The sequence below is a fragment of the Oncorhynchus mykiss genome, chromosome 4 (assembly GCF_057628025.1).
Source record: "Oncorhynchus mykiss isolate SJ-2025 chromosome 4, ASM5762802v1, whole genome shotgun sequence".
In the NCBI taxonomy this organism is placed as follows: domain Eukaryota; kingdom Metazoa; phylum Chordata; class Actinopteri; order Salmoniformes; family Salmonidae; genus Oncorhynchus; species Oncorhynchus mykiss.
In genome coordinates, this window is record NC_143025.1 from 62,258,947 (window position 1) to 62,547,304 (window position 288,358).

At 43.8% G+C, this 288,358-nt stretch overlaps 7 protein-coding genes across 28 annotated transcripts; 3 read left to right on the plus strand and 4 right to left on the minus strand.

Annotated features, from left to right (window-relative positions):
* Nucleotides 1-351: 351 nt before the first annotated feature.
* LOC110521046 (ankyrin repeat domain-containing protein 6) lies at nucleotides 352-54,704 on the plus strand. Of its 7 annotated transcripts, none has more exons than XM_036975667.2 (16): nucleotides 352-514; nucleotides 38,526-38,847; nucleotides 42,780-42,878; nucleotides 44,294-44,392; nucleotides 44,934-45,032; nucleotides 45,327-45,425; nucleotides 45,931-46,029; nucleotides 46,446-46,544; nucleotides 47,390-47,467; nucleotides 48,031-48,135; nucleotides 48,234-48,344; nucleotides 48,456-48,611; nucleotides 49,501-49,653; nucleotides 49,942-50,055; nucleotides 52,372-52,669; nucleotides 53,082-54,704. In XM_036975667.2, the coding sequence occupies exons 2-16, from the start codon at nucleotides 38,722-38,724 to the stop codon at nucleotides 53,711-53,713; spliced, it is 2,367 nt and encodes a 788-aa protein (XP_036831562.2). In that variant the 5' UTR covers nucleotides 352-514; nucleotides 38,526-38,721; the 3' UTR covers nucleotides 53,714-54,704. The 7 variants fall into 7 exon arrangements, with proteins under 7 accessions (XP_036831562.2, XP_090088631.1, XP_036831561.2 ...); XM_090232505.1 differs by having other exon boundaries at nucleotides 52,375-52,669; XM_036975666.2 differs by lacking the exon at nucleotides 352-514 and adding an exon at nucleotides 5,369-5,881.
* On the minus strand, nucleotides 54,388-55,873 carry lyrm2 (LYR motif containing 2). The gene is given in 3 exon segments (NM_001160655.1): nucleotides 54,388-55,222; nucleotides 55,297-55,437; nucleotides 55,779-55,873. Coding segments are annotated over 3 exon segments (294 nt in total). The 5' UTR covers nucleotides 55,845-55,873; the 3' UTR covers nucleotides 54,388-55,135.
* A 155-nt stretch (nucleotides 55,874-56,028) lies between these two features.
* Nucleotides 56,029-106,739, minus strand: LOC110522101 (midasin). Of its 3 annotated transcripts, none has more exons than XM_036975659.2 (101): nucleotides 106,094-106,739; nucleotides 105,505-105,731; nucleotides 105,020-105,244; nucleotides 104,690-104,797; nucleotides 104,398-104,590; nucleotides 103,989-104,198; nucleotides 103,680-103,811; nucleotides 103,445-103,548; nucleotides 103,234-103,348; nucleotides 102,838-103,031; nucleotides 101,292-101,373; nucleotides 100,699-100,794; nucleotides 100,470-100,582; nucleotides 97,940-98,088; nucleotides 97,766-97,826; nucleotides 97,420-97,634; nucleotides 97,083-97,186; nucleotides 96,810-96,954; nucleotides 92,754-92,850; nucleotides 92,537-92,650; nucleotides 92,277-92,424; nucleotides 92,060-92,167; nucleotides 91,741-91,892; nucleotides 90,903-91,081; nucleotides 90,582-90,790; nucleotides 89,423-89,569; nucleotides 89,192-89,333; nucleotides 88,889-89,023; nucleotides 88,253-88,391; nucleotides 87,917-88,055; nucleotides 87,558-87,688; nucleotides 87,224-87,362; nucleotides 86,979-87,108; nucleotides 86,563-86,820; nucleotides 86,191-86,388; nucleotides 85,747-85,955; nucleotides 85,331-85,453; nucleotides 84,982-85,179; nucleotides 84,753-84,860; nucleotides 84,095-84,283; nucleotides 83,893-83,982; nucleotides 83,445-83,708; nucleotides 82,858-83,125; nucleotides 82,306-82,465; nucleotides 81,755-81,871; nucleotides 81,458-81,666; nucleotides 81,163-81,311; nucleotides 80,734-80,933; nucleotides 80,337-80,566; nucleotides 80,014-80,127; nucleotides 79,688-79,817; nucleotides 79,361-79,467; nucleotides 79,088-79,221; nucleotides 78,777-78,937; nucleotides 78,401-78,521; nucleotides 77,956-78,169; nucleotides 77,614-77,860; nucleotides 77,252-77,375; nucleotides 76,922-77,089; nucleotides 76,402-76,616; nucleotides 75,767-76,172; nucleotides 75,468-75,580; nucleotides 74,675-75,344; nucleotides 74,385-74,546; nucleotides 73,938-74,220; nucleotides 73,488-73,726; nucleotides 71,270-71,365; nucleotides 69,252-69,346; nucleotides 68,917-69,041; nucleotides 68,548-68,706; nucleotides 68,216-68,399; nucleotides 67,897-68,080; nucleotides 67,515-67,668; nucleotides 67,160-67,306; nucleotides 66,910-67,036; nucleotides 66,690-66,795; nucleotides 66,390-66,505; nucleotides 65,728-66,132; nucleotides 65,392-65,612; nucleotides 65,066-65,203; nucleotides 64,602-64,783; nucleotides 64,200-64,361; nucleotides 63,833-63,970; nucleotides 63,465-63,603; nucleotides 63,048-63,226; nucleotides 62,788-62,919; nucleotides 62,501-62,645; nucleotides 61,583-61,896; nucleotides 61,315-61,473; nucleotides 61,121-61,222; nucleotides 60,581-60,779; nucleotides 60,277-60,444; nucleotides 60,019-60,173; nucleotides 59,814-59,903; nucleotides 59,568-59,683; nucleotides 59,168-59,342; nucleotides 58,614-58,687; nucleotides 58,394-58,508; nucleotides 58,158-58,224; nucleotides 57,461-57,603; nucleotides 56,029-57,271 (listed from the first exon to the last, which is right to left on the minus strand). In XM_036975659.2, the coding sequence occupies exons 1-101, from the start codon at nucleotides 106,187-106,189 to the stop codon at nucleotides 57,086-57,088; spliced, it is 16,653 nt and encodes a 5,550-aa protein (XP_036831554.2). In that variant the 5' UTR covers nucleotides 106,190-106,739; the 3' UTR covers nucleotides 56,029-57,085. The 3 variants fall into 3 exon arrangements, with proteins under 3 accessions (XP_036831554.2, XP_036831555.2, XP_036831553.2); XM_036975660.2 differs by having other exon boundaries at nucleotides 64,602-64,780; nucleotides 68,548-68,709; XM_036975658.2 differs by having other exon boundaries at nucleotides 68,548-68,709.
* LOC110522103 (uncharacterized) lies at nucleotides 106,413-117,792 on the plus strand. Of its 2 annotated transcripts, XM_036975661.2 has the most exons (11): nucleotides 106,413-106,878; nucleotides 107,587-107,686; nucleotides 108,974-109,051; nucleotides 109,194-109,297; nucleotides 109,442-109,516; nucleotides 109,794-109,909; nucleotides 110,115-112,762; nucleotides 113,359-116,389; nucleotides 116,511-116,610; nucleotides 116,765-116,815; nucleotides 116,905-117,792. In XM_036975661.2, exons 2-11 carry the CDS (start codon nucleotides 107,632-107,634, stop codon nucleotides 116,944-116,946), a joined length of 6,300 nt encoding a protein of 2,099 aa, XP_036831556.2. In that variant the 5' UTR covers nucleotides 106,413-106,878; nucleotides 107,587-107,631; the 3' UTR covers nucleotides 116,947-117,792. The 2 variants fall into 2 exon arrangements, with proteins under 2 accessions (XP_036831556.2, XP_090088630.1); XM_090232504.1 differs by having other exon boundaries at nucleotides 116,765-116,949.
* A 1,662-nt stretch (nucleotides 117,793-119,454) lies between these two features.
* On the plus strand, nucleotides 119,455-123,149 carry LOC110522121 (gap junction alpha-10 protein-like). The gene is made up of 2 exons (XM_021600245.3): nucleotides 119,455-120,878; nucleotides 121,015-123,149. The coding sequence occupies exons 1-2, from the start codon at nucleotides 119,472-119,474 to the stop codon at nucleotides 121,051-121,053; spliced, it is 1,446 nt and encodes a 481-aa protein (XP_021455920.3). The 5' UTR covers nucleotides 119,455-119,471; the 3' UTR covers nucleotides 121,054-123,149.
* A 1,080-nt stretch (nucleotides 123,150-124,229) lies between these two features.
* LOC110522120 (transcription regulator protein BACH2) lies at nucleotides 124,230-223,381 on the minus strand. Of its 3 annotated transcripts, none has more exons than XM_021600244.3 (5): nucleotides 223,072-223,381; nucleotides 150,371-150,625; nucleotides 138,952-140,520; nucleotides 131,038-131,244; nucleotides 124,230-129,650 (listed from the first exon to the last, which is right to left on the minus strand). In XM_021600244.3, exons 2-5 carry the CDS (start codon nucleotides 150,611-150,613, stop codon nucleotides 129,168-129,170), a joined length of 2,502 nt encoding a protein of 833 aa, XP_021455919.2. In that variant the 5' UTR covers nucleotides 150,614-150,625; nucleotides 223,072-223,381; the 3' UTR covers nucleotides 124,230-129,167. The 3 variants fall into 3 exon arrangements, with proteins under 3 accessions (XP_021455919.2, XP_021455918.2, XP_036831565.2); XM_021600243.3 differs by lacking the exon at nucleotides 223,072-223,381 and adding an exon at nucleotides 209,561-209,777; XM_036975670.2 differs by lacking the exon at nucleotides 223,072-223,381 and adding an exon at nucleotides 163,842-164,007.
* A 21,808-nt stretch (nucleotides 223,382-245,189) lies between these two features.
* Nucleotides 245,190-267,813, minus strand: LOC110522122 (mitogen-activated protein kinase kinase kinase 7). 11 transcript variants are annotated; one of them, XM_021600246.3, is made up of 17 exons: nucleotides 266,564-267,813; nucleotides 265,847-265,957; nucleotides 265,675-265,740; nucleotides 265,493-265,538; nucleotides 263,874-264,012; nucleotides 262,868-262,992; nucleotides 261,378-261,506; nucleotides 260,748-260,878; nucleotides 260,417-260,498; nucleotides 260,045-260,163; nucleotides 259,616-259,763; nucleotides 254,417-254,497; nucleotides 251,932-251,999; nucleotides 250,936-251,038; nucleotides 250,276-250,337; nucleotides 249,670-249,785; nucleotides 245,190-247,695 (listed from the first exon to the last, which is right to left on the minus strand). In XM_021600246.3, the coding sequence occupies exons 1-17, from the start codon at nucleotides 266,642-266,644 to the stop codon at nucleotides 247,515-247,517; spliced, it is 1,788 nt and encodes a 595-aa protein (XP_021455921.3). In that variant the 5' UTR covers nucleotides 266,645-267,813; the 3' UTR covers nucleotides 245,190-247,514. The 11 variants fall into 11 exon arrangements, 10 of the variants coding, with proteins under 10 accessions (XP_021455921.3, XP_090088637.1, XP_036831569.2 ...); XM_090232511.1 differs by having other exon boundaries at nucleotides 267,001-267,165; XM_090232513.1 differs by lacking the exon at nucleotides 245,190-247,695 and adding an exon at nucleotides 247,968-248,425.
* Between the last annotated feature and the right edge of the window lie 20,545 nt (nucleotides 267,814-288,358).

Here is a 288,358-nt window from a genome sequence, read left to right on the forward strand (position 1 = left end):
TCTTCCACATAGGTGCAGATTTTTTTCATTTAACTTGGCAAGTTAGTTAAGATCAAATTCTTTTTTTAAATGACGGCCTACAGGGAACAGTGTTCAGGGGCAGAATGACAGATTTGTACCTTGTCAGTTTGGGGAGTCAATCGAGCAACCTCTTGGATACTGGCCCAACCTCTAACCACTAGGCTACCTGCCAGATGAAGGAAAGGACACAAGCAGAAGAAGCTCCTTTGGCATCAGACTAATTGGCATCACCTAGACTTTACTATACTGTTCTCCAAAAATCCTGTTACCACAAGAAATAATAAAAACGCATATAGTGTACTTGCCCACAATTTTAAGGAGACTCACCCCAGTCACCACCAGATAGCGCTTGAGAGCGGTGATATATCTGCACTCCATTAAATAATGTTGAGCTGAACTTTCTCTAATAATTCCTTGTGAATAGGTTTGCTAGGCTGCGTTGTCTGTCAGATGCACACACCCGAAATAATTTCACATCAATTATGTCGGCAAGGTACGTTTTTCTTCTCTAAAAAGTTTTGAATAACCATGAGTAGCAAGTGTTCATCCACCTTATTGTTGAGGGGACGTCACAATCCAGGAAAAACAGTAGCTAAGTGCGTCATTATGTTCATGTGAATGTTCTGTGTTTACAGTACGTCGACATTTCTTTACTTGTTGCTTAGCCAGTACAAAGTAAACAATGTAAGAATTTGAAATTACATAGCAGTATTCGTGAAATTTCTTGTTACAATGTTTTAAAAGATTGCCACACGCCATGCTGTTCATGCTAGCCCACATGAGACAAAAAAAACGATAGTATGCTATGGTTAAATACTATAGGTTTTCACTGTAGTGTTTTTGCAGACTTTACTATAGTTTTCACCATTACAAAAAAAAATGCAGTTTTTAAAGCGCAGGAAAGTGCAGTTACTGCAGTGGACTGTTATTTTGCACGCGGTATTTGCAGCATACTGCAGTTATACCGCATTAAGCAAATAAGGCCCAAGGCGGTGTGGTATATGGTCAATATACCAAGTCTAAGGGCTGTTCTTATGCACTACGCAACACGGAGCGCCTGGATACATCCCTTAGCTGTGGTATATTGGCCATATATCTCAAAACGCCGAGGTACCTTAATGCTATTATAAACTGGCTACAAATATAATTAGAACAGTAAAAAAAAACATGTTTTGTCATACCCGTGGTATACTGTCTCAAATACCACGGATTTCAGCCAATCAGCATTCAGGGCTCGAACCCGTTTATACCTACAGTTATACTACAGTGTACTGCAGCTGTACTGCGCTCTGACTGCAATCTTTTTTCGTAAGGGCATTGTAGTGTTTTTGCAGAATAAACACTACAGTGAAATCTGTGGTATTTGTTGTAGTGTTTTGGACATGACTATTATACTGTAGTATTTACAGTTTACAATAGTGTAAATACTGTAGTAAAAAACTACTGTAGTATATACTATAGTAATTATTGTAGCCAAATACCTCAAACCCCTGAGGTACCTTATTGCTATTATAAACTGGTTTCCAATGTAATTAGTGTAGTAAAAATACATGTTTTGATATACTCGTGGTATACCAATCAGCATTCAGCGCTCGAACCACCCAGTTTATAATGTAGTATTTACTGTAGTGTTTTTGCTTTATTATCTTTGACATAGAAGTGGGGGGTTTCTTCTTAAGGAAACCTACTGGACCAAAACAAATAGGCCTACTCAAAGAGCAAATTTTCCATAACCTGTTTTGAAACTGCAGTAAAAGTGCAGTAACTGCAGTCAACTGTGGTATTTTGTAGTTATTCTGCACTGTAACTGCAGTTAACTGCAGTTACACTGAAAAATTACTGCAGTAAAAAAAAAGAAGTGTTATTTGTAGCATCCTGCAGTTATACTGCACTCTAATTACAGTTGTATTACAATGCACTCTAATTACAGTTATACTGCCCTCTGACTGCATTTTTATTCTGTAAGGGTGAGGGGAATGGGCAGGGTGTATGCAAATGAAATACTGTAGTATATACTATAGTAATTACTGTAGTGTTTTTGCAGACTAGTGTGTTTGTGTAAATTACTGTAGTATTTACTGTAGTGTTTTTGCAGACTAGTGTTTTTGCGGACATTACTGTAGTATTTATTGTAGTGTTTTTGCGGTCTGTAGTACACTGTAGTATTTACTATAGTATTCTACAGTATACTACCAAATTCTATAGTAAGTACTACACCTCATCGAAGTATACTACAGTGTGTAGTATAGTATTCTACAGTATATTACAGTTTACTACATAATTATATAGTAAGTACTATAGTATTCTATAGTAAACTGTAGTATTTTTTATGTGGCAGCTCAGTCATTCACTCACTATTTTGCTTGTGTTGTCAATTATGTGGTGCAATTTGAGCACTGAATAAGGAGATGACTGTGGGGAACTATGGGAATGCTGTTACTGAAAGTCAGCCTTCCAATAACAGCTGCCTGCCCAGTGGGGTTCTATGAATCTGACAGAGAAATTACTGTCAGATTTATGGGACCTTCTTATGTGGGACTAGCATGAGTAAAAGCAGGAGGCTTGCAGTATCTTTGAGGTGTTTTCAGTTTCGTTTTATTACCACATATAGATGTATTTGTTTTGAAGATACTGTTGCTACTTCTTACAGGTAATAAGTTACATCTGAATTATTTGGGAATGTTATTGAACAAACTCAGTTTTGATTTTTGATGAATACATCCCATTAGTTACCTACTTCTAAACAGAACAGAAACAGATCTTTACAAGCCTACTCTTTACAAGTTTGGAGGTTCATCTGAAAATGTTCTACCTTGCTTGTTGCTTTGAAATTGCTGCTGTCCACTTAGGTCCCTGAGTATTGTTAGGTGACGTGTTTGTCTTAATGGCCTGCATCAAATTACAAACACAGCTAACTCGATGAGGGGTATTGACCACTTTCAAACCATAGATGCTATTGCCACATGGTATATCATACAGTAAGGCTCAGTATTAACAGTATTAATGCACACAAATCAGACAGACCGATAACCTAGAGCAATTCTACCCTCAAAGTACAGCAGGTTACAATGCAATGACTTACACTGAGTGTACAAAACATTAGGAACATCTGCTTCTACCATGACATAGACTGACCAGGGGAAAGCTATGATCCCTTATTGATGTCACTTGTTAAATCCACTTCAATCAGTGTAGATGAAGGGGAGGAGACAGGTTAAAGAAGGATTTTTAAGCCTTGAGACAATTGAGACATGGATTATGTATGTGTGCTATTCAGAGGGTGAATATTCAAGACAAAAGTGCCTTTGAACAGGGTGTTGTAGTAGGTGCCAGCAGCATTGCAGTGTGTCAAGAACTGCAATGCTGCTGGGTTTTTCACATTCAACAGTAGCCCTGTGTGTATCAAGAATGGTCCACCACCCAAAGGACATCCAGCCAACTTTAATTGATTTTACCTTTATTTAACTAGGCAAGTTAGTTAAGAACAAATTCTTATTTTCAATGATAGCCTAGTGGTTGTTCAGGGGCAGAACAGCAGACCTGTACCTTGTCAGCTCGGGGATTTGATCTTGCAACCTTTTGGTTACTAGTCCAACACTCTAACCACTCTGCCACCCCTTGCAAATGTGGGAAGCATTGGAGTCAACATGGGCCACCATCCCTGTGGAAGGCTTTCGACACCTTGAAGAGTCCATGCCCTGGCATGGCACTCAATATTAGGAAGGTGTTCCTAATGTTTTGTACACTCAGTGTCTGTTACCTGGGTGATGAAATCATATAATAGAAAAGTACTTCACTGTACGACTCTATTTGTACCTGTTAGGGTGCTCATGCTTCTTAACTACTATCTACACACATCAAGGTAATAAAACAAGTATATATATATATATATATATATATATAATAACAATAAAATAAGGTCAAAGCCAAGGCGGCTCAGGCGGACAGACAGAATATGTTTTTCACACCTAAGCTATAACCCTGCCTAATGTGGTCAAACAAAGCCGCTGTGCTACCGTTAGCCTCAGCTACAGGTCAACCCAACACAAGAATCTCTCACGGCTCCCATGGATGAGAGCTGCTGGTAGGTCAGGTTACAACCATCTCCACATCTCCAGGGCGTAGAGCAGGAATCACAAAGGGCTCGCTCTACCACAGGCAGAGATATCTGTGCACGCTCACGCTCTTATTAACAGTGGCACTTGAATAACCTCCCAAGCTCACATCGTCTAGGTGAAAGGATATGACGGAGGCTGGCCCTTAAGAAGCTGCCATCACGGGGACAGGCTGCCACTCTCCATGATGTGGTTTCTGTGTATGAAACTGTATCCCTTCACTAAGGGTAGGACACCCAAACTTTTATTTTATTTCACACCTTTTCTTCTGGAATGGGAGGAGATAGCAAGATACCCACCTCTCAAAAAAGTTGAACTTGTGATTGCCACACTCTCTCACAGAAGCTGTTTCTCAGTTGATCAATTTCCAGTAATTGGCTCAAGACATTTCAAAAAAAAAAATTCCACCTTGACATTATGCGCTATTGTGTGTATGCCAGTGACACAAAATCTCAATATAATACATTTTAAATTCAGGCTGTAATTGAACAAAATGTGGACTAAGTCAAGGGGTGTGAATACTTTCTGAACATGTAAAGTGGGCCTTCGTCACTGGTATTCACGTGAGAATGTGGATGTGAACCCAGGGCTTTTGCTTGTCAAAACACTGCCTTCGTGCGCTCAGACAGTCTTCACTTTTATTAATGTGGGAGTAATGATTAATAAATTATGAAAACACAACAACTTAATGGCATTTAATGGTTTATTTCGGACCCATAAAATAAAGGGTTACCAATATAATTAATATGCAATGTGAAAAGGGACTCCCATTTACAGATTTTGGAAACTCCAGAAAAAGGGAGCCAATTCTGCTCTAGGCAGGACTCGAAACACCATAAGTATTTTCAACCCTTTCCGTGTTCGTGCTACCCATCTCTGGCAAGGTGTTGCACAATTCTTCATTATGTTGCGTTACAACACACCATGTCAATATGATGTTTCAGAACACCTCAGGATGAATGTTTCAGCACACCTTCCATCTGTCTCACAACATGTGTTTCAATACTCCAGCAAAGTTAAGGTTTCGGCTCATCTAAGGTGGTGGCAGCTCAGTTGCCACTAGTTTTATTGTTAGAACGCACTTCATTTTAACAGTGTAGTTCAGACTTAGTAAAAATTATGTCCATATTTGGATAATCTCGCATACCCCACTCACCTAATTTAGTTGCTTGTATACACCCCCCCTCCAAAAAAAAAATGTTGGTCATTGCTGGTTAATGATAAACTAGTCTACTCAGTAAGATGCATTTCATAGCATGACATGAGTAGCCTGTTGAGGATAGCACAGAAATAACCGGAATTGCCTTTCACTTTCTAGTAGGAAATAAAGTGACAGGCCATTGAGAGGGTTGCTGTCCCATAGGGTGGCGCCGGGTGCAGAACCGATGGACTGCTTCTCTTCCCAAATAGTGGGATTGTATCAGCGCTCCTTCATTTCACCTCATTAACAGAGGCTGTCACAAGATCTATTGATATGCAAATTGGACAGGGCGGGTGGTAGTGTGAAGACAAGCTCGGATTTAGTTTATTTGGGAGTTGGGTCTCAGTGCGCGTAGCTCCCGTCCCATCTGTTTTTACTTTCTGCCTGGATAAACTACGGAGCCATCGAGAGTCCCCTCAAGCTTCTTGTTGTCTTTCAATGTAAATAGCCCGCACCGCTTCTCGTGCTTCGAATCGGGTTTATCTTCCAAGGATTTGTAATCGGACGGAGAGTTCGTCTGGCGAATTACGCGCGGAACATTTTGGTATGAGCTCAATATCTGATACTTTTTGCTATGATGTATTTTTTTCCCCCGAGCAGATCAAATCATTTATTGGGTTCCTTTATTAATAATGTTCAAATCTGGGACTATGTGTAGCCTATGCTGCGTTGGTCAAATTACATTTCTTGGCCATTTGGATTATTGATAATTTGAGACCAAAGTTGATGCCTTTTGAACATGTTTAGCGGGACATCCCTGGTCCCAGATAGGTAGTAGAATTCCACGTGCCCAAGGGGTACCAACGACAATGCCATATACTGTTTATCTAGGCCTATATGAATAAAATTATGTATTATATATTTCAGTATATGTCCTTGCCTATCAGGGTGAAGGAGAGGGAGAAAGTTTTAAATTGAGGGGAAAGTTGGAAAAAAACAGGCATATCAGAGAGATATACACAGGCAGCCACATTTGGCTTCTCAGTGGACTGTAAGCAGAGCTTGTAAGTAAGGGCCTTATTATTGTCAGAGTCAATTACAGGTTGAGGGTAATTACCGTGCTAAGAAGAAATCATTAGCAGAAATCCCCTAGGCTGTACAAACCCCCATTTAATAGAAAGAAAGCTTATATAAATGTAAAGAAATGACTCTGTTTTCTTGGATAGATTTAGATTGTTAAGTAATCCATTCTGAAGCGGAAAATACATTCACTGTTTTTCATATGCAGAATAGTTAAGCTTATTGCCTTTCATCATTAGAACGACACTCCAAGGTGGTGCATTTATGTAAATAGGTGCATGATTGAGCGTCATCCACACTCCAAGGGCTAACTGTCTGTTTCAAGTAGATTTGATCTGTGTTTCTTGAACTACAAACAAAGTTCTTTCCCCTCATTACACTGGCCTCCTCCAGCTAGATTGTTTTATGTGTTTTTATGGATGGTAAGAAATAAGGACATGAGAAGTCAAATGCTGTAATTTTCTGTTAAACATACTGTTGGGGAAGGGAACTCTGAGACAGTCTCTGAAGCATTCCTTGGGCACCTGAGTGGGTCAACAGTCTTAGGCACTGCATCTAAGTGCTTGAGGTGTCACTAGACACCCTGGTTCAAATCCAGGCTGTATCACAACCAGCCGTGATTGGGAGTCCCATAGGGCGGTGCCCAGTGTCGTCTGGGTTTGGCCGGTGTAGGCCGTCATTGTAAATAAGAATTTTTCTTAAATGAGTTGCCTAGTTAAACAAAGGTAATAAAAATGGAGCTGCTGAACACCTTAGTGATGACAGATTTGGTAGACATTTCTGAGTCACAGAAGAGGATAAAGGTGTCCGCATGCTTCCCAACCGGAAACATTTGTGCGTATATTATGAAGACGTTTTTCTCGTTTTTGGCTGTTCGGGCACACTGCATGTTTCTCGAGGCAAGGCGAAGTTCGGAGCCGAAGTCTACGCCCCTTCGTCAGTGATTGGTCAACAGTCGGGATTCTTCCATAGTCTTTGTTGTCTTTCAACGAGAGAGACTCATTTTCATGCACATTTTTTTCATTGAGAAATACAGCACCAAACATACTGAGTTTGAGTTTTATTTACATGGACAGTGCACCGTTTGAGGAAAAGTGACGGTTTTAGCCAGCCGGCTAATTTTCAACCGCAGTTCCTGGGCAGGTCATTGAAAACAATTGCATTAACAATACAGACAAACAATGAGCAGTGAGCACATGCAGGTGTAACATAGGACAAGCAACACGTAGAACACAGTCAGAGAAATGGCACAAAATGCAAAAAAACTAAATATATAAAAGCTGCAAAGTGGTTCCACACCTCACAAGCTACAGATAACATGGAAAGCGGCAATAGACAGCTAGGAATTATGTTCATAAGTCCGATTGACCTTTAGCCATGTCTTTATGTTTTTTTTGTGAAGGTTTGACAGTTGCGTGTGTCTAATGGCAGTGTGTTCCAGACATAGTCACCTCTCATGGCAGACCTTGTGGATCTGTTGCCATGGGTTTGGGTTTTCTGTTTGACTAAAGTACTAAGTGGAGGGGAAGCCAGACCATTTAGGATCTTTAATATTGCATAAGTTTTTCCCCAACTCAGGAGCTCATGCCCTCTGAGGATCTAACAGTGATGATGGCTATTGGGCTTTCTATCAAGCTTGGGCCCAACTAGTTAAGCAGTATGTTAAGTAGGGGAGTATCATAGCATTGAAGTACAGTTTTGCTACCTCTAGTCAAACAATTTCATATGAATTGGAAATTAGATAGGTTGAATTTGGTTATTTGAGTTACCTTTTTAACCTGCTTTTTAAAAGAGAGATTGGAATCAAGTATTATGCCAAGGTACAGTACTTAAAATTGTATATCACCTAGAGCTTCTCCCCTGACACATAGACAGACATCTGGCTCAGAAGCATCAGTTTCCCTCTTTGTGAAGAAAATGCAGACTGTTTTTTCCCATTGAGATGCAAACATGAGTCACTGAGCCACTTTGTAAGATGACCATTACAGTGGTGAGTTCTTGTGCAGCTTGTTGTTTGCTCTTTGCATGCACATATATCACTATGATCTGCATACCTTTGAACTTCAGACCCAGTACAGACAGAAGGCAGATCATTAAATGTACAGGCTGAACAGGAGGGGCCCCAGTATTGACCCATATGGCACGCCCACATCATAGCTGAGGGTGGGAGACAGCTCATTGCTCACTCTGACACACTGGGTTCTGCCTTCAAGGTATGATTTCATCCATCTCAAGGCACCGGGGGAAATGTTGAACTTGGACAGTTTTGTGATGAGAATGTCGTGGAAATTCATACACAGGGATACAAAGTCAATCTTAAATGAATAATTGTTTATTGTCAGCTCTGGAGAGGTTCCAACCAACTCAATGCACCATATTACACATGTCAATCAGGAGCTCTACCTGGGCAGACGCAGAAATTGTCTTATATACGACTATACACAGACAAGTTATATTTGCATGATTTAGCATAATTAATTAATCATGACTGTTTTGTTTCATTCAAGTGACCGACCAATACTGGTTCATAACATGTGACAGACCAACACCTCACGAGGCTTCTTTCTCTCTAAACTGAGTCCTTGAAACGGAGATATCTTTCATTCCTTCTCAAAACACGGTCTGGGCGTAGTGCCAAATTGCAGCTACTGATAGTGAGGATTTGTACAGTCAGACACTTGCATGAACACAGAAATTGGTTATTAGAACAGCACATGAATAGGACAGAAATTAGTTCTAAGAAAATCACAAACATTCAAATTCCCATTGCAAGAACCTCATGGTTAACAGTATCAAAAGCTTTCCTTAGGTCTAGAAATACAGCCACAACAACACCCCCCAGTTGGCCGTTTCTGTGGAGTGTATTGCTCTGAAGTCAAACTGCATGAAGTGTAATGTGAAGGGATTGTTGTTGAGGTGGGCAATCAGTTGCTCTGCTACACTTTTCAGCAACCTTCGACACCACAGGTAGTATACTAATGGGCCTGTAGTTACTCATGTCCACAGGGTCACCTGATTTAAAGATGGCCGTTATTATGGCCAATTTCCAGACCCTTGGACCCCCCCCCCCCACCCCCCCGACTAATAGATGTGTTGGTGACCTTAGTAATGGGGCCAATGGGTGACTCTTTGTAGTTTTTAAGAAAGGTAGAGTCCAGCCCAAACACATCTTTGGCTTTAGAGTTCTTTAGTGAGCTAATCACCTTGTTCACCTCTTGACTCAGAAACCTCCCTTATGATGAAGACAGGTTGAGCGTCATTCACTGGCGCTGAGCCCAAGAAACCAGTGGAGGGGTTCTGTGTCAGTACCTTGACAGTCAACAAAGTAGGAATTGAAGGCTGTTGCCATTTCGACTGCATCCTGTCATTCACATCGATTTCTAGTCTTTTTGCAGTGTTACTATGGTGTTTCCCTGTTAACTTTTTTAGATTCTCCCAGATAAATTTACACTTTCCCTATAATTTGGACTTTAGAGTTGATTTTAGAGCATGATCTCTTTCTTTCATCAGTTTCCAGATTTCTCCATTTAGCCAAGGAAGAGTGCTCTTTTGGCCAGGTTTGTATTAGATCTTCTTTAGGAAGCCATTTATTGTAGTTTGGATTGTGGACAGAAACCTGACTGACTATCAGCTTCCACATACTTTGTATAGGACAAGAGATCATTCCAGATAATTCCCTTAATTATGTTTTCAAAATGATTTAATTCACTCTTAGGTATTCTGAGCGGATCAGGCTTTCTAACAGTAGAGAGGTTAAACCTGTACTTAGAAAGTTTCTGGCTATGAGTGTCAGGTTATGATCAGACAACCCAGTTACCATATTGAATGATTTAGTCACTCTTTCTGGTTTATTACTGAACACCTGACGTGTTTTAGTCACCCTGGTTGGCCCTTTAACTAGCTGTGTGAGTTCAAACCCCCTTTTCCTTCAATCCTGTCTCTCCTGATAACATTGTAGACAGGCACAATTAAAGCAGAAGATGGAGCCATGTCTCTGAAAGGCAGCGGAAGTCGGTTAGAAGATGTTGTAATTTGATCACTTTTTGGAATGACATTGCAAATGTTCAAGTGCCCCCCCTAGTAGCCACTTGGAATTAGCTTGCGGGTCCCAGATGACTCAAGCAGGATTTACACATTGAAAAAAAAGGAAAATTCAGTGTTTTCTGATGGCTGGGTTTAGGCCGTTTTGATTAGGGGCGGTTCGGTAGTACAATTAACTATCCCTTGCGCTTGCACTGGGGGCGGGGAACTATTTAAAACAGCTTGCGTGCCAGAAGCAGAGTCGGGGACAGGGCTGTGGCGGTGACCAAATTGTCAGCCTGTGATTGTCAAGCAAATAACTGTTGGTCTCACGGTAATTGACTGTTAATTAACAAACATATTTAGCTCTCCTGGCTTCCCCACACCTTTGGAACATCTACATTTTAAAAAGTCTAATAAATCCATGTAATATAGCCTACACCTTCACAATAAACACATTATTTTGGACAGGTCTAAAGAAGCATGATATGAAGAACATCTAGTCTATTTCAGAAGAACAGAATAGCATACTCTGAGTTGTCCTGATGTTAGATCCTGATCTGGCTATGCCAAATGGCTGTGGGCTACACTAGTTCATTTAGCAGACAAGCGTTTTAGAATTCTTAGCATTATTTTATAGTATGAAGAAAACAATTGAACAAAGCTGAATGACATATAAATATTTCCTCCAAATGATTAGAGGAAGTGCGCACATGCGGCTATTCTGTGTTGAGAAGTTAAAGAAATAGGTACTCCTATATGCTTAATTTAGAGTTATTAAGGTAACTTCAGTTGTTCTACAAACGTTGGGCTGCATGATGTGACTAATGATTTGAAAAAAGTCGCTTGAAAGGCATGAGCTCTAATGTTTTAGATAAAATAACAGCATCTGGAGGATGCCGTACCACCCTCCCTTCGGTCTGCCATTGTGTGTGGGACGATGAGATGGAAGCAAACTCCATCTCATGTGCACTGCAGAAACATGCTAACCAAACAGTGCTAGGTGCCTGCGCACTTGTAACTTTGAGAGAGTAAACCTTTTTTTAAAAGGTATTCTTCTTAGTTAGATGTAAAATTGCGCGATCTCTAAGATCTCCTTGTGAAAATTAAATGACAGATTTCTTGAGTTATTTCAGATTCAGATTATTTTGAGGAAGGATATACTGGCTACTCCTTTAAAAAGACCTTCACTTGAAAAACTAGAAAAAAAAGCGGCAATAGTACTGTTTGTCCATTTAGAGACGCTGTAGCCAGTATACACATCCTCAAAAGTCAGAATTAATAAAAGATAATCAATGACAAATTTCTTGAGTTGATGTTTTTGACGAGAAGGTCTTAGTCATGCAATTTTACATCTGACTAAGATGTTTGGTGCAGTGTTTCATTAATTTCTTATAGAATGACAAAGACTTTACTGAAGAATCCCTACTGTTGACCAATTACCGACGAAGGGGCGTAGACTTCAGCCACCAATTTCGGCTTGCCTCAATAAAAAAGATGCAGTGGGCCCGAACAGCTGAAAAAACGCTTAACGAAGTCCGAAAAAAAAAAAAAAACCTTCAAAATGTCGTCATATTATATGAACAAACTCTTCGGAACCATTTCGGCTGGGAAGCATTCGGACGCCTTTATGAAGGTTAATCAGAATTCTCCTCAACCATATTAAAATTGTAATGCAGAGATAAACCAGAACCAACTACTCAGTTTTACATATTAAATATGTGACAAGAGACATTACAACTGTGACATAAAGGGAACATAACGGGAGGAAATTACGCGATCATGCATTGTGCTGTAAATAATATCCCCATTTTATCCAATCAATCTTAATACAGTATGTGTGATTGAATTATGTTTGTCTGAGGGTGATGCATAGGCCTCGCCTAATTGTGCATTGGAGTATAGCCAGTGTCTTCAGTTTTGTGTTTATCATGAAAAGGCTCATCATGCAGTCAGTGTGTGTAGGAGTTGCCTAGCTGTTTCCCCCGCCTGGCCGTCTCTTGGGTTCCCTGGGGAGCTGATTAGCGTGCCAGTGTGATGGAGAGGTCAGCGCGGCACCAGGTGTGTAACTGGGAAAGGATGACCCATAATGGACGTCTGGGGCTGGGGTCCCATTAAACTTATATGAGATGAGGAAACCAGATAGTGTTATATGGATGAGATTCTTTTTACATTGATTACGGTTTCACTTCCCAGGTGGTGAGACAATGCCTATTATCAACGTACAAGATAAATGAGAAGGGAGAGGAAGGAAGGGGCCATTTAATGATGGGTTACTAGCCTATTACTGCTATGTTGTGTATTTTTTTGTTGTTGAAATTTTAGGGAATTGTGTGATTGTAAAACAGAAGTGCACCTTTTGACATAAATAGTAGGCCATTGAATGAGCAAGTGAATAGCCTGGTGGGACAATAAAAATATATTTCTTTACTCCTTTGCCTTGCAGGTGCTCTAAACCTCTTTATTGGTACAGTAAACGCTTGTCATTATCCACAGCTCCTTGCTCTTTCAGCACAGCCACATCTGCGATCATTAAGTGTTTTAGCGCAGAGGATTTAAGGTGTTTCGCCTATATTAATCTAGCAGCGTGAGGCCACCACTCCAAAAAATATTTGAAAAAACATACAGTATATATATATATATACATATGTTGAGAATGGTAAAACGTTTTCAGTGTAAATTTCAATGACTAAAACCAGATAAAGTATGTAGAAAGGATATTACATCCGGAAAGTATTCAGACCCCTTGACTTTTTCCTCATTTTCTTACGTTACAGGCTTATTCTAAAATTGATTAAATAAATGTTCCTCTTCAATCTACATACAATACCCCATAATTACAAAGTGAAAAGTTTTTTTTGTAAGGACCCATAGTTGACAGTGCATGTCAGAGCAAAAACCAATGCCATGAGGTTGAAGGAATTGTCTGTAAAGCTCCAAGACAGGTTCCACATTTCTGTAGCATTGAAGGTCCTCAAGAACAGTGGCCTCCATCATTCTTAAATGGAAGAAATTTGCAACCACCAAGACTCTTCCTAGAGCTGGCTGCCCGGCCCAAACTGAACAATTGGGAGAGAAGGGCCTTGGTCAGGGAGGTGACCAAGAACCCAATGGTCATACTGACAGAACTCCAGAGTTCCTCTGTGGAGATGGGAGAACCTTCCAGAAGGACAAACATCTCTGCAGCACTCCACCAATCAGGCCTTTTTGGTAGAGTGGCCAGATGGAAGCCACTCCTCAGTAAAAGGCATATGACAGCCCACATGGAGTTTGCCAAAAGGTACCTAAAAGGACTCAGGCCATGAGAAATAAGATTCTCTGGTCTGATGAAACCAAGATTGAACTATTTGGCCTGAATGTCAAGCGTGTCTTCTGGAGTAAACCTGGCACCATCCCTACGGTGAAGCATGGTGGTGGAAGCATCATGCTGTGGGGAGATTTTTCAGCGGCCGGGACTGGGAGACTAGTCATGGTTGAGGGAAAGATGAATGGAGCAAAGTACAGAGCGATCCTTGATGAAAACCTTCTCCAGAGTGCTCAGGACCTCAGACCGGGGAGAAGGTTCACCTTTCAACGGGACAACAACACTAAGCACACAGCCAAGACAATGCAGGAGTGGCTTCAGGACAAGTCTCTGAATGCCCTTGAGTGTCCCAGCCATATTCCGAACATCTCTGGAGAGACCTGAAAATAGCTGTGCAGCAACGCTCCCCATCCAACCTGACAGAGCTTGAGAGTATCTGCAGAGAAGAATGGGAGAAACTCCCCAAATACAGCTGTGCCAAGCAAGTAGCGCCATACCCAAGAAGACTCAAGGCTGTAATTGTTGCCAAAGGTGCTTCAACAAAGTACTGAGTAAAAGGTCTGAATACTTTATACATTTGCACACAGAAAAAATCAATAACCTGTTTTTGCTTTGTCATTACGGGGTATTGTATGTAGATTGATGAGTAAAATTTATACAATTATTTTGAAATAAGGCTGTAATGTAAAAAAAAAAAAAAAAAAAAAAGTGGAAAAAGTATACTTAAAAATATAAACGCAACATGCGAAAATTTATACTTAATTTCAGTCAATTGAAATGAGTTCATTAGGCCCTAATATGTGGATTTCACATGACTGGGAATACAGATAGGCATGTTGTTCACAGATGCCTTAAATTAAAGGGTAGGAGGGGTGGATGAGAAAACCCGTCAGTAAATGGTGCAAACACCATTTGCCTAATGCAGTGTGACATCTCCTTCGCATAGAGTTGATCAGGCGCTTGACTGTGGCCTGTGGAATGTTGTCCAACTCCTCTTCAATGGCTGTGCGAAGTTGCTGGATATTGGCGGGAATTGGCACACTGTCGTACACGTCAATTCAGAGCATGCCGAACATGCTCAATGGGTGACATGTCTTGTGAGTATGCAGGCCATGGAAGAACTGGGACATTTTCAGCTTCCGGGAATTGTGTACAGATCCTTACGACATGGGGCCGTGCATGATCGTGCTGAAACATGAGGTGATGGCGGTGGATGAATGGTACGACAATGGGCCTCAGGATCTTGTCGCGGTATCTCTTTGCATTTAAATTGCCATCGATAAAATTCTATTGTGCTCGTTGTCCGTAGCTTATGCCTTCCCGTAACCCCACCGCCACCATGGGGCACTCTATTCACAATGTTGACATTAGCAAACCACTCGCCCACACTACGCCATATACATTGTCTGCGGTTGTGAGGCCGGTTAGACGTACTGCCAAATTCTCTAAAACGAGGTTAGAGGTGGTAGAGAAATGGTAGAGAAATGAACATTACATTCTCTGTCAACAGCTCTGGTGGACATTCCTGCAGTCAGCATGCCAGTTGCCCGCTCCCTCAAAACTTGAGACATCTGTGGCATTGTGTTATGACAAAACTGCACATTTTAGAGTGGCCTTTTGTTGTACCCAGCACAAGGTACACCTATGTAATGACCATGCTGTTTAATACACTTCTTGATATGCCACACCAGTCCAGTGAATGGATTATCTTGGCAAAAGAGAAATGCTCACTAACAGGGATGTAAACAAATTTGTGCAAGAAATTAAATTAATGAAAAATATTCTGCCAATGGAACATTTCTGGGATATTTATTTCAGGTCATGACACATGGGACCAAAACATTGCATGTAGCGTTTATATTTTTGTTCAGTGTATTTTCAAATAAGATTCTTTGAGATCTAACAATCACCAAAATAAGACAGTCATGACATGGGGCCACCATTGATTTATTTATGTTTCAGTCACTCACATAGCATGAAGAACACGGCATAAGCCTTGGCAAAATGTGTAGACATTAGCTTTGAAACAGCAACATTGAGTCTCTGCGGCCAAGAGGTCCTTTTAAAAAAAGTGGGTCTGAGATGGTCCACCCCACCCCACGCTGCTGAAACATATTGATGTTTGTTTGGTCCTTCTTTTCAGAGGCAGGCTGAAAGGAGATGCTCCAAACAAAGCAGTGGGAGGAGTAAGTCTTCTCTTCAGGCTGCGCCTCAGCCTTCATTTCACACAAATATTTGTTAGTCCTCTGCAGCTGGAGACTGGGTGACAAGGCTGGCAGGCCCTTTGCTGTGCAATTGGTAGTGTGTGTGTGGGGAGAGGGGCATTTCCATATAAACGAACCTGTTCATAGGAGCGTGTCAAAGGAAAGCTAAGAGTCTGTTTTAGAGAAATATATATATGTATATACAATTTTTTTTTAATAAGCAAAAGCTTTGATTTCTGGTCAACAGATGGAAAGCGGGTCTTTGAAATACATCAAAACATAATAATGCTGAAGTAAATACCTTTGGCCAAAAATATCACTTATTTTTAGTTGGAGAAATCCTTTGCCTTCTTGGACTGTAAGTTGAAGAAACATTACCAAAACTCCACATATCTAAGATATTTTCTAATTTCTCACCCTCATGAGGGAGGATATTGACAGTTTCCATAAGTAAGCAATAAAGGTAGACCTACCAATGAGTGTTTTCACTGATATAAAGTTTGGTATTGAATTATTTGTTTTTTTTTATTGCTTTGGTACTGGTACTATTTTCACAAGTATGTGGTACATTTTCACAACTTTTAGTACAAAAGTGGTCCGACTTGAAGCAGCCCGTCATTTTGTGCATACGTTTGGATGTAAACATCTCATCACACAACCATTTGATTCATATTATAAGTTTATTGGGAAATGTAATAGAACATTGGGTTAATCACCAAAACACAGCATAATATATTTTCAATTGAGTCATTTTAACTGCCAGTTAATCCAATAGCATATAATGCAAGATAAACGTTTCAAATCTCCCTTAGAAATGCTGAAAGTAATATGCTATAGTACTGTAAATTACAGCAGATTACAGTTTTAGGCAATGCACTTACATTACCCAACAAAATTGACAGAAAATCTATAATTTCCATAATATATACCCAATGTGTAATCAGTCATTTTTCAGATACATTTGCCACGTACAGTAGGTCTAATGAAATGTAATGCACACATTCATTTGCATCAAGCCTGTCTTGAGCATTTGGCCATAAATTCTCATCCACATCACAGTGAATGTCCTCATTCACTACATAATGAGCTGATGATGGCGCCGAAGGAGATGGCTGCCGTTTTACGTGCCCCTAACCAATTGTGCCATTGTGTGTTTTCGCATTATTTGTAACTTAGTTTGTTCATAATGTTTCTGCCACCGTCTCTAATGACCGAAAAGAGCTCCTGGATATCAGGACAATGCCCTCGTGCACAAAGTGAGGTCCATACAGAAATTTGTAAAGATCAGTGTGGAACAATTTGACTGGCCTTCATAGAGCCCTGATCTCAACCCCATCGAACACCATTGGGATGAATTGGAACACCGACTGCGAGCCAGGCCTATTTGCACATCAGTGCCCGACCTCCCTATTGCTCTTGTGGCAGAATGGAAGCAAGTCCCCGCAGCAATGTTCCAACATCTAGTGGAAAGCCTTCCCAGAAGAGTGGAGGCTGTTGTAGCAGCAAAGGGGGGGATCAACTCCATATTGATGCCCGTGATTTTGGGAATTAGATGTTCGACGAGCAGGTGTCCACATACTTACGGTCATGTAGTGTATACTTGTGATGGTTCACAGTAGCATCACACACAATCACCCTTTAAAAATACATTTTTTTTATAGTATAGTTCCATTATGATGTTGTGAAATAGCATGTGCATAAAATAGTATCAGTAATACAGTATATAGTGTTGTACTTGAACATACTCGGCCCGCAGTTGTTTCCCCCGGTCGTCGTTTCTCTCAAAAGGCACCGGGTAAATGGGTTTTATAGATACCTGGTGTCTCTTCAAAAGGTGGGTGTTTGTTGGTAGGTTGACTGATGCCACGTTGGCAAAGGTGTCATCGTTCTCCCCAATGGCCTGCTTTATTTCGGACTGCCGTATGTCATTCCTGGCCCTCAGCATTTCCACCACTGCTGGTCGGTCAACACACGGCCACAGACAACACCATGGGGTCTTCTGTCAATTCTGAGGGTAGAACAGAGTCTACTGTCAATAGATCATACTGAAACATGTTTTGTGAAATTTACATGCGTTACAATTTCATTTACTGTAAATGTAATGGTAACGCATAGTGCATATCCTTCAGACTTACCAGTTTTCTTGCCGAAATGTTCTCAAGATTGAATGTATCTTTTCAGATTAAGGTGAACTAAATTTGACCGCCTCTGCAATTGTAAGGCCTCTGTTTACCACGTGGTCAATGACGATGGTCCGGACTTCACTAGACACAACAGTTCCCTGCCGTCTGCCTCCCTCTCTCTGATGGGCCCCTTTCCCACTAGCTCTTTGATTTCTTCCTCTCCCTTGCTGTCTATCCTGCGTCGTGTTGAAAGAAATTGCAAGTGTTCACACACCCACTTTTATATGGTGGCCAATTGTGGTTCAATTAGCAACAACGAGTAGTCATTATGTATGGTTATGATGTATCTTACGTGTCATTTTGTTTATACTTTACAAACACACATTTGTGAGTATTGTGAGCATTGCATTGTGAAAGGCCATTACTTTTTCTGAAAGGTATTTCATATAAAGAAAGTTTGCTGTGTGAGTGTTGTGTGTTGTACTTAGTCAATTGAAAATGGGCTTTAAAGTTATTTTAAACAGCCTTTTTGAATATCTATTTTGATTTTTGTACTAAGAGAAGTGAAATTTTACCATATACTTGTGAAAATAGTACCAAAGCTATAAAAAAACCTGTAAGTGATTAAAACTCAGTAACAGAATTACTGCCATTGAATTGGTCACAATGGTAAATCATAGTAAACAGAAACTACCTGCTACTGTCCTCCCTTCCACTGGCATACTGTTATGTTCAGCTCATCATTTTTTTCCTTCGCTTTCTGTCGTCTGGTGGCCAAAGCAAGACTGTGAAAACAGTCTGGACAACACCTCCCTCTCATTCTCTCTCACTGCCACTCTCTTCTCTCTACAGTTAATGTCACCTCTCCCGGCTCTTACTGACACCTCCCGGGATACCTACCACCTAACCTCTTTCCATTTACTGTAACAAGCATTCTCACCCACTGAGCACCGACCGACAACGGACGTCCGTGGACGTTGAAAAATAGTTGAAATTTGGTCAGTTGACCCTGGCCGGAGCCAATCTGAACCAATCATGGACGTCTATGTTTCACAAGTTTGGGTTGTTCAGTACAGTGCAGTAGAGCACACTAGTATTATGTACTGTATTGTTCTATACCCTACTCTACTGAACATATCTTATTGTATGTACTCTACTGTACTCTACTGAACTGTGCTGTGCTATGCTGTACTGTACTCCACTGTACTCTACGTTGCTGTACCGTGATTTACAAACGTTTGAAACTTATTTGTCTATGATTGTTTCAGATTTGGTCTGGTCCGGACCAACCAATTGTGGTCTTGTTTGGGGGCGGAGTTCATTACAATAATAGCCCGTGTGTAGGCTAATATCCAAATATGCAAAATACGGATGATGCATATTTCTACCTTGGTGTGCCTTATTCAGGAAACATCACCATTTAAGAGAATGATATTCATATCCATAATGATGCATTTCGGTGTAGTACAGATCAGGGACCCATGATGTAATTCCGTTACTGTAATTCCGTTACTGAATGTAAATCCACTTCACCTACTCTAGTTCGATAACCAAAATAGTTGTTTCCAACTCAAAGTGTAATGTCATAGCTGACACTCGGGTTCTTCCTGCAGACATCTTTGAAACGTAATCGGAGCAGATACAGATAGGATCTTAATTTGACCACTCTTGTTGCTGAGAATTTCCCTGCGCTACAGGAAATGAGAACTTGTAGTGTATGTGAGGTTTACAAAGGCTTTTAAAGTTTGTAAGTTCCACCTTAAAATGTCAGACTTGATATGTCCTAATGAAAAATGTAGCAACCAATACAAAAGAAATTCCATGAATTATAATCCATAAAATAATTAACATTTTCTGTTGCTGCAGTATAATATTTCTGCTGTAGAAACGGGCTCAAATTAAGATCCTACAGATGTATTTAACAGAGTTTTTGGATAAGGTGGTCGCATAAAAAACAACAGATTTTCTGTTACCAAACTTTGTCTTCCAGTAAATGTGTTTTTGGAAAATTGTTTGTGTTCAAAGTAGTCCTTTTTGCATAGAGTTGTATGGTTTGTTAAACTTTGAAATCAGTGCTTTTTGTCTGGCATACATTTTAAAGTGAGAAATCTGAGTCAAAGCGTGATTCCATTACCGTTGAATTACCCAGAGGGAGAGAGAGAGATTTGTGTTTGACTGGCCTCTCTCTGACTAACACAAGGGGCCTTTTCTGTTCAGTGGTCCAGGACAATGAATCCAAATCAGATGATTATGATAACTAGATTGGCCAGAGTCTAAAGTCTTTGGTCAGTACAGTATCTTCCCACAGCTGGAAGTGTGTGTATACTACTGTGGCAGCGCTGGTCTTGTGACAACATCCTAAATCTCACTTATTCATTGTCAATGACTGCATATGAGGCTGAAGTCTTGGCTTGCTATAGAGGTTACGACCCCTGGTAATACCCTTGATGTTGAGTTTCTTCGAAGTGCTGTTAGCGTTATCTCCAGTCTCACATCTGGCAGGCATCAGTAACACACAGAACAGCTTAATTATCACTGTCTACCTACCTCAGAGTAACAACAGCCCAGGAGTCTTTCTTCAAGGCTGACACTCACCAGTCACGAGTTTTGGAATTGGGTCATTTGAAAGTATATGATCTGTATTTAGACTATTTAAACTGACTGACTATTTCGATTTTGTGATTAGTGATGACCATAAATCTCTGATTCAGAAATAAACTCCTTGATCTGTGTGTGTCAGAGGTTTCCAAGGCGCCACCCCTGGAGGAACCGGGGCTATGAGCTCTGAAATAGATCTTGGGATTAGCAAAAGGGTCAACGTTTTGATTTAATCTCTCTCTTTCTCCTTATCTCTCTCTCTGCTCACTCTTTCTCTTGGCCCTTTCTTTCTCTGCCCTCTCTTCTCTCTGCCATCTCCTTTCTCTGCCCTCTCTCTCTTTCTCTCTCTCTGCCTTTGTCTCTCTCTCTCTCTGTTTCTGCCTCTGTTTGCTGGAAGTGGGGGTGGGGAAAGTTTGACTAAATACTGGGGACTGGGGAGCCAATCCTGCTCTGGACTGAGTGCTCGTCTCAATCATTGTCCAATCCTGTCACTGATCCCTGTTCCATACTCCGCTGGGGAACACCACTCCAGCATGGAGCATGACCACAGAAGCCACAGCTACAAGTTGTATTTCCGTCAAATGTTATTTTTTTTTAAAATGTGCTGCCAGAAAATCAAATAGATCACAATCCTTTGGGGTCAGACTCAGGAATCTTGTCTCTGCTTACTTCATTACAAACAACAAAGATGCAAGCAATAAGGGTCCCAGCCAAGCTGGCGGCTCACTGAGTTAGTGAAACTGGTGCAGCAGATGCCCTGAGACATAAAAAAAAACAACACAAGCAAGGCCTTCTTTTTCAATCCAGAGGCACCTCTCATCTTGCTGTGGCTTCATGGCTTCTTATGTAACCCCCTCTTTCCCCATCGGCGCTAGAAGGTTACAGGAGGTTACAGGAGCTACAGCTGGTCCAGAACTCAAGAGGTCAAATCCCTGTGTGTTAGGCTAGCCTATGCTCCAGAGCATGCTAAAGAAAGACGTACTGTTGTTGTGGTGGATGGATGTGAGCTTAAACAAATGGAGGGAGAAAGTGCCCTCACTGATGGGAATGTTAGAGACAGCCGGCAGCGACTTAGAGCACAAACACGTTCATTCTAGCGCGTTTGTTATATGTCTCATTGTGTGGATGTAATGTTGTTGTTTGGACCGGCTCCATCCTGTGCTGTGCTGTGTGGATGTAATGTTGTTGTTTGGACCGGCTCCATCCTGTGCTGTGCTGTGTGGATGTAATGTTGTTGTTTGGACCGGCTCCATCCTGTGCTGTGCTGTGTGCATGTCTCAGGTGGAGGTGAGCATCGCTCTGACTCACTCTGCAGTACATGAAGGCCCGGCAGTGTTGGCTGGCTCCCCGTACTGTTTCTGTTGCCAGGTGTCTGAAAACATTACGCTGGACTCCCTGGGGAACCGTTTGTTTCTGTCAACCAGAATAGCGGTTGTGGGTTTTCTTGACGTGCTTCATGGATATCAAGTGCTGTGCAGTTATTCAGGAGGTGTGCAGTTTTCTCCTCACTTATCGTTCTTGGCACCTACCAACTGACAACTGACTGCTTAAGTTCCATTGAAGATTAAGCGCTGGAAAATAAAGCCGATTATGAGGTGTTAAAACACTTTAGACTTTTTAACTTTGGACTAGGACTGGGCGATATATCGTGTTCAAATCACATCAAATGTTATTTGTCACATGCGCCAAATACAACAGTTGTAGACCTTACAGTGAAATGCTTACTTACAAGCCCTTAACCAACAATGCAGTTTTAAGAAAAATAAGTGTTAAGTAAAAAAATAGGTAAGTAAAAAATTTCAATTTAAATAAAAAATGATCAAAGAGAAGCAGTAAAATAACAATAGCGAGGCTATATACAGGGGGTACCGGTACAGAGTCAATGTGGAGGCTATATACAGGGGGTACCGGTACAGAGTCAATGTGGAGGCTATATACAGGGGGTACCGGTACAGAGTCAATGTGGAGGCTATATACAGGGGGTACCGGTACAGAGTCAATGTGGAGGCTATATACAGGGGGTACCGGTACAGAGTCAATGTGGAGGCTATATACAGGGGGTACCGGTACAGAGTCAATGTGGAGGCTATATACAGGGGGTACCGGTACAGAGTCAATGTGGAGGCTATATACAGGGGATACCGGTACAGAGTCAATGTGGAGGCTATATACAGGGGGTACCGGTACAGAGTCAATGTGGAGGCTATATACAGGGGGTACCGGTACAGAGTCAATGTGGAGGCTATATACAGGGGATACCGGTACAGAGTCAATGTGGAGGCTATATACAGGGGGTACCGGTACAGAGTCAATGTGGAGGCTATATACAGGGGGTACCGGTACAGAGTCAATGTGGAGGCTATATACAGGGGGTACCGGTACAGAGTCAATGTGGAGGCTATATACAGGGGGTACCGGTACAGAGTCAATGTGGAGGCTATATACAGGGGGTACCGGTACAGAGTCAATGTGCGGGGGCACAGGTTAGTCGAGGTAATTGACGTAATATGTACATGTAGGTAGAGTTAAAGGGACTATGCATAGATAATAAACCGAGAGTAGCAGCAGTGTAAAAGAGTGGGGGGGGGGGTCAATGAAAAGAGTGGGTACTCACATTGGGTACGGAGAGCATGATCACACTGTCTTCCGGAACAGCTGATGCACTCATGCATGCTTCAGTGTTGCTTGCCTCAAAGCGAGCATAGAGGTAATTTAGCTCGTCTGGTAGGATCATGTTACTGGGCAAGCGTCGGAGCCGGTGTAGTACAATTCAATCTTAGTCCTGTATTGATGCTTTGCCTGTTTGATGGTTCGTCAGAGGGCATAGCGGGATTTGTTATAAGCTTCCGGGTTAGAGTCCTGCTCCTTGAGCTTAGTGCGAATGTTGCCTGTAATCCTTGACTTCTGGTTGGGGTACTGTGGGGATGACGTCATTGATGCACTTATTGATGAAGCCAGATACTCATGTGGTGTGCTCCTCAATGCCATCGGAAGAATCTCGGAACATATTCCAGTCTGTGCTAGCAAAACAGTCCTGTAGCTTAGCATCTACGTTATCTAACCACTTATTCATTGACCTAGTCACTGGTGCTTCCTGCTTTAGTTTTTGCTTGTAAGCAGGAATCAGGAGGATAGAGTTATGGTCAGATTTGCCGAATGGAGGTCAAGGGAGAGCTTTGTAGGAGTCTTTGTGTGTGGAGTAAAGGTGGTCTAGAGTTATTTTTCCTCTGGTTTTAAAGTACTTTGATTTTTACAATACCGTCTATAACAATATTTTGATACAGTGCTAAACAAATGAAGTTCTACAAATTGGACTACTTTACTGTCAGCTTTGTCCTAGTTTGGTTGAGTATAAAACAATCTGAATGGAAAAAAGCCCATTAAAACCATTTAGAATTAATTTCTTGCAATCTTAGGGTCATGACGCAAAACGGCCAAAAATGAGAAGAATATAATTATATATTATGTTGGCCATATTGCCCGGCCCTTCTTTAGACCATGCCATATTGCAGTGTCGTGAATATAATTAAAATCAGTTCAATAAGGATTCCCTTCAATATGTAATAACATTGTCTGTGTCCCACATGGCACCCTGTAGTATAGTCGTATAGTATAGCATAGTATTGTATAGTAGTATAGTATATCAGTATAGTATAGTGGTATAGTCCTATAGTATAGTAGTATAGTGGTGGTATACTATAGTAGTATAGTATAGTAGTATATTATAATATGGTAGTATAGGGTAGTAGTATAGTATAGGGTGCCATTTAGGAAGCATACATTTGGTGCAGACATAAACTCGGTCAATACCTTAATCAGATTTGACATTTGTTAATTTCAGTGGGTCAGAGACCATCAGAAAACCCCAAAGTATGGGCAGTTTCAGCCACCCCTCTGTTTGACAGGAGAATACGCTGTCTATGCCAAAGATAAAAAATGGCACAATGATGATGGACCAAGCATTAGCTGAATGAGTTATCATCAGCTGCAGTACGGCTTATGTCTCTTGGTGCGTCTATGAATGTAGTCCTTCACGTTCGCAAAGTTTTCCTCAAACTCTTACAACAAGTAGCCTACAGTCTCGAGGGCATGTCTGATGTCAGAACTACAGTGTCGGTTAATACATGACAGTGCCCCAGGGTTGAAAGAGTTATGCTTGAGTATTTTGGCTGACCTCTTTTCGCTGCTATTTGACAGCTCAAGGAGTAAACAGCGGCCTAAGGTATTGCAACGTGGTCAAGCTAGTTGAGGCGGGCAGCCTCCTTTATAACCAGTTAACTGTGATTAAATGTAATCGAAAATGTAATCTACTTCATCCCCAAAAGTAATTATTTATGATGATCCATAAACAATAACTAGTAATACTACATACTCCATGTAACGGTTTTCTGTATGTGAAGGAGAGTCGGACCAAAATGCAGCGTGTAGATTGCGATCCATGTTTTAATGAACAAACGTAAAACACAAATCAATACAAACACTACAAAATAAAGGACGTAATGAACGTAACGAAAACCTAAACAGCCTATCTGGTGAAAACACATAGACAGGAACAATCACCCACAAACACACAGTGAAACCCAGGCTACCTAAATATGGTTCCCAATCAGAGACAATGACGAACACCTGCCTCTGATTGAGAACTATATCAGGCCGAACATAGAACTGGACAAACTAGACATGTAACATAGAATGCCCACTCAGATCACACCCTGACCAACCAAAACATAGAAATATACAAAGTAAACTATGGTCAGGGTGTGACACTCCAAAAAAGGCTAAAATCTCACCGTTCTGATAAAAATAGTTGATGTATTTCCTATTCAACAAAACTGTATGAATAATTCTTAAAATTACATATGCTTTCTAAATATAGTATAATCAAATTATGAAACTACTAACTATAAAAGTTAACCTTCCTTCACTGTAAAATACACATTTCTATGTTTAGTGTTTGAGACAATGTGCATCTTTTCTAAAAGTCTATCTTGATCACAACGTCTGCCCCCAACGACTTCTTGAACTTTATGTCTATGACAAACCAAAAGTGTTTTTTGTTTCAAATCTATTTGACATTAATGGCTATAAATCGATCTCTGAATGTGCTACCATGATGAAATCACTTTCTCCTGCTGCGCTACGATGTAAGGATTGTAGGTTTGTGACATAGGGTTCAGCCAAGAGTTGATGGACAGTCAGAAGAACGAATAAAACGGTAGGAGAGACATCCCAGCTACAAGTGGTTTCACATCCTACATCACACAGGCTTAATTATACTACTGTGTCCGTGGGAACCAGGGCTATCGTTCAATGCTAGCCATTTTGATCTACAGTATCCACAGATTTATTTATAAGTAAAAATGTTTGATCGGAGCCGGTACCATAACCACGCAGGTCCCCTAAACAGGGAACTTTACATTTAAGAGGATTTATTAATATGCTTGAGTATATAACCTCAGAAACTATCCCAGACAAGTCCACCCATCTTCCCATTGGTGTGGATGGAAACTGCCTGGGGACCTGACTTTCCCTCAGATTCACTAGATGCCAATCCAGGGATAGATCAAACTACATTGAGGGAGAAGAAGGTTAAAACTAGCAGTCTCGAAACATGCCTGTATAAAAAAATACTTTGTGTCCTAGGCCTCCTCCCTCTCAAAATTGGTATGAAAATCGAAGAGAGCTTGGCATTTCTTAGTTTTGAACCGAGTCCTGAGTTCCTGAAAGGTTTGCACAAAAGCCCCGTTGCCTAGCTGCCTGTGAGGATCCCTGTTCTGTCAGCCTTTGTGTGTGGCTATATGGCTGAACAGACCTCTTATGGAGATCCACAAGAATGCAGAGGGGGAGAGACTTTCTCCTTACTTCATCTTATTCATTTCTCAGCTGGCAGGAGGGAGTCATTTAAATGTTACCATAGTACATTTAGCAACCATTTTAACTCAAAGAAAATGTATTTCAGAAAAAAACTCTTCTTTGACTAGTTACAGTGCATTCCTGATGAATAGAATAGTAGTTTTTGCATTGTGCACAGGCATTCTCTTCTAAATAGCCAATGAAAGGTGACTTTTTTTCCATGTCAAGTTTATGACATGTTAAAATAGCCCTTGTCAATCAGAAACATTTCAACGTGTCTTTAATCTGTGTGTGAATTATCCATGCATGGCATTCTGCAGATTTGTACGGGTATAATCACTGCCTTGCTTTTCTTAACCCCCCCCTTAGGACATTTCAGAGACTCACCATCTCTAGATAGAAAGCTCTGGAATGTCTTTGCCTGTAAGATCAAGACAGGGGAAATGGCTTCCTCCTTCAGATGCTTCAGTATGATGACATCATTGAGAGTTACATAGATGTTTGTGGAATGAGATATTGGTTGATATTGCAAGAAAATCTGCTCTTGGACTCCAGTAATTGTTTTCAATATTGGTTTCATAAAAAATAATGTTCCCCGTTTGATTCTAATGGATTTAAGATGTAATGCTTGTAGGGAAGATATTCCCCAGGTCAGATTCAACTTTTTGTCATAGCATATTTACTATGCTTCTATTTTAAAGTGACAGAAGATTACAGCACAGCTTTAGTGCCTTCAGAAACTATTCACACCCCTTGACTTTTTCCACATTTTGTTGTGTTACAGCTTGAATTCAAAATGGATTCAATTGAGATGTTGTGTCACTGGCCGACACAGAATACCCCATAATGTCAAAGTGGAATTATGGTTTTAGATTTTTTATTAAAAATTGAAACGTTTTTGAATGACTACTTCATCTCTGTACCACATACAATTATCTGTAAGATCCCTCAGTCGAGCAGTGAATTTGAAACACAGATTCAACCACAAAGACCAGGGAGGTTTTCCAATGCCTCGCAAAGAAAGGGGACAGGGGAATACCTAGTCAGTTGCACAACTGAATGCATTCAACCTAAATGAGTCTTCCACATTTAACCCAACCCCTTGTTGTTGCCTTAATCGACATCCACGTCATCGGCACTCGGGGAGCAATTGTTGTGGTGGTTAACTGCCTTTCTCAAGGGCAGAACAGCCAATTTATTTTAACCAGCCTCCTTTCGGTTATTTTTAGGATAAAAATACACGGAATAGAGCTAAACACAGGCAAAATCCTGGAGGAAAACCTGGTTCAGTCTGCATTCCAACAGACACTGGGAGACAAATTACATTTTGAGCAGGCCAATAACCTAAAACACAGGGCCAAACGTACACTTGTGTGGCTTACCAATACCACATTGAATGTTCCTGAGTGGCCTAGTTACAGTTTTGACTTTAATCGACTTGAAAATCTATGGCAAGACTTGAAAATGGCTAACTAGCGATGATCAACAACCGACTTGACAGAGCCTGACGAATTTTAAGTGCAAGTATTGTACAATCCAGGTGTGCAAAGCTCTTAGACTTACCCAGAAAGAGTCACATCTGTAAATAGCTGCCAAAGGTGATTCTAACATGTTTTGACCAAGGCGTGTGAAAACTTATGTAAATGAAACATTTCTGTATTTCATGTTCAATACATTTGCAAAAAAAACGTGTGTCGATGGGGTGAGGAAAAAAATGGATTTGATCCGTTTTGAATTCAGGCTGTGACACAACCAAATGTGGAATAAGTCAAGGGGTAGGAATACTTTCTGAAGGCACAGTAAATGTGAAAATGATGCATCGTAGGTAATGAAGGGTTACAGAAGAGGCACAGTGTTTTCTAAACACCCCAGACGTTTTTGGGTCTGCTATGTTTGTTAGACGTGTTAGTGCTCATCCTGGTGTGATCACCTTGGCCTGACAATGGCCTAGTTCTAACTCTTTTTAAATGAGGTCCCCCTGGTGTACAATAGAAAGGTCATGACTTCAGTAATCTGTTATTTTAACCTGGCGTCTGTGATACATCCTGGAAACTGTTTGCAAAATATTAAACAGGAATAGCCTGCAATGCATTCACTGTGCAACAGGTCATTAAAAGAAGAGTAGAGTTTTATTTCTAAATATATATTTTCATATGTTTAGTAATGCAGAACGCTGTTAGTAGGATGTACAGTGTACGTCACACATGCAATACATGCGTGTGACAACTATTTGCAGAGGAATAATTTAAACAGAGCCACTAGAGTAGTTGTCAAAGTGAATTAGACATGCATGTTCCTCTCCAGATTGAAACTGAACAATGTTCCAGAAAAATTGTTCTGATTTTTCTTGGTGTCTCTCACTTCATCTGGGAAGATGGCCGTTTGAGCTAATAGTTAGCTCAGGTTCGTCTGATGTTTCGTAGTCGTATCCTTGGACCTGTAAGATGCCCAGAATGATACAAGTTGAGACATTCCTGTCTAGTACCATCTTTCTCACTTAGATTTTTACCATTGAACTCCCCAGACAACAGTCCTTTATGGCAGGGCCATTTAAAGTGAACTGAGAGAGCCCCTTCCTTTTATAATGGTTGACAGAAGCCACAGATAACACTGAGGTGGGTGCCATTAGCTGTGTAATGATCCAGCCACCTTGAGGCTTTACAGCGTATAGATTCAATAGACTCCGGATTAGAGACACCCGACGGTTATCTTTGCTTTAATCGCAGCGCTGTATCATACACACCAACATTCATCTGGTTCATTGGGGCCAGGCCTAGAGGTGTGAGGGACTGTGAGAAGCTTGATTAAAGCCACAGTGAGAGAGGAGCAGGTGGGCCCCGCTGATCTGTAGCCCCGGGGCATGATCAGAGGGACTTGCCTGCTCTGAGCATGCCCAGTCCCTTCATGACAGAAGATCTGACAGAGAGACACTACTCTTAGTATATGGAGATTAGGAAGGTATGTAGCATATGTCCCTGATGAAACAGATGTTTTGAAGTGTTATCAACAGACTTATGGTCTATATGGCTACAGTATAGTCTGCTTGTTTGATTTATTTCGCTTTTCAAAGAGCTTTATCTAGACAATCTGTTGAAGTCGGTAGGGGGGGCTGAGGGAGACATAGACCAGCTTATCCAAACTATTATTAAGACATAGCATGACAGCCGACTTGTTTGGTTCTTTTTGGTTGGTTCGGTGTTGCCTGCGAAATAGGAATGTCTGAAACCTTAGACGAGGTGAGATGGACCAAGCAGTAGACTGAGAGTCCTCGGGGCTCTATAATTAGGATTATCTGCCAGACGCAGAAATGGGAGGTCCATCATCAGGAAAATAAACTGGGTAACTTGTGCAGGGACCTGTATTTTTCAGGATTACACAAAGACATGGTGAGCTTTTTCTTCATGTAACTCTACTTTGCCTCTATGGGAAGCGTAATGTTCTTTCGTGGTATAGATTTACAGCTGTCCCTGGAATGTGTCATTTAAGACTTACCAGCCCATTAACTTACTTCTTGAGTCATTGAATTTCATTCACCTGCTGTAGACCGAGCCTATATGTTGCGTGGCAAAAGGGGGAACATAATATACTCAAATAATTGCCTCCACTTACAGCACAAATAGCATGAATTGGAAGCTCTGCAATCAAATAGTGAGTAATGTTAAGACATGTAAGGACCCACTGGGCACACCTCATCATTTCAACGTGGACATTTTGGTAGTATTTGGTTGAGACTTCGATCAACGAGATTTCAACCTTTATTTTGTTGAATTCTCAATGTGTTATCACTGCACTTTCAAACATTTAAAAACACGACAAAGTTCAAATGGGAATACAATGTCAGATATTTTGTATTTATACAATAACAATAAAGGTGCCATGTGCAAAAAAAATCCTGGTTGCTAAAATTCTAATAGTTTGCCTAATTTCAGTTTATGTGACAAAACAAGCAAGTATAGTGTAGAGAATCTAAACCGTTGTGAAATATATTTTACGTAACCCCAAATATTCTATTTTCAGCTGTTTGAAGCTCGGTGTACAAACCCGAAAGTAAACCAGACGTAAAAACAAAAACTTAAGAACTATCGATTCTTAGACTTACTTTCAATGAGAATGACAGATCAATAACTCACGTTTCCATGTGAATTTGGTCGGGGGGTCACCCAAAAAGTTACATATTGCATCTTTAATGCGTTATCGCTGTGCTTTCATCTAACAGCACAAACAAATTACGTGGATTGTAGTCGAGATTACATTAAAAGTACATAGTGCAAGTGATCAATGCTGTTTCAGGTTCTGTGTAGATTATTACAGCAGTTGTGAAGCTCTCCACCGACCTGCGACCTTTGCATGCTTTCTTGAACATGCACACTTTCTATGATTACATAAGAAGACATTTATAGTTACAGTAGGCTAACCTCAAAATGTGGCCATGGAGGTGTTACTCATTTTACGGTTGAATAAATACTGTTAAATGAGTTTATAAGATAGCCTTTAGGCTATTTACTGTATTATAAAAGTAATATTGAAATGTGTTTGGTTGACAACGCAACCAAGTATCAACATTTAAAGGATATCTAAGGCTTGGATAGTTTCATCTGAGCCACTGGCTTAATCCTATTCTTTAACTTTTATTTTTGGTTTAGTTGGAGGTGAGTCTAACGTATCAATTGTTAACTTGTGGCTATTTACTGTATTGCAAAAGTGATATTGAATTGTGTTTGGTTGTCAACGAATTCCAGTTTGGATACAAATTAATAATTCATATGCTGGATTCACATCTCCATCTCAACCAAGAATTAAAGTTAAAGAATAGGACTAAAGTTTGATTATATTATATTTAGTCCTATTCTTTAACTTTGATTCTTGGTTGAGATGGAGACATGAATCCAACATATCAATTATTTATTTGTAGACAAACTGGAATTAAAGCAGAAGATCCAATTTTTTATTTATTTTACCTTTATTTAACTAGGCAAGTCAGTTAAGAACAAATTCTTATTTTCAATGACGGCCTAGGAACAGTGGGTCAACTGCCTGTTCAGGGGTAGAACAACAGATTTGTACCTTGTCAGCTCAGGATTTGAACTTGCAACCTTTTGGTTACTAGCCCAATGCTCTAACCACTAGGCTACCTGCCGCCCCAAGCAGAAGATACATCTCCGTTGACAACCAAACACAATTCAATATCTAGGTACAATACAAATTCAAATATTTTATACAAGGTTTGTCTATGTTGAAAATTGGTTACAATGATGACATAATCCTGTGGTTGAAATTTCACCCTCAAAACAACAGTTTACATTGATTACTTTTTTCTAGAGGTCGACCGATTAGGATTTTTCAACGCCGATACCAATTATTGGAGGACCAAAAAAAGCCGATACTGATTAATCGGCCTGATTTTTATATATATATTTGTAATAATGACAATAACAACAATACTGAATGAACACTTTTATTTGAACTTAATATAATACATAAATAAAATCAATTTAGTCTCAAATAAATAATGAAACACGTTCAATTTGGTATAAATAATGCAAAAACACAGTGTTGGAGAAGAAAGTAAAAGTTCAATATGTGCCATGTAAAAAAGCTAACGTTTAAGTTCCTTGGTCAGAACATGAGAACATTGGAAAGCTGGTGGTTTCTTTTAACATGAGTCTTCAATATTCCCAGTTAAGAAGTTTTAGGTTGTAGTTATTATAGGAATTATAGGACTATTTCTCTATACCATTTGTGTTTCATATACCTTTGACTATTGGATGTTCTTATAGGCACTATAATATTGCCAGCCTAATCTCAGGAGTTGATAGCCTTGAAGTCATAAACAGTGCTGTGTACCAGGCGGCCCAAACTGCTGCATATACCCTGATTCTGCTTGCACTGAACACAAGAGAAGTGACACAATTTCCCTAGTTAATGTTGCCTGATAACATGAATTTCTTTTAACTAAATATGCAGGTTTAAAAATATATACTTGTGTATTGATTTTAAGAAAGGCATTGATGTTTATGGTTAGGTACATTGGTACATCGGTGTTAAATCATCACCCGTTTGGCAAAGTTGACGTAGGCTTTGATTCAATGGTAAATTAAATTAACAGGTACCGCATTGATTATATGCAACGCAGGACAAGCTAGTTAATAGTAATATCATATCACTAGTAATATCATCAACCATGTGTAGTTAACTAGTGATTGTGAAGATAGATTTTTTTTATAAGACAAGTTTAATGCTAGCTAGCAACTTACCTTGGCTCCTTGCAGCCACAAGGTCCTTTTGATGCTGCACTCGCATAACAGGTGGTCAGCCTGCCACGCAGTCTCCTTGTGGATTGCAATGTAATCGGCCATAATCTGCGTCCATAAATTACGATTACCGATTGTTATGAAAACTTGAAATAGGCCCTAATTAAATCGGCCATGTCGATTAACCACTGATCTATGAAATGAGTGGAGCTGAAATATGGGACTAGAAGCAAATAAAAGATAACTATTGTAAAATATACTGTGTCCATAAAATGTATATAGTATGTATAAACTGGAAGTAGAAGCCTAAGTGTTGTTGTCCATTAGTTTACTTCAATTAGGAGAGGGATGGTAGGGTTAGGGGAAAATAATAACGGAAAATATATTTTAAAATGCTATAATTTATACACAGTGCCTTCGTAAATTATTCAGACCCCTTGACTTTTTCCACATTTTGTTACATTACAGCCTTATTCTAAAATTGATTTTTTTAAATAAATCTACACACAATACCCCATAATGACAAAGTGTTAACAGGTTTTATACATTTTTGCTAATTGATTAAAAAAAAACTAAACAGAAATACCTTATTTACATACAGTTGAAGTCGGAAGTTTACATACACCTTAGCCAAATACATTTAAACTTTTCACAATTCCTGACAGTTAATTCCAGTTTAAATTCCCTGTCTTATGTCAGTTAGGATCACCACTTTATTTTAGGAATGTGAAATGTCAGAATAATAGTAAAGAGAATGATTTATTTCAGCATTTATTTATTTCATCACATTCCCAGTGGGTCAGAAGTTTACATACACTCAATCAGTATTTGGTAGCATTGCCTTTAAATTGTTTAACTTGGGTCAAATGTTTTGGGTTGCCTTCCACAAGCTTCCCACAATAAGTTGGGTGAATGTTGGCCCATTCCTCCTGGCAGAGCTGGTGTAACTGAGTCTGGTTTCTAGTTCTCCTTGCTCATACATGCTTTTTCAGTTCTGCCCACACATTTTCTGTAGGATTGAGGTCAGGGCTTTGTGATGGCCACTCCAATACCTTGACTTTGTTGTCTTTAAGCCATTTTGCCACAACTTTGGAAGTATGGTTGGGGGCATTGTCCATTTGGAAGACCCATTTGCGACTTAAGCTTTAACTTCCTGACTGATGTCTTGAGATGTTGCTTCAATATATCATAATAACATAATTTTCCACCTCATGATGCCATCTATTTGTGTGAAGTACACCAGTCCCTAATGCAGCAAAGAACCCCCACAACATGATGCTGCCACCCCCGTGCTTCACGGTTGGGATGGTGTTCTCCGGCTTGCAAGCATCCCTCTTTTTCCTCCAAACATAACAATGTTCATTCTGGCCAAACAGTTCTATTTTTGTTTCATCAGACCAGAGGACATTTCTCCAAAAAAGTAAGATCTTTGTCACCATGTTCAGTTGCAAACCGTAGTCTGGCTTTTTTATGGTGGTTTTGGAGCAGTGGCTTCTTCCTTGCTGAGCGGCCTTTCAGGTTATGTCGATATAGGACTCATTTTACTGTGGATATAGATACGTTTGCACCGGTTTCCTCCAGCATCTTCACAAGGTCCTTTGTTGTTGTTCTGGGATTGATTTGCACTTTTCGCACCAAAGTACGTTCATCTCTAAGAGACAGAACACGTCTCCTTCCTGAGAGGTATGACGGCTGTGTGGTCCCATGGTGTTTATAGTTGCGTACTATTGTTTGTACAGATGAACGTGGTACCTTCAGGCGTTTGGAAAATACTCCCAAGGATGAACCAGACTTGTGGAGAGCTACAATTTTTTTTGAGGTCTTGGCTGATTTCTTTTGATTTTCCCATGTCAAGCAAAGAGGCACTGAGTTTGAAGGTAGGCCTTTAAATACATCCACAGGCACACCTCTAATTGAATCAAATGATGTCAATTAGCCTATCAGAAGCTTCTAAAGCCATGACATCATTTACTGGAATTTTTCAAGCTGTTTAAAGGCACAGTCAACTTAGTGTATGTAAACTTCTGAACCACTGGAATTGTGATACAGTGATAAGTTAAATAATCTGTCTGTAAACAATTGTCGGAAGAATTACTTGTTTCCAGCACAAAGTAGATGTCCCAACCGACTTGACAAAACTATAGTTTGTGATCAAGAAATTTGTGGAGTGGTTGAAAAACCAGTTTTAATGACTCCAACCTGAGTGTATGTAATCTTCCGACTTCAACTGTAAGTACTCAGACCCTTTGCTATGAGACTCAAAATGTAACTAATGTGCATCCTGTTTCCATTGATCACCCTTGAGATGTTTCTGCAACTTGATTTGAGTCCACCTGTAGTAAATTCAATTGATTGGACATGATTTGAAAAGGCACACACCTGTCTATATAAGGTCCCACAGTTGACAGTGCATGTCAGCTCAAAATCCAAGCCATGAGGTCAAAGGAATTGTCCGTAGATATCCGAGACAGGATTGTGTCGAGGCACATCTGGGGAAGGGTACCAAAACATTTCTGCAGCATTGTAGGTCCCCAAGAACACAGTGGCCTCCATCATTCTTAAATGGAAGAAGTTTTAAACCACCAAGACTCTTCCCTGAGCTGGCTGCCCGGCCAAACTGAGCAATCAGGAGAGAAGGGCCTTGGTCAGTTAGGTGACCAAGAACCCAATGATCATTCTGACAGAGCTCCAAAGTTCATTTGTGGAGATGGGAGTACCTTCCAGAAGGACAATCATCTCTGCAGAAAATCACCAATCAGGCCTTAATGTTAGAGTTGTGAGACGGAAGCCACTCCTCAGTAGAAGGCACATGACAGCCCGCTTGGAGTTTGGCAAAAGGCACCTAAAGACTCTCGGACCATGAGAAACAAGATTCTCTGGTCTGATGCAACCAAGATCGAACTCTTTGGCCTGAATGCCAAGCGTCACGTTTGGAGGAAACCTGGCACCATCCCTACTGTGAGGCATGGTGGGGATATTTTTCAGCGGCAGGGACTGGGAGACTAGTCAGGATTGAGGGAAAGATGAACGGAGCAAAGTACAGAGAGATCCTTGATGAAAACTTGCTGCAAAGGACCTTAGACTGGGGCGAAGGTTCCCCTTCCAACAGGACAATGACCTTAAGCACACAGTCACGACAACGCAGGAGTGGCTTCGGGACAGGTCTCTGAATGTCCTTGAGTGGCCCAGCCAGAGCCCGGACTTGAACCAGATTGAACATCTCTGGAGACACTTGAAAATCGCTGTGCAGCAACGCTCCCCATCCAACCTGACAGAGCTTGAGAGTATCTGCAGAGAAGCATGGGAGAAACCCCAAAATACACAAGAAGACTCAAGGCTGTAATCGCTGCCAAAGGTGCTTCAACAAAGTGCTGAGTGAAGGGTCTAGTGAGTATTGTGTGTAGATTGATGAAGGGAAAAAAATATTTAATACATTTTAGAATAAGGCTGTACCGTAACAAAATATGCAAGAAGTCAAAGGGTCTGAATACTTTCCGAATGCCCTGTATATATTTACAAAATAATTATGGGGGATTGGAAATGATACAGACAATTCCATTGATGGAAGCCACAATCTACGTGCAATATTAAAGCTGATTTACCCCCCTTAAAAAAATATTTTTAAAAATGATTTGATCTTAGTAAAAGATTGTCAAAAGAGAAAAAACAGCAATAGGTCTGCATTTAAATTATGCATTGATGTGCTATATTATGCACACATCTTTTTGCCTTGGTATAGCTTAATCTGGTGAACCGTTACAAACCCATATAATGTGGCTGAATGGAAGAAATCATTATTTTGTCATATCGCTTACTGTGGCTGTGTCCTTTGATCTCATCACCTTTCATAATGAAGGAACACAAACAGGCCATGCAAGCCGTCAGACCACCATTAGTCATTTCAACAAGCTAATTCACACATACTTCATCTTAAATAACCATGGAGAATGTTCTCGGCAGTTCATTTAGTTTCAACAAGTATGCCTGAATACAGCCTGGCAGATGATCAGCCTTATAATTGAGCTAATAAGCTACATTCAATGGACTATAGTGGTTTTTCACCAGATGCTGGTGTGTTTCATCAATTCGTTAGTTCCTCTGAGCCAGTTGAAAACATTGACAGATTTGACAGCTCGACACATTGATGGGTTGTAATGATGGTAGTAGGAACTCCAGGAAAGACAACCTTTTTTCCTGTGAGTCACTCTGCCTGCGGTCACACCAACGCTCGCTCAGCGAACCGCAAAAGTCTGCCTCCTGTATGTGGTTGGTTAAAGCTGTTTTTATTAGCTTTTTTATAGCATTATGTCTGATGACATGGCATAAAAGTGAAAACAAAACAGTGTTTGTGTAGAAAGTACTCTCTGTTGTTGGAAATGTCAACCTTAACCCCTATTCAACCTGTATGAACTCATTTGACAGACAGATCTACTGTGTACAGCTGCTGTCTCCCCCAACAGGAACTAGCCTGTTTTCCCAATTCCCACAGCTGACTATAGTGGGTTAGATCATCCCAGTGCCCAAGAAAAACCGGGTGACATGTCCGAAATGACTATCATCGGTTATCATGAAATTCTTCGAGAGGCTGGTCATGGCCCACATCAAGGCCAGCATGTCAGGTACCCTGGACATACTTCTATTTGCCTACCGCTCCAACAGATCCACGGAAGATCCCATTTCTATCGCTATTCACACGGCCGTAACACATCTGGACAAGAGGAACACCTATGTGACAATTCTGTTGACTGACTACAGTTCAGCAATCAACATTATTGTTTCCGCCAAGCTCAAAACCAAGCTTAGAGCCCTGGGTCTGGACACCACCCTCTGCAACTGGATCCTGGACTTCCTGATGGGCAGACCACAGGCTGTGAGGATTGGTAAGGTTCACCCATGACTGCTTGGGCTTTGCACGACACCAGCTCCATCATCAAGTTTGCTGACGACGACACAGTTGTAGGCCTTATAACCAACAATGACGTGTCAGGCTATAGGGAGGAGGTAAGCGAACTGGCATTGTGTTGCCAGGACAACCTCTCCCTCAACGTCAGCAAAACAAAGGAGTTTATTGTTGACTTCAGGAAGCAGAGGAGGGAACATGCCCTGATCCGCATCCATAGGACTGCAGTAGAGAGAGTCAGCAGTTTAAAGTTCCTCGGCGTCCACATCACAGAGGACTTGTCATGTACCAACAACACCACCACTCTTGTCAAGAGGACACGACAGTGCCTGTACTTCCTGAGGTGGCTGAAGAAATTCTACATGCCAGCCTGGGTCTTCTCCAAATAATACTGCTGCACCATCAAGAGCGTCCTGACCGGTTGCATCACGGCCTGGTAGGGGAATTGGTCCTTCCACGATGGCAAGGCCCTCCAGCGGGCCCTCCATATGGCCCAGTACATCACTGGGACTGTGTTCCCACCCATCCAGGACATCTACTCAAAACAGTATCTGAGGAAGACCTGCAGAATCATCAAAGACACCACACACCCCAGTCATAAGCTGTTCACTCCCTTACCGTCAGGTAGATGTATCGGGGCATGAAATCTGATACCAACAGGCTCAGAGACAGTTTTGATCTACAGGCCATCAGACTACTTATCTTTTTTAAAATGTCTTATTGTTGTTGCATTGTCAGTAAGGAAGTAAGCATTTCATTGGACAGTGTATTCCATGTGTGTCCCGTACATACGACTAATAAAACTTGAAACTAGATAGTTAGCAGCAATTAAAATCTCAATATATTCTCCCCCATTCCCTCCTGGCTTCCTGTTTGCCTGTTATCACCACACACGTGTTTCCTGTTCTCTTCCAGGCGCTGAGGATGACATGAGGGAGCCAACCTGGGAGTGTCCGGAGGTCCGAGCCCTCTCTCTTCTCCTTCTCTCCTCCTCTCTTTCTGCCCACTACCTGTGTGTGTGTGACGGTCATGACTTAGGGTTGGTGTGAGCCCACCCTCCCTTCCTTGGAGCACTGCGTCTTGGAGACAGTGCTTCACTCGCCCTGCTTACATGAGCCAGCAGGACGCGGCTGCGGTCCTCGCACTCTCCGAGCGCCTCCTGGTAGCCTCGCACAAGGGCCAGGCCGACAATGTGGTCCAGCTCATCAACAAAGGTGCAAAAGTAGCCGTCACCAAGGTGAGTGGATTAGAGGAGGTTGTCTTCTGGTGTTTTCATAAGACTTTTGTCTTTTCAATGTGTTTATTATGCCAAGTAGCGGCGGTCACACAGGCTGGGCCACCAGGCTTTTTTTTCTGTCAAACGTGTACTGTGTACCACAGGAGGTTGGTGGCACCTTTACTGGGGACGACAGGCTCGTGGTAATGGCTGGAGTGGAATAGGTGGAATGGTATCAAATACATCAAACACATGGTTTCTATGTGTTTGATGCCATTCCATTTGCGCCGATCCAGCCATTTGATGAGCCGTCCTCCTCTCAGCAGCCTCCACTGCTGTGTACTGTTTCTGTGTGTAGCCAATATGGGTGGGTTTGTGTGGGTACTGTGTCTCAACTGCAGCCTCATTGGGCCACAAGGGCAATGATCATGGGGCAGATTAGTGGGACTGGAGCAGTATATGAATTTATTATAATCCTCACTTTCATGGACTATCTATTAAACTACCCTGTTTCCTCACAGTAAGTTAGAGTAGCTGTATTTTACAGGAAGGAGGAGGAGTTGGAATTTGGAGTATTAGGAGAGGAAGGTTACAAATGAACATGGCCATGAGGGACTGTCTCTGATGCTGATTTTACCCATGTGTGTGTGTCACTTGTGCGAAGGAGCTTTTCCATCGCTCCATCTGGCTGTCCGCGACCACAGCTGTGGGAGCACAGATCTGGGTAAACATGCTGACACACGCAACACAGTGTAAACCTCTGTTTGAGGTCACACCACACAACGCTGGGAGAGAAGATTTCTTAAACATGCCATGTAGCCCCAAGCCTCTTCACTGAAAGGAGCAGAGGAGGAATACAGTATAAAGATGCCCGAGATTGACAAAATTCATATATATATATATATATATATATAATATATATATATATTATATATATATATATATATATATATCAGATTAACACCTGGGTGTTTGCTGTGAGAGTCACAGACAGACATGCTTGATTGAATTAATGTGCGGCAGTAGCAATCCTATCTGTCTGTGAAGTGAATAGCCTGTCTTTATGTCTCTGTCAGAGCAGCTCTGGTAATTAAGACAAACCTGAGGTGTGATAGATAGTATTTAGGTCAGGCCTTCCTCAGATCTCCAGTCTTTCTCTTGATAGACTGCAATGTGATACTGGCCGATAAGACAGGCAGGCAGAGGCCTTTTTTCCTGAGCCTCATAAATGTACTTCCTCAATAACACATCTCTGGGCAGAAGCTTTTTTTTTCTGCTCTCTGTGATGTTCACGTTAAATGCTGTGTGCCCCTTTAAGAGCGCACAAGAGTCATGGCTTAAGGAAGACTTTCAATCGTCTTTAATTTGTCAAGAATGCTGCATTTTTCATTGTTTCAGGAAATGAACTGCAATTCTTACACTTACAGCTGAATATGAGTGAAATATAAATACATGACTGACTGAATATATGAAAGTTGTCCGTTTTCTATCAGGTCTACCTGTCTCTGATAATGTTGCGTTCAGCTGAATTTTCACATTTTGGCTGGGTTCCCTAGTAACAAAAAAAAACTAGAAACATGAGGATTATATTTCAGTTGGAAATTCCGGTGCTTCAGGGGAAGAGGAGGGGAGGTGAGGAGGGTATTGTATTGGGGAATGTGAGGTAAAGTGTCAAGTTTTGGATGGATGTTTTAGGTCTGTGGAAGAGAAACTCTTTTGAGAATGAGAAAGAGAGGAGTTAGAATAGAACCAGTCGTGAGTCTATCTAAGGTCGTACCAGGCCACAGAGCAGTGAGCAGGCCCTTTCCATTCACAGTCTCCTGGGATAATAGACTTCACCCTGGCTAGGCCCCGACTCTGTTTACCTGAGACGCTTCCATGGCAGACATCCAAGCCTGGCCCAGTGAAACTCAACCCCTGCCTGGCCATAGTGAATACCAACCAGGCAGTGCCGAGCCGCACCCATATATCAGGCCACACTCGCCTGCTAAAGTGATTGTGGTCTCTCCCGTCTCTACCCATTTAATGGAGGGCTGTGAGGATTAGGCGTTGATAAGGGGGTTGTGTTGATGTGGTTCTTTGTGATTGCACACCTGATCTCTAATTACATTGAATTAACGTGGATGATTCAATATGGCTGCCAGTTACATGTTACAGGAGAGGGATTCTGCCGCAGGCAGACAGCCCGTTTGCATTTTATTCTCTCACTTCCAGATTGTCACTGTGCTTTAAATCAAAATCAAATCCAATGTTATTTGTCACATGCACTGAATACGTGTAGACCTTGCAGTGAAAAGCTTACTAACAAGCCCTTAACCAACAATGCTTTAAGAAGAACAAATAATTAAACAGCAGCAGTAAAATAACAATAGCGAGGCTATATACAGGCGGTGCCGGTACAGTCAATGTGCGCGGGCACCGGTTAGTCAAGGTAATTGAGGTAATATGTACAGAGATAATAAACAGAGAGTAGCAGCAGCTTAGAAGAGGGATTTGGGTAGCCTTTTGATTAGCTGTTCAGGGGTCTTATGGCTTGGGGGTAGAAGCTGTTTTGGACCTAGACTTGGCGCTCCGGTACTGCTTGCTATGCCGTAGCAGAGAGAACAGTCCACAACTAGGGTGGCTGGAGTCTTTGACCGTTTTTAGGGCCTTCCTTTCCTGTAGCCTATGTGGAGAGATAGGGTTCGGTGTTTTGAAATAATGCTTTAAGATTTACTGAGAGCACCTGTTCACATTAGCTTAACCCCAATTACGCCTCTTAAAGAGCGACTGCCTTCAAAAAAGCAAGAAAGCGTTTTGAAAACGGCCTACGTGGCTTCGATTAGAGTCAGAAACAATTATTCTAGTGTCAAAATTGACTACAGTGTAAATATGATAATTTGGGTCAGGAAGTCAGTCTCGTCTTAAAACGGAGTTTGGAACATCCGTGCGTCACAGCGGGGAAATGAAAGTTGGGTTTTCATTTGACGATGTCCATTTGCCCACTATGGGGTGAACCGCTGCGGTGATTGCTATACCTCCAATAGCATAGACAGTGAGACAGACCTGCCGAGCAGCTCCGACTTTGCTTACATAAGAGAACACGTCTCACATTTTTTTCTTTACTTGAGAACTTTGGTACTTGACACCGGAGGTGTAAAATTGCACAACTAAAAACATCCACGGCAAAAACGTCAAAATGTATTAAAGATTTCTTAGATTCATTCTGGGGATATGGAGGAAGTGAAATAGGCTTCTGTGTCTACAGTGTCTCATGGGAGACAAACATCCTTAACCAAACACAGAATCATTTAGGAAACACACCTTCCCAAGACGGAAATCTAGTTTTTCCTAAAGAGCAACAGTTTGGATTCCTTTCAGTTGTTAAAAGAAAAGGAACCTTCCCATGGCGAGTATCCAGCATGCCTTTAAATGTCTAACCTCATCTAATCCAATACAGCATATGTAAGGTCGGGTAGTATCGCTGATTTAACCTGGCAAAACAATCCATTATTACCATAGAATGAGAAACCTCCCAAAACTATAAATACACATTTGCTCCATAGCAGGCTGCAGGTCCATAAGTCTGGGTCTAAGAGCCGGAGGATGTGGGAGGCCTATCCATAAGCAGCTATATAGGTTCCCTTCCATTCAAGCTCGTTTAAACCGTATGTGGATTAAATATTTGTTTGTTTACTGGCAACTCGTTATTCAAATGACCCGTTTGGCCATGACAGACAGATTGCATGCGGCTAAATGCTGTGCCATGATGACAGCACAACGTGTTACTGGGTATGGCTGAACTGTAGATGCATTGTCACATACAGTCGGGTTGGCTTCAGTTGGGGACACTGATATACGGTCTGGTTGTGTGGCTGGCTTCACTTGGTTTCTCTCTCTTCAGTTATTGTGTCTGTCTTCATTTGCTGTGGCCCTCTCTTCTGTGTGTGAGAGTGTGTGTTCTGTGTCCACAGTACGGCAGAAGTCCCCTGCATCTGGCCTCCTATAAGGGCCACACCGAGGTTGTGCGCATTCTCCTGAAGGCTGACTGCGATCTGGACATCCAGGACGATGCAAGTACCCAGAGACTGTCTGTTTGTACACTGCCTTTCATTTGCACTTCCCTCTTTCCATGTTTCCAGCTAGCACCACAGTCATGATTGTGATGATGGATTTGTGTGTGGACCATCGCTTGGTTTTCGCTGGCGTTGCATTAGTGTCGCTCACCATCTTCCCAAATGAACATCACACCCATTTAACACCATGTAATATTTGTACAATCACACAAACAAACAGAATATGTAACATAGACCTTTACGTGTGAACCAGGTCACTTTTTGAAGCGCACAAACGACATGACATCTGCATGGAGATTCTGAGTCTGGCTGCCTGGTGTGTGTTTTGATTGCAGTGTAGTTTCTCCTGCGTGCGGACGCCCTTTCCATTTCTCTAAGACTGTCACGCTAGTAGTATAATGACCTCCAGTGGCCTCGAGTGGGATTATCTGGATTGCCAGCTTGAGGCATGCAGCAGACCTCCACGGGTCTCGCCCCCTGGGTGCAGGTCAACCCTCCTCCCCCTCCGCAGTCCCACAGCCACAGATAATGGTCCAAAGCTCTGGCGCTCCAAAATTCTCTCCATCTGGTCAATGAGCTCCCGATCCCGAACGGGCCACAGCGCGTCCTCGGCCACCAACGGGGGGGAGTGGTCACAAGGAGGAGGGAGAGGAGGGGAGAGAGAGAGACGGCAGTGGAGGAAGGCTGCTGGACCTGGGCCTGGGAGAGAGACTGGAAGGTCAGGGAGAGTGAAGAAGGTTAGAGAAAAGCTTCTTTGAGCCCGTGGAAAATATTCACTCTCCCAATCCTCTACTACTGCACGTCCTCTGGTTGTTGGGCACGCCTCTTGGTTATCTTCACTTGGAATGAACAAACCACAACCCCACCTCGCCCACTCACAGGAATCAGCGCTTCTTCTTGCTCTTCTTCCTTCCCACCCTTTCCCGTGACATGTCGAACCTGGTCTGCAAAACATCACTCTGTTGAGCTGCTGTTAGCAGGGGGTTCTCCATGTTTGTGGGAATTCCATTTATGGTAGAGCATAAATGAGCTGGTCTGAACTGAGTGCTTTTGCCTGCTGCTGCTGTGTTCACTGCTTTGTATGGAGGATGCCCACTATAGTAGACTGTGATAGTATGGAGGATCCCACTGTAGTAGACTGTGATAGTATGGAGGCCTAGCTGGTGTCAAACTGCAGTGTTGGATGATTGTTGTAACATCATGGTCATTTCCTGTGTTAGTAAATAACCTGAAACATTGTACTTGAGAAACTCTACTAAAAAGTCCACCCATCATATTCAAGTCAGGATGCCAACTGCAATGGAATGGAAAGTTATTAACCAGTGGATGTGGTCATTTGTATTCATCCTTGTTGTGAAAATCCCTAACTGATCATTGTGTGTGTGTGTGTGTGTGTGTGTGTGTTTGTGCAGGGTGAGCAGACAGCCTTACATCGGGCAGCTGTGGTAGGAAACAGTGATGTTATCTCTGCCCTCATCCAGGAAGGGTGTGCTCTGGACAGACAGGACAAGGTACATATCACACACAGCCCTCTCTCACACACACACACAGCGCTCTCTCTCACACACACACACACACACACACACGGCTAAAGCACGGCCCAATGCACTCACAGGCACAGAGGGATTTTAAACCCCCAACAAACTGTCAGACAGCACTAAAACTATAGAGAACACACTGCGCCTGTAATCTGCTTAACCCCCATTCATTCACAGCAAAGAAATAGGAGTTGTCCCAAATGGCACCCAATTCCCTATATAGGGCACTAATTTTGACCAGAACCCTATGCGCCCTGGTCAAAATTTGTGCACCAAATAGGGAACAGGGTGTCATTTGGGATTCATACATAGCCCATGGAAGTCCATGTGAATAGAAAGTGTGTTTATAGCTAGGCCTAGACATGCAGCCTCTTAACTTACCTCACTAATCTCCTACTTAGCTTGCCATGTTAGACTGTAAGAGTAACAATAACACCGTTGTCCAGTATGATAGTTACCAATCCAGAGGTCAGGCTGTGGATGTGTAAAGCTCTTGACTGTTTTGTTGTTGCAGGATGGTAACACTGCTTTGCATGAGGTCTCGTGGCACGGCTTCAGCCAGTCTGTCAAACTGCTGGTCAAGGCCGGAGCCAACGTTCACTCAAAAAACAAGGTACTGCAAATATACTGCAAATACTGGAGTTATAAAACAGCTGTGGTTCCTATAGGTCCTGTGCTGTGACTGCAGATTATTATACTGGAGAGCTTTTAGTGGTGCTTAGTGTTGACCTGGGTGCTTTTCAGTAGGGCACACCATAGCAGAGATATAGAACTGCAAACGGAAAGCTGTGCTCTAATTGGACAAGTTGAGTTTTGTACAATACCTCCCAGTTTCGCCCTGTTCCAAAATGTTGTCTCCCTATTAAAAACACAACCCTGGTGTCTGTCTGTTTGTCTGTCCATGTAGGCAGGGAACACAGCCCTCCACCTGGCCTGTCAGAACGGCCACGCTCAGAGCTCCAAGGTCCTGCTGTTAGGTGGCTCCAGGCCCGACAGCAAGAACCATGTAAGTCCCCCTCCTCCATGGGTTGGCTAGTCTATGGGGCGCCGTTTGTACCGTCCTATAATTTGTGAACAACAATAATTCCGTGTCACAAAATATAGCATGTTACAAATGGCACTCCAAAGTAGCCTTCCCATGATTTGATACACACTCTCCAGGTATCTCTGAACCACTGCTTAGGGAAACATGCTGACAACAGAAGCCGCTCTACATTTAACTACTACCACAGAGCAGTTTGCATTGCAGTCACTTAACTATGAAACAACGTATGCATGCGAGTGCTCTGCTCCGCACTTCGAGCATAATCGCCCCTCATGGGTGACTTGAACAAAGCTGCTGGGAAGAGGAAGTAGCTCTCCATGCAGTTCGTTAGTCCTCTGCCACACCAGCCACTTCCCAGTGTCATGCAGCGCTACTCTACTCCTCCATTGACTGCTCTCCCAACGTCTGCGTGAAAGGAAACTCAAGCCGCGTGTGGCGGTGGTGGTCTCTCTTCGTTGTGTTCCAGGTGGGTGACACGTGTCTGCATGTGGCGGCCCGTTACAACCACGTGTCCATGCTCCGCATCCTCCTGGGAGCCTTCTGTTCCGTGGGAGAGAAGAACCAGGTTGGTCTGAGCATGTGACTGACACTACTTTCACACAAGAGGGCTTTTCCTTCTTTTTACATTCTGTCTTGTATATTTGTATATCGCTCTCTTGTATATCTTCCTCTCTCTCTCTCTTCCTCTCTCTCTCTCTTCCTCCCTCTCTCTCTCTTCCTCCCTCTCTCTCTCTTCCTCCCTCTCTCTTCCACCCTCTCTCTCTCTTCCTCCCTCTCTCTCTTCCTCCCTCTCTCTCTCTTCCTCCCTCTCTCTCTTCCTCCCTCTCTCTCTCTTCCTCCCTCTCTCTCTCTCTCTTCCACCCTCTCTCTCTCTTCCTCCCTCTCTCTCTTCCCCCCTCTCTCTCTTCCCCTCTCTCTCTCTCTTCCCCTCTCTCTCTCTCTTCCCCTCTCTCTCTTCCTCTCTCTCTCTCTATGGGCCAGGCTGGGGACACACCGCTGCATGTTGCAGCAGCGCTGAATCATAAGAAAACGGTGCGTCTTCTGCTAGAAGCTGGAACAGAGAGCAGCATCCGCAACCATGTGAGTGGAGTGCCCCGGGCCCGCGGACCGGGCTCTGTTCTACACTCTTAAAAAAGGGTTCTTCAGCTGTCTCCATAGGATAACCCTTTTTGGTTCCCAGGTAGAACCTTCTGTGGAAAGGGTTTTTACATGGAACCCAAAAGGGTTCTACCTGGAACCAAAAAGGGTTCTTTCAAAGGGTTCTACGATGAGGACTGCCAAACAACTATTTTAGGTTTTAGATAGTATAGTATACTCTTAGGGGGAAAAAGGTGCTATGTTCACTATGCTGTGGAGCAGTCATGCATTTCTAAAGGCCGTCTTAATCATGACTAATGTCCCCGCACATTCTGTTTGGTGAATAAGCTGCTCTGGAACCATGGCTGTGGTTTTTTCCTCAGTCACAGTAAAGCCATGCAGACCTTGATGAGTAACAACAGTATGTTGTTCGCTGCAGTCTTCAGTCTGAGACTGACGTCGTTGAAGCCATTTGTGGTGACGTCAAAACGAGAGCTGTTGTACGAAACCAAGTCATCAGCGATCGGCTAATCTTTAACCAATCAGAGTATCAAAGCCAATGACACTTTTTCAAAACACAGCTTTACCCACTTGCGTTCTGGCTCTGGCCCGACACATCAGTTTCTGGGACCAATCAGAATGGTTAGAATGTGTTTGCTTTCTAGAAAACGTCAGGGAGGTACTCAGTTCCAGACCCATTGCGGAGAAGAAGCTAACGTCTGTTTGGCCAGAGCAAGGAGTTTGGGTAGCCAGGCAATGAACATAGTGCCATAGCCAGTTGAATTATGTATCTCTAACTAGGCGATGTAGCCCTGGTTGACTGGCCTCTTGCCTCTGTGTGTGAGCAGGCAGGCCAGACTGCACTGGACCAGGCCAGAGACCACAACAACCCAGACATAGCTCTGCTTCTGACCAAAGCACCTCAGGTGAGTACAGGTTTACCCAGTCTGTCCAACAGGGGCACCCAGGCAGTGTTATTATTTTACTTTCACACCGCACATACCAACCTTATCTATATATTTATATAGAAAAAAGGTATGCTGCAGACTGTGTTTGGACCTGAATTACGATACTTCAGGTGTTTGACTGGCGTTTTTATCTGTCTGAAATGATCATATCTCCATAACGCCTACCTGACATCATTCCTGTGGGTTGGCAGTAAAGGTGTTTCTGCGTCAAGTGCAAGTATGGGCAGAGTCCATGGGAGACTGCTATAGATCTAGATAGGCACTGGCACTTGGAAGTGATAGGGAAACGGAGAGGCTAAACTATTTAGCACTATTTGTGCTATTTTAGCTGGAGCTATATCCCTACTTAATCAAGAAACATTCACTAATTGAAGAATTTGCATTTGCTCCATGTTAAGAGCTGGACAGGCTGAAGTAAACAAAAAACAGGACATTCAACCAATCAATGGCCGTCAGTAAACGTACAGTGAATAATACGACTGGCCCTTAGTTCTCACACTGCTCTCCCTACATGTATTCAGGTCCAGAGCTTCACCCGAGGCAGGATTGTGAGGAAGAGGAGGGACAAGCTGAAGGCTGAGCGCCGAGCACAGTCTGTGCCCAGGGATGAGATGCTCCCCAGGAAGGTACAGTTGCAGTACAGCTAACCGTCTCACTCTTACCGTGTGCGGCAGCATATTATAACACAGATGTGGAGATGTTCGATTTTTGTTGTGCCTCACAGGACAGTGCATCTGCTGCTGACGACACCCACAGCAGCGACCTCGTCGCCCGCAAACACGAGGTGGTCGGGGCGAGCGCCGGCAAGAGCACAAACAGGAAGCTCAAAGAGAAGGTCAGCTATTACCTTAACCTTCTAAAACAACCCGCACATGTTTACCCAGGTGAGATACGTTATCAATATTTAAACAGATGGAATATGAGATGCGGTGTGATGTCGTTGCAGCCCTCGCTCTCCGACCCCCTCCGCCGGAGAGAGAACAAACACGGAAAGAAGAGGCGGGGCCAACTGCGTGGCTCCTCCCCCCAGCCCCCGCCTCACAACTACAAGGCCTATCAGCTGTACACTCTGTACCGCGGCAAGGATGGCAAGATCATGCAGGTAGATAGAAAAGAGCACACAGACGCCTGTGCTTTTGTTTGACATTTTTCATGTGATGCTATGATTTCATAGGTCCGCTTCACATTTAAAGTGTGTTGCTGAGGCCTCCCGGGTGGCGCAGTGGTTAAGGGCGCTGTACTGCAGCGCCAGCTGTGCCATCAGAGTCCCTGGGTTCGCGCCCAGGCTCTGTCGTAACCGACCGCGACCGGGAGGTCCGTGGGGCGACGCACAATTGGCCTAGCGTCGTCCGGGTTAGGGAGGGATTGGTCGGTAGGGATCTCCTTGTCTCATCGCGCACCAGCGACTCCTGTGGCGGGCCGGGCGCAGTGCGCGCTAGCCAAGGTTGCCAGGTGCACGGTGTAGCCTCCGACACATTGGTGCGGCTGGCTTCCGGGTTGGACGCGCGCTGTGTTAAGAAGCAGTACGGCTGGTTGGGTTGTGTATCGGAGGACGCATGACATTCAGCCTTCGTCTCTCCCGAGCCCGTACGGGAGTTGTAGCAATGAGACAAGATAGTAGCTACTACAACAATTGGATACCACGAAATTGGGGAGAAAAAGGGGTAAAATTTAAAAAAAAAAAAAAAAAATGTGTTGCTGTGAAAGTAGCTACTGTCAGAGATTTTCTGTCATGTTGAAACCTTGTAACGGGCTTTGCTGCTATATTCTTCTATGTAGAAGACACATATTTCAGTTGGAGCAAGGCCCTGCGACATCCTGTCCAGGAGGTGTACTTGTACATCTACCTGCCTCACGCTACAGAAACATGATAGGCTCCTATGGGCCACTCTGGCTCGGACAAGACATACTTAGTAATTCATACAATTTCAGACTGAGTTTGTGTCTGCTATCAAGTGGATCAGTGCCCATGGTTGGTTTCTGTGTCCCAGGCGCCTATCAATGGCTGCCGCTGTGAGCCTTTGATCATCAAGCTGGAGAACCAGCTGGAGGCCACCAAGGAGGAGATGAAGACAGAGATCCACACGGTGCAGGACCTGATGAACAACAAGATGGGACAGTTGGACCGCAAGAACAAACATCAGGTACGCAGTAGACCAGGGTCCTGTTCATTAGGGCGTTTTCAATTTTTTTTGCAACGCAAACTGAAAATGATAGTTTGAGACCTACATCCCACAAGCCTCTGAAGTCACAGCAGTGGATTCATAATTCATAATTTGCTGATTTTGCCTTATTAATGAAATGAAGTGTAATGTTACTAAAGTCATAAGCAGCTGTGAGCTTTTGTTTCACAACCGGCGTCTTGCATTAACCACGACAGCTTTATCAGGCTCTGGCATTTAACTATGTGGTTTGTGATTGTGTGGTTCTAGATCCGTGCCCTAGATAAGATGACAGTAGAGAGAGTTTCAGCGGAGAGGACAGAGTGCCAACACAGGATCGACCAGAGGGCCATGCAGGAGAGACAGGAGGGGGAGAAGAGACAGGTAATACTAACAGCAGTGTCAAACTCACTCAACACCGCAAGAGAGGCGGGTCTCAGATGGACTTAACACTAGTTCCTCTACCGTCACGTGCTGTCATTAAACTTTTTTAATTCAAGGTTGTCGTTAAAATATTAACATAGCTAACAATGCTTTAAAAAGTAACTGTCCAGTGTTTCCAGATTTCTATGAAATATGACCTGTAATGACTTGAAATAGCTAATTAAAACAATTTGGGAAGGAAAACTATGTTAAAAAGCATATTTTTATGTTGGAATGGTCTCTGCGTACCCCAACAACAGAATGGTGTGGGCGTATACCGGTCGTTAAAAATATTCACCCATGTAGACAGCTGATTGGCCAGCTCATCCTCCTCTAGAACAGGGTTTCCCCAAACTTGGTCCTGGACCTCTCTGGCAACAGCTCTGGTGGACATAACTGCAGTCAGCATGCCAATTGCACGCTCCCTCAAAACTTGAGACATCTGTGACATTGTGTTGTGTGACAAAACTGCACATTTTTAGTGGCTTTTATTTTCCCTACCACAATGTGTAATGATCGTGCTGTTTAATCAGCTTCTTGATATGCCACACCTGTCAGGTGGATGGATTATCTTGGCGAAAGGAGAAATGCTCACTAACAGGGATGTAAACACAGTTGTGCAATACATTTGAGAGAAATAAGCTTTTTGTGCATATGGAACATTTCTGTGATCTTTTATTTCAGCTCATAAAACACGGGCCAACACTTTAAACTTTGCATTTATAGTTTTGTTCGGTGCGGAAAGTATTCAGACCCCTTGACTTTTTCCACATTTTGTTAGGCCTCATTCTAAAATGTATTAAATTTGTTTTTTCCCCTCAATCAATCTACACACAATACCCTATAATGACAAAGCAAAAACAGGTTTTTAGAATTTTTTGCTAATTTCTAAATTTTAAAAATGAAAAAAAAAAAATATATTTTACATAAGTATTCAGACCCTTTACTCAGTACTTTGTTGAAGCACCTTTGGCAGCGATTACAGCCTTGAGTGTTCTTAGGTATGACGCTACATGCTTGGCTCACCTGTATTTGGGGAGTTTCTCCCTTTCTGCTTTGCAGATCCTCTCAAGCTCGGTCAGGTTGGATGGGAAGCGTTGCTGCACAGCTTTTCAGGTCTCTCTCGATGTTTGATCGTGTTCAAGTCCGGGCCACTCAAGGACATTCAGAGACTTGTCCCAAAACCACTCCTGCATTGTCTTGGCTGTGTGCTTAGTGTCATTGTCCTGTTGGAAAGTGAACCTTTGCCCCAGTCTGAGGTCCTGAGGTCCACTCTGGAGCAGGTTTTCATCAAGGATCTTTTTGTACTTTGCTCCGTTCATCTTTGCCTCGACCCTGACTAGTCTCCCAGTCCCTGCCGCTGAAAAACATTCCCACAGCATGATGCTGCCACCAACATGCTTCACCGTAGGGATGGTGCCAGGCTTCCTCCAGACATGCCATTCAGGCCAAAGAGTTTAATCTTCAGACCAGATAATCTTTTTTCTCATGGTCTGAGTCTTTAGGTCCCTTTTGGCAAACTCCAAATGGACTGTCATGTGCCTTTTACTGAGGAGTGGCTTCTCTCTGGAAACTGTACCCTAAAGGCCTGATTGGTGGAGTGCTGCAGAGATGGTTGTCCTTCTGGAAGGTTCTCCCATCTCCACAGAGGAACTCTAGAGCTCTGTCAGAGTGACCATCGGGTTCTTGGTCACCTCCCAGACCAAGGCCTTTCTCCCCCGATTGCTCAGTTTGGCAGAGCAGCCAGCTCTAGGAAGAGTCTTTGGGGTTCCAAACTTCCTCCATTTAAGAATGATGGAGGCCACTGTGTTCTTGGGGACCTTCAATGCTGCAGAAATGTTTTGGTTCCTTCAACCTCTTGGCTTGGTTTTCGCTCTGACATGCATTGTCAACTATGGGACCTTATATAGACAGGTGTGTGCCTTTCCAAATGATGTCCAATCAATTGAATTTACCACAGGTGGACTCCAATCAAGTTGTAGAAATGGCTCAAGGATGATCAATGGAAAGAGGATGCACATGAGCTCAATTTCAAGTCTCATAGCAAAGAGTCTGAATACTTATGTAAATAAGGTATTTCTGTTTTCGCTTTGTCATTATGGGGTATTGTGTGTAGATTGCAGAGGATTTTCTTTTATTTCATTCATTTTAGATTAAGGCTGTAGCGTAACAAAATGTGGAAAAAGTAAAGGGGTCTGAATACTCTCCGAAGGCGCTGTATCTACCCTGCTGTATCTCTGTCACAAAACCTTTTCTTGCCTTGGCCTGCCCTTCCAGCAGGCATCAGTGGTGAGCGAGCTGAAAAACTGGTGCCTGGCCAAGCTCCAGAACATTGAGGTGCTTGTCACTGGAGACCCCCGCAACGCCAAGCTGCGTCAGTCCTCGTCCATGGCTGAAGGCCTGTGTGCGATGGCCCCTGGGAGCCTCACTGTGTTGCCTGCAGGAGGGCCTGGGTGCAGAGTCGAGTGTCTGGCCCCCCACACCACTGACCTCACCGAGGGAGACCCCAACGCGGCCGCCACAGAGGACCCCTCAGCCAATCACAACTTTGGGGTTCAGGTGGACAGCTCTCCAGGTACAGTTCAAAACAGAACTCAGTGAAATAGCCAGCGCTCCGAATTACTACTCTTATGCACATGCACGAACGCACACACACAATGGAGGGGGAACTAATTTAACACAGATACAGGCTTATGTAAACGTTACGTAATCTAAGTATATTATTCTTAGGTCATACCCTTTTTTTTAAAGAAGTAAATAACAGAGAATGTGGCCCAAATAGAACATTTTCACAGAAATGCTCAAAATATACAGTTGCCTTTGGCAGGTTAATTAATTTATCATCCTAATCTATCACACTGCATTTGAAGATGGCAATCTCACTGGAACTAATTTGAATAATCATAAATTATTTATTGTGTGCCATGCTCTAAGGTTGACTTTTTAATTCTAATTCACTTAATAATTGGCTCTCGGAAATCTCCCAGACGGTGGTAAACATCACAAGCGAGAAAAGATCTCCTCCCCAACTGCCGCTAAGTCCCTGTCCCCATCTCCCCAAGTGGTGCGGCCCAAGGAACGCTCGCTGTGTTCTACTGACCCCCGCAGGCCATACCAGGGACTGCAGGACATGGCACTGCTGGATTTGGCACCGAGCAGAGGCGGCAACAACCAGCGGGCCAGCAGCCTGTCCCCAGCCACCGAGCGCCGCTGCAGCACCAGGCAGGACAAGGACTGCGACAGGGAGAGGGATAGAGACAGGGAGCGGGGCAGGGACAAGGGCAAGCACCACAAGAGGCACTCCCAGGGCAGAACTAAGGCCAAGGGGGCCTCGGTGGGGCAGGCCGAGGGGACTCAGACTCTGGGGGTGTTTGGGGAGAGAGGTGGGGGGGAGGGCTTTGCACAGGAGAGGGAGAACATGCACGCCCTGGAGGTGACACAGTACTTCTTTGAGGCGGTGTCGACCCAGATGGAACACTGGTATGAGAGGAAGATCCAGGAGGCCAGGTGGCAGGCAGACCAGAGGGCCCAGGCAGACAGGGCTGCCCTGGTGGAGAGGATCACCTACCTGGAGGACGAGCTACGCACGCTCAGGACTAACAGGCACGACGACAGCTAACACAGGGACACCATTGCAGAGTATAGAGCTACACCTTCAGAACAGCAAAAAAATCATAATCTGAGCTCATTACAGAGCAACTGGACCCACCGACCCAAAAAATTGTCATTGACTGAATTTAGCATGTTTAATACTTTTGGTAAATAATGTCATGCAACAGTAGAAAATCATCTGTATAGTAACTTATTTTAAGGGCATGTTATGGCATGCCAGACTATTCAGTATAATGTGGTCTTGTTATTAATTTGTTTTGGGCAGCTCCTGTGTTTGTGCTTTGTAAAAACCCCTAGTAGATTTACTGAGTTATTTATAATGTATTATGTCATGGGGCCATCACAGAGCTGGTACGCGCACACACCTGGGCACAATGTCACGCTGTCATTAAGTCAACATGCCAATACTCCAGTGCTTTTTATCCTGTGATCTGAAAGCCTGTTATGTGAAAGAGTCTGGAGGTTTGCTTGTGGAAAATGTGGGTCATATTTTTCTTGTGACGTTCTTAATGTGTATTCAATAAGAGAGTAGAGAAAGACAAATGCAGACAGAGGAAATAGTTGAGGTAACCAGGATGCTTAAAATATCAGTAGAATACGCTACTGCAAGCTTTCATACAGATATGTGACTTACAAGGGTAACAGAACTCAAGAGAACACAGCCAAACTGGCAATGTCTTAACTATTAAGAAAACTTTATTATTCATAACCTTTACTCCAACCCACTAATGTATGTCTCTTTAAATGGTAAAAACCATAACACCCTACCGCTTGTCCTTAGCACTAAAATGAGGTACTGTTAAGAAGAACCTGTTTGCATGGTGGAAAGTCTGTTTTTAATCTTCTGAAATAGACCTGTGCAAACAGTGTATTAGTTAGTGCTCATGTGTGACATTTGTCCTGTTCAGGTGTGAGGTCGTGTACATTGATGCCTTTGTTGATGATATGAACACACATTCTGTGTAGTAAAATAGATATCAAATTGATTTTGTAAAAAACAACTGTCATTGTTTTATGTTCAACATGTACATAACATTTCATGAGGATCCTCTGGACACAAACCGCTTTACAATAGCCCAACATGAGACCGAGGGTATTAGGTCAGACATGATTGCAAATGGCATATCACACATGGCTCTCACAGCTTTCCTCAAAAGTGATTTGAAAGAGTCGCCACTGCTAGACATGAACATGTTGATGGCAACCATCTGATATGGGACTCCTCATGACAGATTTCATATGGTCCAAATCACATTATGAACCTGCAACGAGCTGGTCTGGCCAAATGCCAAGGTGCTTCCACAATAAGTGTACTGTCCAAGTACTGATTCAAATGGCTTTCACAGTCCATTTGAGGCAGCATAGAAAAGCTTCTGGCATTCACTTGCAGGAGAAATCGGTGGATCACCTCAGCCCCAGACAGGTGACATTACTTCTTAACGTTCGCCAATGCAAGGGATGACTGTAGCTCATCGTGATGCATGTTTGCCTGTGTGATCATCATTCGGATGGCGTCCTAGACATACGGAGACCATGAAGGTAAGAACAGGGGTTGAACACAGAATGACGTAATTTCAGACCATATCTCACCTGATTTGTGCTATTTTTATTCCTCTTGAACTCATCTCTCGCCCAATCACGCAGGTATTTTCGGTCTCCCTCGTCTGGCACTTGTCTGATGGTTCTCATCATGTTTCTGTAGAGGCTCAACACTTTCTGCCTCTGTATAAACTGTAGAAATAGACCAGAGGAAGCAAAACAAGCAAGCTAGCTAGCAAGTTGGCTATCTGGCTAATTTATCAACAATCATATTAGCAGAGCAATCTGCTGAAGGAGAAAGCATTAACAAAAAAGGCATAGTATTAGCGACGCAGTGAGGATATTACACGTAAGACCAAATTGTCAGATGAGCTAACTAGAGCTGCTGCTGAAATGCTAACGTTAGCTAGCTAGCTAGCTCATCATGCTGCCATGGCTATTTCCCAAGTGTGAATGAAAGAATACTATCTAGTTGGCAGTAGTACTCGAACCGCATGGTTTACAAGTCATGAAACCGACAAAATATGTATTACCTGTTTTAATGTAAGTGCTGCCGCAGGTAACCTTGAGCTAGCCATGATGTGAATTGTAGCAAACATGGTTGTAGAGGCAGCTCCACAGCTGACCCGTTTTGGCAGGCAACATAGATAAATATAAATGTCGCCCTCTTGTGGGGTGGAGTATTATTGAAAATATATTTCTTTAGGGGCGTTAAACTAATACTGTATGTACATTGGCTACTACCAAATACAGTACATATTACATAAAGCAATGTGCTCAAAACACAGATTAAAAAGTTTATTATCATCATACAATGTATCATGTCATATGATGTGATTTATGGATGGTATACAGAAAAAAACTTCCATGAATATCACATGTTTACTTTGAGTTACATCTGTGTTCCATATGGCCACAGCAATGACATTTCCTAATGGTGTCTTCATGTCAGTGAATGAACCTTATCTACAGTAAGATGTAGTGGATATGCCTCTTAGACCAGAGAAATGGCATCGATTGGAGCGTTTATCAAAATTGTTATTAGCAGTCCTTGTGCTTAAATTTTCCCAAAACCTTGACATTTAATGAGAGAGAGGGTTAAGCTTTATATGAATAACACATTGGGGCAGAATGATAATTTCCATGTAAACAACAGATTCTTTTATAAGCACATGGGCGTTAAGTGAGATGCAATAACATTTCTTCAAGGCACAATTTTGGGATTACTTTCGAAATGGATCAAGAACATATCCGCATGCTTTTGTTTTGCCACGACATAACGAAACGGGGTGTTTTTCTTCTTTTTCTGCTCTTTGCAAAACAGTTGTCCAAAAACAACTTCATCACAGCACTACTGCCAGCTCCACACATTACCAGTTGAGGTGTTCACATGGAAGTAGAATGACTTGATGATGAGCATGTAACACCGAAAACATCCCACACAACATGAAGGGGTTTATATAGTACACAGGGGGAAAGAGGTACAGTATCTCTTCACTGAGGTTGTTTACACGGAAGGGAATCACATTTTGTATCCTCATCTATCATTTGTTACAGACGTGCAAGTTAAAGTGATGCTTATTACATTACGAAGGAACTTCCAGAATCCCCCTGGTCTGAAGTCAAGGACTAAATGGCGGAAGTCGCTATCAAACTCTACAGTCTACTGAAATGACAGTAAAAAAAAAAAAGAGTCAAACGAGATTAAAAAAAGGCACATACACAGCGGCCAAGTCCGTCTTTCTTTGCGAGTCCCGTTTTGTTTTTGAGTCCGTGTGCTGTCGAGAGGCTAGCAGCAGAGTGGCGTTGTGCGGTTGGTTGCTGCCTTCTAAGATGGCTTCTACTGGTCGGTTGCCGTGACGAGTTCGAACCACTGCCTCAGTGCGTCACTCAGGGTCTCTGGCAAGGCGTGGACGTCCCGCAGGATCACGTAGAAGGGGAAGGGGAACTCCTCCATGTAGGAGCGGATCTCAGGCATCTCTCCTGGACCTTTGAAGATGGGCACCTTGATGTCCAGGATGGAATCCTGTCGAAAAATGACAAAGGAAACACATATAGGAATATTTAAGGGAATAGTTCTATATGAATATCATATCTTGTAGTGATTTGATTATTCACATGAACAAATGTACCCATGTACATTAGATGTTGCATTACCATCCACAGTCCTTGATACATAACATGGATTCCATCTAAACCAGCTTAAGTCCCTTACCCTGGAGTTTGGGTTGTCGAGCACCACGAAGATGACGAAGACGTTGGCGCTGCGAGCCGCCTGCACAGCTGCCGTCACCCTCTCCTTCCCCTCCAGGAAGAGCCCTCTTCCGTCCGACACAATGAGCAGCAGCTGGGCTGTCTCTGTGTGTGTGTGTAAGGGGGGGGGGGGGGAGACAGGGAGGGGAGGGAGACGAGAGAGAAAGAGGAGGCGGTCAGTTTACACTGGCACCACAATGGTCCTGGGTGTCTGTGTACAGGTTCCAGTCCTCTGGGCCGCAGAGGGAGAGCAGTGAGAGCTCAGATACCATTTCTGATCTTCACCACGGCTCCATAGAGGGCATGTTAGCTTCACCAGGGGGCCACTGTAGCAGGAACAATACCCTGCCTTTGAATAACAGTCATTGTGCTCTGCTCTTCCCCTACTCTCCCACTGTTTCCCTCAGGGTTGTTTGTTGGACATCAAATACAACCAGGGCACGGAACCCCACAGGCTCAGAGTACGATGCAATCAGCAGGCATCGACTCAAATGTAAACTCATTACTGTCAGGGATAGTGGGCTCTAAACCCACTTGAATACATTAGCAAATGAAGAACGGACTAGGGGAGGCCATTCTCTTGTACGGTAATCATATTAAACATTCTTATTGCATTGATCAAGTGAAAGGCAGCTTCTGCACCACCGCAATGCATTTACCTGTGTTCATGGATCCAGGGCTGTGCTGCTTAGCTGCTACAAACATGTTGGCTGAGGTCTCCAGGAACTGAAGGACATGAGCACAATGTGGCGGTCAGTCTCAAACAAGAGTAGCCCACTAAATAGATGCGATCTAATATCACAGACGGTAAACAAATGGGCCTGGAAGGCGTTCAGTTCATGAAAACAAAGATATCAAGCACAACAACAAAACAAACAAAAAAGCGGGACCCCACCTGGGCTATCCTGGTCTTTTTCTGCTGGAACTGACAGAGCCTCAGTATCCTGGCGCCAGACTGGTCGTTAAACTGTTGTTGGAACGGATGGAGCAGCTGCACCGTCTCACCAAAGCTGAGGTGACAACCAAAACATTTCACAAATGTAACAGCACTGTCTGGGGACGAGCAACACCTGGACATCAATATTCATTTATCTACAGAGGGCCGCTCCTCTCACCTGCACACGGACACCTGCCCGACCTCCAGGAGAGTGAGAGCGTTGACAATAACAGACAGGGATTCAAAGGCCAGCTGTGACACACGGGAGACAGAGGTGAGACATTAACGAGACATTGTCTGTTTCCCAAATGGCATTCTATTCCCTATATAGGGCACTACTTTTGAACAGACACCTATGAGGCCCTGGTCAAAAGTAGTGCACTATGAAGGGAATAGCATGACATTTGGGATTCATACATTGTTCCTGCAGCAAAATGACTAAGGCAACTAGACTCGGGCCAAAAAGAGAGAGTATTTGAGAATGATAATTTCATACCTTCAGTACATTGAGACACAATCAGGTCTCTTTTTTTATTTGTGGGAATACTTGATCAACAGATATCCTAAATTAAACTCATTTTTAGCTTAATTCCTGGTGATTTGATTATTTATTATTTATTATTGATTATTTTATTTGGGGGGGGGGGGCAAATAATATCCCTTGCGGGTCGGTTTTGGCCCACACTCTAAGGTTATTGTATCCACTCATCCCTCTGAGAAGGCCTACTGTACCTGTTTGGAGTGGTTGTCCACCATGCTGGAGGAGTCGTCCACGGCCAAACAGATCTGGTACTCTCTCTTGCTGGGCTTGGTCCTCCTCAGCCAGATTTTGTCTTTACGGAACTGACTGGCGATGTAAGGGATCACCTTTCGCATGTTCAAACGCTTCCCTGTGCGGAAGTCTCCTCTGTGACACAGCGAGAAAACAGAATACATTTTAAAAAGTGCTAATATTTGTACTGAGATTAAAACAGAAAAAAAAAAAAGATTAAAAAATTAAAATAAAATAGAAATGAATGAATAGAAAAGGTTGCAAAAGCCTGTTCCTGTTCTAGTCTGTGAGTGTTGTCTAATAGTTGACCAATGACCATGCTCCCTGAATGATCGTCTAGGGGTTGCGGTAGGTACTCACTTGAGCTTGGCCGCCTGCGTGGGCTCTAGGATGAGACGGAGCTGCTCGCACAGCTGCTGGGACAGGGCCGAGGTCAACGTCTGGTACTGGTGCCACATGGCTGCCGCTGCACTCTCCTGTAGGTCAACACCACGGCATGAGTTACACATCTTAGTTGCACACAGAGATCTGAACTTCGAGTGGTAAGTAATGGGAACAGAGAACGACAGGGTAAATAGTTTTGCAGGGCATCCAAAGTGCTGGTACCTCCTCCCGTTCTCCAGGGGCCTGTTTCATCCAGGCTTCCAGCTGCAGCTCCATCTCCCTCCTCTGTTCCTCTGGGTTGCGGACTGGGTTCTGGGGACACACAAGACATTCAGCTAATCTTATACAGAGTGCGCCAGAGCTTTCTGGGCGATCCGTTTCTTTAGTAGTAGAGCACAAAGCAGGTCTCGGATCATCTCTCGGGTACCTGCAGTGTGTCCATCAGCAGCTCTGGGACAGTGTGGAAGGTAGACTCTGTGCTCCTCTCTGGGTGCTCCTCGTCACTGTGACCCTGTGTGTCTTTTGGCCTCTCCTCATCCCCCTCACACTGCCTCTGAGCCTCCAGCTCTCCGCTGTCTAGACCTACAGTGGAGAACAGACACAGTAAGACACATTAACAACAGGCAAGCGCACGCACGCAAACGCGCGCACACACACACACGAGATGAGTAGATGGCTGGGGCACCTTTCTGCGATGCTCTGTTCGACTCCAGCTTCTCTGGCTTCAACTCCTGGGCATCAACAGCCTGCAGGTCCTCTTCCTGCTCCTCTGTATCCATAGCAATGTCCTCATCCTCTTGGTCCTCCTCTTGGGGGGCTCCGGCTGGTTTCTGCTGGTCTGCACTGGCAACATCTGTAACATGTCAAGAGACACGATGGTTTTAAAACGGTACCGGCTGTCGTCTTCGACGAGGATAAAAGTGTGAAGTGAACTCTGCGGGATGGATATCTGTGCAGCTCAGTGTTCTGTGGTGCGATCGCTGCCTCACCGTATGTCTGCGTGTCGTAGGCCGTCTCTCCCTGTTTGATGTGCTCGTACAGGTCCGACTCCCGCTGGGCCTCAGTCTGGTTGTTCTCCTGCGTCTTCTCCGTACTGCTCTCCACTGTTCGCAGGCGCTTGCTGATGCGCTCGTTGTAGTCGCCCGTCGAGCGCTCGTTGTCCGCCCGCCCAGGCTTCCTCTTGAAGCTCTGGAACAGCCAGGTCGGAATTAGAACCCATTTAGAAATATATTGCTCATCTTAAAACACAAAAAAACGGATTTTGAGCCCGTTTTGAAATGTTTCGGTCTCAATTCAACTCAAGAACACACTGCAGAGCAAACCCATTCCATGGAGGGCCCGAGTGTCTGTGGGTTTTTAGTTTTTCCCTTTCAATTAAGACCTAGACAACCAGGTAAGGGGAGTTCTTTACTAATTAGTGACCTTAATTCATCAATCAAGTACAAGAGAGGAGCGAAAACCCGCAGGCACCCGGCCCTCCGTGGAATGAGTTTGACACCGGGCCGGAGAGATTCGTTGACCAGACATACCTGTGTCTTGCTCTGGCTCTGTTTCTGAGAGGACATCCTTGCCATGAGTTTGGACTCATGCCCCTCTGACTGACTGGCATCAGCTGCTCCGGTACCATGCTCCTGGACAACAACACAACAAAACAAGAGGGTCAAATGTGTGGATTTAGACATTTACATGGGCTGTAAATGGGTTGGGCGAGGTGGGTGTGTACCTCTTTAGCTTGGTCTCTCTCAGAAGCTTCTCCTGCCAGCTCCACGGCCGTCTCACTCTGGACGTTCTGCTCACCCGTCTGACCGTCCGTGTTGTGCTCCTTCCTCTCTGCCGACTCTGGCTGCTCCTCATCCTCACCCGTACCCTCCTCTTCCTCCTCCTGTGGGCAATGACGAAGAAAGGCGTTAAACACCCGACGAGCAAAACAATCTGTTCTAGGTACATCTGAATCCCCAATGTGCAAGAAGAGAGGCAACAAGTCAAACAACCTTTGGTTTCTGGCCTTCGTTTGCAGGGATGGCCATGTCCTCCTCTTTCCCTGCCTCCCGTCCTTCATCCTTCTCCTCCTCCTCATCCTCCTCGGCTGCCTCTTTGTCCTCCTCTGTTTGTTCTCCTCCACCTCCCTCTTCGTCCTCAGTCTTGGGTTCCTGGCCTTCCTCCTCTCCTTGTTTGTCCGTCTGATCTTCAGCCATCTCCTCCGCTCCTCCCTCCTCATCTTTCTCTGCTCCCTCCTTCTCGTCCAGCTCCATGGGCTTCTCGTCCAGCTCCATGGGCTTCTCGTCAATGTCGAACGGGTTTTCCTCTGGAGGAAATAAACAATGGTCACGCACTGGTTCTGTGGTGTCTCCACCTGTGTCTCTCAAATAGTATTTGTTTTCTTTCAAATTATTTAGCTGCGCTTCAAGGGGCAAAATAACACCGAAATTGATAATGCCATTTTTGTGTAAGATCTATTTTTTGGCCCATATCATGATGTCACAATGTGATCTGATTATAATAGACCAATGACTGTTCATCTGGGTAAGGGGGTGGGCTCTAGACCTATCAGCCAATCAGGGCTGTTATGTAAATATCTTCAAATGTGTTTCCTAAAGCCCAGACGATCAGACTGAGCATTTCAAGGGCCAAAGGAGGATCAGGGAAATATATATTAGAGTTATTTTCATTACATAAACACAGTGATTTATTAGAAAAAGTGATGATTTAAAAATACAATTACAGAGACTGCATGGGGGCTTTAATTAAGCTTGCCTGGCACAATGGACCCAATACAATAGTCCCAAAGTGCAAACCCTGCCTAACTGGCACTCCAACACTGAAAGTATTTGTAAGAAGACAAATAATATTTGAACCCAGGTATGTTCCTCTCCTCCCCTGTTGACCCCTGACCCTTGCTAAAGCCTCACCCTCTCCCTCTCCATCCCCCTCATCCCCAGCCTGCTCCTCCTCCTGGTCCAGGTTGAGTTCATCAGGCAGGTCCATGGCCTCCGGGTCGGGCTTCTTCTCCTGCTTCCCGTGGTACGGGTCCACCTCGTTCTCATCAAACTCCCGCTGGAACACAAAAACAGTCCTGTTACAACACACCCAGCTACAGCCTGAGATTTAGTGGCCGATTGCTCATTACACAGCCAGGGACAGTTTGACCAAACTACTGGTCTTTCGAAGTCAACATTGTTTCCTAGTTAAAGCTTACCTCGTCCCCTTGTTCGTTGATCTTCTCCTTTTCCTCCTCGTCCAACTGTTGGTCTTTGTCGTCTTTGTTTTTGTCTTTTTTGGGGTCTGCTGCATCCAGGTTGTCGTCCTTGGCGACCAGTTCTGATTCCCCCTGAAGACAAACAGAAGAACAATTACTAAACGACGAATACAGTAGATAGCTGACTGGTCGCAAGTGGTAGATACTGCACTCGCTGTCAGATATGTAAACAGTTTAAATCAAATTCTTTCTCCCCGTACCTGGTCCATTCCTTGGCCTGACTCCTCCTCGTTGTCACTGCCCTCCTCTTCGTCATCATCATCCTCATCACCCCACATCCTCTCGTCCAGCGTGTCCGTCTGGCCCTCGCCCAGGTCACCCATCTTCTTATCCAGATCTTCATCCTCCTCTTTGTCAGACTCCTCCTCGTCATCTTCACCTGAAAAGGAATAACCAAGAGCGCTTTGCGATGTGAGACCAGGGTTGGGTTTATTAGGGCGTGCAACAGAAAACTGTTTTGCAACAGACAATGAAAAATGAGCGTTTTAATTGGACAAATTCAAGGTAGTCCCTTAATGTTTCAGTCTATTTTCTCCCATTGCTGCCTAATGAACATGACCCAGGAGAAAGTTCAGACTGCCATGAGGCTGTATGCGTTATGTGGTCCGTCTTCCCACCTGGCTCTTGCTGGTCTCCATCATGCATCTGGCCGTCAAAGTCCTCGGACATCTCGATGGCGTTGTCCTCCTCCTCAATGTTCTTCTTGTCAGGCTCCTCCTCCTTCTTCTCCTGGCCTTCCTGGAACGTGTCCTCCACCTACGACAGAAACAGCCATTTTAGCTAGCAAAACGTTATAACTTTTGGGATGAATCCCAACTCTCACCAAGTATATTGTGTTTACTTAGTCATGTATGGATGTCAGTGGGAGACTAAGTGAAAATAGACTTTAGTGGAAGTTAGGATTTGGCCTTTCATGAGCAACGCTAGTCAAAAAAACATAGATCTTATAGTGTCTGCATTATATTGTCGTTCTTGTAGGCATCACCTGCTCTTCATTCTCGATCTTGTCGCTGACGTCTTTGGTGCCCTCTCCCTCTCCGATGCCACCGCCCTCATAGTCATGGAACTCTGTGGCCCCCTCTCCGTCCCCTCCCTCCATCAGCTCCTGGGGTAGACAGAAGCCCTGCAGGACAAGACAACAGGACAATCAACCAGAAAAAAAATAACTGCTGTACTGTAGGCACCATTGCGGCGTAGGTAACTTACCCAAACAGTAGAAATAAACAGGTACTGAAACAACAGTTTGTCCTAACGTTTTTCACTACTTAAATAAAATGTTTTTAAAAAGTTTCACAGAGAACCTGATAGTATGTTTTAAAGCAGATCCCAGTAGAATGGATACAGTACACTACCTTCTGGGCTAGCTCAGTGAAGATGCCGGCCAGGACAGAGAGCAGTTTCCCAGTGCTCCTGTGGGCTCCCAGTGACACGGCCAGGTAGTAGCGTACCAGCTCTGAGTACAGCCCCAGCATGGGCTCCAGACGCGCCAGCAGCCTGCACGCCTCACTCAGCTCCTAAACACACGGGACACGGGACAAAGGAGTAAAACAGAAGGTCAACGGAGACGTATGAATATCATGAACAAAGTATTCTGAAACGACAGGACATCATCGCTCAGAAAACCTCAGGAGAAAGAAGTAATGAACTCCTATGGCGACTTCGACATCGTTGGCGTCCTTGAGTTTCAGTATTATATCTCCACTACACTAGAGGGCGGTATAGGCTACAGTATATGCTGTGTTGACTGCACCCACCTGGAGCTGGTGAGACGGACAGGAGTCTCGGTGGACTCGGAGTCTCTCCACTAGCTGTTCCAGCGTGTCGCTGACCTCCCCCAGGGAGAGAGACGCCACCTCGGCTCCTAGCTCCTCCTCCAGCAGGCGGCTCAGGTGACCAGGCTTCAGCAGGTCCTCCTGGGGCGCCTCCTCCTCACCTTCTGGAACAGGCAGATTGGGAATGTCATTTCCTGTCCTATCAATGATCAACACACTTTACGGGACCCTAGGATTTATCACGTTAATAAATCTTGGCCCAGTCTCACTCTGGCTTGCTTGGTTTGCTTTTTAGACAGCTATTTCTCCTACAGTTCTCCAGCAACAACCACACAAGGACACAAAGAAAAGCCCCTCCCAGTTTCAGTCCGTTTTCTTCTGTTTGGTGCCTAGCGAATATGGCCCAGGTGTGTTATTGGAGGAAGACAGCAGGGGTCTCTCCTCACCTCTCTTGGTGTCTGTCTGTTCTTCTCCCTGCTGCTCCCCCTCCCTCCTCTTCACCAGGGTCTGCACGGCAACCAGCACTGTGTTGATGGCCTTTTCAAGTTCAGCAGAGAACTCTGAGCGGAATGTTTGCTGGTAATCTGGGGGGGGGGGGGGGAGAGGTGGAGGGAAATTTTAATTTAATTTTAACAATGTAATAACACTGTGATACAATTTTAACACCAGTGTAATACCAATGGAATATATATATATATATATATTTTTGAAACGGGCATTATAATATACATGTGACGGATTGATTAACTAAGCATGATCGGTCTGTTTTCACCTGTGTGTCCGTGGCCCAGGGAGAGTAGCTGGGTCTTCCAGGTGGTGAACTCAGTCAGGGCGGCCTCCACCTCTCCTCTGACGTACTGCAAGCCCCGGGTCAGCCCAGGCTGGGTGTCGGCCGTGCCCTCGGGGGTGGTGAACAGCTGTTCCACCGCGGGCATCTGTGCCGTCACGGAACCCAGCCGGTCATAGCCCGAGCAACACACAGAGAAGTGGCTCCTGGGGAGATGTGGAGGAAAGACATGAAGACCCAAGCTTAATGGTCTTATCTGTGTTAAGTTCCTGTTTAGTACTATCAGTATTCCTAATACTATCTTGTGCTCCTAGGCCTTACCAGGAGTGCAGCGCCCCCTGTGTGGACTGCAGTGCCACTGCATCCAGCTCCTCCTTCAGGCTCTGGGTTTGACCCAACATGTCCGCCACACGCTGACTCAGCTGGCTCCAGGCCGGGTCTCCCCTCCTCAGCAGACACCCAGGGGGCTGCCTCTGAGACGCCAGGGGGGACGGGCACCTCAGGGTGGGCTCCCTCTGCCCGCCTGACCCGTCCGTCTGCTGGGGCCCCTCGGGGCAACACTGCAGCAGCCAGGAAAGCTGTTGGAGGAGGGTGACACACTGCGCCGACAGGCCCTGGGCCTTGATCACCCAGGCCTGGAGAGAAGCCTGGGGGGGAAGGCCACCAGCGTCCTCACTGTGGGCCCGGAGGTGAGCCTGGATGCCCTGAACACTGACTGTTAGCCTCCTGCATGTGTTAGAGGATACAAGCCAAAAAGAGTGTTAGAAGGACAACTACAGATAGAGATACTCAAGTTGTCTCCCAAATAGAACCCTATTCCCTATATAGTACACTGATTTTGACCAGGGCCCGATGGGGAATAAGGTCCCATATAGGGAATAGGGTGCCATTTTGGACGCAACCATACTAAGAGACACACAGATTCTCTAAGCCAAACTGTAAGCTCCGAGGTGTAAGATCATAGGTTAGAAGGTAAGGTTCACCTGTGGTGGACCCACTGCTCTGTGAGCTTGGCCAGGCGTCGCCTCTGTCTGAGCAGCAGCTTGAACAGGTGGGAGGAGAAGCCTCGGCACCGATCAATGTTCCCAATCCCCAGCTCCTGGAACACACACACACACAGTTCAAACTACGTCGCAGTTTTTCAGACGCCGTTAAGGCCATGGATATCCTATCATTTGGCACGTAACTCAGTGTTTTAGGCCCCATTTAGAACACACAAAATAACCAATATTTCGCAGTTGCAATGAAGTCAACCTGTCGGTCGTTCCATTTCAGTCTTTCACCTTAGCAGCGCTCTGGAGTGCAGTCATCATGGCCGTTCTGCGGGCCCACGAGCGGTAGAAGTACTTCTGACAGCCGTCCCACGCGGCGTTCATCTCAGTAAACAAACTGAAACAGACACGGTTCCATGCCATAGTCAACCAGGTACTCCGTGACGTACTGCACAGTGTATTATTTGTAACATGTGGTGTGTAGCAGCCAGGTGGGTGCATCTTGTCTTACCTGTTCTCCGCCTGCTCCTGGGTCCTGACTGCTGCCAGGGCGGTGTGCAGCTCCAGCGGCTGCAGACACAGGGTCTCCTCTGGATCCGCTGTCCTGTTCCAGTTCAGGCCCTTACGGTAGGACAGACCTGCACAAAGACAGCAGCGCCCCCGTCAGTAAACTCCGGTCATAAAATACTGTACAGCATCAGAGTTCTAACACACTGACATAAGATGCACTTGGGGTACAAAGTCTATGTGGAGGGACTCACCGATCTCAGCCAGCATCTTGAAGAGGTCAGACAGGGCCCTCTGCTTCTGCTGGAGGATGTGTTTGACCTCGGACTTCTGCTTCTCCTTCTCGGCTTTCAGGTCGATCGCGAGGCTCTGGAGGTCACGCAGGTTGCTGATGATCTCCCCTGAAATAAAAAACACATATCTATAGTCATAGAGGGACTTTTCCCACAATCTAATCCGAGGCAAGTAGAACTTCAGCTTCTCATCCAAAACCTTTGATAACTTTTGTTTTTCTCATTGCCATTCGTGATGGATTCTCAACGAGGCAGCACAAGCAGACGTTTCTCATCTAGAACCTGTGAGAGGCCATAGTTTTTCTCCAGCTCTTACCGGTGAAGACGTCCAGGTCCTCAGAGAGCTCGGGCAGGGGGTTCTTCTTCACCAGGGTCACACACATCTTCCTCATCTTCCTGGTGAGGAGGGGAAGACGGCTCTGCAGAGATGAGGGCTCCACACCTGCCAGGCCCTCCTCTGGGGACTCACCCTGTAACACACAAGCACAGTCATTGCCAACATCATCAGAATGTAATGAAAGCGCTCTTTGTGGAGAGCAATACTGGTCCAAACTGTCATTTTACGAGTCAGAACAATAATGTCAGAACAGAACACTGATGTTGATACCATAGTACACATGCCATATTGACGTTGTGTATTATTGCCACTCGTCTGTGTGATCCGAGTGATTGTGGCTAGAGGGCGGTTTGCACTGCACCTGTAGGTCTCTGGCCTTGCCAGGGAGGGCGTTCTTCAGGGCATGGTGAAGCCTGTGCAACGGGGTGTTCTCTTGGTTGGCATCCACACTGTCCAGGCTGGCACTGCCCTCCTGCTCCATCAGTGCCGGGGCACACGGCCCGCTCAGCGCTGCCTCAAACTTCTTCACAAACTTGAACAGGGTGCTGGGAAACCATAAGAGTGGTGGATATTGTCATGTATTTACTGGAAGGGGATCAAAGGTCAAATGGTATGGCGTAATGGTCATTTTTTTTAATACACAAGAAAATGAGGATCTTTTATTCAACAGGCAGTCTTACCGATGGGTCTTGTCCACCGACTGTTTGATGGACCAGAAACTGACGTCGTTCCACTTGGAGATCTTCACAAAGTCCTTGAGCTCCTTCTCAATGGGCTGGCGGAGCTGAGTGACTTTGGTCTGGATGCATTCTGAGAACTGCGTGTAGTACTTGTGCAGATTCCAGAGGAGACTGCAGAGAGTTTCTGTGAAAGCAGGAAGGACTTCCTAGTCAGGACTACATCTGCATGTTTGAAAAAGGTGAACACCAAGTCAACGGACTTAGCGCAGACTACTGTGTGTCTGTAAAAGTATGTATGTATGTATGTGAGGGGACGCTGGGTTGGGTCCCACCTTGTCCGTGCTGGCTGGGGGCCAGGAGGAGGTGGCAGTGGAAGCCGAGAAGCATGGCCAACCGCGTGTGGTACTCCCCTAGCGTGGAACCCTCCATGAAGGCCTGCAGCGTGGACGACACCGTGGACAGGGACAGACTCTCCAGAGACAGATCGCCCTCTACTGGAGACAACAGAGGACAGGGAGAGTTAGCTGGCTAATACTCCAGTGTTCATTAGGACATGCAATGGAAAACGAGTCAAAACATTTTTTTCAACGGAAACAAAACAAAATGTGTTTCTTATTGGACAGGTCCAGGTAGTCCCTTCCTTGTTTTAGTCTGTTTACTTCCGTTCGGTACCGTATGAATGTGACCCAACATTTTCATACCTGTGCCGGTGTCCATCCTCTGCTCCTCCAGGTACCTCTCAACCAGCTGGTAGAGGGAGAACCAGTGCTTGGTGGATCTCTCTGTGTGACGCTTCAAGGCGTTGTCCAGACTGCTGGACCAACAGCTGTTGACGCGTAGAAAGAAAGTAGAAAGACCTTAAAGTCTAGCGGGTTGTGGGAAACCGGATCCATTTTTCTCCCATAGTGTCAAAATGCATGCCAATTGCTCACCACGTCTACACTACAATAACTCTGAACAGAAAATGATATTATACGCATGATGAAGAAAACAAAGGTAACAGTATCATAACCAGGAGTGTAACCCTGTTCCTTACTTGAGCTCCAGTTTGCGCCACTGGATGATGAGGTTAGTGACAGGCTCCAGCTCCCTCCTCAGAGAGACCTTGCGGCTGGCGTTGTTCTCCCACTCCTGAGGAGGGCAAAGGGGGTGAAGTTAGAACAGGGTTAGGGCCATTATAGGAAGATATGGCCCTGCATCCCAAATGGCACCCTATTGCCTTTATAAGGCTACTACAGTGCCTTGCAAAAGTATTCGGCCCCCTTGAACTTTGCGACCTTTTGCCACATTTCAGGCTTCAAACATAAAGATATAAAACTGTATTTTTTTGTGAAGAATCAACAACAAGTGGGACACAATCATGAAGTAGAAGGACATTTATTGGATATTTCAAACTTTTTTAACAAATCAAAAACAGAAAAATTGGGCGTGCAAAATTATTCAGCCCCCTTAAGTTAATACTTTGTAGCGCCACCTTTTGCTGCGATTACAGCTGTAAGTCGCTTGGGGTATGTCTCTTATCAGTTTTGCACATCGAGAGACTGACATTTTTTCCCATTCCTCCTTGCAAAACAGCTCGAGCTCAGTGAGGTTGGATGGAGAGCATTTGTGAACAGCAGTTTTCAGTTCTTTCCACAGATTCTCGATTGGATTCAGGTCTGGACTTTGACTTGGCCATTCTAACACCTGGATATGTTTATTTTTGAACCATTCCATTGTAGATTTTGCTTTATGTTTTGGATCATTGTCTTGTTGGAAGACAAATCTCCGTCCCAGTCTCAGGTCTTTTGCAGACTCCATCAGGTTTTCTTCAGGCCCAAACCATGATGCTGCCACCACCATGTTTGACAGTGGGGATGGTGTGTTCAGTGTGATGAGCTGTGTTGCTTTTACGCCAAACATAACGTTTTGCATTGTTGCCAAAAAGTTAAATGTTGGTTTCATCTGACCAGAGCACCTTCTTCCACATGTTTGGTGTGTCTCCCAGGTGGCTTGTGGCAAACTTTAAACAACACTTTTTATGGATATCTTTAAGAAATGGCTTTCTTCTTGCCACTCTTCCATAAAGGCCAGATTTGCGCAATATACGACTGATTGTTGTCCTATGGACAGTCTCCCACCTCAGCTGTAGATCTCTGCAGTTCATCCAGAGTGACCATGGGACTCTTGGCTGCATCTCTGATCAGTCTTCTCCTTGTATGAGCTGAAAGTTTAGAGGGACGGCCAGGTCTTGGTAGATTTGCAGTGGTCTGATACTCCTTCCATTTCAATATTATCCTTGCTCCTTGGGATGTTTAAAGCTTGGGAAATCTTTTTGTATCCAAATCCGGCTTTAAACTTCTTCACAACAGTATCTCGGACCTGCCTGGTGTGTTCCTTGTTCTTCATGATGCTCTCTGCGCTTTTAACGGACCTCTGAGACTATCACAGTGCAGGTGCATTTATACGGAGACTTGATTACACACAGGTGGATTGTATTTATCATCATTAGTCATTTAGGTCAACATTGGATCATTCAGAGATCCTCACTGAACTTCTGGAGAGAGCTTGCTGCACTGAAAGTAAAGGGGCTGAATAATTTTGCACGCCCAATTTTTCAGTTTTTGATTTGTTAAAAAAGTTTGAAATATCCAATAAATGTCGTTCCACTTCATGACTGTGTCCCACTTGTTGTTGATTCTTCACAAAAAAATACAGTTTTATATCTTTATGTTTGAAGCCTGAAATGTGGCAAAAGGTCGCAAAGTTCAAGGGGGCCGAATACTTTCGCAAGGCACTGTAATTTATGACTAGGGCTCAGGGCTATAGGGAGACATTTGGGGAGTGGGTATGGAGCCCGGTCGGCTCGGGGATTCAAACCAGCGACCTTTCGGTTACTGGCCCAACGCTCTTAACAGCTAGGCTACCTGCCGCCGCTGGATAGCCTGGTCACAGGTCTGTTTGTACGGTTCTTGCCAACTCCTATGGTCAGCATAAACATACTGCACAAACATACTGTATCTAGGACCAGGCTAAGAGAGGGAGAATAACAGCAGTAGTGGCAGGAGGACGCACCTGGGCTTTGCTGAGCAGGATCTCCAGGCCGTTGAGGAACTTGGCCAGTGGGCTGGCCAGACTGAAGCCCATGATCCTCTCCATCACCACCGTCAACTGGAACAGAGAGACAGAGACAAGCTCAGCAACACTAAACACCGGAATGCTTACTGACGCTGGTGGCAGGATGCATTAACCTACTGTTAGGTTCTTATTTTATCAGAGTAAATAACTCACGGACACTACAGACGCTTTAACCAAGTTTAATTCTTCCCAAAAGGGTTGTAACAGCTGTAATTCAGACAACCAGACATTTCTCATCATCACAGGTGTGTATGTATATATATATATATATATATATATATATATATATATATATATATATATATATATATATATATATTCACACACACTGCTCAAAAAAATAAAGGGAACACTTAAACAACACAATGTAACTCCAAGTCAATCACACTTCTGTGAAATCAAACTGTCCACTTAGGAAGCAACACTGATTGACAATAAATTTCACATGCTGTTGTGCAAATGGAATAGACACCAGGTGGAAATGATAGGCAATTAGCAAGACACCCCCAATTAAGGAGTGGCTATGCAGGTGGTGACCACAGACCACTTCTCAGTTCCTATGCTTCCTGGCTGATGTTTTGGTCACTTTTGAATGCTGGTGGTGCTTTCACTCTAGTGGTAGCATGAGACGGAGTCTACAACCCACACAAGTGGCTCAGGTAGTGCAGCTCATCCAGGATGGAACATCAATGCGAGCTGTGGCAAGAAGGTTTGCTGTGTCTGTCAGCGTAGTGTCCAGAGCATGGAGGCGCTACCAGGAGACAGGCCAGTACATCAGGAGACGTGGAGGAGGCCGTAGGAGGGCAACAACGCAGCAGCAGGACCGCTACCTCCACCTTTGTGCAAGGAGGAGCAGTAGGAGCACTGCCAGAGCCCTGCAAAATGACCTCCAGCAGGCCACAAATGTGCATGTGTCTGCTCAAACGGTCAGAAACAGACTCCATGAGGGTGGTATGAGGGCCCGATGTCCACAGGTGGGGGTTGTGCTTACAGCCCAACACCGTGCAGGACGTTTGGCATTTGCCAGAGAACACCAAGATTGGCAAATTCGCCACTGGCGCCCTGTGCTCTTCACAGATGAAAGCAGGTTCACACTGAGCACATGTGACAGACGTGACAGTCTGGAGACGCCGTGGAGAACGTTCTGCTGCCTGCAACATCCTCCAGCATGACCGGTTTGGCGGTGGGTCAGTCATGGTGTGGGGTGGCATTTCTTTAGGGGGCCGCACAGCCCTCCATGTGCTCGCCAGAGGTAGCCTGACTGCCATTAGGTACCGAGATGAGATCCTCAGCACCACAGACTGTCCAGGAGTTGGCGGATGCTTTAGTCCAGGTCTGGGAGGAGATCCCTCACGAGACCATCCGCCACCTCATCAGGAGCATGCCCAGGCGTTGTAGGGAGGTCATACAGGCACGTGGAGGCCACACACACTACTGAGCCTCATATTGACTTGTTTTAAGGACATTACATCAAAGTTGGATCAGCCTGTAGTGTGGTTTTCCACTTTAATTTTGAGTGTGACTCCAAATCCAGACCTCCATGGGTTGATAAATTTGATTTCCATTGATCATTTTTGTGTGATTTTGTTGTCAGCACATTCAACTATGTAAAGAAAAAAGTATTTAATAAGAATATTTCATTCATTCAGATCTAGGATGTGTTATTTTAGTGTTCCCTTTATTTTTTTGAGCAGTGTATATATAATATATATCCTACTTAAGACACTCCTCCTTCTCTCCAATCCTTACATCTTATGGTTAAACAGGAAGAGGGTAGTAAAACCCATATTACTCCCTTCAGGGGATCTGACCTGACCTCAACCCCTCCTTCGCCTAATCCACAGATGTTCATCTGCTTCCCGTATAGCTATCCTTTAATCTCCGTCCACCCAGCACATTCCACAGCCGCTCTGTCTTTCTACAGATCTCACGCCTTTATATACTGTGTCTGATCTATTGTGACTTTAATATCTCAACGTTCAACATTTCGAATCCAACCCTGTTAAATTTCTCTCTTGTGAAAGCCTTTGGATTAAGTAACAAGTAATATTCATTTAAAATAGCACTCAACTACTAAGATTAGCAAACCCTTACACGGGGATCTGAGATACGAGACACTTATAAGCCCATAGGTTGGGTCACTCATGGTTCTTACCTGCACTAGGGCAGGGTGCTCGGGCCACTCCTCCAGCCTCTGTCTGACAGCCAGGGCCAGCTGTTCCAGTACAGGCAGACACAGGCGGGCCTCGCTCATGTTGGGCTGCTGGTAGAAATCATAGGGCCCGTCTGGCTGGAGGGTCAGGCCCTGGGGCCCCGGGGTCCCCTGGACAGTGTTCTGGAGCAGGGCGCTGAGAAGCAGCTGGGTGCCTGTCATCTGCTGGTCCATCTCAGAGTCTGAGGGCCACGCGGGGGAAATACCGATTTAGACAAAGTCGTAAACATTAGAGTTATGGAAATATTCTAAAGAGAAGAGCAGGACTCAGTTAAATCATAGGATAACATGTCTGTAGGAAGGGCTTAAAAGTCCCGACCCCTCTCAATTTCAGGTTTTGTGTAATTGTGTAGATATAAATACAGACATGGCATGACTAAGTGTACTACCCACCCATGAGATGGTAGAAGCGTGACATCACAGGGGCTGTGGTCTGATAGGAGGAGACCAGAGCTTGGATGTGATCTCTGCTGTGAATGGCTGGAGCACTGGCCTGGTACCACAGTGATTGGGTGTAGCCCAGACAGAGGCGTTGATGGACCTGTACCACAGTGTTCATACAGGCTGGAGACAGGCAGCCAGCATCGCTGGGATCTTCGGTCACTTCCTCCTCCTCTGGCTCTCCCCTGTCTGCCGGTCCTTCCAGACTGGGCTGGGCAGTGATGTCAGAAAAGTCCTGAGGAGAGAGAGAGAAGAGAAAGTGAGAGCGAGAGAGAAAGTGAGAGAGAGTTAGAGAGGCAGGTTGTTTACGGTTGCAAAAGTTGACTAGGTGATAGTGAAATGTAACAAACTAAAGAGAGATTACATTGGATCCATTGGCTAGCCCTGACGTGACTGTACCTTGTTAAACTGGGGGAAGCAGCGTCTGAAGTCTCTCTCCTCTTGCTCGTCTTCGCTCAGGCCCGTTCCGTGGAGTCTGCTGCGGTGACGGTACAGACTGGCCTCGAGCTGCTCTCTCTCCCGTGCACGTCTTTCCTGCTCGTCCCACTCGTTCACCAGAGCCTGGACATACCGCATGACAAACAACATGAACACTGGTTGGTCCACCTGACTATCAATCAATAAGATCAACAAAAGCCAATCAAAAAGTCGACATCCAATATTATCCAATCAAAACGTGTGACGCCCACCTGACAGATGTGTCTGAAGAGTTTGAGTGTGTCCTGGCTGAGCTGGCCTGTGGAGAGGGCGTGACACTGCAGGTACAGCAGAGCGTTCAGGAGTAACGTCCCTGGCTCTGGGACCACGTGATCTGGGTCCGGCTGGGGCAAGAGCTTCCCTAGGCCCCTCAGAACATCCATGCAGCCCCTGGAGCACAGGTAGTCTGCCCTGGCCAGATAAGAGGGCAGGCTGGGGGAGATGGAAGGGAAAGCCAGTAGGCAGGACACCAGCTTGGGCAGGCCAGGAATGGGGGTTAGGGAGGAGTCCACCTGGGATGCCACCAGCCTCATGCCGTGCCGGAGCTGGAGGATGGCGGTCCTCAGGGGCCCCACCACGTCAGGGTACAGCGGGTACTCCTCCACCAGCCTCTGGGCGAAGCGGTGCTGCGATGCCTGCCACACAGCCTCCTCCTTCAGCAGGCTCTGAGTCCCCGACCTGAATTTGGGGCCACTCCCCTGGAGGGCTTTCAGCAGGTGGGAGAGCAGGTCTTCCACAGCGGCCGGCTGGCCGATGCTGCAGAGGTAGTGCTGCAGCTCCTGGAACAGCCTGCCGTACTGGGGCTCGTTGGGCCTGCAGGCCTGCTTCCTGGAGAGCTCTGCTATCTGCTCCTTCACCTGCTGCATACGGATCCACAGGTACCTGTGGACACAGAGACAATGACGTTTAAAAAGACCCCATCTGGCAAAAACCAGTCAACCAGAACATATATTGCCATGGTGTCTGTGGACACGTCGAGTTCTGATACGGTGGACGGTTGTTCACCTGATGCGAGGATGCTGGAAGCCATCGGTGGTGCTGCTCTCCTCCAGCTCAGCTCCGGTCAGCAGCTGAGAGGACAGACTGCGTCCTCGCCACTCCTCCTGCAGCAAAGCCAGCTGGGAAAGAGAAGGAAGGGGCACTGTCAACGTCACATAATGGGGGAAGAGAATGACCCTCAAATCCAATGTTAAAAAAAGACCAGAGAAATAATATCTCCTGTCATTACTACACTCTACAAGGTTCAATTCAGAGACTGCTGGATTCAACTGGATTCAGAGACTGCGGCATTGACAATGGCCCACCTCCTCCTGGGCGTAGTCCAGCTTGTAGGCCCTCTTCACGGCCGGGTCGAAGATGGTCTGTGGGGTCCAGGTCTTAATCTGCAGCAGGCCCATGTTGACCCAGAAGACCCCGGAGCGGACCAGCTGGCTGAAGCCCTGGACGCGGATGGAGCCCTGGACCCTGTTCTGGACAAAGTGCTGCAGGCAGGTGAGGAGGGCATCCAGCAGGCCTTCGGGGAGCAGGTTGGGGGGCAGGAAGTCCCTGAGGGCGGTCTGGACCTCCTGGGCAGCTACCAGAGGGTCCTGGTCCTCCACCAGGCTCTCGCAGGTCTCGGTGTAGCCCTCCTGCAGCCCCGGGGGGAGCAGCTCTGACAGGGCCTGAAGCTGCCTGCGCAGCACCACGCCCTGCAGCCGCAGGTCAGTTCTCCTGAGAGAACCAACAAAGAGAGGGTGAGACAGAGATAATCTAGCCGAGTCAAATGGATATTAATAGTAGGCCTTGTAGATATGCACCAACACCATAGATTGTGTGCACCACTCTTGATATAGGTAGGGTAAGGACTTTTCTTATTGATAGTGTCAGCGTTCTATATGTCGTTCGTGGTGATTCCTCTCTATAAGCCTGGGGTGCGCGTGTCTTTCTCCAGCGCGTGTACCTGAACTCGGCCAGGGCCGGGACAGCCATGTTGTCCCACAGAACGGCGGTGACGTCTTGGAGCTGCTCGGTCCTCTCCCTCCACTCCCCTAGGGTGACCCGGGACGAGGACAGGAGGGACGTCCCTGTGGGGTCCCAACGTCCCCCTGTCTCGTTGCTGCTAAGAACCCCTAACATGCACCTGGACCACACTGCTTTGCTCAGCATGTCAGGACCCTAGAGGTGACGCAAGGAGAGTGAGTGAACGCCTCATTTATGGAAAACTCCAATTCAATTAAATAATTAACTAAATCCCGCCCACCAGCCGGATCTGTATGTGGTACAACTGAGGTTAAGGAGTAAGAAGGTTAAGAAGTAACATATTGGAATCGGAATGGCAGGAAATGGAATTCAATTCAGTGATGTAAATGGGTCCAAATCCTGATGCACAAATCAAACCAACATCATTGACATCAACACACATTGAGATTGTTTTGGCAAGCTGTGAGCCTCTCTAATATCCTACATGTTACATTAGCTACCATTTTATCAGGTCCCAGAGGTGACTTGGATGATATCATCTGGCCCTCAGGACACAGGGGGTCCCACTTCAGCCAGCGCTCGGGGTCAGCGGTCACACTGCTGCTCCACAGGGCCGACAGGGCCTCCGACAGCAGATCACACCACACAAACTGCAGCTCTTCCACAGGCTGGGAGGGGAAATGCAGGCAGGCACCACGGTCAACAACACATGACACAAAACCACATCTTCTGTTCTGTTTGAGGCACAGGTACAGGGATGTCCTCTTGAAGGACAATACAACAACATGATAAATCAATTACACTGAGGGTAAACTGGTTGAACCACTGACCCGGTCACTGCTGAGGAGGAACCAGAGGGGCTGGAGCTGGGTGACGTTCATGGGGGTGGACTGGAGACAGAAGCGCAGGTGTTGGGAGACCTCGCGACGCAGGCTGTCCTCTGACTCCCTGTCCCTGTGGGCAAAAGTCAACACTGGTTAGTTATCGATACAACTACATGGCACAACAAACTTATTTTTTGATGGCATTATTGCTGCTTGTGTGTGAGGTGTCTAATATGCCAAAGATGACACATTTGAAACGCTACATACTTTCAGGCATGATTCAAAATCTGATTCAGTAAAGGGTGATAAGTCCTCCATCCGTCATGAAGTGTACTTCCTCCATTGACCCAGTTTGGCCGTTCTCTTACCCCTGTGTGAGAGCCAGCTGCAGCAGGTCGGTGCTGAGCCTGAGCTGGTTGAGGACGGCCAGCTCCTCCATGAGAGGCCAGAGCTGGGCCCTGCGGCTGAGCTGCTGTAGCACCTCTCTACAGGGAGGCGCGCTGTCCCCCTGGTCCCCCTCGTCATGCACGGAGGAGGGGCGTACCTCCAGAAGGCCGCACGAGGTCATGTGATCCTGCTGCTGCTGGACGCATGACACCAGCCTCTCCAGGACACCTGGGGCCAGGATAGAATGGAATAATGAATAGTTACACAGATGCAAACACACACAGATCGACACATTGACACTTCACTCTGCAGCACCAGGTTACCGGAGTTCTGGGGCTCTAGCTGGTTGTTGGCTAGCAGGACCAGGCCCCAGGCTTCTAGCAGTCTTTCCTTGGTGTCCAGGCCCAGAGCGGCTCCCTGCAGGCGGACCAGCTCCTGTCTCCACAGGGAGGCTGTGTTGTCCAGCCTCAGGTCGCCCACGTCCAGGGCCCTGCTCAGGACCCTCAGCTGGGAAGCACACTCAGCCACAGACTCCAGCTATGGGAGATGGAGAGGGAGACAGATTCATGTAACATGGACGATCTCCATGAACTCTACCCGATGAAGGTGTCTGACAAATACCGTTATGCAATGTTTTAACTTGTACAATAAATCATAGATCTTTCAACTTCAGTTAGCACCTCTACTCCACTTGAGTGCCAATAACAGTTAGGGCAGTGTAAAGGTGTTTGTCAGAGTGGATTGAATGCGCTCTCTCTTCCTCTGTACCTTGAATGGAAGGGGTTTCCCCAGGGTCTTCTGGATCCCCTTCAGGGCGGTGGCCACGGTAACAGAGGTGGACAGGACGGTCTGGATGGCAGCCGACACCGTCTGGAGCTCCTGCTGACCACTGGAACAGCAGGGCAGCACAGGGGAGTTGTCAGTCATTACATTGCAGCCAGAAAACACAAAGTCTGCCTCCACAAATTGCCTATGTTAGTACGCTGACTCCGGTCAAATGTCGTGAACGATGTAGGGAATAGGTGACGTGACAACTTCTACTGTCAAGTCAAAGTGTTTGATTCTAAATGTCCAGAAAGTCAGTCGGAGGATTTGAAATACTGACTCCTGGGTGAAAAAAAAAAAAAAGGAAGACGTCACTCACTCATGGGTGCCATCTCCCAGTAGCAGCTGTGGCAGCCGGAGGATGAGGTGTTTCTGGACCCACTGCCAGTGTAGCGAGAGGACCGACACTCCCTGGGAGTCAGCAGGCAGCGAGTTACACACCTGCCAGAACCGGTCTCTCCACTGCAGCAGCTGCAGGATCTGTGGACACCATAGATCCTGTTAATTACCATCGTTCTATTTCATTCCGTGGTGGACACACACACACACACACAAGTTAAGCAAAGGTTGACGACGGTTGCTGAACGAGATAAACTAAAACGCAACGACTACGACGGTATTACGACGAACCTCGAACATGAGGTGGTCAGATATGTAGGGCTGTCCAGTCTGCACGGCCTGCAGTGTGAAGGTGTCCCACAGGTCAAAGAAGGAGCGCAGGTGCATCAGCACTGGGTGAGGCAGACGACCAATGTCCACCGTCCCTTTAACAGTCAAAACAAAACTCCATCAATATTAAAACTCTCATATTTCCACAGTCCCCCCCCCAATTACCATATACTTGACCGAGGACTTCCCCTGGGTTTTGTTCAACATGGTGTACTGTACAGACGAATGCTGTACCTTTGAGGAAAGCAGTGGCCAGCCTCAACGCGCTGTTGTGTGCTGATGTCTTGATAGCACAGCTCCCCACCGCAGCCCTCTCCTCTCTGTCCGTCAACAGTATGATCCTGTTAGGACGCACATCACACCCAGGTTACTCAGCAACCACAGCCCCCGGTGTAAACCCAGTCACTAAACATCCAGACGACCGGACGGAGGTTGAATCCCAAATAGCTCCCTATATGTAAAAGGCACTAGTTTTGACCAGAGCCCAATATGCCCTGGTCAAAAAAAGCTGTGCACTACATAGGGAATAGGGTCCAATATGGGACACAGCCGGACACATACCTGTTGGCCACTGCGTTGAGAGCCTCCATGAACTCCATGTACCTCTCCTCGTCCTCAAAGTTGCACGTGTTGGCCAGAATGTCCAGGTACTGCTTGTTCCAACGCATGTCCACCAGAATCCTGTAGTCATCTAACAAGAACAGCACCATAACTCCCATCAACGTCAATTGTGCAAATTTGTGAAAAGGGATTGTTTTGACGGGAGTTATGGTATGTAAGACTGTGCAAAAGAGCTGGAGGGTGTTCGGGAAATAGCCAGGGAGGTTTTTATTGTGTACAATCGGTATCTAACGTATACATTGAGGAATTTAGTTTGTTTAGCCTACCTGTGCTGTGTGGTTGCAGCAGCTCAGTGAGGCACTTCCCCTTCACAGTCAGCTTGCTGCTGAACATGGCCTTCAGAGCTCTGTTCCCTGCCTCCAGCTGCACCAGTGCCACCTCTGAAACAACAAACGGATCTCAGAGACGTCCTTCAGAGTAACCTGCACCACAGACAGACGGCTACAAAGCTCCACTGACCACAGAGCAGTCCCCTTGACACAAACAGTAACATACACCAAACGCACACCCCTGGTAGGCAGCAACAAAGCTCCATTAAGGATGTTTTTTTTAAACTAAGGAGTAAGGGCAGTGAGTGGAGCTCCCCTACCAGGCGCGTGCTTGTAGCTCTTGGCTAGGCTGGAGAGCCAGGCGGTGCGGAGCATCCAGTCGGAGTGCGAGGCCCTTTCGATGAGCAGCCTGACGGCGGTGGGTAGCAGGCGTAGGGCGTCACCGTCCTCCACCAGGTCCACCACGCCGCCGGAGAACACCAGACCCTCGTGCAGCGCTGTCCCGCTCTGAAGCGCCCTCTGCAGGTCACACAGGCTGAGCGGACGGCTCCTGGTGACACACGCGCAGAGACGCACGTCAATCCAAAAGGTTTGCATTATAGCTACAATAAGACCCGGTAAAACGCTGGGGCCTAGTTCTAATCTGTTTCTCCAGGCCTCTGAACATATGATCAGTAAAAACTCCTGGCACCCCGACCTGTGACCTACGAGTCTCACCTCTTGCCCTGCATGCTGAGCGTGTTGAGGCAGAAGGAGAGGACCTGTCCGTCGCGGAGGACCGAGGAGAAGCAGGAGTCCTCCGTGGATAGCAGGGCGGAGGGGAAGCCGTCGGGCCACACCCCGGCACACAGCAGCCCGCTGCCCCAGTCCTCTGTGTCCAGGATGGACAGGCGACGCTCAATCACCTCCTGGGCTTGCTGGAACAACACAGAGCAGGGGACAAAACATGTAAAGCTTATAAATATGATAGAATATAAATGTAGGAGAATAAAAGTCTATTGGACAGTGGGATGTCACTACGTAGATCTAGACTGGTCGCCGGGGTATCCTACATCACAGAGTAACAGGGAGAGGCTGATTGGTTGAGGGTAGCGGTGAGAGTTTCATACGGTGGTCTATAATAGACAAGGTGGTGTTGGTTGGTACCTGTTGGCTGGCGTTGGTGCGTTGGCAGAGGGAGTAAGCCTCACCACAGGCGTGCTGTAGGGCACTGGGCAGGTCCACCCCTCTCTGCAGCTGGCAGGACAGCAGGGCTGCAGCGTGGAGCAGGGAGGAGACGCATGACGCAGGGGAGTCTGGGTGGACAGAGAGATTCGTATCAGATGACTCCTCCTACGGATACCTTTGATTTGGAAGAAACAAGCAACGTGCCAACCCCAGCTGATATCTAACTGATATCCTCCATCTTTTGGAGAGGTTTCTCGCAGTGCCCAGGGCTTACCCCAGATGCTAGCTTTGATGTCGGTGTGTATCTCGATCAGCAGGTCAGACACACAGTCTCCGGTCACCCCGGCGGTGTGGAGTACAGTCTTCAGGTCCAGCGTGTCCCAGCAGACCCCCTCGTTTTCCCCTGGGATGTAGATCTCCACCCCTCGGTTCCTCATGGCTCTGGAGATCGCTCCATGGACTGGGTCCATGGTCAGGAACAACCTAAAGGAGATGGGGAGACGTGATGAGTTGAGACCGGACTATCCAAACAGAGTGTGTGTGTGTGTGTGTGTAACCTTTTGTATTGTACCTGAAGTTGGGGTGTGGGGTGATGGAGGGGGTGGTTCCGTCGATGACCCCGCGCTCGTTGATGGTCAGACAGCCGCCGGGCTCCAGCAGGGCATTCAGACGGTCCAACACAGAGGGACTTAACACAAACAGAAACACAACACCCATTTACCACAAGTCTACCATCTACAACACACTCTGGTGGCATCCTGCATCAGACCAAGGGTTAACTCAAACCAAGGGTTTACTCGAACCAAGAGTTAACACAAACCAAAGGTTAACTCAAACCAAGGGTTAACTCAAACCAAGGGTTAACACAAACCAAGGGTTAACACAAACCAAGGGTTAACACAAACCAAGGGTTAACACAAACCAAGGGTTAACACAAACCAAGGGTTAACACAAACCAAGGGATAACACAAACCAAGGGATAACACAAACCAAGGGATAACACAAACCAAGGGATAACACAAACCAAGGGTTAACACAAACCAAGGGGTTCAGGAACTCCCTGTAAATATAACAGTATATTTTCCTTCAATGTGATCATTTCAGATGCAGGCCATTTCTCACCTGCAGAAGTTGACGTTGTCCATGAGCAGCCAATCACCAGCCTGCAGGGCCTGCACCAGCATGCCGTCCAGCCACTCAAAGCCTCCGTTACTCCAGCCGTCCTGCAGCTGGGCCAGACGCTCCTTCAGCAGGGTGAAGTCCATCTGCAGCTTGGACATGTCTGGAGAGAGAGGGTGGGGGACACAGAACATAGAGTTTACACTACTCAACCAGAGTTTATCACATGAAGACGGGTAGATATTTTCCTTGAGCAACAATACGTGCCGTGAGCAAAATGCTATGGTTAGTTTCCCCACCGCCCCAGTGTACAACGACCCAGTATACAACGACCCAGTGTACAACGTCCCAGTGTACAACGACCCAGTGTCGTCCTTCTTTACTACTTGCGTCAAACATTTCATTAATCAACTACTCATACACAGTCATCATGATAATGATCGTCTGTTCCAGAGGGAGCTGCCTGGTCCTGACATGACCTCGAGGAAGATGCACTTGTACCTTCCTGCCCGTGTGTGCTCTTCAATCAAAATGAAGTGCACAAATATACCGTACCTGTGAACACCTTGAGTTTGGTGTTGAGCTTCTGCAGCAGGAGGATGATGACCTCCAGTTTGTTGAGCGCCTCCGAGGTCACCGCCCCCCCGGTCCTCTCCAGCCCCTCCTCCTTCAGCCAGCGGTAGAACAGGCTCCAGGTCTTCAACAGGAACTCGGTGTCCTGCACCCCGGCCCCGTCCAGCGACATCAGGCCCCGCCGCGTCACCATGGCGACGATGTAGTCCACGTTCTCCAGCACTTGCTGCCAGGGCCGCACGATGTCCACCTGGAAAGAGAACGGACCCAACTCGGCACTCCGGAAAGGAAAACGGAAGCCGACCAGACCCGTGCTGCAATCCCAACTCAACCAGCACTATAACTCAACACTCAATACTAAGAGCTCACAAACGCTACAAAGAACTTGGCCCTACAAAGAAGCGTGTATAGTGTGCGTGTTTGACTAAATTGCAGTCGGACTGTACGGAATTACTGATCTACAAATCACCTTGTGTTCCTAATTACTACTCATTAGGTGTCTTGATCACATAACCACTCTGCGCCTTTCTTAAACGGATCCTCTCCAAAGTCTCTCTGTGATTGGTTACCTGCTCGAACCCTCCCAGCAGCTCGGTGGTGTCCATGGCGCTGTTCATGGCCATGACGCGGAGGCGGTGTCCGGTGAGCAGGGCCAGGAGGCGCACCAGGCTGGTCTTCCCGCTGGCCGTGGGGCCCACCAGCATCGCCATCCAGCCCATCTCCACACACTTCATCAGGGACTCCAGGGGCCGCAGCGCCTGGTGGGTGATGGACAGAGGAGGGTCCAGGGCAACAGGTGCACCTCCGCTACGCTGGAGCACAGAGAAGCCCACCTGGACGAGAGGGAGAGAGGCGGGGGACAGAGAAGAGGGTCAATTCACTGTCTCGATAATTAACTCTGAATGACACCATTTTATCAGTACAATCAAAACATTTCTTGATAATATCTTTCAATAATAATAATAATATTAATATCTTTCAACCGAAAAATTGGATGGAGTTCGCAACATGACTAACCTGTAGATTGAGTGGAGTGATGTGGAATTGTCTTGATCCGGTGTAGGGCTCAAAGTCCTCACCAAACACCTTCCTGAACACAGACAGCACCTGAAGACACAAAACACGCCAAGAGATAAAAAAATGTAAAAAAGGAAGTTTGAACACAACCCCACCGAGTAAAGGTGCTACATATGTAAAGGAGGAGTTGTAGTCTACATACCTGGGCTTTGTCTGCCTCGGTCCTCATCCTATCAGCGTACACCAACCCCACATGCTGACCCGGGTTGAAGAACCCTGGCGATTGGTCGGCCTGCATCAGCTGACACCAGCGGAACATGTCACGCAGGTTGAACTCCCAGGGGCCTCCTCTCTGACCCCACTTCCTCTCCACAGACACCTCATGGACCAGCTGTGAGAAAATAAGAATGCAATACAACTTTGTCCATTAAAACAAAAATATGTTTTTTAGGGAGTTAAGAGTTAAGGAATATGAGTGGCTAGACAAAATGGTGTTTAAGACAGCTAAAAAAGGATAAGGAGAAATATGGTGGCCAACAAAGAAATGGGGGGGGGCTCAGTCATTTCATGACATTACAGGTGGAAAAGACAAAAACATAAAAAAATAAAAAAAACATAACTCAGAGGGACTATCGTGACCGATTTGACAAGGACAATGTTTTTTGGTCACTTTGCCATGCACTAATGGCACTAAATGTGAGGAACATCGGCCGCAGCTCTACAGGCTGGCGGGCATTGTCCTTGGCTGTGAGGTCAAATATGGACACATGTCACCTCCCCAACGGTCACAGAGAGCCAGAAAAACAAAGAGTTGAAAAGGGCTGAAGGGGGAGTCAGTGTAACAGGACTGCTCTACCTACCCGGTTGTTGAACTGCACCATTTTAGAGATGATCTGATTGTCAATGTTTGGGAAGATGGAGTCTCCTATGAATTCCATGTCTTCACTGGTCAGCTGATCCACAAACACCTGAGAAAACAGGTGAAATGTCTGTTTATTTTCCCCCCAAATGAAATATATTCAAATCAACCATAATATTTATTCAACGTATCATTACATATATCTAAAACACTGGCTCTTAATCACTTACCTGAGTGAATCTGTTGAGGAAGGATTTGGGCAGGCCCTTCCGCCCCCCTCCTTGAGTGAAGGGGTTCTGGCAGCCAAAGATCTTGGTCTTCTGGTGTTGTACCTGGAAGCTCATGCCCAGCTCTGGGATGTAGATCTCAGCACGGTGGTCAAAGCAGGCGTTTAACCCCTCCAGGACCGACTGTGATGCCAAGTTTAACTACACAGAAAAACACAGAAAAATAAAATCGCATTCTTCTCCGAAACATCTCATTTATATCACCTAAAACAACACAAATTTAAGTAAGTTTATACAAATGTCTATTTGCTGGGGAGTTAATAAAAAAATAAAACAGCGAGAGCCCCCCCACCTCATCCAGGACAATCCAGTGTCCAGCCTTCAGTCCAGCCAGGAGAGGGCCATCCCGCCATGCAAACTCTCCCCCTTTTCCTCCCTCCACAGGCAGGTCGGTCCCAAACAGGTCTGTCACATCCTGTCCGGAAAGGATATGACATCGTACATAGGTTTTAAAAGTGCTTCCACTTGTCCATTACTGTGTTGTTAATTCCTTGCTCATTTAATTCCACAATCTTATGAATTTATACCAGTACAACGATACGACAACAACATGTACCTGAAGTTGAAAGTTCAGAAATGACATAATAATACTATATAGTACACACATATACAAAATATGAATCCAGAAACTTGAAATTGGCATAATCGTAGTAAAGACTTCTATATTAACACAAGAGTCACAGTGAAAGTTAGTGTACAGTGTCTTACAGTCTGCTCAGAGAGGTTGATCCTGACCAGGTGGTTCCCAGAAGCCTTTGCCAGGGCGGCCACCAGGCTGGTCTTGCCCACACCAGGGGAGCCCTCCAGCAGCACGGGTCTCTGCAGCTTCAGGGCCCGTAGGAGCCTCTGGGCGTTGACCGCTGTGGTGCCTGCGGCTATGGCATAATCAGTCAGGCTCCTGCTTTCCCTCTCCGGGCCTGTTCAGAATCAAAGGACGAAAAAAAAAACGGATGGAAAAAGGAAACAAAAATCTATGAAAAAAGGTAAACACATTCAACACCAACGACACACAGAAACTGAAGGATGTTTTTTTTTACAAAAACAGATCCATTAAACCACACGCTTCAGTCTTGCTTCCTATGGCACCCTATATAGTGTACCACTTTTGACCAATGGGCCCATGCTCTCGTCTAGGATCAAAGCGTCCCACACCTGAGGGGATGTAGAAGGGGTCGATGCCAAAGAAGTCGTCCCCCCAATGGGGCTCCCTGGACAGGCTGGTGTCGTAGACCCTCAGCGCGTCTAGCATCTCCTGGTCCAGCTTGGTGATCCCAGCCAGTTTGGTACTCAGGAAGCTCAGACAGGCCCTGCGCGCCACCAGGGCGTTCTCCGCAGCAGACGCCGTGGTCCCTGTGACACCATAGGAGGGGTCGCGTGATTAAACAATTCTAGTAGTTACTAAGCCTCTCACAACAGCAGCCAGCGTCTTCCACGTGCTGTGTATTCTAGCCACACATAAGCAAAACAGATCATTTGCTGTTGTAATCCCACACATCATCAACAGTCTGCGTCTCGGTGTCTGACCTGAGCCGATGCCGTCCACGTAGACCAGGCACGCTGCGTGGATGAAGGCAGTGACCGTGTCCAGCCGGAGGTCCCACTCGGCCTCCTCCTCGCCCTCGTCCCCCATGGTCATGAAGCCGTCGGCGTCGCGCTCACACACCAGGTTGAGGAAGTTGACCCAGGACAGGATGTCCCTGACGCTGACCACGCAGCGCCGCCCAAAGTCCTGGTTGGTCAGCCAGTCGATGAAGTCCAGCATGAGCTCGGCGATGTGTCCTCCTGGGTTGGGGGTCAAAGGGTCAACACATTTGAAGCAAAGCTCGACAAAAACTGGAGAAGACTATATAAAATATGCAGTCAGACTATTCTAGACTATCAAATGCTACTCCTAGATGAATAGCTGTATTATGTCTGTGGTGTGTGGAGGAGAGGAGTACCTTGGTGGTCGCTATCGTCCAATGAGAGGCCAGTCCTCAGGTTGTGCTGGATGATCTGCACCAGGTCACTGCGGCTGTTACTCTGGGGGCACCAGATCTCAGTGAACCTGTTCCTCAGCGCAGGTGAGAGCTGGACACACGCAGAGAAATGTTAACAAGTTGGACTGATCATCCACCTAACAAACAAATGTGATTGTGGTCCTTTAGAGGCAGAGTTAGAAAATAATAGAATATAGACTGTTCACCTCCTTCTTCCCGAAGTCTCCCCCAGGGTTCATTGTGGCTACCAGGCGGAAGTTCTGCCCTGCTGCAATCACCTCCACGTCGTCGTCATCGCCACTTCCTTTCTCTGCCAGCACCAGAGACTTCTCCGTCTCTAAGACACTGAGCCAATCAGAGAGCAGGGTCAGAGCTTAGAGGTCAATGCCGTCTAATGAAGTGCTATACGCTAATTCTCGTGAGGAAGTGGCCCTATTCCCATATCCACACTAGCATTCCATTTAGAATGAAGTCATGTATCGGGGAAGGATCCTGAGTCGTATACCAGTGCCGATATTGGAACATAGTCAGGGTGTGTACCTGTTGAGTCTCTCCAACACAGAGTCGTCAGCCAGGGAGATCTCGTCCATGAGGAACACCCCTCCCTCTCTCATGGCCAGGACCAGGGGCCCGTCGTGCCACTCAAACAACCTGCCGTCCTCAGCGTCCGCCTGTACCAACGCACGACGACGGGAGGGGGTCAGTGGGACTGCATTATCTGTTGCATTATCATTTGTGACTGCATGATCTTTACCCATACAGCATCATTTTATTGAATTTATTTTTTGACCTCAGTAAGATAAAAATGCCTTATGAAGAGTTTATGACGGCTCCATTAAGACTTATACGTTCATAGTTCCATCTAGATTGTGCCCAATATCAGTGTGGTATCCATCTACCTGCTGTGTCCCAGTGTGTCTGACAGGACGCAGGCCGCCCAGGAAGTCAGACGTCTCCATGTGCAGGTGACAGTTGAGGGAGAAGAACTTCTGTCCGGCCAGCGCAGCAAAGAGCTGGCAGATGGTGGTCTTACCGCACCTGGAGGGGGGGAGAACTTACATTCTAACTGATCTGTCATTCTGGAATCTAATACTTGAATGTAGTGGTTTCCGGATAAGTAGACACAGAGATGTGTCGTTCTGTAGGTACTACTGAGCCATTCACTTTACCATGTTCGCTTTGGAAATTATATTTCTGATTCAAATGGACAATCAGGGACTCCGTATGAATCGTACCCAGTGTCTCCCACCAATAGAACAGACTCCCCGAAGCGCAGGGCCCGTCCCACCAGCACGGCCAGTCTCCTCATCCCCCGCGTCCACACCACGTGACGGAACTCCTCGGGCACTCCCGCGATGCTGTCCACGGACGGACCTGCCAATCACAATAACCCAGATTAATTCTTCGGACACGCTGACCAATAAAAATGGCCGGGCTAAACTTGATGGAAACCATTGGAGTACGTTACGCAAAGGGAGGTGCGTAATGTCATTCCAGTTGAGACGGACAACGCCACGTGACACACATTCCATCCACTTCACACTCAATATTCATGTTCACACACTATTGTCCCCAAATAATGGAGAACAGTGACACCTCGTGTTCTCAACATCTGAAGTACATATTGAGTACGTACAAGCGCGGGTAATCTGTGGTTCCTCTTACATGCACTCACAGGACATTGAATGTCTTGTATTGAACATTTTCCACACCACATTCTGCACTTTTGACATTATAGCTTTAGTTGAATGCTTTCCTGTGTCGTTGACACTCTCCTCCAATAGGAATTGTCTGTGAACGAACAGGGTCATGCACTCAGTTGGGTTGTGGTTCAATTGTTGTCTGTGTGAACCAGGCTCTGCTCCACTCACTAAACTGTGTGGTGAGCTGCTCCTCTGAGAACAGGTTGTCAGGGTTCACCGTCCTCTTGAAGTGTTTCTCCAGGATAGACTGGATGGTAGCGGCCTCCTCTGGCTTCCTCACTCGCCCAGCCAGCAGCATGAACCCTGAGAGAGAGAGAGAGACAGGGTTTGATTACATTATATGAAGTGGATGTCATCGACACAATCAAATTTTAAAAAATATTTTAAAAAAGACCACGGAAAAAGCAAGAGACAAAAAAACGAAAATGTGCCTTTTGCGTAAGATAGGGGTGTGATTCGATTGGGCCTTACCATCGTCAGCTAAATGCTGCAGCCAATCGCGAGAGGCGTCCGTCTGCTCCTCCAGCCGATAGCGGTCGGCCCAGCGGAACAGATCTCTCAGGGTGATGAAGCCATGTTTCCCAGCAAACACTGTGGATCCCCTGCGAAGAGACTACACACACACACACACAACAGCATTACCTTAACGCCAAAAGCAACGAGTTAGCATGTGAAAGGGAGGCTCAAATATGTGACACTCACCTGGAGATCCTGCATGACCTTGACCAGCTTGGAGCAGTAGGACGGAGGAAGGCTACATCTCTGCTGGAGGATGGTCTCTAGCTCGTCACTGGGCAACTCGTCAAAGTGAAGCTCCACAAAACGATTCCTGAAGGCCCTGGACAGCACCTGACGGGGGGGTTAAGATTACATTGCAATCGATGAGACTCGGCCTGTCAAACTACAGGTTTGTTTCTGACACTTATTTTATTTTTTAGATTTCACCCAGTCTTACATCATTCTGACCAAAATATCATGTCGTTTCAATAATGATTCAGTCTAGTTATTCCATGCGCACAAACATACACAACCTTGTCCAACCAATACTTTTCTGCATAACATTCTATTCTCTTCCCAACAGAAGAAATAATGACTAACTTATACAAAGAATGATATATTCAGCTTAGATACCGCACATCACATACAAAACAAACAGGGACACACAGAAGCGCAGAGTGAGAGCAAGTGTGTCCCCCCGAGTCACCAATGGTCGGTCGAGTCACGAGTCCCCATCTCTGAAGTCCAAGTCCCAGTGCTCGAGTCCTGGACCAAGTGCTTAAAATAAAGTGATTTACCCAGTCAGATATAGTGAATTGGCTAGAGGGATGTAGTCAATAAATTGCTTGCTATCCCTTTTCCTTTCGTTCTGTGCCACTAAATGTTTTCATGTAGGCTACTGGTAACGTTACCAGGGCCACGTTCTTTGCAAAATCCCATGAATAGAGCCAAAGTTGTTCCGTATTCAACACGTCAGAAAGAAATATGCTATCTGAACATTCCAAAACGTTGCGTCCTGCTGAACGCGCCTTGGGTTGTTAGGTATTGCTAGCTAATGAGGTAACAAGACTGAACTAGGCGTAGCCTAAACAAATGGTTAACGTTCCGAGTCCGCTAGTAGCCTAGTTTTCAGAACGGCCCGCGATATGCTTTGTGAACGATAGAAGGACTAAAAAAAGAAAAGTCGCGCCGGTATTATGAGTCATATCTTTTGAATGGTAAGGACGAGAATCAAGATGTTTTCTCTGAGGAACAGAGGGAGATTTGGCTGCATATCCTGGCTATGAAATTCAGTGGGGAAAGTGCACTGTTCCACTATTCCAATTGAATCTTAATATCCCACTATGGCCTGAGTGACGCGTACCTTTCTGCCTCCGTAGAAACCAGGAGGATTCTGGGTAGCGAACAGCATGAATCGGGGGTGAGCTTTGACCACCTCCTGTGTCTCTGCGACAAACAGCTCCCTGTTGTCGTCCAGCAGTCTGTTCAGGGCCTCCAGGACGTCTGTAGGGGCCAAGTTCAACTCATCTAAAATGATCCAGTAGCCTTTTCTCATGGCGTCAATCAGAACGCCTATAGGGGAAGAATACACAGAGGCACAAGACATTACACCGTAATCATGAACAGAGTGTTTACTACAGGCCGTGTGAGACACTGCTGGGCTACAGCGTAGAACTGGCCGTACCCTCTTTGAAGACCAGCTTGCCCCTGCCGTCAGAGGAGTAGCAGCCAATGTACTCCTGGATGTCTGTGTGCTCGTGGTTGTTGATCCTCACACACTGGTTCCCCGTGGCGGCTGCTATCCACCTGATCAGGCTGGTCTTTCCCACCGATGTCTCTCCTTGGATCAGGACCGGGTGGCTCCTGAAGAACAAACAGAAATACATAAACACAACACTTAGCGGTGTCCCACTGTGCAATTCGTGGAAGAGGAGTTGATTGATTTTTTTTCCCCCCCTTGGCCTCAAGAGTAGCGGTCATGGCCGTGTCCCAAATGGCGCACAGGGTTTTGGTTAGAAGTAGCGCACTACGTAGGGAACAGGGTGCCATTTGGGATGCAGGCCCACATGCCCAGAGAGGACGGAATTAATGAAGGGCCGAGAAACAATCAAGCACTTAGTGGGGACGGTGTGGCGCGGGTATGGAAACACGAGACAACGTGCGAAAACCAGCCACGTTGTCTTTATGGCAGCAGCGAGTGATGACGCAACTAATATTCCGCTAACAACAACTCGTGTGACGCTCCGGTTGACGACACAATTTCCCTTTAAAGAAACAGAATCAACCATGAATACAGCAGCCAGATAGTGGCTACTATGAATAGGCTCTTCCTGAGCCATCAGTTTTATAGGACTTGTATTTAATACCTCCCATGTAAATGTCAAATGGGGAGAGAACATGGCTGCCATAGAACGTTGACGTGTCATGAAAAAGCATCACAATGCAGAAACTTCAATGGCCCAACTAAATAAATGGTTCTGGGCTCCCACGGTTATTTGGCGGCAGCAGGTCGGTTTTCCTACCCGGCTGACACCACCCTGGCCAGGTCACGCAGGTTGAGCTTGACGGAGGTGGTAAGAATGTAGCTGGGGTCCAAGGCTGGCTCCATTTCCCCCTGGGAAACCCAGTAGCCTTCCATCTGGATGCAGGGTCGCCCAGTGGGCTCCGGGATGGGCTTGGGGAAAACACACAGATCAGGAGACACGGCTCAATCCTGAACTCATGATTCATTAAGCACTTGAAATGACCCCAGATTGTGCCTTTAAAATGTTCAAAAACACTCAGAAATCGCATAAAATGTCTTCTGACCTAATTAGTCATTGTACGGGACTGCTGTTTTACCTGCTTTAGACACCTGAGGTTTCCCCCCATGATGTGTTGACACACCAGCTTCTGGACCATGGGATGGGAGCTGCGGTCCAGCTGGGTGAGGAAACTCAGACAGAAGCCCTGGAGAAAGACAGCAATGTAGAATCTGGTGACGTCTGAACCTCTGGTCCCATCTAAATCAATGATGTTACTAAGGATATCAACAGTGACAGAGCCTTTGGCCTCCTACCTCGTAGAGAGAGCGCTGGACGCTGTGACAGGGGTTGGCTGCCACGTACTTCAGCGCCCTGCAGAGGGTACGCAGGCTGTAGTGGGGATGGTGTCCTGTCCCATCCACCAGCTTGGAGGTAGCCTCCTTACGCACCGCCAGGTAAAAGCTGCATCAACAAAATAAATTGAATCAATCAAATCAGCAATCAATATGGCATGACATTCAACGTGACTTTGTGAGCCACGTGATGGCTACGACACTGTGTTCTGACCCCTGACCTTATGATGCCGTTGATAACGTTTTTATTAGGGTTCAATCCTTTCAGGTAGTCAGTCACCAGGATGAGCAGGTCTCCCTCATTCTCCAGCTCTTCCACATACAGCTCAGTGAACCTGGGAAAAGACAAAGGTCACAAAGTCAAACCACCATTAGTAGGGTTGTCGGTAAGTTAAAGACATTTCAGCCCCACACCAGGCCTGGTTCTCTTGTTCTCACCTGTTTCTGATGCCCAGGGGCAGGTTCCTCTTCCCCACGTCAGTTGCTGGGTTCATGCAGGCAAAGAGACGGAAGTCTGGATGGCGAACCAGGGGTTCTGTGCAAAAAAGTTTTATTCTGTCAGCATCAAAGTGATTTCCAAGGTCATGATCAACAAATAACTTTATGACCAAAATCATGAGAATATTAATTTATTACATGTAATATAATAGTGTTATAAAGTGTTGAACAGACCGTGCTCAGGTCTGTTCAACGCTGGTCTGACCAATCGGATTTCACGCTTCAAGATTGCTTCGATCACGTGGACTGGGATATGTTCCGGATAGCCTCACAACAACATTGATGTATACGCTGATTCGGTGAGCGAGTTTATTAGCAAGTGCACGGTGATGTTGTACCCACGGTGACTATTAAAACCTTCCCCAAACCAAAAACCGTGGATTGATGCCAGCATTCGCGCAAAACTGAAAGCGCAAACCACTGCTTTTAATCATGGCAAGGCAACCGGAAACATGACCGAATACAAACAGTGTAGCTATTCCCTCCGCAAGGCAATCAAACAAGCTGAGCGTCAGTATAGAGACAAAGTAGAGTCGCAATTCAACGGCTCAGGGCAGGGTCTACAGTCAATCACGGATTACAAAAAGAAAACCAGCCCCGTCGTGGACACCGACGTATTGCTCCCAGACAAATTAAACAACTTCTTTGCTCGCTTTGAAGACAATACAGTGCCACTGACACGGCCCGCTGCCAAAACCTGCGGGCTCTCTTTCACCGTGGCCAACGTGAGTAAAATATTTAAACATTTTAACCCTTGCGAGGCTGCCGGCCCAGACGGCATCCCTAACTGCATCCTCAGAGCATGCGCAGACAAGCTGGCTGGTGTGTTTACAGACATATTCAATCAATTCCTATCCCAGTCTGCTGTGTCCACATGCTTCAAGTGGGCCACCATTGTTCCTGTTCATAAGAAAGCTAAGGTAACTGAGCTAAACGACTATCGCCCCATAGCGCTCACTTCCGTCATCATGAAGTGCTTTGAGAGACTAGTCAAGGATCATATCACCACCCTACCTGACACCCTAGACCCACTCCATTTTGCTTACCACCCCAAAAGCTCCACAGACGACGCAATCGCAATCACACTGCCCTAACTCATCTAGACAAGAGGAATATCTATGCAAGAATGCTGTTCATCGATTATAGCTTAGCATTTAACCCTATAGTACCCTCCAAACTCGTCATTAAGCTTGAGACCCTGGGTCTTGACCCAGCCCTGTGCAACTGGGTCCTGGACTTCCTGACGGGCCGCCCCCAGGTGGTGAGGGTAGGAAACAACATCTCCACCCCGCTGATCCTCAACACTGGGGCCCCACAAGTGTGCGTTCTCAGCCCTCTCCTGTACTCCCTGTTCACCCATGCACGCCCCATGCATGCAACTCAATCATCAAGTTTGCAGACGACACTACAGTGGTGGGCTTGATTACCAACAACGACGAGACAGCCTACAGGGAGGAGGTGAGGGCCCTCGGAGTGTGGTGTCAGGAAAATAACAACAAAACATAGGAGATGATCGTAGACTTCAGGAAACAGCAGAGGGAGCACCCCCCATCCACATCGACGGGATAGTAGTGGAGAAGGTGGAAAGTTAAGTTCCTCGGCATACACATCACAGACAAACTAAAATAGTCCACCCATACAGACAGCGTGGTAAAGAAGGCGCAGCAGCGCCTCTTCAACCTCAGGAGGCTGAAGAAATTTGGCTCGTCACTGAAAACACTTTTACAGATGCACAATCGAGAGCATCCTGTCGGGCTGTATCCCCGCCTGGTACGGCAACTGCTCCGCCCACAACCGTAAGGCTCTCCAGAGGGTAGGGAGGTCTGCACAACGCATCACCGGGGGCAAACTACCTGCCCTCCATGACGCCTACACCACCCGATGTCACAGGAAGGCCAAAAAGATCATCAAGAACAACAACCACCCGAGCCACTGCCTGTTCACCCCGCTATCATCCAGAAGGCGAGGTCAGTATAGGTGCATCAAAGCTGGGACCAAGAGACTGAAAAACAGCTTCCATCTCAAGGCCATCAGACTGTTAAACAGCCATCACTAACATTGAGTGGCTGCTGCCAACATACTGACTCAAATCTCTAGCCACTTTAATAATTAAAAATTGGATGTAATAAAATGTATCGCTAGTCACTTTAAACAATGCCACTTTACATCCACATATACATCCGGCGCCGACAGAGATGGCCGCCTCGCTTCGCGTTCTTAGCAAACTATGAAGTATTTTGTTTCATCCCTTTACACTTGTAAGGTAGTTGTGGTAGTTGTGAAGGTAGTTGTGAAATTGTTCGATTACTTGTTAGATATTACTGCATGGTCGGAACTAGAAGCACAAGCATTTCACTACACTCGCATTAACATCTGCTAACCATGTGTATGTGACCAATAAAATTTGATTTGATATACATCATGTTTACATACCCTACATTACTCATCTCATATGTAAACTTAACAAAAAAAGAAACGTCCTCTCACTGTCAACCGCGTTCATTTTCAGCAAACTTAACGTGTAAATATTTGTATGAACATAAGATTCAACAACTGAGACATAAACTGAGCAAGTTCCACAGACATGTGACTAACAGAAATGGAATAATGTGTCCCTGAACAAGGGGGGGGGTCAAAATCAAAAGTAACAGTCAATGCAGCTGGTGGCTACACCAGATACTAAGTACTGCAGTGCATCTCCTCCTCATGGACTGCACCAGATTTGCCAGTTCTTGCTGTGAGATGTTACCCCACTCTTCCACCAAGGCACCTGCAAGTTCCCAGACATTTCTGGGGGGAAAGGCCCTAGCCCTCACCCACCGATCCAACAGGTCCCAGACGTGCTCAATGGGATTGGAATCCGGGCTCTTCGTTGGCCATGGCAGAACACTGACACTCCTGTCTTGCAGGAAATCATGCACAGAACGAGCAGTATGGCTGGTGGCATTATCATGCTGGAGGGTCATGTCAGGATGAGCCTGCAGGAAGGGTACCACATGAGGGAGGAGGAGGTCTTCCCTGTAACGCACAGCGTTGAGATTGCCTGCAATGACAACAAGCTCAGTCTGATGATGCTGTGACACACCGCCCCAGACCATGATGGACTCTCCACCCCCAAATCGATCCCACTCCAGAGTACAGGCCTCAGTGGAACGCTCATTCCTTCGTCGATAAACGCAAATCCAACCATCACCCCTGGTGAGACAAAACCGTGACTCGTCAGTGAAGATACATTTTTGCCAGTCCTGTCTGGTCCAGAGACGGTGGGTTTGTGCCCATAGGCGACGTTGTTGCCGGTGATATCTGGTGAGACCTGCATTACAACAGGCCTACAAGCCCCCAGTCCAGCCTGTCTCAGCCTATTAGGGACAGTCTGAGCACTGATGGAGGGGTTGTGCGTTCCTGGTGTAACTCCGCCATTTACCATCCTGTACCTGTCCCATAGGTGTGATGTTCGGATGTACCGATCCTGAGCAGATGTTGTTACACGTGGTCTACCACTGCGAGGACGATCAGCTGTCCGTCATGTCTCCCTGTAGTGCTGTCTTAGGCGTCTCACAGTACGGACATTGCAATTTATTGCCCTGGTCACATCTGCAGTCCTCATGCCTCCTTGCAGCATGCCTAAGGCACGTTCACGCAGATAAGCAGGGACCCCGAGAATCTTTCTATTGGTGTTTTTCAGAGTCAGTAGAAATTATTATTTGGATTTTTACAAATTATCTTTGAAAGACAGGGTCCTGAACAAGGGACGTTTCTTTTCTTGCTGAGTTTATATACTGTACTCTATACCATCTACTGCATCTTGCCTGTGCTGCATGGCCATCGCTCATCCATATATTTATATGTACATATTCTTATTCATCCCTTTACACTTGTGTGTATAAGGTAGTTGTTGTGACATTTTTCTTTTATATTACTGCACATGTATGTGACCAATAAAATGTGATTTGATAATTTGTCATAATATGCTATGGAGAGCAGTGGGAGCCTCACCAGTGTCTCCGCGGTCCAGCAGCACCAGAGAGCCGGCGGTGCCCTCCAGCAGGCCACTCAGACACTCCAGGGTCTCTGCTGCAGCCAGGTTCATCTCATCCAGCAGGATCCACTCTCCTTTCTTCACCGCCTGGGCCAGAGTCCCCTGTGGATAGACAGACACACACACACACACAGAGTTTAGCATCATAATAACAGGTTGGTGAGCAACGGGGATGTGTAGCGTGTGTATGTGTGTGTATAAGAAAGGAGAGGCTTTAGGTAAGCCATTACCTCCACAAAGGCAAAGACCAGTGTGGTCTCACAGGCTCTGATCTGCTGCTGGGTTTGAGCCAGCCTCACGGCCAGGGCCTCCCACTGGTCCTGCAGTAAGGCAGCTGGAGGAGACACAACAAAACCACACACTGAGAATAGCCTGAGGCAACACTCACATCGCTGTCACAGTGAGAGTGAGGCTAAGCTATTCAAGATGACAGGGGTTTAAGGTACTTCTTTCGTTGTTCCCCAAATGGCTCCCTATTCTCGAAATAGTGCACTCCTTTCGACCAGATCCCCAAAGGAATAGGGTGCCACTTAGGACACAGACAACATCTAAAGTGTCTGACGGTACCATTGTTCTTCTCCTGCAGCTCCGACTTGCCGAGGGCCGACTTGCAGACGTGGTCCATGAGCTTGAGCAGGTCCGGCCAGCGCTTGCCCCTGAAGCAGGTCTGCACGTGGCCCAGGAAGGTCAGGTTCTGCTTGCGGGAGTACGTCTGGGAGAACACGTCCTCGAAGGCCTCACGCAGGGGCAGCAGGATCAGCTTGTGGTCCACTGGTTTATAACTGCAGATCGGGGAAGAGAATATGCGTACTCAGTACCAACACAGGCATTTTCCCAGTCTGAATATGCTGGTATAGGTGAAACGGTCATATAAGAAAAGGACTTGCTAGGTCTTCTATTGTAATTCACTTACCCTCCTAGCAGGTCAGCTGTGTCGCTCTGCTGGTTCATATTCACCACCCGTAACCTGTGTCCTGGAGAGAGGAGAGGGAGCGAGGACAGGAGGCGAACAGAGGTGGTGGTTAGTGGGTTTCCGTATTGTACCATGTTGTCTGTGAGAGGAGCTTCCTGGCGGTGTGTGTCTCACCAGTGAGTCCAGCCAGGTACTGCACAGTGGACGTCTTGCCCGTGCCCGTCTCACCAACCAGGAGGATGGGTTCCCCCTTGGTAACGCACACAGCTAGCTGTTCCAAAAGCACCGCAGAGGGTCGCGTGGCAGCAAATGTCTGTTTCTCACTGAAAACATGGAGGCAAAAACAAATGGGCATTTGGGTTTTTAGAGCCGGGTACAATAGATCTGATAGGTTTGGAAAGGAAGAATCCACGTGTTTTTAGTCGATTGCGGAGGCTTGGAATATTTGCTGGTTTATCATAGTGTGTCGTTAAAGATGTCGGATCTTAATTTGACCCCTTTCGCTGCAGAAGGAAAGTAATCCTTTGGCAGGAGGGTTTGAATATCTGAAGAAATATTTAGAAATGTGGTTACTACATGATTCCATATGTGTTATTTCATAGCTTTGGTGTCTTCACTATTACTCTACAATGTAGAAAATAGTACAAACAAAGAAAAACCCTTGAATGAGTAGGTGTGTCCAAACTTTTGACTGGCACTGTATGTTGAAGGCAAGCAACAGGCAGAATAAATTAACGGTTTCCTCAGTGCATGTGTGGTCCAGTGGTTACAGCCACTGACCCTGGCACACATATGCCAAAAGTCGGTGTAGGTTCAAATCCGTCCCACTGACCTTTGACTGTGACAATGGACAGGCTAACGCAGGGCTCTCCAACCATGTTCCTGGAGAGCTACCGTCCTGTTGGTTTTCGCTCCAACTGAATGAGGTTAGTTACAACTGGGGTTGGATTGAAAACCAACAGGAGGTTAGTTACAACTGGGGTTGGATTGAAAACCAACAGGAGGTTAGTTACAACTGGGGTTGGAATGAAAACCAACAGGAGGTTAGTTACAACTGGGGTTGGAATGAAAACCAACAGGAGGTTAGTTACAACTGGGGTTGGAATGAAAACCAACAGGAGGGTAGTTACAACTGGGGTTGGAATGAAAACCAACAGGAGGGTAGTTACAACTGGGGTTGGATTGAAAACCAACAGGAGGTTAGCTCTCCAGGAATGGGGTTTGATTGAAAACCAACAGGAGGTTAGCTCTCCAGGAATGAATGGGGTTGGATTGAAAACCAACAGGAGGATAGCTCTCCAGGAATGGGGTTGGATTGAAAACCAACAGGAGGTTAGCTCTCCAGGAATGGGGTTTGATTGAAAACCAACAGGAGGTTAGCTCTCCAGGAATGGGGTTTGATTGAAAACCAACAGGAGGTTAGCTCTCCAGGAATGGGGTTGGATTGAAAACCAACAGGAGGATAGCTCTCCAGGAATGGGGTTTGATTGAAAACCAACAGGAGGTTAGCTCTCCAGGAATGGGGTTTGATTGAAAACCAACAGGAGGTTAGCTCTCCAGGAATGGGGTTGGATTGAAAACCAACAGGAGGTTAGCTCTCCAGGAATGGGGTTTGATTGAAAACCAACAGGAGGATAGCTCTCCAGGAATGGGGTTGGATTGAAAACCAACAGGAGGTTAGCTCTCCAGGAATGGGGTTGGATTGAAAACCAACAGGAGGTTAGCTCTCCAGGAATGGGGTTGGATTGAAAACCAACAGGAGGTTAGCTCTCCAGGAATGGAGTTGGATTGAAAACCAACAGGAGGGTAGCTCTCCAGGAATGGGGTTGGATTGAAAACCAACAGGAGGTTAGCTCTCCAGGAATGGGGTTGGATTGAAAACCAACAGGAGGTTAGCTCTCCAGGAATGGGGTTGGATTGAAAACCAACAGGAGGGTAGCTCTCCAGGAATGGGGTTGGAGAGCCCCGGGCTGACGGGTAGCCCTATAATCAAATAACAAGGGATCTATTGCAACCATCGCCAGCTTGTTAAAACATCAATACGCGCTAGATTTTCTTCTGTGTCAATTTAACCCGACACTGAGTGAATGGAAACTAATATTGGTGTAGCCTATTGTTGTTATTTTATTTGTGTCCTATTTATGTTATCCAAAAGTGTCTGGCGTGGTAATTTCTTAGCCGGATCGGGCGGTAAAATATCCCTAGACTGTCCATATTTGAAAGGTGTAAATAAATCAAGTAAAATCAGGGGAATTGAGCTATTTGTGCCAGAAGGGTGTGGTCCGGAATCAAAGCCACACTGAGCCACACTGACACCTTTCCCGGGACTCTATAGGCTCATTTGAATTCCCTGATGCAGCAGGAAAATTCTCGTCAACAAAAGCGGGATCAAGTTCAGATCCGACATCTGTAGGGATTGATTAAAAGTTTATTCCATCAACCAGCGGGGGGTCTACTTGGCTGTTTCCCCAGGTTGGGTAAGTGTTTGGCCTGGCACAGTGACTATATTGTGTAAAACATAGAGATTACATGCACATACTGGCAGGGCTGGCAGCCTGACCCAGTGCGTTCCATAAGCCTAAGCTGCCAGCCAAATAACTGACTACTAACCCTTGTGCGGCCGGCTACTTCACTGGCTTAAACAAATTGGGATGCATCAGATGCCACCCAATGTTATTTTAGGTCACACAGTCTACTGACTTACTTGCAGATGCGGACCACATCGTTCTGCTTCCGTTCCAGGGTCACTCTGCCCACCAAGGCCTCCAACTCCGTCCCAGAGATGCCAGGCTTGTACATCTGGCAGAAATGTGCAGCCTGAGGGGCACACGGCCATCACGTCAACAGTCAACAACAAACAGTCACAATGGTGAGTCCCAAATGGCCCACCTTGTCGGGCAGTGGCCCGTCATTTCCAGTGGTGCTGCACTTACCTTCTCTTTAGAGATGTTGAGCTTGCTCCCGATGACCTCAGCCATGCGTAGCCTACTCTCTGGTCGGGATAGCATGGCCGTGAAGCAGTCTAGGGCCTTAAAGGGGGAAAGCCACAAAACAGTACAGTAAAGAAGAGCGGGGGATGGGTGGGGGGGGGATCAAACTGTTAAATGTTTCTGAGACTGTTACAGCTACATTGATTTTTCCATTCAAAGATACGTTGTGCTATGCCAATGAATCTATCCATAGTCTATCCTAAACTAGCCTTGTTCAACCACCCTGATCAGCAGTACATTCTGGTTCATGAGGCTAACCCGAAACAGCTATGAAAAAGTGTGAAAGACATCGAGTGCTAGCGCAGCTGCAGGATTTTCTCTCCGAACCAAGACTGGGTTATAATCTAATCTAATAATAGTCTCTATAACTCCTCAGTTCCACACAGAGTTCTAAGTCACAGTTTGCCTGATGATCAGTGGTGAATAATGATCTCTGATTTAAGCCGGTTCAAGGCAGAAAGCTTCATTAGCAAATTAAATATGGCAGGCGGGCGATAACATTGGAATGCCAGCCTGTGCGGTGACTCGAGGCTTACCTCCAGAAAGACATGTTGAGCGGTGGCAGACGAGGTGCTGTCAAAGTTACTGCTGATCCTATCACACCATTTCAGCAGGTCTCTGTAAAATATAGTGCAGAGGTTACATAAATATGACAATGATAGACAGAGGAGTTGGCTTAAGGACATTCAGATCTCGGAGCAGGCTAGATACAGATCTAGGAGCAGGCTAGATACAGATCTCGGAGCAGGCTAGATACAGATCTCGGAGCAGGCTAGATACAGATCTCGGAGCAGGCTAGATACAGATCTCGGAGCAGGCTAGATACAGATCTCGGCGCAGGCTAGATACAGATCTCGGCGCAGGCTAGATACAGATCTCGGCGCAGGCTAGATACAGATCTCGGCGCAGGCTAGAAACAGGTCTCGGAGCAGGCTAGATACAGGTCTCGGAGCAGGCTAGATACAGGTCTCGGAGCAGGCTAGATACAGATCTCGGAGCAGGCTAGATACAGATCTCGGAGCAGGCTAGATACAGATCTCGGAGCAGGCTAGATACAGATCTCGGAGCAGGCTAGATACAGATCTCGGAGCAGGCTAGATACTGATCTAGGACCAGGCTAGATACTGATCTAGGACCAGGCTAAGTTTTGCAAATGAAAAAATACATTCAGTCTAAGTTAATTGCATTGATCCATGCAGCTAAACCTTATACCACATTGAAGAGGGCCACAGAGGCCATATGGAAAAGCGTGCTGCCAACAACGAGGGATCTCCTACAAATGAGGGGGTCAGGCTTAAACTAGTTATCTAATGATAAGGGCTGTCCTGGTGTGACGTCTAGCATGAGTGAAACAAGCTCTATAGAAAGACGGGGCCAATCAATGGGCCATGGAGCGCAGGCAGCAGCACCCAGTGGAAAGCTAATTAAAGTCCTCAGGGCTAGCTGGTCATCTCATCTCCCAATAGGCCGCAACAGAGCCAAATGTAAACCACACAACCTTTCTCTGCTCTGGGACACGTGGTGACTCTCTATATGATGGGAGGGGCTGAATAGCTAGGGAATTATGGCAATGAGTTTATCACAAGTTCATGAGCTAACAGCGGCATATAGACAGATAGATGGACTGTGTCATCTTTCAAAGCAGGGGAAAAAGATTGTTGTAGACACCTTTGGTGGGAATTTGAGGGTTGGCATTGTTAGCTGTGATTGGTTAAATCCATTGCCACAAGACATTTTAATAAATGTAAGTAGCTACAAAGTATAAAATGAAGCTTAAAGGAAATTTAATTTCATGTTTTGATGTGTATTTGAGCTAGCCGTTTAAGCGGGCAGAAATACAGCCAGTATGACACGTTTTGCATTATATGAAGGGAAGAAGCTCAGATAAACATTAAAACACAAAATTACCCTGGGTATCAATAGAACATCACTCAGAGACGCACCAAAACTATAAAAAAAATATTTAAAAAACATTAAAAATGGGTCAATCTTTCCTTTAACCGTTTTTTCCCCCCAGCATCAACATGTACCAGGTCTCAAAATCTCAAGATTTAAAAATGTTAGCATGTTACTGGGCATTACCTCAGGGACAGTCCCCTCCCCTCAAGGGACGTGGTCTTGCCTTCCAGCCTGTGATGGGACACCTCTGGGGGCTGCAGGCTGTCTGTGTGGCCCAGTGCCACCGTGTCAGGATCATTCTCTCCAGTCAGCTGGCAGTAAATATCCAGGAGGCGCTCCACAACAACCGTCAGGTTAGGGTACCTGTTCACCAGAACCTGCACAGAAAAAGAATAACACTACGGGTAGCTTCAGGAACATCTTTTAGTATAGTAAGGTTAAACGGAATCAGTGTACTGAGCATTATGGGTACCGTAGTACATCGTGCTTCAGAAACTACGCTTGATACAAACGGTCAAAATATAAAACCCCAGGAAATCGATGTGGACTCCGTTTTGATCAAGTCCTCAGTCGTCTCACCTTCTTCAGTTCCTCTCGCGCCATGTTTCCCATCTGCAGTTTAGTCCAGTACTTGTCCAAGAGAGCTGCGTGGGTGTTCTGTGGTCTGTACCAACCTCCGGCACTGTGGAACATCCTACAAACAAACACAAACATCAGTTAGTTTCTGTGTTTAAAAAGAGGATGACATTTATCGAGTCACACGTGGGGCCACATATAATCATATTCTTACCTTCTGGTAGCAAAGAATTGGAAGCCTGGGGCCACTTCGACGCAGTCCTCCCGTCCTGGGATCACCAGCTTTTTATTCTCCATCAAGGGAAGGAGTACAGATATCTGCAAGGCATACAAACTCATAGGATGACATACTAGAAAATACCTTGCAGGCTTGAACCCACTCTTACGGCAATAACCGCACAGGCCACTTCATGTAATTCCATGTGCGATTCAGGTGTGCAAATACCCACCACATCTAGAGGAGCATGGTCAATGTCCTCCAACAGGATCCAGTGTCCTTTAGAGACAGCCTGTGTCAGGGTGCCTGGCTGCCACACAAACTTCCCTGGGATATCAGTACAGCGATACATCCCGAGCAACATCTGCAAAAAAAAAGATAGCAAAAGAGATTAGACAATTCCTATTTGCTACCGTTGAAAGAACGTTTAGAAAGCTCTCAGGAGGTTGAGGTCATACTCGTGTCATTGGACTCTCCCTCTACATGGACTGATACTGGAAAAAGATTTCATAGGTTGCCCATATTAAATCACGGCTCTTACCTTGCTGTCAGTTTGATCCCCAAGTTGAACTTTGAGAATCTCTGGTGTTTTGGTGTGGCCGGTCACGGCAGCCAAGAACTCCACCAGGGCAGTTTTACCACATCCAATGGGCCCTTCCAGAAGGACAGCCTTCTGGGATGCCACGGCCATGGCCAGTCTCCGCAGGTTGCGACAGGTCGAATCCACCAGCACCAGATCCTTTAGGTTACCCTAGATTTAGAAATATATTTCCACGAATCAAATCAACACTACCGATGTTGTTTGAACCATATATCAAATACACTTTTTCAAATAACAAAACTATAAAGAATTTGATGGGAGATTCCCTATTAAGTTTGCCTTTTAGTCTAGGACTAGATTTAATCTGTGTCCAGAAAAATCGCCCCTTAATTTCAACAGGAAGTCTTACCTGTTCTGTCTGTTTGGGGGCGATCCTAGGTAGCACCACCCCACAGACAGCCACCACAGTCTGGGACAGGTCTTCTGACCCCACCTGACCCCGGGTGAATTTGTTCCCCTTCTCCTGGTGCCACATCACAGTGCCCTGATTAGCCAGGACAAGGGCCTTCTCTACCTCAAACTGCTGAGTTTCCTCCAGTGACCTAGATGTTTATAAACCGATACAAGCAAAGGTTATACGCTGAAAAAGTAATTCATGCATTTGCAACAGATTGTAATAATAGAAACAGAAATTAACCTACTTTATCTTCATGTGCTGAATCTCGTCACTCGACAGCACCTTTCTCAAAAAAATGGTTTTCTGATTGTCAGTCATGTGCGACACCAGGGCCAGACACTGGGCAGTGTAACTACACAGGAAAGAACCCAGACAACCGCTGTTAGCATCTTCAGGTTGACTTCATATGAACAAACAGACGGTTGTAAAAGCATCAATCAAGGCATTCAGCCCGTTTCCAAGGTGCGAGGCGGCTTGATGTACAAGTACACCCCCTCCGGACAGGACGCTAGCCTGTTGCAAGGCCCAAGAGAGAATAGACTCGGTGAAAACGGTAGACAAGGTAGATACTCACCCTCGAACCATGATGTCGCTGGTGAGCAGTTGAGAAACACATGCACTCCAGTCCCAGAGGACTCGGAACTTGGCACAGTCGCTCTGGAGGAAGCGGAGGGTAGCACCCATTAGGTCCCGAAGCTTCATCCTTCTGGGGCCATACTGGACAGACGAGGACTCTTCACTGGTGAAGAAGAGCCTCTGGAACACTGGAGGGGCATCGTTGAAGTACCTCGCAGCAAACCTGAGAAAGAAAAGAGGGGGAGTGTAACAGCGTGGAAGTAGTGGTTGAAGTGGGCCGGGAGTACTGTGAATTTTCTACTGCTTGAGTACAAGCCCCTCATACAGAATACCAGCACTAAAATACAAACTCTGGTACAGTAAAAAATAAAGTGAGTATTGGCAGCTTTTTCATGCCACTTCAAGCACTTAGACGAGAATAGAAAAGATAACTAGTGTTTATGAAGTGTTCGTCACGTCGGAGATCACAGAGGGTTCACTTACGCCTGTGCATCGGGACTGACGCCGAGGAGTTTGCTGAGCGCCACACACAGGCGCTCGTGGAGATCATGGTTGATTCTGCCGTCTGCTTTGATCCTCTGCGCGTTCCTCTCCAGCAGGTCCAGGATCAGCGGCCGGAGGTGGCGGGCGAGCAGCAGTGTGTAGTCCTTCTCCAACAGCAGCTGAGACAAACATGCCAGGATGCTCTGTCTGTCCTGCTGGCTCCATATCTACAGACAAACAGAAAGACATGTTAGGTGAAAGTCAAGATTGACATTGAATTCATTAGGACTTTCCAGGCAACTGTAGACAAGCATTGGCTAAATCTATACCCTCCAATCTCAAGGGACATCCATCAATGTCATGTAAATAGCATCCTGATAAAAGACAATTGTAATTGGGTTACATTTGCATTCATTAAGATGGTGTGTAGGCGTGGTGCAATTTCTTGGATGGTTAATAAGACATCTAATCTATGCATATATAAGATGGTGGAATATGCAGATAGGATGCATCCCCTATCAAGAAGTCATATAAAGAAACATATTACAGACACTATGGTTTTAACAAGTCAAGGAGAAATGTATCTTACCTGTTTCGTTAAATACTTGCTAAGTTCGTTGTGACTTTTGTCAATATGTCTGGATATGGTACCAAGTGATGACAGGCTCAATTCTAAATTTTCCATCGTACCATTTGTCGTTTAGGACATAGAGATCCACAGGGAAATGAACGATAATGGGTAAACACTGTAATAGGTTGTTATATTAGTCGTTGACCAAATCGTGAGGTACATCACTTGTCTATCTAGGTTGTATCACAACACAGCAAGCACGTTCCCGTTACTGTTAAAATCCAGTCCACATGTGAGAAAATCAGAAACACTTCCGGTTCGGGCGATTGTCCAAATTATGTCGCTTAGATGACGCCAATGGAAGCGACAGGCATACCTACTCGAGATAGATGCTTTTTGCTTTGGATATATCTAAACAAATTTCATAAAAGACACCCAAGAGCACAGATAGTGCATAGTTATAAATATATTTATTGGGAGGTTCCAATTAAAGATTATTTAAAATTTAATGACAGCGTTTTCGAGGTGTGAAACTGTGGTGTCCTATGATTAGAAAGTATTTTATTGACTTTGGCTTTGATTGAGTCTGGCCTAAACAATAGGCTGTTTTTATTTAATCATTTTATTTTGAACGCTTGAAAGTCCCGGAAGAGGCGCTGCCTGTGTCTTGCAGAGACCGCGGGAAAATGTCGTTATTTCCTGCTCCCTGAAGAAGGTTGTCGAGTCGTCGCGACAGTGATTGTAAACAGATGATAAAGCATAATAACATGCTAAACAACATTCTTAGAATCGATTGTCATATGGTGAGTAGATATTTTGTGTAAATTCACATTCCAAGTTTTTTTCATGATTTAATGTTCCTCGGTGTCTTGAGTTTGTAGATGGGTACGTTTGTGTGGGTCCCATAGCTAGCTAACGTTAGCTGGCTTGTGTCAGTCCGCTAGCTAAAGTATTGTAACGGTAACTATTTTGTGGCTGTGTCATTCCATCATATCCTTGCCCTTGGTGCATGTGACGTTACAAGGAGCCGACATAGCTTATTTTAAGTTTGCTCAATGAACTACAAACATAATTGTTTTGTTGTTAACTAAATGACTGGCTAACTAACAAGCTTACTTACTAGCTACTCAATCTAGGCATTGGTACTAGTTAGTAGCTACCACCAACCCAGCAGAAGCCCTTGTGCTAGCCATTCCAGCCAGAGTAACATGTTTTGTAACGTTATGCTTCTTAGATCCTAGGCAGCTTGCTAGTTGACATTAGTCAGCTTACTGTTAATAACTAGCTAAAGTAGTTGACATTAGAAAGCTAATAATAAGAGCTAGCTAGTTGTGTGATCATGCTACAAGATAACTTAACGTTACTTCTTTTAAAATCCAGGCATTAGTCTCTAGAAGGTCCAAATGTGTTGCTGATCACTTTTCCAATCGACCTCACCAATTTCAAGATATCTGGACTATTTTGCAAGTAATGCATGGCTTGCCTCACAAATTATGCATCGTTTCTTCCAGCTACTTCCAGGTACATCTCTGAGCCATTGATTGAGCATCAGGAGAATGGAGGGGGATTTGATGGATGAAGTGTATGGTGACCTCAGCCAAGACCACCATAGTGAGTACAATGCTATAACCTATTTCACTGTCCATAGATGGTGGATTTTTAATTGATTTTTATTTCACCTTTATTTAACCAGGTAGGCCAGTTGAGAACCAGTTCTCATTGACAACTGCGACCCGACCAAGATAACGCAAAGCAGTGCGACAAAAACAACAACACAGAGTTACACATGGGATAAACAAACGTACAGTCAATAAAACAATAGAAAAATCTATATACAGTGTGTGCAAATGTAGTAAGATTAGGGAGGTAAGGCAATAAATAGGCCATAGTGGTGAAACAATTGCAATTTAGCATTAACACTGGAGTGATAGATGTGCAGATTATGATGTGCAAGTAGAGATACTGGGGTTCAAAAGAGCAAAAATAAAAAACAATATGGGGATGAGGTAGTTGGGTGGGTTATTTACAGATGGGCTGCTGAAAGACATGGTACAACTTCCTAAAGTACACTGAAGAAAAATATAAATGCAACAATTGCAAAGATTTTACTGAGTTACAGTTCATATAAGGAAATCAGTTAATTTACATAAATTCATTAGTCCCTAATCTGTGGATTTCTTATGACTGTGAATACAGATATGCAGTTGTTGGTCACAGATACTTTAATACATCCCCCTAAGGTTGAAAATCGAATTGGCATAATAATAAAAAACAATCCCCATAAAATCAGTTTAAACTAGAGATGTGTTTTTTTGCATTGGATGCGTCTCATTGGATGCGTCTCAATCTGCCGTATCTGCCTATGGCGCACTTCTACATCTACGGTGAAAGGTTACAGAGCTAGAGCCGTGTTTGTCAGCTCCCTAAAAATCGGTCTTCTCACAAAATTGTCTGTAGCTGAGAGAAGTAAACAAAATTGTGCACAAAAATTGAGAGAAGCTTTTTGTGCATATGGAACATTTCAAAGATCTTTTATCTCGGCTCATGAAACATTAGACCAACACTTCACATGTTGCGTTTTATATTGTTGTTCAGTATAGTTACTGCCATGAGTTGATCTGTATTCTTATTGTATAACTGTTCTGTCACAAAGCACTCTTATGGAAAAGTATGAATTCTCCTATTCTCTCTTGTATTGTTCGGTAAGGGTCGAGCCATACCGGATTTATGCACTCAAAGAAAATACACATACCTATCTTAGGTGGATCCCTTACTACATAAGCATATTATCTGTACTGTATCCAATAATACAAGGCATTTCTGCAGTAATGTTATTCCATGTGATGAAATTACAGAAGTGCAATATGTGGGTAACTTTGCGATACTTTTACCCCACAGATACCACAGCAGCTTTCAATGAAGACTCTGTGGATATTTATTTTGGTTTAGAAAGTCCAAAGATGAATTCGAATGCAGGTAAACATCTCTCAAACGCACACATTGGTTCTTTACGAGATGGTCTGAGTCAGATATATATTTTTTTACAAGTAGAAAAGATACCCACGTTGCTGATATGAGAACTGATAACATACTTTGTATTTGTGCGATCTTATTACAGAAAGGAATTACACACTCCTCTCACCACAGAATCTGAAATATATGGATTTATATGAAGAAATCATAACAGAGGAACAGCAGGATAGAGAGTCTTCCTACAATGAGGTGTGTACCATAATGCTTATCCAATTCAAATATGCATTTTTTTTTTTTTTTAAACCCCCAGGTTTGTCTTAAATGGAATGCTGGTACACAGCTCCTTTTCCCATTAGGTATTAATAACCATCAGTACCCCCTATCTCATTACAGTTGAGGACAAGATTCAATGCAGCACAAAGCCAAGTTGATGAGTTAATGAGAAGGTTGCAGCAGACTGAAACACAGGTTTGTAATAGAAAGTCTTAAGTGTCACTCGTGTATTAGTAGTACCCCTTGAAATAATAATAACCAGTACTTGAAATAATTGGATTGTACAAATAAAAATGTTCCATGACAATCATGAATGTGATTCTGTCATGATGAAAAGGCTAAATTGGCAAAATTATTACATTGATTATCCCATTTACATTTTTAGTAATTTAGCAGACGCTCTTGTCCAGAACTAATTACATTACAGTTAGTGTTACCACTTACGTGCTTGACATGCGTTTTCACTTTGAAGAATACAACGCTGAACACAGAGAACAGCCGCCTGAAGAAGAACATCTGTGCGCTCATCAAAACAGCTAAAATGGAGGTTGTGCGGAAGGACGAGGAGATAAATAGGTTGAGCCAAAGGTAAGTGTCTTGGACCTTCATATACACCTGTGAAGTGGTAACTCGTAGTTGGCAGGGTCCTTACAGTTATTTAGGGATGTACATGTCCAACAGGGACAGGCAAGAACAAAAAATACACGTTTTCTATGTACCCATTAGGTAAATGTATACCTTCTATGAACTCTCTGTAAATAGGCATGTGAGTAAATGATGTTTCAACTTTTAGTTTCAGGCCAAGGAGGGGTCCTGTAGTTCACCATCAGTCTCAGATGAACTGCCTGAGAAATCAAATTCCAACCAAACAAAATCCTACTGGGCAGTCACAACCTAGCCAACCACAAGTTCCAACCCGACTGAATCCTACGGGGCAGTCACAACCTAGCCAACCACAAGTTCCAACCCGACTGAATCCTACAGGGCCGTCTCAACTTAGCCAACCACAAGTTCCAACCCGACTGAATCCTACGGGACCGTCTCAACTTAACCAACCACTAATTCCAACTAGACAGAATCTTACAGGGCAGCCTCCACCAAGCCAACCCCCGGGTCCTAGACAGGATTGTGTTGTAAAGGATCTTAGCCAGCTCCTCTGTAAAGACAGAGATGTGGTTCACCCCCTTCTCCCTCCAACCCCCTCTGATGCAACAGTTTTCCGACCACCTCTTCCTGATACAACAGTTCTCAGACCACCTCTTCCTGTCACTTCAAAGACCGCTAAAGGAGATTCAGAAGCTCCAGTGAAACGCACTGTTGGTAGTTCCAGCCAGGACTCTGTGAATAGACACCCTACACGTGAACTTGACCCGTCAGACGAGCCGAAACAAACCAAGCACAGAGAAGGCGGAGGTGGAAATCCGAGGCTGTCCCACTCAAATGAGCAGCGAAAATATAACTCCAAGTCAAGCAGATGCCCTCGTCTCTCAGATGTTGAGGTACGCAGGAGATCAGAGCGGGCTAAAAATCCAACCTCTGACATTTTGCATTGCACTGCTTCCTCTGACCGCACTTCCGAAGGATTGTCTAAAGATTGTGCAGCCTATCAATCAAAAGGTTCTAGTCGGCATTATCAGGAGCTCAGGCGTGATAAGGGTGATGATAATAGGCATAGTAGAGGTACTAAAGACATTTCCTCTAACAGAAAGCATGCCTATTTGAACCAAGCCAGTGTCACTGAACGATCCAGTGAATCTTTTAATCGCAAGGGAGGGACAAGTCCTCCACGGGACCATCGAAGGAAAGAGGAGAGAAGAAGAGAGGATGAGGTCAGAAAAGAAAATAATACATCAAAAAAATCTGGAGAAAGAAAAAGCACTTGTACAGAGAGAAGAAGAGCAAAGGAAAGTGACCGATGCAGTAGGGACGTCAGTAAGGACAAGACAATGGACGACAGTAAAGTCGGGAGGCAAAAGACAGGTGAGAAGTCTGAATTGCTTCCATCTGAGGCTAAAGTGGCTGCGAAAAGCTCTGTAGAGGAAACTGGTCCAAACAGAAAGTTAAGTTTCATGGAAACTCTGAATCTTACCCTATCACCAGTTAAAAAACCAAGACGGCTTGCTGAAACCAAGGAACAGGAGGGCACACCACCTGAGGAAGTTCCTGAAGACCAGTCAGCGGAAGACGGTGGACAGCCTGATCTAGACAAGTTACTCATCTTAGACGAAATCAACAGCAGTGTGGTAGAGACCGACGAGGTCTTCGAGGACCCAGTGGTACAGCCCTCTTCAGAAATCCCAATGCCTTCGGAACCTGGAAGTATTGACCTTAGACATACAGACAAAGAACCTTGTCAGGATGCTAACAAAGGTCTGGCTGAGGCCACAGTGGCCAAAAAGCCACCTAAGTGCCAGTTAGAAGTGGAAGACACTATTGTCCAAGATGTCTCTGAAGGTAGGCCTGAGCTGCCGGAGGCCACAGTGGATCAGAGGACTGAACCCACCACACCAGAACCTCTCAGGGAGGTTTGTGTTTCAGCTCCAGTCTGTGCCATTGTTTTGAGAACTCCACTGAAAAGCAGACCTGAAGAATGTGCATCTGTGAAGAAAGTGAGTGAGTCTGAGGATTTTACTGCTGCTGCTGTCACTGCTACTACTGTGGCTGGGAATTGTGGAAACAATTCAAATACTGACACTGGCCTATCGTCTAACGGATTTACCCCTGACCATTCAATGGAAAATGTAGTTCTTATTACGGACAATTGGGTGTGTAAGCCAAACGGTAAAACTTCCAGTGCTTTGGTCTGTGAAAGTCCAGCTGTTGAAACTGTGACACAAGTGCCACCCGCTGCTGTCTGCGTGGGACATCCTGCTGTTGAAGGTGTTCCAGGAAAAGAACCATCGGAATCTCTGCAATTGCCACTGCCTGCCTCTGTTATTTCAACCTCTAGTTTAGACGTGACAGCAGAGGTGCAAGATATTTCCAAGCATGGTGTTTCCAGTAGCATTAGCATGGAGGGAATTCCAGAGATCTGCATTACATCTGAGATCGTTGAAGATGCCACCGAGATACCTCTGGAGTGTGAGAAAGAGAGGACTGTTGTGGAACAAGGTTCACCGTTGAGCGGTTTTGAAGTGTCTAAGGTGAGCAGCACAACGGAAGAGGTTGCACCATCAGCACAGCACAACAGTGGCTTGTCACAAACGCCAAAGAAGTCCCTTGATTCTGAGCCAAGTCACACAGAGAATGAGGACGTGAATGTTGAGCCCTCTAGCTCCATTCCATTGGCCCATGATGAGGACTCGATGATGCTTACACTGGGCAGCCTTAAAGGTATTCCAGATGCCATCAGCCCACTCACAAGCCCAGTCCGTCCAATGAGGGAAAGCCATCAGCCGCCATGTCACAGCAAACCTGCTTACGTCAAGAGTCTTCGCAAAGGTAAGCATCACTTAAATGACAATGAACCTCGTATTCATTACAGCACCATACCAGAGTCTACATGTACATCTAAGGCGCGTTTCTATGATATGTTGTTAAAAAGATGGGAAAGGTCCTAAAAAAAATGCTTCTCTGTGACATAACAGGGTAGGGTTATTATTTTTTTTATTTTTTTTTATGAAAAGTTGATTTTTCAAAGTCTGCAATGAGTTTCTAGCCAGAGGGGAGAGTATTTTCTTGCTCCCCACATCACAGCGAATCTCAGGTTTAAAATGTTTCAATTTTTAATGATGTAATCAGGTAGAACTTTCTAAAGTTGTGTTCACATGTAGACAATGGTATTGTCCTGGAGATGATAAAATGACGTTGGAAAGTGTTGGAGTTGCTCCTTAAGATATGTCACCATGGGTATGGTTAAGACTTTTATTAATTTTATGAAAATGTTTCATTATTGTCAAAGTTAAGAAGATGCAGCAATAGCCTATGTTTGTAATCATCTGCCTAATTCCATGACACTGAATTTACTTTGTCAACATAGGCCTACAGGTTATGCCTTTTTACTTTGCTAATGAAACCAAAAATATTGTATTTGACAGAGTTTACCAGTGCTGCTGGGGATCCCAATTCAAAGAAGTTGGATGTGAATATGGAGAACAAGAATCCTGGCCACTCCATTGCAAGTGCTACACAACAAGATGTGGATCGGGCTTCTGTCTGTTCTTCCAGCCCTGAGGATGAATTGGAAGAGGGTGAAATTCTTAGTGAAGGGGAAGAAACGCCAATCACGCCAAGTTCTCCAGCCAAAACGGTTAGGCCCACAAGCACGGTTAAAAGTCAACAAATTCCCAAGTCATCCCCTAGACTTTCCAAGAAGTTGCCTGAAGAGAAAGGGAATTCTAAACTCTTAAGTAAAACCTTGATTTCACCAGTTGGAAGCCCCATGTCAAAAGCTCGCTATAAAACGGTTCAACCTCCGTTACCCAAAGCTGCCTTGTGTACCGTGGAGGAGGTTATGGCCATGTTTGTGAAGATCCGCTATGCGTGCAGGAAAAAGTACATGAAGCTTCGTTCAACCTTCTCTAAGGAACGCTTCTGCGGTGTTATGGACATGTCCCTTGACTCTTTTACAGACTTTGTTGATAGTGTCAGCTTTACTAAACTATGCAGCCAAGAAGATGACCTCAAAGTGAAACTGAAGAACAACATAATGTCTGTTTTGAGTAAGTTATCAAATAATGGCATTGTCAACCGCATCTTTGACCAGGAACCACTTAATATGAAGTCGAAACTGTGGGAATTTGTGAATGTGCAGTTAGACTTCTTATTCAAGGAAATTCAGACTGCTCTGAGAAGTGTTTGCAAATCCTCAAATGGAAACCAGTCTGCAGGAGCTGAAAAAAAGGACTTGAGTCTCTCCAAGCAGCCAGTGAAGTCTCCCAAGCAGCCAGTGAAGTCTCCCATGCAGCCAGTGAAGTCTCCCAAGCAGCCAGTGAAGTCTCCCAAGCAGCCAGTGAAGTCTCCCAAGCAGCCAGTGAAGTCTCCCAAGCAGCCAGTGAAGTCTCCCAAGCAGCCAGTGAAGTCTCCCAAGCAGCCAGTGAAGTCTCCCAAGCAGCCAGTGAAGTCTCCCAAGCAGCCAGTGAAGTCTCCCAAGCAGCCAGTGAAGTCCCCCAAGCAGCCAGTGAAGTCCCCCAAGCAGCCAGTGAAGTCATCGGTGTCCACAGCCTCTAAACTTAAAAGACCGCAGGGAACGGTACAAAAAACGAATTGTGTGTCCAGAACATCTGCAAGTAAAAGACCGCAAGAGGAATTAACAGAATGTGTTGAACCCAACATAAAAAGAACCAGGGTTCAGACTCTCCCCCCTTGCAAAACCGGTCTTGGAAGAGGCAAAAATATTAAAATGTCATTTGAAGAAGATGAGGAATCAGAGCCTCAAACCTCAGATCATCCTCTTATGCAACCTCCAATGCAACCTCCTTTGCAACACGGGTTAGAGATCTTATCATCAAACAGCCCTTCATCTGCTGAGAAAACAGTTGCCTATGTTCGCCGGCTGTCTCAAAATGGCTCACTCCATGACAAGTCTGACTTCGAAATCCTCACAGAACAGCAAGCCTCCAACCTAACATTCAACCTGGTGACAGACTCCCAGATGGGAGAGATCTTCAAGTGTCTCTTACAAGGGTCTGATCTGCTAGAAACTAGTGTCTCAGCTGGGGACAATCAGGGCTGGCCTCTTGGTACTCCTCGGAAAGGAGAGCGCTTCCGAGGCGTTACCACCCCAAGCAAAGTTGGTACCACAACCAAAGTTGGTACTCCCTCTAAAGTCATTGCCACATGGTCTTCTATTTCACCTTGCAAGTTTTCCTCTCCAAATTCAAAAGTCCAAATTCCACTAAATCCAGCATTGTTGGATGAGAGTTGCATGTTAGAGGTGCCCTCCAGCCTACCAGAAGACAAAATGACATCGCAGTCCAGTGTGTTCTCGCAGAGCTCTTATTCCATTTTGGCAGAAGATCTGGCTGTCTCCCTCACAATTCCTTCGCCTCTCAAGTCTGACAATCACCTCAGCTTCTTGCACCCAGCCAGCGTGGAGCCCATGTCTGCTCCAGATAGTGTTATCAGTGCACATTTCAGTGAGGATGCTCTTATGGATGGGGAAGATGCTACAGAGCAGGACATTCACCTTGCCCTGGACACGGACAACTCCAGCGGCGCGTCAAGCGGTGGTGGCAGGACCAGGGAGGCTCCTGTTAACCCCCTGTTTCACTTCAAGCCTCACTTGCCCATGCAGGCAGTAGTGATGGAGAAGTCAAATGATCATTTCATTGTGAGGATACGGCATGCAAACACCAGCCCAGACATCAAATCCAACAACTCAGGTGTCAACTTCACCAACCTAGGCATCAACTGCACCAACCCAGGCATCAACTTCTCCAACCTAGGCAACAACTCCACCAGCCTAGTGGTCAACCCCACATGCCTAGGAATTAAATCAACAAGCCAAGGAGTCAACTCTTCAAGCCCAGGAAGTGTAAACTCTAACTACCCAGGAAATAACTCCACCAACCCAGACACAAACTCAAGCTACCTATGTGTCAACTCCACAAGCCCACAAGTCAACTGCACCAACCCAGGCATCTACCCCATAAGTGCAGACATAAATCCAAGGGCTGTCTCAAGCCCTCAAACACCACCAGGAGAAGAACAACATGGCAAAGACCAAGCTCATCCCACAGGGAAAACTCCTTCTAAAACCCATTTTTCAGAGGCCAGTCCTCCTTTCTACCTTTCCACAAGCACCGAAACAGCATCTGCGCTATCTTCACCATGCCTCACCATCATAGAAGACACACCGGAGAGGGACCACAGCAAGGGTAAGACGGGGAAAAAGCGGACAAGGCACCACGTCGAAATGAAAGCAAAGCGGCCTAAAAAGGAGGTGATCCCTGAGAAGATCAAGCATAAAAAGAAGTCCTCAAAAAGGGCCAAAGGAAAGGAGACTAGAAGCTCCAAGAGCGAGAGAAGTAAAGGCACTACTCCACCCCAATCTACCCCATCACCCAACAGCCTGTCTGCCAAGAATATCATCATAAGAAAGGGTGCAGTGGTGGTGACTTGGACAAGGTGAGTTGGGTTTTAACATTCATGCCTTTTTTGTTTACGTACCATCTTGCATGTTAGCTGTTGGGGAGTCTTCATGTCAAGTGTCATGATTTTCACTGAAAACCGTCATTTTCTTTTAAAGGGATGAAGACCGAGATATTCTCCTCGCGCTGAAGATGAAAGGTGCCTCTCCAGATACTTTCTCTTCCCTATCGGAGAAGATGAACAAGACACCCGCTCAGGTATGTCTTTACCTATTTGCTGTGTTTGGAGTTTTCTTTTTCATAGTAATGGAATTCTATGTTTTTGATTTGAGACTAGTAGTTATTGCTGAGCATTAATGTCGGTTCTGTATATTTGAGTATTTAAAAAAATATATATATATATATCTTTTAGATTGCAGAGAGATTTTCCCAGCTGATGAAGCTTTTTAAGAAGAAGAAGATGGCAAGTTGACTTTCCGGAATCGTATAATTTTTCTTCATTCAATGAAGATTTCATGTACTATGCTTTTTAAAAAAAATTTTTTTACTCAGATGTCGCAAGTTCAAGGCTCGAATTTGCCATTTGACGAATGAGCAGAAGCAGATCATCTGAATTTGATCCCTGTAATTGATGGCCCTGGAACATATGAAGGCCAAACCAACTAGATCTCAAACTGAATTTGTATTATTATAATTTTTTTTTTTTTTTTTTTGAGGGGTGGTCAGCAAGGATCAGAATATCCTTGAGGTAACATCCACACAGGCTTCAATGTATCATCTCCCCACAGCCTAAATGAATACAGCTCGTATAAGCTGTTTTGGTACATCTGCACTTGTATTTTTGTTTGCGTTAAATCTAATCTACCATATTGATCCTGGGCAATATCCCATATCAACTTCACAACTCTTAATATGCCCCAGCAAGTTTCTACCATATGTGGAGTTAAACACTGCTGCAATCATACATTTCATCTGAACTAATTGACACATTTTAGCAGTAAATGGGGAGTTGTCTCTGATACTTTTATGGAGCATTGTCGTATGTACTAAAGTTACTTTTTATACAACGTCTGGGGGGGGGGTGTTTGGAAATAAAGATTGGAACTACAATTCAGGTCACATTTCTATCTTATTTAATGCTGTAAGGTCACATGGCAGAAAGTACATTTTACTGTACGGAATGTCAACAGTATTCTATTTTGGATATATATTGTACTGACTTCAAGATGGTCAGGTAAATGAATAAATAAGGCGTACACGTTCCATTTTATGTACGATTCAAGGTGGTATGTTTATAGAAATGTAAGGATTTTAAGGGGAACATTTCCTGTCAGATTTTTGGTTGGTTGGTTTTGGATGAGTGACTACCTGGTTAAACAAATGTACACTGTATATTGTACATATTTTGGTTTTGTAAATAAAGTGTATTTATTTAACTTGGTTTTGATTTATTAATGGAAATTGAACTCAATGACTACTTACCACCCGAATGAGTACAGCATATTTTAGGCACATTCTCAACTGCTGCTTAGGTTTTATTAGCAACGGGCAGCATATCTTCTGGCCAAAAGTATGAAAGCTTAATGGTCATAGTTCAGAACACTTATTTTTGCTGCAACAGCTGTCATGGGATATTGTTCATTAATAATTAATCCTTCTGGAGGGCAATGTTTCAAGGTAATACATGCTCTAATATAAATATCCAGAAACTGGGCCACGAAGTATGGGAATTGAGGTCAGTGCCTAAGGATGTACTTGCCTTAGCTCACTGAAACAAAGTTGAATGAAGTTGGTTATAGCAGAGTGATTGTAAGGACACCTTCTCTTTCATGAGAAATGAATGTCATGGAATGGGATCATGGGGTTGAGACTCACATTTGGGTGTATTAAAGGGATATTTCACAAAAATATGTTTTGGATTCCTTACCCTGTAAACAGTCTATGGAGAAGGTGTGACAGCAATCCGGGCTTTGATATTGTTTAATTGGCCACTAATGTAGGTAACATTGACTTGCGTTGGATTTGTACCACAAATGCTAAAAAGTTAGCCTTTGAAACGGCCAGGTAAACAAAACCGAAGCGTAGATTGCTGTCACACCTTGTCCATAGACTGTTTTACAGGGTAAGGAAACCAATATGCCATGTTATAATTTGGGTGGTCTATCCCTTTAATGGTGGCTATTGCAACCACACAGTACCACGCAATGTAAAAGTAAGTGTTCAATACATTCCATAATTGATTTTTCTTTCCAATGATTAAATTGTTAACTCATTTTTAGGAATCTAAATGGGCTACTAAATATCAATGGAAACCATGTGAATATGTTGTTCTAATTGTGTCATCTGTTAACAGTTTTCATTGATTTAATTAACAGAACTTTTGGGGAGGTCTGGTTGGTCTGTTGCCAGACTAGTCCAGTGCCTCAAATAGCCCACCGTGCAGTGAACTATGAGATGGGGCATGACTTGTTGAGCATTCTGTCTGGCCCAATAGATTGTTCATTTTGACTTGGTCATTTGAAAACATTTAGTTAGCAGATTTAGATCATATATAAACATAACACCAGCATACAGTGAAGATCAAAAGCTATTTGGAAAGTAAAAATAGCATGCATTTGACATGTCAAAGCTAGGCCGTGAGCTGATTGGCGCTGTTGGTAACGTTACATGTCCTGCCATCAACAACTGTGTGGTAAAACAAGCCCCAGGCCATTGTCCCGTCACTTGGTGGATCGATCCTCGCAATCTATGAATCCTGCTTGCAACAGATTGGCGATACACTCACTGTAGCGATTCTCAGAGATGGGTCGCCTATCTCGTCAATGGGTGGAAACAAAACGTACATTCTACCAAATATTCAGGTATTTCTGAAGCAAGTGGAACACACAACCTAGTTGTCATGTAAGTTGTTTCTTACTCTTAAATCCTTTATTTTGATATTGCATGCTTGAACAGTCTACATTTGAAAGAGGACAATTGCATTGGAATCATGAAAAATATACACACTAAACTATGAAAAATGTGCTTATCCTGTGAGGTATTTATAAAATACCATGGCCCAGTGGAAATTCATGTATGTAAAATCTTTTTTTATAGCATAAGGATATGTGACTCAGAAGATGGGGGATTGGAACTTGTTGGGGAGCATCTTAGAAGAGGTACATATTCATTCAACCATCGTGGGAAAAATCTGGCTAACCATCCTTTTTATATTCCGGATGCTCGTTCTTGGTGTGGCAGCAGAGGATGTGTGGGACGATGAGCAGAGTGAGTTTGTGTGCAACACGGACCAGCCTGGGTGTAAGAACGTGTGCTACGACGATGCATTCCCCATTTCTCTTATCCGATACTGGGTGTTACAAATCATTTTCGTGTCCTCTCCCTCTCTGGTATACATGGGACATGCACTGTACCGTTTGAGGGCCCTTGAAAAAGAGAGACACAAGAAAAAAGCCTTCCTGAAAGCAGAGCTAGAGGGCGCTGAGCCCGTTCACGAGGACAGACAGAGGATAGAGAGGGAGCTGAGGAAGCTGGAGGAACAGAAGAGGGTAAGGAAAGCTCCACTCAGGGGCTCCTTGCTGCGCACATATGTTTTCCATATCTTGACGAGGTCAGTGGTGGAGGTTGGCTTCATAGTGGGACAATATGTGCTGTACGGAGTTGGACTGGATCCTTTGTACAAATGTGAGAGATTGCCTTGCCCGAACAGTGTGGATTGCTTTGTGTCCAGACCAACTGAGAAGAACATTTTCATGATCTTCATGCTCGTCATCGCTGGGGTTTCTTTGTTCTTGAATCTCCTCGAGATATTCCACCTGGGAGTGAAGAAAGTCAAACAAAGTCTGTATGGAAATAAAGGTACAGATGACGAAAGCTTATTAGTGTTCAGGTCCAAGAAAAACTCCATGGTCCAGCAGGTGTGTGTCCTCACAAACTCATCACCCCAAAAGATGATGCAACTCACTCAGACGGCCTACACAATGGTCCCTAACAGCCACGTGGATGCTATCCCCTTGTACCTGCATTCGGTAGCTCCTCACAACGATAGTGGTGGCACCAACGACTCAGAGCAGTACCTCAGACAGACTGAGCTCCAGTCCCTGCGACAGCTGAGGACTGTGGAGCACCACTACACCCTGGACCAGAGGAACCACTCATGCAGCAGTGATGACTCCAATGGGCCTAAAGGCTCAGGCCATCCCAGGCACGGCGGAGCACAGCCACGGCCTTCCCTTATGGCCAGCCATATGGAGATACCAGCAGCCCTGTGGAACCAGCTACGCAAGCAGAGCCGGGTCAGCGCTCTGCAGGATTACAGTGACATGAGTGATTCACCTGACAGTGGTCACTATCCCACGGGGAGGAAGGCTAGTTTCATGTCCCGAGGACTCTCTCAGACCAACCTGGACAGTCCTTCTGATAGCCCGAACTCCGGGAGTGGGACGGACACAGAGGCCAAGCGTATCGCCCAAGGAGAGAGCCCACCTATGACCCCGCCTCCAGCCAGTGGACGAAGAATGTCAATGGTAAGTAGAACTATTACACAACACAATTTTTTTTTAATGGAGGATGCATTGTAGGATTCTCATCATGTGTTTCTAAGGCTAAGATTCTGATTAAATAACTACTGACTAACTCATGTTGCATATTTCAATCTTTCAGAGCATGATTCTGGAACTGTCTTCAATCATGAAAAAGTGAGAACTGGCTGAGGGACCAGAAGGATCTGGGGACACTGATTACGAAGCAACATTCCCCTTCTAATTGCCTCATTGTATTCATAATAACATATGTATTGTGGGTGAGCAGTAAACGCATTAGTATAGTTACACTGAACAAAAATAGAAATGTATCATGCAATTTTACTGAGTTACAGTTCACATAAGGACATCAGTCAATTGATAGAAATCCATTAGGCCCTAATCTATGGATTTCACATGACTGGGAGTACGGATATGCATCTGTTGGTCACAGATACTGTACCTTAAAAAAAAAAAAAAAGTAGGGGCGTGGATCAGAAAACCAATCAGTATCTGTTGTGACCACTATTTGCCTCATGCAGTATGACATCTTCTTCGCATAGAGTTGATCAGGCTGTTGATTGTGGCCTGTGGAATGTTGTCTCCTCTTCAATGGCTGTGCGGAGTTGCTGGATATTGACGGGAACTGGAACACGCTGTCATACACGTTGATCCAGAGCATCCCAAACATGCTCAATGGGTGACATGTCTGGTGAATATGCAGGCCATGGAAGAACTGGAGGTCAGCTTCCAGGAATTGTGTACAGATCCTTGCAATAAGGGGCCGTGCATTATGCTGAAACATAAGGTGATGGATGAATGGATGAATGGCACGACAATGGGCCTCAGGATCTCATCAAAGTATTGGTAGCTTATGTCTACCCATAACATAAGCCCCCTCCAATCTTGTTTTGGAGAATTTGGCAGTGCGTGCAACCGGCCTCACAACCGCAGACCATGTGTAACCACGCTAGACCAGGACTTCCACATCCGGCTTCTTCACCTGTGGGATCGTCTGAGACCAGCCACCTGGACAGCTGATGAAACCGTTTCAGGGAAGCTCATCTGCGTGCTCGTCATCCTCACCAGGGTCTTGACCTGACTGCAGTTTGGTGTCATAACTGACTTCAGTGGGCAAATGCTCAGTTTTGATGGCCACTCGCACACTGGAGAAGTGTGCTCTTCACGGATGAATCCCGGTTTCAACTGTACCGGGCAGATGGCAGACAGCATGTACTGCTTGGTGTGGGTGAGTGGTTTGCTGATGACAACGTTGTGAACAGAGTGCCCCATGGTGGTGATGGGGTTATGGGAAGAGAAATGAACATTAAATTATCTGGCAACAGCTCTGGTGGACATTCCAGCAATCAGCATGCCAATTGCACGCTCCCTCAAAACTTGAGACATCTGTGGCATTGTGATGTGACACAAAACTTCACATTTTAGAGTGGCCTTTTATTGTCCCCAGCACAAGGTGCACCTGGATAATGATCATGCTGTTTGATCAGTATCTTGATATGTCACACCTATCAGGTGGATGGATTCTATGGGATGAGAAATGCTCACTAAGAGGGATGTAAACAAATTTGTGCACAACATTTGAGAGAATTAAGCTCTTTGTGCGTAATGGAAGATTTCTGGGATCTTTTATTTCAGCTCATGAAACATGCGACCAACACTTTACATGTTGCATTTATATTTTTGTTCAGTGTATGTTTGCTTTGGTAGTTCTAATTTCAAATGTTTGATACGTCACATGCTATCTTTGCAAGAAATATCTGTGGCCTCAAATGTAATTGCATTCGTGGAATTTTATATTTTTTGTCAAAGTGATATGACTGCAAGCTACTTGTAGTGACATTTTGCTAAAAGACAGTCTTCTCATAAGATGATAATTCAACATTTTGATTGATAATACATGTAAAACATTGTGGGATATGATGATAAACTCCACCATGTACATATTTGATCTCAAATTTTTTTTAAAGCACTTTGATATTGTTTATGCTACAGAACGATGGTAAAGTTGGAGATGGAAGTGCTCTTCAAATTGAAATTGTTTTGTGAACCCTGCATTGGATGCTTTACACATTTTTTAAATATAATATCTTCAACTTTCTTGATAGCGTTGAGAAATCTATAACCTGTTTGCTTGTACATAATGCTTTTCTAGGATCTGATGTACAACTATTCAAATGCAAATATGTCACATCCAAAATTATTGGCACCCTTGATAAACAATGACTGTATAAAATTATAAATACAAATACTGAGCTATACTGTATGCTGAAGATAATTTTAATATGCTTTTATTTTATACTAATACAATTGCTCAGAGAACAATATTTTGTTTAACAAGTAATATGAAAAAATCTCAAAAAGGTATGTGTCAAAATTATTGGCACCCGTTTTCAATACGTTGTGCACCCTCCCCTTGCAAGGATAACATCACTGAGCCTTTTTCTATAATGTTTTATGAGATTGAAAAACACATTGGGAGGGATATTAGACCCTTCCTCCATACAGAACCTTTCCAGATCCTTGATATCCTTCATCTGTACTTATGGACAGCCCTCTTCAATTCAAACCACAGGTTTTCAATGAAGTTCAAGTCTGGAGACTGAGATGTTGATTTTGTGGTGTGTTTTGGGTGATTGTCTTGCTGGAAGATCCACTTGCGACCAAGTTTCAGTGTCCTGGCAGAGGCAACCAGGTTTTTGTCTAAAATATCCTGGTACTTGGTAGAGCTCATGATGCCGTGCACCTTAACAAGGGCCCCAGTACCAGTGGAAGCAAAACAGCCCCATGACATCAAATATTCACCACCATATTTTACAGTAGGTATGGGGTATTTCCTGCATATGCATCCTTCTTTCGAGGCCAAACCGATCACTGGTGGGCGTGGCCAAAGAGCTTTATTTTAATCTCATCTGACCATAGCACCCGGTTCCAATCCAAGTGCCAATGCCATTTAGCAAACACCAGGTGTTTACAATTGTTGGTTGCTCACAATACAGGCGTTTAAAAAAAATAGAAACCCTTCCAAATAGCCTTTTGGCTTGGAGGTGGCGTTCTGTAACTCTCCAACTGTGGCTCTTGGGACATTTCTTTGCCTCCCAAACCATCTTTCTCACTGTGCAAGGGGACAAGAAACACCTGGGTCCTCTTCTTATGTGACTACATTACACCTTATTTCAAATCTGATATGATTTTAATCAGATAGTCCATATACCTTTGGTTAATTTCGAATTACACCTTAAAAGTACAGATTATGATTTAGTGAAAGAATACGACGAAGTAAACAATATTTATTTGCATTTGCAGATATATATTTTTAAAAAAAGGACAAAAATAATGTACATGATATGATTCTTTATTTCATAAACAGAAATGGTGTCTAGACAAAAATGTCATTCATATAACACTAGCAATTGAAATGAATGAAAAGCGGGTTTACGCAACACTGTATTTACAATGGTTGTTGAGTCACTTGAATTCATTAGGGTTGTGTAGCATTTAAAAATGAACAAGGTAAGTAGAGAATAAGCAATTAACAGTTATTTCAAATTGACAATATTAACACAAAACAGTCTTCTAGAAAAACAGGAGAGAAAAACAACTTTGTGACTACAAGCTTAAGAGTTATTACATAAAAATAAAAAATGATGCACCAAAATCTACTAATACAATAATCCATATAATCTGTGTAAAAAGCATGTAAAAAAACCCACCTGATGCAGTTTGCTGATACAGTCATTGACCAATTATGAGAGGTATGAAGGATTTCACAGGTAGATAAGTGTGAGAACGTCCGCACTGGTGGTTGCTCAGAAATGGGGGGGGGGGGGCGTAGGCCCCTGCATACACTCACTTCACTTGAATGTGAACTATGACCTCTGCAAGTTCTAAGGCAAAAAATCGGAGGTGCACTTGTATCCATGTAACTCTGAAACATCCCCAGTTGAATGAAAAGACAAGTTGAGGAAAACACAGTTTTCTGTTTACAAAATGTAAAAACACTAACCATCAGTCCAATTTTAACCTACCAATTTCTATATACATGGCAAATTGAATAAACACAACCTTTTTGTAAACATATTTAACTTTTCTTTTACTCCTAAAATGGTCTCAGCCTGTGCATGTAATCAGGATACCAGTATACTGTATTATAAAGTTGAGCAATTTGTGAAAAAGGCAAGTTTTGTTCGTCTTTTCAAAACAACAACCTTTGGAGTTGGAGAGACAGTGTTTTTTTTTTCTCCAGAGAAGCAGCACAGAAAAACTAAAACAAACAAAAGTTCAACTAAACAAGAAAATATCCACCAACTAATAACCAAAGCCAGTTAACAAATCAAATGACATGGATTTTTTGTTGTTGTTGTTGTGTGTTTGGCTTGTTAAAAAAACTGCAGAGGTAAAGAACTTGAGAGAAATCCAACTAATAATGAAATGTATTACCAAAACATAATTCATATTTGTACTCCAATGTATTGTGTACTCTCTGCAGCCTCTTGATGGGGTTGATCTGTATCGGGCCAAGCTCATTACACAGTATTTGCATTGGTAGAAATAAGCTTCGGGAATATAAAACCAGAGTTTAAAGCTATACTTTCACACACCCAAAGCAAAGCCAAAAAACATCAAAGCAAACATAAAAACCAGCTAAAAGTTACAAACGTCTGCTCCAAATTCAGAAATTGAGAAATAAAACACTTGGCACCCTGAGACGATATACAAGAGCAATGACTGATCCTGGTTAAAATTAAACCAGACGATTGAGATGATGACACAACAAGCTTATTTCACCTGGAATGCTTGGGGGGTAGGGGGTTGACCGTTGAGGTGGCCTTGCTCTACTTTCAACCACTGGCCACCATAGTAACACCACACATGGCATATCAGGCATGGAGCAGCTCTCTCAAGGCTAGAGGGCTAAGAGGTATGGACTGGACTGTCAAATGACTGGAGGGATGGTGCTGCTTTAAAAACTCTTCATGTATCTGCATCCACCCAACCAGCCTTTACATGAATCCAGGGGGCTCTCTTGGTAGAGCAAAAAACAACGATGAGGAATTAGAAATGTTACGCACAGTAGCCTACACACCAGAAATATGCTATGCACTCATTGCTATCCAAAGAACATCAACAGTAATCATAATAGCATTATAAGGACATCTACAAACAGATAGAAGGATATCTATTGGTATAGCTTTGATGGAGGACAATATAAACCTGATGCATTTCAATACATTTTCCCAAAATATGACATTTGTCAAAGTATAGCCTAATGAGTGTGCTTTTCTGGTGGAACGTCATGCTTTTCACTTTTACTTCAAAAAAACAAGTACGAAAAAGTCGGAATTGCATATGGTTTGCACAAATGTCCACTTGAATCCACCCATCTTTAGTTTTCTGTTTTGTATCTGATAATGAGGATGAATACCGTTCCACTTCAGTGACGGCTTATGACTCAGAGCAAAGTGGAAAAAGAACCTCGCAAACAACAATTTCAACAGGCAATCACAACTGCTCTAGACTGAAGCCTTCGAGCAAGGATGCCGTTACGACATGCATGGTGTGTGTGTGTGTGTATGTATTCATATTTGTGCGTATGCTTGTGGTTCTCTGTGTGAGACTGTATATGAGTCTAGCTACAACCTTAGGGAAACCTATGTGTATGGTCAAATAATCAGACTTGCAACCACACCGCAAAACACAGAGCACTCTAATACCACAAGGTTTGTTCTCAGTCAGGACTGGTTGGAGAACTACATAACTGTGTCCAACAGGGGGCAGCAGAGTAACGCCAAGGGGAATTTGCAGACTCCTCAATATATACAGTTGTATTGTCGCTCTTTCCTGACAAACTGTATAGCTTTTCGTCCTGAATGAAGTTCAAATTATGAGCAAAGCTTTATATTCCAATTGAATTCACCCCTCTTCATAGGTTATGGCTCTATTTTCTTATATTCTGTATTTTCAAGCACCTCTCTGACTGTTGAACAGATAAGAAACGTATTTCTGTATATTTACATTATAAATGTAAATACGGTTCATCAACAAAAGACAAGAGTAAATCATTTAGCTGAGGACTATCGTTAGAAGCAAACGTAAGCTAGACAAACTAACTAAGTAAAATATACAGGGGCATGCATTCACATCACAGAATATGATGTTTTCAACAAATGTACAACCAGGGCAAAAATGTTACTATATCACGTGATTGTTACTCAATCAGTTTGATGATGACACACACAGTGCTTTCACGTGAACTGAAGTCTCAATTAGCTTATTCAATTCTTAAAGAATTACAAATATAAGATCTTCAATCTCACACTCTTCAATATTATGTTAGCTTCCTTTTTTTTGTTAATAACCCTGTTTACTGTAGTTAAAAAAAAAATGTAATGTCTTCATAGAGATATTTATATCAATATTAACATTCAATAAGATGTTTTCATTTAAGTGCCAATTCAAGTGTTTCGGTATTAGACTTTTCAGGATTCTGAACCAGACATAAGCCCTCTATGAAGTGCTATTAGAACTAGTTATAACTGAGCATCCGGTGCTGGAAGGAAAGAGCCTGAATTTAGCCCAGATTCATTAGGGGAAAGTATCCTTGGTAAATAGAAATACTTGGTGTCTGTTTTTGTTGTTGTTGCAGACAGAATAGCTATCCCTCAGCTTGAGAAGATGTCTACTCACACATTCCTTGGCAACATTGAAACATAACACCGAAGAAATCCAAAGGGAGCCTGTGAGAGTTTTCCCCATCGTACATATAGCATCTTCAAACACTGATAAGGAGAAATAAAGTTTCCTCAAAAACACAACAAGCTGAAACTCGTTTTCACATTTAAAGTGGTGTCAAATTTTGAATGGATGTGGCTTGAGCCACTGGTTAATAACATACTTACACGGTCCGTGCCAGCAACATCCAATTTTCATGCAAGGGGCTCTGAAATGAATGTACGTGTGTGTGTGTGTGCGTGTTATGTGTGCGTGTCAAGCTGATTTCCTGAGTTTAAGAACACCCACCCTTATGGGGAATTTTCCTTTAGGCAGGAAACAGCAAAGCAAATATTTCCCCTTAGCAAAAACCCCAGTGAAAAGAAACGTCTAAGCCTCTACTTGTATAATATTACTGTGACAGTCACCATGCTCCATACTATATACATTATACGTTCTGCCCGAGCAAGCACTTGAAAGTTACCATTACAACATCCAAATACAATGGTATTGCTGATGTGTGGGAACCAGGATTAATTCCTTTTCAATTCCAGTTCATTCAGAAAGCAAACCAAATTGCAATTCCAATTTCACATTTTCCTCATTGAAAAGCTTTCAAGAGAGTTGGAATTCAGTGTACTTCCTGAATTGACTGGAATTGAAATGGAATTGACCCCAACCCTGGTGGGAACATAGCTATTTAACCACCTGTCAAATCGTTAAGTTTTTTCTCTTTCGTTTCAGTGCTGCGGAAGGCAAAGGAGGAATGTTTAGGTACTGTCTGTACACATTGCTTTGCTGTACAGAAAATGCAAAATGAGTGAAGCAGAAGAGATTTTTTTTTGCATATGAACATTTACAGTCTAACTGCTTCATAAATCTCTCATGTACAGAAGCTGTATTCTTATTTTCATCAATCATATCGAACATTCAGAAGATTTCTTCCTGAGTTTGAATTGCTGTGACAAGGGCCACCGAGAGAGAGTGAGAGAATAAGCGTGAGAGAGAGAGAGAATATACAGAGAGCGAAAGTGTTTTAAGAGGTAGAAATAGATTGATAGGGAATAGACAGAGTAGAAGAGCGATTGGGAGAGAGAGAGACAGAGAGAGAGAAAGGGAGAGCGAGAGAAATAGAGAGAGGAGAGACAGGGAGATAGAAACTGTAGGTTGATCGAGAGACAGAGGGAGCTGCTGTTAGGTCCATTGAGGTTTGAATTGAAGATGTGAACTTTGCCCATCCCTGTGAGTAGACTGTAATACATGGATAAAGAACACTGTGGAGATCGCTGCCTGCCCGGTCACGGTGTAGCACCATTGTAAGAGGAGTTTTGTGTGAGAAGTTCCCACTCTGTCATGGTTACAGAGAGGAGAATACCTGGAGAACAGTATTGCTGCTCTTAAGACAACTGTAGTGTCAACCTTTAAAAAGACATACAAACAAAAAATATTTTCAAAGAACACTGGCCAAGGCTGACCATCTCAACAACCCCGAGAAAGGGGTTTGTCAGAAGAAAATCAAAACTAAAAATTAAATAATAAAAACACAGATATTAAAACCACCGTTTACTAAGTACAGTCCTTTCTCGGCTGTTCATCAGTTGTACATTTATCAGTCATTTCCTGGCAGAAGTCTACCGTCACTGTCTGATTGGACTGTTCATTGAACGAGAGCCCCGCCTCCATGTATAACCTCGGCTCCTGGCCTTCCGCCTCGTTGCTGCCCGCCCCCCCGTCAGCCCCATTCCCCATGACCGAGTCAGGCTCGCTCTCTGAGGGCCCGGGGGACTTGAGGAAGCTGGGCTCCGGGGTGGCTGAGCCGGAGTGGGTGGTGAGGTCAATGCTGTTGGAGGCAGCATTGCCGGCAATGTCGATGGTGTTGGTGCCGGGCTTCAGGACCGGGCAGTAGTGGTTCAGGGACTGGACCTGCTCGGGGCTCAGCTGCACGTCCCTGCACACTTCTTGGGACAGACAGGAGAAGTTCTCCCACAGCTCACCCATACACTCCTTCAGCTGGTTCCTCTCTGTCAGCAGCTTGTCCTTCTCGTTCACCTGGTGGACACACAAGGAAATATTAGGGATGAGGACAAGTGTCATGAGCTGTGGTCTGACCAGGAGCAAAGATACATGCAGTACATACTGTGATGCCCTTTGACACTGCAGCTGCACAGTCGACGTTCTACAAATGCTTCACGCTGCCTATAGCAGCAGCGTGACATAGATACGTACTACATGCCAATTCACCTCTTCGTATCAACATAAAAGAGTTCACGTGACCTAGCTTTACTGCTTGTTCACCGAGCTTATGTTAAATAATGCATGCTTTGGATGAGGTTTGTGATGGGCGAGCATTCCCAGGATGCTGTGCGCACCGAGGTAACACGGGACCAGGTGGTGGAAAGCGGTTTGAGATGATGAACTTGTTCTCATATCCTAGGATGCTGCTGGGTGACATCAAGGGGAAGGCTGTCAGTCCACTGTGGAGTGTAAAGCACTCGTGTGTGTGTGTGTGTGTGTGTGTGTGTGTGTTTGTACATGTGTGTGTGGCTGACACACACAACACATCAAAGGGCCCGCAGCTCCACCCCCCATCATGGAACAAAAGCATACTGGCTGCCTGTGAGAGACCACCCGCCGCGATGCCATGGAAACGTGGGGGCGAGGAGGTAGGAAGAGAGACATACAGCCAGCACTCTACTGCGGATGCTCGAATCTTACTATTCTTCCCCCTACACACATTGCTGTACTTTGACAGCTTGGCAGCTAGAGGGCAGTCGGCCAGCGTGAAAGTGCTGACACGGTGTTGAGGTAATTAATATCGCTCTATCCCAAGGTAATGCTTGTTGCGCTGTCAACATGTGATTTAAAAAATAGATATATTTAACTCGGCAAGCCAGTTAAGAACAAGTTCTTATTTTACAATGACGGCCTACCCCCGGCCAAATCCTACCCTAACCCGGACGACGCTGGGCCAATTGTGAGCCTCCCTATGGGACACCCGATCACGGCCAGTTGTGAGACAGCCCGGGATTTAACCAGGGTCTGTAGTGATGCCTCTAGCACTGAGATGCAGTGCCTTAGACCGCTGCGCCACTCGGGAGCCAACAGTTATCATTAGTCCAGGGAGAGATCGGTACTATATAGACATTACATGGTTCTACTACTTTACATGCCAGTAGGTCCACACACTATGTGCTGTAGTACTGTATGCGCCAGAGGAGGCTGGTGGAAGGAGCTGTAGGAGGACGGGCTCGTAATAGCTGGAATGGAATGAACGGAACGGTGTCCAACACATTGAACGTATAGAAACCCCATGTTAGACTCCGTTCATTTCATTCCGGCCATCCCAATGAGCCCGTCCTCCTATAGCTCCTCCCACCAGCCTCCTCTGGTGTGCACAGTGTATCTGTGAGAGAGACATGGCTGGAGACACACTCACCAATTTTCTGATCTCACACTCCAGGTTCATGATACAGTCAAGCTTCCTCTTGCGACAGCGCTGCGCTGCGATGCGGTTCTTACTGCGCCTCCGGACGTCATGGATGAACTCCAGCTGCTCTGAGGTCAGTTTGTGCATTTTGACCATCATTTGGAAGTCGTTCCGCGGAAGATTTGTGATCTGATCGACAGGGAAAGGAAGCTTCACCTGCAAATCAAGAAATAAAGAATGGCTTTTCACATCTGACGTGGCACAGCGTTCACTTTTGAATGGAATATGGAAGGAACGTGAATGTGTAACAGTTTGATGAACCCTTGCTGAATCGACTTTATGTGCGTGTCAAAAACGGTCAGCCACATTTTTTTTTACCACAAGATGGTGCCAGAGTGCCGTCAGGACCAGGAATAGAGGATGTGACTTACATATACACATGTAAAGCCTGCAGCACTCTCTCTCGCTCTCAACCTGAAATATTGAACATCGTGTAACCTATTCTCGGGCAGAGGGGGACAACGTGATCTAAGAAATGAGTGTCTCTCCATCTGTCCCTGCTGGCTTGGAGAGGTGCCAGCGTGACAGATCGAGGAGGGACAGGCAGGGACTTGTCACCCCCATCCATAATGGTGTCAGGTGATATCTGTAGGGCATGATATGTAACATCTACACTAGGGGTAGGCAACTAGATTCAGCCGTGGGACGTTTTTTTTGTCGGAGCGGATGGTCGGAGGAACGGAACATAATTATAATAATTTGCACACTGCAAATTGATCCCAACTAAGCCCCAAAAATATTTGAAAATAACAATAATTTCATACGTTGAATAACATTGAGAGACGATCACACACGTCTCTTTTTCTATTCATGGGAACACTTGGAAACAGATTTCCTGAATTTAACACATTTGTTGCTGAATTCCTGGTGATTTTACCGTCTTTTTTTGGACCCAAAACACTACAAACGTTAGGGGGGGGGGCAAACAAATATAATCTTGCAGGCCAGATCTATACTATCAACCTACAATAGTCCACAGGGGCTGCAGAACAAAAGAAACACGCAGAGCCTTACTTTCTCTGACACCTTCAGTCACATAGTGCAACACTAATCCGGAGAAAAATCATTGGCAATAAAATACAGATAATTGCAAATTATCACAATACATTATTTCCATGGATTCGCTGCCAATTTCCACGAGGGTGTGATTTTTCCTCCCCGCAAAGCATCAATAGATCGCCTGATTCTTTCTGTTCCCTTTAGGTGCTGACAAACCTTCTGATACCGACATACCCCAGCGGTACCTCACAGCACCAGGGAGCCGTAGCAGAGTAGCTTGGGGGGGGGGGGGGGGGGGGGGGGGGGGGGAACAGGATGGCAGAGAGAGAGAGAGAGGCGAGGAGGAATAACAAAGAGCCAGAGGAAGACAGCCAGAGAGCTTTTGCCAAGATGAGATGAGCTGCTGCTCTCTTCCGCTCTGCTCTCCCCCCCCCCCCCCCCCCCCCCCCCCCCCCCCCCCCCCCCCCCCCCCCCCCCCGCGGCTGCCTCTCTGGAGCACGTCAAGAACAAAGTCAAACGGCGAGGAGGGACAGGAGGGAGGGAGGGGGGAGGAGAAACGTCTCCCTGTTCTCTCTGTACCTGGCCGCTGAACCAGGGCCAGATGGAGAATCCAAAAGCCCCTCGTGACTGCAAACTGAGCCCCACTAAAACAGAAGACTAGAGGACAATGGACTGGGCTGGAGCCTGCTTACACTCCCTCAAGCTACTACTACACACACACACGCACGCACACACCACAGTGAGCCGAGATATACGGTAAGTGCTGCACTTCAAGGGACAAAGCAAGGTGCCTATTCACGAGCACATCGAAATCACTCTCCATTGAAAAGCAAATCTAGATGTCAATTTATCCCAGAGAGACAGGCTTGAATTTCCTCATTAGAAGCCCTCAGTCCTCCGAGCCGTTGAGCCTATTTCTCATCTGGCCGCTGCATGCAGACACATGAATAAATAATGGGAGGAGATTTCCAGGCCACACTAGGCCCTGCAGGCTCCCTCCCACTACCAGCCAGGGTATGACAGTAGCTACAGAGAGAATGAAGGCAGAAAGAGAGGGCGGGCAATGGAACACATCCACATCCTGCCTGCTCTATGTGATCTGAAAACAAACAGAAGATGACTCTGCCGGTGATGATGGCCCCATTGAGCGCCATCTAATAACCACTAGTTATAGAGATCTATGGAGTGACCAGACAGATGTACTGATGGGGGGGGCTCTCTCCCTGAGACAGGCTAGGGGAGGGAGGAGATGTTCAGCTACCTCTCCACAGCGAGCGACCTTGTAATGTTCTTTTCTTTGTTCTTCCCGGCAGTGGCGTTCGGCGTTCGGAAGGGGTTCTGAAGGGGTACCTAGGATATATTTAGTGGCTCCACCAGGATAATCAGTCCAGCAGCAGATCTGACGGCAGTCATAAATTCAGACCCAATGTGTTCTGGATTCTCACTAACTTTCTTTTTCCCCCTTCCGTCTTTCCTTCCCTCCTCTTTCCCCTCTATTCCCCCCAGACTCACTCTTTCTCTGGGTCACTATGCTGCAAATAGGTCCAGAGTGAAAAGCAGGGATTATCTGCTACCCGGGGCGGCACTGTGTGTGCAGTGCCTCTATACCCTACTTCCCTCTCCCCTCAGACACACAGAGAGAGGGTGGGCATCTGGCTGCCTGCAGGTCCAGACTTGGGCCAAGCCTTAGGAGTCAGATGGTGGGGCGGCCCGACGATGACGGCTAACGCCTGGGGTCAGTGGGTTCTGTACTGCCAGTCCTCATCTGTAGGGTTGATGACCCACGTTGAACCCTGGGAGGGAGTTTAACACTGCAGCTCACTGTGCAAGAGAGAGGCATGCAAAGCCACCTACAACTGTGTTCCTTCCTAGCTATTGACACAGGCCCTGAGGCAATAAATACAGATGTAGGATCTTAATTTGATCACTCTTTTGTTGCTGAGAAATTTCCTGCACAGCAGGAAATGCTAATTTGTAGTGTATTCAAGATGTAAAAAGGATTCTAAAGTTTGTAATTTCCACTTTAAAATGTCAGACTTGATTCCCCACAATTTTTTTTATGAACCCCTACAAAAAAATGTCCATTCATTTTAATGTACATAATAATCCACATTTCCTGTTGCCGCAGGAATATTTTCCTGCTGTAGAAAACCTACTCAAATTAAGATCCTACGTCTGTACTTCCAATTTTCAGAGCAATTTTGTCTGAAAAGTGAAGCCATTGACTTAAATGGCCATGCACTGTGACTTGTTTTTCAGGTCTAACCGTCTCCCACTAGTTCTATAGCGCTGCTATCGTGACTGTGGCTCTGCCTCTGCATCAAAAACAGACCTTTATCTGGTGAGTACGATAAAACATGAACGTGAACACTAGCGTCTTTCTATGCTGATTATATACTACGTCCCAGTTACACAGTGATATATCACTTGTTGGTTTATAATGTGATTACAGAGCATTATGCATCCTATGAAGATCTGGGAGAAGATCATGTTGTTACAGAACTCCGGTTAGTATCGTATTGCTTTTTCTACCGTAAACAAACGCTGTTGCCGGAAAACCCCTATGGGAGATGAGTTAGAGAGGCTCTGTGGTGAAGAGATGGGCTGTGTTTCTGTGGGTACTGTTACTGCAGGATGCCAGGTCCCAGGGGATGGAAGGCGAAGTGGCAGCACCCCAGCTGGCTTTAAAGCTGACACAGAGCCTGTTCTCAGCTGCCAGCCCCAGCATCCGAACGTTCCCCAATGGGCACAACAACAGCCTGACTCTGTCTGCACACAAGACAAATAACGAAACCTACAACAACAACAAAAAATCATGCACCAAATCAGTATAATGTGGTTTACACTGTATGCCTGAAATTATTGAGACCACAGATGCATCATAACAAGGGTGGAGCAAGAAGATTACATTTAAAAAAAATTGTTTTACTGTAGACTATAATAGAAATAACAGAAGTGATATTTAGGTTTGTGCACTTCCTGTGTCACATGTTCATTCAGGGGTTAACGTTTGGTGGTGGGCGAGATCGGAAACATTGTGCTGCTAATATATCAACTCTACTTCCCTATCACTCCCACCTCACTCTCAGATCAATATGTGCAGCATACTGTGACCAGACAGTTAGACTGAGCTTAACGCCTACACAGGGAGAGAGATAGCGAGCGAGAGAGAGAGAGAGAGAGAGAGAGAGGGGGAGAGAAAGAGAGAAAAAGGTCTCAGCTCTTTAAATCTCTTTTATCACTGTGAATTCCATCTCCTTTATCACTGTGAATTCCATCTCCTTTATCACTGTGAATTCAATCTCTTTTATCACGGTGAATTCCATCTCCTTTATCACTGTGAATTCCATCTCCTTTATCACTGTGAATTCCATCTATTTTATTACTGTGAATTCCATCTCCTTTATCCCTGTGAATTCCATCTTCTTTATCACTGTGAATTCCATCTTATTTATCCCTGTGAATTCCATCTATTTTATTACTGTGAATTCCATCTCCTTTATCCCTGTGAATTCCATCTCCTTTATCACTGTGAATTCCATCTCCTTTATCACTGTGAATTCCATCTCTGCTTCCTCCTCTGTGGGTGGATAGTGCAAAAACATTGGCTGGTGGTGGTGTACTGGGTTCCGTATTCACAAAGCGTGCTGATCTCGGATCAGCTCCTCCCTGTCCACATAATCGTATTCATTATGAACTGAAAAGGCAAAACTGATCAAAGATCAGCACTCACTCCTCTGAGACTCTTTATGAATCCGGGCCATGGTCCATGTTTCAGAGGGGCCTCTCCTGACATAGTGACTGATTCACTATGTATGATGTCGTTCAGCTGGGAAGCAGTAGAAATACAGTTAAGGTGTAAAAATGTGTCAATTAAAAAGTTACCCCAGTGTGGTGTAGTGTCTGCTATGTGGGAGGGTGTTGCTAATGTGGCTACCAGATGTGGGCTCGTATGCAACACCCTCTAACCTCAGTACTGGGAGCAGCCAGGAGACCTCAGACTACCTTGAATGACTATTGCCTCCCTCTGCCAGACTAGCCTCCAGTTTAACAACTTCCTTCCCTGTCAGAATTCATTGTTCCCAGCGCCGGGGCTGCAGCTATTTCCAACAGCAGCAGCGTTGGGCGCTTGCCTGACTAGCTCTCCCTGAGTGGGGCCCGGTCTGCCTGTCATTTGCTCTGCAAATACACAGAGGGAGAGGCATGGCAGTGGCCTCCCTGGACGCTAGCTGTGTTTGTTTGTACAGCCGACTCACTGGGGGGAATAAGGAAAAGAGGGCCCCAGGAAGCATGAGGTAGCAGTTTTGTTGCCAGATAAAGCTGGAGGAAAAGCACGGCGGGATTTGGCCCCACACTGAGGATCCTTATGTAAATGCTCTCCTACGCCTCCATCCATAACAACATGTAATAAACCAAACAGCACTACTGCGAGAGGTTCTCTCACACACAGCAGCATCTGAGACCAGGCAGAGTCTGCCAACCTCATTCATAATCCATCTTATCAGCAGCAGGCATGCTTACTCCATGCGGGTCAATAGAGGTCTGACCAGGGGAGAGCGACTGCCCCCTCTCATTGAAGCCACGGAAGTTCAAGGCCGACCGGGCACTGCAGACATTGTTAGCAGAAAACAGGATCCCCCTCATTATAGTGAATGGAAGAATGGAAATCTTCATGGTCATTCATTGTGTAAAAAAATAAATAAAATACAAATGAAGACAATCACGGTACCAATAATTGCTTCTAATACACCAGATGTTTGTCCTTGAACCAATCATTTTTTAATTGCACAAAGAAGAAATTACAAGGATAATTTAGTTGCTAATGGCAGCCTGCAGTACCCCGGGCGGCCTTTAACTTGAGTTACTCAAAGAGAGGGGGCAGCACTGAGCTAGCCTGCAACGTCACTTCCTGGAGTAGCTCAAACTGCGCATGTTATGTCTCCATGAGACGCCATCTTAACTGACTTAATTTGGCTTCAATGCGCTATTGAGTCTTCACATAGGAATGAATGGTGTCACGTGATCAGTGACTTTGTCCATTCATATATACAGTCATTGGATCTGACAGTGGATATTGTGCTCTGCTAATCGACTGCCTACAATAGAGTGTAGTGTGTGTTCCATACACTCTTTGACTCATACAAGATAACAAAGGGAACTGGAAATGTCTGAAGAGTCATTTTGGGGCTGCTTTTCTCTTCCTCGACAGCTCTAACGCTGTAAATTACAATTGTCTATAGTAGAGCACTCAACAGTCCTTCAAACGGCCCATAAATCACTGGGTGTGGGTGCCACTGAGGTAATAATTACACATTACTGCTAGGGCTGTTAATCTCTCTGTTTGTGCACAGAAGAAGTGACTGACTGGATTCTTTCCACAGTCCCTGTCATGTGGCTCCAACACCGGCGAAACAGGGACGAGGCTGAATCCGATCGCCATGGCAACGCACCAGTTTCTCCCTCTCTCGGCTCCCTGCGCACTTCAAGGTCTCAGGCTGAGAAGCGGCGAGCCTTTATCTTCCAGGCAAAGAGAAAACAGGTCTGCCTACAACAAAAGCAAATGCTACGGATGCAATAGTTTCAAGATGAAATTAAAGAGGCATCAGAGGCATTCTGTATGAAGAAAAAAAAGGATCATTTTACATTTCCTTTTGATGGAACAAAACCGCTTTCATCCTGATTATAATTGTCCACTTGACTAGGCTGTATTCTATTTATCCTTAGTGATCTCACAGTAAACAACAACAACATCAACAACAACACCAGGGCTGTTCTGCAGTCAGCCTGGAGGACATCGGTTGTCTGGCCAGATGGATTAGGGGATGATTAAGGGATTGGCCATCCATCCTTGTCAGCAGCATGCCAGGCGCTGCAGGATGCAGTCTCATCATGACACAACGCGGAGCAGCCCCCCCCCCCCCCTCCACCAAACCACGTGCACAATACAACTACATCCTGTTTCATTACGCTGTTGTTGTCTGATCGCTATCGCAAACATACCGTATATGCTTTAAAGCTGTGCGTAACACAACATGGCCTACCTTGCGTCTGTCACATACATTATAAGCTATATTTGTTTATAATACAACAAAGGCTATCTTCACCTTCAAGTAGTGCAGGTGTATTGGTGACACAGCATACATGTATACAGTGTACATGCCCAAGCGAGGTGGCTCGACAATTAGCAGATGCAGATTGTGTGGAATTGGATTAGAGATGTCAGGTTTGTGGAGGGAAAATATCAGCTATTTAGCCCGTGACAGCTAAGGGGGACAGAGATAAAGCCACAGGAGAACCCCTTCAGACCCCGGGCCTTAGAGAGAACCCGGACTCCTCCCTAGCTCCGGCCGTCTACATCTCAGTCTATTAGCCCTTCTACACACACCAGCGCTTCCCTGTCCATAGGATCAACCAATCACAGCCCTCGACACGACCACCGCATCCTCGGGAGTGTGTGTGTGTGTGTGTGTGTGTGTGTGTGTGTGTGTGTGTGTGTTTGTGTGTGTGCGTGTGGGCTCAGACTGTTCGAGTGAGCGCGTTCGGTTTGGACCCTCGCTCCTATTCAGACTCATTACACAGATCTCAAACAGTGCGTAAAGCCGATTAACATTATCAAGGCGCATCTGTGCCCCTGTTCTGTTCACGGTGGCGTTGCTATAAATCTGTTATTGAAAGAATAATACTCCCGCTTCAATTACATGATTATCTAATGACTGTGAATGCAGACCCAGAGAGCAAGGTCACTGTGAGATGATGATTTGTCTCCAAGGTGGGACTGGGTGTGTGAGGCATTGTGTACAACATGAGAGAAGGCAGTGTGTACAACATGAGAGAAGGCAGTGTGATAGTGTTAAATTCACTCACCTCTGGTCCCTGCTCGACTCGGCACGACTCGCTGTCACCCTCGGAGAAGGATCCCGACTCGTCGCTGGAGTTGGTGCCGTACGACTGCTCGCACTTGATCTTGGGGCGCACCTGGTTGAAGAGGGCATCTCCCCCTATCACGACCTGGTCCTGCTGGTCGGTGGCGAGGCGGAGCGCCACGTTGGAGCACGGCGAGGAGGAGAACTCAAACTGGGGCAGGCTGCAGGGTGAGCCGCCGCTCCCGTCCTCCGCGTAGGAGTAGGAGGAGCAGGAGCTGGAGGTCCGCGTGCGGGTCTCGGAGGGCGGCGAGCGCGTGCACACCTTGATTGGTACTGGGCAGCTGGTGTTGGGCCGCAGGTGGCAGAGGAGCGGCGGGGGCTCTGTGGTGGTGGAAGCGAGGGTGGGGGCGCTGCTGGGAGAGTAGGTCTGTGAGGTGGGGAGGGACTGGCTGGCACCAGCCCACAGACTCTTTGGCGTGTGCTCTGAGAGCTCCATCTCCAAAGAGTTCCCACCGGGGTAGGAATGCGCCGGGGTGCCCAGACGGTCGCAGGCCCCTGAGGAGGAAAAGATGACACTGCGGCGGTCCAGCTCCACTTCCTGTTTGCAAACGCCGTCGCAGGAGGCGGACTTCAGCGACGACAGCATCGGAGGGAAGCCGTCCACTACCTTTGGGGATGTAACAGACAGGCCCAGCTCCACTGCAGTGAAAGGCCTGAAATCTCCCTGAGTGGTTTCTTTGTCTTCGGGGCAGACGCTGGCGAGTCTGTTGGCGAATAGCTGTTGTGACACGTTGGGCAGACCTGGCAGGTCCGTTCCTTTCTTGAAGAAGGCGCGGAGGCAGGTGGGGGACTTGCTCCTCTTGACGGAAGAGGGGGATACCACTGGGACACTGTCCAATTCCATGGCTGTCACGTCGTCCTTGTCATGGCCATCCTGCTCGTCCCCTGACAAGCACAGCGAGATGGCCTCTTCCTCTGCCCGAGGCTCCACTTTGATTTGAGCCACCGGCGGCCTACTCTGGTCCCGGACCGCCCCGTCGCTGATGCCACCGCTGGTCTCCTTAAATAATAATGTGCTTGGAAAACCTGAGGTACTGGTGTGTGAGGAGGTGTCGTTATTGTGCTTGTTGCAGGCCCACTGGTACTTCCTGTATTTGGGGCAGCGAGGGAGGTCCGACGCTCCGTGCCTGTCGAAGTCCAGCCGTCCGTCTGCGAAGTCGCTGGGCACCGCCATGGCTAGCGGGTTCGCGTCTGGTGCTTGCCGCAAGGAGGCCAAGCATTCAGCGCGCCGCCGGGCCCGGGGGGAGGCAACCTTTGTTGTCGTCTCAGACTGCATGCTCTCGTCCTCAGGCTCGTGGTTCCCCTCAGCCGGCGCCACCTTGCGGCACAGCAGCAGGCCATCCTCCTCGCTGCGGAGCTGGGCCTCCAGGAAGCGAAAGCACGAGTCCTCCAGGTTGTGCATGCGTAGGAATTCGGCACAGCGGATGACCTCCTGGATGTTTTCTCTGCTGAGTAACAGCTTAGCAGTGTAGGCAAACTGCAACAATGGGGCGAATCCCCTGGCAGTGACCTGCGAAAAAACAGGGAAATTGCCAGCATTACCATCAGCACTGCCATTGTTCTGATCCCTGACTGTGGTTAGACAACCCGACAGCTCTAATGACCATAAACAAACACTTTAAAAGTACCAGTTAATCTTTTATCGGGTCAGCACCGAACTTTCTATACAGCCTAGCAAATAAATAAAAAAAACAGTGGTGCTGGGCTAGCTGGCTGGCTGTGTCCAACTCCCATTTTATGTTGTGTCCAACTCCCCATTTTCATTACAATAACCCTTGTGGCATACTGACATTCCACTGGCCCACCAGTCTGTCTGCCCTGCCGCCCGGCGGTAGCCTATCGCTCTCCCCCGGCAGTTTCCGCCCACCTCTAGTCTTGTGTGGTGTCGACGTACAGTGTAGGACCATATGGATTGCAGCTCCTGCTGCTGCCTCACTTTCAGGTTCAGTCCCCTGCAGCCCCTCTGAGGTGAAGTGCCTCTAAAACCTAACGATTATGCAAGACAGTGGCTAATCTTTACTGCAGCCATATGGAGTAAACTAGCTGGATAATTAGGTAAACTCCTGAGACTGCAGAAGCTTGGCCGCCCTCTACTACGGTTGTTGTTGAAGACAGAGAGACAGGAGGACGGAGCCAGGCTAGCTAGCTGTTTAATGCCATTCTGTTTGGTGTCTGTAGAGAGAAACCAGTGTTAAGCTCAATTTGAGAGACACATCCCTTGCGCAGGCAACAGTAGCACACAGTGCTGTTTAACTACAGCTTCTGATGGCGAACGCACCTCTGTTAGGGGCTGGCTCGAGGAATGCCACGTGAAACTACACAAGGCAAGGTGTCCTCACAAACACAACTACGAGGGTTTCACTTTGAATCGGGGAGCGGCATTGTTCAGCAAAGCACTTTTCTTTGTCAGAGCGATGTCAAGTTCCCGGTAACACTTAACGGGCTCTCTCAATGTGTTTTTAATGAGCAGGGAGAAAAGGCCCAGTGTTTACTGATTATTTTTGCTTTCCATTGTTGGTAGGAACAACACAAGATGAATTCCCTAGGTGTAATGGTATTCCCTATGTCTGAGAGAGAAGACTGCCCCGCTGCCCACTGTCAGCAGTAGAGGCTGCGCACCCTTCTAGTAAAACCGGATATTCCCTCCTCAGAAATGAAGCTCACAAACCACAGAAATTTGCTTTTGGAAAAACAACTGGGCAGTGTATATAAGGAAATACAAACATAGAGGGGGATTTTTTTTTTTTTTAAAGCCTGAGGACATTCAATCATTCCTAGCAGAAGGAATGAAATCACTGAGATGTGTGTTGATTGTGTTGGAGGGATTATTCTAAATGGGTTTAAAATACACAAGATTGGGCCTCCCGAGTGGCTTAAGGCACTGCTAGCTGTGCCACTAGAGATTCTGGGTTCGAGTCCAGGCTCTGTTGCGATCGGGAGACCCATGGAGCGGTGCATAATTGGGCCAGCGTTGTCCCGGTTACGAAAGGGTTTGGCCTGATCAAACAATAACACGAGATACACTCACCTACGTATTTACTTGGACAGTGACACTAAAACGTTTAATTTGACTCTATATTCCAACCTTTGGATTTGAGATCAAATTCATTATATGAAACGACAGTGGCACATGTCAACTTTTATTTGAGGGTATTTCATACATATCTGTTTTCACAGTTTAGAAATGAATGCACCTTATGTATTTAACCCCGCCCATTAGAAGATGTCACAAGTATTACCGCATGGTACGCTATTTGCACCGCCCGCAACAGCAGGGATCTCCAGAGGGTAGTGTGGTCATTCCAACGCATCACTGGGGACACACTGCCTGCCCACCAGGACATCTACAGCACCCGGTGTCACAGGAAGGCCAAGAACATAATCAAGATACCTGTTCACCCTGCTACCATCTAGAAAGTGGAGACCGTCCAGGTGCATCAAAGTTGGGACCGAGAGACTGAAAAACAGCTTCTAGGCCATCAGACTGTTCAAGCAATCACCACCTGCCGGCCTCTGACCAGTACCCTGCCCTGAACCTTAGACACTGTCACTAGCCGGCTACCGGCTTATTTGATTTGATTTAGCCTAAAGGATGTTTAGCATGTTTTGGTGGCATGATAGTTATGCCTCTGTAACTTTTTCACTCATCATTATTCTCGATTCATTCACGATTATCCGTAATTTTACACGGGTGGGTGTAACCCTGAATGCTGATTGGTTAAAACTTATCCCACAAGTTACCACCGGCTAAATCTATGACGTTAAAATTCCTATTCACTTTGTTCCATTTGACTGCGCAATCCACTGACTCATCAGCCCAGCCAGGCAATTTATAAACTTGAACTCCATTATAAAAATCATCTAGACGTTATCTCACATATCTTTTAAACTAACATTTCGTTTTCAACAGCAGAGATTTGACCTTGCTGCCAGCACTACGTCCTTTGCAACATAGTTTCAATATTCAAATTTGATCTCCAGCTGTTGCATAGTAATGAAGGTGTCGGGAGTCTGGATGAGACATTCAACCAGGCAGCTTTTCTCAGATAATTGAAATCATGAATCAGCATAATTTGTAAAGATATATACAAAGAAATATCAATAGAAAACAGGTAAAACTAAACGAAGTGCAAATAGTTTGCAGTCTTTACAGCTTCAGTGCTGGAAGTGATTGTGTTAGCTGTGTTGTTGGCTAGCTCCTCTGAACAACAGTGTCCTGACGAGAGAGCACATTTTCTATGCCAGATGAAATCGCGCCTCATTAGCTCATTGTTATGGATGTATCCAAATAAATGTCACTAGAAAACAGCTTAAACAAATGCAAATGCTACTGTTGTTATTCTGGATGCACTGTTTGATGTGAGTATAAATTAGCCATAGTTGGCTAGCTAGCAAGCAAGGGATAAGAACATTGCCAGACAGTAATGGAACATTTAGAACGAACGACTGGGTTGTGTCCAAAGATACAGAACAAAAAGACTGAACGACTGGGTCGTGTCTCTGGCAAACGGACCGATAGAACGAACAACCAGCCAGCTTGGGTAGCAACCCTAGATTTGTGTCAGGACTATTTCTTGTGGAAGGACGAAATCTTATGAATAAATACATAAAAATACAGTTTTGAATATATGTAAATCATAATTTGAATAAATTGGTAACCCGTTGTGTGATAATGCCGTCGAAGCCGGTGTTTGGAGGATATATTGGCACGGTTTGACTGCCGTCGACTTTGTCTCGGACCTAACAACACCCGTGACAATATATCCCCCAAACACCGGCTTGTCGGCCATTATCACTTAATCATGGTAGCGTCCACGTTGATGTAGAAGTGTTCAGAAAACATATTCTATTCCTATTTACAATAAAAGTGACTCCAAAAATTATACAATACATTACTTATCATTCCTCTCTATTGGGCACAAAATAATCGGAAACACATCCAAAACAATCTGCAAATGCATCCAACAAGTTTGCAGTCACAACCTTGATGTAGTTGTTGCATGATGTTGATGTTGCATGCTGGGAATATGGGACCAAATACAAAACGTTTGACTGGGATTTGTCCAAATACACCTTCAAATGGGGGGACTAGATACCTAAAGTGCATTGATTTCTCAACGGTAAAACAGACATGTATGGAAATTACCCTCAAATATAAGGTGACATTCTGTACTGTCACCTCATATAAAATATTTAATCTCAAATCCAAAATGTAGAGAGCCAAATGAAATCTTTTAGCTTTACAGTCCAAATAAACAGGTAGGGGGAGAGTATCCTGATGTTACACACTATTCTGTGAATACACAACTTACAGTGGATGCTTTCAGTTATGCCACACAACAACTCAATGTATATCCTCATTTGAACTACGGACAACCTGCCCAAAACACTATGTGGCATCGTTATACAGTATAATTCAACATTTGTTCAACATTTCTTATGTATACTAAGGATCTTATAAAATACCTCCACTAAGCAGATGTTTACTATAGGATATAAGTGCATGCCTGTGTACGGTGCACAGTGGGAGGAAAGAGGTTTGACTGGACTCGCCACTACTGATGAGCACAGCACCTCCACTAAGCAGATGTTTACTATAGGATATACGTGCGTGCCTGTGTACGGTGCACAGTGGGAGGAAAGAGGTTTGACTGGACTCGCCACTACTGATGAGCACAGCACCTCCACTAAGCAGATGTTTACTATAGGATATACGTGCGTGCCTGTGTACGGTGCACAGTGGGAGGAAAGAGGTTTGACTGGACTCGCCACTACTGATGAGCACAGCACCTCCACTAAGCAGATGTTTACTATAGGATATACGTGCGTGCCTGTGTACGGTGCACAGTGGGAGGAAAGAGGCTTTGACTGGACTCGCCACTACTGATGAGCACAGCACCTCTACTATACCACTGCGGTACCACTCGGCCACATCAGTGTGCGCAAACACGCGTGCACACAACACAGGAACACAGACACCTCCCTGCAGACAGATGGAAAGAGAGAGAGAGAGAGAGAGAGCGCCTCCTCGCCACGCACTGTCCACCCCTCCCTTCCTTTGACACACCCACAAATAGGGCAGATCCAACCAGCCGTCTTTAAACGTGAAAGTGGTTTGGGCTTAAATGAGGCTGGTCGGCTGGACTTGGCCGGCCCGCCGCATCAGGGCTGCTGACAAACAGACACGGAGCTGCTGCTGGGCTGGGGGGGGGGGGGAGTGCTGAGCGTCGCCGGGATCTATTTTCAGCTTGTATCAGCAGCTGCTGCCTGCGGGAGCACCTCTTTATGTGTGCCCTGCACCATACGTGATTACTCCAGTGATGAAACCAGCACAGTAGCCCAACGAAGGCAAGCGTGAGGGATCCGGAGGGGGAGAAAGAGAGAAAAAGAAGAGAGGGATAGAAAGAAAGAAAGAGAGAGGGAGAGAGGGAAAGCCACACTAGAATAAATTAAAGGACGAACAAAAAGCAAAGGATATAGGATATAAAGAGCATTTCCTGGTCATTAGTGGATCGACTTTGACATATGAAGCGTTTCAGGCCGTTAGCAGCACTTATTGCATGAGTTAAGACAAAGGGACAAATTAATCAAGGTGACAGATCTGGGCCATTATGCTAATGTGGGCTTGTGGACTGGGTGGATCTGGCCCTACTCTGTGTCTGGGGACCGGGGGGGGGCGATACCATTACAGAGTAGGAAGTTATAGCAAGAGTGCATCACAGAACCCTGACAATTCCCATGCCATTTTTGGGAAGTCCTTTTCAAATATCCTTTCATAGACAGGCAGTGTGGAATACGATCCTGCCCCTCTCTCTTTTTCTTTCTTTGTCTTTCTTTCTCGCTCTCACACGCCCTCTTCCTCCAGTCTATCTCTCTCCCTGTTCTTACATCAGCCTTTCACCCCTCTCTGAAGTTGAGATGGTTAATTTATGCAAATGCACTCCAGTGAATTCCTGCATGTCATGCATCCTAATGAGGACATTGCATGGCATGACAATGGAGTACTTCCCCGGGCCGCCCGCCGCCGAGCCCGAAGATAAATACTCCCATCTCCACTGGAGAGTCTACCCGCTAGATGCTTTAATATCAGCTCTGCCGAGTAACCTCGACGACGATGAGTCACAGCACAGCGCTAATGGAGGGAGATACTGCATGGAGGGTTGGCTGCCAATGCGATTTACCGTCGTCGTAGGATGGGGATGGGAGAGAGTGGAGGAGGGAGCACAGGGATAATGAACTGCTGCAGTAGAGCCAAGCCCATTGGTCAGTCTGTTCGGGAATCCATTTAGGCTACTATGCCAATAACAGGAGGGAAATACAAAAGTCATAAAAAGTCAATTTGACGGCTAATGTGAATGAATGCATAGTGTCTCATCTGTTTTCCCACACTGGGACACACCGCGACGTCTAGCCACAGCTTAGCCGTAACCGTAGAGTTTTATTTGACCTTTATTTAACTTGGCGAGTCAGTTAAGAGCAAATTCTTATTTACAACGACGGCCTAGGAACACTGGGTTAACTGCCTTGTTCAGGGGCCGAACGGCAGATGTTTACCTTGTCAGCTCGGGGGATTCAATCTAGCAACCTTACTAGTCCAACGCTCTAACCACTAGGCTACCTGCCGCCCCAGTAAACCTCCCTTGACAGTGTGGATTAAATCAAACACTGCACTGCTTAATCCTCTTGTAGTTTACTGTCCATGGTGAGACACTGGGGAGGACATGACCCTGCAGCTTTGCTAGGAGTACGCTCAGCTCTGACTTTACACACTGTCCCTGTCTTTACTCTTCAGGATGCTGCACTCTATCCTGCTTTGTTTCTATACAAACGGGCTAACTGCAGAACATTACTGCCGTCCCCCGTTTGAGACACCCTGCGTCTGAGATGAGACATTGAAAACACAGCGCAGCCCGTGGTTAATTGTCTGGGATCTCGTGGGTTAAATCCAGCCATTATAAAACACACAGGGATCACTCTGCAGGCTCTCACCGGGTGTCCCGGACTGACTGGCTGGCTGGTTGACTGACTGACTGGCTGGCTAGTAGGCTGGGAGGGAAACATAAGCTGCTCAAGGTGCTTCTCAGAGCAGCCTGCTCAAACGGCAGACAAAGAGCCTATATACTTACTGTCAGCTGAGCGCTGAGCCCTTGTGCTGGCGGAGAGGAGACCCCCTGCCACGACCAGGGGGGCTTGGCATTAGCGCCAGCAGTTACACCAGGGGGTATCGCTAGCGTACTTGTTCCTCTCTCTTCCTTTTCTCACTCCCCTCTCCTCCTCCCTTCTTCCACTCTTCCCCCACTGTCAGTATGGGGAAGACTGAGTTGGAGATACAGCCCGGCTCCCGCCATCTGTCTAATAAGCTGTAAATGTGTGATAGTCTCCTGCTTAGGCTCCCTGTTTGTGCAAAGCCATGCTGTTGCTGCTCTGCTTCCACCTCACTCTGAGTCCCTCAGATTAGTTAGCCGGGCTTCTGCAGGTGCCGACCCAATCAAGTGTCTGTGGAGGGGGGGATGTCACTCACCAACCCTAAACCTCTCAAGGCACATTACATTTCCCTGTCTCATCAGCCACTCATCCGCCATTCCCTCCCAACCCACTTCACCAGGGCTCAAAATGATACTTAGTACAGACTGCCAAATCACTGCAATCGAAGCAGTGTGGCTGGGGTTGTATTTTTTTGTTTTGCTGAAGAGGGAGTTAAAAAATACGCACCAATGGGCCTGAGTCATGACTGAGGGAACTGACAAACAGGAGGCGGTTGGAGGTTTCAACCAACTGCCCCTCTGCTGAATCACAAGGGAAGGTACTGTACGTCCTTAATGTCACACTATGCCCTACATAGTCCACTGCTCTTTGAACCAGACCCCTATTGGCCCTGGTGAAAAGCAGTGGACTATATACAGTATAAGGTACCCCTCCCAATGCATGCTGAGTAAACCAGAGGCCAGAGACGGCTACCGGTCCAGCAAGGGGCCGCCCTCCTCCCTCCTCCCCCCTTTCCTCCTCCATCAGTCTGGATCTGCAATCAATCTTCTCCTGTCTATTCACCCTGGTCAGAGCTGCTTTCCCATACTGTGGTGAAATGGGAATGTACAAAGGACGCATGGCGCAAGTCAGTCGGCTTGCCTGTGTATGAATGAATATTTGAATTGAATTGATTTCATTATCAAATCCTGCGCCGCATCCCGTGCAATTATTCGCTGCATTAGAATCCTAATGCAAATTCACTAATAATAATCAAATCACCCCTACAGCGGTATTGCTCACAAATATATTTCATCGGTCGCTGTATATTTACTATGAGGATATATTTTCGATAAGGAAACCAAGGGGACGTGCTGACAAGTAGGTCAAACTGACACCCTCCCAGCCGGGCTCCAGTGAGGTGGTGCGAGCCGGGGATCCAGTCAGACATTACACTTACGCCCAGTTTCATCATGTAGGAGAGCAGCTCTGAACTGATCAACGCGGACTCGCTCCGTAGCCGCACTGCTGCCCGCGGTGGCGTGATGACCACTCTTCTCCAGCTGGGGGGGATGACGATGACGGACGGACGACTCTCTGAAACGCCTCTCCTTCATTCGATCTCATATTACATCATACTGGTCCGTCTATGAATAGCCCTTTGTTCTGGCCCTGTTCTGTGATGTGGAGGAATGCTCTAATGTGACCCTGTGAGTGTAGCCTTCTATCATCCAATGCAAACCAAGTGTCCTCTGTTTGTTTGCTCTTGCTTGGCTAAGGACTTAAAGGAGACAAGACTTGATTGTTCTACTTTCGTGATCTGATCACGAACAAAGACCTTGACGAACGGGCCCCGTCTCTCTCTCTCGCTCTCTGAAACGGCTATGACATTAAATGGATGATGAGGTCACTAACCGGTTGCAGCACCGGCGACTTCGGACTGACAAGGTCATCTGGGAGGAGCGAGGAGTGATACAGTTCGGGGGAGGAGAGGATAGCGTCATAGCCCCCGCAATGGTCTTTGTTTCACATTTCATCTGCAGTGTGTTTTTCTCTCTCTCTCTCTCTCTCTCTCTCTCTCTCTCTCTCTCTCTCTCTCTCTCTCTCTCTCTCTCTCTGCACCTGCCTGCCTGCCTGCCAGCGGTGATCATCAAGGCCTCCTCGGTTAGTTGCCCTTTGTTGCACATAGGTGGCAGCCTTCGGTAGTGCTGGGGAACACAGCCCCTCTCGATCTCTCTGACTGGAGCCAGACCCACCAGTATCAAGGAGGCCTAGTGAGCTAAAGGTTGGTCGGTGCTGCATTGTTGCCGACACAAATCGGTGGGGCGAGAGTGGCCATAAGGCAAATGTGTCAGCGCCTGTGAGTCACGGACCATAAAGACGCGGGTGACAGAGGACCTTAAAACTTGATTGGTGACATCAATGAAATGACCTTCCCTACATGTTGGGACAGTGGCGGTGTGAGAGAAATATTGGATGAGCCCCAAATGGCACCCTATTCCCTATATAGTGCACTACTTTCAACCAGGCTCTTTCAGAAACATGTCACTTTCCACACACGCTCACACCTGAAATACACAGCTGCTCATGCATTATGCATAACGCAGAAAGTGTGAATGAAAGGGATTCTGCTTCGGCGTGTGTCGGGGGGGGGGGGGGGGGGGGGGGGGCATTCGCAGGAGTAACTGATAGTAACTCACTCAACACCTGATGCTCATTGTACGTGAGGCAGGAACGGATTGATCTTTCAGGAGAGATCTCCGCAGCGGAAGCCATTTGACAGGCGTTCATGTTATAAACCTGTGGTGTGTGCCCCAGTTCCGCGCACCACATGTTTGTACGGCATGTGACGTGTAAGTGTGTTAAATAAATACATCTGTGGAGAACTTGAATCACTCCATGACACATCTATGAGTGAATGACTGGAGGCTGGAATGACAGGGGCGCTGGGAAGAGGAAGCCGAGTGTTGGCTGTGTGAGGGAGAGGACTCTACCTGCGACAGAGAGCTGAGGAGCTGAAGAGAGCAGTGAGCTGAGGGAAAGGTGATAATTGCTAATCATGTCTCTACATTATCTACTAGCACCGTCGCTAGCACACCTCCCTATCTCACTCTCTCGCCTTCAGCTACTAGACCTCACAGATTCAATTAAACCACGTATGTTAACTTGTTTCCTGCCTGGCTGACACCATTCATCTCGATACCATTCCCCTTGACACCGTTCACGGCAAAGTGAGTTTCAGTATTGGAATGAGAAGTTATCAAGTGACTAGTGATAAAAATGGGCCGACGATAAAAGAACCTGATTGGAGGGAATATCTAACTGTGTGTTTGACCAGGTGTGGAAACGAAGAGGTTCTTCTGAACGCACAGGGTTTTTATACAGTAGATACGTACCTCTCCAGGTAGGCTGAGGAACAAGCCATTCTCGGCCTGTCGAACCAGAGCCTGCGAGAAGTACTCTGAGCAGGCGGCCAGCACGGCCTTGTGGCCGCGGAACTCCTTGCCCTCCACCAGGACAGTCACATCGCACAGGATATCCTGCTTCCGCTGGTCGTTCAGGCACAGGAGGATATTGGTACAATGAACCGTCGACTCATACACGTACATGGGGGCTTCAGGCTTCTCATCCACGGACATTCCGCTCACGCCCTGGAAATAGAAGCACAACAGGGGGGGGGGTCAGCTTTCAGCATAATGCGGCGGGCCCTGTCGGTGAGCTTGCGCATACTGCAGGGCTGACATCAGTGGCCCTCTCCTTGCACAGCCTCATCCCACCCCACCAGCCCCAAACACAGTCAACCCCATGATTCAACACTTGCACCACGACGAGATTAAACCGCCTCCGCTTAGCTCAGCATTCAGCTCTACCCTCTCACTTCCCCCTTCCCTGGTCTAGCATCAACACACACACACACACACGCACACACATGCACACACACACACACATGCACACACACACACACACACACACACACACACACACACACACACACACACACACACACACACACACTTGAGTCACAGGCACTTAACACATTCCCTCTCATATACACCCGTGCATGCAAACACACAAGCAATAATACAATCCTCCCCCGTCCACACACACACACACCTCCACGTAGACTCCTGTAGACAACCCCACACACAACCCAATCCTGACCTCCTCATACTCCCAAGCAAACACACGCACGCACGCACGCCACAGTGCAAACAGAAAAATGGCTTGCATACCTCACTGCACACAGACACTGACATAGCACAACAGAAGGCTTAGTCTCAAGGGTGTCGTCCTTTCACACAGGCAGCAAGAAGAAAAGGCCACATGCTGGTAATCTATCCAGGTTGGGAGGGATCGCGACGATGAGTGGCACTAGAGCACACTCGGCACAGAGTAACACGAGTCTCGACAGGGAGAGGAGCGAACACCCGCTACACAAACACAACTCCAGCCTCCTCACCACCGCTGTGTAAACTGTGTGAGGGAATGCAGTTGTTCCTGTTGCTTTAAGCCATCAGAAGGCTGAGATTTGGCAGGGAAGAAATGCATACGGTCAAGCATTTATGCGTTTCAATGTTATCAGTTGTCCACATACACAGTGCGGTGAGAATCTGCAAAAGGGGATCTTTTTTTGCACTCAAACAACGGCACGTTTGGACGAACGTTCCGTCTCGAGTGACTATGAAATAGGAAATGAACGAAGAACAATGTAAATGATCAACTGAAACCATTTTCAATCACTATAGAAACCAAGCGATGAACACAGATAGTGCCTGCCAGGCTGTTTTCCATCACATAATGACTCTTCACTTCCGCAGCGCTGGCCACTAACGTAAAGCTAAAACATGACTAAATCAGAACTACTGCGTGACTATATAGTTCTTTCAAAACACATCATCATCCTAAGAAGTCCTGCACTGGGAACCGGCTGCGCATTTGCATGAAGTCAGTGCCAGCCCGACTTTCCTCTCTGCTCACCCCCTGGTGATTGATAGGCATGAAACTATCTTCCCGCAGAGAAGTCATATCACTCTTTCAACCCCTGAGTTTGCTTACCCGACAACCCCTACTTCATTCCTGGTTGTTCACGTGGAAGACAGACCACTTTGTGTACATGTAGCGATCAGTCACATTAAATTGAGTCCCTTGTGACCAGCCAGACCGTGCATTCCTTAACCTTCTGACACCTTGCCGCATTTGAAAGAGTCTTGGCTCTCACTCAGACAGGCAAATATAATATCGGTAACACGACTCCAACACACCGCCTCGCCATAGAGGGGGGGGGGGCCGACATTACTGGTGAGAATGGAGACTTCTCCCCTGGCAAATGGAAATGTCTCTGTTGAAAATGGGAATCCTGTCTCGCAAATGGACGTGGACCCGGGTGTGCTGTGGACACTCTGGATCTCAGACGGAGGAAAAAGCTACTCTGCTGTACCGCAAGGGTAGTGAAATGCCACGCATGTCCAGGTTCTTCTACAGTCCACACCATGTAGTCATCAACTACCTGAGGGATAGAGTACTGGCTGTTACCTCTCCAGGTATAAAAAACAAATGTTACTACACCAGACATCATTCCAGGCTAGGATATCATATGTTTTCCATGCGGGGATCCCCTGTCCAGACATTTACAGTGGTTGTCTGAGTGGCCAGCCCTAATTATTGTTTCTTTTTTTCCACCAAACATTTCTCAGTTGGCTTGGCAGGATGATGACCTGTCTTCCAAGAATAATGTCTCCAGATGTGGTTGCAAGGTTCATAACAATTCAAACATGCTATTTCTAACCCTGGAATGGGCATTCGCCTTGCTTCCATTTCAGACTGTCTGTTTCGCAGTGGGGAAAGGAAAATACAAGGGATATATACACACACACACTCACGCACGCACCACAAAATAGCTGGCTATGGTCGCGTTCTGATTCGAATTGCTGAGGGATGCAAAAGCTCTTTTTCTTTTTTCAAGGTTCGTTTTTTTCAACCATAGCTCTTTTCGCTAACCGACGCAGCTAACCGGCTTTGTAACTAACACTCCTGCACAGATCAAAAAGCGAGTGAGGTGAGTTTCCCGACACCCGTCAACAGAGCTGACTCCAGGGGCTTTACCACAACTCATTCTCCCGAAGCACTAACACAGATCTGAGTGGCACTGATTAACACTAATGAGGCTGGAGAGGAGTCAGTTCTCGGCTCTACACTTCACACATCACGGTTGAAACGTTACATATTCTGTACATGCAGTGGGGTCTGGAATGATTGACATCCTTGATAAAGACAAGCAATAATATAATAATTCTGAGTGAGAAAGTTACAGAGGCTCAAAGATCATACCTCCAAGACATTCTAACCTCCCCTGTTATCGGTAATGGTGAGAGGTTGGCACGTCTTGGGGGAATGATCTTTGACCCCGATTAATTCATGATTGCCATCCACATTAATGTAAGTGTTCAGAAACATCTTCTTTTCTGATTTACAATAACTCCAAAGCGACACAATACATAATTTAGTCTTCAATTCCTATTGGGCAAAACATAATCCGAAACACCGCCAAAACAAACTACAAATGCATCCAACAAGTCACAACCTTGATGTAGTCATTGCGTGCTAGGAATATGGGACCAAATACTAAAATGTTGACTAGTTTATTTATATGAATGTGTTAATACTTTTAACCTTTATGAGAAAAAAAAACATATCAAAAATAACCTCTTTCTCTGAGCAATTGTACTTGTATAAAATAATAGACCATTTTTTTGCATACAATAAAGCTCCGTATTTGAATTATGTATTTTATAGAGTTATTATTGCTAATCTTTAACAAGGGTGTCAATCATTTTTAACTACAATGTATATACACGCATGCACATACACACATACACAAACACAATGTATGTACGCACGCATGTGTAGTTCTCTGATGCCTGTGACTGGAACGAATTGCAAAAATCGCTGAAGTTGGAGACTTTTATCTCCCTCACCAACTTCAAACATCTGCTATCTGAGCAGCTAACCGATCGCTGCAGCTGTACATAGTCTATCGGTAAATAGCCCACCCATTTTTACCTACCTCATCCCCATACTGTTTTTATTTATTTTATTTTATGCTCTTTTGCACACCAATATCTCTACCTGTACATGACCATCTGATCATTTATCACTCCAGTGTTAATCTGCAAAATTGTAATTATTCGCCTACCTCCTCATGCCTTTTGCACACAATGTATATATAGACTCTCCTTTTTTCTACTGCATCATTGACTTGTTAATTGTTTACTCCATGTGTAACTCTGTGTTGTCTGTTCACACTGCTATGCTTTATCTTGGCCAGGTCGCAGTTGCAAATGAGAACTTGTTCTCAACTAGCCGACCTGGTTAAATAAAGGTGAAATAAAAAAATAAAAAATAAAAAATAAATGTATGTACACAAGCACGCACACACACCTGCACACAGCCAATTTGAATTCAATGCAATGTACTACTACAGAACAGTATGTATTACTACAGTACAGTATATATTACTACAATACAATATATGTTACTACAGTACAATATGTGTTACTACAGCATAGTATGTGCTACAACAGTACAGTATGTGCTACTACAGTATAGTATGTGCTACTACAGTACAGTATGTTCTAATACAAAACAGTATGTACTACTACAGTATAGTATGTGCTACTACAGTATAGTATGTTCTAATACAATACAGTATGTACTACTACAGTATAGTATGTGATACTACAATACAGTATGTACTACTACAGTATAGTATGTTCTAATACAATACAGTATGTACTACTACAGTATAGTATGTGCTACTACAGTATAGTATGTTCTAATACAATACAGTATGTTCTAATACAATACAGTATGTGCTACTACAGTATAGTATGTGATACTACAATACAATATGTGCTACGACAATACAGTATGTGCTACTACAGTATAGTATGTGCTACTACAGTACAGTATGTACTACTACAGTATAGTATGTGCTACTACAGTATAGTATGTGCTACTACAGTATAGTATGTGCTACTACAGTACAGTATGTGCTACAACAATACAGTATGTGCTACTAAATCAAATCAAATCAAATGTATTCATATAGCCCTTCGTACATCAGCTGATATCTCAAAGTGCTGTACAGAAACCCAGCCTAAAACCCCAAACAGCAAGCAATGCAGGTGTAGAAGCATGTGCTACGGTATGTGTACAGTATGTGCTACGACAATACAGTATGTGCTACTACAGTATAGTATGTGCTACTACAATACAGTATGTACCTCTACAGTATAGTATGTGCTAATACAATACAGTATGTGGTACTACAGTATAGTATGTGTTACTTCAATACAGTATGTGCAAATACAGTATAGTACATGCTACTACAGTATAGTATGTGCTACTACAGTACAGTATGTGCTACTACAGTATAGTATGTGCTACTATAATACAGTAAGTGCTACTACAGTATAGTATATGCTACTACAGTATAGTATGTGCTGCTACAGAACAGTATGTGCTACTACAGTATAGTATGTGCTACTACAGTACAGTATGTGCTACTACAGTACAGTATGTGCTACTACAGTATAGTATGTGCTACTACAGTGCAGCATGTGCTACTACAGTACAGTATGTGCTACTACAGTATAGTATGTGCTACTACAGTGCAGCATGTGCATACAGTACAGTACACAAAGGAGCTACTTACAGCAAACATTTTTTCTTGTGTATGACAAAACAGTGGATGGTTTCATACACCTACGACATGGCAGTAAGATGTGTTCCAGATTAGGGGGCTCTGAAGGAGAGGGGGCGATGACAGCATCATGATGGGCTCTGTGATGTCTCCTCTCTCTCTGTGTCTCTGAGGAGCCATATGCAGAGAGGGGACTGACAGGAGGGAGAGGAGGGGGAAATGGGGAGGGCTCCACACCAACAGCACCCGGGCTTGCTCGCTCTCTCTCTCTATCTCTCACTCTGAGCACGAAACAAAGCTGAGAGCGCCACACTCATGACAAGAGAGAGGTCACATGACTCATACCAGAAGCAGGGCATCATCCCCTCTAATGGCGACCAAACCCCCTCCCCCACACATACACCCTGGATGCCATTACAGCGCACTCCTCTTCAGACCTACATGCCTCTATTTCTAGCCATTTCCACGGATTGGAGGAGGATGTGAGGTGTCTTAACAGACAACACAAAGGACAAGGTTAGACTGTTTTGACATCTTTCACTACACCATCTTCCCTTTAGAGGAGAATCAAGTTGAAAACCAAGCAGTTGCATTTTCAGGAAACAACAAAACCCAGTCTCCTGTGCTTAGGAAAGATATCATTTGAAGTCTCCTTGCTGTCTTATATAAGACGGGCCTCACTGAGCTCCTTTGATTGGTAGGAAATGCCAGTCTAGTGTGCAGTGAGTCATTTCCTTCATTGGCTCTGACACAGAATCAGATTCAATGGCTCATTACGTTCAAGATCCACTTGGCATTAATCACGGGTCTCTAATGACAAATCCTGTTGTTCCACTAGTATAAATTCACCTTCAAGAGGCATTATATAGGCTATAAGCAATGACGCCACTGTACAGGCCATACAGACCTGTTCAACATGAAATGTATCTGGAATTCATATATTTTCCAAGGCAAGGCTATAATGTTATTCATTACAATTAAACATAGACGACCATGATGTCAGAGGGTTGTCCTCCAGAGGCCCTGTGCACAACATGCAGGTAATGAGCATGCTGTTGCTGCCGCTATTGAGATGACGTAAGTGAGTAATATGAGCACATTTCTTAAAAACCTGAGTCATTTAACATGTCCTGTCTACAATAACAATGTGCGTATGTACTGCGGATAGCCTGGCGGGTAGGAGCGTTGGGCCAGTAACCGAAAGGTTGCTGGATTGAATCCCTGAAATGACGAGGTTAAAATCTGTCATTCTGCCCCTGAGCAAGGCAGTTAACCCACTGTTCCTCGGGCGCCGAAGATGAGGATGTTGATTAAGGCAGCCCCCTGCACCTCTCTGCTTCAGAGACACTGACTAGGTATCTCCCTTTACAGTACATGCGAGAGATATAGGGGAGAAAGAGAGCAATTAGGAATTAATTTAAACTGGGGTCTCTTTGCTAGTCTCAACTCTCATCTGAATAACTTGTCTTGTTATTCCCTACCCATTCCAAAACTGAAACGAGTATTTCTTCAACAAACAATAGAACTACTGTGCTGAGTGCCGACACCCCAATGACAAATCCTTATATGTGCATACCTTATTGTTCTTTGAAAGCATATAGGCCTGTGCTTGCAGTATAAAACAAACAAGTTGATGTGCTGTACCTGCTGTGGTTAAGAACATGAGTTAAATGAGTTTCTTCATCATGGGAGCAGCTTGGCCAGCGTCTTACTAAAGTTTCTGCCCTGGAAAACAAACAAATAGCCGTTCCAAATGGCACCCTCACCCCTTTATAGTGCACCACTTATGACTAAGGCCCATCGGGCTCTGGTCTAGGGAATAAGGTGCCATTTGGGACGAAGGCCCAAGTCTCCTAAGCAGGATAGTAGCAAGGCTACGAGGAACAGGAGAGAACACTGTGTTACTGTGTACCATTAGGACAGATGCCTGTAATTACTCTTGAGGATGAGCATGGCTTTAATGACAGAATCCAAATGAAGTAGCTTGCAATAACAAATATGCTTGTAGAGGTATAGCCCAGCGGATGTCAAACATGGCTTTAAAGAGCCACTGAACACGTCGATTGGCACGTGTGTTTTCCTGTTTCTAAGTGCTGAGCGATTAGGTCGGTTCTATAAAAACAAAAATGAAATCACGTTTTTTTTCCGATTTAAATCATTTTTAAAAAACTATCCATTATGTGGGTTGAATGCTGTGACACAGAATAAAATAAAGTCCCATGATAAAGTCCCATGATGGTAGTGACTGCCCATTACTGCTGATCACTTATTAACCATAATTGATTCACATTATTTGACTTTAATAAAATATTTCATTTGTTGTGTATGTTACATTTGTTTTATTTGATGACTTTATTATTTCATTCCAAGTCATCTCATCTCTATAGAGCTGCTGCCTGTGCTGTCTGACAAAAATCAGTATTAGTAGTTCTTAAAAGTAAATAAGGCATACTTTTAGGACTGCTGAATACTGACTATCAATCACTTAGATCATGTATTTTCAGGTAGAGCTCCCTCACTAAGCAACAGCTGCTCTCTATATAACCTCACAATCAAGCATTCTTTTGTCTCTTCTGTAGCAGGTATAAAATAAACACAGACTGGACAAGTAGATGCGCAATGGATTATGGTCCTTGTCGTTAATTACCACATTTTATGCACTAAACTATGTATAATATTGGCCTGTTGCAAACTAAAACTCCCTACTACATCGCACAGTTCAGACTGGATGTGATTTATCTTTAAAGAAATTATAATCAAATAAGTAAACCGACATGCCTATGCTGTTGGATAGAGAGCAATCACAGCTGTTACCCATGCATGTGAGTGGGCAAATGGACACCGTCAAATCAAAAAACCAACCTTCAATTACCCGCTATGACGCACGGATGTTCCAAACTCCGTTTTAAGACGAGACTGACTTCCTGACCCAAATGGTCCTATTTACATTTTGACACTGGAACAGTGGTTTCTGAATCGAATTGATGCGACAGTTTTCAAAGGGATTTGTTGGTTTTTAAAGGCAGTCACTTTATTGTGAGGGGTTGATGTGTTTCAATAGTGCTCCAATATTAACAGACAGAGACAGAGAGACAGACAGAGAGAGAAAGAAAGAGAGAGAGAGACAGACAGACATGTGTTCCTCCCAGTGCCTGCTGTATCTTCCTATAAATGCATACATTCATCTTTGCAATTTCTCTAAAATGAGGGAGCAGATCCCTCCACTCACTGCAACATGAAGGTCAACCCAGATGACTATTCCATTATACCTAAGTGGCAATTTCCTCAACTCAATGCTCTCAGGCTCCTGCATGGTTCTCTTCATGCAGCTAGATTTCTCTCTCTCCCGCAGGAAATGACAGAATTCTGCTTATTAAACCACCTGGAGGGCCTCATGGGTAGTTGTTCAACTATTAAATCGTGAAATCATGTATTGATATTACAACAGTGATGCAGGAATCCATGTAGTACATGTTCTCCTTGCCATCAAGGTAATTATTTCCTCAACCTGTTAGAGGGATTTGGTCTGGGGCTTTAGGTAAATTAATTGTAGTAGATTCGTGAAACCGAATCATTGAGAGGCGCAGACAGTCAGACACCTAAGAGGGCTGGGCAGAGCACTGTTAAGGTAGTGATGGAATTTGTGGAGATATTTCTCCCTAATTCTGCATAGAAATAAATCATACAAAAATATATAAATAACAGACAAGTTGAAGTGAGCACATGCTGTAGGTCTCATTGATATTCAGCAAAAATCTGTGATATCACACCGAAGGTGGCAGTTCATTCCTAGCCAAACTACAGCGATGGAAACATGTTAATGCTTCATTATAGAATATGCAGAGTGAGGATGTTTGAGAATAGGAATTGATTGAAACAGAGATCACTATCAGAGGGCTAATGAATAATTGTAATGAGAATGGACTCAGAAGCGCTGCCTTTAAGTGACCTTAGATGTCTCTCTGGTATGTACCACTGGGCTTTATCAGTGTCTGGTGTTCCTCAAGGCACCATTCAAGGACCGATACTGTTTATTGGGCTAAGGAGTAACCAGGGCTTTAATGACTGGTTAATGACAGAGGCTGGCAATGTAACATATGTTTTCGTAAACATGTTTTGCTTATGACAAAATGTACATTTAAGTACTACGGCAGATCCCCAGTATGAAAAAGTACGAAAATGTATGCACTCGCTACTTAATGTAAGTCGCTCTGGATGTGAGTGTCTTTTAAATCAATGACTAAAATGTTAAAGAAATGTATCATGCAATGAGAGAGAATGATTCTCTTGCCTGAGGGAGAAAAATGTAAGAAACAAGAGTGAAAGAAAGGATCTCTTCTCAGCGGGGGTTTCCAGATGACTGTGTAACCACAGACAGATAAGACAGTGACGTCAGTGGCTGAGAAAAGCTGTTACTCTCAGAGGCCAAGATATGGATCAATCTGGCTTCCATCAGTTCAATGGATTCTCGTATTGAACCCGGAGACCATGCATACAGGACACAGACGTTCGACGTGCTGACGGCGCTGACTGAGCTCTTCTATGGAATACAGTTGATCTGTAAACAATGTGACTCCCCTGAACTGACCTCGTTGAACCTATTTAACGTGGAACCATTTTGGTTTAGCCTGGTCATACTGCATGGTTACTTTTCTGTCACTTCTGATCTCATTTTTAACTCATTAAATGATGTAGAACCATTCACGCAAGCGAGTTCATGCTGAATCTATGACGCGTTCAGTAATAGAGGTCTCTACATGAACACGTGGCTATGAGAGCACAGTGGATAGTGCATCTGCATTGAACTATGGGTCTGCTCAGGCCACAGAGAGGGGTTACAGATGTGGCAGACAGACCATAAGCAGGAAAGAGAGACCTCAGCGTTCAAGGCAAAGTGCTGGGCCAAAGACACAGAGACGAGTCAGGCTATGCCAGGGGTTCATTAAAGCCCAACTCAATCAACAAATGGACCCAGAACCTTTTCACCCAGATAGAGATAAATATTGCCTCCCTACGCTTTGATCCCGAGCCAGAGCTAAAAACAGCATATCATACATTTTCGACCATAGGTTGCCAGAGACTTGAAATATTAATTGAAGGAATTTTGTAAGACACATTGCTTTACAATGGTTAGAGTCTGAAATGAGTGGATAATATGATTCCAGGTGTGGTATGCAATGTTACTCAGACCTGGTTCGGGACAGTCTTTTGGAATAGAGCCTCTGGGTCTATGACTCCCTAAGGTGATTCTCTGCAGTTTTGCAGACCAAACCCTGGAGCTCCTGCCTGCTGACATTGATGAATGGGATCAGCTCTGTGTCTGGTGATTGTGAAGGCAGGAGGAGAGAAAAGTGAGGGAGGAGAGGAGGAAGGAGAGGGAAGGAAGAAGGGAGGAGAGGAGAGAGCACATCTGATTTTGCACACCTGCCGGAGCACTGGGAGACTTGCACAGTAATAACATTAAGGGGTGGTTTCTCGGGCACACAGATTAACCTTTTCACGTGTGAGTTTCTTTTTATGCGCGTGATTTCAGAATACACTCACGGTTCCAAAATGTGATTGCTATGCAACAGAACAGTTAACACGTGCTGCCCTTTATAGGCTATGCTTAAATTTGTCGATTTCAAATTAGTTTCAAGTTTTATTTTCTAACAACATTTTGAATTGAGGTGTGTTCCGTCTTCTCATTAATTCACATAGAAGTAGCCCATTTTACTGTTGTGGACAATTTATGTTTAAGGCTTTACTGAGCAGGACAAACTTCTCTCTTGGAGTAGAGGCCAAGCACTTCCCCAGTGTTTCCGCACATCAAGTATGCAGACATTTGCGCAGTCTTGCACAAACTTTCCCCCCCGGCACATTTTCTGGCTGGTGCTCGAATTGCCTTCATTGTTGTTTTCCTTACAAATAATAACTTTGGACGTGTGTGTGTTCCTATCAAAGTAAGTGCCTTATTTTCTGTATATCGTGTTGTCATTTCTAGTGGAGCATACCGTATGTATGTATGGAGTATAATCTATTTACAGTCTTGGTGACACCAATCTTTTACAGTACTGGTGACACCAATTCTTGCATAGATTTTAATGGACACATATGATGTGTGTAAAATACTTTTATGAAGGTTGTCCTGATTATGATGAGCTAATGCTAAGCTATTTGCCAGCTATGTGTGGTGCCATGTTTGTTGACATGATACAATGCATTCTGGGTGTCACGTAAAGTCTATCAGACAAAAGATGTTATAACAAAATGAAGTGGGATGGTTCACTCATCTTTCAAGTAAACTCCCTGAAGTGAATGAAGGGAAGTGAATGATGGTAGATGACACACCCTCTTCAACATGCATATTGCAAACAGACCAAACTCATCTTGTCTCATCTTCTTATCTTTGGTTGCCTCAACAACAAAAAAACATGGCGGACCGCACAAACTACCCATCGTTGGATTACTTAACATTTTTATAACGTTTTTTACTCAATTATTCCGATCAATGGTGAGCTCACCTGTGATGTGATGACTTGTAAATAGTAATTGCTATTAGCTTATTGATATTATTGATATTATGGTTTCTGTCAGCTGAGAGTTGACCGTCAATCTTTCCTCAGCTAGCGCTAGGACTAATGTAGCCTACATTTTCTGGTTTGGATGAATGTGTTATGCTAACGCTACTTCTGTGAATGTCTGAACATTGCATCCAAAAATAAACTAGTCACATTCAGGATATAACATTGTAAGGACTGTGTTTGTGAAACAAGTTTCTGTGAAAAAACAGGGTAGCCAGCTCAAATTGCATCAATCGAAACTGGACGTTCTAAATAACCATTATTTTTTTATAAAAAATAAAATGTACACCTTTTTTCTCCCCAATTGGTAGTAGTCTTGTCTCATCGCTGCAACTCCCATACAGACTTGGGAGAGGCAAAGGTCGAGAGCTATGCGCCCTCCGAAACACAACCCAACTGCTTCTTGACACAATGCCCATCCAACCCGGAAGCCAGCCGCACCAATGTGTCGGAGGAAACACTGTGCACCTGGCGGCCTGGTCAGCGTGCACTGCATCCGGCCTGCCACAGGAGTCACTAGTGCGTGATGAGACAAGGATATTCCTGCCGGCCAAACCCAGACGATGCTGGGCCAATTGTTCGCTGCCCCATAGGCCCCCCCAGTCGCGGCCAGCTGCAATATTGGTGGACTCGAACCCAGAATCTCTGGTAGCAAAGCTAGCACTGCGATGCAGTGCCTTAGACCACTGAGCCACCCGGTAGGCCCTTTAAATAAGCATTCTAATCACACCATTTTGAGCGTACGCTGCAGGGACCACTAGAATGATTACACCTGTGTGTCAAAGTTAAGCCTAGTCCATTTTTTTTGTCCAGGACTAGGCTTAATCTGTGTCCGGGAAACCGTCCCTTAGAGTTCTGTGCAATCTACCATTAAAATCAAAGGTAGTTAATGTCTTAATGAGGCAGGCAGAGTGCCATATCCTTCAGAATGTAATCAATACTAAGAACACCATCGGGATTCACCCTCCAAAAAGAAAACAATGAGTAAAAAGTACAATAGCACACACTGTTTAAACTATCAAAGACAACTGTTAGCCAGACTACAGCAGGTTAAAATGCTCACGTATTGCCTGTGAGAAAAGAGGGTGGTCCTTACACATGTAGCTAGCATAGAAGTTATTCCAGACAGTCCACATTACAGGCTCTCTCATGAGTCATGACTTACTGTTGATTGAAATGAAACATACATCGTACTGTATAGCCTTCCTTCTGATCTTACCTGCAGAGTAAATCCCTCTCTTTAAGAGTATCAAATTCATTCTAATGATGAAGTTAAGGGGATTTTTGTTTTATCTAATCAGTGCTCTTTAATTCCACCGCACAGTGCCTTAGTCAAATTAGTATGTCAACATAAGCGGCAACGTTTAATTAGATTTTTTGAAGCAGTCCCTCATTTAGATGAAGTTGTAATGAGGTTGGAGTGATTTAATTGCTATAATTGCAGAATCTACTTTTACGACAAGAGTGTTAAGACTACAACTACGTGACTTACCAAAAACAATAACACAGCAACTCTTCGCACCACTTCCTGACACAAAATGCAAGTTATGTAGCTCGTACCTGGAATGCATCTCACAATATAGACAAACATGCTAGCATTACCTCAGAAAGCCTTCTCAACTTGGCCAGTCATTCTGTTACTCTCCACACTCTGGTAACTTTCTCATGTCTCACAAACTGTTGCTGAGTACATCTGTGCATATGTGAGTGTGTGAGTGTGCATGTGAGTGTGTGAGATGGCATACCAGAGTATTTTAGGCTCCGGCCTGCATTAGCTGCAGCTTGCATGAATCATGACTTCCCTTCCCACATTGTAGGTCAGAAAGCAGGGTGAGTCATTACGCTGTCTTATATGGTAACAGACTGCAAATGTGATAGAAACACGGAGTTATCTATAGACCCTGGCTATAATTCTGCATGGACTCAAATGTAAATAATATTCACTGTTGTATCTCATTCTGTGTCTACTTTGATATTAACGCTGTGGCCACACTTCTAATACAGTAGAGTAGATTCCTCCATACTTTAACATGTTTCTATTACTGTATTTCTGAGCTGGCCAGTGTCCGTGACAAACATTTTGTTGATTTGGAAGGTAGATGAGGCAATGGCTGTCTCCAAGAAGAGTACGACAATCCACTGGATCCAGACATTGTTTCTACCTGAATTGTAACTAGCAACTTGATATTACTTACATGTTAGAAATGGTAGAAAAGTAATGTGTCGTACACGCCTTTGTGTGTCTAATCTCGGAGAGTACATTGGTATTGACTAAAGCAACAGGATAATCACTAACTACCCTAATCTGCACCTCAAGCAAATTCCCTCTCCTTTGTCTCGTCGGTTAATGACCCCTTCCTCCTCATGTGATCAGTTCAATAATCACAGAACCCTTTCTAATGAAGCTATAATGCAACCACGGACACCTCAGCGATATCAACCACACAAAACTCTGACACAAGCAAAACACTCACACCATCACTTTGGCCTGAAACTGCCAAAAAGGTGATCAAGATAGTATTGGGGTTATTTCAGATGAATCTGGTTACCATGAAGATTTTGAGCGTTGCCACCAGAGCCAGAGGTGTGTGGTGATTGGTGAATGGGTGGCCGGGCGCTTGGCGACCATGCTCTCACGTGCTAATTAAGCCGGGTGATTGGCAGGCCAGAGGGGGGAGGAGTGTTTCCGAGGCGGGATTGTCCCCTGCATTATTAATGGGGCCCAATGGAAGGTGCTGGCTGGAGGATGAGGGGTAGGAGGGTAGGGGATGAGGGGTAGGGGATGGGGGGTAGTGGTGGGAGAGAGACCAGATGGAGGGCTTTACACTAAACAACAATACAGAGAAAGAAAGAAGCCCATATGAGAAAAGTTGATGTGATAATTAGCAATGAAATAAACCTTCAACAGCTCAACAACAAACTAAATAAAACAACACCTTGCAAATGGAAACTCTCCCCATAGGAAAAAATATGGCACACAAAACCACCCACATGAAGCCTTCAAAGGCTGAGTATGTTGTTCAGCGTGTGTGTGTGTGTGTGTGTGTGTATTTGAACGTGCATGTGTATGTAGGTCACTCCAGGAAATGAGTGCGTTTTGCGTCCCTTTGATATTTGAAGTAGAAATTGTGCACCAATATTCAATTTAAAAGCCTGTTAAATTAAACGAAGTGCCCTTTAATATAAACCACATGGAGAATTCAATAAATCTGATTTGTCATATGAATAAAGACTTGTTAAAGTGCCACATTTCAGCATTTTGACATGACCCTCCGTGCACCCTCTGTGACTGCTAGGAAGATTTTAACCCACTTGACCCAAAGATTTCTCTAAGTTGTCACCGTTACTGTAAAGCCAGAGTTATTTTGTTGCTCTGACAAAGTCGTTTTTTAAAAGATTATTATTTACTTCATGTGATTAGTGATTCATTTACATATGTCCTTCATTTTAATTTGAACGCTGTTATCTGAACTGTACTCTTGTTATAATATGGTGAAACTACAATTTTTTTCATTTTTTTTTTCTTCAAAAGAATCATTGAACATCTAATAGTGAAATCATAGTGTAAAAGCAGGTGAGCTAGTTCTACTCCTTTTGGCAATTTTTGTGTTTTGTGGTGGAAAACTGAACGTGTCGAACATAACATGTCATCCCTGTTACCCACAGATAGACAGGCGAAACATATTTTAACAATACATTTTTTTTTGTGCCACACCCTGTTGCACACAACAAGTTTCCATTCCACCTGTCACAAAAGGGATTTATGGCTGATTTAACTTCTGAAATCATCAACCTTGTTAGTCAACCCCTATTACTTTATTTGGCACTTAGATGCAGAAAGTAAACATCATAGTGGGTCAATCTCTGGAACAACTAAGAGCATTGAAACGCGAGGCTCAACTTCTCTGCTAAATTGGCCCAGAGACTGCCACACTGTAACAGCGTGAAGAGAACCCGTGCAAATGCATAGATACGGTGCTGCTCATGGCAACTTCATTTCACTCAGTCTATCTTTAACAGGCACCAACTATAGTCATTTTTTAAATTTGACCTCTTGAGATGGGAAAATTCGTTTTTTTTAATGAAGATGAACATCTTCATGACAGAATGTTAAAATGAGGTGAAATCAAAATCTTTTTTTTTTTTTTTGCCGTGGAGAATTGCTTCTATACAGCCACGAGCATGAGTGAGGCCGGGCCCTGAGGTTGGGCGATTAGGCTCGCAGTCGGCGTTCCAATTCATCCCAAAAGTGTTTGATGGGGTTGAGGTCAGGGCTCTGTATAGGCCAGTCAAGTTCTTCTACACCGATCTCGACCAATAGGGTGCCATTTGGGACACAGAAAAAAGATCCGCCATTTTCACATGACAATCCTGTTTCTATGGTTATTTACAGTTGTCATTATATGCCACAATAAGCCCTGTTCTTGCAGGAAGCACAATCATACACTCGAAATAAAAGAGAACCATACAAATGGTCCTTTTTTGCAGAGGAGGGATATCGCTGTGAAGGCTATCGCTCATTCATAAAAGCTGAAAAACGACATAATCATTAATGAAGTCTGTAGTTTTGGTTTTTCCACCAATGTTGTGAAATGTGACTGAGAATTTCAGCCATTCATATTTTTAACATTGACCCCCCCATCAGCATTTCCTCTTTAAACTCAAAATCCGCGAAATGTGTCCTCAAAATCGAACTGATGAAAAGACGAATAAATTAAATATGGTTACACAAATACTCTAATGCCAATTGAATGATTAAAAAAAGAAGGATCCACCGTAGATATCACCAGTAGACTCCTTAAAAATAATCTGTTCATAGAGTTTTCATAGGGCTGTGTTAAACAAACAAAAGCATCCCTCCCTCTACTATGCTATAAGGTAAATTATAAACTGGGTGATTCGATCCCTGAATGCTGATTGGCTGAAAGCCTTGATATATCAGACCGTATACAACGGGTATGACAAAACATTTATTTGTACTGCTCTAATTACGTTGGTGTGTGGTATATGGCCAATATACCACGGCTAAGGGCTGTATCCAGGCACCCTTCGTTGCATCGGAGTACCTGGCTTTTAGCCATATACCACACCCCCTCGGGCCTTATTGGTTAATTGGACAGGTGACATAAATGGATGTCATGTAGCGTGCCAGTAAGGGTTTCTAGTGATACACTGCCTGCCTGTAAACCCGTTCAGGACTGTTGTACTGTGGCTGCCTGGCCATGGTGAGAGGTTAAAGCACATTCACACATACCAATACATGAAGTGTCCCTGGACCTGACCAAGCGGGGCTAGCTCACATTACACAGGCAGAGAGTGACTGCCAGTGCCCATACCAAGTCAGATGACCCGCTGGCAGCAACGCTGACAAGAGTGTAAGAAAGCTAATTTTGGAACGAAGGTGAGGCTACAACACATACAGTATGGATACGTAAATGTGTGAGTGGGGATAATTAGTCTGCATGTGCACACTGAGATGGGAACGGGGCGGCAGGTAGCCTAGTGGTTAGAGTGTTGGGCCAGCAAACAAAAGGTTGCTTGATCGAAACCCCGAGCTGACAAGGTAAAAAGTCTGCCCTTCTGCCCCTTGAACAAGGCAGTTACACAGTGTTCCTAGGCTGTCATTGTAAATACGAATTTGCTCTTAACTGACTTGCCTAGGTAAATAAATGTAAAAGACAAGCCATAACATTAGCAGAGGAGTAGGTTAGTCTAGACGTTCGGAAATGAACGCCACGCAGATCATAAAAAATAATCAAATAATCGAATAATTTGACCACTCACTCCCCACTCATTGTACACGCAAGTCATATGATGTATTTCTTCCAAATGCAACATCTGCATGATTTGGCCTCTTACAGTGGTGACTCGACTATGGAGTCTACATGATAAGGTTAATGAGGGACTGCCACGGAACAATCAATCTGGGGCACCCCAGACGTGCTCAGTCATAGATAGGAGGTGTAGCTACGTAAATGCAACCCACGTGCGTCTGAAATACACTGTGAGGGCACGGACTGAAAGGTTATGGTTGAAGTTGGCAAAGATGTGACACATACTGTGGTTAGTGTGGGTTAAGACAGACAGCGCTGCTGGTGACTCAAAGTGAGAAGAGAAAGCCATATGCACTCTTGTTGTACGGATGAGGGACATGAGATACGGTGGAAATATTCTGAGGGAGGAGATACTGACTGTATCTGTGGCGATGATGAGTGTGACTACAGTAACTTCATGTCCATCACCGACAGAGGTGATTTTAGATACAACAATAGACAATGAAAATGTTATGTACATGAGCAACACTCACCGTTTCTTTTTGAGATGAGTACCTGTTGAAGTATTGTTTTAGTGGGGGTGGGGGGTTGTCTCATCCACCACATTTTGGTAAAGTGGGATATGGTTATCCTCGGCCTTCATCAGACATCTGATATTACCACTTACTGTGGACAGATAGCTGCTATACAGTGGGGCAAAAAAGTATTTAGTCAGCCACCAATTGTGCAAGTTCTCCCACTTAAAAAGATGAGAGAGGTCTGTAATTTTCATCATAGGTACACTTCAACTATGACAAAATGAGAATTGTTTTCTCCAGAAAATCACATTGTAGGATTTTTAATGATTTTATTTGCAAATTGTGGTGGAAAATAAGTATTTGGTCAATAACAAAAGTTTATCTCAATACTTTGTTATATACCCTTTGTTGGCAATGACAGAGGTCAAACGTTTTCTGTAAGTCTTCACAAGGTTTTCACACACTGTTGCTGGTATTTTGGCCCATTCCACCAGGCAGATATCCTATAGAGCAGTGATGTTTTGGGGCTGTTGCTGGGCAACACTGACTTTCAACTCCCTCCAAAGATTTTCTATAGGGTTGAGATCTGGAGACTGGCTAGGCCACTCCAGGACCTTGAAATGCATCTTATGAAGCCACTCCTTCGTTGCCCGGGCGGTGTGTTTGGGAAAATTGTCATGCTGAAAGACCCAGCCACGTTTCATCTTCAATGCCCTTGCTGATGGAAGGAGGTTTTCACTCAAAATCTCACAATACATGGCCCCATTCATTCTTTCCTTTACACGGATCAGTCGTCCTGGTCCCTTTGCAGAAAAATAGCCCCAAAGCATGATGTTTCCACCCCCATGCTTCACAGTAGGTATGGTGTTCTTTGGATGCAACTCAGCATTCTTTGTCCTCCAAACACGACAAGTTGAGTTTTTACCAAAAAGTTATATTTTGGTTTCATCTGACCATATGACATTCTCCCAATCTTCTTCTGGATCATCCAAATGCTCTCTAACAAACTTCAGACGAGCCTGGACATGTACTGGCTTAAGCAGGGGGACACGTCTGGCACTGCAGGATTTGAGACCTTGGCAGCGTAGTGTGTTACTGATGGTAGGCTTTGTTACTTTAGTCCCAGCTCTCTGCAGGTCATTCACTAGGTCCCCCCGTGTGGTTCTTGGATTTTTGCTCACCGTTCTTGTGATCATTTTGACCCCACGGGGTCCATCTTGCGTGGAGCCCCAGATCGAGGGAGATTATCAGTGGTCTTGTATGTCTTCCATTTCCTAATAATTGCTCCCACAGTTGATTTCTTCAAACCAAGCTACTTACCTATTGCATATTCAGTCTTCCCAGCCTGGTGCAGGTCTACAAGTTTGTTTCTGGTGTCCTTTGACAGCTCTTTGGTCTTGGCCATAGTGGAGCTTGGAGTGTGACTGTTTGAGGTTGTGGACAGGTGTCTTTTATACCGATAACAAGTTCAAACAGGTGCCATTAATACAGGTAACGAGTGGAGGACAGAGGAGCCTCTTAAAGAAGTTACAGTTCTCTGAGAGCCAGAAATCTTGCTTGTTTGTAGGTGACCAGGTACTTATTTTCCACCATCATTTGCAAATAAATTCATAAAAAGTCCTACAATGTGATTTTCTGGATTTTGTTTTTCTCATTTTGTCTGTCATAGTTGAAGTGTACCTATGATGAAAATTACAGGCCTCTCTCATCTTTTTAAGTAGGAGAACTTGCACAATTGGTGACTGACTAAATACTTTTTTGCCCCACTGTATGTGACAAATGCTGTCTAGTATCACTGGTGCTCAAATCTCAACTTCAACTTGATCCAGACATGTTTCAGCCTTCATACCGCCCTCAAGTGTTGCCTGTGTTTTTAAACAGCCACAGCATCAGGCTGTTTGCATGACCATACAGATGTAGGATCTTACTTTGATCGCTCTTTTGTGGCCAAGAAAAGCAAAATTTGTAGTGTATTCAAGGTTTTAAAAAGGCTTCTAAAGTTTGCAATTTCCACATCAAAATGTCAGACTTGATTTGACGTAACAAAAAATGTATCAACCCCTATAAAAAATATCCATTAATTAGAATCCACATAATAATTCACATTTCCCGATGCTGCAGGATTATTTTCCTACTTTGCCAAACTGGCTGAAATTAAGATGCTGTAGTACAGAGCCACTGGGCAAATGACTATGTTACACTCCTTATTCTAAAATAAAAACTCAGCAACCTACACACAATACCACATATTGACAAAGGGAAAACAGGTTTTTAGAAATGGTGCAAGTCTGTTAAAAAAAACAGGAACACCTATTTACATTTACAAGTATTCAGACCCTTTGCTATGAGACTCGGAATTGAGCTGGGGAAGGGTACCAAAACATTTCTTGGCCTCCATCAATCTTAAATGGAAGAAGTTTGGAACCACCAAGACTCTTCCTAGAGATGGCCGCCCTGCCAAACTGAGCAATCGGGGGAGAAGGGCCTTGGTCAGGGAGGTAACCAAGAACCCGATGGTCACTCTGACAGAGCTCCAGAGTTCCTCTGTGGAGATGGGAGAACCTTCCAGAAGAACAACCATCTCAGCAGCACTCCACCAATCAGGCCATTATGTTAGAGTGGACAGACGGAAGACACTCCTCAGTAAAAGGCACATGACAGCCAGCTTGGAGTTTGCCAAAAGGCACCTAAAGGACTCTCAGACAATAATTACCATAGTGAATTATTGTAATGCTTGATTATGTGTCAATTAATCCCATAAGGGTTGGGTTACCAATTGTCGATTTGACTTAAAAAAATAAAAAAAAATCATTTATTCAAAAGAATCTAAAATAATCCTACTTTTTAATTAATTCTCAGACCATGAGAAACAAGATTCTCTGGTCTGATGAAACCAAGATTGAACTCTTTGGCCTAAGAGCCAAGTGTCATGTCTGGAGGAAACCTGGCACCATCCCTACGGTGAAGAATGGTGGTGGCAGCAACATGCCGTGAGGATGTTTTCAGAGGCAGGGACTGGGAGACTAGTCAGGATCGAGGGAAAGATGAATGGAGCAAAGTACAGAGAGATCCTTGATGAAAACCTGCTCCATAATGCTCAGGACCTCAGACTGGGGTGAAGGTTCACCTTCTAACAGGACAATGACCCTAAGCACAGAGCCAAGACAACGCAGGAGTGGCTTCGGGACAAGTCTCTGAATGTACTTGCATGGCCCAGCCAGAGTCCGGACTTGAACCCGATCAAACATTTCTGGAAAGACTTGAAAATAGCTGTGCTGTGACGCTCCCCATCCAACCTGACAGAGCTTTAGCGGATTAGCAGAGAAAAATGGGAGAAACTCCCCAAATACAGGTGTGCCTAACTTGTAGCGTCATACCCAAGAAGGCTCAAGAGTGTAATCACTGCCAAAGGTGCTTCGACAAAGTACTGAGTAAAGGGTCTGAATACTTACGTAAATGTGATATTTCCTTTATCAAAAAAACTGTTTTTGCTTTGTCATTATGGGGCATTGGGTGTAGATTGGATGAGGGAAAAAAGCAATTTCATACATTTTAGAATAAGGCTGTAACGCAACAAAATGTGGAAAAAGTCAAGGGGTCTGAATACTTTCCGAAGGCACCGTATCTCTGTAGCAATTGGTTTCCGCTTGATTAAAACAATGAATCTTAATAAGACCTCCAGACCAGGAAGGGTGGGTAAGAGGGAGGAGTGGGTACACTGAGTGCACACAAGGTCTTGTGAGGGGCAATACTTGTGGAAAACAAGACAAATAAACAGCAGGATAATAGGTTACGGGTGGGGTAGGTGGACTGGATAAAATGGTATCTATACCATTATAGACTATACCATTATAGAAATACAGCATATACACCGAGTATACCAAACATTAGGAACACATTCCTAATACTGAGTTGCACCCACCCCTTTCACCCTCAGAACAGCCTCATTTCTTCGGGGATCTTCTGGTACATTGACTCCAATGCTTCCCACAGTTGTGTCAAGTTGGCTGGATGTCCTTTGGGTGGTGGACCATTCTTGAGACACACGGGAAGCTGTTGAGCATGAGAAACCCAGAAGCATTGCAGTTCTTGACACAAACCGTTGCGCCTGGCACCTACTACCATACCCTGTTCAAAGGCACTTAAATATTTTGTCTTGCCAATTCACCCTCTGAACGGCACACATACACGATCCACGTCTCAATTGTCTCAAGGCTTCAAAATCTTTCTTTAACCTGTCTCCTCCCCTTCATCTACACTGATTGAAGTGGATTTAACAAGTGTCATCAATAAGTGATCATAGCTTTCACTTGGTCAGACTATGTCATGGAAAGAGCAGGCATTCTTAATGTTTGGTATACTCAGTGTACAGTATATTGTAAAAGAGGCTGGTTGAAAATGGTTGGTTGAAATGAGTACAATTGAGTTTCTATCAAAAGGGACCATATCTATAGGCTGCTGGGAGGTAGAGAACAGGAAACTGTTTTATTTATTTAATTGCTTAAACATTGATTAGTTTAGTGAAGTAACTATATTTCTCATGACGAAAAAAGACGTCTCATCTCAAGAGGTTTATCCGGCCTGCAAATATAAAAATAAACGAGAACGAAAATTGGTTTCTATACTTCAGTGTGTTGTAAAGATCCAGTAGATTAATAGGACTCTACTGGATACAGTTAGTCATTCATTCCATGTACAGTACCAGTCAAAGGTTTGGACACGCCTACTCTTTTAAGGGCTTTTCTTTATTTTTTACATTGTAAAGCTGTCATCAAGGCAAAGGGTGGCTACTTTGAAGAATCTCAAATATAAGATATATTTATTTCGTTATTTTTTCAGAAGGAGGTTACAGGCACAGGTGTAACATTCAAAGTCATATTGATTCAGATATACTCACATATTTAGTTATCATATTTGCATTTGATATCAATATACATTTACTTGTACCTGTGGGCTGCCACTCAAAAGAAGAAGACAAATCTAGAGAAATGCGTACGAAGATAAAGAACCGTATCAACAGCTTTGTAACATTTTTTTTATGCAAGGACATCTGAGGTATAAGGACATGCAACTAAAGCTGTCCAACTTCTCTTTTAATATGTGCTTTTTTCTCCCTGTTGAAGGTAGACAAAGAGGTGAATGGTACTATAATATAACAATATATGCCATTTAGCAGACACTTTTACTCGAAGCAACTGACATGCACGTGTGCAGACATTTGAAATTCTTTGTTTTAAACGCGATATACCTCGGCGAAAGATAGTGGGTGTAAAGAGGTTCAAAAAGCTTCCAGCCTACCGAGCGAACCTACATCACAGCTTCAAAAAAAAACAACACTTTTTTTCGCCCCCAGCAGTCAGTCAGTCAGGGTGAAAGAGGCAGAGAGGTGTTTTCTAGGGCAACATTCCATGGCTATTCATCCTTGTATATTCCTCAATTTAAAAATATATATATATGAGAATAGAAAGAGCCTCAAAGTAAAGTCCCTCCTCCCATATGTACAGTAGATGTTGGGCAGAGTCTGACTCTGGCCCTGGCTCCTGACTGTGTGATTCACAAAGGTCACTCTCCTTTTCAACTCGCGCTCTGTTTGAAGTCAAGTGCAGAACAAACACAACAATGACTGATGTATCAGGCCATGCAGTGTTTTCTTCTGGAAGCAGGGATCTCGTGGGGAAAAAAAGAACACACACAGGCTGTTGCTATTTGGAGATTAGGGCAAGATGCTGACTGAAATTACACATTGGGGCCAGGCGGAGGTCTACGAACAGGAGGGACATTTTCTTTTCCAGCGGGAGGAGAGGAAAGGACAGTTCTTGGAAGGAAATGATCAATGCGCCGTGTCTGGCTGAGCCAAGCTCTTGCATCTTAAGCATTTTAGCTCTAGTCTGTGGGCTAGCCAGGGCACCCACGCACAGACTAGACATAGCCTTATTGGCCTCAGCCTGTCTGCCTGCTAGAAGGCCACTCTTCCAGGTCCCAACATACAGCAGGGCTAAACAGCACTTTTCTATCCCGCCGCCTGCTGCCGCTTCCTGACCAACCGAGGTCAACCTCTGGCAAGCCACAAATTACACCCTGAATCGCAGGCAGACAAGCCAGCGGAGAAAAAAATACTTTTTTTGTTCCTCCACGTAAGCGGCTATTTTTAGCAGTCTAATACAGGCTCAAGTTTTACAAATTGAAACACATAAATAAAAAAAGGTTTGTGTTAAAGTGTACCCACCCGGGGTTGTTGTCTGATCTTTCATTAGCTGTGCTCCTAAAATATCCCAGGTTTAAAAACAAATGGCAGAAACTTACATGCCAAGTACAGACCATAATATAGAGTACAGACTTCTTAAGAGCTTTTATCCCACGGCCATAAGATTGTTAATGTCTAACATCTACTGCTCCCCCTCTACGCTGCTGCTACAAAAACAATTGATTCGATTTATTACTACCACTACACTGTTGTTCATTGATTATTGATTTCCATTAACATTCGTATGTATCGATTTATCCAGCTACTCCTTTTGACATGTATACAGTATATTACCATTAGTATATTATCGAAAGAATTTACAGTTGAAGTCGGAAGTTTACATGCACCTTAGCCAAATACATTTAAACTCAGTTTGTCACAATTCCTGACATTTAATCAGAGTGAAAAATTACCTGTCTTTGGTCAGTTAAGATCACCACTTGGTCAGTTAAGATCACCACTAAGACCTCAGCAAAAAATTGTAGACCTCCACAATTCTGGTTCATCCTTGGGAGCAATTTCCAAACGCCTGAAGGTACCACGTTCATCTGTACCAACAATAGTACGCAAGTATAAACACCATGGACCACGCAGCCGTCATACCGTTCAGGAAGGAGACGCGTTCTGTCGCCTAGAGATGAGCATACTTTGGTACGAAAAGCGCAAATCAATCCCAGAACAACAGCAAAAGACCGTTTGAAGATCTTGAAGGAAACAGGTACAAAATGATCTATATCCACAGTAAAACGAGTCCTATACTGACATAATCTGAAAGGCCGCTCAGCAGTGAAGAAGCCACTGCTCCATAACCGCCATAAAAAAGCCAGACTACGGTTTGCAACTGCACATGGGGACAAAAAATGTACTTTTTGGAGAAATGTCCTCTGGTCTGATGAAACAAAAGTATTCCTGTTTGGCCATAATGACCATCGTTATGTTTGGAGGAAAAAGGGGGAGGCTTGCAAGCCAAAATAACACTATACCAGCAGTGAGGCACGCGGGTGGCAGCATCATGTTGTGGGGGTGCTTTGCTGCAGGAGGGACTGGTGCACTTCACAAAATAGATGGCTCATGAGGTAGGAAAATTACGTGGATATATTGAAGCAACATCTCAAGACATCAGTCAGGAAGTTAAAGCTTGGTCGCAAATGGGTCTTCCAAATGGACAATGACCCCAAGCATACTTCCAAAGTTTTGGCAAAATGGCTTAAGGACAACAAAGTCAAGGTATTGGAGTGGCCATCACAAAGCCCTGACCATAGAACATTTGTGGGCAGAACTGAAAAAGCGTGTGCGAGCAAGGAGGCCTACAAACCTGACTCAGTTACACCAGCTCTGTCAGGAGGATTGGGCCAAAATTCATTCAACTTATTATGGGAAGGTTGTGGAAGGCTACCCAAAACGTTTGACCCAAGTTAATCATTTTAAAGGCAATGCTACCGAATACTAATTGAGTGAATGTAAACTTCAGACCCACTGGGAATGTGATGAAATAAATAAAATCTGAAATTAATCATTCTCTCTACTATTATTCTGACATTTCACATTCTAAAAATAAAGTGGTGATCCTAACTGACCTAAGACAGGAACTTTTACCAAATGTTAGGAATTGTGAAAAACTGAGTTTAAATGTATGTAAACTTCCGACATCAACTGTATATATAAATATCAGTCCTCCACTAATCAGTTTCTGTATCGTCGTTGAAAAATCATAATCGGTCGACCTCTAGATGAAACCAAGATTGAACATCTGGAGGAAACCTGGCACCATCGCTACGGTGAAGCATGGTGGTGGCAGCATCATGCTGTGGGGATGTTTTCAGTGGCAGGGACTGGGAGACCAGTCAGGATCAAAGGAAAGATAAACTGCGCAAAGTACAGAGAGAGAGATCCTTGATGAAAACCTGCTCCAGAGTGTTCAGGACCTCAGACTAGGGTGAAGGTTCACCTTCCAACAGTACAACGACCAGCCAAGACAATGCAGGAGTTGCTTCAGGACAAGTCCCTGAATGTCCTTGAGTGGCCCAGCCAGAGTTCTGACTTGAACCCGATCTAATATCTCTGGAGAGACCTGAAAATAGCTGTGCAGCGACGCTCCCCATCCAAGAGGATCTGTAGAGAAGAATGGGAGAAACTCCCCAAATACAGGTGTGCCATGCTTGTGGAATCTTACCCAAGAAGACTCGAGTCTGTAATCGCTGCCAAAAGATGCTTTAACAAAGTACTGAATAATGTGTCAGCATACTTATGTAAATGTGATATTTCAGCTTTTTTATTTTGACAAATTTGCACACAAAAAAATACAACCAGTTTTTGATTTGTCATTATGGGGTACTGTGTGTAGATTGATGAGGAAACACAAACAATTGAATCCATTTTAGAACAAGGCTGTAATGTAAATAAATGTGGAAAAAGTCACAAAAAAAAAGTCAAACACTTTCCGAATTTACTGTACACAGCTAACAGTACTACACAATTTGATTTGATTTCATTAGGGTCCCCATCGACGCCAACCGTGACAGCTAGTCTTACTGGGGTCTGACATATAATGAAAAAGACAGTACAGACAAAATACTTTACAATTTACACTGTACATACGTGTGTGTGTGTGTGTGTGTGTGTCATCATCTATCAGTTACACATACATGTCAGTAAATATACATACATTGTTTTGTCAGTAGCTGATATATTGCGTTCCCTACAGGTGATAGAAAAGAGCAGAAGCTCTGAACTATCCGTTTAAACCTGTTACATTTACATACCGATGTTAGACACATTATCCAAAATGAAAACATTTCTAGGAAGACTACTAGTCGTGGGATTTCCCTCAGTTCCATTCAATTAGTTGGTAGCTTTAACAAACTAGCGCTGCTGTCTGTCCAGTCCAGATCCAACACGTACTGCTACACTGCACATTAACGGCCCCAGCCTGCTGCTAATGTACTATAATGTACTGCTAATCTCTATTGTAGCTCCGGATCAAAATGAGCACACACACAGACAGACATTGGTCTTTCGTCCTTTTATTAGGAACAAACTGTTCTAATCTTCTCCCACCACACATGAAACAAGGCCTGAGGACACCAACACACTCTGACTACCCTGCTGAAAAAAAAAACAGCGCCGACCAAAATTGCTGTGTTTTTGCTGGTGCCTTCGCTGTGTTTTGGACACTGATGACCAACATGAGCTGGTCACCAGCGTGCCAGCATATGCTAGTCACCAGCAAAAACAGCACCAAAGTACATAATTATTTAAGACAATACATTATATATATCATAAAGCCTTACTTCGAGGGCCTAATACAGTGGTCACATCAGGCCTGCAAGTCACATTATGCTGGCTTGCAAAGTGATGTTAAATTCCTATTGGAATCCAGCCAGAGTGGGGATATTCAACAATTGGAACTTTTATTCACCGCAATAAGTCCCCCCTCGTAAGCGGCTATTAATGGAAGTCTAATCCGTCAATGGATTTCTAATGGCTCAGATTGTGCAGATGAAAAAACATGAATAACAACGGGTTAAACGTTGTTAAAGTGTACCCACACAGGTTTTTTGGCCTGACCTCTCATTAGTGCTCCTAAAATATCCCAGGTTTAAAAACTAGTGGTAGGGAGTGCGAGACCTGTGTTCTGAACCAAATGTTGGAGTTACAGTATGAACACTGTTACATTTAGATACAAACGTCAGACACATTGTCTAACGTGAACACATTTCTAGGATGACTACCAGTCGGAGGATTTCATTGGCTAGGAAAACAACCCACTATATTCATTGAGTGCCTTCTTCACTCAGTTCCACTAACTCAGTTGGTAGCTATAACAAACTAGCACTGCTGTCTGGCCAGTGCAGATCCTACACATACTGCTACACTGCACATTAATGCCCCCAGCTTGCTGCTAATGCACTGTCTCTCTATTGTAGCTCCGGATCAAAAATGACCTCACACAGACAGACATTGCTCGTTCATCCTTAGGCTTTTATTAGGAACAAACTGCTCTAATCTTCTCCCACCACACATGAAACAAGGCCTGAGGGACACAAACACACTCTGACTAACTGACTGGCCTCAGCCTCAGCCTCTCGCCTGCCTCCTAGGACTCCAAAGAAAGAAACAGATCAGCAGCCCACTGTGGACAAAAATGCCCTTTATAGCTGCAGCCTGCCTGCTAATGAGTCAGCGTAATCCAATAGGAAACTGTCTAGTCGCACATCGTAATTCTCACAAGGGGGGGGGGGGAAGCTAAACACGCACAACAAGGAATAACGAGCCAAGTAGTAGTAAAAACACAAACAAGCATGCAGTCCTGCTGAAACAGGGGAAGGCATGAGGCATGTTTCAGTCAGAACAAACACATAAACACTCTATGTAGCATTCTCCTCTTGAGCCTGCCTGGCACACTCCCAGACAATAGGACGATAGGCTCTGATCTGCCTTGGATCTCAACTCCACACGCAACACCCTGATAATGATCTGCTCTCTGTGATGAAGCGATAGTAGCTGATGTATTTGCTCTCTATTTGATGAATGGGTCACATTCCAGCCTGTGTCTGGTGGAAAACCCAGCGGCAGCTTTGCCCTGTTCTGTCCTGTGCCTGTGGTGAGGCTGTGTAACGAAGTCAAACCCAGAGAGGGCTGGGGGGAGGGGGGGGGGGGGACAGCAGAGCAGCAGAGCAAATAGAGAAAGACAAGAATTAAACTACAGTATATACAGGGAGTAACAGCACCAGACAAATTAGGTATTTGAAGTACATATGTACATATACAGTAGGCAGGGTATAGAAAATAACAAAAGTAAGAAAGGAACAGAGTAGTGACTTGCAGCACACACACGTCTGTCAGGTCGGCCTTGCCTATGGATCTCATTTAGTGTGAGGTCTGTGCATACAGCGCAGTACTGTGAGGGTCTGTATTGATACCAGGCTAAAGCAACAGAAGCACATTCTACATGTACTGTATGTATTAGTCTCTCATGGCAAACGTGTTCCAAAGTGAGCCTATGAACTCTCTGCAGGAACTCTCTGAACCCCCCGAAGCAGCACCTTGAAACTGAGTGTGTCAAAGCTGACTTTTTCAGTAGCATACAGTGATGTACATGTACACTGAACAAAAAACATAAAACGCAACAACGCCATGTCTCATGAGCTGAAATATGCACAAAAAGCGTATTTCTGTCAAATGTTATGCACACATTTGTTTACATCCCTGTTAGTGAGCATTTCTCCTTTGCCAAGATAATCCATTCTTGTGTAGCTCGTTTTTGGTCACAGGTCCAGGAATGGCTAAAGAATTGCAACATTTGCTGAGAACTAATGCTACAGATAGCAATACTGGGTGCTATGAAAAGCCATAGTCAAATCAATCAATAATATAATAATTAGTTTAGCAAAAAATGTTATCCTTAATTTACAATCTGTGGAAGCTATGAGAATAGAAAGGTTCGGAACTTTTGTTAAGCATCACAGCACAGTTGAAAAATATATGGCAAATAGAAATCCAAAATGGATGGTGTAAAGAGATAGATGGGAGGGGTAGAATGGAGCTGAAAGGTGGGACTAATAACAAGATAACCAATGTAAAACATACGGGGTCTGTAAAATGTACAGTGCCTTGCGAAAGTATTCGGCCCCCTTGAACTTTGCAACCTTTTGCCACATTTCAGGCTTCAAACATAAAGATATAAAACTGTATTTTTTTGTGAAGAATCAACAACAAGTGGGACACAATCATGAAGTGGAACGACATTTATTGGATATTTCAAGCTTTCTTAACAAATCAAAAACTGAAAAATTGGGCATGCAAAATTATTCAGCCCCCTTAAGTTAATACTTTGTAGCGCCACCTTTTGCTGCGATTACAGCTGTAAGTCGCTTGGGGTATGTCTCTATCAGTTTTGCACATCGAGAGACTGAAATTTTTTCCCATTCCTCCTTGCAAAACAGCTCGAGCTCAGTGAGGTTGGATGGAGAGCATTTGTGAACAGCAGTTTTCAGTTCTTTCCACAGATTCTCGATTGGATTCAGGTCTGGACATTAACTTGGCCATTCTAACACCTGGATATGTTTATTTTTGAACCATTCCATTGTAGATGTTGCTTTATGTTTTGGATCATTGTCTTGTTGGAAGACAAATCTCCGTCCCAGTCTCAGGTCTTTTGCAGACTCCATCAGGTTTTCTTCCAGAATGGTCCTGTATTTGGCTCCATCCATCTTCCCATCAATTTTAACCATCTTCCCTGTCCCTGCTGAAGAAAAGCAGGCCCAAACCATGATGCTGCCACCACCATGTTTGACAGTGGGGATGGTGTGTTCAGGGTGATGAGCTGTGTTGCTTTTACGCCAAACATAACGTTTTGCATTGTTGCCAAAAAGTTCAATTTTGGTTTCATCTGACCAGAGCACCTTCTTCCACATGTTTGGTGTGTCTCCCAGGTGGCTTGTGGCAAACTTTAAACAACACTTTTTATGGATATCTTTAAGAAATGGCTTTCTTCTTGCCACTCTTCCATAAAGGCCAGATTTGTGCAATATACGACTGATTGTTGTCCTATGGACAGAGTCTCCCACCTCAGCTGTAGATCTCTGCAGTTCATCCAGAGTGATCATGGGCCTCTTGGCTGCATCTCTGATCAGTCTTCTCCTTGTATGAGCTGAAAGTTTAGAGGGACGGCCAGGTCTTGGTAGATTTGCAGTGGTCTGATACTCCTTCCATTTCAATATTATCGCTTGCACAGTGCTCCTTGGGATGTTTAAAGCTTGGGAAATCTTTTTGTATCCAAATCCGGCTTTAAACTTCTTCACAACAGTATCTCGGACCTGCCTGGTGTGTTCCTTGTTCTTCATGATGCTCTCTGCGCTTATAACGGACCTCTGAGACTATCACAGTGCAGGTGCATTTATACGGAGACTTGATTACACACAGGTGGATTGTATTTATCATCATTAGTCATTTAGGTCAACATTGGATCATTCAGAGATCCTCACTGAACTTCTGGAGAGAGTTTTGCTGCACTGAAAGTAAAGGAGCTGAATAATTTTGCACGCCCAATTTTTCAGTTTTTGATTTGTTAAAAAAGTTTGAAATATCCAATAAATGTCGTTCCACTTCATGATTGTGTCCCACTTGTTGTTGATTCTTCACAAAAAAATACAGTTTTATATCTTTATGTTTGAAGCCTGAAATGTGGCAAAAGGTCCCAAAGTTCAAGGGGGCCGAATACTTTCGCAAGGCACTGTATATAGGTTCAGACAGTTCGTGAAATAGCACAGTTACAAATAGAAATCAAACTGGATGGACATCAGACATAGAAGGACTAAAAACAAACCAAATATAACTATTGTAAAATAGATTGTGTCTGTAAAATGTGTATAATATGTATAAACTGAAGGTTATTGTTTATTAGTTTACTCCAATTGGGGGAAGGGTGGTAGGGTTTGCGGGGAATAATAAAGGTATATTAAAAAAAAAAAGTATATTTATCTATGTTCAGTTTAAGTCGGAAGTTTACATACACTTAGGTTGGAGTCATTAAAACTAATTTTTTCAACCACTCCACAAATGTCTCGTTAACAAACTATAATATTGGCAAGTCGGTTGGGACATCTACTTTGTGCATGATACAAGTCATTTTTCCAACAATTGTTTACAGACAGATTATTTCACTTTTAATTCACTGTATCACAATTCCAGTGGGTCTGAAGTTTAAATAAACTAAGTTGACTGTAACTTTAAACAGCTTGGAAAATTCCAGAAAATTATGTCATGGCTTTAGAAGCTTCTGATAGGCTAATTGACATAATTTGAGTCAATTGGAGGTGTACCTATGGATGTATTTCAAGGCCTACCTTCAAATCAAAAGAAATCAGCCAATACATCAGAAATAAATTGTAGACCTCCACAAGTCTGGTTCATCCTTGGGAGCAATTTCCAAACGCCTAAAGGTACCACGTTCATCTGTACAAAAAATAGTACGCAAGTTTAAACACCATGGGACCACGCAGCCGTCATACCGTTCAGGAAAGAGACGCGTTCTGTCTCCTAGAGATTAATGTACTTTGGTCCGAAAAGTGCAAATCAATCTCTGAACAACAGCAAAGGACCTTGTGAAGATTTTGGAGGAAACCGTTACAAAAGTATCTATGTCCACAGTAAAACGAGTCCTACATCGACATAATCTGAAAGGCCGCTCAGCGAGGAAGAAGCCACTGCTCCAAAACTGCCATAAAAAAGCCAGACTACGGTTTGCAACTGCACATGGGGACAAAGATCGTACTTTTTGGAGAAATTTCCTCTGGTTTGATGAAACAAAAATAGAACTGTTTGGCCATAATGACCATCGTTATGTTTGGAGGAAAAAGGGAAGGCTAGCAAGCCGAAGAACGGGGGTGGCAGCATCATGTTGTGGGGGTGCTTTGCTGCAGGAGGGACTGGTGCACTTCACAAAATAGATGTCATCATGAGGCAGGAAAATCATGTGGATATATTGAAGCAACATCTCACGACATCAGTCAGGAAGTTAAAGCTTGGTCGCAAATGGGTCTTCCAAATGGACAATGACCCCAAGCATACTTCCAAAGTTGTGGCAAAATGGCTCAAGGACAACAAAGTCAAGGCATTGGAGTGGCCATCACAAAGCCCTGACCTCAATCCTATAAAACATTTGTGGGCAGAACTGAAAAAGCGTGTGCGAGCAAGGAGGCCTACAAACCTGACTCAGTTACACCAGCTCTGTCCGGAAGAATGGGCCAAAATTCACCCAACTTACTGTGGGAAGCTTGTAGAAGGCTACCCAAAACGTTTGACCCAAGTTAAACAATTTAAAAGCAATGCTACCAAATACTAATTGAGTGTATGTAAACTTCTGACCCACTGGGAATGTGATGAAAGAAATAAAAGCTGAAATAAATAATTCGATCCACTATTATTCTGACATTTTACATTCTTAAAATAAAGTGGTGATCCTAACTGGCCTAAGACAGGGAATAAATGTCAGGAAATGTGAAAAACTGAGTTTAAATGTATTTGGCTGAGCTGTATGTAAACTTCCTACTTCAACTGTAGTTATGTGTTTGTATGTATGTATATATGTGTATATGTATGAATGTTTATGTATGCATATGTATATGTATGGGTATGTACGTGTATGTATATGGATATATATATATATATTTCCCCCCAAAAGATATGGGGGATTGGAAATTATGCAGACAATTACATTGATGGAAGCAACAATCATTCCGCAATATTAAGCTGATCCACCCCTATAAAAAAAGGAAAAAAATACAATTAATGAATTTATCTAATTAACACTTTGTTCTAGCTAGCTATTTGTGTAGGTAGCTATCAAGTAAACACAATGATAGGTGTGGCATATCAGGAAGCTGATTAAACAGCATGATCATTACGCAGGTGCACCTTGTGCTGGGGACAATAAAAGGCCACTAACATGTGCAGTTTTGTCACACAACACAATGCCGCTATTTCCAGATAATTTAATATTCATTTCTCTACCATAAGCCGCCTCCAACATAATTTTGGAGAATTTGACATAACGTCCAACCTGCCTCACAAATACAGACCACATGTATGGCGTCATGTGGGTGAACGGTGAACGGATGTCATTAACACAAACAGAGTGCCCCATGGTGGCGGTGGGGTTATGGTATGGGCAGGCATAAGCTACGGACAACGAACACAATTGCATTTTATCAATAGCAATTTGAATACACCGAAATACCGTGACGAGATCCTGAGGCCCATTGTGAGGCCCATTTATTTTAAGGTATCTGTGACCATATCTGTATTCCCAGTCATGTCAAATCCATAGATTAAGGCCTAATGAATTGATTTAAATTGACTGATTTCCCCCATATGAACTGTATTCAGCAAAATCTTTGAAATTGTTGCATGTTAGCTTAATATTTTTTGTTCAGTATAGATGAGAGGTTTGGGTAAGGTGTTCAAGGGGAGAAACCATGTAAACTGCTCATGACACTAAAGCAGAGTGTATGTACGACGTGCCTGAACCCGACTGGTATAAGAGGATAAATAACAGCAGAGTCCTCATGTCAGAGGGTGAGCCTGTGGATGCATGCCAAATGGCACCCTATTCCCTATGTACTTTCGACCAGAGACCTATGAATAGGGTGCCATTTGGGATGCAGAAGAGTCTCTCCCTCTCCCTGTCCTTGGGTCTCTCTATAAACTAGGGTACCAGTGAGGATTTCCTACACTGGACGACTTGTTACAGGTGTTGATAAGTCATTGATAATAATCTGCCAATTTGTTTCATGCCATTTACCTTAAGATATAAGGGGGGAACATAGCTACATGTACATTCCATACAATTCCCAAGTTGATGTAAAGGCCTATGTTTAACCCTTTCTCATGGTTGTTGTCTTGACAGATTTGTCTAAAATCGTGTGACACAAAACATGACTTTTCTGTCCTTGCATTTATGGTAGAGTAAATTGTCATTATATCATATATTAAGCATTAATCAGTTAAATTAGACATTGAACTTGAACCCTGTAAGAATCCTGGATCTAGCTATCACAGTTGTTTGTAGAGATCTTTTGAAATTCAGTGTAACTATGTAGCATTTTGTGTCGCCTTATGTAACGTGGTGAAAACAGTTTTCATGGGCACAAAAATCCCCAAAGAATGATGCAATTGCTAAAATAAAATGCTTCTAACCGAAAGAGTGACCGTGACACTGAAAAACAAAATTGTTACTATCATTAATGTGTGTTCTTCAATAATTATGTACGACACTTGTTGAATGTGCATTTGGTGTCAAGCTGTTTAATTACGCCGTAGTAATTTCACACATCATCAACTGATCCAGTGATGAACAGCTGTTGTGATAACACGTGCGATGCTACAACAGGCCAAGTGCTAGGAATGTCCATAATATTCTGGTGTCTCATTCGTTATGCCGGTGAAGACATTTGTGCCTGGATCCACGCTGGATCTAATATCCCTAGCAAATTGATGCTGATCATCCGTTGTTGTCTGCTTGATTTACAGCAGGGTCTCGTTAGATTTAGCAGAGGAAGCATCAAGGTAATAAACTCATGTTTTCCTGTTTCTGTGCCTCGGATTGGACACCGAGTCTACTCGCCGCAATTGTGTAGGATACACTATTGCGCAACACCCAACGCTATTCCTATGAATTATTGTGGACAGAGTGAGAACAAATGACATAGCTTAGTGGGCTTCTTCACGACGTGGTCTGATACTGAAATAACATGACAAACACATTTTGTTTTCCATGCTACACCTGCAATTTTAAACAATACAAGAACTTGGATTTGGAGCTCAGAAAGTCAAGTACTGGAATAGGCCTACCTTGAAATGTAGATATTTCCTCAGTTTGGTGCTCGAAAAATTATTGTAATTGTTGTTGCCAATTTATAAGTTCTCCTGCTCCCTTATTATTATCATCCGTGATTTCATTTTTGATCAGTTTTTGTGAGAGATGTGGCCACTTTTGTTTGTGGTAATTGCTTACTTTTTTTTTTACACTTTCAGCATGCTTTTTTTGGAGGGGGGGTTCTATATTAAGCCCTATATGTACATACATCTAAATTATTACATTTGAGTAATTTAGCAGACGCTATTATCCAGATGTCTGTATAAACCCTGTTTTTAAGGATGTATCGTCCTAGTCCTCCGATGTTGTTGTGTTGCTGGAGTTATGGCCAATGTGCATATTATCCTCTAAATACACATGTGGAACTACACAAAAATACTTTACATTTTTTGTGTCAAACCATTTTGACATTTTTATCCCAATGTCACACATTGGCCCCGTTATCTATAGAAAGACCCCCTTACTCCACACCATAAGACCTGCTTCTAACTGGGAGAGCTCATAAAAAACCAAGCCCAAACTCCAACTGTCAAGGCGCTAGCCAGCCGTGAGTCATGGCAGGATTCATCAAAGCTTTCTCTGCAGAGTGAAGGTCGTCTGAGGGAATGGTTGCCTGACGTAAACCAGTCAATTGTTCCCCTCGTCCTGCTGAAGAAGGTCGACTCAGATGACTAGTGTGTATGGGGAAATGCACGGGGGGAATGTACTGTAGCATACCATAATGATTCTATCAGTAATGTTCATCCCACTGCTTTCACATCTTGCCTGAGCGAATCTAGTAACCTTTTACCATTCCTGGTGAGGTGGGGAGAGCGGGAGCAAAGGGTGGTGGAGGTAAGCTAAGGTGGGGAGAGAGAGGGGTCCCAGGGCTAAAGAGGAGAATCATAAACAGCTCGCAAAGGACTGAGCCGACAGCAGGGAATACACCCCCCCCCCCAAACACACAAGCGTGCACACACACATTTTGACTTCCACATTTTCACACGCATGCACACACACACACAGACACAACCATGTGTACACCTCCAACTCCCCCCACCCAGATGCACTCCAAGAATGCTCTGATGTCTGATTTTGTTTTTTTGCTCCCTCCCTCTGAGTCATAATTTCAGTGAGGGAGCCAGGAATGAGTCAGAGAATATTCCACAAGGCTAATAGTACATTGTCAGAACGCCATGACAGACTCTCAGTGGCCAGTTTTCCTTCATCGGGCTGAATCAGTTATAGTGGGAAAGAAGTCATAAAATGGCAGCCTTTTCTTTCTGTTGTTATTCGCGGTATTATGAATGAAATACACAATCAGTCATAAGAACATATGACATATGAACAGCTTTCTATGACAACGACCCTTTATTATGAACATGTAATACATTCACGTGTAGCCTCAAATATATCACATATGATAATAAACCGCTACCACAGTCTCAAAATGAGCTTTTTTCTCTCTTTGAAATTCTATTCCACAATAGAAATGAATTGGCTTTGCAGATGAAAGAGAAGTCTAATTGTTAAGTGCTAAGTGCTGCATTGAGAGGCTTAGCGAACGTGCATCACATCAAAGCTCGGGCCAATTAGACCGGGTCTCCCCTGCTCCACTCAGAGGGCTAGGGCTGACGAGGAGGGCGTGACTATGAAGGGTCCTTTCTAATTACCCATTCAGTCAGGCTTCTCTCCAGACAGCTGCTCCCCTGAGGCGCAGAGAAACACACCCCTGGGAACACCTCTCCATCCCAACATCACTGCTCTTAGAAAACGTATAGTCATGGTGCCCATGGGTGGCTCCATCACAGAGCCTGACTTATAGAAGTCTTGAGGTCTACACCTTTCATACTACAACCGTACATTATATCAAGCAATATCACACATCAAGGTAAGGTAAAGTTTTCTTACATGGGTGTTTTAACTCAAACCCAAATCAGACACCTTCCGTGATCAGATCAAAGTGAAGGGGGTTTACGTCGTATATTTCCCTCTCTGCCACCAATGCCAGAGGTTTAAGGGGTATTTGTATTTATTAATGGATCCCCATTAGCTGCTGCCTCACTTTACACACACAACGAAAGATAAAACAGTACATCATATAACAATATTACACCACTACTAATATACAGTACAAAATGTACATCACCACCATACAACAATATTACTATGTACATGTGTACAGTGCGTGTGCTAGCGTGTGTGTGTATGCATGTGTCTGTAGCTGTGTGTGTCTCTTCACAGTCCCTGCTGTTCCATAAGGAGTATTTGTTGCTGTTTAAAAAAAAAAAAAATCTGATTCTACTGCTTGCATCAGTTACCTGATGTGGAATAGAGTTCCAGTAGTCATGACTCTTTGTAGTACTGTTAGCCTCCCATAGTCTGTTCTGGACTTGGGGATTGTGAAGACACCTCTGGTGGCATGTCTTCTGGGGTATGCATGGGTGTCGAAGCGGTGTGCTAGTAGTTTGAAACAGACAGCTCGGTGCATTCGGCTTGTCAGCACTTCTTACAAAAACAAGTAGTGATGAAGTCAGTCTCTCCTCTACTTTAAGCCATGAGAGATTGACATGCATATCATTAATGGAGGAAACCTGGCACCATCCCTACGGTGAAGCATGATGGTGGCAGCATCATGCTGTGGGGATGTTTTTCAGAGGCGGGGACTGGGACACTAGTCAGGATCAAGAGGAAGATGAACGGATCAAAGTACAGAGAGATCCTTGATGAAAACCTGCTCCAGAGCGCTCAGGACCTCAGACTGGGGCGAAGGTTCACCTTCCAACAGGACAAGCCAACACGATTCGGGACAAGTCTCTGAATGTCCTAATGTGGCCCAACCAGAGCACAGACTTGAATCCGGTCGAACATCTCTGGAGAGACCTGAAAATAGCTGTGCAGTGACGCTCCCCATCCAACCTGACAGAGCTTGAGTGGATCTGCAGAGAAAAATGGGAGAAACTCTCCAAATACAGGTGTGCCAAGCTTGTAGCGTCATACCCAAGAAGACTCAAGGCTGTAATCGCTGCCAAAGGTGCTTCAACAAAGTACTGAGTAAAGGGTCTGAATACTTACGTAAATGTGATATTTCCATTTTTTTATTTTAATAAATTCGCTAAAATTTCTAAAAACCTGTTTTGCTTCGTCATTATGGGGTGTTGTTTGTAGATTGATAAGGGGGGAAATTATTGAATCCATCTTAGAATAAAATAACATCACAAAATGTGAACCAAGTCAAGTGGTCTGAATACTTTCCGAATGACCTGTACATTATCAAGCATTTCACACATATCATCCAGATACTGACTGTTAGCACTTGGTGGTGTATATCATCTTCCCACAAGAACGGGCTCTAGGTGAGGCTGATAAACCTGTAGCCATATTACTTCATCAGTACTTAACATGAGATCCTCTTTAAGCTTGACAGGAATTTGGTTTGGAATATAGACTGCAAGGTTGAAGACAGTAGTGTTCAGTAGAAAGTAGTCGTCGCTGTAGTGTAGGAAGGGAGGAGGAGTAAGGTAGCGTCTCTAATGGCACCCTGTTCCCCATGAAGTGCACTATATCCCCCAAAACTATGGCACTGTATAGGGAATAGGGTGCCATTTGGGACGAACCGAGGTGATGGACGATTCCTCACATAATACCTCAGCCCTTCCATGTGAGCCACGGAGGGATAGGAGCCATTCATCAAACTTTGGGCAGCACTGCAAGTGCGCCGCTGTTTGAAGTGCTGTCAACTTAGTCATGCTATTCACCCAAAACAAACCTTATGCACACAGTGCACAGAGTCAGGATTTTTTTTTTTTTGTGAGACGTGAAAGAGGTCTTTTGTTCGATGTATTGAGGGAGCCTGTCAGCGTTGTGTGATCAAGGTATCAGTGTTTTTAGAACAGACCGTTTGGAAAGAGACTACTCGGCATTCATATACATCATGACAGAGCAGCAGACATTCTTGAAATAATCCAAACTAAACACAAAGTACATTCTTGCAATATAACTCAAGCCAGGTGTCTAGGTCTTTTGGGGTCTTGTATAGGTGGCTATAGTATAATTTGGTACTTCAGATTTTTTATGCCAGGTAGTGCATGATACTGTATCTGTAGTAGGGGTCAGAACAACTTGCCTGAGGACTCATCCTGAACTTAATTCCGCTGCTCCATCGATGATTCCATACCTCAGTCTGAACCTGCCATCCTAGAAGTTGTTTGTGCTGATGTCAAAATGATGTGATTCATGATTCGTGTCGGCCAGCTCTGGTCCAGCCCATCCGTTTCTGGGACCAATCAGAATGGCTTGAACGTGTTCACTTTTGAGCAGTCGTCGGGGAGGATGCAAATCCAGACTCATCGCAGAGAAACGTTAGTGGACGCGGTTTGGCCAGAGTGCTGTGGATGGGTAACCAGGCAACAGAACAACATAGATTGATCATAATTTGGCTAATCTGCTGCTGCGCATGTTGTGTATTTTGTGGAATTGCATTAGTGTGACCTACGGGAAAAATGTTGTAATTTCCCGGGTCTTTTCATGCCATTTTTCTGATAAATGTGAAGAGTGTTCCCGGGACAGTCTCTGGATCCCGGTTACCCATGTTAATCCCTAGTGCTGACTAACGGAAAGTAAATTGTAGACTATAAAAATAAATAAATAGAGTCGCAAACTTTTTAGATCAGTTCCCGGGCATCATAGGGCCTTAGTCAGGGTAATATCATGAATGTTTGAACAGGGTTACAATCTGTGCAACCGATGACCACAGAGTGATGAGACATGAAAAAGTAGAACTGTTTACAGCAGGTAATCCCAAACTGGGGTACGCCAAATAAAAATGTTTATTCACATTTTCAAACAGTCCATTTATATTTCCCAAGGGGGCATACATTTGGGTCAGTTTTTTTCTTTCTCTTGCCTGAGTAGCCTCGTTTCACTGCCAAAAATAAAATTCAACCATCTAGTGTTCAGCGAAATAACAACACAATATCAAATACAGGTAGCCCCGTCAAATAATTAACATTCAATCACATTAACCGCTACTCTCTCGCGGGAATTCCACTGACGGTCCGTATGTAGCCAAACGTAGCTGCTGCTCTTGTTGGTATCTGTACCGATGGCGCAAAAGCCATGACAGGGAGTCATAGTGGAGTGGTAACGCGCGTGCAAGCAGTTGCTCCAGACGCCTCGTGGGTACACTGCAGCATCCACCGAGGGGCTCTTGCTGCCAAGGGAATACCTGACAGCTTGAAATACATTTTGGACACTACAGTGAAAATAACTTTGTTAATTAAAGCAAAGCCCCTGAACTCTCATATATTTTCTACACTATGCAATGATATGGGCAACGACCATGTAATGCTTTTACAACATACAGAAGTGTGCTGGTTATCATGGGGCAAAGTATTGACACGTTTTTTAAAAAATTGATAGACGGGATTAAAGTTTTCTCACTGACCATCATTTTCACTTGTCTGACCGCTTGCATGATGAGGAGTTTCTCACACGACTGGCCTATCTCTTTTTTCTTGCCTGAATGATCTGACTCTAGGATTACAGGAACTCTCCGCAACTATACTCAATGTGCGGGACAAAATTAAGGCTATGATTAAGTAGTTGGAGCTCTTCTCTGTCTGCATTAACAAGGAGAACACACAGGTCTTTCCATCATTGTATGATTTTTTTGTGTGCAAATGAACTCAAGCTTACGGACAATGTCAAATGTGATATAGCGAAGCACCTGAGTGAGTTGGGTGCGCAATTACGCAGGTACTTTCCCGAAACGGATGACACAAACAACTGCATTCGTTATCCCTGTTATGCCCTGCCTCCAGTCCACTTACCGATATCTGAACAAGAGAGCCTCATCGAAATTGCAACAAGCGGTTCTGCGAAAATTGAATTGAATCAGAAGCCACTGCCAGATTTCTGGATTAGGCAACGCTCAGAGTATCCTGCCTTGGCAAATCGCGCTGTTAAGACACTGATGCCCTTTGCAAACACTACCTATGTGAGAGTGGATTCTCAGCTCTCAATAGCATGAAAACTAAATACAGGCACAGACCCTGTGTGGAAGATGATTTAAGATTGAGACTCTCTCCAATACAATCCAACATTGCAGAGTTATGTGCATCCTTTCAAGCACACCCTTCTCATTAACCTGTGGTGAGTTATTCACAATCTTCGATGAACAAATACGGTTTTATATGTAAGATGGTAAAATAAATAGCAAAATTATTGATTATTATTATATTATTCTTGGTGCCCTGGTCCTATTAGAGCTATTTGTCACTTCCCACGAGCCGGGTTGTGACACTCATTCTTATGTTTAATAAATGTATCGTATAGTGTGTGTGTGGCAGGTGTAACGGATGTGAAATAGCTAGCTAGTTAGCGGTGGTGCGCACTAAATAGCGTTTCAATCGGTGACGTCACTTGCTCTGAGACCTTGAAGTAGTAGTTCCCCTTGCTGTGCAAGGGCCGCGGCTTTTGTGGAGCGATGGGTAACGATGCTTCGAGGGTGACTGTTGTTGATGTGTGCAGAGGGTCCCTGGTTCGCGCCCAGGTATGGGCGAGGGGAGGGTCTAAAGTTATACTGTTACATTGATGCTGTTGACCCGGGTCACTGGTTGCTGCGGAAAAGGAGGAGGTCAAAAGGGGGGTGAGGGTAACGGATGTGAAATAGCTAGCTAGTTAGCGGTGGTGCGCACTAAATAGCGTTTCAATTGGTGACGTCACTTGCTCTGAGACCATGAAGTAGTAGTTCCCCTTGCTCTGCATGGGCCGCGGCTTTTGTGGAGCGATGGGTAACGATGCTTCGAGGGTGACTGTTGTTGATGTGTGCAGAGGGTCCCTGGTTCGCACCCGGGTATGGGCGAGGGGACGGTCTAAAGTTATACTGTTACACAGGCTTACAGTGATGTCAAAAAACAGCATTTGAGAGTGCGCTGACCCTGGTGCTAGAGGGGATACGCAGCTGGAGGTTGAATTTTTGAAGGGGTACGGGACTATAAACAGTTTGGGAACCACTGGTTTACAGCATGTTGAATATATTAGGCTATTATTTTCAACATCATACTGCAACATGATTAAATATTGTGTATAGTATTAACGTCATAAATCATTATTATTCAATTTCATGTTCCCTTGTTTACATTTCATTTAACCATTGTTGCATATAATCTTTTAGTTCAAACATGTTTAGTTGCCCCACATGATATCTTCTTTCTCCAATAAATATTGATTTTATAATTGTGCCACATAGGGGCAACACAGCATGCCGATACCCCACATGCATTCCTTTAGTGAAGTGTGCACGTCTTTCCTCTGATGTCAGAGACAGAGTAGGCCTATAGTATGATCACCTCAATATGCCCTGATTCGCCGAACACAACACAAGTCAAACGCTTTATTTTACGATTCAATAAAAAGACTGAGCCACAAGAGGCACAAAGCACTCCGTCAATGTCAAAACCCCCGACATCATCGTATTTTTACTGGTAATCGAATAAATCTCACCTGTTTTTCTCTCCCTCTGTTTTCTCTCTATGACAGCCGGGGATAGGTGAGGGTCCCTGTCCATGGATGAGGTCACTATGGATTCTATTCAGGGCCTGTAACAATTCACAGTAGACTGCCAGGCCTGAGAAGCCAGCGGCGACCCATCAATGACTGCCTTTCTCCCTGGGGAGCCACTGTTTACTATGTACATGGAGAGATGGAGGAGCGGAGAGGGGGAGACAGGCAACAATGGTGCTCCTGGACCTGTGAGCCTAATATTGATGTCATACTACTCATTCCACATTATCCTCTCTATTGATTAGGCTGATCTCAGCCTTGCAGAGCCACACTAAACCAACCAGCATCTATCTATCTATCTATCTATCTATCTATCTATCTATCTATCTATCTATCTATCTATCTATCTATCTGTCTGTCTGTCTGTCTGTCTGTCTCTTTTTCCCTCCCTGCCTTTCTCTCTTACCCAGACAGTGTGCTGGGTTCACATTGTCTCTCCCCCTGCATCTCTCAATTCTTACACTGCACGTAAGTGCATAAGGATGAATAGACTGAGGTGACTGTGTGTCAGCATCACAGACACAGACACACACTTACAATGTGCTGCCTCTGGGAAAACATGTTACTCTAGATATATGCATTAAGCGTGGTGACTTAAATGTCACTCGTTAATTGTAGTGTACAGTTAATGGAAGTATATCTGATTGAAACTTTAACTACCTGTTAAAGAGAGGCAATGGCCTTGACTTTCAATAAAGCTTATGTTATATTACCTGAACTGTCAGTTGATTATCCTTGAAGCTAAGTTGTCAACTCTCTATGCGATGTAGTTAGGCATGCAGTAGAGCAACTATTTAAGATGGTGTCACACCATTTAGCAAACAAATTACTCACAGACAAAGAAATCACTGTCTGCCAAGTGGCTCATACAGTATGTGGAAAGTATGAATCACTAAACAGTCACTTTTAATGAAGACAAATATCTGTGGAAATGTGGGTTGTGCCTATACCCCTCAGAGTTTCCATACAGGGAAAAATGTGCAGGGTTTATATGACCATAAAATGTAAAACATTATTTGAGTGTAGGGGTACTTATCTCCTCTAAGAATGGTGGAAGTAACGATGGCATCAATTGAATCTATCGAGGAGCAACCAGGCAACCTTTTGAGACGTTTCAGTCTTTCAATGCACTTTTGAAAAACAGGAGATTTTAGATTGGTAAATTAGTCTAGCCAGCTATCTAAACTTGCAGTAATCATGGCCAAATACCGACCGTGAGGGGGGAGCAAACAAATTTCGCCTTAGGGCCCCCAAAAGGCTAGAGCCGGTCCTGAATGAAAGGTTTCTCCCAGCCCCTTCCCTGCATGGCTGGCCTTTTGCCCGGGCTCAGTCACCCACTCTGGCTCAGTGTCCTCTTTCAGCCTCCACCACTGACATCATTAGTGCCTGAAAGGCCCGGCCGGTTCCGCTCTACAATCCAGGGTTTCATGTAAAGTAAAGTGTAGTAGGTGTATAATTGGTCCTCCGATGTCTGGCAGGTCACCCTATGGCTAGATGCAAAAAATACACAGCGACGCCGTGTGTCCTCGCTCACATGTGGTGTGGGGAAGCCCGGGCAGAAGGCAGCCAGGCAGGAGGTATACATTGGCCATATTGATGACGGAAAAACAAATACGAGATTATTCAAAGGGACCAGAATGGAAACAATGTAGCAGAATTGTTCCAATACACTGTTCTTCCTTTAAAAATAAACCTACATGTTTATCTTTTGTAATGTAGCTACTTGTGGGCCTTCAAGTGGTGTTACTTAACACACACTTTAAGGTTGTAGTTTTTTGGTCATAGATCTTGTGAAAGAACTGTAAATTGGTAGCCTGCAACATATTTTCAGACCTGTTCCTCTCTCTCTCTCTCTCTCTCTCTCTCTCTCTCTCTCTCTCTCTCTCTCTCTCTCTCTCTCTCTCTCTCTCTCTCTCTCTCTCTCTCTCTCTCTCTCTCTCTCTCTCTCTCTCTCTATACAGCTGGTTTATTATTCACAATCCTGCGGGTCAACAGTCTAGCTAGCAGCATGTGTAAGAACCTGTCTTACCTGATTTTTTTATCTCTTGGCATTTAGTTATTCTGGGCACCAGGTCAAGCGATATGAGCATCATCTGAATTTCTTTGGATGGGGAGGAAGGGGTCACAGAGCAGTTAAACTGAAAAGACAGCTTATTTTCCCTGGCAGAGTGAGAGAGCGAGCGAGAGAGAGAGATAGTGAGAGAGAGAGAGAGTGAGAGAGAGAGAGAGAGAGAGAGAGAGAGTGAGAGAGAGAGAGAGAGAGAGAGAGAGTGAGAGAGAGAGAGAGAGAGAGAGAGAGAGCCTGCCAGTGAAAAGCCTGGTCTACTTGGCTCGGTGGAAACAGGTGTCAAACAGGAACTCTGTGTTTAACGTCTTCTACTGCAACACGCTTCCTGGAGACAGATGCGGCCTCTCTCTCTCATGGGCCAACCGCCCTGCAAACTGCTGCCTCATCCTTTACCTCTGTCAGATTGTGACCCAGTTTCGGCTGTGTTGGGAAGAGTCAAAACAAAATAAAAACGTAACACACACGTTCCACATTCACCCCTCTGCGCTTGCTTTGGAAATAGAGTTGGATCACAATAGTCACATATTGTGTGTTTAGCCCTTGACTAAACTTCTCTGAATCTCCACAAGCAGACAGTACAGGTAGTGCCACACTGAATTCCATTTCATGTTAGTAAAACTGATGTAGTTCTTCATGTACATGGTTGAATTGAGCACAACATATCAATCCCATCACATCCATCTACAAAATCCAGAAAAATAAGCTAAACATAAGCATCACCCCGCAGCGTTAGAAGTGAAGGGGATCCTTGCTTTGCTATTTTTTTTCAAATGGACCCATTTCCACGATGTCAATGAACACAGCGATCATCATGCTGAGATTTAAGGCTCTATTATGCACAGAGCAATACAAGTATTTCTGTCTGAGTTAACGGTTCAACTGTGATAATTGAACAACAACTTAGCACCAGCTTCAAAGGCCAACTCCTCCCCATCATCTGCTTTTCTATAGATAGAACACCTCACCCACCACAATTATCACAATGCCAAGCTCACTCCCTTCGTGCAATTACAACTAATGCATTCTGCAGAGGCGCACTAAGGGCCTGCTATGGCCTTGAGTAGTACTAAAGAGACACTTTCAAAGCATCAGACCAGCGTCGGCTTTCACACACAATAGGACACAACGAGACATCAACAGCAATTCACCATATTTGAGGTTCATGTTCATTCATCTACCCCCCGAGCTATCATTGCACTGTGACACAAAAAGCGGCATCGGTGTGCTTTAGGACCATGCGGATGCTTTAGAGCGGTCGGGTAGGCTGTTTGGCGGTATAAACCAGCTGTATTTAGGACCCTGCAGGCAGCACAGAGCGTGTAAACAGAGGGAGCTGTTGTCTGTGTGTGTTGTGCTTTTTCTCCGAGTGGTAAAAGCAAGCAGAACAGAAACTACCTACTCTTTATTTGGATTTAGCTGGCAAGGTAACTGCTTTTTGACTTAACAGAAAAATGTATTTATCACCAGTGTGGAGTTAGTAGTGCAACTGGCATGTAAATTTAGCAAAAACGTACCCAATTGCCATACTTGAGTAAAAGTAAAGATACCTTGATATAAAATGACTCAATTAAAAGTGAAAGTCACCCAGTAAAATACTACTTTAGTAAAAGTAAAAGTACGTATAAAAAGTAAATGTAATTGCTCAAATATACTTAATTAACTATCAAAACTAAAAGTAAAAGTATAAATAATTTCAAATTCCTTATATTAAGCAACCCAGCTGGCACAATTCTAGGGGCACACTCCAACACTAAGATATAATATACAAACCAAGCAAACAAAGCATTTGTGTTTAGTGAGTTCTCCAGATCAGAGGCAGTAGGGATGACCAGTGATGTTCTCTTGATAAGTGTGTGAATTGAACCAGTTTCCTGTCCGGCTAAGCATTCAAAGTACTTTTGGGTGTCAGGGAAAATGTATGGAGTAAAAAGTAGATTATTTTCTATAGGAATGCAGAGAAGTAGAAGTTAAAGTTGTCAAAAATATAAATAGTAAAGTCAAGTATTTTTACTTAAATACTTTACACCATTGCAAATGCATTACATGTTTCATCCCTCCTTGACTGAAGTTCTGTCTGAAGTGAATAAACTAGATAGCTAGCTAACTAGCTGTAGCTACCACAGCTCTATCCTCTAGCTATCTGCCAGGTAGCAGTATATAAGAGCTGTTGTGTGTATGGAAATGTTTTGAAGCCTTTATTTTGTCCCGTTTCAACAGAAGTAAAGGTTGGCTAATGTTAACTAGCTAGCTAGCTCACTAACTATAGCTATTATTTTTGTCTGAATAACACTAGACCTGAGTCAAACGATGAAGCCAGCGGCCAAATGATTGAAGACCGATATTCTGACATGTTTTGATAGCGCAATGCGAGTTTTTGTTTGAGTCAGTATAGCAATGTAACGTTATTGATCTGTCAGTTTCCCTAGCTAAATCCCTACTTTTCACAGTGACACAATATAAACAGCTCTACAGGCTTCACTGTCATGGTGCACAGTCAGTACACAACACAATGCTCATAATTTCTTAGCAAGATCAGGTGGTGACAGGTGTCACAGCAGGGTCAGACAGCCAGGGAAGACCAGTCTACAGAGCTGAGGTGAATTTTGCAGTATATTTTAACAACCAGTGAATGGATACAAAGTTCCATCTTGAGTTGATGAGTAGGCTACAGTCTGGTATCTGGGATTAATTTAAATTGAAATTATTGAACCATAGATTCTATTCCTGGATAACATCATGTACACCAAGGTAATTATTTTTCATTCCTCATCTGAACAGGATAAAATGGTGACAGGGGTCTCAGCAGGGTCAGACCAGTCTGCACAGATGCAACACTTTATTCTCTTAGCATTTATAGCGGCTAAGAAATGCATTGCCATTAATTGGAAGGTTGGTTATCTTCCCACAATGTCACAATGGATGGCAGAAATGTCAAGTTATGTATCACAATATTTGATTTATTACAAGATTAAAGTTATACTGTGCAACTTTCATAAGGTCTGAACGCTTATATGGAATACTGTATGACAAAAGGAGTCTGTATTGAAAACGTGCCCACATCAGGGGAGATACCTATTTAGGCAATCCCTAGCTGCTGGGCTGCTCAGTCCTCGCCCTGGGGGTCTGCCGTACTGTTGGTTTTCACGCTGGCCTTGGCTTAACACACCTGAAACCAATAATGAATGTTTCACTAAGATCCTAATGATGAGTGGGGTGTTTTAGATTGAGGTGCTGCAGGGCAGTGGACCCTTAGGAGCAGGATGAGTCGATCCAGCTATATTGTGTGCAATTAAAAAGAGCTCTACAGTAGTATTAGGCCTATGATATGAATCACAGTGCCCTCCATAATTATTGGGACAGTGAAGCATTTTTTCTTCCATACTACAAAAGTTTGATTTGAAATCAAACAATGACTATGAAGTTAAAGTGCAAATTCTAATTTGAGGGTAGAAATTAGAGCCCTTTTTGTACATAGTCCCCCCATTTTAGGGGACCAAAAGTATTGGGACAAATTCACTTGTATGTGTATCAATGTGGTAAAAAGTTAAGTATTTGGTCCCACATTCATAGAACGTAATGACTACATCAAGCTTATGACTCTACAAATTTGTTGGATGCATTTGCTGTTTGCTTTGGTTGTGTTTCAGATTATTTTATGCCAAATAGAAATGAATGGTAATGTATTGTGTCATTTTGGAGTCACTTTTATTGTAAATAAGAATATAATATGTTTCTAAACACTTCTACATTAATGTGGACGCTACCATGATTAGGAATAATCCTGAATGAATCGTGAATAATAATGAGTGAGAAAGTTACAGACACACAATATAATAACCCCAAGACATGCTAACCTTTCACCATTACAATAACAGGGAAGGTTAGCATTTTTTTGGGGGGGGGGGGGGTATGATTTTTGTGCGTCTATAACTTTCTCACTCATCATTATTCATGATTAATTTAGGATTGATTATCCATAATCATGGTAAGATCTTAATGTAGAAGTGTTTAGAAACATATTCTATTCTATTTATTAATAAAAGTGATCCCAAAAATACCCCAAAAGAGTCATATTAGATTGTGAAGAAATGCAGGAAATTAGCTTTAGATGCCCCAAAAATGAGCTGTAATCAGAATCCTTCATCATGCTATTCAAGCAATGATCTGATGAGCCAGCCAACGAACACACATCTGCCTGTGTTTTCGTTCGTCACTGGCGTGCACAAACCGTCTCCAGTCTCCATCAGCCTCTGGCACTGGCGGGCACCACTCTGCTCTGAGTGGATTTGTTTGGGATGATAATGTGTGCATTACACAAGCTGAAATTCACAGTGTGTAAATCCACAGAGAGAGGTCTAACGGGGAACCAAGGAAAGCCCAGCCACAAGCAAGAGAAAACCAACTGCAAACCCGGAGAGAAAAGTCTAGATCATAGATCAGTGCGGTCATAAGAGGGTGGGTGACACATGCACATAGGACTGACACATACAGCATATGGTTGGCTGCGACATGGAACTATAATTCCGCGTGAGAACATCCACCAGAGGCTTCTGACAGTCCATTCAGTATCCACTGCGTGCCACGCCAGGCATTTAAAAGGCACACAATGCAGACAGACGTTCAAGTGCACAAACACATACTGTCTTCAAAGAAAAATCTGATCTGAATTACACTACTCTACTCCTCTTCTCCCTCCCTCTCTCTATCTCTCTCTCTCTCTCTCTCTCCATGTTTAATCTGGACTTGACTGTGAATAGACTGCCAATCCAATATTCACAAAGGGTTTAGGTTACATCCAGGGTGACATGAATATATTGCAGTGTGAAAATATTTGTTCATTCATTATGCACACTTGTACCATGCCCACTGGGCACAGACGTCAATTCCGCGTCTATTCCTTGCAGGTGCCACGTGAGGATCCACACAGTACTTAACAAAGATATTCAGTCAAATGTGGAGCTGAGAAGGTCAAGCAGGAGATTATCCTGTTTAGAAACAGGGGTGGGAGATGGTGGGGATACGGTAATTTCACTTCTACAAACTAAAGACCATTTGTGATAAATAGCTGTGATAAATAGCGTGTTTTCCAAATGTCTGGTGCGTGGCTGATTGGTTGCACTGTTCTTTCCACTGCCAGGCTGGAACACATTGACATTGATATTTCATCACTCATCCCTCAACCAATTTTCATCTTGACCTCAACACTGGGACTGGAGGGCGAGTTACAGGGGGTCAGGTGGGGTGTGGTGGAAGAGGGAGGGGGGTGGACAGGGTTGTTTTTGAGAGCAGGGCAAATAGCCCAGCCAATAGGCTCGCAGCAGCCTCGAGTCTCGATCAATGAGGGGGGTGGGGAACGGAGACCGATAGACAAGGAGAAGGCAAGAGAGAGAGAAAGAGAGAGGGTGGAGGGAGGGGCGGACTCTTCACCAACTGTGACAGGAGAGACTGGTTGGGAAGACGCCAACTCAGGCAGGGGTCACTCGGTTCAGCTAGTAAATAAGTCATTTGCTCCGAACGCATTCCAAGGCTCCACCTCACCCTCCCGCCCTCTGGTCCAAAGTCTCTTTTCGGGTATTCCTGGGGTTTCTTAGGCTGCTCTCTCTCTCTGCTCTCCAATGGTGTGTCAACATTTCCTGACGGACTGCCAGTGTAGGCTGTGGTCTTGTTCAGTGTAGGGTGTTCACTGCACATAGAAGAGGACTGGAGGAAGGCCAAATTAGCGGCTGCATTGTCCCTAACAAAAACATTATTCCACTCACCACAGTAAATGAGCCCTGTGCTGGTGGACAATTCCTTCTGAAACCCAACACTGGAAAATAGTTTTTTTTTTCTTCTTCAATCTTTGAAAAATGTTCCCATTCAGTCATGGCTAGAAATGTACTACTACACCAAAATAATCCTTGCATCCAAACAAGCCAGTCAGTAGTATATGCAGATGAATACACCCTGCCTTAAGCAATTCAGAATCTGGCCGTGGCGCCATCTGCCTCAGCTTTTGCTAATCACCTCAACCAGATGGGTTAGTAGCAGATCTTTGAGGAAGGTTGTTTTCCTGCATAATACATGTGAGCATCGCCGGCCCACTAACTGGAGTAGCTGCAGAAATGAATATTGCTTTTTTTCCCTCCTCTCTCGGTTTTAAAATGGAAAGGATTTCAAGAAGAGCGTTTGATTAAATTGCCGATAGAGCCATTTGAAGATTGATGACTGCTCAGACTATTACACACAGTGCTACTGAGCACTTCTCTAATAGGACCAAGTAGTGCCTCTGAAGGGCAAAGAGTCATTGATTTAAAACGTTGATATTGAGATCAGTCCAGAGTCCATTTGGCAGCCAGAAGGGTCTGCAGATCTAGGTTAATACCAAGCAGGCCTGTCCTCGAAAACACTCATCAAGCAGCTTTGACAATTCATCGACAACAGGTGGGCACACTGAATGAACGGCACTTTAAAGGCCGAATGCGAATATCAGCACATCTGTTCTGAATGAAGTCTTCGTAATTTAATTTGGGCTTTTGCCATGTTAGGGAAAATATGAGCAGTTATTCAAGGCTGCTGCACAACCCACTTTACTTGCCTGATGAATCTCCAAATTGAAGTCACTCCCAGTACCAGGTGAAAACAACAGCCAAAATCGGTCTCACAGCCAGACTGCTGCTCTAAGCGCTCTAGGCAGAGGATGAGGACATGTTCATTTTTCGTCTTTGAGCATAAATGTGATATACGGTAAACGTAGGTCTAAATGTGATGAAGATTATAATAATGAGATACTGGAAATATTTGATGAGAGATGTTTGTTATTCTTGAACGCCTCACTACAGATATCAAATCTGTGCATTACGCAAACAGACAGGGTATGAATGGTTCATTCCTGAGCTTAGTGGCCCACTGCAATTCTGAGAAAGGAGGCTGAAGTAAACTATGTATGAGCCAATGGCGAGAGGTTGAAGATGAGGAGAGTAGGATAGTAATATATAAGTAATAGTAATTTATAATATATAGAGGCTTTTCCAAGCAGATTTCTAAAGTGGTCTACCATGACAATTGTCCCACATAATGGTTTCCATGGCAACCAGACTTTAAGATCTTGTCTGCAAACCTCTAGTCCAGAAAGGAACTAGATGAACAATGGCCAACAACTTCCCACCTCCAGATTATAGGACATTTTTTACACAAGTATTTTGTTCATTCCAGTGTCCTGAAGTAAACAAACTTCCATTTGCTGGGAAAAAGGACTCTTCTCCTCTCACAGCACTCCTGTTCCTATGAGCCGTGGCCGTATCCCAAGAGTTCCAAGAGCATTTATCCCAAGAGTATCCTTTCAGTCCTCGGTGTCCAAAAGCTCAGCAGGAATTTCGATGCATCAATAGAGGTCTTCGGCTTACGAGAACGCTTCCTTAAGATAACACAAGAGCTAAAAACATGAAACCCCAAAGGGAGGGAGACTTTTATTTTTATTCATCTAACCATGTATTAGTTATTTTGATAAGACTTTTTGGCCAAGTAAAGAGTTCTACTGATGTGGATTTAGAAGCAAGTCGTTTTAATAAAAACAAGCAGCAAAAACAGCTCTAACTGTAACCAGCTCTTAAAGCTTGAGTACGACTGAGGTTCCATTCTCTCCAACTGTTCCAGCTCTTCTTAGAACCCGTCTGGTAGTCAATAATCCGTTAACCTGCTACACATACTTCAATTATTTACAGTATAGAGTTCAGAGTGAACAAGGGCACTCCATACTTCAGTCTGTCTGAGCAGGGCCACAGGGTCCACAGGGGTCAGTGGGAAAGCTAAGTCCAGACCAACCACTGCCTGCCCTGCCCTGCCCAGAGGCTGCTCTGTCAGTTAAGGAGCCAGCTCACAAACAAACACGCTGCCACTGCTGGCAAAGTGGTTTAGGCCTTGTGACCATTCTCAAATTACTGACAAGCTAATGCTACAAAGTGCATTCTGGGGGAACATTTGGGCAGTATGCACATTCTCTTGTAGACATTTGCTCAATTTCACTCTATTCTTTAATCCATTAGATAGACATTGATATCATGTGCCTTCTCATGCTGAAGCCACTAGCCTCTTTTTCTACGTACCTATGTAATGTAAAATCAACAGCATCTAGAGGCAGTTTATTAAGAAAAGAATGCTTTTTAGTTGCTTGTTTTCCCCCCAAACAAACACCCATTTAAAGCGCATAATTACTGCCTCTATTTGCATAAACCTTTCATAAGGAGATGTAAAGGCAAGGGATTTAAAGGGTTTAAAGATATGTACATGTATTTTTGTGAAAAAAAGCTATAGTTACAGTCTATTGGTATACTACTTCCTTGTCCTGACTGAGGGTTTTGGATAACATTGGATTCAACAAACGTTTTCGCTTTCTATACATTTACAGTGCCTTCAGACACTATTGACTTTTTTCCACATTTTGTTGTGCTACAGCCTGAATTTAAAATGGATAACATTTAGATGTTTTTTGTCACTGGCCTACACACAACACCCCATAATGTCAAAGTGTAATTCTGTTTTTTGAAATGTTTGCAAATTAATAAAAAATTAAAAGCTGAAATGTCTTGGGTCAATAAGTATTCAAACCCTTTGTTATGGCAAAGTTCAGGAATAAAGATTTGCTTAACAAGTCACATAAAACCTTGCATGGATTCACTCTGTGTGCAATAATAGTGTTTAACATGATTTTTTATTGACTACCTCATCTCTGTACCCCACACAATTATCTGTAAGGTTCCTCAGTCGAGCAGTGAATTCAACCACAAAGACCAGGGAAGCTTTCCAATGCTTAGCCAAGGTAGATGGGTAAAACATCTACAATAGCAGACACTGAATATCCCTTTCAGCATGGTGAAGTTATTATTACACTTTGGATCAATACACCCAATCGCTACAAAAATACAGGCATCCTTCCTAACTCAGTTGCCAGAGAGGAAGGAAACCACTCAGGGATTATACCATGAGGCCAATAGTGACTTTAAAACAGTTACAGAGTTTAATGGCTGGGAGAGGAGAAAATTGAGAATGGATTAACAACATTGCAGTTACTCCACAATACTAACCTAATTGACAGAGTGAAAAGAAGGAAGCCTGTGCAGAATACAAATATTCCAAAACATGCATCCTGTTTGCAACAAGGCATTAAAGTAATACTGCAAAAATGTGGCAAAGCAAATCACTTTTTATCCTGAATACAAAGTGTTAAGTTTGGGGAAAATACAATACAAAACCACTCCTCATATTTTCAAGCATAGCGGTGGCTGCATCATGTAATGGGTATGCTTGTAATCGTTAAGGACTGGCAAATTTTTCATGATAAAAAATACATGTAAGGGAGCTAAACACAATCCTGGTTCAGTCTACTAACCACCAGACACTGGGAGATGAATTTACCTTTCAGCAAGACAATAACCTACAACACAATGCAAATCCAAATCTACACTGGAGTTGCTTACCAAGAAGATAGTGAATGTACATGTAAGACCTGAAAATGGTTGTCCAGCAATGATCAACAACAAATTTGATAGAGGTTGAAGAATCCAGGTGTGGAAAGCTCTTAGAGATTTACCCAGAAAAACCCACAGCTGTAATCGCTGCCAAAGGTGATTCTAACACGTATTGATTCTAACATGTGGTTGAATACTTATCTAATCAGCATATATTAATGTTTTATTTTTCAGATTTGTTTTTACAATATGCAGAACATGACAATGCAATCCATTTGAATCCCACTTTGTAGCACCATTTTTTGTTGTTGAAAAAGTCAAGGTGTATGAATACTTTCTGAAGGCACTGAAGGCTACTACGTCACATACCTCTGTGATTTGATCTGTTAACCTATAATGTCCATCAGTCTATGAACAATACACTACTATGCTTTTGATTATAACCATACACAGCTTTGGGGCACCGCAACATAACCTACCACTAGAGTATAACATCAAACCCCTATATAGCCTCTACATGTACGTACTCTATGCATCACTGCAATGCAAAATGCCAGACTGACATGACAAATCCGTATCTGTCTGCAGGGCAGTGAACTCAAAACATGCTGGTGTCAGGGGAATCACTACAACTGCAGGGAAGCACAACAACCCCATGGAAAAGGAATACAAGCTCCTGACAGTGGAACGAAAAGCAACCCAATCTGATCATGCGGATTAATAGGTCAAACTAGCAGATTAATAGGTCAACTGAAACTTGCCTCTTTGTGTGTTTTTGTCGTCTGTGGTGGTTAACCTAATACAATGTCCTGTCTTGTCCGACGAGTGACTGTGATTCTGGGACAAGCTGGCAGGGAGCTGGACGTTCCTCCCCTCCCCTCTGGCTCTGCCAGCAGTGTATTAAAATAAATCTGTGCACAGGTCCCACCCCTGCATGTTCGCCAGACATTACCTTATACAAGGCTGGCTCCAGTGCATTCCTCTGTCTCCCCTAGCCTGTGAGCAGCTTTTAACCCCCCTGCTTCCCCTGTCCTCATCCCTCCCTTCACCCTGGTGTGGTTCTGTCTCTGTGTGTACATGATCTCACATGACTCAACAAAACTCTGGGCCTGGAGAGGGCTGTCCAGAGCCTTTCCCAGGAGGACGAAGAATGACTTTGTGGAAGGGACCCGGAGCTCTGCCGGTAATTTGGCTCAAATTACCCGCTTGTCAAGCTTGGTGGATTTGGCTAAAAATGAAAGAAAGCGGAGCCCACGACAGGCGGATGAATGAACCCAGCGTTCCCCCCTGATAACTGGCCTCCCAGTTCCCCCCGCGCCACGCAGCGTCTCCGGGAGGACCCGCTCAGCTCGGAACAAAGATGTTCTAATGCTGGGCACGGCTCAGAGTGCTGAGAGCATTCCAACAACAAACATTCCCCTTTTCTCAACAGAGGAGAGTACTGAAAGAGAAGGGGGGGGGGGAGTAGCAGAACGAATACATGATGAGCCAAAGTGAGAGGGAATTCCTGTGCTTTCACTCACTCTCCCCATTTGCCCCTCCTGTAAACATTCCCACTCCAAATTTATAAAAGAGACATCACTCCAAACAGAGCAGCAAACTCAGAGCCAGCCTCCAGAATCCAACCGAAACAAACATGAACACAGCAGATAGACAGGCCATACTTTCTCTGGGCTCTGAGAGAGAACTGAAGTCCCCCCATCCGGCCATCAATCGGAACAGTCTTAAGTCTTAAGTCTTAAGTGTGAGGAGTAGCGGTCCTGGCGCTGAGCAAGAGATGTAAGTGCTGCTAATGCAATGAGGAATGTCCTGACGTGGAGCTCCTTTAAATAATTTCATAGCTGTTTACCGTATATGTTCAGCTCCTATGAGGTCTGCACGGGTGTTCCAGACTGCCATCTGGTTTCTATTTGGAATTGCAGATGCAGTGACAACGCTGGTAGTGGAACAGGCTGTGAAATGAGTGCATTTTCAGCTTTGCAACAGGTCAGTCCCGGATGTCGGGTTCACCTCGCACAGCAAACACACACGCACACAGTCACAAGATGGATTGTGGGACGAGATTCTACCTCATTTCGCCTCACAGGCCAGGCTACCCAAGAGCATCCTAAAACATCATCCTCACCTAACAAAATACCTAAATGGTAAGAGGCGATAAGTGGCACAGTAGGTGTTAAAAATAGGCCTCTCTGGGACAGATACAGACGTGTGTTTTTTTCTGGCATTTACACTCTTGCGTGGTGACTCTTGCGCGGTGACTATGTAGCTGAGGGAGAATGTCACAGCACCGCTGATACAAATGGTGCACTCTAGACAAGATGCTGAACAACAGCCACTGAAAACATACTGTCCGTCTGTCTGAGAGGCTTGGCTTCCAATGAGAACAACAAAAACAAAAACATTCTCACCAATGCCTTTGTCTCGCTGATACAAAGTGTTCCACAATGTCTAAATAGGGCTAATGTTATCTGTGAGGCATAGACAACCCTGAAAAGACCTGGGATCCTGCCTTTTCAGATAGAGGTATTCTTTGTTTGTTTTTTTATGTCAGTGCTGCTATACATGACATCTTACCATGTAAAGGATCATGAAAACATTACATCACACCAGAAAAATCCAAGTGAGAAATCAAACCTTGACAGGTGCAGTTTACTGCACATCAATCAATGCCTTCTGAAGGAAAGGGAAGACAGAGGGAGAGAGAATCCCTGAAAGCCATTTGTTTAGCAGAAGACTTGATTCAATAGACATCTGAATCACACTCCGGAGGTCGAGTTTATTCTCCAACCCGTAAACAATGAGCACTGAGTCATGTTATAGTATGAGCCATTTCTTCTGCGTAACGATGAAATATAACAATTCTAATTTTGCTATGCTCTTGGTTTTAAAGAGGGAACTGAGTGTTTCCATTAATTTTATCTCACAATATTGTAAGTTTAAATGATCCTACTTATCAGTGATATTTGCATGCCATGATATTTGGAATGAATACAACTTTATTTAAACTACTTTGCCCTTCTCAAATTGAAGCCGGTTATAAAACGCATTTGTTCTCATACAATTGACTGATTCAAAGATATTCCCAATGTATAAAATGGCATCATATCTCTCTCTCAGTGTCACACCTACATGCAACATGCCTCAGAGTGACACAAACAATGGCCTCTTTCACTGCCTTCCCCATGCTGGATAGGTGCACCATGGGAGCCAGACTGCTTGCTTGTAGTTCATGTGGATAATTGTGAAACATTAGAGGAATCCAAGCATTGGTAATGTCCCTTTAACTCACAGGCATCTGCTCTTGAACTATACGGTTCAATTACCCCCCCCCCCCCAAAAAAAAGGTTGCTTTGCAAGATAGGCATCATGAAATAAAAAAAAATGAATCAGGACATTTGGGTTGAGACAGACCTTGCCACTGATCCTAAGGCACTAGCATGTATTCTGAGCAGGTCTTAGCCATGTTACATAGCTGCCTAGATGCCATCCAGGTGGTCCGAGGCTAAGCGCTCTTCTGGGTTGTACTCCTACTATAACCCTTAGCATTAGCTCTAAGCTACAAACCTTGTATATGAGACTAACAGCAGTGAGACACAATGATCCATTGTGCTACTAATTGTACACACTTTGCCATTATTTTTACAACACATCCATTCAATGGGATCTTGTATCGGAATTGAAATATTTAAAAAGAGTGAATTGGGAAAAGTATATGAATTCATTGTTGTTTCTGTTAAATGTTTCTACATATATTTGGCTACGGCCAAAATTCTAGCACCTGCAGAGGAAGTCACAAAAGGAAGCTTTATTTCCGTAGCATTTTTTTTTTATAAATAAATTGAATCGCTTAAATATATTTAGTCTGGCTGAAAATGTGTTGCAGTGAACTCTGTCAACTAACAGTTGACAACACAGTTCAACTTGGGGTATAATTCCTAGAGACTACAATCATCCGACTCCAAGGATTTCTTAAAGAGTTTTGTGGCTCAACGTCTCTCCTCCCAGCTTTGCCGTAAACCAGGGCTCCGTGAATCAGGTTGAGATAGACCTGTCTATTTTCTTCTGATATGGTCCATAAGCTAAGCAACTGAGGACATCTTTCTTACTACGCAGTTCAAAAGCATGGGGGGAAAAGTAAACCCAAAGAAACGTATTTCTAGCAAGTAACGTGTGCTGATGAATATGACTTTATAAACTTAATACCTAGATAAGTGGTAAATAGTCGATATACGTTATTGTCAAAGTAGCAATAAAAAGTAGCATTTGTGACCACAAAATACTTTGCTGTATAACATGAAAACAGCTTCCTTGACAACATAAATGTTACTTTGAGAACATCGGTTACTTACACGTTGGTCGTCCATGGTGTTAGTAATCAGTAACAAGTCATTCACCAGCAGCAGTGACTCTATAACACCAGTCGCACTGCTATGTAAAAGTGTTATGCCAGTCATTTGATTGGCAGCTCAGGGGTCTGTAGTGTGGGCTTCATGTATCACTCTCACACACACACAGACACACACACACACACACAACTCCTCGCAGTAGCACTTCCCGTTGGCTTATGGCCCAGACCAATGGCAAAGACTCACAACCAAATATGTGTGATGTCAATCTAACTATCTTATCACAACTGAAATAAAACATTCCAAACACAAGCGCACATAAAGGTCACGAAGCACAGATGTGCCTACGTAGTTTATGTTACGCCACAATTTATCCTTCAAACAGAAACCTGATCAAATCTGCACCATCATCACATCATAACAACAAAAGATCTGATCTGCTAACAGTTCTAACTTTGATGTCCACCAAAGAGGCGGCAAATCAAATTGAAGAAGCTTGTAAACCGCAATACTACTCTATAAATTGGCCTGTGCATGATAATCAAGCCACTCAACCAAGAAAGGTGCTTAAAGAGCTGCAAACGTATAGTAGTATGGCGTAGTTTACTGGGGCTCAGTCCACTGGATTGAGAGCAATCTATTGATGAATCACACTGACTTTACAATGCTTCATGGCTACTCATTACCCTGTTCAAACAGATGACACAATGTAAATTATGAATACAGTAAGAGAACGCTAAGCTAACCTAAAAGTGGATGCTAATTATGATTAGGACTCATTTGCTTCCTCCCCTCCAAATACAGCCTCTGAGAGTAAGAGGAAAGAGATGCGGCGCAACCGTAATCCATCTGAACCTTATCCATCTTAAAGCCTTTCGTGCAGGCGGCACTATCGATCCAGATTCTCTCTGTCGGTGATGGAAAAAACACGGCGAGAGGAGCTATTGTCTCGAGAACGAGCGGGAGAAAAGAGCAAATGCTATTGACGTGGCCATAGATACAACTGAGAATTTATTATACGACAGATTTATCAAGTTAATTCAACTAAAACTATCCTCTGTTGCGTTCAAAGTAGTGCTGAGCAATTAGTGCATTTTGAAGTCGGTTCGGTTTCGGATTTAGATTTTGGGTTTGGATAATTATTTTAGACATTAAATGCAATATGTGGGTTGAATGCTGTGACTGCCAGTCTGCCACAGAACAGCGCAGACTGGCTCTAACCAGAATAGAAAGATAGAAAGAGGAGTGCGAGGCCCCGTTGCACAACTGAGCAAGAGGACAAGTACATTAGTGTCTAGTTTGAGAAACAGACACCTCACAAGTCCTCAATTGGCAGCTTCATTAAATAGTACCCGCAAAAACACCAGTCTCAACGTCAACAGTGAAGAGGCGACTCCGGGATGCAGAGTTCCTCTGTCCAGTGTCTGTGTTCTTTTGCCCATCTTAATCTTTTCTTTTCATTGGCCAGTCTGAGATATGGCTTTTTCTTTGCAACTCTGCCTAAAAGGCCAGCATCCCAGAGTCGCCTCTTCACTGTTGATGTTGAGACTGGTGTTTTTGTGGGTACTATTTAATGAAGCTGCCAGTTGAGGACTTGTGAGGCGTCTGTTTCTCAAACTAGACACTAATGTACTTGTCCTGGTTGCTGATAATGGGCCTAATACGCCTGTGTAGATATTCCATTAAAAAATCAGCCGTTTCCAGCTACAATTGTCGTTTACAACATTAACAATGTCTACACTGCATTTCGGATCAATTTGATGTTATTTAAATGGACAAAAATGTAGCTTTTCTTTCAAAAACAAGGACAGTTCTAAGTGACCCCAAACTTCTGAACAGTAGTGTATGTAGATAAATACATGAACATTTATTAATTGAGTGGACTAAAAGAGACTCAAAAGGGAACATCACATTTGTAACAATGGGGGTGGTTTTCCAAGCAACATCCTTCAACATCCTATTGTATCTAAAAACATACATACATCAAAGATCCACCACCATATTTTACAGTAGGTATGGGGTTCTTTTATGCTCATGCGTTCTTATTTCGACGTCAAACACAACACTTTGGTGTTGTACACGCCTGGGACCTCATGTATAAATGTTGCGAACGCACAAAACATGCCACAAAACATGCGTGTGCCAGTCTTTCACATAGAAGTAAGTATTTATAAAAAACGAACTTGACGTGAGAATGTGCTTATCCACCCGCAAACTTTAGACCATGCGTACGCACAGTTTGTAGTGGTTGAACTATTGCACTGCAAGAAGGTAAAAGTAACCCCGTAGCCTTGTACAAATGGGGAATGTATGATGACACTCTTATTCATAACAAATAAAACAGGTAGCTAAATATAATAACAAGATGCAATAATTTGCCGTTAGTGCAAATGATCCTTACACAGGTGCACCTTGTGCTCGGGACAATAAAAGGCCACTCTAAAATGTGCCGTTTTGTCACATATCACAATGCCACAGATGTCTCAAGTTTTTAGGGAGTGTGCAATTGGCATGCTGACTGCAAAAATGTCCACTAGAGCTGTTTTTTTATGTTCATTTTCTCTACCATAAGCCACCTCCAACAGTGGGTGGGCCTGGCTCCCAAGTGGGTGGGCCCCTGCCCAGTGATGTGAAATCCATAGATTAGGGCCTAATGAAATGATTTAAAATGACTGATTTCCTAATATGAACTGTAATTATGTAAAATCTTTGAAATTGTTGCATGTTGCATTTATATTTTTGTTCAGTATATTTAGGTCAAATAGGCATCTACAGTGAACTCCAAAAGTATTGGGACAGTGACACATTTGTTGTTGTTTTGGCTCTGTACGCCAGCATTTTGGATATGAAATGAAACAATATGAGGTTAAAGTGCTGATGCTCAGCTTTAATTTGAGGGTATTTTCATCCATATCGGGTTAACCATTTAGAAATTACAGTACTTTCTGTATGGGACCAAAAATATTGGGACAAATTCACTTACGTATATGTATATTAAAGAAGGTCAAAGTTAAGTATTTAGTCCCGTATTCATAGCACGCAATTTACTCTACAAACTTGTTGGATGCATTTGCTGTTTATTTTGGTTGTGTTTCAGATTACTTTGTGCCCAATAAAAATGAATGGTAAATAATGCATTGTGTAATATTAGAGCATTTTTTTTGTAATTAAGAATATAATATGTTTCTAAACACTTCTCCATTAATGTGGATGCTACCATGATTATGGAAAATCCTGAATGAATTGTGAATTTTATTTTTTATTTAACCTTTATTTAACTAGGCAAGTCAGTTAAGAACAAATTCTTATTTACAATGACAGCCTAGGAACAGTGGGTTAACTGTGTTGTTCAGGGGCAGAACGACAGATTTTGAACTTGTCAGCTTGGGATTTGATCTAGCAACCTTTCGGTTACTGGCCCAACACTCTAACCACCTGCCGCCCCTGCCGAATAATGATGAGTGAGACACACAAATATAATACCACCACCAAAAATGATAACCTCCCATGTTATTGTAATGGTGAAAGGTTAGCATGTCTTGGGGGTATGATATTTGTGCGTCTGTAACTTTCTCAATGATCATTATTGAGAATTCTTGGTTCAGTCTATTCATATTTAAGCAATACGGTTCGAGGGGGTGTGGTATATTGGCCATATATCACTAACCCCCGAGGTGCCTTATTGCTATTATGAACTGGTTACCAACATAATTAGAGCAGTTCAAATAAATGTTTTGTTGTACCCGTGTACGGTCTGATATACCACAACCGTCAGCCAATCAGCATTCAGGTCTCGAACCACCCAGTTTTTAATGCATGTTATAGGATGGTAATACAGAGTGACAAGTAGCCACGTTAGGAATACTCTGTACAGGAAGAGCTACATTCCAAATGTCAAACTCCATTGTGGATTTCACTGAGCCATACTTTAATGTTTTCCATTCCACAAGTGTGCAAAACGAAATGGAAAATCCATCCCTTTTATCCGTGGTTCTAACTTTCACTCTCTCTTTTAAAACACGCACCATTTTAAAATGGTAAATGTTCATATTTAATAATACTATCAAAACTGTAATTGTATACTCTTTGCTAATTCTTTTTCTTTATGGGAGAGTTGAATGTTCTGTTCCGAATGTCTTTTCTTTGCTACACTTTAGTTTTTTTTTTCATCGAGAAAACACACCACACACAAGAAACAGGCACAACTAGCCACACCACCACACAAAGCTCCTCCACCAATGGCAGCCTATTGTGAGGCGGAGAAAGAGCTGCCACCGCAAGGCAAATCCTGTTGATCTGGTCGTGAGCCAACTGGTTTACAGTATTTCAACAGGAAGTGGGCACTACGCCCCTGCTCCTCCACGCCCACCTCCTCTCTTTCCGTCCTCCTCCCAACCACCTGTGCAAGTCTCACAGGATGAAGATCCCCAACACCCACCAGTCTCATAAACACTAGCTAGGTCTACAGCTGCACCATACCCAAAACCACACTACGTACGTGTTTGTCTACTTTTACACTCCACTGCTTCGATTTCAATGATTTCAATGAAAATATTGTTCTGTATTTTTGCAACTTGTATTTTGACCGAAATAAAACACATTTCAAACATTTTTTTGAATAACTGACAGTAACTGCATGATTCTAAGTATGAAATGGTTACACTTGTATAATTGCAGGGGCAAATCAATGAAGTAGCCTACACATGAAAACAAATAAAGAGAAGTTCCATGAAGCTGATTCATAGATAATCATTATTATGTCCTGACTTGTTTATCTTGACCCTGGAGGAAGGGACTCATTCGAGAAAGAAAAAAATAATGATTATTCATACAGTGTAAATCATCAGACACAGATGTTGGAGCTCTGTGTTAACATCCCCTCACACAGGGAATATTTTGTATTTCGGGCGAGCCGTTCTGATATGCTAAGCAGTACTAATAAATAAGTCTAGAAGGAATGGTGACCTTTGCCAAAGCCAAGGGTTACCTCAGAGTTCACAGTAACGGCTGACTTGCCCTGGGCCTGGGTCTGGCAGACAGACAACAACAGACTGCCACGGGATCATCCCAGCTCTCCCTCTATTCTCCCTCCCTCACTCCCTCGCTCCCTCACTATAACAATGATCTCACTCCCCTTACCAGGACTCCACTGATTGTTTTAAATACCTTCCACTCTCCAATGCTTGAAAGACTGCTGCCCCCCCCCCCATCGACTAAGGAGAGAAACAGGAAAAGGGGGGAATCAAAATTATCCTGGCAGGAAACGTTGGGCCCTCTAGCCACCCTGGGACTCGGGTTCACTCAGGTATCAACCTATATTATTTTAAATGACCGACAACGACGACAAAACCCTTGTAATTTAATAAGGCTCGGTGAGAGAGAGAGCACACATGGAAAAAATATCAAATTATTTTACGGAAGAATTGCTGTTGGCAGGATTGTGAGGAATCCGATGATGACATGGGTTGCCAAGGTGAATGAAGTGAAGGAATACCTCAACACCTAATACCATATCTCTGGTGAAATGAAGATTACGGAAATATTGACAGTATGCCTGTGGACTGTTCATTTGAGATTTTGCAGGTCTGTTGCATCACTCAAATTACATTTTACAATATCATCTTTTTTAGATTTGCACTTTTAACATTATCTATAATCAGAGAGGAAACAAAGAGACCAAAGATAACCCTGAAGGAGCTGCAAAGCTCCACAGCAGAGATTGGAGTATCTGTCAATAGGACAACATTAAGCTGTATACTCCACAATGCTGGGCTTTACAGAAGAGTGGCCAGAAAAAAGGCATTGCTTAAAGAAAAAAATAAGCAAACATGTTTGGTGTTCGCCAAAAGGCACATGGGAGTCTCCCCAAACATATGGAAGAAGGTATTCTGGTTAGATGAGACTAAACTTGAGCTATTTGGCCAACAAGGAAAACGCTATGTCTGGCGGAAACCTAACACCTCTCATCACCCCGAGAACATCATCTCCACAATGAAGCATGGTGATGGCAGCATCATGCCGTGGGGATGTTTTTCATCGGCAGGGACTGGGAAACTGGTCAGAATTGAAGGAATGATGGATGCCGCTAAATACAGGGAAATTCTTGAGGGAAACCTGTTTCAGTCTTCCAGAGATTTGAGACTGGTACGGAGGTTCACCTTCCAGCAGGACAATGACCCTAAGCATACTGCTAAAGTAACACTCGAGTGGTTTAAGGGGAAACATTTAAACGTCTTGGAATGGCCTAGTCAAAGCCCAGACCTTAAACCAATTGAGAATCTGTGATATGATTTATAGATTGCTGTACACCAGCGGAACCCATCCAACTTGAAGGAGCTGGAGCAGTTTTTCCTTGAAGAATGGGCAAAAATCCCAGTGGCTAGATGTGCCAAACTTATAGAGACACACCTCAAGAGACTTGCAGCTGTGAATAGTGATGCATGTTCAAGTTTTCTTTTTTTTTTGTCTTATTTCTGGTTTGTTTCACAATAAAAAAATGTTTTTAACATCTTCAAAGTGGTAGGCATGTTGTGTAAATCAAATGATACAACCCCCCCAAAAATCTATTTTATTTTCAGGTTGTAAGGCAACAAAAAGGAAGAATGCCAAGGGAGGTGAATACTTTCGCAAGCCACTGTATATTACGACAAAGCATGATGTTGACATGCAATAGTTGATGTGATTTGTGTGTGCCACTCGTGTGACTCCGACTGCATGTCCTCCCTCACAGGTTTGTGTAGACCCTGTGCAGAGATACAGCTTAACTCTACTTAAAGCCCACACATTAGCTTTCTGGCACACCCCTCATTGATGTGCTGCACATTTCTCTGCACAACAATACGTCCTGTATAATGCTGAACACCAGCAGAACAAAAGAGATTGTCACAGGGATAACAGCAAGGATATGACCTCAGGCTAAATAGGAAGACAACAGAACAGAATTCTTTTGTCCTGACATCGTGTCAGGCTGTGGCCACAACACAATCAGTTAGCGTCCGACAGAGATAGAGGGTAACCTTCACAAAAAAAAGAGAAGCCCTCGCAGACTCATGCTTTGAACTATTGAAGAGGAAAGCATTAGCAGTGTAAAACAAGTCGTGAATGAGGACGCGCTGAGTAAGTTAGAGACAGGCAGGCGAGTGATTAATAAAACGTCTAGATGCCGTAAATCGGACTGTTGAGCCCCTCTGCTCCACTAGGAGCTGAAAGTAAGGCAGTGTAAGTTGGTTGGTTTAGTAATGGGAGGTTGACTGGGTGGATGAGTGAGCGGTCGGTCATTGGTCAGAGGGGCTCCGGTTCGCCTCCGCATTTGACTCAGCTGCTGCAGATGGAAAATGCTGACAGGCGTGAGGGGATGGCTCTAAATTTAACTAGGAGGAGTATGATTTATTGCGTTCCCCATACACAACACAGACACCCTGCAGTCAAGATCCAGTTATTCTGCCTCAAATTCACAGCAAAACAGCCCTAATTTGATAAGGTGTGTAACATGCATGTCATCACCACTATGAGAGGAAGGCCCCCAAGGGAGTAGACAACACCTGGAACAGAACTGGGTGTTTTGCTTTGCTCTAAATATAGAACAGGCATCTTAGGAACACTAACAAAGGCTTAGGAAACTAAACAAAATGCAGACAGGGGTTTGTCATCTAAATTATACAACTACTCCCATGACACACTGGTGCATTTGCTCTTTGGCCGTTCTTTAGCTGGATGTGGTTCTGGTAAAGAACCAATGCCTGCCTGGTGCATGTTGGACTGTAACTGTGCTGCTGACACAGTCAGACAAATAGGTCCAGCTGAGGCTCTTGATGTGGTTCCTATGCCGCCATTTTCCGAGTCAACTACAGAAAAAAATGACTTGCATCACGTACGTCACTCAAGTCCTCTGATGCTTAAGAGGAGAGGACCACACACAGTGGCAGGGCTGGTGAAAACATGCACAGCCTACATTTAAATGCTCAATTTTAAGACATGTAGCCATGCACTCTCACGTGATACCATAAGAAGATATACAAATGAGCAAATGCACAGAAAACAATGGTGTGAAAACATAATTAAAACAGACATTGACAGTGACACTGAATGCCATTGCTATACATCTACAAGTGGAACCGAAAAAGAGGTTTGATTTCAATGGAACTGGACAGGAAATGCAGGTGTTGGTATTGACTTCCCATTTAAGAAGCACACTGGTATCCCATCACCAATACAACAACAGTTGTACTGTCAAGCAGGAGCTGAAAGGGACTCCTTTGGCATGATACTCACGCCTTTGCCCTCAGATAAGAGCTGATTATTGAGGCTCTTCAGTGACACTTGAGGCTGAGAGCACTGCAAGCCCACTCCTTGGCATAGTCTTGTCTCACCAGAGAGCGCGAGAACACTCCTATGCTGGCGCCTTTTCTGTGAGGGGCTCACCGTGTCCAAATGGCAGCTGTGCCGGCTTTACCACGCCCGCTCCTCACACTCCCCCAGCCCTCTCTACGCTTCACAAAGGAAACCAGAGGATCCAGCAATGTGAGGAGGACACTTCCAAGCACACAGCACCTCCAAGCACACAGCCATGCCGAGCGCCCATTAGGGAAAGTGATCAAACACGGTGGCGTCTTCCAATTAACTTCTGAACAAAGACATCACTGCAAAGTGATCTGAAAGGCCTCATTACTACTTCTCCTTGAGTGATTCACTTCATTGGATGTCTATTATTTTATGTGACTAGTGGTTCCATCATCGTCCCTAGTCTCTGTTATTTTCACTTAAGCCCAATTCAGATCAAATGTGAGTAAGTTAGTTTGCTGAAATCCGTTTTGCACAATTAAAAAGTAATGGATGATCACGGGATGGGTTCCTAATGAGCATTAAGTTAACTGTCTGCGTCAAGGCCTGGGGCCACGTGGTGGGGCTCTGAGGTGATCTAGTCAGTCACTCTCATCCTGGTGGAAAATACAGCAGATGATCACAGAGAGTCTGATGACACAGTCACCGGGGTTATTTAGGGGTCTTGATAATCTCTCGCAGGCAGTATAAAAACTCCAAGCAAAACAGAGCAATCAGTATCGTGCCTGTAGCGTTTTGCGTGTGATGTGTTTTTGGCACTCTGTCTGTGATATGTTTTATTGTCACATACACCAGATAGGTGCAGTGAACTGGAAGGGAACACAGTGAGGGGCAGGCAACACAGGGCTGTTTCATGGAGGGCTTTTGCAACCGCAGATGGAGCTGGATCTGGCACGATAATGAAGTCTGATTTCACATGGTGCATGATAATGTCAGTAAGCATCACTGCCCCGGACAGTGGGAGAGGAGGAACAAAACACCCAGGAGAGAGAGAGAGAGAGAGAGAGAGAGAGAGAGAGAGAGAGAGAGAGAGAGAGAGAGCGAAATAAAAGCCCTTGGCCTGAGTTGCATGATCTTAGAGTTCTCCCAGCAGTGCTGTCCCATCTATGGCTCCCACTGGCTGGAGCCCAGTATAACAAACATGCCTTTGTGCTGACGTAGGTGAACTACGGGAACACGTTTTTTTTCGTACTCAAGACTGTGATTAGAGATGTTGTTTTTGCTGGTAGGGGTTACTCAAAATGCCTGGAGGGATGAGAACAACCCCTTAGCGTGGCAATTCGCAGTTGAAACAATTAAAAAAGGGAATCCCCGCCCCCCGTTTTGGTAAAAAGCTGAAGGATGGGCCTGGAGAAAATGTAACCACTATCACATTCATAGTCAGAGCTATGGATGCAAGGACTGACCATCCAAGATATCAAAATTATAGTTTTATTCTATGTTTTAAATTATTATAAGCACGTTTTGAGGCTATTACAGGGTTTGTTTACATACATTTGAGTTAAACAAGCTTATATTTTGGGTTCTGATGGGGTGTGACAGTTGAACTAAACTCATGAGACATCTATAATGATATAGCATTCATAATGTATATGTCAAAAAATGTATGTAGCAGCTACAGACTGCCCCTTTAATGATGCCGAAAACAAAGTTGTATGTGTGAAAACTTGCTCAAGACAGATACATTTCATTTGCCTTTTGATTGTTCCCTTGTAAAAAAACACCTATTTATTTTCCTACAGACAATTCCATTCATGTGCATAATATACCTAATATCTACAGTGGCAAGAAAAAGTATGTGAAGCCTTTGGAATTACCTGGATTTCTGCATAAATTGGTCATCAAATTTGCTCTGATCTTCATCTAAGTCACAACAATGGACAAACATAGTGTGCTTAAACTAATAACACACACATGATATTGAATATATAATTTAAACATTCTGCCCTGCCCTATAAAAAAACATTCACAAAATGTGAGTTTGCTATTCACAAGAAGCATTGCCTGATGTGAACCATGCCTCAAACAAAAGAGATCTCAGAAGACTTGCATAAAGCTGGAAAGGGCTACAAGAGTATCTCTAAAAGCCTTGATGTTCATCAGCCTTGATGTTTACAGACAAATTGTCTATAAATGGAGAAAGTTCAGCACTGTTGCTACTCTCCCTCTACATGCAAGGTACAGGGCATTGCTAACATGGCAACATAAGACACCATTATTGTTGGAACACAGTTGAGGCTGACTACCACAAAGCAAAGGAAACACAAAGAGGAGGTAGTATGTATGAGTTAGTATGTATGAGTTAGTATGTATGAGTTAGTATGTAGGCCTGGTACTTGAGAATGGAAAGTCTGCATGGGAGGGACAAACGGTGTCAGGTGAAGAGATCTTGTTCAAGTGTGGGATTTCAGCGGTGGTTAGGCGCTGGGAGGGAACCCTACTGGGACTCATTATGTGTGGATCCTCAAACAATCTGTTTACGTCACAAATGGCACCCTATTTCCTACATAGTGCACGACATTTGACCAGGTCAAAGGTAAGTCAAATGTAGTGCACTATGTATGGAAAATGGTGCCATTTGAGACGGGGACAGTCAAATTCAGACAACTTCTCTAATAGTCTATCCCCGCATGAGAGGGACATTGACCAGTCATCATGTCTGTCATTATGTGATAAATGGTGAGTTGTGAGGGAAACTTGGATTTTATGATAATATTGGAATATGTGCTTTTTTCTTCTTTGTCTTCTAGGTAATAGAAGTAACTGACTTTCATAATTACTTTGACTGTAAAATGATGCTGTTGAAAACAGTTACAATAATGCAACAACAACAAAAAACGTATAAAGGAAAGAAATGTTCCAACCAAAACAAATTCATCAAAGCACACACACACACAAAAAAACAGGCTATATAATGGCTGATGTAGGTTGTTGGTGTGATATTGCATCATATACTGTATCCAGCCAAGGTTCACTGTCAATGCCTCAAATGATAGATTCAGATTCACTGGGCAAGTGAAGCATTCACTGTCACTAATAGTGGAAGCGTGCGCATGTACAGAAGATAAAGACGGCAGAACAATGGCATCATATCTGCAGCACATGATTACACAAGTGCTACATAGCGTACATTGCCATATTGATTGATAAAATGCGCATCAATTACACCAATGGGATAGAAGCATAGTTTAAAAGTGTATATTTTCTACTGTTGTGTTTCTTGGTTCAAGAACAGAGGACATGTAATCCAATTAGATAGCCTATACCTAGGCCTATGAGTTATAATGGTGTTATAGCCTTCTCAAGCGTTGAGGCTCAATTTAATGGGAAATTCGTTTTCAAAATGACATACATCAGTCCAAATCATGAATGATCACTGAAAACATATTTTCAACGCGCATATTCATGGCACAATCAGCCACTGTTGTGGCATGAGCAGTAAGGTTGAAATGCACTAGTAGACAAAGGAATGTCCTGATCCTCTAGGTGCATGTCACACTGCTATAGGCTACAAACTGCGGTAACACCGCATTAAAATGTCAACATCGTTCATTTGAAACGCAGCGCTTATTTTTCCAGACATATTTTCATTTGACAACACATGGCCGATGTTAGCCAACGCATCGCAATCCCAGATAGCCTAAATGTGAGTCGGGGAGAGAACACACATGACACGTTCTTATTACAGCCGAGCGCAGCAAACGTGGTCGCCTTTGCACAGCATGCGAGAGAGATGGTGTGTAAACTATAGTAGCGTAATGGACGGATCAGAGCCGCTGTCCGTCGGTGATTTCAAGATGAGGACAAACAAAGCCGCTAAGTCACTGCACCAATTATCCCATCGTCAATTAAAACGTCAATAAAAACATTGAATAGAAATAATGAAATTATGGGAATTAGGCTAAATATGTATAACGGCAATAATGCCCTCCACGTTGTTGCCAATGCAAAGTGAGCGATGACAAAGCACGAGGACCGTCCGTGGGTAAAGGCGAAGCTTTTGTGGCAGGTAGGCTATACAGTATATCGTTTCTCAAACCACATTGCTGTAGGAAATGCTGGGCTGCTATGAGACCAGACTGAGGATATGAACTATTGTAAACACATGTAACCTCAATTAAACTTGAGTTAGGACTATAATGCAAATATGGAGAGGGGGGATCACATTCCCCCGGTTTCACTGAAATATATGTTCTGGCTCTTTAAATGGCACCCTCGGGCTATTGAGCCGATTGCATTGGCTGCTGAACCAAATAAAGCTCGCAGTCCTTACACAGCAAATATTTCGCTGATTTTCTGTGGATTAATGGGGTGATTGTAGTATAATGGATACTAGTTTTACATGAGTGCAGTTCAGCCAACTGTTGCCAAATTGCCTTTGTTACTCTAAAGCAACAAGTTACACTGTACAATGTATGCGAGTAAATTATTTTTTAACATCCGATTCGTCGCAGAATCACATTGATTAGCTTTAAAGAATATAATATCATTACTAAATAACATAATACTAGCCTAACAATAATGGTACTCATAATCATTATTATCGTCAATGGAATTTGTCAGTTAGAGTAGCCTAATCGTTAATGTGTAAGCTATACTCGTAAGTTGAATTGCATTGCACATTTGAATCACTCCGAGTTCATTTCTGCAGTGAATGAGGGCGGGAATTCGGACTGGGGGCATTTGCCTTTGCCATGGCCCATTAAACGGTTAAGGCCTTTGCAAGTGACAGCTTCTTTTCTCTCAGCGAAAACAAGAGTCATGCCTAACCCAGACGTGCCTCCTCCTCCAGGATAACAATGCATTCACTACTCTCAAATCGGAGGGAGCTCAAATCGGACTGACTCAGATCATAACAGGATGTGGTATAGCCTTATGTTTCACTCTTAAAACGAGTGTTCACAATCAAAACTAGGCTAATAGCTACAACCAGACAAAAATGATCAGATGCATGCCGCCAAGTGTTGGAGATTTACGCATGTATTATTTTGGAGAGGTTTTCATATCTTCGAACTCCAAACATGAACAGTCCTCTCACCGTATAAGTTTGGAACTCCATTCGCCGTTATAAACATACTATATATAGTCTATTCGAGCACTTGCACAATAATTAAATAATTAAGACATTCGATAACACATTTCAGTAGAAAGGTTGAAATATGCATGCAGCTCACCTTTTAACTTTCGCTTGTTTTCTTGTAATCCAACCTTTTTGTCCGTTTAAAAAATATTTTTTATCACATGGTGACTTCCTTGCAGTTTCCTAAAGCCCCCGACTGAAGGGAGAATACCTTTACTTTACACTATTCGTTTATTTCTTTCTTTTTTTAAATGAAGATTTGTGGTTATAAAAAGTGTTGTTCTTCTTCAGCAAATGTCAGTGTGTGTGATGATCCTGTGCAGCGTGCTGCTCCGTCTCCGCTGTTTATTACACTCGAATGGAACGCCTACTCTGAATGGCTACATTGTTGACATTGGGCCACTGACGTCATTCTATCCCTCATTCACAACATTACGCCGTGCAGATTGCGTTGGCGCCCCGGGCAGTAGGCACATACTCAAAAAAAATATCCGCAGTTGAGGTTTGTGAATTTCTATTTCGAGTGCGCGCAGCGCGCGACCCTAATCTGTCCAAGCAGCCTCTGTCAATATGAGCAGTTGTATTTTTGATATTTTATTTTACCTTTACTTCACTAGGCAAGTCAGTTAAGAACAAATTCTTATTTACAATGACGGCCTACTCCGGTCAAACCCTCCCCTAACCCGGATGACACGGTAGTGGTTAGCGCGTTGGACTTATAACCGAAAGGTTGCAAGGTCGAATCCCCAACTGAGGAGGTAAAAATCTGTCGTTCTGCCCCTGAACAAGGCAGTTTAACCCACTGTTCTTAGGCCGTCATTGAAAATACGAACGTGATCTTAACTGACTTGCCTAGTTAAATAAAAAATATTTGTGCGCTGCCCTATGGGACTTCCCATCCCAGCCAGTTGTGATACAGCCTGGGATGGAACCTGTATATTGCCATGACTAATACAGGGCAATTAAGGAACATGCAAGGATGGGCATAGTTACAGTTCTAAATATATAATCCTTTACGAAGGAGGATATTTAAACCAGATACAAGACATGTATTGAATAATATACTTATAATTACGTTATTACCAACGCAAATGTCCAAATCAAGGAACAAGAATAGCCCAACCTACGGTTTGATTCTAGAACGGCAACTTCCTTTTACTAGAGAGAACATACATTCTGACAAGAGTTTAAGTAGATCTTGAACATGTAAACCCATGTTGTGGTTCAGGACCAAGGTGTAGGCATGGAGGGAAGCTGGCGGTAGAACATGAGGCATGTTACTCAGGCACGTTTTGTTCTGGATCAGCCCACATACTGTTTGTACAAGAGAGCTTTGGCTGGAAATGTTTTCATTTATAATGTAAGATTCTTCCTCAGGGGAGTTTGCGTGTAATTATGCATGATCATGATGCTACAGACAGCTTTTAGTTTTCATCCCAATACATTCAGTTCACTCACTCGACATTTTACAGTGGCACTCAATGAGTGCTGTAACAGCCCCATGTTGCTGCACGTGTCTCACTTGTGGTTAGGGACATCAAAATACCAACAGGCATTTGTTTATGCAACAGCAGAGCAATATGGGAACATCATATTATTATGAGTGACATAAGACTTACATTTGAAACGGAAGAAAACACATTAAACATGTTATTTGAGATGTATTGCACAGGGACATGAAACCTGAAATGTGGGCCTAGTGTTGGTCTATACTGTTCCCCCAGTTCTATTCCACAACCCAACAAACTAATATCACAATTCATCTAGAAGCCTGCCTGAGCATCTGTGTGCTCCTCAAAAAGATGATTCCTGCAAACAATAAATGCATGATGATTTTCATAGATGCCTGTGGGGATATTTCTCAATACTTTCAGCTGCACAGCATCACAAACAGTAAAACACATTCCAGCAAGGGATATCTCTGGAAATGACAAAGGATTGCATAGTTATTGGATAGTTCAGCACACTCCCACGGATAGGGACAATTGATTCCAAGTAGGATAGGCTCATAGCAGCCTCTTGCCAGGCTTGCAATGGTATGTTAGACAGCAGACTAGATCAGACTATGTACTGCTCTTCATGTAAACTATGGTAGACTCGGGGGGGGTGTCACAACGGTTAATGTACGAGCAGCGTTAATGTAATAACTTTTCTATTGGTAATACCTTTGAGATTTGTTATGGAATGAAACGGTTAAGATAACTTGCCTGTTGACATAATAAAAGGATGACCTTCAATGTGAGAACTTTTCCTGCTAAATGTAATACATTAACAGGTGGTTATCACATTAATCAGTGAGGAGCAACTTTTTCTGATGAATAATTGAATAACTTCAATCAAGTAATAGCATACCAAATAAATGCTTTTATGTAGCCTTATACTTATCCTCAGTTTGATGCACATATCACCACCCACTGCCATTTACAACACAAACAAACTCATGCACATTATACTAGGGATATTCGTGCACAATGTCGAGGCAATCACAAGCACACATTGAAATGTACACACACACACACACACACACACACACACACACACACACGGTAACACTCCACTTGATTATAGATTGGCATTCATGAAACCTTTACAAAACCATTCCTGACATTCATTTTTCGAATAAAAGTTTCAATAGAACACATCATTACTTTATTTGATTTATTTTTAGGCAAGTCAGTTCAGAAAAAAATCGTATTTTCAATGACAGCCTAGGAACAGTAGGTTAAACTGCCTTGTTCAGGGGCAGAACGACAGATTTTTACCTTGTCAGCTTGGGGATTTGAGATTGCAACCTTTTGGTTACTAGTCCAAGGCTCTAACCACTAGGCTACCTGCCACCCCAGGTTCAATTTAGGCTGGGATTCAGTCCGATCAGCCCTTTTCGGCTATCCACCATTTAAAGGCAATTTGACTCTTGTTGCGAAGATTCAGTAAACACTGCAGATGTCAGCTGAAACCTTTAATGTCAACCGTGCTACAACGCAGCTCTTCCAAGACTCGAATTGAATCCTGCGCATTGTTCAACTGGAATATGCCTTTTTGCTATCACAGTACCCATATATCAGGATGAGTACCTTGCTTGAGACCTTGTGGTAGACCGAGTTAGAGAGACCCGGATTAGAATCTAGTCTGTGCCTGGAAGTGTGACAGAGGTGGTTTGGTACAGATATAGGATCTTAATTTGATCACATTGTTTTTGACTTGATTTTTCTACAAAAATGTATATTAATTAGAATTCACACAATAGTTCACATTTCCTGTTGCTGCAGGATTATTTTCCTGCTGTGAGAAACTGGTGTAATTAATATCCTACATCTGTAGTTTGGAGTAACCTCGTGTGAGACCTGAAGACTTGTGTTAGCCCCCCCCCAAGATACAAAAATATTACACTTTAGAGCCGTTTTGTGGTTGTGCCTTTCTCAAGGGCACAATGACAGGATATGGCATCTAGGATTAGACACCAGAAACCCTCCATTTGCCGGTTCACAAAGACTACATTTTTCCAATCGGACTTGGGATTCAAACCAGCAAACCTCTGGTTGTTTGCCCCCCCCCCCCCCTATAGTTACCTTGCCTATAGTTCGGCAAGGTAACAAGTGACCCAAGTTTGAACTTAGTCAATGACACCAGCAACTGTCTGGCTCACACCTGCCAGATTTAGCCTGTCAGCCCAAAACGGTAACCTTACAGTTACTACCAAATTAATGTCTTTAGGTATCAAAAAAGGTTTCTAAACACACAACAAGAATAGTTTACAGAACCACCTTCGTTACACCCCACCACCCATTTCAACTCCTCACAGATACCTATCCAGGTCACAGCACCAATGGGACAGACTGGTGTCTAACCTACACTATATATACAAAAGTATGTGGACAACCCTTCAAATGAGTGGATTTGGCTAGACAGGTGTATAAAATCTAGCACATAGCCATGCAATCTCCATAGACAAATATTGGCAGTAGAATGGCCTTACTGAAGAGCTCAGTGACCTTCAACGTGGCACTGTCATAGGATGCCACCTTTCCAACAACAGTTCATAACATTTTTGCCCTTCTAGAGCTGCCCCGGTCAACTGTAAGTGCTGTTATTGTGAAGTGAAAATGTCTTGTAGCAACAACGACTCTGCTGAAGCGCGCAGCACCTAAAAATTGTCTGTCCTCGGTTGCAACACTCACTACCAAGTTCCAAACTGCCTCTTGAAGCAACGTCAGCACAATAACTGTTAGTCGGGATCTTCATGAAATGGCACTCCATGGCCGAGCAGCTGCACAAAAGCCTAAGATCACCATGCGTAATGCCAAGCGTTAGTTGCCAAGTGTTGACTGAAGTGGTGTAAAGCTTGCCGCCATTAGAATCACGTTTCACCATCTGGCAGTCCGACGGGCGAATCTGGGTTTGGCGGATGCCAGGAGAACACTACCTGCCATAATGCATAGTGCCAACTGTAAAGTTTGGTGAAGGAGGAATAATGGTCTGAGGCTGTTTTTCATGGTTCGGGCTAGCCTCCTTAGTTCCAGTGAAGGGAAATCTTAACGCTACAGCATACAATGACATTCTAGACGATTCTGTGCTTCCAACTTCGTGGCAACAGTTTGGGGATGGCCCTTTCCTGTTTCAGCATTACAATGCCCCATTGCACAAGGTGAGGTCCATACAGAAATGGTTTGTCAAGATCGGTGTGGAAGAACTTGACTGGCCTGCACAGAGCCCTGACCTGCACAGCATCGAACACCTTTGGGATGAATTGGAATGCTGACTTGGAGCCAGGCCTAATCACCCAACATCAGTGCCCGACCTCACTAATGCTCTTGTGGCTGAATAGAAGCAAGTCCCCTCAGCAATGTTTCAACATCTAATGGAAAGCCTTCGCAGAAGAGTGGAGGCTGTTATGGCAGCAAAGGGGGGACCAACTCCATATTAATGGAAAGAGATGTTCGACAAGCAGGTCGTCCACATACTTTTGGTCATGCAGTGTAGGTCTCCTGCAGGCCACAAGACTGTGTTACCCTGCTAAGCTTAAGCATTAGATCAGGGAGCTTACACAAATCTTTAGGTCTCAGATAAGTTTAATTACACCTAAATCACTTTTCAGGTGCAGTCCCCTACTGCCTTGGTGGCCATGAATAAGGCACTTTGTCCCTAAACTGTTACAAGGGCAACGCTGACCGTGTTCTGCTCCAAGCCTGTTCTGTATTTGGTGCATCATAGGGTTGGGTACGGTGCATAGCCACGGGAAGTTGTTTTGAGTTTTTTTTTAAAATACCATCAAAAATATATCACCTTTATAATAAAGCATTGAATGCATCTATGCAGACTTACAACAAAATACTATTCCCAATGTGATTAGTAGGACAAGACTTGGTAAAAGTATCACTGCCGACCAAGAAAATTTCATATCAGGGCTGTTTGCAAAAAAAGCCTGTTGTGAACAGCACACATATTTCTTGGTATTGCATAATTACAATGGGTGTATGTGAGAGATGGTTTCAGGACCATGGACATCTATGCAAGCCATCGTGTAAAAAAGTGCTCACCTCGATTGATCGAGCACAGGCGGGGCTGTGTTTGGCAGGAGCAGGCCTACGAGTTGAGGGCAAAAGAGTGCCATGTCCCTTATTTGATATTGTTCCCATTCCCTTTTCGCCAAGTTGAGAATAGTGAACTAGTAGAAAAAGTGAAAGGCTAATTGTGAGCACTACTCCAGATCACTTGATATCCACCAAAAGGTGGAGAGAAGAAAAGAGGCAGAGAGAGAGAGAGATGGGGAGAGGGCCATAGGATGGAGAGAGAGAGAGACCCGACTAAACTCAAACTAAACTGTGTATCATACAGCAGAGCTTGTGTCCGACTTCTAACCATCACAACTGAGTAGATAAGAGTGTAAATCATGAGCTCACCGCTTACAAAACAGAGCCGAGAACTCGCCATGCAGAATTGGACCGATGCCACCCAACTAAATCCAGCAAAGTTGACCCACTTATCAACAGAACCTCCCACCAAAGCACACAATTGTTAGAAATAATTGCTCAACAAACCACAACACAACAACTGCATTAAAGAGAAAAAGCACAGATGACTAATTTCAGTAGCCAACATCATACTATCCACAAGCTTTTAAGCACAAAGCACAAGAGTAGGCAACACACTATCCTCTCCGAGGACGGGACAGCGATCGGAAGACAGAGGAACAGTTTGATTAGGGTTTCTACTTCTCTAAAGAGACCTCTCGTTTGTGGGTGAAGTTGGGCCAGAGTTCAAGTCAAATCAAACTTTATTTGTCACATTCGCCGAATACAACAAGTGTAGACCTTACCGTGAAATGCCTACTTACAAGCCCTTAACCAACAGTGCAGTTCAAGAAGAGTTAAGAAAATATTTACCAAATTAAAGTAAAACATTATAGAAAAGTAACACAATATCATAACAATAATGAGGCTATATACAGGGGGTACCGTTACCGAGTCAGTGTGCAGGGTACAGGTTAGAGGTAATTTGTACATGTAGGTAGCGCTCCAGTACCGCTTGCCGTACGGTAGCAAAGGAAACAGTCTATGACTTGGGTGACTGGAGTCCCTGACATGTTTATGAGCTTTCCTCTGACACCACCTATTATATAGGTTGTGGATTGCAGGAAGCTTGGCCCCAGTCATGTACTGGGCCGTACGCACTACCCTCTGTAGCGCCTTACGGTCAGATGACGAGCAGTTGCCATACCAGGCGTTGATACAACCGGTCATGATGCTCTCGATGGTGCAGCTGTAGAACTTTTGGAGGATCTGGGGACCCATGCCAAATCTTTTCAGTTCCTGAGGGGGAATAGGTTATGTCGTGCCCTCTTCACGATTGTCTTGCTGTGTTTGGACAATGATACATCGTTGGTGATGTGGACACCAAGGAACTTGAAACTCTCGACCCGCTCCACTATCACACAGGCATCCAGAACAGCTGGTGCTCTCGTGCATGCTTCAGTGTTGCTTGCCTCGAAGCGAGCATAAAAGACATTTAGCTCGTCTGGTAGGCTCGCGTCACTAGTCAGCTCATGTCTGAGTTTCCCTTTGTAGACCGTAATAGTTTTCAAGCCCTGCCACATCCGACAAGCATCAGAGCCGGTGTAATAGGATTCAATCTTAATCCTGTATTGACGCTTTTCTTGTTTGATGGTTCATCTGAGGACATAGCGGGATTTCTTATAAGTGTCCGGATTAGTGTCCTGCTCCTTGAAAGTGGCAGCTCTAGCCTTTAGCTCGATGCGGATGTTGCCTGTAATCCATGGCTTCTGATTGGAATATGTATGTACGGTCACTGTGGGGACGACGTCGTCGATGCACTTATTGATGAAGCCGATGACTGAGGTGGTATACTCCTGAATGCCATTGGATGAATCCCGGAACATATTCCAGTCTGTGCTAGCTAAAACAGTCATGTAGTGTAGCATCTGCGTCATCTGACCACTACTGTATTGAGCGAGTAACTGGTACTTCCTGCTTTAGTTTTTACTTGTATGCAGGAATCAGGAGGATAGACTTATGGTCAGATTGTCCAAATGGAGGGCGGGTTAGAGCTTTGTGTGCATCTCTCTTTGTGGAGTAAAGGTGGTCTAGAGTCAAGGGACTGTGCATCCAGTTGAGTTGTGCTTCCTTTTGCAGCGTTAATTATGTTTTTCTCTCATCTTGCTGATATCCCTAGCCCTTTCTGGTCAAATCTTCTCTCCATTTTTGAATGCACCAGATCCACCAATTTCGAAGAACTGAGGCTAATGGCGTGTTTTTTTGGTTGGCTATACCAGGATTGAAGAAATCTGATATACTCTTCTGAGACACTTAGATTTTGATTTACCTTGATCTTGTAAATCATAATTGCTAGCCTGCAGGAAGGAATGAACCGGAAACGATCAACCTCGCGGTAAGGCATTGTCAATGATTGGTTGTTATTTTAGAGTAGAAATGTTTGGTGAGACTGAGCTGGATGGTTGCTGGTGTTACTGACTGGGTTAGTTATGCGTAGCACAAGACTTTGATAGCCTCTGCTCAGCTTAAGCCAAGGTGTTAGCTTGTGGAGCTAATAATCTTCAGGTTTCAGGCAAGGTTACTCAACATGTTAAAATTACAGCATTTGCCCTGATGCCATCCATATCTGGGTTCAAATAGCATTTGAAATCCTTCAAATAGTTACTTTAAAATTTCTTATGGATGGGGGGCAGTATTGAGTAGCTTGGATGAATAAGGTGCCTGGAGTAAACTGCCTGCTACTCAGGCCCAGAAGATAAGGTATGCATATTATTAGTCGATTTGGATAGAAAACACTCTGAATTTTCTAAAACTGTTTGACTGATGTCTGTGATTATAACAGAACTCATATGGCAGGCAAAAACCTGAGAAAAAAATCCACCCAGGAAGTTGGAAATCTGAGGTTTGTAGGTTTTCAAGTCTTTGCCTATCCAAGATACAGTGTAAATTTGGTCCGATTGCACTTACTAAGGCTTCCACTAGATGTCAACAGTCTTTAGAACCGTGTCTCAGGCATCTACTGTGAAGGGGAAGCGAATAAGAGCTGTTTGAACCAGGTGTCTGGCAGAATGCCATGAGCTAAGTCATGTGTGCAGCCGTGAGAGCTTGCTGCGTTCCTTTTAATTTCTAAAGACAAAGGAATTGTCCGGTTGAAACATAATTGAAGATTTATGATAAAAACCTCCTAAAGATTGATTCTATACATCGTTTGACATGTTTCTACGAACTGCAATATAACTTTTTTTGACTTTTCGTTTGGGACTAAGTGTGCCTGTGCCTCATGAATTTGGATTTGTGAACTAAAAAAGGAGGTATTTGGACATAAATGATGGACTTTATCGAACAAAACAAAACACATTTATTGTGGAACTGGGATTCCTGGGAGTGCATTCTGATGAAGATCATCAAAGGTAAGTGAATATTTATAATCCTATTTCTGACTTCTGTTGACTCCACAACATGGCGGGTATCTGTATGGCTTGTTTTGGTGCCTGAGCGCTCTTTTTCCGTAAAGCTTTTTTAAAATCTGACACAGCGGTTGCATTAAGAAGAAGTATATCTTTATTTCCATGTATAACACTGGTATTTTCATCAACATTTATGATGAGTATTTCTGTAAATTGACGTGGCTCTCTACAAAATTACCGGATGTTTTGGAAGCAAAACATTACTGAACATAACGTGTCAATTTAAACTGAGATTTTTTGATATAAATGTGAACTTTATCGAACAAAACATACATATATTGTGTAACATGAAGTCCTATGAGTGTCATCTGATGAAGATCATCAGAGGTTAGTGATTAATTTTATCTCTATTTCTGCTTTTTGTGACTCCTCTCTTTGGCTGGAAAAATGGCTGTGTTTTTCTGTGACTAGGTGCTGACCTAACATAATCGCATGGTATGCTTTCGTCGTAAAGCCTTTTTGAAATCGGACACTGTGGTGGGATTAACAACATGTTTATCTTTAAAATGGTGTATAATACCTGTATGTTTGAGGAATTTTAATTATGACATTTCTGTTGTTTAAATTTGGCGCCCTGCACTTTCACTGGCTGTTGTCAAATCGATCCCGTTAACGGGATTTCAGCCCGTCTCATCCCTAAGAAGTTTTAAGCTGGCTGCAGCGCTAGCTGTGCCACCAGAGACTCTGGGTTTGCGCCCAGGCTTTGTCGCAACTGGCCGCAACCGGGAGGTCCGTGGGGCGATGCAGAATTGGCCTAGCGTTGTCCAGGTTAGGGAGGGTTTGGCCGGTAGGGATATCCTTGTCTCATCGCGCACCAGCGACTCCTGTGGCGGGCCAGGCGCAGTGCGCGCTAACCAAGGTTGCCAGATGCACAGTGTTTCATCTGACACATTGGTGCTTCCGGGTTGGATGTGCGCTGTGTTAAGAAGCAGTGCGGCTTGGTTGGGTTGTGTTTCGGAGGACGCATGACTTTCGACCTTCGTCTCTCCCGAGCCCGTAAGGGAGTTGTAGCGATGAGACAAGGTAGTAGCTACTAACAATTGGATACCATGAAATTGGGGAGAAAAAGGGGGTAAAATTCACACAAAAAAAAATAAAAAAGAATTTTTAAGCTGCTTGAGCCTGCCTGGACTGCCAGATTGATGAGTTTTGTACTTTTGGGGCTACTCCATCGATGTCCATCAAAATAAGGGAAATAATTATTCATCAAAAACGTTGCTGCTCCCCTGATAACGTACTAACTACCTGAAATAGTTATTACATTAACCATTCAACAATGTAGTAAATTATCGGATTGAATCCCAAACTAAGTAAAGGTGTGTTCTATTGCAGCTTTTATTTGGAAAATTACATTCCACTATGAATGGTTTCATATGACCAAGTAAAGTGTTACGCATGTGTGTGTGTGTGTGTGTGTGTGTGTGTGTGTGTGTGTGTGTGTGTGTGACTGTCCATGTGTGCTTGTGAGTGCTTCTATGTATGAGTATTCCTGTATGATGTGCATGAGTTTGTTTGTGTTGTAGTTGGCAGTGGGTGCTGGTATGTGCATCAAATTGAGTGAAGTACTGTAGTACATAAAAACATAGATTTTGTTACGTTATTACGTGATTGGTTGAAGTTATTACATTATTAATAAAAATACGTTTTTACTCACTGGTTAATGTAGTAACTACCATTTAATGTAATAACATTACATTTAGCAGAAAAAGTTATTACATTAACCGTTCAATCTTTTATTACGTTAATCGGCAAGGTATTACATTAACCGTTCAACCTTTTATTACGTTAACCGGCAAGTTATTACATTAAACCAGTATTATTAACAGGTTTTATTACATCAAAAAAATCTCAAAGTTATTACATAAACCAGAGTTATAACATTAACCGTTGTTACAGGGTGGCTTTTGTATCCATGAGTAATTGTAGGCCACCCCCAGATGCATATTTGTATATTCTCTTTTTTACCCCTTTACTGTACTGTGTGTCAATTAAATATAATTTCTGTAGGAACATAGGACTCGTACTAAAGACCTCCAACGCTGTCAGTCTTGGGCTACTTTCTTTGCCTCTGCCCATGACAAGTGGATGGTTTTGAGTTCCGTGGTCAGACATCTGCGTCAGGTCATGGTTGATCTTGCTCCTCTTCATTTGCCTTTTGTCACGCCCTGACCTTAGAGATCCTTTTCCTGTCTCTATTTTGGTTTGGTCAGGGCGTTAGTTGGGGGTGGGCATTCTATGGTTTGTGTTTCTATGATTTTCTATTTCTATGTTTTGGCCGGGTATGGTTCTCAATCAGGGACAGCTGTCTATCGTTGTCTCTGATTGGGAACCATACTTAGGTACCCCTTTTCCCACCTGTGTTTGTGGGAAGTTAACTTTGTTTGAGGGCACATAGCCTTAATCTTCCCGGTTTCTTTTGTATTGTTTATTGTTTTGTCGGCGTCATTTTGAATAAAGGAGAAAATGTACGCTCCCCACGCTGCACCTTGGTCCTCATTTTTCAACAGCCGTGACACCTTTAGGATAAAGCAACATGCATGATTGTAATTTTAGAGTCAATGTGTAACCCACACAAAAGTTAAACTTACATTTGAGATAATAAGTACTAAATGTTAATGGTCAAAATAAACTGACCCTTGTTAGTGGAAAAAATGTGTGAAGTGAGACATTTTGTGAGGAGAAGACAAGGAGGTCTGTGAAGGAAAGATTGATGGGAGGCCAGAGACACACCATTTGACAAACCCAAAGTAATCCAGCAGATTAGAGAAGCCATTCATATTCATATTCATCCACAGAAACCTTCAGGACATCTGAAGCTTTTAATACCCATTCCAAATGGTTTAGCACCAAAGCTGGGCTGGGGGCCTCCAGAGGGAAGGTGTCCCATATCTTAGCATAGAGAGACAGAGAGACATGGCTCACTCTTTTGTCTCAGCAGACAATGCTCCTGAAGTCAACATCGTGCCTATGCTGAGAATGCTCAAAGGTGCACGAGGAGAAGTTAATTTCAAACGTCTGTGGAATATAAGGAGTCTAAAGTGGGGATGGCAAAGCCTTGGTTTCCCGCCTCCACTGGGGACAAACACTGAAGTTTATGTCAGGAAGACTAATTAGAACTAATCCAAACAGCATGTTCAGTGTCTGACATTCAGGCAAGACATTGGAGGTATGGCAGCATAGTGTAGTGAGACGCTACAGAAAGGTTTGACTCAACTCACCCACAGAGCGGAGTGGAATCTGAGAAACCATGAACTTTCAGTTGTGAGGAAAAGGCAGTTGCACGGATTGCTCAACAGGGAGGAATGTTGTTTTGTGTTGAGTTGCATAAACAATAGGCAGAAGGCTATCTGTCCATTACGAGGAAACATTTTTCACCAATTCGAGATAAGTGAATACAGATACAACGATGCAATTTTAAGAAATCTTGAAAAGTACATTTAAACTCTTCTGGGACAGCATACTATCCCATTATTGTGTTCTGTACTCAGATTAACTGATGTACCTCAGAGCAATCCAGACAGACCACATAGGAGTTGTATATCTACATACAGTACATTCAGGGAGAGTCACCTCGCTGAAATGCCATCTTGAAAATGCAGTTCTTGGAACGAGTAGAACATTCACACTAATGGCTTTTGATGTTTACTAATTGCATGCATTACTTATACTTCATGTATACTTCATGTATACACTGTATATTTAAAGGTACAGTATATACACTACCACATCGCAAGCAAAGCCTGTACAATCCTGCATTTTGTCGAAACGAGTGACTCATAGCAAAAGTATTCGGAGTAAAACCAGAAACAAAAGCTCTGTACAAACTGAGAGAGACAAGTCGGTCAAACAGTCACATCTTAGTGTGTGGAGGGATGACTCATTTCAAAGGGATTCATTTGGGTTTTGCGGTCGAACGATAGGACCCAGAGACAGAAATCATCCATGAATTTGCTGGCTAAGGCGTACGGCAAGCTCAGACCTAGGCACAGACGTAAATGCAGCCTTGTTGTCAGCTAGCATGAGACCCAAACCCAAATACCTTGATTACGTCAATTACAGTAGCTCTAACAGTGCCCCAGGGACCGTTCTACCGCAATTCATAACAAAGCCTGCCACAGAACAACTTCCCTGGCTCAGGTTACCTTCAGAACAGGTGACACGCATTCAAACACAATAACAGACTGTCCGTGCCTGCCTCAGGCCTCATACAATACTTGTCTGGCAGTTTGAGTTGGTTTGCATTTTTTTCTCTTTTACCTTTGAGATGGAAAAATAAAAACCAGAACTTCCTTGGCTGACAGATTGTTTTTTATGTTCATCAAGTGTGGACAAGTGTGTGTATGTGCGTGGGCGGTGAGGCTGGGGTTGCAGGGTTCACACCAATGCCAAACCAATGCCTTGGCTCATAAGCAGAACCCTCAATCACTCATATGGTCTAAACAAACCCAAACAGTAACAGAGCTTTTTTTACTGCCGTTTTTAGCCACTGATGTGTGTTCTGGCCAGTGAGGGAGGGAGGAGCAGGAACAGGAATTTCTGAGTGGCTGCCAGTTCCACCCAGGAAAAAGTATTTAAGCAGATAAGCTGGAGAGGGTATAGCCATGACACAACTCTTGTGTTGATAAGGAGTTTGTACACAGATGCTTTTGAAGAATTCACTGTGTGCCTGGATAGCGCAGTAAACAGAGAAAGCTCCCTGTTTAGTCTAGACTCTAGTCAGACTCAGCGGGGTTGCACGGGCTGTTTACATGGGAAGTGGACCTATATACACTGTGCTCTAAGCTGCTTTCCGTGTGGCTGAACAGGTGAAATCCTTTAAGACAGTTCCCTGTCATCACCACACTCGCTCGTTGCTCTGTCGATGAACGGGCCGAGTAAACAAACAGAGTGAAAGGGGTGTGAGCGATAAGTCATCACATTTTGAGCTACCCGTCTCTCTCTCTGTCTGAGAGCCTCAGTCTTCTACGCATCTGCTCCCCTAGAGGCCGTCGTCACCACACGCATGCTTGAATGCAATTGTTTTTCGCCCACTCGCTGTCAGTCACATGGGCCTGTAATAACAGCTTGTCGCACTGTCCCACTCAGTCACAACACAGCCAGCGCTTCAGCGCTCTCCCCTCTTTCCCACTCTCTCGCTCTGTCACATATACAGTACATACAATTGTACACACATACATATTTTGATTGTGATTACTGTTTTATTGGTATTAGTTGTCTGCTTCGTGGAGGAAAATGTGCAGATTGTAAGGTGCAAGGGAATGGTGGATTGTTATATAGCTAGCCCTGTACTATACAGCCAGTCCTCCCTCACTCCTTCCTCTCCCCACCCCAGACCCATCTGGGGAGAAGATGCGGTATGCAGCTCTCGTGATTGAAGATAAAATATAGACACGTCACCTCTCACCCACACTGCACAGAGTACAGTGCAGGAGACAGCGAGTCATCTGAATGGGAGCACCTTATCAGCGCATAAATTAAAAATATAACATGTATTTCTATCGCAACACCTTACATCTTGTCTGTCATACACATACACATTGGAGACCTCTTGTTCATGTTTCTCTGCCTCCGTCTTGGTGGGAGAATGTCACTGTCACCCTCAACAGGAGTACAAATTAGGGCTGTGACAATTATGGCATTTTGGTGTAACGATAAATTGTCAAGCAAATAGTAATGGTTATTGTTATAATTGGCATTTATGTAGAAAAACGTTCTGCACTTGTATACCTAATCATACAACAAAGCTTCGGCGACACCTCTGTCTCAAAATGTAATGGTTTGGACCGCTTTGAACTGGTGGAAACGAAGCTTCTCCTCCCGCCTGTGCCGTTTTGCTCGTAAAATGATTACCAACTTGACCCACTTCACGTAAAAATGAAAAACTGCTATTTGGCGACCTATCCATAACTGTTGGTTCAGTGATTATTCGATAATTGTGCTAGCCCTACTTGGAATGGCATGATGTATACGTATTTATCCCCCCAGTCCTTTCCTCCGCATGCTTTGCAGAGAGCTTGAACCTATCCCATCATCAAAATGTGTGAACATTACAACTGTCAATTTCAGCACATAATTATACAGTAGGGTGTCTTTGCTTAATTGCCATTAGATCTAATCATTTTCCATTGACGATTTTCAGCCAGGCTATCTTAAAAAAGGATGCTAATGAGGATTATTGTGAACGGCTAGGGAGGGAGGCAGTATTTTCAATGGGCACACTGGTTGAATCAACGTTGTTTCAACTTAATTTGTCAACGTGTTGTGACATGGAACCTAACGTGGAAAATAGATTGGATTTGAAAAAAGTAATCAACCAGTACTGTTTTCATCTCGTTTTAATCAGCGTTGTAAACATTGAAATGAGGTTCAAACTTAAACATATTGACTTAACCTGAGTAACAAGTGGATACAATTTCAACATAATCATCAGAACTATGTACATGTTGAAAGGGCATTTAAAATTCCACATAGAAACGTTAAAAATAGACTACACGAACGTAGACCACCTAAATAACATTGAATAGTTGAAAGTCACTAACTTTTCTTACACAATCTGTATGTAGAAGTCAATTTGGAGTTAAGTTTATGTAGGCTACATTGACATCTGATTTGCCTAAAGCACACCATAATAGGTATACTATCATTAATCCATGGTTGATTGAATCTTTGGAAGATGAGTAGTTACCATTAGCTCTATAAATAGGATGTCAAATTCATGATATTAATAAGAAACTTTAGCCTTTTAATATTGTATTTTATATATGTTATTCATAATATACTGTAACGACCCTGGCATCCCACTTCTGACACCAATGCAATGAAACAGCAGGGAGCAGGTCTCGAACTCTCGACCTTCTAGCCCGAGGTCCGGAGCACTATCGACTGCGCCGCAAAAGCATGCGCGAGCGGCAGAGTTGATTTCCGCGGTTATAAACCCAGGGTCGTTACAATACTATCCAAGTTGGATTCATATCTCCAGCTCAACCAAAAATCTAAGTTAAATAATGGTACAAAATCAAATCAAACTTTAAATGCACTTCAAATAAAGTTTGATTTGATTTAGTCCTATTCTTCAACTTAGATTTTTGGTTGAGATGCGGAGGTGAATTAAACATACTAATAACTTATAGATTACATTTGAAATCAACCAACCAACCATCCTTCATTTACAAGACAATATCAAGAAGGTAAAAGTGCATTGTTAATATTATGAATTTGGCATCCTATTTATAGTAATTACTTCTAAACTTCTAAAGAGCCAATCAACCATGGATGAATGATAGTATACCTACCTACACATTGAAATGATGGCACAATCTGTTGGGCAAGTTAGATGTCAATATAGCTTACATAAACCCAACCTCATTCTGATTTTACTTTCACAAACAGCTTGTGTAAGAAAAGTTAGAGTAGTTACTTTCAACTATTCAATGTTATTTAATATGGAAGCTGATCATTGTCTAACTGTGTTGACATGATAGCTCAGCTGAATTAAAGCTAAGTTGGGTACATAGAGGTAGGCCTCTGGCTGGTAGACTTGTTCTCACTGAAGTGCATTACGCCTCATACCAGTAGGAGTCACTGTTCAGGCAGAAATCAGTAGACTGTGGTTTCACATTTGATTTCAATGTACCTCTTTATTGATGTTTGAAACAATGGCATTGATTCAAACATACCATTTTACTATCAACATTGAAACAAGGTCAAATAAAATATGTATAATAAAATCTGCAATTTCAACGTATTTACAGAACCAGTCAAAAGTTTGGACACTCCTACTCATTTAAGGGTTTTTCTTTATTTTTTACTATTTTCTACATTGTTGGATAATAGTGAAGACATCACAACTATGAAATAACACATGTAGAATTATGTAGTAACCAAACAGGTGTTAAATCAAAATATATTTACATTTTAGATTCTTCAAAGTAGCCACCCTTTGCCTTGACAGCTTTGCACACTCTTGGCATTGTCTCAACCAGCTTAATCTGGGATGCTTTTCCAACGGTCTTGAAGGAGTTCCCACATATGCTGAGCACTTGTTGGCTGATTTTCCCAACTCATCCCAAACCATCTCAATTGGGTTGAGTGATTGTGGAGGCCAGGTCATCTGATACAGCACTCCATCACTCTCCTTCTTGGTCAAATAGCCCTTACACAGCCTGGAGGTGTGTTGGGCTATTGTCCTGTTGTAAAACAAATGATAGTCCTACTAATCGCAAGCCAGATGGGATGGCATGTCGCTGAAGACTGCTGTGGTAGCCATGCTGGTTAAATGTGCATTAAATTATAAATAAATCAGACAGTGTCACCAGCAACGCACCCCAACACCATCACACCTCCCCCATGCTTCACGGTGGGAACTACACATGCGGAGATATTCTGTTCACCTACTCTGAGTCTCACAGACACGGCAATTGGAACCAAAAATCTCAAATTTGGACTATTCAGACCAAAGGACAGATTTCCACCGGTCTAATGTCCGTTGCTCATGTTTCTTGGCCCATGCAAGTCTTCTTCTTATTGGAGTCCTTTAGTAGTGGTTTCTTTAAAGCAATTCGACCATGAAGGCCTGATTCACACAGTCTCCTCTGAACAGTTGATGTTGAGATGTGTCTGTTACTTGAACTCCGTGAAGCATTAATTTGAGCTGCAATTTCTGAGGCCGATAACTCTAACAAACATATCCTCTGCAGAGGTAACTCTGGGTCTTCCTTTTCTGTGTGCGGTCCTCATGACAGCCAGTTTCATCATAGTGCTTGATGATTTTTACGACTGCACTTAAACAAAGTTCTTGGAATTTTCCGGATTGACTGACCTTCATGTCTTAAAGTAATGACGGACTATCATTTCTCTTTGCTTATTTGAGCTGTTCTTGCAATAATAGGGACTTGGTCTTTTATCAAATAGGGCTATTTTCTGTATACCACCCCTATCGTGTCACAACACAACTGATTGGCTTAAAACGCATAATTCCACAAATTAACTTTCAACCAGGCAGACCTGTTAATTGAAAAGCATTCCAGGTGACTACCTCATGAATCTGGATGAGAGAATGTCAAGAGTGTGTAAAGTTGTCATCAAGGCAAAAGGTGGCTACTTAGGGCGGCAGATAGCCTAGTGGTTAGAGCGTGGAGTAGTAACCGAAAGGTTGCAAGAACGAATCCCCGAGCTGACAAGGTAAAAAAAAAAAAAAATATGTTGTTCTGCTCCTGAACAATGCAGTTAACCCACTGTTCCTAGGCTGCCATTGAAAATAAGAATGTGTTCTTAACTGACTTGCCTAGTTAAATGAAGGTAAAATAAATACAACTTTGAAGAACCTAAAATATATTTGGATTTTTTAAATACTTTTTTAGTTACTTCATGACTCCATGTGTTATTTCATAGTTTTCATGTATTCACGATTATCCTACAATATAGAAAATAGTAAACATAAAGAAAAACCCTGGTATGAGTAGGTGTGTCCAAACTTGACAGGTACTGTGGTTCTGATGATTATGTTGAAATTAGAATAATGTAACAACCTGTTAATCAGGTTAAGTCCATGTATTTGTTTTACACGCTGGTTGAAATGAGATGAAAACTGTACTGGTTGATGATTTTTTTCAAATCGAAATGTATTTTCCACATCACAATACATTGACAAATTATGTTAAAACAACAGTGTGTGCCCAGTGGGTTTACTACCCAATATTTTTTTATATTTGTGGGCAATCATTTCTGTTTCGGTTGCTAATTTGTTTCTGATCCAGTAATTGAAGAAAATAACAGATTGTTTATTTTTATGGTAAAACAATTGAGAAAATTTTTAAGACTACGTCAAAGTTAAATTACTACCATCCAAATATATGAAATGCACGTGAAATACTACACCTGGTAAGATGTAGCCTACAGAAAGTAAACTGCCAACACAGAGCTGAAACCGCCGTCATTTTCTGCGTGATGTCTTTGACTCTGCAGACGAGAACTTCAATAATCACCCACAGCCTCTTTTGAAGGCCAACTGGGGATTCATACAGATTAATGGAATACGTATCTGGCACACAGTGCAATTTATAGACCAACATACACGATATTATGACCCAAATTCTGTCCATTATTAAAAACTGCAACATCTCTCTGACCGTTTCTAGCCTATTTATGTCACACAGTTTCCATGGCTACCATGAGATAGAGAAATTCTAGTGCACAGTAAGTGCAACTTCAACTTTCCTTTTCAGAGAGAAGATGAATGATCATTCTGCCTCCACACATTGTTAAACTTCAACGCAAGCAGTAATTTCTCAACAGCCATGTCTACAAACAGTCGTAATGAACAATATCATTGTGCAAAAGCTCAAATAAAATTGTATTGGTCACGCACATATTTAGCGCATGTTATTGTGGGTGTAGTGAAATGCTTGTACTATATGCATTCATATTGCCAACCACTTACATCATTGTTCGACAAAGTCAAGGAAAGACTGTGCAAAAGCATGATGACTGACAACAAAAACGGGTATTTTTGGCTGTAATCATGTAATGCAGTATGTCATATCTTCCTACGACAGATGCACAATAGTTCTTACAAATTTAACTAATCCCCTACCAAGAATATAAACACGTAACAGTTGGATCCAAGCATAGAATTTGAAATCAGTGTTGATGTGTGCATACAAACACACTCACAAAAGAAAGACATCTGCATATCTAGGCAAGAGACAAAGACTTCATTCCAAATGGCACCCCATTCCCTTTATAGTGCACTACTTTTGACCAGGAGTAGTGCATTATATAGGGCAGCGGTAGGCACCAACTAGGCACCACACCTGACCAAGTGAGCTTATTGATCAGTTCAGTGAATGCCTAAATTCAACACAGACAAACTCAACACTGCCTGCGGCCCTCCAGAACCAGGGTTGCCTACTACCCTTGTTATACGGGATAGGATGTCATTTGGGACACAGACCCAAAGATGGCATTCTTGTTTCCTTGGCCAGACACAGACCTTCGCCATCCATTTCCTCTCTGCAGAGACAAGAAGCAAAACACAAAATGAGAATGTCACTGTGAGAACAAAGCAGCGCAGCACAGGATAGGGCTGCTAACAAAACGCTTAGTTCCTTATTTCCACCACACTCAACAGTTCAACAAGGGCATGGAGGCCAGCCAAAGCAAGCAACACAATACCTGGCCGCAGAAGGGAGATGACATCATTTCTCCTCAAAATTATTAATTGTCTTCTCTTTAGCGGTCAACTTCAAAACACACAAGATTAACTCTATTGTGAGGGTGAAAACACAGCCTTTGTAAGCAGAAGGGAGATATTTTTTGGTTAAAATTATAAAACATTGTGTTACATACCTTTTGCCCTTGAAAGAGGAATCAGATCATCGGTTTTTGCTAAGGCATATCTGACCAGCTTTGTTAGGGACTTGTGTAACTAATCGTGTTGTTGCCATATAAAACAAGTTCATAATTTCATACAATCAATAAATTAGGTTACAAGTCTTGAATCATTACCGTACACAAAGTATTAAGACTCAGGTTTGATCCCCTCAACTGTTACACCATACAGTGGCAAACGCTGTTTCTTTGTCCGTGAAAAACAGCCTCAGTTCCTGGACAGAGAACATGTCTAGATCTTGTACGCCACCTCCTGGCAGAACACAAAAACACCCAGAAATCCCCAGTATATAAGACAAAGAACCACAAAAAAAGATGAGCGGGGCGGGACGAACCCCCCCCCAGTAATGATTGAACTTACACACAGTAAGGTCCGTGACTGATGTGATGCCAGTCATCAGTACTCAGTCCTTTAGCAGACTCATTTGTTTGTGTTGCCAGTTCAGGTGTGAACAAACACCTTACCCAGCACCCCACAACCCTCACAGAAGGGTGTTATGGGAAGCTTCGAGATATAAGATGAAAACACAATCTGCAAGACGAATTTAGCTCATCTAAATCATAACAGGGATAACGTTTTGGCATTTTTTGTAATATTGAGCCATATGGATCAATACGTTTTATGAATTATTTGGGTGGGCGTGTAGACCATACATTCTCTCACACACAAAAAAATAAAATTTCTCAATGTTAAAGTTTATTTCATGATGCCTCCCTCCCAGGTACATACAGTGCCTTCAGAAAGTATTCATACCACTAGACCTTTTCCACATTGTGTTACATTATAGCCTCAGCAAATACTCCATAATGAAAGTGAAAACAGGTTTTTAGAAAAAAAAAAAAAAAAAACTTTTTTACATAAGTATTCAGACCCTTTGCCAAGAGACTCGAAATTGAGCTCAGGTGCATCCTGTTTCCATTGATCATCCTTGAGATGTCCTTCAACCTGTAGTGACTTCAATTGATTGGACATGATTTGGAAAGGCACACACACTTGTCTATATAAAAAGGTCCCACAGTTGACTGTGTATGTCAGAGAAAAAACCAAGCCATGAGGTCGAAGGAATTGTCTGTAGAGCTCCGAGACAGGATTGTGTCGAGGAACAGATCTGGGGAAGGGTACCAAAAGAATTCTGCAGCATTGAAGGTCCAGGAATAGTGGCCACCACCATTCTTAAATGGAAGACGTTTGGAGCCAACAAGATTCTTCCTAGAGCTGGTCGCCCGGCCAAACTAAGCAATCGGGGGAGAAGGGCCTTGGTCAGGGAGGTGACCAAGAACCCAATGGTTAGACTGACAGAGTTCCAGAGTTCCTCTGTGGAGATGGTTGTCCTTCTGGAAGGTTCTCCCACCTCTTCAGCACTTTACCAATCAGGCCTTTATGGAGTGGCCAGACGGACGACACTCCTCAGTAAAAGGCACATGACACACCGCTTGGAGTTTGCCAAATGGCACCTAAAGACTCTCAGACCATGAGAAAGAAGATTCTCTGGCTTGATGAAACCAAGATTGAACTCTTTGGCCTGAATGCCAAGTGTCACTTCTAGAGGAAACCTGACACCATCGCTACGGTGAAGCATGGTGGTGGCAGCATCATGCTGTGGGGATGTTTTTCAGCGGCAGGTACTGGGAGACTAGTCAGGTACCAAGGAAAAGATTAATGGAGCAAAGTACTGAGGGATCCTGGATGAAAACCTGACAGAGCTTGAGAAGATCTACAAATAAGAATTGGAGAAACTCCAAATACAGGTGTGCCAAGCTTGTAGCGTCATACCCAAGACTCAAGGCTGTAATCGCTGCCAAAGTTGCTTCAACAAAGTACTGAGTAAAGGGTCTGAATACTTATGTAAAATGTGATTTCAGTTTATTTTTTAATACATTTGCAAAAATGTCTAAAATCCTGTGTTTTGAAAAGACAAGCTGATATTTCAGCCTGTTTTGGTGGGATTTAGTTTTAACCTGCCCGGTGACATCACCATGTGGTAAATATACAAATAGAAAGAGTTCCAGACCTCTCTGTCAATAACAGCTAGTTTTCTCTCCAATCAGAGTACTCTGACGCTGAGTTTATTGTGTGTAGATATTTAATTAAATTTTAGAATAAGACTAACCTAACAAAATGTGAAAATGTCAAGGGGTCTGAATTCTTTCCGAAGGCACTGTACCTGTTCCCAATAGTTCTTAAACATTTTATATACAGTAATGGTTAATAAAATGATAGTGAATATAACTTTAAGAAAAGGGAAAAACTAGGGATATAACTGCAGCAAATGAACCCTTCCACAATTTCACCTGTTACCTCCCTTGTAAACCATCATAATATATACTTTGAAGTACAAGACCCAAACGGTTAGTTACATGTAAATCAGTAAAACCAGAGGATTGTGCAAAACATTTGAAGGACTGTAGCAGCAACTGCAGGTCTGGTCAAATGAAACGGCAAGACAACATTTCAAAGTAAGATCAATTCTCATTGCAAGTCTAAATCAACTTTCTTCTTGCACGGATACTTAAAGCTACTGGGATTCATTCTATTAATTGGGAAAAGCAGTGACAGATTTCTTTTGCAGCCTATTGACATTCATTTGACCAGACAATCAGCCTCCTGGTAAACCATTGGCATAATATACAATTCTCCCTCAAAACAAGTCTCATTCTCACTGACTGACTGTCCATTACATTCAAATGAGGCGCAAGTAAGGAACGAAAAACAAGTCAAATACTTTAAAATCTAGCAATCAAATTCTAAGGCAACATGTGAACTAAAAACATATAGGCGAGGGATAGGCCTCTTGTACATCTCTGCATTCCCATACCAGATAAAAGTATAATCTCTAACACCAAAATGGATAGGAAAAAAACAAAAGGAAACTAAATTAAGTCATGATAAAGATGTTGCACTTTGAACCTCGTACATAGTTTATTTCAATTAAACAGGTTGAGAAAAGAAGTCTGTCGTCTTTGCTTGTGTTTTTTGTGGTTGTTGAAAACAGACTATATTTAATCTCTGTTTGAGGCCCGACCCATGTTTCTATCCAGGTACGTGTGACAAGCCAAGTCCTTCCTTTTTTATCAAAGACATCATGGATGTGCAAGGCATATCTAAAATACATCCCCCGGTAAAATAAATAGAACATACATTAAATACTTTCAGATAGGTTGTGGTGGATTTCTTTTACAAGGGGTTGTGCTCACCTATTTTTGCATTAAAAGAGTAACAAAACAACACTTAGAGATCAAAGATTAGTCAAATAGATTCTGGTCATAATTCATTAAAACACCAACTTCTGCACATAATTCACACTTTTTGTCTAGACCGTCTGTGTTTTTCACATTCTCAAGGACACATGGCCATTGGCAAGTTAGGAGGACAGGTCAGGGTAAAACTAACCAATGGGAGGACTGGACTGTGGGAGGAGGGGTGGACACACACACTGACCAGGCAACCCAGGGGAGGGGTCCGAGGGGCCCTGAGAGCAATAGAGACAAACATATTTCACACCCCTCACTGGCCTCCCTCTCCAATCAGGCTCAGCAGTTACTGTACTCACATACTTCAAGAAGCAGCAGCAGTTACTGTACTATGCTCACACACCTCAAGAAGCATCGCATCCTGACTAAAAGGATGGCTGACAATCGAGGCCTAGAAGCCCATCGCTCGGTCCCGTGTGTTCACTGAACCCAGAGCAGGCAATTTAGGACTCCAGCTCTTTATGGGCAGAGAGAGCAGATGCATGCTGATTGTTTTGGCCTGCTATCAAAGAATATACTGTAAAGATGTGCAAGAGATATTCCATAACAGCTTGATTGAGTGCACATCTAATATTCCGTTCCATGTTATCAGCAGGGTGTGTCAATAACGCAACATGCAGGTACACAGTAAAACACAGGTCTCTTTACAGTACAAGGTAAAACGAGATCCACTCACTGGAACCTACAGGGTGAAGGCGTGGGCACCTAGGTTGAGATCATAGTTGTCATGGGGCAGAGGGAGGAGGAGGAGGAGAGAGATAGTGTCAATTATTTTGCAGGTAGGGTCTGGGTTTCAGACTAGACTACAGGTGACCCAGGAAAGAGCAGAGGCAGGGGAGTAGAACAGGGGATATGACATGGGAACAGTTTGTTTGTGTGTCTCTGCAGCACGAGCCAGGTGGCGGCCAGCTTGTGGCCCATCACGAGGTGCCCTGTCTCTTCTGTTGCTGAGCACGGATCAGTTCCAGCTGCTTTTTGCACTTCTGGTAGTAGGTGGACAGAGACTTGTTCTCCTCCAGTAGCTTCTTGTGCTCCTGGACCAGGCGGGACGTGTTCTGCTGGTCCTTCTCGTCTCGGTCCAGTTCAGCGATCAACTCTTTCCTGGAGATATAAATTGGTTTTATTTACACATACAAATATAGCTGCCGCATTGGTGGACTTGAGCAGTTTACAATATGGAAAACTGAATAGCAGTGCGGCAGCTTACATCAGATAACAAGAACTAAAAAGAGAAGCACATTGCAAAAGAGAAAAAGGTCAAATGCAAACAGAAAGAACAATACATTTTTATTTATTATAATATTACACACGCAACATGTGAAAGTGCTGGTCCCATGTTTAATGAGCTGAAATGAAAGATCCAACAAACGTTCCATAGGCACAAAAATAGTATTTATTTCAAATTGTGCCGACATGTGTTTACATCCCTGTTAGTGAGCGTTTCTCCTTTGCAAAGATAACCCATCAATCTGACAGGTGTGACATATCAAAAAGCTGATTAAACAGCATGATCATTACAAAGGTGCACCTTGTGCTGGGGACAATAAAATGTGCAGTTTTGTCACACAACACAATGCCACAGATGTCTTAAGTTTTGAGAGAGTGCGCCATTGGCATGCTGAATGGCTACCAGAGCTGTTGCCTGATAAGTGAATGTTCATTTCTCTACCATAAGCAGACTCCAACATAATTTTTGAGAATTTGGCAGTACTGTACGTCCAACCGGCCTCACAACCACAGACCACGTGTAACCACGCCAGCCCAGGACCTCCACATCCGGCTTCTTTACCTGCGGGATCGTTGAGACCAGCCACCCGGACAGCTGATGAATCTGAGAAGTATTTCTGTCTTTAATAAAACCTTTTTTCTTATTCTGATTGGCTGGGCCAGGCTCCCCCAGTGGGTGGGCCTAGCTCCATCCATGGATGCGTTCCTGTCAAGTCATGTGAAATCCATAGATTAGGGCCTAAGTAATTCATTACATGTACTTTTCCTTATATGAACTGTAACTGGGTAAAATCGTTGAAACTGTTGCATTTACAAGGCCAAATGCAGCCGTTTTTGTCTCAATATCAAATCATTTCTGGTTAACAAGTACCTTACTGTGATTGTAACAAATAAACTATTTTAATTTAAAACAAATATAGTTTCTCAGCAAAGCGCACTTTCTCAAGCAAGAATTTAACTCAGCGTCAGAGTACTCTGATTGGAGAGAAAACTAGCTGTTATTGACAGAGAGGTCTGGAACTCTTTCTATTTGTATATTTACCACATGGTGATGTCACCGGGCAGGTTAAAACTAAATCCCACCAAAACAGGCTGAAATATCAGCTTGTCTTTTCAAAACAGCTCTTATACTAAAAAGGGCATGATCATCATTTTCACCATATCACAGTATTATTTGCATCTCATCGTGTGGAAATGTATATAAGACAGAAACATCACGCTTTTGACTACACTGGGCCTTTATTCCGATAATTGTGAATTACTCAGCTGTGCTTGAACAGGGGCACTTCACAATAAGCACAACAGAGGCTGGAGAGAGATGCAAAGGAGCACCAAAGCATTGGATAGCCCGTGTGAGAAAAACGCTGACTCCACAAACACGGTAGTTTCCTTGCTAAAGTCATCGTCTAGAAATATGAGCCGAGCTCTTTAGCCAAACACAGCCAGTTGTTCCACTGCGCTCGACTTCCACAGCATAAGAAGGCCTGCCTGCCTTGGATTTGTCATCGAAATTCAGTAATTGCCTTTGGGTGGCCTTCTGCATAGTCATACGCCCAAGTCTAAATACGTGCTACCCATGCCATGGAGCTGCTTGTTATGTTAATCACAAGACAGCCCACCCCTTAAAACCGGAGATGTTTTTTTATCACATCAAAAATATGTGTCTGGCCACATTCAGCAGGGCTTACAGTACACAAGTTAATTACATTAGACACTGCAGTACCACATCAGTCCCCTTAAAAAAAAAAAAACACAGAATGAACAAATAGCGTATTATCGCAGCACTTTGGTAGGGGCTGAACGCTTGCCCTACAAGATGGAGAGGTAGAGTAAGGGTTCACTACTCACCTTCTCTGGATCAGTAAGGCGATTTCTGTCTGCACTTTCAGGTAGTCCTGGGCCATTTTACAGTGCTGCTCAAACATGGCCATGGACTCTTTGGAGTTTGGGCAAGGAGCGAGGGGCTGAAAATAAACCACGCATGTTGTCATTAATTGATCTAGGGAGCTTATAGCCAGTTAGAAATACATTTTTGCAACACATCTATCAGCTCTCAGAACCGTCTGAGCTTTTAAAAATACACAACATGGCTCACCGCCGTAGCCGGTGGGTATTTATAAAGACATTACGCTTTTGGGATAGCATCATTTTCTCACTGCGACAACAGAAGTAATCCCTGCACTAATTGAGTTAATACAGTCAATTTGCAGTGTCCTTGAAAACATCGTTGAGAGGGAAAACCTCAACATTTGAAATCAAACACAAAATAGAGCAATCGACAAAAGAAAAATAATCAAAGAGTTTGTCAAATGGCCAATCGCGAGGCCAATTTTGACAGGTCACACAAACACTTGAATGGGATGGGAGTGGGATCAAGCTGTTTTGTGGCACAAAATAATGCTTAACATTCGCAGGACGGGGTCGGGGGAGGTCCGGTATGAAATGGAACCCTACCTGCAGCTGGTGGTCCAGAGTGAGATATGCCATGGGAATGGAGTTGTCTGAGCCGTTGGTATCTGGGTAGGAGAGAGCAAGACTTGTGTTTGTTTTTGGTCTGACAGTGACACCAGCACAGGCCCAGGCGGTGCAAGATGAGTCGACTGGGAAGGCACACAGTTATCAATAGACACCAGAAGTCCTTCAACAGAAATAGACCTGTGTCAGTGTCCCCGCCCCTCTCAGGCTCCGTGTGACAGCGCCTTAAATCATTGATGAGGATTACGTAATGTCTGCAGAACCTGCTCAAGTGATTTACGCCCCCATCCACAATGACATTGATGCCATTACAGCACTCAGGGTTGTGAGAGGGTGACACAACCAACACGAGACGCTGACTTCATTCACTCAAACTGGTTCTAAACGCCAACCTTCACTTTTTCGTCTCTCAACAGGACAAAGGGAATGGGATACAAGGTCTTTGGATCTTACATTTAGCAACAAGTTGAGCACCAGCATCAATATAGGATAATACAGTAAGGAACATGGGCAGTATGAGTGAATTTGCTCATCAAATTATTATTAGTACATGTACCAAACTCCTTCCAGCTCCATCTGTAGAAGCAGCTGTAGACAGTGAGATGAGCATGTTTGAGTGACAGAGGTAGACTACTATACCTGTGGGGTCATCGGGAGAGAAGCTGTACCCTCGGCTGCTGGTCTTATCAGGCGGCACCATCCTCACACTGGGACTGGAGGACCTGCTGCTGTTCCTACTCCCCTGTAACAGGACCATAACACAGTCAATCACTCATACAGCCCCTGTAACAGGCCAACAACACTGTCAATCACTCACACAGCCAATCATAGAAGAAATGGCCCTTTTGTTTTTGTCCATGGCACATACAACATCTGACACTCAAGCAAAGTCAACAATGACTACGGCAACAGAAACCCACATGAAAATCCTGAGCCTGTTCCACTGGGGTAATACAATGCATAGTTTGTTAAGTAAAAAGTATCAAGTATAAAGGGTGAAAAACAAGGTCTAAAGTCTGTCTGTGGTCATGTACACACTTCCGCAAGAGAGAAACACGGAAGAAAATCAGAGGAACCACAATCTCTGTCACACTATTGGGAATTCATAAAGATATTCTTTCTTAATTCACAAAAAGGTATAAGAACACAAAAATAAACAAACCCGGGTCCAAAGTCTAGTTTCTTACTAAACTCAGTGAACTTCGCTACTGCATAGCTCTGCACAGGGAGAGGTGTGCCTTTTAACAAAATATACTGTAGAAATCAACGTTTAGGAATGCAAGGACGTAGGGTCTTATTTGAAGGTTGTCCGTAGGGGGGGGGGGGGGACAATGTTCTTTCTACACCTGGAATATCTCGATCTTCTCAAAAGTGACATATCAAACAGTATTCTCCATCACATCCTGTAGCATTTCCCCCCCATGGGACACCTTGTTTGACCGAGCATGTATCAAATCCTCCGAGAGCAAGCAAAACATGATAGGCGTGATCAGTCAAAATGCAAAACAATCCAAAGAAGGGAGAGAAGATACTATACCACTCTGAAAAGGAAAACAAATGAAAGGCTTCTGAAAGGCTTCTTGTACGGCGCTACACTCGACAACCCAGGCCCTGTTCTACTGCAGAGCATCTTACCTGGCTGGACTCTGTGCCGATCCCCGGGAGGTCCTGTACAGATCTACGCCTCTGAGCCTCACAGGAGGCTGTGGAAAGGATGGATCGAAAGGGAGAGATAGAGAAGAAATGGAGAGGGGGAGGGCATGAGCGACACCCAGAGACAGTTCCAGGGGGACTTGTCTGTTGTCTGTGGTGAGGGATGAGGGGGGGGGGGGGGGGATCCGATCCACAGAGCCAGGGCAGCTGCACAGATTTAACCCCCGACTCCCTGGCCTGTCAACATGTGCTATGGCATGGCCATGAAATGACCATAGAGCAGCAGTTATCATCCCCAACACTAACACGGCACAACACACGCGCAGACAAACACCACCACTGCCATAACCCCATTGCAGACCACACCTACTGTACCACATGAATAGGTAAGCCTCACTGTGTCACGTGTTTGTGCAGATCTGCTTGTTTGGGTTGGTGGGGCTGGTGAACTAGGCTATTTCAGGGCTCACACATTGCAGGGTCTCAGACAAGACAAGCAGGCCTGGCCCTGTCCTTTAGTCTTCCTCATTAATCCCCAGCCAAGGTAAACCTGAGGTTGGCTCTGACCTGCCTGGCATCTTCAGAATAACAGGAGAAATTCCAGCCATCTGGCAGTTGAAGATATTATTAGTTCCATCTCTGCCGGAGAACTTTGAACAATGTCTTCAGAGTCACGTCTTACTGTTGGAATATCGAGCTGCTGGAAATTATCTGACAATGAGAGCATTGTGGTCTTTTTATCCTCCGCACACCCCTTGCTGTCAATCTCAGAGACCCATACAATACCACTTGAACTACTGCAATGTGGGAAACAATAATGGTAACCATTAAAATATTAGATTTGGGACAATTGAAGTAATTTGAAATACTTGCCAACATCTGAAATATCAGGATTTTATATAAAAAACAACAACTATGAAACCTAACATCTAAAACTACCAGGAATGTAGGTTTGTGAAATGTGGCACTACAGGGAACAGAGATGGGGGCAATTACCCTCGGTCTATTTTCTGGTACAGTAGGTCTAAGTACTGGTCTAATGGTCTTACCATTTTAACTCTACCTTTCCAAAGTAGGATATATCTATAGCACAACACGTTTAAACCAATAGACACACAGGCAGAGACACACAGGCAGAGACACTGTCACTGCAGTGATTGTTGCTCTAGGGCCTATACATCAGAATAAGGTCCTGTTATTGTCGTGTCGTTTGTAAAAAAAATAATACTTTGCGACTAGAGCCATTTTAAGTTCCAGCTTACTACGATACAAAACTGAAGACATTTGAATTAGAATGCCAATCCAAAACGTCAACAAACTAAAAAAAAATCAAGTAACACTTCGTACTAATTGAGCTACTAAATAGAGACTGGTGTCAAATTAACTGTAGGAATGAGTGACACCCAGGTGTGCCACATACAGTGATAACAACCCTGTCATACCTTTAATATCCCCTTACGTCAGCCCTCTCCCTTAGTCACTCGGTTTAATTAACTACTCATTCAACATGTCTTACAGCTCCTACTTCCTAAATAGAAAAGGCCTGCGATATCCAGTGCCTCTGTCCCCATTTCTTTCATCCTTATATCAGATGGTAATAATAGCTGTGTGACCCACAATGTGAGGGAAATTAATCAAAATGACTTTTACAAAGTTAATGGATGTAAAGAAGCAAAAAAAAAAAAAGATATATTCGCAGAGCTTTTAACAGACGTCCTCTACGCATGAGAGACAAGGACGAGCTGAGAGGGGACGAGCTGAGAGGGGAGCTAGCAACCAAGCCAACTGATTTACTCCCTCCTTGCCTGCAGTAAAACCAGAATGACATATGAGAGACAAACAGGACCATGAGTTATGCATCTTATCATCACACCAATTTCACCCCCCCCCCTCCGATTGCAAATATGCTGATTAGATAACCGGTCTATGCCCCTAAATCAAGAGTCTTTCTATTAGTTTTGCACCAGGCTAACTCAAGTCTGGATTCATGCATGAATCTGGATTAGATAGATTAAAAGACAGATCTATGTGAATTGAAATGGCTCCATCAGCACCTTGTGACTAGAGGGTGAAACCCCAATAAGGCCACCACCATGTTAACTCATGCCCCTTTTAAACATCTTGTCAAAACCACAAAAGACAAGAGAGGAAAGAGAACTCTGTGTTACTCCAGGTTTATCATCATTCATAAAATAATGACTTATTTAGATTGGGGAATATATATATATATATTTTTTATCTCCCCATATTTCAATTCAAACAGAAAATGCAAAGACAAAGTATAAGGTGTTTGGCCAGTTGGCCACTACAGGAGCCAGTGACCCTTGTAGCCTGTGATACCTGGAGTAACAGACACTACAGGAACAGCAGTGTCAAAGCCCAGAGCAAACAGAGGAACCCGCTGATTCAGTTCAGTCAAGCCAGCTACACCCAGGGCACCAGGTAGCCTGGTGGTCCGCACTGGTACCTGTGAAGACGATCTTGGGAACGTCCAGAATGGTGCCAAATGACGCCGTTTTACGGTGGCCTCGTTTATACTGGGGACGTGCTGCAACAGATACACATACACACACAGCTGGCGTACACATGCATGCAGACAAAGAGAGAGGGCCCAGAGCTGGAGCATACATGTCGGACGGTGCCCTCTCCCCCTCACTCCTCTCTGGACTCTACTGGCATGCAGAGCACAAAAGTACATGCACATTGCACGGGAAGCATGGGTCCTGTGGTTAGTCGATTGGTTCGACATCACAGTGCTAGCAATGCGGATTTAGGCCCGGCATGGGAAGTCTCAGCACAGACATGTTAGGCATTCAGCTACACGTAGCAAGCAGTTTGAATGTACTAATAGGAATATTTACTATGAATCCACTTAGAAAAGATGATCAAATCATATAGATCTGAAGATTGTAATATACATATAGAACATTTGATTTATACACAGTAACTACAGCATAATTGATTTAACTATTGAAGAGCTTTGAGGATATACAGATTAAAGCTAAATACATGATTATTATTCATATGATATACCATTGACAACAATAACACATGGAACGTTGAAAATAATTGACATCGCAAAAACATTCTCAAAAGAAAGCTGGAAAGAAAGCATGAGGGAAAACCCTGACAAGAGACTTAATTATAGCTTTTTCATGCCAAACAGTATTTGACTGCCTCCAAAGCTTAACATTTAAACATGACAGGGCTGATGATGAATACAAGACCTCCTCTCAGCCGCCGATCTGTGTGAGGGAGGGGAGATGATTGGCACCAGTGCCGAGGGGCATATGGAGGCGCTTATATGAGGGGTGAGGCTTGCAGTTTGACGGAGAGGGAGACATGATAGTCGCTTCTAACGGCATAGACATTTCTCCATCTCTCGTATTGGGATGAAACCCACTTCAGTAGCTGATGTAAGATTACTGTATGCATGCATGCATCTATCGAGCTCTTACAGAATGCCATGGGCAGTTTATGTAAAACATTTGCATATTCATATGTACATCTCTGAGGACTATATCGTTGGCTGGCCTACTTCAATGTTACAGAATCTGTATCTCCATCAGTGTTGGGGTCGTAATTAAAATGTTTTTTATATATTACCCATTACATCTTTTAACAATAACATATTACTTGACTTATTACTCCCTGGGAAAAGTAATTAGTTCCACTACTTGTTATATTACTTTTGCATTACACCCTCAAAACGTTGTGTGTCCTCACTCAATGTAAACAATGTCAACGTAGGCCTAAAGCACGGTCTAAGGCACTGCACCTCAGTGCAAGAGGCGTCACTACAGTCCCTGGTTTGAATCCAGGCTGTATCACATCCGCCCGTGATTGGGAGTCCCACAGGACAGCGCACAATTGGCCCAGCATCGTCCGGGGTAAGCCATCATTGTAAATAAGAATTTATTCTTAACTGGCTTGCCTAGTTAAATAAAGGTTATATTTTTTTCAAAGTTAAAAAGTAGCCCAATAATGACAGATTCTACTGTCGATAAGGGCAGCATTTCCTCAACTACATACCCAGCTACAAGTTTGTTGAGCTCTCCATGGGTTACAGCGTGTCCTCCAGAACGATTCAAATCAAGTCTTGGTTGTTTGGATGAGATAGGCCTAAAGCAGGGATCGTCAACTAATTTCAACCAAATTTTTCTTGAGGGGACGGTCGAGGGGTCGGAACATAATTACAATTAACTGTAGACTGCAAACTAACCGCAAGAAGCCCAAACATATAAAATATTTGACTAAAACAATAATTTCAAACCTTGCTTACATTTGTATACGATCACGTCTCTCTATTATGCGTGGGAATACTTGTGAACAGATAAATCTTTAAAAAATATTTTTTTTATAACTTGATGACACAGACACACAGTACCAGTCAAAAGTTTAGACACACCTACTCATTCAAGGGTTTTTCTTTATTTTACCATTTCCGACATTGTAGAATAATAGTGAGGACATCAAAACTATGAACACATATGGAATCATGTAGTAACCATAAAGGTGTTAAACAAATTTAAATATATTTTATATTTGAAATTCTTCAAAGTAGCCACTCTTTGCCTTGATGACAGCTTTGCACACTCTTGGCATTCTCTCAACCAGCTTCATGAGGTAGTCACCTGGAATGCAGGTTAACAGGTGTGCCCTGTTAAAAGTTAATTTGTGGAATTTCTTTCCTTCTTAATGCATTTGAGCCAATCAGTTGTGTTGTGACAAGGTAGGTGTGGTATACAGAAGATAAACCTATTTGGTAAAATAGACCAAGTCCATATTATGACAAGAACAGCTCAAATAAGCAAAGAGAAACGACAGTCCATCAATTACTTTAGGACATGCAGGTCAGTCCATCCAGAAAAGTTGCAGTCGGAAAAACCATCAAGCGGTATGATGACTGGCTCTCATGAGGACCACCACAGGAAAGGAAGACCCAGAGCTACCTCTGCTGCAGAGGATAAATTCATTAGAGTTACCAGGCTCAGAAATTGCAGCCCAAATAAACGCATTTAACCCTCATGGCTACCAAAGCATTCTGCAACGATACCGTCATCCCATCTGGTTTGTGCAGTGTAAGGGCTATTTAACCAAGGAAAGTGATGGATGACCTAGCCTCCAATCACCCGACCTCAACCCAATTGAGATGGTTTGGGATAAGTTGGACCGCAGAGTGTAGGAAAAACAGCCGACAAGTGCTCAGCATACGTGGGAACTCCATCAAGACGGTTGGAAAAGCATACCAGGTGAAGCTGGTTGAGAAAATGCCAAGAGTGTGCAAAGCTGTCATCATGGCAAAGGATGGTTACTTTGAAGAATCTCTGACATTTGTTTAAAACGTTTTTGGTTACTACATGATTCCATGTGTTATTTTGTAGTTTTGATGTCTCCACTGTTGTTCTACAATGTAGGAAATAGTAAAAATAAAGAAAAAACCTTGAATGAGTAGGCGTGTCCAAACTTTTGACTGGTACTGAGCAAGTGCCTTCAGAAAGTATTCATACCCCTTGACCTAATCCACATTGTTGCGTTACAGCCTGAATTCAATATTTTTTTCTGACCCATCCACACACACACAATACCTCATAATGAACAAGAGGGAAAATGTTTTTAGAAATTTTAGCAAATGTATTGAAAAGGAAATACAGAATTCTCATTTACATAAGTATTCACAACCCTTTGCTATGAAACTCCAAATTGAGCTCAGGTGCATCCAATATCCTTTGATTATCCTTGAGATGTCACTAGAACTTGATTGGAGTCCACCTGTTGCCAATTCAATTGTTTGGACATGATTTGGAAGGAAACACACTTGTCTAGAAAAGGTCCCACAGTTGACAGTGTCAAAGCAGAAAGTCCAAGGAACTGGCCGTTGATCTCCGGAGTTTGAATTGTGACGAGGCATATATCTGGGGAGGGGTATACAACTATTTCTAGAGTGTTGAAATTTTCTACCCAGACTCTGCCTAGAGCTGGCCGTCTGACCAAACTGAGAAACCAGGCTAGGACATTGTCAGAGAGGTGACCAAGAACCCAATGACCACTCTGACAGAACTGCAGAGTTCCTTAGCTGAGAGAAAATGCCAGAAGGACATCAGTCTCTTCAGCACTTCACCAATCTGGGCTTTATGGGAGAGTGGCCAGACAGAAGCTATTGCTGTGAAAAAGGCACATGACAGCATGCCTGGAGTTTGCAAAAAGGCACGTGAAAGACTCAGAGCACAAGGCAAAAGATAATGTGGTTTGATGAGACAAAATTTGGACTATTTGGCCAGAATGCAAAGCACAGCTCATCACCCATCTAACACCATCCCTACCTTGAAGCATGGTGGTGGCAGCATCATGCTATGGGGATGCTTTTCAGCGGCAGTGACTGGGAGACTGGTAAGTATAGAGTGAACAATTAATGGAGCTAAATACAGGCAAATCCTTGATGAGAACCTGCTTCAGAGTGCAAACAACCTTAGACGGGCGAAGATTTACATTTCAACAGGACAATGACCCAAAGCATACAGCCCTTTGGCTGTATGCGAAAGTTCCTGAGTTGCTCAGCCAAAGCCCAGAATTGAATCCCATTGAAAATCTGTGCAAAGACTTGAAGATTGTTGTTCACCGCCCCTCCCCATTGAAAAAATATACAAGGAAGAGAATCTCCAAATTCAGATGTGCAAAGCTGGCAGATATACTGACGACAACTCAAAGCTATAATCCCCGCCAAAGGTGATTTTCTACAAAGTGTTGACTCAGGAGTATGAAAACTTAATGTGTAAATGAGATATTTCAGTATTTAATTAGCAACAATTTTAATTCTAAAAACACATTTTCACTTTGCCATTATGGGGTAGTGTGTAAAAATCTGTTTAATCCATTTGAAATCAGGCTGCAACACAACAACATGTGGAATCAGCCAAGTGGTATGAATACTTTCTGAAGGCACCGTATATTTATTTTAGTTAATTTATTTTAGCTCAGAAAATTCAACGCCAAATAAAACCAGGGCTGCCAGCTGGGGAACACTGGACGACAGTAATCTTCTGCAGCAGTGGTCAGGTCTCGGGGGGGGGGTCTTCCACTAAGAGTTTTGTGTTGGCGTGTTGCCTTTGCAGGTGCTTCAAGAGATTGGATTGGACGTTGTGTTTCTAGCAGTGGAGACGTGTGTTTCTCGCTTGGGCCCGGCTGACATTTTACAGTTATATTCTTGTCATTTTGTCCTACCAAATCAAAGTAATGGGCGCACTACCATGCTGAGAAAGTCAATGTCTTAGATGCTTCTGCCATTTTTCATCTCCCTCACTAAAACAGTTATTAAAAGTGTGTGTGTATAAACAGGAACTTGGTAAGAAGACAAATTCATTATATTTTTATATTACGCCAAGAGGGAATAAAATCACTCATATTTATGAGGATCAATAACTGTAATAGGAAGGGAATAAAGTAAATACCCATTTATTTGATCAGTAACTGTAATATTATTACTCAAATTGGAACGGTAACTCCGTTATATTAATCATTACCGCAAAATTTTACATTGTTACCCGCAACACCGATCTCCATACTCTACAGCAGTGTGTGTGGGGTGTGTTACGAAAATATGTAGACCTATACCTGTCCTCTTGCATAATCCATTGTGGGGTATGTAGGTTGTAGATCCTGACGTTACCTGCAGGAGCGAAAGGCACCCTGTGCTCCAGCTCTGACAGGTCTGCGCTCATTCTTTTGCTCTCGGAGGCCACCAGGCTGTGGGTTCGCCCCGACAGGCTCTCAACACTGCCCCCTCTGGACAGAGGCAGGCTCCGCAATGGGTCTCCCTAGAGAGCACAGACAAAACAGATACTGTTGGGCTACTGTACATTTGACTAATATTCACTTAGGTCACCAAATTATGGTCTAGAGTACTGATGGTTACTTCAAAATGACCATGATTACTTTCATACGAGGCTTGTGTAAATCGTTTCGTTTACATCAACACAAACGTAATTGCCTTCATTTGTCTACCTTTTCTTTCTAGTCACTTGACAAAGTAAATTGTTCCAGTTTAATTGTTGTGGTAGAAATGGCTAGCAATGTACAGTACAGCTTGCCGCCTTACCTTTGGCCTGAACTGATGTGCAAACTGAGGTTTGATCTTGATTGTGTCGTTGCTCCCCTGAGAGTCCACATGCTCCACGTTTGTGTCACTCTTGCTGCTAGTGCAATCCACATAGGAACCTATAATACCCAATGGAGAGGTAGTGAGACAACGGAGATATTGCCACATTATGATGTGTCATGAAGGTAAAACTATAGTGCAGGTAATAAAAGCTTCCATCATTTCAAGGACATAGATTTCTATTTATTTATTTAACCTTTAATTGTAGCAGGGAGTCCCATTGAGACCAAGGTCTCTTTTGCAAGGGAGCCCTGCATCTCAATAATAACTCAATTAGCAGCATAGGAGCAACAACATTACTCAGTAAAATACCTGTGCTGGAGGCCGAGTTACTCTGTCCTTCATCTGAATACTGGTAAGGGTATTGCAAGGGTTCATCAGATCCTGGGAAGCACTGGAAAAGAGGTTGACAGAGAATGTAAGAGTGCCATTACCAACACTGACCGATAGATAAGCAGTCTGAGAACAGGACACCACGGAAAGAGTCCTGCATGCATCCAGGGTTAGTGTCGGCATAGAATTAAAAATAACACTGGAATGGACATTGTGCCGGTCAATGACTGCAGGATGGCCATCTTGGCCAAGCAATCTTTCATTTAATGCATCTCTATGAGTATGAGTGCGTGTCTAGGAGGGTCTTTACCCTCATAAGATGGGTCATGATCTTGACTATCTCCTCCATGGAGGGCCTCTGGGAGGGGTCTTTGGACCAGCAGCGGGTCATCAGGCTCTCGATGGGCTTGGGAAGGCTCTTGATAAGCGGTGGCCGGGTGCCTGAACACCATCAACACAAACAGATAAGGACACATTAGATCAATATTCATCTCTACGAATACAAACAATCACAAAACAGTCACAGTAAAACGTATGGAAACTCAAATCTGTTAACATGAGGACGTTCCAGAAAGTGCATTGCAGTACAAAACACGAAGAACACTTGCAAATGACAGCCCCTGCTGTGGAGGCTCCGCTAACGTGTCAGAGAAACGGGTGCAGCAGCAGTGTTGTGGCCCCAGGTGTGCTCCTGCTCTCAGACAGTCAGTGTTTCGTTTGCATTCTGCGCCATCACTCTGTGTGTGACGGAAGAAACCGCGGGGAGCGCCTCACAGGCGAGCGTCTTTTAATTGCTCTTCATCGTCAGCCTCGTAACTCATTTAATCTCTCAGCAGGTCTCACTGGGGACCTGGCTCTGAAACACCAGGGCGATTGACATGTCAGCACCACCATGAACGAATTCACCTCCCCAACCTCCATCCCCACCACTTGGACTCACCGTTGTGCACCGCCCACATGATGCGGAAGGCCGGCCCACCGATCTCGTCAAAGGGCTTCCGACGCGTGATCACCTCCCAGAGAATGATTCCCCAGCTGAACACATCACACTTCTCACTGTAATTGCTGCCTGAAAGCACAGAGGAGAGAAAGAGCTCCACTCAGGGCCTTTCAGATGGGGGAAAAAAAATGATGGGCTTGACATAGCTCTGATTGACTGATGAAAGGTAATTCTCTGAGGCACAGTTAAGTGAGGAGTGTTGAGGGAGGGGATGTTTATGGGAAAGCACAGGAAGCCTTTATTTGGTCTGCACCTTTAGACCACAAATGCGATGAAAATAAGGAGGCAATTTTACTTCAGGGCTTCTCCGGAGATGCATAATTACTGTGGCCATTACTGCGGAATTAAACTGCTCTTCACACACATGTTATGGGCTATGTCCCAAATGGCACTCTATTCCCTATTTAGTGCACTATTTCTGACCAGGGCTCTGGACAAAAGTAGTGCGCTATATAAAGGAATAGTGTCATTTGGGACTTAAAGTTGATGTGCTGCTTAGGCCTTTTGAAAACATTTCTCCCTGTGATGCAAATTAGCTTTAAGGAGGTCATTCTGGGGGCAAATGTGAGGTGCTTAATTGCATGGAGTCATGTTACTCCCTCAACAAACAAGATAATGACTACCTCATTTGTGTTTCCTCCTGACCGCCTCAATGTGTTTTGTAAAACAAAGTACATTAGGCGACCACCCGAGAGCATAGACTCAAACGCTACATTCTCTCAAGGATGAAACCTTTCCTTCCATTCCAGTTTTTTCCAGCAGCGGTGGCAAAGTTAGCACAGAGACAAAATGTTGCTGTTAAAAAGCTAGTTTCCTGCAATTCTACACATTTTGCCATGGCTTATGCTATCCGAGTGACTCAAACATTACAAAATCAATGGGAATTTTAGATTCTCCCTGACTGTCTTGGTTTTTTTTGGTAGTCCTTAAAGATGATCTAATTTTTAAAATATATAGCTCCACTTTTCTACATACTTTATATCTGGTTTAAGTCGTTTAATTTAACAGTGAAACACTGCATTCACCTAAAAGTCTGCGTGCAGTAATCATGCATACCACTCAAGATATGAATGACTGTAAATTAAGAAAATACGAACAAAAGTTGGATAAAAACCCTGCTTTGAGAAATGGCGTCTACGTGTTTGCTGTGCCTTCCAGTGATCAAGTGAATGACAAATCGAAAGTGGAGCACTATTACAATTAATGAGCACTTCCACCACTAGACATGAGCTCTACTATAAAACACTTTGGTCTTAACAGTAGTATCACTTAAACGCCGACTATCAATGAACTCTAGGTGAACGCATTCGTGAAAGGCTACACCTGTTTAGATAGAAAGCCCTTGTTCTCAGATGTGTGCTAAGACAAGAGGCCGGACAGACATCTCTTTTACATGTGTTTCAAAATCTCCCCATGCAGCTCATGCTTGCCTTCAAACACCTCAGGTGCCATCCAAGCTGCACTTCCCTTGTTGTTGGTCATGTGGGTCTGAATGTCGCACGCAGTCCCAAAGTCACATATCTTCAGCACCGTGCCACCGGCAACAAGGAGCAGGCTGAAACAAACAAGGAAACAAAGATCTACTCAAATGCTAGACGTGAACTTCAGTGGTTGGTGACGTGTGAGACTACTTGAGGGTAACTACCAGAGGCTGCTGAGGTCTTACTGGGTTACAAACGCTTCATAAATCCACTTTCGATTCAAGGTAAACATTTCGAATCATAAAAAACTCTGAAAAAGGAAATACATCAAGTAAGATTCTTACTTTTAAACATACAAAGGGGGAGAAGTCAAATCCCCTACAGAAAATAACTACAACCACACAAACATTCTGGCAGCACCCACTGTGTAACACAAAGGATGTGAAGGTTAGGTTAACAGCACTCTGTGGCAGCATCCCAAATAGCACCCTATTAACTACATATGAGCCCTGGTCAAAAGCAGTGTGCTATAAAGGGAATAGGGTGCCATTTGGGATGTAGCCTGTGAGTTCAGCCAGTGGTCGACAGGCCTGACCCATTTCTTCCCAGCGAGTAAATTCTGGACAGGTTTCTAGGAAATGGACCAGCTGGTCATTCCCACAGTGCCCTGCCACTGCCAGGGACTTTTCCCCCCGTCAGATCCCAATAAATAACCTCTGGACCCGGTACAGCTACTCTAAGCAATTCAGTCAGAGGCATACTATGAAAACACGAAGGCCTCACTACTGAAGCCAGATAAAAAAATAAACAAACATTGGTCTATCATAACAGAGGACTAGAGGATGAAAAAAGCTACGCTCTTTTGGTTTAAAAAGTCAGATAACGCATTTCACGCTATTGCATAGTATAACATAGGCTACAACATACAACTAACAAATGAAACCTTGAGTGGCGGCCACTTTATGGGCAGTGAAACAAGAGACAACAGAGAGTGAGGCGGTGGGGAGGAGCATACTTGGGTGGTTTGAGGTCCCTGTGAATGAGAGCCTTTGGTTTCATGCCATGGAGATAGGCGACCCCTTGGGAACACTGAAGACACCAGCTCATTGCATGGGAGGCAGTGTAACATGGGAGAGGTTCAGCACCATGCAGAACTGTGGACAGAGAACAGTGTCACTACCACAGAGAGCTCCAAATAAACACAGAACACATGCACCACACACATCTCCACAGAGACCTCGAAACCAATGCAAACACTCATCCACAAAACCAGTGGTGGAAAAAGTACCCAATTGTCATACTTGAGTAAAAGTAAATAGAAAATGACTCAGGTGAGTGAGTCACACAGTAAAATAATACTTGAGTAAAAGTCTAAAAACATTTGGGTTTTAAATATACTTCAGTATTAAAAGTAAATGTAATTGCTAAAATATACTTAGGTATCAAAAGTTTTTAAAAAATATATATAAAATTGGATGTCACATGTGCCGAATACAACAGGTCAACTTATAGACTTGACCGTGAAACGCTTACTTGCAAGCCCTTAACCAACAATGCAGTTCAAGAAATAGTTAAAATAATAATTTACTAAATTATCACAAGTAAAAAAAATCATTAAAAAGTAACAATAAAATAACAATAACGAGGCTATATACTGGGGTTACCGGTACAAGGTCAATGTGTGGGGGTACAGGTTAGTCGAGGTAATTTGTACATGTAGGTATGGGTAAAGTGACTATGCATAGATAATAAACAGCAGTGTAAAAACCAGAAGGGACAGGTTTCCTTATTTCTTTTTTTACTGATAGCCAGGAGCACAATCCAACACTCAGACATCATTTACAAACAAATCATTTGTGTTCAGTGAGTCCGCCAGATCAGAGGCAATAGTGTTAGTAATGTTCTCTCGATAAGTGCGTGAATTTGACCATTTTCCTATCACCTTTCAAAATGTAACAAGTACTTTTGGGTGTCAGGGAAATGTATGGATTAAAAAGTACATTATTTTCTTTAGGAATGTAATGGGTAAAAATTAAAAATAGTCAAAAAAATAAATAGTAAAGATACCTCAAAAACTACTTAAATAGTACTTTAAATCATTTTTACTTAAGTACTTTACACCACTGCACAGAACACACTCTTACAGACATGTCATACAAAGAGTTAAGAGAGTAGATATACACCATTCAAATACACAAATAACCACAGAATAACATCAAAGTTATAGTTTCAAGTATTCAAAGTTTTGACAACCACAACTAAGAACGTCAACTTGAATGATCCTAAAATATTACTTTGATAGAGATTCAGAGGGATAACAGGAGACAAGGGGGTAAAGTGCTTGTGCAGGGAAAGGGCCATTTACACTTCCTAACTCTGATACTCCACTTGCAGTTCACTGTGCAAGGACTGGCCAATGATAGTGTTCTATTTAAGGAATCATGCCAATAGTGGGCATATTAAGAGAATAGTTTGCATGTGGGTATTGGAGTTAATGACACATTGACTGCAATATTTCCACGTGTTTGGTATGTCGTGGCATGCGTTGGTTACACTAATTTGCAAGCCATGTCAATGGCCAAGTCTACTGTGGTAGTGCAGAAGGCCAGCCTACATAATCGCCCAGAGACCCACCATTGTACAGGGACCCCCCTTCAGCATATTCCATCACCAGGCAGACCTAGGCGGGAAAATTAGCATTAGGCAGGAATAACAGAAGGCTAACAATGTACTGTTCTAAGGTATTTACAACAACAACTGGCAAAACCATAGGCTACAACACACTGAAATATTGGAGTGTTTAAAAGCTGACTTACTGGATTATTGCATGAGCCATACAGCTTCACAATGTTGGGGTGATTCACACGTGAAAGTTGCCGCAGCTAGGGAGGGGAGAGAAGGCAACACAATCAAGATTGGTTTCCTTTAGTTGTAATAAACAGCATTGTCACCACTATGCAGAACATCTCTACTTGTAGCCCAGTATACCTCAACTATGAATGCTTTCCTTTCAGATTCACTCTCGATTGTCTTGATTGCGACGTCTTTGCCTTTCCATTTGGCCTTGCAGACAACACCAAAAGCGCCTCTCCCCACAACCTGAAAGAGAAGAGGTAGACAACATAAGCAAAGTGTGTTGGATGCATTGTTATTAATCCCTTATAATCATGACAATCCTAAATCCACTTTCCACCTGGATATATTAGGCCTAGCTAACACTGTAGTTATTTTTTTGTGGGCAAGTTCCATTACACAATCCAGCATATCAATCACAGTATGTGGCAGTCAACATCAGCTGATGGGGTCTTATGTCTATGTGGAGGGCCCACCTGTGGGGAACTGCAACTAACTAACTCGCTACATAATCAAAACAAGCACTGCCAAATCGATTTGGAACATAGGTAGCTAGCTAACTGACCATTCTGTATCATGTCTATGGCTTGGGCAAAATCATTGATAAATGGCATAGCTATAGTGACATAGTTAATGGTCATGTTTAATTACCAAGCTTTTCAAAACCAGAATAAACAAACATTCCTTGCATGGTAGAACTAGCGAGTATGACGATTGAGATAAAGCATTGAGGCAACTTCAGCGTCAGGACCTGGTTTTAATGTATATGGTCATGCCACTCACATAAGAGGACGACCCCACACGTGTCAATCAAATGGAATGTTGTTGATATATAGCTTTTTAGCTACTTACCTCCTCAACTTCAATATCCACATAATCTATTTCTTCAAAGGGATATCCAGGTGGAGTTTCGAACATATTGGCGGAAGACATTGCTAACTAGCTAACTAACGTTACTCATTAACACCAAGATGTTCTAAAATCAAATAAATAAATAGCTAAAACATGCATAACACGCGCACTCGAAGAAACAGCAAAACAAATAATATTGCATGGCATAACTTGCCAAGACACTGGCGGACCTACCGCGGAAATAAATCAACTTTAAAAACTGGAGCTCATACACCGTGTTAGCTGGCTAGATAGCCAGCTCAGTACAATCATACACAGCCAGCTGGTAGCTAACTGAGCAAGCTACTGTAGCTAGTAAACTAGCTAAGGCAGTTTACTAACGTTACCTAAAAAGTCGACGACTGGCTAACTAGTTAGCGAACAATTTGAATACATACATTTTCAATTGCCATATCATGTACGCCAACGACGTTTGTTGACTAAAGTCATTCAGCAAGTTAGCTAGCTATACATGACACTAGGCCTCTTTCTGGCCTGGTATGCCAGCCCGTCGCCGCGGTAGACTGAGGTGCACCCCACCGGTACTAGTGGCTCCAGACATTGGGTGATTGATTTCCTCAACATTTAAAACTCAAGAGAATCGATTTGACTCGCGGACATAACTTTGAAATGACGACTCTGAGACTTCTTACATTATATACTTTTGTTCCCCCCCCCCCCGTATTTGTTGCAGGCAGCAGCTCCAGGAAGTTTGCTACCTTAATTATGACCCACCAGTTTTATTCCCCGAATGGCATGCAGATGCAACTTCGCAAATAGTGTTACTATAATATAAAGGATACGAGTTTTATTAACATTATTACAATAGATGCATGCACAAGTGTGTGCCTCTTGTATATATACGTCTCTTACATGTTAATAATATACATACAGTTGTAAAACGCAAATGACAGCTGTGATTTACTGCCTGAATGGAAACGTTGTTAGAGTGACACAGGTATAATGCAATGCTACTCATTTTAGTGTTTCAAAACGAAATTGTAAATTTATCAAATGGCGCATCAATCATGATCCATCAATCAGAGTTTGTCTGGTACTCTGGACAAAATACAATTCAGTTGTTGCCGATATAATGTGGATTAAATCCAGAGGCGCAGTTTTGGTTTTAGAAGTGGGAGGGACATTATTTTTTTATTTTTTTTATCCAGTTGGATAAACACTCCAAACAGCCAACCCGCCTGCTCAGAGGCGTCTGCATGGTCCTAAAGCACATCCCTGTCTCGTTTTATTACATTTCAATGATAAAACTGGGGGGCGGGGTGCAATTTCAGAATATGGTGGGGACATGTCCCCCGTCGCCAGTGAAAGTTTCGCCCCTGATTAAATCTGTAAATCCCTATTCACCCCAGAATCAAGTGACAGAGTAGGAACCATCGTTTTGGTCAGCGTTTCCCAGGGGAGCCTAATTAGGGCGTGGACAGTTCAAAAAGTATAATAGCTCAGATGTATAAGAGCAGGGAAGGAAGTGACAGAGCAGGGAAGGAAGTGACGTAGCTGAGAGTACATGTCCAGAGTAAGCTATAAACACGATGGTTGGAAGAGCGTGCTTGTTTGAAATGGAAAAGTGTTGTGGTAGCTTTTGATAAAGAATAACATCAAGATGAAGCAGCTGCTTTATAAGTGGGATGTACAGTTGAGCACTACATCCCAAGGGGTTCATGCTGATTGTACGGAGATTGTGACAGCCGGTTAAAAGGTGTCTCTTGAGAAAGCAAGAACAAGATGTATGTCAGAAGGGCAGTATTATCATAAGGAGAAGTATACTTTGAATACAGAGGAGGAATGGAGGGAGGCAGAGGAGGTCGAAGAGAGAGAGGGAGGAAGACGGTGAGCTTGAGTCGGTTAAAAATGTCGTTAAAAAAAGGGAGTAAAGGTTTGTTAAAAAAGAATGGTACAAAGTGTAAGCAGAGTGAGCTGAAGACTGAAGAAATGGAAGTGAATGAGGTCAAAGTATTGGAGGTGGTAGGTGTGGTGAAGTTCTCGGAGCCCGAGGCTTGCACCGAGGGTCAGGATGAAGATGAGTCTGTGAAGTAGAAATTAGGTTTTTGGAAAACGTGAACCCTTGCCTTTTGGCTGAAACATTTGTGGGTGAAAACATTGTTTGGTACTGTGGAATCGGTGAGGGTAACCAGAAGTCTTGTGATAATTGTTTGTGTTTCTGCTGGTCAGAGGGAGAAATCGCTCAGCGTTAAACGAAGGGGGGCAATAAATGTGAATTGTTTCTCTTTCAAGAAAAAGGCGCCATTGAAAGGAGTGATTACCGGGGTAGCAGTAAATGTAAAAGTTGACTAACTGAAGGGGAAGATTCCCGGTGTTTGTGATGCTCGTCGTTTGGTGCGACGCAGACAGGCCGGCGAGAGTGGTGAAACAGAAGAGTCATTGTCTGTTCTTTTGAGTTTTGATGTTGTCTTTGCCCGACAGACAAAGTGGACAAAGTGATGTTAGGATATATAAGTTATCCTGTACGAGCTTATGGGCATGTGGCAGCAATGTGTAGGAGGGAGGTTCCTAGGTGTGAGAAGTGTACAGAAGGGCATGAGACAAAGGAATGTGTAGCACTGGGAAAAGTAGTGGTATGTGTGTTAATTGTAGGGATGCCCATGGGGCTTTGGATCAGAAATGTCCTGTGCGAGAGAGGCAGGTTGAGGTTTCCAGGGTTAGAGTAGTGCAGAAGTTGTCATGTGCTGAGGCAGTGAAGAAAGTAGAGGAATATGGGTGGGAGGGCTCCTGAGAGGAGTGGTGTGAGTAGATCTGTACCAGTACAGAGGGATAGGCCAACAAGGGATATGTTTCAGTAAGGTTTTTGTTGTTGTTGCATTTATAGCAATGGTTATCAACTGTACTGCAGGGATGGAATGTAAGTCGCAGAAAAGAGGTTGTGGTGGCAGCTGCAGAGAGGTATTTGGGTGTGCGAGACTTAACATCAGAAGAGTTACATGGTGTGTTAAGTGGTGATGTCCCATCCTTTCAGGTTGTTGGCATGAAGTAGGACTAAATATATTTAAATAGTGGAGTAGGGTGGGGGTTTTTTGTATTTTTTTTACGAGTGTAGTGTTACATGGTAGGGTTATTTGAAAATAATTCAGGCAAGGTATAAGGGAGTTGTACTCCAGTCTGGTAGGTGGCGGTAATTCTACATATTGGATGCCAACCGCCGTTAAACCTCATCGAAGAAGAAGAATGTGTAAGTTTGTAAAGACTGCCTGGCATCATGTCTGTTTGAGAAACAGTTTTAGAACCTTTGATAACCATGCTGTCTTGAAGACAACTGTTGCAGTTGTGGTCAGAAGGTACAGTAAGTGTTTATTATTTCAAGTTGGACAATATAAAAGTGTTTTATATCTGCCTCCTGACTGTTTACTTATAAGTCGGCTCCGAAATGAGACATATGTGGCAGGGTCTACAGGATATCACGGACTACAAAAAGAAAACCAACCACGTCACGGACACTGACTTCCCGCTTCCAGACAAACTAAACACCTTCTTTGCCCACTTTAAGGATAATACAGTGCCACCGTTGCGGCTTGCTAACAAGGACTGACATGAGTAAAACATTTAAACGCGTTAACCCTTGCAGGGCTGCTGGCCCGACGGCATCCCTAGCCGCTTCCTCAGAGCATGCGCACACCAGCTGGCTGGTGTGTTTACGGACATATTCAATCACTCCCTATCTGTTGTCCCCACATGCTTCAAGATGGCTACCACTGTTCCTGTACCCAAGAAGGCAAAGATAACTCAACTAAATGACTAGCGCCCCGTAGCACTCACTTCTGTCATCATGAAGTGATTTGAGAGGCTAGTCAAGGATCATATCACCTCCACCTTATTGGCCACCCTAGACCCACTTCCGTTTGCATACCGCCCCAACAGGTCCACAGACGATGCAATCACCATTACACTGCACACTGTCCTATCCCATCTGGACAAGAGGAATACCTATGTAAGAATGCTGTTCATTGTCTACAGCTCAGCATTCAACACCATAGTACCCTCCAAGCTCTTTATCAAGCTGGAGGCCCTGGGTCTCAACCTTGCCCTGTGCAATTGGGTCCTGGACTTTCTGATGGGCTGCCCCTAGTTGGTGAAGGTAGGAAACAACATCTCCACTTCACTGACCCTCAACACTGGGGACCCACAAGGGTGCGTGCTCAGCCCCCACCTGTACTCCTGGTTCACCCACGACTGCGTGGCCATGCATGCCTCCAACTCAATCATCAAGTTTGCAGACAACACAACAGTGGTAGGCTTGATTACCAACAACGACGAGACAGCCTAAAGGTAGGAGGTGAGGGTACTCGGAGTGTGGTGTCATGAAAACAACCACACTCAACGTCAATAAAACAAAGATGATCATGGACTTCAGGAAACAGCAGAGGGATTATTCCCCTATCCACATCGAAAGGACAGCAGTAGAGAAGGTGGAAAGTTAAGTTCCTAGGTGTACACATCACAGACAAACTGAAATAGGCCACCCACACAGACAGTGTGGTGAAGAAGGCACAACAGCGCCTCTTCAACCTCAGGAGGCTGAAGAAATTTGGCTTGTCACCCAAAACCCTGACAAACTTTTACAGATGCACAATCGAGAGCATCCTTAGGCTGTATCACAGCCGAGTACGGCAACTATACTGCCCTCAACCGCAAGGCTCTCCAGGGGGTGGTGGGGTTTGCCCAACGCATCACCGGTGGCAAACTACCTGCCCTCCATGACATCTACAGCACCTGATGTCACAGGAAGGCCAAAAAGATCATCAAGGTCATCAACCACCCGAGCCACTGTCTGTTCACACTGCTACCACCCAGAAGGCAAGGTCAGTACAGGTGCATCAAAGCTGGGACCGAGAGACTGAAAAACAGCTTCTATCTCAAGGCCATCAGACTGCTAAACAGCAATCACTTACTCAGAGAAGCTGCTGCCTACTTTGAGACCCAATCACTGGCCACTTTAATAAATTGATCACTAGTCACTTTATACCAAGCCACTCTAAATAATGCCACTTTAATAATGTTTACATATCTTACATTACTCATTCCACATAAACAGTTGAAGTTGGAAGTTTACATACACCTTAGCCAAATACTCACCACTTCATATTAAGAATATGAAATGTCAGAATAATAGTAGAGTGATTTATTTCAGCTTTTATTTCTTTCATCACATTCCCAGTGGGTCAGAAGTTTACATGCACTCAATTAGTATTTGGTAGCATTTCCTTTAAATTGTTTAACTTGGGTCAAACATTTTGGGTAGCCTTCCACAAGCTTCCCACAATAAGTTGGGTGAATTTTGGACCATTGCTCCTGACAGAGCTGGTGTAACTGAGTCAGGTTTGTAGGCCTCAAATCAAATCAAATCAAATTTTATTTGTCACATACACATGGTTAGCAGATGTTAATGCGAGTGTAGCGAAATGCTTGTGCTTCTAGTTCCGACAATGCAGTAATAACAAGTAATCTAACTAACAATTCCAAAACTACTGTCTTGTACACAGTGTAAGGGGATAAAGAATATGTACATAAGGATATATGAATGAGTGATGGTACAGAGCAGCATAGGCAAGATACAGTAGATGGTATCGGGTACAGTATGTACAAATGAGATGAGTATGTAAACAAAGTGGCATAGTATAGTATAAAGTGGCTAGTGATACATGTATTACATAAGGATACCATCGATGATATAGAGTACAGTATATACGTATGCATATGAGATGAATAATGTAGGGTAAGTAACATTTATATAAGGTAGCATTGTTTAAAGTGGCTAGTGATATATTTACATCATTTCCCATCAATTCCCATTATTAAAGTGGCTGGAGTTGAGTCAGTGTCAGTGTGTTGGCAGCAGCCACTCAGTGTTAGTGGTGGCTGTTTAACAGTCTGATGGCCTTGAGATAGAAGCTGTTTTTCAGTCTCTCGGTCCCAGCTTTGATGCAACTGTACTGACCTCGCCTTCTGGATGATAGCGGGGTGAACAGGCAGTGGCTCGGGTGGTTGATGTCCTTGATGATCTTTATGGCCTTCCTGTGACATCGGGTGGTGTAGGTGTCCTGGAGGGCAGGTAGTTTGCCCCCGGTGATGCGTTGTGCAGACCTCACTACCTTCTGGAGAGCCTTACGGTTGAGGGCGGTGCAGTTGCCATACCAGGCGGTGATACAGCCCGCCAGGATGCTCTCGATTGTGCATCTGTAGAAGTTTGTGAGTGCTTTTGGTGACAAGCCAAATTTCTTCAGCCTCCTGAGGTTGAAGAGGCGCTGCTGCGCCTTCTTCACGACGCTGTCCGTGTGAGTGGACCAATTCAGCTTGTCTGTGATGTGTATGCCGAGGAACTTAAAACTTGCTACCCTCTCCACTACTGTTCCATCGATGTGGATAGGGGGGTGTTCCCTCTGCTGTTTCCTGAAGTCCACAATCATCTCCTTAGTTTTGTTGACGTTGAGTGTGAGGTTGTTTTCCTGACACCACACTCCGAGGGCCCTCACCTCCTCCCTGTAGGCCGTCTCATCGTTGTTGGTAATCAAGCCTACCACTGTTGTGTCATCCGCAAACTTGATGATTGAGTTGGAGGCGTGCGTGGCCACGCAGTCGTGGGTGAACAGGGAGTACAGGAGAGGGCTCAGAACGCAACCTTGTGGGGCCCCAGTGTTGAGGATCAGCTGGGAGGAGATGTTGTTGCCTACCCTCACCACCTGGGGGTGGCCCGTCAGGAAGTCCAGTACCCAGTTGCACAGGGCGGGGTCGAGACCCAGGGTCTCGAGCTTGATGACGAGCTTGGAGGGTACTATGGTGTTGAATGCCGAGCTGTAGTCGATGAACAGCATTCTCACATAGGTATTCCTCTTGTCCAGATGGGTTAGGGCAGTGTGCAGTGTGGTTGAGATTGCATCGTCTGTGGACCTATTTGGGCGGTAAGCAAATTGGAGTGGGTCTAGGGTGTCAGGTAGGGTGGAGGTGATATGGTCCTTGACTAGTCTCTCAAAGCACTTCATGATGACGGATGTGAGTGCTACGGGGCGGTAGTCATTTAGCTCAGTTACCTTAGCTTTCTTGGGAACAGGAACAATGGTGGCCCTCTTGAAGCATGTGGGAACAGCAGACTGGTATAGGGATTGATTGAATATGTCCGTAAACACACCGGCCAGCTGGTCTGCGCATGCTCTGAGGGCGCGGCTGGGGATGCCATCTGGGCCTGCAGCCTTGCGAGGGTTAACACGTTTAAATGTCTTACTCACCTCGGCTGCAGTGAAGGAGAGACCGCATGTTTTCGTTGCAGGCCGTGTCAGTGGCACTGTATTGTCCTCAAAGCGGGCAAAAAAGTTATTTAGTCTGCCTGGGAGCAAGACATCCTGGTCCGTGACTGGGCTGGGTTTCTTCCTGTAGTCCGTGATTGACTGTAGACCCTGCCACATGCCTCTTGTGTCTGAGCCGTTGAATTGAGATTCTACTTTGTCTCTGTACTGGCGCTTAGCTTGTTTGATAGCCTTGCGGAGGGAATAGCTCATTGCTCTCACACGTTTTTTCAGTTCTGCCCACAAATGTTCTATGGTCAGGGCTTTGTGATGGCCACTCCAATACCTTGACTTTGTTGTCCTTAAGCCATTTTGCCACAACTTTGGATGGTATGCAAGGTCATTGTCCATTTGGAAGACCCATTTGCGACCAAGCTTTAACTTCCTGACTGATGTCCTGAGATGTTGCTTCAATATATCCACATGATTTCCCTGGCTCATGATGCCATCTATTTTGTGAAGTGCACCAGTCCCTCCTGCAGCAAAGCACCCCCCCACGACATGATGCTGCCACCCCCGTGCTTCACAGTTGGGATGGTGTTCTTCGGCTTGCAAGCCTCCCCCTTTTTCCTCCAAACATAACAATGGCCAAACAGTTATATTTATGTTTCATCAGACCAGAGGACATGCAATAAAATGCAAATTAATTACTTAAAAATCATACAATGTGATTTTCAGGATTTTTGTTTTAGATTCCGTCTCTCACAGTTGAAGTGTACCTATGATAAAAATTACAGACCTCTACATGCTTTGTAAGTGGGAAAACCTGCAAAATCGGCAGTGTGTCAAATACTTGTTCTCCCCACTGTGTGTATGTGTGTATATATATATATATATATATATATATACGGTGGCAAGAAAAAGTATGTGAACACTTTGGAATTACCTGGATTTCTGCATAAAAATGTAATCAAATTTGATCTGATCTTCATCTAAGTCACAGCAATAGACAAACAGTGTGCTTAAACTAATAACACACAAATTATTGTATTTTTCTTGTCTATATTGAATAAATAATTTGAACATTCACAGTGTAGGTTGGAAAAAGTATGTGAACCCCTAGGCTAATGACTTCTCCAAAAGCTAATTGGAGTCAGGAGTCAGCTAACCTGGAGTCCAATCAATGAGACGAGATTGGAGATGTTGGTGAGAGCTGCCTTGCCCTATAAAAAACACTCACAATATTTGTGTTTGCTATTCACAAGAAGCATTGCCTGATGTGAACCATGCCTCGAACAAAAGAGATCTCAGAAGACCTAAAATTAAGAATTGTTGACTTGCATAAAGCTGGAAAAGGTTACAAAAGTATCTCTAAAATCCTTGATGTTCACCAGTCCACGGTAAGACAAATTGTCTATATATGAAGAAAGTTCAGCACTGTTGCTACTCTCTGAAGGAGTGGCCGTCCTGCAAAGATGACTGCAAGAGCACAGTGTAGAATGCTCAATGAGGTTAAGAAGAATCAGCTAGAGTGTCAGCTAAAGACTTACAGAAATGTCTGGAACATGCGAACATCTCTGTTGACAAGGCTACGATATGTAAAACACTAAACAAGAATGGTGTTCATGGGAAGACACCACGGAAGAAGCCACAGCTGTCCAAGAAAACATTGCTGCACGTCTGAAGTTTACAAAAGTGCACCTGGGTGTTCCCTAGCACTACTGGCAAAATATTCTGTGGACAGATGAAACTACAGTTGAGTTGTTTGGAAGAAACACACAACACTATGTGTGGAGAAAAAAAGGCACAGCACACTAACATCAAAACATCATCCCGACCTGTAAAGTATGGTGGAGGGAGAATCATGGTTTGGGGCTGCTTTGCTGCCCCAGGGCCTGCACAGCTTGCTGTCATCGACGGAAAAATTAATTCTCAAGTTTATAAAGACATTTTGTAGGAGAATGTTAGGCTATCTGTCTGCGAATTGAAGCTCAACAGAAGTTGGGTGACGCAACAGGACAACAACCCAAAACACAGAAGTAAATCAACAACAGAATGGCTTCAACAGAAGAAAATACTCCTTCTGGAGTGGCCCAGTCAGAGTCCTGAACTCAACCCGATTGAGATGCTGTAGCAAGACCTCGAGAGCAGTTCACACCAGACATCCCAAGAATATTGCTGAACTGAAACAGTTTTGGGAAGAGGAAATTCCTCCTGACCGTTGTGCAGGTCTGACCTGCAACTACAGAAAACTTTGGTTGAGGTATTGCTGCCAAAAGAGGGTCAACCAGTTATTACATCCAAGGGTTCACATACTTTTTCGACCCTGCACTGTGTGTGTTCAATAAAGACATGAAAATATATTGTTTGTGTGTTATTAGTTTATGTGGACTGTTTGTCTATTGTTGTGACCTAGATGAAGATCCGATCAAATTTTATGAACAATATTTGTAGAAATCCAAGTATTTCCAAAAGGTTCACATACTTCTTCTGGCCACTGTATTTATATATATTGATCAGTATTGAACCCCCTGAGTCAATACATGTTAGAATCACCGTTGCCAGCGACTATAGCTGTGAGTCTTTCTGGTAAGTCTGTCAGAGCTTTGCACACCTGGATTGTACAATATTTGTGCATTGTTTGTTCGACAAAATCTGTGAAGTTTGTTGTTGATCATTGCAAGATAGCCATTTTCTATTCTTGGCATTGATTTTCATGCCGATTTAAGTCAAAACTGTAATTAGGCCACTCAGGAATGACGTCTTAGTAAACAACTCCAGTGTATATTTGGCCTTTTGGGTTGTGTGCTGCTGAAAGGTGAATTTCTCTGGGTGGAAACCAGACTGAACCAGGTTTTCCTCTTGGAATTTGCCTGTGCTTAGCTCTAAAAACTCCCTAGTCCTTTCTGACGACGCGCATACTATAGCATGATAAAGCCACCACCATTCTTGAAAATATAAAGAGTGGTACACCGCGATGTGTTGTGAACATTGCCCTGTGTAGGGTGCCGTCTTTCGGGTGTGACGTTAAACGGGTGTCGTGACTCTGTGGTCAATAAAGATCCCGTGGTACTTATCATAGGGGTGTTAAATCATAGGGGTGTCCTGGCAAAATTCCAATCTTGCCCTCATACCATCATGGCCATCTAATCATCCCCAGCTTCCAATTGGGTCATTCCTCTCCCATGTAACTATTCTCCAGGTCATTTGTTTTTAAAGAGAACATGTTCTTCTCAGTCAACTTACCTGATAAAATGTGGGTTAGTATTGTAGAGTAACTACAATGTTATTGATCCATCCTCAGTTTTCTCCTATCACAGCCATTAAAGCAACTGTTTTAAAGTCACCATTGTTCTCATGGTAAAATATTTTCCTTCCTCTCCGGCAACTGAGTTGGGAAGAATGCCTGTATCTTTGTAGTGCCTGTGTGTATTGATACATCATCCTAAGTGTAATTAATAACTTCAACATGTTCAAAAGGGATCTTTTGTTTTTTAAACTTTTTTTTTTTTACCCATTAGGTGTCCTTCTTTGCGAGGCATTGGAAAACCTCACTGGCCTTTGTGGTTGAATCTGTGTTTGAAATTCACTGCTCGACTGAGGGACCTTACAGATAATGAGACGAGGTAATCATAAAAAAATTATGTTAAACACAATTACTGCCCACAGTGAGTAATTTAATTAGTAAAAATTTCGAAAAACATTATTCCACTTTGACATTATAGGATATTGTGTGTAGGCCAGTGACAAAACATCTCAATTTAACCCCTTTTAAATTAAGGCTGTAACAAAACAAAGTGTTGAAAAAGTACATTTGTGTGAATACTTTCTTAAGGCACTGTACATTCCAATGTCGACACGTGTTGCTAAACAGGTACAGTAATTTGCTGCTTCCTTAACTCTAACGTTTCTCCAATGTTAAGCCTTAAGAAGGAACTTTCATGACCGTCCACAAGAATCGAAATAGGTCAGATCAGGTTTGCAATGAATAACTTCAGTCAGACCCCCTCTCACCCATAGAGGGGGAAATAACTAGTGTGGATTAACAACTCACGTCCTGTTGTAAATCAAGGGAGAAGATCCATGCCTGTGCTCTTTGTCTCAGCAGACCCTTTCACGCTGAAACTCTAACACGTTCAAAAGTTAATACTGGAACAATATTTCGAATGAAGAACGTGGGGAATGGTCAGAGGCGGTCTATAGAACACTAATGTCATGTTGTTTGTTATTTTGTGATGTCATAAATTATTTTATAAAGGAAATACTGTAACTTGGAAATTATACCCAGTACATGGATAAAGATTCCATACTATGGGTTGTGCATATAATATGACAAATGATGAAAGTGTTTTTGTTAAGAGAGGGATGTGATTTGAGGAGGTATAAGAGAGAACTGTTTTCCATAACTTTGCACAGTGAGTAATCACCGCCCTGCAGTGAGGTCAGGCAGCATGCCAGCCTGCCAAAACCTCCCCTTTTTAAGCAAAAGGTATAAATGATTGGTTAAGAAACAAAACACATTGAACCAGAAAAACGTGTGAAGCTGCAGCTACACGTTTAAAATGGTTTGAACTTTGAATCTCAACACGAGGTGGAGACTATCACTGGTACGGCTGATTAGCTGTCCTAAGTATCTTCGAAAGCGAATATAAGTAGGACTATCCTGTTACTCTGCTCAAACCATCACGTTACGCTACTCTCATCACCCCACTGGGGAACCATCGATATGGCTGGCTAACCTATCTACAAAGAAGTATCTTCAAGAGCGAATGGAAGAAAAATCAACTCTGTAGTTCTGTTCAGGACTACACGACAAGTCACCGGGTACCTTGTGAGAGCCTTACAAGCCAATCAGAGCCTTACAAGCGTGCTGCGAAAAGGGCCAACACTCTTTCCCAAGCTGCCCCAGGCATTTTACGTAAATACATTCATGATTTCTTGCTCAAAGTGGACGGCGGTTCTTGTGCAAAGTACATGGTTATTGTATGTGAGAGTAGTTACTGAATGTGGAAATGCTAAGTGTCTCTGTCCCTCTCTCTCTCCCTCTCCATCTCTTCTTTAACAAGCATCCATACTGTTGCCATTCCGCTAGGGACCTGTTTTCAGTGTATTAAGTCTCCAGTCATTAATCGGTGTAGTGTGTGTTTATCCTGTGTTCCCATTTAATTTAGCTAGTAAATAAATAATTAAACCAATTTGTGTAGTACTGAATCATAAGTAAGGCTCAGGTTTTTGCAGATGCAAGGAGGTTACGAATGAATGATGATATGACACAAGGTTATTATTAATAAGTTGACTGTTTATAGATGTGATAGGTAAAGACCTTTTAGAGTTTAATTCAGGAGATGGTAACTCTTTAAAGAACCACTCCTGTGGTGCCCCAGATCCTAATGAGTTAATTGTTACATGATTAATTTAATAGAGTAACAATTAAACATAATAGTCTTCAGACTAATGTTAAAGTCAAGTCACCACACAACGTTACTGTTAAAATAACTGTACATATACAGTCATGGCAAACAGTTTTGAGAATGACACAGATATACATTTCCACAAAGTTTGCTGCTTCAGTGTCTTTAGATATTTTTGTCAGATGTTACTATGGAATACTGAAGTATAATTACAAGCATTTCATAAGTGTCAAAGGCTTTTACATGAAGTTGATGCAAAGAGTCAATATTTGCAGTGTTGACCCTTCTTTTTCAAAACCTCTGCAATCCGCCCCTGGCATGCTGTCAATAAACTTCTGGGTCATATCCTGACTGATAGCAGCCCATTCTTGCATAATCAATGCTTGGAGTTTGTCAGAATTTGTGGGGTTTTGTTTGTCCACCCACCTCTTGAGGATTGACCACAAGTTCTCAATGGGATTAAGGTCTGGGGAGTTTCCTGGCCATGGACCCAAAATATCAATGTTTTGTTCCCCGAGCCACTTAGTTATCACTTTTGCCTTATGGCAAGGTGCTCCATCATGCTGGAAAAGGCATTGTTAGTCACCAAACTGTTCCTGGATGGTTGGGAGAAGTTGGTCTCGGAGGATGCGTTGGTACCATTATTTATTCATGGCTGTGTTCTTAGGCAAAATTGTGAGTGAGCCCACTCCCTTGACTGAGAAGCAATCCCACATTTGAATGGTCTCAGGATGCTTTACTGTTGGCATGACACAGGACTGATGGTAGTGCTCACCTTGTCTTCTCCGGACAAGCTTTTTTCCAGATGATTTTTGGAGATTCAGTTCTGATCACTCTTCATAACATTCTGGAGTATATGCAAATTGCCATCATACAAACTGAGGCAGCAGACTTTGTGAAAATTAATATTTGTGTCATTCTCAAAACTTTTGGCTACATCTGTACAGTTGAAGTCGGAAGTTTACATACACCTTAGCCATGTACATTTAAACTCAGTTTTTCACAATTCCTGACATTTAATCCAAGTAAAAATTCCCTGTCTTAGGTCAGTTAGGATCACCACTTTATTTTAAGAATGTGAAATGTCAGAATAATAGTAGAGAGAATGATTTATTTCAGCTTTTATTTCTTTCATCACATTCCCAGTGGGTCAGAAGTTTACATACACTCAATTAGTATTTGATAGAAACCCTTTAAATGGTTTAACTTGGGTCAAACGTTTTGGATAGCCTTCCACAAGCTTCCCACAATAAGTTGGGTGAATTGACACATTCCTCCTGACAGAGCTGGTGTAACTGAATCAGGTTTGTAGGCCTCCTTGCTCTCACACGCTTTTTCAGTTCTGCCCACAAATGTTCTATGGGATTGAGGTCAGGGCTTTGTAATGGCCACTCCAATACCTTGAATTTGTTGTCCTTAAACCATTTTGCCAACACTTTGGAAGTATGCTTGGGGTCATTGTCCATTTGGAAGACCCATTTGAGACCAAGCTTTAACTTCCTGACTGATGTTTTGAGATGTTGCTTCAATATATCCACATGATTTTCCTGCCTCATGATGCCATCTAGTTTGTAAAGTGCACCAGTCCCTCCTGAAGCAAAGCACCCCCAAAACATGATGCTGCCACCCCCATGCTTCACGGTTGGGATGGTGTTCTTCGGCTTGCAAGCCTCCCCCTTTTTCCTCCAAACATAACAATGGTCATTTTGGCAAAACAGTTCTATTTTTGTTTCATCAGACCAGAGGACATTTCTCCAAAAAGTAAGATTTTTGTCCCCATGTGCAGTTACAAACCATAGTCTGGCTTTTTTCTGGCAGTTTTTGAGCAATGGCTTCTTCCTTGCTGAGCGGCCTTTCAGATTATGTCGATATAAGACTCGTTTTACTGTGGATATAGATCATTTTGTACCTGTTTCCTACAGCATCTTCACAAGGTTCTTTGCTGCTGTTCTGGGATTGATTTGCACTTTTCGCACCAAAGTACGTTCATCTCTAGGAGACAGAACGCATCTCCTTCCTGAGCGGTATGACGGCTGTGTGGTCCCATGGTGTTTATACTTGCGTACTATTGTTTGTACAGATGAATGTGGTTCCATCAGGCATTTGGAAATTGCTCCTAAGGATGAGCCAGACTTGTGGAGGTCTACAATTTATTTTCTGAGGTCTTGGCTGATTTCTTTTGATTTTCCCATGATGTCAAGCAAAGAGGCACTGACTTTGAAGGTAGGCCTTGAAATACATCCACAGGTACACCTCCAATGACTCAGATGATGTTAATTAGCCTATCAGAAGCTTCTAAAGCCATGACATCATTTTCTGCAATTTTCCAAGTTGTTTAAAGGCACAGTCAACTTAGTGTATGTAAACCTCTGACAGTGGAATTGTGATACAGTGAATTATAAGTGAAATAATCTGTCTGTAAACAATTGTTGGAAAAATGACTTGTGCCATGCACAAATTGGATGTCCTAACCGACTCTCTAAAACTATCGTTTGTTAACCTGAAATTTGTGGAGTGTTTTAAGTTTTAATGACTCCAACATAAGTGTATGTAAACTTACGACTTCAACTGTACCTGTATACGTGATGGCAAGCTCTGTAGGGCTAGATTAACTGCTCAATGTTGAGTCACTACAATACATTCAATAAATAAATCCACTTTTTTAATTTCAATATCGGTGAAACATCGATAGTAGTTCCTTTGAAAGACACTGATTTTCCACTTGCTATTCTGATATTGGTCTAATATCTACTGTACATCTATTAGTAATTGGGCCAACTTACCGATGTTCTCCATGTCACTTTCAGAAGGACCCTCAGACCAAATGTAAGTCCAAAAAAGGATACAGCTGATGTCCCTTCCAACTAATTTCTTAGCTGAGGCAGACCGCAGTCCAGGTAATGAGAATACTTTTCGCATACAAGTAAATCAGTGCTGCTCCATAAGAACAATATTTCAAATAAGTAATATTGTGGTAAACTTTTAACAACCAATATCCTAGCTTACCACGCTTTGAAAAAGTGAAATTAGGCTATGTATTTAGAAACACAGTGCACGATGAAACAGTAACACATGGATCTCTGTTTACAAAGAGCACTCAAAGGAGTTCCCACATCAAGCTTGGTAAACCACAAGGCAAGCATAACTTGTACTAATGAGCATAAATGATTTTTTGTATATTGAACTGGAAGTGTGCAAGTGCTATCCAAATCCCACAGCAATAATCATTTTTAATCACTTGACTGAAAGGTTGTTTAAAATGCATTTCCATTAGTGTTATCTGAGTCTACCAACATTGCCATATGGCTGGGGATCTGTGCTCTTCAGAATCTAGCAGGTTTGTTTACCCTCCGTAGCCAGATACATTTAAAGTTTAAAATAATCATGATTGACCAATTATATTAACTTATCACATTTAGTCATCCGTCGTAGTCAATTTGTTCATATTTGTAGATTTGATGAGGTATTTAATCATGTTGAAGTTGGCCCTTTTGAAAGGTCTGCCCCAATTGTTATCTCTTTTGTAGCATTATTGGCTTACTGTCTTTGTGATGTTAATTAGGCATATAGCATTCATGATCATGGAGCATGAATTCAACTGAAGCAAAAAGGTCACAGACTTACGATATGCAATTGTGGAGCTCCTGCAGTTGGTGTGCTGTGGTTTTGTCACCACAGGGTGATGCTGGTGTACTTCAGAGAGGAGGCCGTGGTCTCTGCTGAGAGTGATGTGGCTCCTCCTTTTATGGTCTAGGCCTAATCAGTGAAAAAAAACGACGGCATATTTCAGGCATTTGGGTATATGAATAGATCTTATACAATTAGAATGCCTTCATTTAATATCGTTATGCCAGGATCAGCACTCTCTTACACTGGAAATAATCGGTTTCATCCAATAAATCACAAGATTGATGACATAACACTCTTGCAGCTGATGAACATTTGTTTTATGTTTATGGCTTTTAGTTACCACCAGTTCTCCTAGGTTGGCATTATGAATATATATGTCCTAAATAATAACTAACATTGTTTAATTAGAGTGGTGAGAAAAAAAAGACCACTCTTTGCAAATATTCACACAAATTATTCAATGTAAGTAGAGCAATTCCCAGGGCTGCACCTCGACAAGTAAACAGCGCAGGCACCAGGGACCACGATGCAGTCATTTTGCTAAATCATTTTAACTTTATCTAAACGCTCCATTCATTTACACTGAATTTATGTGACACAGTAAAAAAAATCGACTGAAAAATAATCCTGCAGCCTAATTATTATTAGTCTGAGGTATAGTAGCCCCTGTGACTCAAAGAGGCCCTCCCGAATGAGAAGCTCTAAAGCTCTAGTCTAGATCAATGGGTGGAACTGTTAGATTAAAGATTGGCCCAGGGAATAATATGGTCCATACTGATAGGTAACTTCAGGGTTTTATTTGAAGCCGGCTTCATAGACCATGTTATTTAAAATTCCTGCCCTCCATTCTAGTTCAGCGAGCTGATTTGAATCAGACTGGTAGGCCCTCCTGGCCGACAGATGACAAAGCTGATCTCCCCCTACGCAGCTGGTGGCTGCTGTTTCCTCCTCACAGATTGACTGTTGCACACGGGGACCAGCTGAGAATGACCTTTCCCGATTGTTCCGTGCAAGCTCAGATACATCACGCTTGATAAGTGGCGGTGCTGTGCGTGTGGGCTGAGGGGCCAGCACAGCAGCAGCCCCTCTTCTCTCCGCTCTGCACCTCACCACGTCATGCCGCCACCTCTCCGATCCCAGTGATAAGGCCTCCATCCATTGTCCCTTTGTTGTAATTTCTCCGCTCAGGCTTAAAGAACTGAGGTGAGCGAGTGACCTTTATAATTTTGACGCAAACAGTGACATTAACTTTTTGGACATGGTCTCTCTAGGTCTGTGACGATTATGGAATTTTCGGTAGCGATTAATTGTCATGCCACGGTTATTGTCATAATGGTCTTTTTTTTTTTTTTTTGGGAGCTTGTAATGTATCATAATTGTAACACATGTTGACTAGACAAACATATGATATAATGCATCTTTGAAAATGAACTACAACATACAGTGCCTTCAGAATGTATTCATACCCCTTGACTTATTCCACATCTTCTTGTCTCACAGGCAATTCAAAATGGGTTAAATCTTTTTTTTCCCTCACCCATCTACACACAATACCCCATAATGGCAAAGTGAAAACATGTTTTTGAAATGTTTGCAAATGTATTGAAAATGAAATACAGAAATCTCATTTACATAAGTATTCACACCCCTGAGTCAATACTTTAGTGATTACAGCGTTGAGTCGTCTTGGGTATGTCTGTATCAGCTTTGCACATCTGGATTTGGGGACCTTCTTCCTTGCAGATTTTCTCAAGCTCTGTTAAGTTAGATGGGGAGGGGTGGTGAACAGCAATCTTCAAGTCTTTTTACAGAAATTCAATGGGATTCAAGTCTGGGCTACTCAAGGACTTTCACATTCCTGTTCTGAAGCCGTTCCAGCATTGCTTTGGCTGTATCCTTGGGGTAATTGTCTGGTCGGAACGTAAATCTACACCCCAGTCTCAGTTCATTTGCACTCTGAAGCAGGTTCTCATCAAGTGTTTGGCTCCATTCATTGCTCCCTCTACCCTTACCCAGTCGCCCAGTTCCTGCCTCTGAAAAGCATCCCCATAGCATAATGCTGTCACCACCATGCTTCATGGTAGAGATGGTGTTAGACAGGTGATGAGCTGTATGTGGTTTTCTCTACATATTGTGCTTTGCATTCAGGCCAAATAATAAATGTTTTGTCTCATCAGACCACAGAATCTTTTGCCTTATGGTCTGAGTCTTTCACGTGCTTTTTTTTGTAAGGCGTGCTGTCATTTGCCTTTTCCGTCTGGCCACTCTCCCATAAAGCCCAGATTGGCGAAGTGCTGTGGAGACTGTTGTCCTTCTGGCAGGTTCTGTTTTATAACCCTCCCCACATATACGCCTCATCACAATTCTATCTCAGAGATCTACAGACAGTTCCTCATGGTATAGTTTCTGCTCTGACATGCACTGTCAACTGCGAGGCATTATATAGACAGGTGTGTTTCTTTCTACACTGAACAAAAATATAAATGCAACAGGCAACAATTTCAAAGATTCTACTGAGTTACAGTTAATATAAGGAAATCAATCACTTGAAATCAATTCATTAGGCCCTAATCTATGGATTTCACATGACTGGGAATAGAGATATGCATATGTTGGTCACAGACAAGAGCACTGTGGCTTCAAACTATTCAGCGTGGTAGAGTGGGAAATGTAGGGACCCCGGTGTCCATGTAGGCTACTCGTAGCTATGTGTGTGGAAACATAATCACAGGTAAGACATTTAACTTGTTTAGTACAGTCAGTTTGTAACGCCACTCACTACTAGTCTGTTTGTTTGTGTTGTTGCTTTTGACTAGCTTAATGTTTCGTTTGGTAGCTATAGCTGCACGGTAAAAAGGTTCCAAAAGGGTTCTTTGGCTGTCCCCATAGGATAACCCTTTTGGGTTCCATGTAGAACCCTCTGGGGAACCCTTCAAAGGGTTCTCCTATGGGGACAGGCGGAGAACACTTTTAGGTTCTAGCACCCTTTTTTCTAAGAATGTAGCACTCACTCACTCATGTTGCTGCAAGCATCGTCTTGAAAAGGGGCATGAGGGAAGCCCTACAATATTACGCATTTTTCTAAGTAGTGAGAACACTCTGGAGCAGGCAATGTTGAAAAATAATATTTAGACATGTTGTACTTTGCTTAAATGTAGTTTTGCAATTGACTAAAACACGCAGGCAAAAGTAAAATGGTGTTTGAGCAAGGCCAAGTATTTTCTGTGAGCCAGTGGGGTAACCTAGGTAACCAGAGATTGTTTTCCCCCACAGGGGGGCGGGGCCGAGACGTTCTATCTAATACAGACTCTGTCTATATGTCTATAGTCCATAATAATGGTCCTCTACACGATTATATAATAATTGTGCCAGCCCTAGGTCTCTCACTCGGCTAATTGTTTATCCTCTGACAAGTTGGGATAATGCACTTTTTTTTTAACGAGGGAAATGTGTCATTAGACGTCATGATCTTCGTCCCCTATTTTCAATCCAAACCAATTCAGTTTCCTTTGAAGCATGTTTGACGTATTACAGGCCTACGGTTGTTTCTTTATGATCCACTCAATGAGTTGTGTTTCTGACTACATTAATCGAAACGGCATAAGCACAGTCTTGCAGCACAAGTAAAAAATAAAACAAAAAAAGGTTGTTTAATACTAGGTTAAATAGGTTTTGATTGAAAAGGTGCTTGGCTTTTGAGTTAGTCCTAGCCACGGAGGCATGTTTACAGGGCAATAGAAAAAAGATCTAGCTGGCAGTTTTTTGCTCACAGAATGTTAATGAATTTTTGACATTTAATACAACGGAAGATATTATAGAATGTAGACTAGAAAGTGTGTTCTATGTTTAGTAAACCACATTACAATCAGTGCCCTGATTCCAACAGTCTGGGTTTCACCATTATCTGCCACATGTAGGAATCATGTGCCTGTTGAAATACTTTTCTTTCTTATTTCCTCCAATTAGTTCAGAGTACCTATATCTGATTTAATAGAGAATCAATCATATTTATAGTGATTTCAGACTCATGGACAGTGTCAGGAGTTATAGAAGAGCTTTTAAAAAAATTATCCCCTGAGACCCATCTCAGTAAACAGCCCTTTCATTCAGAGCCATGCAGGTCAACATATCTCTCTCTGAAGTTATTTAGACTATCTATTTGACGATAACTGAAACAAATTACTCATTACATTCGATGGTAAGTACTGGTTCAGAATCCATGCTTTGTTTTCATTGGAAATGTAATGTGCAGTTATTTCAGGCCTCGTAGATGACATTGCCTAAAAGAATGTTCTTGAATTGAGTCGTGAGATGAAATTAAGATTACATTTCCAGAGTCTCTGATAAAGAGTAATTTATCACACATTTGTTGACTTGTCTATTTCCAAGAATTGCATGAATATATACACACTGAAGGATAGACTGGCTTTTCATTTCATGAGAATGCTCCATTTGGAACTATCACAGTGACTTTTATGGAGGTTTCTCAGATACACATAGGATGCGCCATAAATGGCAACCTATTCCTTACAGAGTGCACTCCTTTTGACCAGTGGTGGTCAAAGGTAGTGCACTATATAGCAAATAGGGTGCCTTTTGGATGCACCCTCTGACACGTCAGTCTTGTGTCAGACGCTTGGAGGACCGGTATAAGGTGATGTCTGTACCCATGAGCCGGGCAGGCGGACAGTCTCACGGCTAGAACACAGAGGGACAGAATGTCAGACAGACGGACAGCCTCCAGAGGGAGGTCAGGCAGGGATCAAGGACATCCTTGTTATTTGTGATGATTCCTCTGTGTCTGCAGGACTCCTTTTTTGGAGGTGATAAGAAAAAGCCTGAAAAGTAGAGAGAGTCTTAGAGAGCAGCCCATGGCAGAGTTGGAACCTCCCCAAATAAATCTGTACAGAGCAGGGAACTCATTTATTTTCAGTGCCATCGGGTCAGGTATACAAGCTTCCAAGGATTTAGGAGGATTATGACCACCCTTTAGCAACAGCTTTCCGCCTGACCACTGACTTTAACGACCACAGTCCGAGCAAAGCCTCAGCTTTTCAGTTTCCGCGCTCTTCCGAATGTGGCTGTGGGATCACTAGGAAGCGTTGGGAGTGGGAGCAGGTGTGTGGAGCGCCTCCATGCCGATGGGATGGAAGGATAGTAAAGCCCTGCAGGGATAAGGGCTTTATCAAATTGGCCCAAAGATAAAGGCACAGAGGGTCAGACAGGAGGACATGGCAGACTGCTAGGGTTTTGTACCTTTTCACAGCACCTCTTAAATAAACGCTACCTCTCCCACAGCCCTACATACCCACTTGCACTTGGCAGGTCATATGTTTCATTAATTGTTGTTGCTATTTACAGCATATATTAAAGGCCTATGGTGGGCTGTTTGGTGGTCCTTGGGTCTCACTACTGTCCTTGAGGTTGGGATTTATTTTGGTCATTGTATGTAAAGATTCTGGTCA

What these genes read in the sequence shown, in the direction of transcription:
- LOC110522101 (XM_036975658.2), bottom strand. Translation starts at nt 106,189, where the DNA reads ATGGAAAATTTAGAATTGAGCCTGTCATCACTTGGTACCATATCCAGA. An exon ending in GGGATCAAACTGACAGCAAG is followed by an intron (nt 103,812 to 103,988) that starts GTAAGAGCCGTG and finishes TTTTTTTTGCAG; the next exon opens with ATGTTGCTCGGGATGTATCG. An exon ending in TGGAGACCAGCAAGAGCCAG is followed by an intron (nt 63,227 to 63,464) that starts GTGGGAAGACGG and finishes ATTCCTTTTCAG; the next exon opens with GTGAAGATGACGAGGAGGAG.
- LOC110522103 (XM_036975661.2), top strand. Translation starts at nt 107,632, where the DNA reads ATGGAGGGGGATTTGATGGATGAAGTGTATGGTGACCTCAGCCAAGAC. An exon ending in AAAGATGAATTCGAATGCAG is followed by an intron (nt 109,052 to 109,193) that starts GTAAACATCTCT and finishes ATCTTATTACAG; the next exon opens with AAAGGAATTACACACTCCTC. An exon ending in GAGAGTCTTCCTACAATGAG is followed by an intron (nt 109,298 to 109,441) that starts GTGTGTACCATA and finishes ATCTCATTACAG; the next exon opens with TTGAGGACAAGATTCAATGC.
- LOC110521046 (XM_036975665.2), top strand. Translation starts at nt 43,280, where the DNA reads ATGACCTCCAGTGGCCTCGAGTGGGATTATCTGGATTGCCAGCTTGAG. An exon ending in GGTCAGGGAGAGTGAAGAAG is followed by an intron (nt 43,619 to 44,293) that starts GTTAGAGAAAAG and finishes GTGTTTGTGCAG; the next exon opens with GGTGAGCAGACAGCCTTACA. An exon ending in CCGTGGGAGAGAAGAACCAG is followed by an intron (nt 46,030 to 46,445) that starts GTTGGTCTGAGC and finishes TCTATGGGCCAG; the next exon opens with GCTGGGGACACACCGCTGCA.
- LOC110522120 (XM_021600243.3), bottom strand. Translation starts at nt 209,665, where the DNA reads ATGACTGGCATAACACTTTTACATAGCAGTGCGACTGGTGTTATAGAG. An exon ending in GAGTCGAGCAGGGACCAGAG is followed by an intron (nt 131,245 to 138,951) that starts GTGAGTGAATTT and finishes CTTGATTTGCAG; the next exon opens with GTGAAGCTTCCTTTCCCTGT. An exon ending in AGTGTGAGATCAGAAAATTG is followed by an intron (nt 129,651 to 131,037) that starts GTGAGTGTGTCT and finishes TGTGTCCACCAG; the next exon opens with GTGAACGAGAAGGACAAGCT.
- LOC110522122 (XM_021600246.3), bottom strand. Translation starts at nt 266,644, where the DNA reads ATGTCTTCCGCCAATATGTTCGAAACTCCACCTGGATATCCCTTTGAA. An exon ending in CACATCAGTTCAGGCCAAAG is followed by an intron (nt 259,764 to 260,044) that starts GTAAGGCGGCAA and finishes TGTGCTCTCTAG; the next exon opens with GGAGACCCATTGCGGAGCCT. An exon ending in CTCTCCCGATGACCCCACAG is followed by an intron (nt 250,338 to 250,935) that starts GTATAGTAGTCT and finishes TCTCCTACCCAG; the next exon opens with ATACCAACGGCTCAGACAAC.
- LOC110522121 (XM_021600245.3), top strand. Translation starts at nt 119,472, where the DNA reads ATGGGGGATTGGAACTTGTTGGGGAGCATCTTAGAAGAGGTACATATT. An exon ending in GTGGACGAAGAATGTCAATG is followed by an intron (nt 120,879 to 121,014) that starts GTAAGTAGAACT and finishes TCAATCTTTCAG; the next exon opens with AGCATGATTCTGGAACTGTC.